Source organism: Magallana gigas, chromosome 8 (assembly GCF_963853765.1).
Source record: "Magallana gigas chromosome 8, xbMagGiga1.1, whole genome shotgun sequence".
In the NCBI taxonomy this organism is placed as follows: domain Eukaryota; kingdom Metazoa; phylum Mollusca; class Bivalvia; order Ostreida; family Ostreidae; genus Magallana; species Magallana gigas.
The window spans coordinates 30,091,267-30,337,655 of record NC_088860.1 but is presented as its reverse complement, the minus strand read 5'-3'; the positions used below and the strand labels follow the sequence as shown (position 1 = coordinate 30,337,655).

Sequence of the window (246,389 nt, the reverse complement as noted above, 5' to 3'; positions counted from 1 at the left end):
TGTAGTATATTGTCTATAATGATGTAGTAGTATATTTCAGCGCAAAAAGTGTATATGATGTTTAAGGTCAAGATCTAGTAAATGAAAGGTGCCTACAGGTTTATAAAATTCAGGATATAAATTCTTTTAGTGATGCTTCATAACAATAGCTTTGTTTCATAGGGTGTACCGGGGCTTAAGGTTCTGGTAGACACCATGAAAAATCATGTTTTAAAAAACAACCATTTTCTATGAAAAATAAAGGATAAAAGTAACAAATCTCAGAGATTTGTTCATTTTTAACTAATGAAATATATCTAGAATGCCTACAAGTTCTCCAAAAACGGCATTAAACAACCCTTGACCTCCTCTTTAAAATGATGTCAAATTGAATATAGGTACCGGGAATACTTTTCCCGAGATTAAATATAGAATTTCAATATATTGTTTTATTTTCTACATAATTCATTTCAAAACGTAAAATACGGGAAATTATTCATGAAATAATTATAACGTCATAATGGTTCTAGCACCAAAAAGAGCTCGAGTCTGGAATCATTTACTAAATCTTGACCTTAAGATATTAAACAATTATAAAAACCGATACATCTAAAAGTTATTGAGTAGATTTATGAAAAACCTTACAGCATATAACTGTTTATAACATTACAGCATATAACTGTATATAACATTACAGTATATACATGTACCTGTATATAGCATTATTCAAAAATAAATGTAAAGACCTTAATAACAAAAATTTACATTAACAGTATAGGGTAATAAATATCCAAATAACAGATTTTTTTTTACATATCTAGCAGCAGTGATATCTGCATGTTTCCATTTAGCATGACATCTGATTTGTACACGTGTCCCAGTTAATTAAATACATTTTGAGAATATTCACCAGCATTTACCAGTAAAAAGTTTACGAGAGGCCAGCCCAAACTTTTGAGGATAGACGAGACGGCAGTTAACACCCGATGCGGTTAATTAAAGCAAAACAAGATACACCCAGGTGGGACCACATTTAGGACAGATAGTCTATTAAATACCTGTCAGCTACTCGATGGGGCTACGGAATCCTTCCAACAGCATCTGATCTAGTTTCACAACCCTTTTGGTCGCACAAAGGATTGAAGCGTTTATGGCAAAGAGATTAGTTCTGAATTAATTTAGTAACAAACAACTGTTTTCATTTTATGTGCCGTTTAAAGACGTGTCGAAAAAAGAGATGATTATTTATTGAGGAAAAAAATGTCTTTAATTAAAGGAAACGAGAGAATTAATTCGTCAAAAAAGAGATGATAGAGTTTTAGTGACACGCTTTATATAAATATGCAAAGAATGAGAAAAGCAGCAGGGTTGGCCAAGTAATCAGGTCTTTATATGACCCTCTCATGAACGATGGTGATAGCGCCAAATGTGTTATAAACGATGTCCTCAGCTAGGAATTACCACATGCCATCAAATACTTATATTTTTGCTTTAGAATTGCCATGAATACCATCTACAGATGGCCTGTGATCAGGTTACATTAGATTAAGAAACTTCTGGCCGAGGATTATTGTCGTTTTCTCGGATTGAAAGACGGTTGAATACTGAAAAGGAAGCGAGAAAAAAGGGACTGCCTTCTTTTGAAGCAAATTCCAAATTTTTAGCACTTTTTTTTTTTACCATATAGTCTTTCTCAACGAGTTTGCAACATAATATAGAACATTTTGTAATTCTTCGTGTATCAAAACTGAATATTTACACTTTAAGTTAACAAATTCTTTCTGCTTGATGTATTTTATAAATACAATGTACTTTGAAGTACCATAGACCTCAAACCGATCTAGATGTTTTGATAATTTGTAAGACATGCTAAACATTTAAATTCCTTATTTGTTCATAATTTTAATGTTTTATAGTGTACATTTATTTTGTATATATCACTTGAATTAAAGAACAATATACCTTTTTTCCATTGTTACCATTTCATTTAAATGCCTACATTGTTGCTATCAATTTTTGCATTTCAAAATCGATTTTTATACTTTATATCTTAGTGTTACGAATCGTTTATCTTAACTAATATAATTTTGAAAATATGCTTATCTAAATTGTATAATTAACACATTAGAACTAAAACAAGTTGAATTATGCTGAAATACGAGGGTCAATCAAAAAATACGAAGACTTTTGTCATAGCTATGTTACTTAACGTCATATCATTACTAAATTTGGTAAACATAATTTAGCAATAGTTTCAAACAATTTGCAAGTAAAAAAGTTAATAAATTCCTTTATTTCTTAGAATTATTTAGAATCTAATCCCGCAAAATTGAGGTCACGGCGCACGGTCAAAACTTGTGTTAAGTCAACATTAAACCATATAATGTTGAAAGTAATATCTCTATAAATTGGGCTTAAAACCAAATAATATTGAAACCTCAAATTAATTATAATCATGGTAATCTATGTTCCAAATAATGACGGGATATATTGTTTTGTCGAACAGATATTAGTAACTAAAGACAGATAGTCCTCTTTAGAATTGACTAAAAACATCGACGTCGCCGGACGTCATGGCGCAACGAGAAGTACAAACAAAATGGATGTAACTCAGGAAAAAGCCGATACAAGCTGTGAAAATGCTCAATGGTGCAAAAAATAAGTCAACAATTATTTGCAGGTTTATGTTTACCTGTAATAAATTTTGTGGGGGTGGTGGTAATTGTATTTTGAATATAAAACAGTCCGAAAGATAGTAGAATATCTGTAAATATTTGGTAAAAAAAATAATTCACGTCTACCGACGTTCAGGGTTATCCTTAATGTAAACTAAGAGATACACGGTTAGAAAATGAAAACTTTGAAGAACTAACTTATGATTCTCGAACAAATGTGGGCAAATAAGATGTTAAGTGGTTCAGAGCCATTTTAAATTGTAAGGAGAAAGGCACAAGAGACTAAGCGTGATATAAAAATGGGGTATATCTATAAACCGTGCGTGTTTAATCTTGACGTCATGTTCTGAACGTTAACGTGCGCCGTGGTGACAAAACATGTTGTTTTTAAAAAGGGGTAACAAAAATACCGTTTCTTCAAATGGACTAAAACTTCGCATATCAATTACATAAGTGTTGGTGCACCAATTAATCTGTTAAGTATGACGTTCATAAAATATTTATGATAAACAGCCACATTGTCTTCGTATTTTTTGATTGACCCTCGTACAAACTATAAAGAATAAATATGCAATACAAGTTCAATTGCATTAATTGTTAAACTAATTGTTATACATGTTTCATTATAATGTAGTTGTAGTTGTGTTTTTTGAAATTTTGGTGACATATTAATGTATATTGATATTCTCTTAGTTTTGATATTAATGACTGGCATGTTATTGATACATTAATTTTGCTACATGTTCTTATCATGTTTAACAAGTAATTTTGTAAATGTATGAAGACCTTTATATTGCCTATTTGGTATGAAAATTTTTTTAGTGTAGAAAGCTTATTATGGTGTTTTTGTTGCACGTTGATACAACAAAAATGCATCCACGGTGGGATTCGAACCCACGACCTCTGGATTAGAAGTCCAGCGCGCTATCCACTGCGCTACGCGGACATGTAATATTATGTAATATTGTGTAATAAAGTAGGTAACATTAGTAATACAATACAACTAATCATAAATTTATAATAAGCAGCTTTATATATATATATATATATATATATATATATATATATATATATATATATATATATATATATATATATATATATATATATATATATGCATATACACACACACACACAAACATTGTATGTGAATTGTATGTACATTTTTTAAATTATGTCTATACATTTATAAAATCATTGAATTATTGAATTATCAATCAACAAATATAATCTGGAACAGCTGTGATGAAATGTTTTCGTTAAATCGTAATTATTTGTTGTATACTTTTTTTACTGCGTCGTTCCAGCATCGTACTCAAACGCTGACATGTAATGTATCATTTTGATTATGTGCAAGCAGGAAAAATTGAAGAAAAAAATTTGAAAAATTACAAAAATATTAAAATCTAAGTATATATGTTATCATTGGAATATATGGTTTGAGTTATCATGATCATACATTATTTATCTTTGTATTTCATTAATGTCCTTTAATCGGGACTGAATATAATGATATTTATATTTTTAAAAAGTAATAGAAATATCCAGAGCATTTCTGAAAAAAAAATCTTTGCACAAACGAATTTTTAAATTTATGTTATCAACATAATTACTAACCCAAATGGAGGTTATGTTGAACTATTAGTTCTTATGTATATACCATTTAACACAGGTTTTTAAAAATAGTTTTGTATTTTTAACACTTCAAGTCCGCGTAGCGCAGCGGATAGCGCGCTGGACTTCTAATCCAGAGGTCGTGGGTTCGAATCCCACCGTGGATGCATTTTTTCTTCTCTCTCTCTCTCTCTCTCTCTCTCTCTCTCTCTCTCTCTCTCTCTCCGAAATTAGACTTTTCTGAGACCTTCAAAATATCTGTTTCTAAAATCTTTTGTGTAAAAGGTATGAGACACAGTCAGACAGTTTTTTAAAATAAAAAAAGTAGACCACTGTAAGAATGTTAGACAAGGACAAATGACATTAGAATAGCAATTATATACCTGGTTATCTCATTTGATTTAAAAATTCATTGAAAATTTAAATTTCACTCCTTTAAATGATTTTAAAAAAGGGTTGGGTTTAACACAGGTATTAGGGATGTTTTGTAAAATCAAAAAGGCAAATTAAGAACAAAAATGAATTTTCCGAACAAGCTATTAACACACCGATATAAACACATTGTATCAAAATTTATCATACAATAAAATTAGACATGTATAAATTTGGTTTTACAGTTCAATCAGAAAAGGGAAGTGCCCAAAAAACAAAAAAAAACCACGGAATCAATAAAATTCGTGGTGGCCCAATTTTTGTGGTATTCGTGGGTACCCCTTACCCACGAATTTACATCCTTGACGAAAAATAATTATAAACGATTTAGTTATCCTACTGAAATTGAGACCAACGCATCCATGAAATGACACTACCCCTAAATAAGCAAAAACACACAATTTACAAAAATTGGCCCCCTTTAAATCAAATGATTCCACAGTAGATAACATCAAGAGCAACAATGATAAAACAAACCACTGAAATGATAAATGATATAGGCTTCCAAGATAATATAATATTAGAATTATGTATTATGCAATTGTCACATACTTGAGCAATCTTTACTGTTTTAAAATGAAATAAATTGTTACTATGATACAATTTTTAATATAGTTTCCCCCCAACCATTTCACTTTTTTAACCTTGTATAAAATTGGATGTTAACAATTATAATTTTTATTTGTGTATACTTGATAACAAATATTAGAATGTGCCACAACCTTAGTATTTAGTGATTATCTATACTTTTTTTTCTTAAACATACATGTACATAAAGCATATATACAAATTACCAATGTATCTATGCTAAAATCATCTGTTAACAGTAATCAAGGAATCGTAATTAGAATATGAGTCAGGTTATGTAAATTATTAAAAAAATTGATGAACATGTTTTATTAGGGGTTTATTTTAATGACTGTGATTTATTGTATAATTGTGGTTAGGCCGAAAAAATATTTACAAGTTCGGCTTATTCTTGGGTTTTCTTTTTTTTTTTTTGGGGGGGGGGGGTGTATGTGGTTTTCTATTTTTTTTTAACAATCGAAAATTATTTGTGGGTTGAGCTAAATCTAAGTACCATACATTTGCCATTAATCATTGCGGAAACATTACACACTGTTATAACCATTCATTTTCAAAAGTTTTTCGGCTAACAGATAATGTATTCTATTAAACTATACTTAATTAAACTATACTTAAATTTCCCATAATCTTGCAATAGTAGACAACGCAGATACAAGGGAGTTCTCAAAGAAACACTTCTTCGGAAGAACTTCATTGCTTCAAATTTGTGTAATCACTATAAGATAAAAAAAAATTGTTACAAACTGTAATCAATAGCGAGGATAACAAAATTTCATAATAAACTTTATTGCAGAAAAATACAGAAACTTATTCATTCAAGAGCCATTAGAATAAAAGTTGACTGCATAAGAATCATTTTCTTGTGTGATGATTTGATTTTGTTGAAACCATAGCTCACAAAGAACCAAATGTGGCCATACTCAAACGAGTTTTGTGTAGGGACATAATGTACCAAACTTAAGTTAATTTTTATTCAATCTATTGATTGAGTTACTTTTCCCATATGAGGAAGAGGTGTTCTTTGTATGATACAAATGATTTAAAATCACAATTTTTATATGTATATGTCTTAATTTTCTCACCATTTAAAAACAACTTGATTTATTAATTTTTAAAATAAAATCTAAACATACATTAAGAAAATATGTCATTTTCATCATTTTAAGATTTAACTAGGAAATGTTGAATTTTATAAAAGATTCCATCGATTATTTTACTTCAAGAAAACCATAATCAATAGGTTTAGTTTGATACACACCGTGCCGGTTCAAACATTTATCCTTAACAGCAATCGCGTGTGTTACTAGACACACAAATGTCATTCTATCGTGCTCTAGCCTCATTTATAACGATTTTTAAAAAAGTTCCAGCAATTTAACACAGAGAATTGGAATAATACAATTAACAGCATAATTCACCCTAATAGGTCTGAACAGAGAAAACGGTGAGAGGAAATAGAGATATTTTGTTTACTGATCCTTTTTTATGTCCTGTCATAGTTCTCCGCCATAACTCATTTACCAAATTTGTTATATCAAATGATGGATTGAGGTAAGGTCAGCTGGTGACCTATCATCGTCTCAAATTTAAGAACAATGAGAGATTGTAGGGTCTTTGGGATGATAAAAAGAACCCAAATCGGTAATGATATTTGTTTGGAAGAAATTGACCGTTCAAAATAGATTTTCGTATGCCCGACAACTCAGAAATAGATTTGTTAGAAGAAAAATGTTAAATATTGAACAATTATGTTATTCATTCCTCGACCTGCAGTAAAAAACGTTTATATCAACTCTGGTAACCCAAGATTGATGGGAAGCAGACATAATATGCCAAACGATACCTATTAGCATGGTTTTTGAGTCTTGTTAAATTTGATAAATTTTCTTAGATGAAGAATCTTATTCATAATTTTTTTTCCAGTATAATGGCTCTTTTACTTACGATTTCTGAAGCAAATTATGGGTATCTCCTTTCTTCTATCACCTTTTTCCTGTTCGTCAATCTGTAACACCAATTTATCTGTTCTAAAATTCGTTGTGTATTGTAAAAAGGAACCAAGTCTGTTTTAAAAAAATAAATTTCAGTGTTTTGTTCTTTAGAATACGTATTTTTTAAAAAAAATATTCGAGTTCATTATTATAGAGGGTACTAAGAGTTTAAACGTTTTTGTATACAACATGAAATTTTTGTTTTCGAATTCTTTTAAATTAGTGCTGCCTTTTCATCTGAAATTTGAAAGAATCAGAATATTATTTTTTTTTCTTTGAAATACACACATCGTTAGATCATATTGGAGTAAATTACTAGATTCTTTGATTTGCATTTGTTTTTGTTTTTTAAGAACGATGACTTTATTTGTTCAAGCAAAATAATTATTTAAAAATGTAAAAAAAAAAATGATTTAAACAGTTATATTTTTTCAAAAGCAAAATAGTTTTTAAAATTTTGCAAATTAATTTAAATACGGCTCTATTTGCAGATTGAAATAAAATGTATACATATTGAAGCAATATGACAACATTTAACCTTAAAAAAAAACCCACCGACACATAAAATACTTATTGAAAATCATTTATGTGAGGCCGCAATGTGATAAAAAAAACTAGCCATCAGATCTTCCTTAAAAGTTTAGAAATTATTTTTAAGCTATGAACCATTACATGGTTTTAAAAAATCCATATGTCTTAGCTTTAAAATTTGAATGATTTTCTTTATCTTTATTAAGAGCTTTTCTTCTGAAGGAGGGCAATACAGCTTTCAAATAGAAACGACCATCCACCCTTTTTTTATCGTTATTCTTCTTCACCATTCATGATGTTAATTGGCTATTCGTTTATCGTTATTCTTTGAGTAATTATTTGTGTTTTAATCCTTTAATGTATTTTAATCATGTAAATTAATATATAATTTTATTCATGGCGCGTTGTCATTCTTTCTTGTTATAAAAAACTTTCTTGTCTTGAATCGCTATTAATGTCAAATCGTCTGAGGATTCAATAGTCTATAGAAGTATTTGAATTTAGAGAGCAGATGTGGGTATATCAATACAAACAGCCAAAATATCCTGGTATAAAATTTAAGTGTCACCATGACAGAGGAGATTGAGATTAGGTTATCAGTAATGTTCACCATTTTCAACAATCTTTGAATAAAGATCTTTGTAGTTATTTCTCTAGGACCCTAAAGACATTGTCAAATTAACCAGAGGACATTACTGCTTGTTTATAACGATGACAAATTTGTGCCCTGCGATCAATTTCCGCCATCTTGTTGTGAGGAGAAACCCATCAGATCTCCATTAATTGCAATTAGACCTGTAATTTACAAATTTGTCGTCGTCTCAAATTTCTACTCAAGATTCGGTCCACCCATTCATCAAACGCCAATCAGAAAGCCATGCTTTTTCATTGAATGCTGAAAGAAGAAATTAAAGAAGAGGGTTGGCACATCACATCATGGGTTTAACCTATAATTCATTTGTTAACTTGTTTTAGCTCGAAATTTTCTTCCATTTTTCAGCTTCACTATTTATATTCATTTTATTTGCAGTTCGCTCTTGCCAGAAATGGGTAATGCTTTCTTAATTTACAACTAAAGTGTGGAACGCCATGTCGTTTATTGGGTTTAGGGTAGAGACGTAATACATTTGTATTTATTACAATTCAATTACTTAAAGAGGCTTTAAATCTTTCAACCGATTTGCATGATAAGTTTGTTTTCAAATTCCACTTAAGTTCTCACTGGCAGGGAAGGCTGTGATTGATGTCTGTCTTGAAGGAAGAAAAATTAAAAAAATTAAACACTTTGTCCGTACTAGTTTTAAAAAAAAGCATATGGGATATGTAATAAATCAATATCTAATAATTAAAACTCGTTGGATATCGTTCCTATTTAACTCAAATCATTATCTCTTCCTTTAGGAAAGAAATCTCTAATTGATGACTTTCCATCGTAAATCTTCAACATATTTAACGTTAGACATCAGCGAATAAAAGTGATAGCATCAGGCCATAAGACGTGTAATTTAGCTAATTATCCTTAATTGGAACACTTTATTTGCCATTAAGCTGGTGATGTGTCCCTAATTCTACCCCTATTCAGTGCAGAAGAAAACCTCTTATTATCACGGCCAATCTCACTGCTGTATGTTTACTACTTGCCTTTGTCACCGCTAGGGGACGGGGCTGCTAATTTGTTTTCTATAAACATCTCCTTCCCTAAAATGTAAAACAGATATTGATCCTGTCTGCAATTCTTTCAACCTGTCAAAATACAAATAAAAGAGCAACGTGCTACGTGAATTATAAAAAATGCTTCTATTGTGTGGTTTGACCAGCAAATAATTTAGATGGAGTATTCAAAAACCTGCATATGTACGCCCTTTAATCAATGGGGCATTGGGGTTTATTGTCAAGATAATTACATTCTCTGGTATTTCACTTTGAGTTACCAGGTGTTTGGAAAACGAGTAGATTTTTCCTCCATTCCGTGATATTCAAGGTGCTCTCTGAGTTTATAAACGACATCTTTTTTAAACACATTCTTTTCTTAAGATGTTCCATTCAGCAGAATCTCTAGAGGACAAATAACTTCAAGTTACTTCATTTTTTTTTCAGAATTATCATTATTCATTGTCAGTGCAGATAGAATTGGCTTTGAATTGCATTCATTTCGTCAAATATGTTGACGAATTATCTAATGACAAATATCAAGTATATTATATCACTAGTCTGGTAACAAGGACAGTATATCCCTGATTAAACAAGTGTAGGTAAAGCCATAGTCAACGAAATGTAAGGACTATGTTGCGATAGAAGTCTACTTTTATAGATCGCCATTATGTGTAAGCTATAACAGCAGAGTATCTTAAGTCAACACTACAAAACATATTCTAGAGAAAAAGGTCACGCAAATGGGACGTTACTATATATGCAAAAATCGATTCAAATTCAAAAGAAAAACATTGTATTTCATGCCTCATTTACATTTTTCTTTGCCTACTATTACGTTTGAAATGGCGATAAATACCATTACAATAATGGTTACGTAACGCATGCTTTGATGAGGACAATTTCACGTTACGTTTCAAATGGTAATTATACTAGATACATGAATAAATCATACAAATGTGTCGGTCCGAGAGATCACATAATTCCACTCATTTTAAACAAGCCCTCGGAAGAGATGATGTATATGAGTCACTGTTGATGTAAAATATTCCGTTTATTCCCTTGAATTGACCTAAGCGCACTGTTAAAATGGGCATCAGGTAACTAAAACAGGTACTTGATTTTATATGTGTAAAACTCAACTGTGATTTATTAGAAATATGAGCAAAATGATATCAGTCACAGAACTTCAATCAAATTCGAAAGAGGTGCACATAAGTATACTTTAAATTTCTAATTACTTTATTAAATGTTTAAGTACATTTAACACATTTTTCCAAAATAAAAAAAAATAGAAAAAGGAAAAAAATAAGAAGTTGGCAAAATTTGAATAAAAATTATTTTGTATTACGTAGCGAATGCGAAGATATTATGCTGATATTTGGCATAATCTAAAAAAAACCTGTCTTTTAACAATTGTTATATATTTTCTACGTGTTAGTAAGAAATTTTCATGTATATTTATATGCATATTTTGTGTACTTTCATAAAATTATATTTCAAAATAATGTTTGTTTTTTTCTCCTTTTTGAAACTGGTCATATAACAAGAATGTCTATCTAATTGTGATATATAATGTGTTTTATTTGACATCGTTTATTCTTAAGTTATTCTATCAACAATAACAAAATGTATTCGCCTTTTCCTTAAGATATTTACAAGATTGCTGCATTCACAAAATTATTGCAGTATTGCATTCAACTTTGCTTTCCCAATACTTTTATTTGAATATGTTTATCTTTTAAGAACAATGACTTTTTGCCTTCATACGCAACTTTCTATCGTCAAAGTTTTAGCTTTATATATATATATTTCTTTAACTAATAAGCCGGGTGTAAATTTTTTAACGTCCGACTTTAAGCGGAGGTAAGTAACGTGGCCCCACAATGCATTGAATATGACGTCAAAATGCATGAAATGCGTAAACGGTATATATTTTAAACAGTGTAATGCACCATTGATTGGATATGGAAACCTATTTATTTGGTTTACATTGGAAATCAATTCGGTATCCAGGCCCAATCAAGGGTCGGTCTCGGGATATATGGAATACAACCCGGAGTAACTCCCCGTACACCCAGGATTGAACCTGGATAACTGATAGTACCCTTGTTAAATTTTTCCAACAGTTTTTCAAACACTGACCTTATTAAGTTTTAAAGCCAACGTGTGAAGATCAAACGAAGTCTTCGAATTAGATAACGGCTCTTCTGTGTGATATTGAATGTGTAGTCATATTGTTGAGAAGAAAATCAGCTTTGTTATAACTCACTACTAAGAGTTACAGTTTGCTACAAACCTCTAATGAAACAGTATCCTCCAATGATACAAAATTATGATAGTGATTAGAAATCTGACCATTAATAATAAATTTTATCATTAACGTACTACCTAGTTGTAGCTTATTGATCAAATTTTAAGATCATATCACTTATGGTCAAAATTAACAATCACTAATGACATGAAATAAAAAAGCAAAATAAGTACATCATTGACCATTAATGAAAAATTTGCATTACATAAGTAGATGGAATTGAACCATTAATGATACAATTATGAATAAAAACGTGATGTTTTGGACACGGGTTATGTATTTTTGTCCCTCTTTTTTCTCTGCTGGTTAACAAGAGCTAGATTATTCAAATGATGTACATCGTTCACAATAATGATTTATATTGTATTAGTCCTAGTGAGTAGTTTTATCTTGTGGGTTGGCTTTACCTAATAATGATTCAATTATGTATGAAGAATGCAAAATATAAAACAGTACTATATCATACTTAAATGTATCAATCAATGTTAAGTCTATCCTCTAATGCAATTAAAATCATATTTTTCATGGTCAACGATGCAATTATAATGCAGTTTGTTTCTTCTACATTAGTGGATGTGAATTTTAACCATTATTGATATAAATTCAAAATTATATCATTAATGGACGGCTAAAGAGTTTGTTAAAGATAAAATCATATAATTAATGGTAAGAATTCTGTCAACTACTGCATACTCATATCATTAGATTTGATTTGATTTGAACATATTTGATTATGATTATCATTATCATAATCATTTCATTATCATAAGGGGATAAGGTATCATTAGACTTACTACACTCCATTTTCCTAAAACAATGATACTCAAGTACATGTATATCAAATATGAATAATAATCTTACATAAATATCCCATCTCTTTCCTTGATTATAAGCATTACTATTCAGACATTAACGAATCTCTTTATTAATTAAATGTTGACGACGAACAATTCATATTTAATCATATTTCAGAATTATGACACAGAGCTACTACTTTAAAGACATAACTTTCTAAGCATTCCCAAAATGCGAGAACTTTCTAAATGTGGAACAATTCAACGAAAAGAGATTAAAAACCTATAAGAATACTTAATTTAGTGTCGGTGTAAAAAAACAAAAATATGTCCATTATGATAGTGTACATTTTATCACGATATTTCCTGTGTAACGTTCACTTTTTTATATTAGATAAATATAGAAGGTTAGAAAATCTGTGAGTGCACAGCCAGTCGAATTGTTCTTTGTCAACAGATTGCTGAGTACTTTTTTCTCCTCTATATCATAATTAAACTACCACATCGGAAAATATCCTTGGCATACTCTTAAATAAACATTGATTAAGAAAAAAACGGAAATTAATTATGGAACAAGTGGCGTTCATTGGATTCATTTAAGGCCCGTCAATTGTTCACTGCAATAAAAGGTATCATTATTTCTTAGATATCCACAAAACTTGATGTGCGTTTTAGAGAAGCATTTTCATTATGCAAATAATGTTCAATTGTTCTTTAAGAGCCATTTAGCCCGCTTCTGTTTGCTCTAGTGTTTTTCAATCTGATGGTTTGGATTTATGCTCAATTAACAGTAAATAAAAGTTTAGAATTATATGGATGAGGGAAGGTTGTCCTTTTGTCTACACTGGTAAAAAAGTATGGATTGCATCGATTGTCATACGATAGCATCGTGTTTTATTTTAAGCCCTCAACGGAAGCATAAACTAAAAGCATTCTATCACACTACCCAAAAAGTATTAAATATTTGCATAATTATTGTGTGCATTTCACATCGCTATCAACGTAAATTTTGCTATGAGATTATAAAGATGAATATCTAAATACTAATCGAGCAGATTTACAATTTGGTAATCGAAGCTTACAAAGAAAGTGTTATTAAGGAAAGCGTCGCATTTATTGCTGGTGTGATGCCAGGTTTAGTGAATATTTAGCATTAAAAATCAATCTCAAAAAAGATGTTTAAACGTACAGTAATCATTTGTGAGAACCAAGTGATGTTGAGCTAATTTTTCTTCTTTCAGAAGATGTATGTTGCCATTTTTAGACATCATGCTATACTATATGCATCATTAAGGAGAACTTTGTACAAATGTATCGGAAGTTAGCTAAAATATTAAGAATTTTCTTTACCAACTTATAGTTTATAGCTAAAATTCAAATGGTTTATTCAAATACAATATAACAATATGAGATGATTGATCTATTATGGAGATACAATAAATGGCTATTGTTTTTTATAGTTACCGTATACATACAGTAATCATCCTCCTGGCGATTTATGCGACTGTCAACATCAATCAAACAGTGAAATGTGAAACAACTTAAAGACTGTGGTTTGTAGTAATAGCCTAAATACCGTCGTTTTAGGTTGCCCTAAAAAAACTAAAAATACCATAAACTATTGACCATTTGAAAAGTCTTTTTTATCGCTAAACATGCTATTATCAGGTGCAATTTCCAAATAAACTGATTCTAGAATTACAAGTGAAAGGATTTCTAATTCCAACTTAAAAGAATAAAATGATTTACAGTGATACCAAACATCAAAGTTGACACTATGATAGATAAGGAATCCTAATTAGCATTAAAAACATTCACTTAACGTGCCAATGTTACATGTTATTTGTAATTCCACTTAAAAGCATATCGAATTCTCCTCGCTGTATGGTCGTTGTTTCTAATGTGTTATAATGATCGTTTTTGTTCTGACTAGCCCTGCATGTTGAACATTTACCAGTTGGCTCTAAAGCATGCTTTGACGGATGACATTTTGTTATTTGAGACGAGAAGAGTCGGTGGAAAAAGTTCTCTTTATCGACACTCTAATTAACAAAATCCTATCCCACTGTATCAAATTAAAATCGTTAATTTGTCTTCATTTTACACAATAAAAACCGGCAGCACTTGATCCCTCTATTCATTTTTCTAGCAGAGTGCAATCAATCTTAATGCATTAGCCGTTTCATTAGCTGTTATGCATTGTTACTCCGCAAGACAATACTGTTCGGGATATTGGGAAACTTGAGAATTTTTTTTTATTTCTACTTGCTCCGTTTTTGCCTTTATGCTAGAATAGGTTTTTATTTTAGTGCATCAAAAATGTTATAAGATGAAATTTTAACACACGACAAATGTAGTGGTATACTACGCCGTCTTTGGACATTGAATTCAATATTTGATCATGTAACGCATTACAATATGACTACTTGTTTCTTTCGTCTGTAATTAGGAGGGATGTACGGCCAACTTGTACGTGTAATTTGAGAATGTAAGCGTTTCTTGAACTGGCTAGTTTCTATCCGAAACTGACCAAAACTGTTTGCCACTAGATATAAAATCAATAAATATAAGGTTTTACATATTGTTTTGTATGCAAGTTACGCATACAAGAATAAGAACAGAACAATGTCTTTTCAGTCTTTTCAGTTGAACTGCCCAGCTGCTGACTTATTTTGTAGATTTAGAAATCTGAAAAATAAGGAAGGGGTTTATTGGGGTCTTCTCTACAACTTTTTTTTTAGAAAGAGGTTGAATCCTGCACATTATTGCTGTAACTTTGCCCTTTTTAATAGGGTACAAAAGAAAGTACCCTATTAAATCCAGTATATACTTAGAACTCCTATGTCAATGGAGGCACATTGGCGTTAAATTTTCATTAAAAAAATAAATGTCAATTCAAAACAATAAAATTGTACTGAATGTGACAGACATTTCTTTACCAGTTCAATTTTTTTCTTCAGTTTTATAAGTATAAAATAGATGAAATAAAGTAAATTCTTTGTAGAAGTGGGGAAGGGGTCCAAAAATTAATTGTCCTAAGTAAATCAAAGTACTGAAGTACTGACGCGAGTTGATTTTATAGATTATTATTTATTTTAAAATCAACGATACGTTATTTTGCTTGGCAAGTAGTTTATAATCTGTATTTGAATTACGCACATTTTTATAATATAAATTTTCGGACTTTTCCGACAAGAATTTATAGAAAACCCTGTATGAATTGTGTTCTGTAATATTTAAAGATAGAATTGATTCCATCAAACTATGTATCAGTAATCGAAATATTCCCAAAATTGTATAAATCCAAGCAATAATGAACTCTAGTCTCGTTTAACCAGATGATCGGCTGTCTTCGTTAATCTCCGACAAGCAAGAGATACTCTCTGCCAATGTGTACACCAGGTCAGGTGAAAGCTTGATGACGCGACCTCTAAATATAGAATGACTCTCTGCTTGTCGGAGATTTACGGAGACAGCCGATGGTTGAACGAGACCTTATTGAACTCTGGCGTAGGAATACATACGACTGCAAAAAATATCTAAATTGTTCGTATTTTTAAAAATCTGACTATTGTCAAGGTATTAATAAATAATTTTCTTAAAAAACAATGCTTTAGCATGCATAACATCGAATTTATCGATTATTTTCAAGAACTAAGTATTGTCAGCGGTGATGATCTGTGCTTAGGTCCAAACACTGTTTCAGTTTCGGTTTGCCAGAGTAACTGCATAGGAGAGTTGATTGCAGTGAAAATATAACTTCAATGTACCCCATAGAAACAGACAAACATATCTTGTGAGAATTGATTGTTTCCGAGACTCATTTAAAAATAGTGTACCCTATTTTGAAACAAAGTTACAACTTAAATGAGAAGCTTAGACATTTTTCTCCAGAAATGATTGAAGGGTGAACATTAATGATTTAAATCTTGAATTTAATGCTCCAGCTGCGCATTTCTCAGTGATTAAAAAGGAAATTGTTCTCTTGACTTTTTGTTAGCATAATTTGCATATACAAAACAACATGAAGAGCCTAATGCATTACTTATTTTTTATCTTTTTGACAACAGTTTTGTTTTTAGCAGAATCAACTTTAGTTAAAGAAATGTTATACTAGTATTGTAATCTTAAAATGTACAAGCTGGTCACACATCCTCCTTAATAAATTCCCTTTTTTGATTATATACCTATATAGCAAAGCCCTTTAGCTCCGTTACTACCCTAACTTCGTCAATTTCGGGAAACTCTTCGCCGTTTGAAATCAAGTGCCATTAAAAAATTTCATTCGAATGTCAACAAATAACAACGGTTAAGGTCAAGATTGTGATTAAACATAACAAAATTGTGGTAAATTAGCTAGCACTTATTCATGGGTGCACTAAAATATTGATATCTCTGATGTATGGGCCCTTCGGTCATTAATTGTGGTCAATCGTTTTCAGAGAGGTTAATGCCAAACATTTTACATGTAATACAATTCTGAATAAGGTCATCAAAACATTGTTTTCAGTCTGCATTATCGTTTAAGCACTTCACTTGATGATACCGTCAAATCGCTCGTGCCGTTTACATAAAAGAAAACCCGGTTTGCTGTCACATTGACAGCTTTCCACTTGTATATATGATAATTTTCAATTTCAAAACACTTATGGTATTTATATTATAATATTTTTCAAATGAGTATCGTACATGTAATACCATTAATTTTTCATGTTAATGTTAGATTGAAAATTTTAGATAATGAATCCGTTTTCAAGCATACTTTTCATCATTTAATCAGTTTTGTGACATGATTTGGGGTTTATCCCTTGTACGACTGATGAAAATTCATAAATGGTTACCTATTCGAAATCAAAAAATTATAATATGTATCAGGATATTCATTTAAATCTTACGTACTACTTTAAATACTCTACCTTAAAATATCATTCCTGAACGATGATATACTCAGTAAATCTTTATCATAAACAAAAAATAACTAAACAGTTGTTTCGCTTTCTGAAGGTATTTCTCTAGTCCGTTTTACTAGTCGTCTATTCCGAACATGATCATTGTTTTGAAAATAGTATTTGATTTTTTCAATTAGCATAGAGATTTTTATTTTATTATTACACAGCATTTATAAAATAAATCTATCTTAATCAGTAGTTTTGTGGAAACAATTTTTTCGCGCGGAAGAATTTTCTTTTTGAGATAATGATACAAATCATGCAAAACCGTTAAATTCCAATATACTTTTCATTTGATTAAACATTTGGAATCAAGCAAACCTTTAAAGCGTGATAGATGTGAGGCATATTTTAAAGGTCCTGTTTAACATGTAGAAATCAAATCTAAAGAGAATGATGGCTAGTAAATTTCAGCATAAAATCATACAACTGTACAGGAAAAATTCAGATTTTTTAAAACCAAATTTTGCAAGAATTTTACCTTTGAAGCCTTATATCAAAAATCAACATCACAGACCCCATGTCAGTATAATACTGAAGACATATCTAAGCAAACTTTTTTAAAATCTTGATATTCAGAAAGCTTTTATTCCAAATAAAATTGTTATTAATACAAAAGTCACAAGGAATATAATCATTTTTATACAGAATTCTTTTAAAATCTCTCTATTCAATATGGACACTGTGCATAATCCGAACAATATTTTATATAATTATTTTCCTTGTTTAAAAATAGTGAGAAAAAATATCATTCGGGTTAAAATTGTGTTTTAGGTGCAAAGAGGTCAAATTAAATGTGTCATATCTGAGAGGAATAAACACTGCCACCCTTTTCTTGGTATGTTTTTAAAGTATGTTCTGTCTATTTCAGGGATATACTTCTCAATTGATACAACTTGATACAACTCTGTTGAAGTGATAGATACAGTCATACCCCATTTTTGAAAGCCTTGAAATACATATTAATTTATCATAGGTACTGTATGTTTTTCTTTTATAAATTTGAACCTGTAGCCATTTGCTACTATTTATAGCGTATAACCTGTAGAACAGGTATTCAAGTTAAGCACGATCTTTACTCATTCGAAGGCTTTTCTTTGCCGCATTTACACAATTAGCACCCACCCACTTATTATTTTAGTGACATTTAAAAATCAAAGGATTGTGCATAATAAAATGTAATTTGTTTTATTTCAGAAAGAATTCTAAAGAATCTTTATAAGTATTTGTTCGTGTAAATAAATGCAGCAAATAAGCCCTCCCTTTCTAATCATGTGTTTTGTTATTATTGTAAATAATTTATGTTCGGTTGAGTGAAACGAATAAGAACATGAATACATTTTCTGAAGGAGTACAACTATTCAACTTGTATCGGTTTGTTTATATGATTTTCCCGCTTAGAAATGCCCTCTTATAGTCTTACATTAAATCCGCGTAGCGCAGTGGATAGCGCGCTGGACTTCTAATCCAGAGGTCGTGGGTTCGAATCCCACCGTGGATGTTCTATTTTTAAAACTTTTCAAATTATGCAGGAAGGTCATTGGCACAAATGTGTTATAAGGACTGGATGGTCGTGGCCATTTTAAGGCTAAATGTACCTTCATTAGACAAAGAACTTCGAATATTATTTAATGAGCATGTTTATATATTAAAGCTGAAATGGTGGGATTTTTTCTCTACTTTTTTAAACTGTATAAAGGGTTATTTTTGCCCAGTATAAATTTCGACCTGTCTTGAATTTGTCCAGACAAGTTATGTTTAAAAAGGGATAATTTGAGACATTGAAATGTTCCTAGGAGAAAGGGGTGAATATTTTCTTTGCATACAGTAATATAGTTATAGCCAAAATGTCACATATAAATAAAATATTAAGTTTATAATGGCAAATCTGATGATTAATTCGTTGCTCATCAAGACTATTCGGATATCTGTTGCAAAAATATTTGGTTTAATACTTAGTTGTTTATGTGAAAAGATAAAATAAACGAAAAACAAAGCTAAAGATTTGTTTATGGATTACAAACAACATGTTAAACATAAAACAAATATATAAAGATAATATCCAGTACATTTAAAAAAAAAAATATTACTGTTCAACATTTTCAAATTGATATGATACTCTAAAGAAATATGAAATTTAAAGAGAGGGAAAAATTATGATTGAATTTAAATAAAGTATTGATATGAACAAAACAGCAAATAAGCAAACTTACATAAACATTTCATTAACAAGTAATAGATTCAGTATCTGACAGAGGTTCTAAAACACTTGAATACAAGTTGAAAATCAAATGAGACCTTTTCCCCTCTCCTTATTTGTAAAAAAATGTCATCACATATGTTTTAGCATTGGAAATCGATATTCTAATTCTTCAATTATGATAGAATGGTGCCTGTTTAGACTTCTTGAATAATGTCAAAGTATTCTTAGCGTTTTTATTGAGGTATGTCAACTCATTTTGAAAATTCTTAACACTCACTACAAAAAAAATCAACTACAGTAAAACTCGTTTAGTACGAACACGGATACATGTATAGGGAATTCTCGGATATAGCAAAGTTTTTTTTTGAGTCTCGGTCAAATTCTTAACAAATCTTTGCAAAAATGTTTGGGTATAACGAATTTACGGATATAGCGAACTGATTTTGAGTCCCGTAGAGGTAAATATTGACGAAGTTTTACAATTTCATAATGATCCTCTTTACAGTCAAAAAAGTTTGCATTACCATTTAGCATTATAGTTTGAATTTATTTTTATATAAATTTTTCGACTCACAATCCGATTATTAAAGGTAACAAAGTAATGTAATTTTTATTTATAGCCTCAATCAGCAAAAGTTATATTCTGGTGAAAGAAAACATGTATATAGTGAATTTGCTATAGTTATTATTACGAATTCGTTATACGTATATAACGAATTACGGATATAACGAAGTAAATCCATCGATCCCTAAGACTTCGCTATAACCAAGTTTTACTGTATTGCTATTTTCAATTCATTATGTAATTGTCTTACATAAAATTATGTCACTTTAAATGTCAGTCCGCGTAGCGCAGCGGATAGCGCGCTGGACTTCTAATCCAGAGGTCGTGGGTTCGAATCCCACCGTGGATGATTTTTTTTCCTTTAGGGAGACTGGATAATCATAAAAATTACCAGTCAGATCAACCCACATTATGAAAAGTTCTCATCGAAAATGTGGTTTATTTGAACGCCTTTTGTCGGTTGTGTCGAATTTAATGTCTGCACATGTCTGTCTAGACAAAAATTTAATAATAAGCACTTAAAATCAACTTTGAATAACTTTGATCGAAATATTTTGGGCAGTACAATTGTTATTTTGAAAGTTTATTATACGTTAACGTTGTAGTTTGTTTTAATTTTCAGTCACTTAAGGCTGGTGTTTATCATCAGTATAATTGATAATGTTTTACAAATTATAAGTTTAAGTAAACCTTGGACAAGAAAAGATTAATTATTGCTATATATTCCAAAAATATATACCAAGCATTTACAATTAAACTCGATCCCATATTTTCTTGCGTATTTACTCTTATAAGCTACTCTTTGTTCTCATGAGGGCCTTACTTTTTCGGGAAGATGTTATAAATTTGATACTTAGCACAGCAAATTATCTAAGAATATTATATTTAAGATTCCAAACAATATTACTTTATTCATATAAAGACGTCATTGTGCAAATGTCGGTTTCATGAACAGTATTCATAACAAAATGTTACCATATAGAACTCAGTTTCATGAACATTGGTCAGATAAGATAATTCTATTTTTCCAAATTCTGGGCCCTTTGGGAATACAAAGGTATGGCAGGTACTAACAATATAAAAAGGGGGGGGGGGGGGGTTACAAAAACAACACATGTATACATACATACAAAAAGGGAGAAGGTTTCTAAATGATAGTGTACATTTATATAGACGATGAATATAGTCTTTTAGAGTTAAATGAATACGAGCCTTTTTTTCAGTTGAAAACAACTATAAATGTATGTTGCAAAAATTTCAATAACAATATCACATTCAATAGACATTAGCCACATAGACTTGTCTTTATTACAAAGATTTCTAAAATTATTACGAAAGCTATTCAAGGACTATACAAAAGGTTTCCTTAATGCATTGTTTAATGTACAATTAAATATAAAATATATTTCATCATCTACCTCAGATTTGCAAAAAGCCCATTTTTTTCATTAACATATTATTATAGCAAACAGTTTCGTAATATAATGAATAAGAGCTCTTGGTTACGTTGGCAAAACGTTTTTAAAAAAAAAACCATGAGGATTGTGGATAACAGAAAATAATTTCCTCTACAAAATCTTATTTTAAAAATAGTTTATGTTCTGAGTTAACCAGTATGATTTTCTGTGTATTTCTCCAGGTATTTTTTGTATCTTCCACAAAATTCATTTGAAAGCTATTGACACAATATTTCTATCATGTATTGCGTATAAGGTGTTGTAATGTAGTTTATTTAAGATAAAGTGAATACTGCTACTCCAGCTGCCTTTGTTATTCTAAGAAATTGTTTTCATACATTACATTTTTAATGCACAGGGTGAGCTGCAATTGTTTGTAAATATATTAGATTACACTTTATCATGTCAACTATGATTTTCTCCGTTGGAGATATCACGACCTCATGGCAACAAGCAGAAGTTGGTATAGTCACTGGCTGTACTATCTCAGGTCATACTATTCTCAGCGACTATGAACATACTGATGAAATTAGCAGGAAAAATGAGTAGAGGTTCATGGATGAAAGCAGGTATACGTCAACCACCAGTGCGTGCATTCATGGATGACATAACGATCAGTACTAAGACCGCGATCGAAGCAAAATGGATCCTCAAAGAAATAGAAGAGCTAATTAGTTGGGCTAGGATGAAAATCAAAGCATCAAAGTCGAGAAGTCTGGTGCTGAAGAAAAAAAAGGGCGAGGACAGACTACGACTTTCAAATTGGACGGGAGATAATTCCATCAGCCTCAGAGAAGCCAGTGAAATGTCTCAGGAAATATTTTGTTGACAGACTGAGGAACACTAGGAACACAACCAACACTGTAGAAGAACTGCAACAGTGGATGAAGTCAATAGACAAAAGTGGATGAAGTCAATAGTCAAAAGTGGACTGCAGGACCTGGATACACCAGCATAGAGTACTCCCTCGGATTTTGTGGCCTTTGTAAGTGTACGATATATAAATGTCCAGGGTAGAACTATGGAGTGCCTGACTACAAAATATCTTCGCCGATGGCTATTAATACCACAGTGCTTTAGTAGCGTTAGACTCTATGGTGCAGCTACTAAACCTCAACTACCGCTATTATCTCTCGTCGAAAAATACAAGGCCATCAAAGTGCAACATCTGACGCTTAGAAACAGTAAATATGAGAAGGTGCGCGGAGCCAGGGTGAATCTAGAAGCAGGCAGGAAGTGGTCTGTTCAAGAAACGGTTCTGGAAGTAGAGTTACGCCTGGAGCAAGCAGACATTGTGGGAAATGTAGCAGTCGGTAGACAAGGCCTGGGAACAGTAAAATCAACCAGATGGGGAACAGCAGACAAAGGAGTGCAAGGAAGCTAGTGCAAAAAGAAGTCCGAGTGATGCAGGAAGACAGTAGACATGAAGAAACAAGGAAGCTGGGTGAATCGGGAAGCAGCAAGGGAGCGAAAATGGACATGGATAGACGTATGGTCGATAGAGCCAAACAGATAGCAGTTTCTCCATAGATCAGAGTATGATGTGCTACCAAGCCGAACAAAGGCAGTACGAGGCTTATCTGATGACCCAAATTGCAAGCTCTGTGGAAAACCAGCTAATGTGGAGCATATATTGTTATGTACCGTAGCATTGTCTGAATGCTGGTATACATGGCGGCATGACCAGATATTTTCGGTACTTGCAGACTCTCTCGAGAAAGCCAGAAAGAGATCACCACCAAAAACCAAGCGGTTCAAGTTTATTAACTTTGTTAGATCAGAAGAGAGGGAGAAGAGTGGCGGCACTGTGGAAGTTTGAGGACTTCTTGGCACGGCAGGAGACTGGCAAATGCGGGCCGACTTAAAGACCAGAATACAATTCCAAACGGAGGTAGCATCTACCAACAAGCGCCCTGACGTAGTGATCTGGTCTTCGTTAAGTAGGCATGTTATTTTAGTAAAGCTGACAGTTCCTTGGGAGGAGATAATGGAAGGAGAATATGAGCGAAAAATTGATCACCCCAGTCGGCGCAACTCTGGAGGTAGTGGACAGCGCTGAAACAACCGAGGAAGGAGGATCACCTGATGATGGGATCATCACGCATCTAAACCACCAAGATGTTTACAGGTAGTTATCAACAAAAAAAGACAAAATTTACCTAAAACTGCTTTGTTAGAAGCTTTTTTATGTACACCACTTATATATTTAAAACATTTAACATGTAACTTTTTAAATGTATTAAAGTGTGGACAGATGGTTTAATATTTCTGATTCATTGAGAAGCATGGAATAGGCTTTTGAAGCTCTTTAGTAGAGATCAACTTGGCAATTTTGGATGTTCAGCATCCAAACTGAACATGGTGAGTTAAACACTACTCCTAGGTATTTATATGATGTCTCTTGCTCGATAACATGATTTGATTAGAAGAAACTTTGAACTTGGTTTTCTTTTTATTACTGAATACTATAATTTTTGCTTTTTTTAAGATTGACAGTAAGACAATACTGATCACAATAGTCAGTCATTGTGTTTGCATAGCGTTTTTGTTTTGTTATAGGTATTTATCAGTTGAAACGGGGGGGGGGGGTCTAACAAAAAAATTACGACAATATGAAATTTTGATAACTATTACAATCGAAAAGTTTACAATGTTCGTATTAGACTTGTGAAATAAAATTCCACGTTTTCTTACACCGCTTTAATACTTTTCAACTAATAATGTCTCGCTACAGATTATCAATAACCATATCATTTACACGTGAATGTTGAAGTCATCATAATTTCATCAAAATAAAAAAACTTCATTCGTTGGTTTTTGGACAGAGATGCCAAAAAATTATAGCAATCGCAAAAAATTGTTGCAAACAAATTATGGCATTAACCCAAACAAATGGTAGCGCCTCTCGGAGAAAACTGAGAAACAAAATTTTCCACAATAACTCAAAACTAAATTTTCTGAAATATTTAGTCTTTCTAATCCACTTTTGAAGTTCTGTATTTTCAAGCATACACAAAAGTACCCAAATCAGTATAGCTAGTGATCCAAATCAACCACATTTTCGATTGGCACTTACCATACAGGGCTACCTTGACCTTGAAATTTTAAATATATTTTTGGCCATAAGTTTAAAAACATTGAACTACCCATTGTGGCCCCTCCTTATCCCTGGGGATCACGTTTTATACAAACTTAAATGTTTACTACCTAAAGGTGCCCCCACAGGTTTAAGCCTTTCTGACGAAATGGTTTTTAGTACAAGATTATTACAGATTTTTCTATGTGTATCAAATATATATGTATAAAATCAACCCCCTATTGTGACCCCGCCCTACCAATGGGAGCCATCAATTGTACAGACATGAATATACATTACCCAAGGAAGCATCCACGCAAGTTCAATCTTTTTGACTGAATGCTTTTCAAGAAGAATTGAAAACTAAGAAACCCACGGGCATTGGCGGTCACCTGAGTACCATAGCCTTTAAGGGACCTGTTAGGGAGTCTTATATTTGCATTTCAAGCTTTAATTTGGAGCATAAAATCTTCAATCAAGACCCTGACTGTTTCCCTCGATCAGCAATAATTCACCCGAGTAACTCAAATGATCTTAAAAAGTACATGTTCACTATATGGTCATATTTGTCAAAATAAAAAGAATGAACCCTGTTTCATGGGTAGTGATTTCTCAATTTAAAAAAAGAGGACATTATAAAAAAAAATACAATGCATTTAGTTGATCTGCAATGGCTGTGAAAGAGCAGAAGAAAACTTAAGTTAGATACATTTTTCACTATGTGGCAATATTTGCCCCACCCAAAGACCCGAACCTCTGACCTTGGCGTCGTTTTAACAAAAAGGTAGAAGGCTTCAATTACATCATAACCGCGCATTCAGTTTTATAAGTAAAGAGAAATATTTTCTAAGAAATCCCGGTCCCGCCTTAGGGCCTAAACATCTGACCCAGAGGCCATTCACTGGTCAGCAACGTTATTCCATTAATGTGCTGTGTGTCCTTTGAACTCACAAATCATAACAGAATCTGACTAAATGACGAAGAGAGCGTAGAAGCAGACAGTTAATGTCTCCTGGATGTATCTAAACTCTCAGTGAATTGAGCATCAAGATGGACTCAATGAAAATGGAGAAAATGGGAAGAACAAGAGACCCAAGACCTTTCATAAGAAAAGAAATGGTAAAAGAAGGGGTTGGCTGAAGTGTCAGATATATTATTGAAATGATATTTCATTCAATACATAATGATAAGAAAAGATTAGATAGCAGGCAATAATGACTTTGGCCCTTGTTTCGTAGATAGGTTTCTGGTCAATGATGTAACATAATTATGCATCATAAAAATACAGGTATTGCAGGATTAAAAGAACGAGAAGGATACTAGTAGTAACTGATCCTAAAAAGGGCAAATATATATGCTGAATACGTTTAACAACATCAGAGACCCACGGCCTGTCTCGCAACTGCTTTATCATTGGCCGTCGGCTGACCAACTCACTGAATTTTTCTCAATTGCATGAATAATTAATGTGTACTCCTGATTGGTTTCTTCACACTTTTGGGATGGAAATCTTGCCAATCGCGTTTAGACTTTCGCATAATTATATCTATATAGATTACAGTATATTTAAATAACAATTTTTTTTCATATCTCCAAAAATTCAAAGACTTTCACTTTCTTATTGTTGGATTGAGAATGCCTTGCAGCAATGGGAGGTCTGGTGAAGGTCTCAGAGGCAAAAAAGTACGGTGATTTAATGAATTAAAGTAAGTAAATAAATTCATGATATTTATTCCTTTTTTATAATTACTTAATCAGTTACAAGTTAATTTAGGAGGTTGGCACCTGAAAAACTAGTATTGTCAATCATCCAAAAACATCTTGGATATAAAGATGGGGACCTAAAACGTTCATTTGTTTTATTTGTGACCCATGTCACATGCCATTTTTTTTTAGAATATAGAGCCCCCAACAGAAATAATAATTTTCCTGAAATCTTTGCTGATTTTAATACAGTATAAAGTTGAACACATGTAGTGACTATAAAAGTAATATCTAATTTAAGGTACCTCACAACACCCAGACTTATACTTTTTATGACACTACGTCACAAGATGGCGATTTAAATGTTTTGATAAACTGTTTATATCGTTCGATTGGGTTGTATATCGTCCTAGCTCAGTGGTTAAAGTTTTGGGTTTCTGAACCGCAGATCATGAGTTCGAATCCGCCTCGAGCTATTGTTTATGTTTACTGAATTAAATTTTCAAAAATGTAATTTTTTATCCAAAATTGCAGATTGTTTTGCCTATTTAACTTAAATACTTCTTATCCATTATGTTATCTATCATAATCAAGTTATTTTCTGCTGGTTTGAAAAAAACATTTTAAGGTGTAGTGAGCCACCTTAAAGTTTAAAATTTTTTGCTTTACTGGTGGCTTCAACAGCCAGTACATAATGAACACAACAACAGATATTACAAAATTCTGGAGTAATCAAATTATAAAGCAAATAAAAAAATACTAGTAATGTCATCTTTGAAAAACTTTGCATACAAATAAGCATACATATAATGTCTCATTTAAAAGAAATCAAAAGTAGGGATCACATCTCATCTCAAACATTTGAGATATCGCATGAAATAAGTTAATTCTAGGCCAAAATGGGGTTAATTTTTTCTTAACTTCAATTAAATAAAAGCTAAATATGCCAAAATATATCGATACAAATATCAAACTATAAAGAAGTTTTGTCTGTGCCAAAAATTAGAAAGATAAAGTAACAGTGCCCTAAAACTACTAAGTTATGAAAATTGTTCATTTCTTTCTTGAAAACTTTCCGCCACAAAAATATAGTCCCTAATACTAACCTCTGTAAAAATATAAACAGAAAATTAAACAATTTTATTCAATAAAGTTTATTTAGCATTGTAAATTTTAAATATACTACTAGAATTAATATGTGATGAAGAGACTAGAGGTGACCCAAAATGGCTACCTAAAACCTAAGGAGCGAATTCCTTAAGGTTAATTTTATTTTTCATCCGTAAGGACACGTTTACCAAATTTAAAAATCTAGCAAGCAGGCATATGTTAAGTTACATTTATTTGTACTTTTAGTGAACCACATTATTTTGTCATGTAACGATCAACAAGATTATTTAATTCAAGATTTGAAGAAACAAATCCAACCCTAGCAAACTCATTAAATTTCATGATCATTGACGTACTTTTAAATCTTAAATCATTCTGTCTGCCAACCCAGTCTCCCACTAGACCTAATACATAAACCAACAGAAAAGACGCATCTTAATATGGAAAGTAAAAAATACCTGACTGAAGCCACATCAACACATCAATGTATTCACGGAGACAAAGCCGATGACATAATAAACAGCAGCAGGTGAGTACTAAATAACCTACTGCTTCCTTACATCAACCAAAGGAAATAATAACTTGTACACTGAATGAAAATGACTTTGTACCAACATCAGTAATAATAATTAGTCTACTCGTGTCTATATAAATATATCTGGTAATATTTCAACCTCTTTGAAAAATTCTATAAATTCTTACTAGAAAAACCTATAAATACCATATTGTTTGTCGGAGCAACGTGATTGAACTTGATAAGTCAATGTCTAAGACACGTCATGCGATTCTATTATGTGGCTTTTATATAATTTCTCCATTTACATACTTATAAATATGAAGAACATTTAGCCATTTAGCTGATAGATAAATTCCTTATTCCTTAAAGATATGTATTAAAAAAACGACCTATTAGATATGATCAAGATATAAAATAATGCATGTGTATAGTATAATAATCTGGATATACATCAACTCGTACCCAAACTGACTCGTACCCAAACAGACTCGTAATCTCAATATAATGTCTATAAGTATAATACATATAATATATTATATGTGTAAACGTACAATAACCTGGAATTACATCAACTCGTACCCAAACTTGACTCGTCACCACGGGGCCATTAAAGTTAGACGAGTTCACTTTTGGTCTCAGTCTCACTTTTGCAAAAGGAAAATATAGTGGAAAAGTGAGACTGAGCTCAAAAGTAAGCTCGTCTACGTTTTATGGCCGCGGGGCCTGTAGTATATTTTTTAGGTTCACGGATATCTCTGTGGTATAATAAGATGCCTGCCTTTAAAGAGTGAGGGAAATTTATAAAATTTGCAATATATAATTAATCGGTCTATTAAAAGAAAGATTGCATGTAAACATAAATTGTCAATCAAATGTTGATAAAGGAATCTTTTTGGCGAACTTAAAGGAAAAAACATTAAACTTTGTTTAAAGATATCCAAAATTCTACATTCGATTATCTCATAATTTTTTATTTTTTTTTTGTATTTATAGTAAAACCTAGGCTAATCAGTTCATCTTTTATCTTTACAATCCAAATACCGCTGTTTACAGCCATATTTTGATCATATTCTTAAAAAATTCAATCATAAGTAGTTTTGATTTTTGACAAGTAATTTTAAGTATTTTAAAAACTAAAACCATGAATTTGATTATATTATTATGATGATATTAAATTAAATATTTACGGTGGGTACGAGTTGACTAGTGAAGTCGTAATCAAATGTTTGGGTACGAGTGGACCACAGAGTTTTGGGTTCGAGCGGACCATTTAATTATGAGTCTGACTCTGTTAGGGTACGAGTCAGTTTAGGTACGACTTCACTTGATTCTATAACGAAACTTATTTTAAGAACTAACAACGTTGATTAATTAATTTTAACTGTATAGAAATGTTTTATCTGCGAGAAGGGTACGTTCCTTTTTATGTTTGGATGGAAAATGAGAATAACACCTATCTGTTTCAACTTCATTCAATAATCCCCACCATCTTACAAAATATTAAATCAATATCATAACAAAAATCAACAGTAATTAAAATGAATTTGATAATTAGAAAAATGATTATAATTCACTTCTCTACTTAACGAGTTACATGTATTAGAACATATCAGATTCGAGTTTTGTGACGAAAATGATCTAAATTCTAATATAAATAATAAATTCTTTATATTCTAAATTTTCCATGCAACTTTCACTTCAACTTTTCGAAGGTTTTATTCGCGAAAAAATATTGAAGCATATTTATCTTCAGTCAAGTCATCTCGAGAAATTTGAACCGTTTAAAAAATGTTGCCCAAATAGTAATTTGGAAGGGATGGTAGCATTCGGCAAACCTCGGCCGATTCCGTAACCTACATCAAACGTTAGATGAGATACGAATCGGCCGAGGTGTGCCGAGTGGGATGGTAGCAATCGTAAAACTATGGTGGCATATCTCTGCCCCTTGTGTGCAAGTTATTTTTCTATTAATTATGTCGACATGCAAGATAAATATGTTGACATGCAAGATAGTTATGTCAACATGCAACATAACTATGTTGACATGCAAGAAAACTGCAATCAAATAAGAGTTAAAAAAAATCTCAAATATTGCCAACATGTGACATCCAAGATGCTAGATACGCTACCTATTGATGTCAACATGCAACTTATTTATGTTAACATGCAACTTATTTATGTCGACATGCAACTTATTTATGTCAACATGCAACTTAGTTATGTTAACATGCAAGATAAACATGTTGACATGCAACATATTTATGTCAACATGCAACTTGGTTATGTTGACATTCAACTTATAAGTTGCATGTCAACATATTTATCTCGCGTGTAAACATAAATAAGTTGCATGTCGACATATTCATCTCGCTTGTCGACATAAGTAAGTTGCATGTTGACATAAAGAAGTTGCATGTCGACATAAATAAGTTCCATGTTGATATAAATAAGTTGCATGTCAGCATGTTTATCTTGCATGTTAACATAAATAAGTTGCATGTCGACATAAAAAGGTAGCATCTAGCATCTTGGATGTCACAAGTAGGCGATATTTGAAATTTTTTTTAGATTTTGTATAATTCATATCTGATTGCAATTTCTTGCATGTCAACATAGTTATGTTGCATGTTGACATAATTATCTTGCATGTCAACATATTTATCTTGCATGTCGACATATTTGATAGAAAAATAACTTGCACACAAGGGGCAGAGATATGCCACCATATAAAACAGAACAGAGTTAATGTAAAATTAAGATTTCTTTTTATTATAAAAGCATAAACAGAACTATCACGATTGATCTTGCATTCGCAGTACGCTTACTGACGTAAGCAAGCTCGTTTAACATAAATTACCCAACTGCATGTTGTTGGTGGGTTTTTTTAATTATCATTCTCGTTTTTCTTTCAGTATATATTTACCTCTAAAAGCTAAAATATTTTGTTTCATAATAGTAGATTAAGAGTAATTAATTTTTATGTTTAATGAATTGGTCTACGATCTGTGTCCGCATGCGTGAATGGATGTGGGCTTCAGGTGGTGCTATATTTAAACATGATCATAAAATTCTTTGAACAATGATCAAATTTTAATAAAAAAAAAAGTTGGGTTTTTTTGGTAAGTAGGAGTGTTCATATTTATCCCAGACGTCTTAGATCAGAAGCTCACGGTGATTAGTGTTTGACATAACACCTGACAAACGAGGCTAGCTGAAAAAAGATGCCGTCTCATAAGCTCTTTTTATCATACAAAATGATTTCAGAAAAAATGACATAACAGGTTGATGATACCTGTATATGAAAGTAATATGTCATTGAGTATTTATTCTCAGTATCGATCGTTTGAGTAATTCAGTTATCTAGTAAGTACATACGACACTGAGATACATAGTTTTCTGGGTGCTCGATAGACGATGTCTAATTTGTCCTTTGTTTCCTACTATAAAACAATCTAATTTATCTTTGATTTTAAATGTCAGTTGTATGTACTAAAACATATTATATGCATTCAAAATAATATCATAGCCGATTGTTTATATATGTAATATGTTCAATGTAAATTGATGTCTGTGCATTTGATGATGTTTTCTTTCTTCAGTCATATGCATTTGATATTTTTAACGATTCCACCTTTAAGAAATATGTTGTCCGGATAAAAGGCATCATTGTTTCGAAGATGTAACATAAATAGTTGAAGTAACAAATCTAAGGAAGGTATTTTTCAACAAGGAGAGTTTTTTTCGAAAATCTTTTAACTTGAATTGCATGTAATTATTGTAAAACGTGATGATATCACACAGTTCGTCCTAAATTTGTTTAGGAGGAATAGAGGATTTTTAATTTACTTTTACTAAAAGTTTAACAAAATTCGAAAAAAGAAATATATTCTCAAAATGTTGGACGTTTTAATGTACTAAGGCGTCGTACATCTGAAATAATACATATAAAATACACCATATCCTCAGACGACACAGACAAACTCATGGTCTCTATTTTAGGGACAATTCGTATTAGTGACAATAGCTTTACACATTCGAATTGTAACAGAAATAGGGATTCATTTCTCATATAGCCTCCCTACGGCTGCCAGCCTTTCGCCGACAAATTACAGCCCTGAATAGAAGCGGTATCTTGTTTTCTGTAATGAGATTGGTTTTATTCAGATCCAGGCGGACAATTACTGTAATAGATTAAAATGGTACACCCTTCCGCAGACTTAGCCGTAAGTAGCGTATAGATTTCAATTTAGGAGATATAAATTTATCGTGATTTAGTCGATCTTGGTGTGATGTGAATTGATACTTAGGAGTTTTAACAAATTAAATTACCGTGCAATTGTCCATCGCATACATTCACATGCTAATCAGACAGGTTTTCCGCGGACCAGGTGCGCTGTGTATTACCCCGTAAGACATACTTCAACCTGGGTCATGGATTTAGTTAGTCTACTCGAGTTGTCTTTCATTGTGCTCTCTGGTGGTGACCGTCTAACTCGTTCCCTCCTTAGGTATAGATATGGAAACGCCAGGGGGGTAGACCCCGGGCCCCTTCCAATGTTTCCACACCGCAGTGACTTCTTAAAATCTGTAAATTGACTTTTAAACGATGATATATACAGATGTTCATTCAGTCAACCACTTTTCAACCTATTTAATCATGACGGTACGGTATTTTAGATTGATTTTAGAGTACCTCGTTACGGCCTAGGATTAGCATAGTGTGAAATCATTAATATTCGTGGTTTCTCAATGTCCGCTGATTTCGTGGGTACCCCTTATCAACAAATTCAGAAACTCCGTTGGTGGGGTAAGGTTTCAAGGATTTTAGTTTACTACACATTAAAATAAAGCCATTATGTTGGCTGTGTGCCCTACTTTTGGACCAGGGGTCATATGATAGATGAACAAACTTAAAATACAATTTATTGTATTGGAATGATTTCGTAGATATAACAAAATGTAGAATTGTGGTTCTTGAAAAGAGATTTTTAAATATTTTCTTAGTATTGTCCTACGAAGTAAATTCAAACGTAGACCATTTCGGATACATATGTACATGTTACAACAAAATATCACGTAACAGTCAACAAAAACTACATATGTATGTGATAAGCCTAAGCGATCCAAATAGATATAAATGTTTACTATAGTAGATTCATGTAGATGAAGTATAGAACAGCTTGCAAAGCAAGATGATACGAGTTTGTTCAGATTTAATTTCAGCTCGAGGTCACACAATTTATCTTACAGGTATACACCTCTATATCCGGACTGTGTGATTGGAAACGTACGTCATGTACATGTACATATTCTACGAACTTCTTAAAAAAAGTAGGACAGTGCAGACAACAAAATTACATCACAAAACAAATAACTTTAATGTATATTTTCTATCAAGCGAAATAATTGTTATAACTGTAACAGAATGCATTATATATACTTTAATTCATTACTAGTATCTTCAAAACAAAGTATTACGTTTCTCGCAATTTTCTCATTTATTTTCGAGGTGTCAAAATTTGGATATTATGAATGTTAATGTATTAATTGTTTGTGCAAGGCTTTTTGTTTTCCAAAACATATTTTCAACACAAAAAAATATATATCGTTAATTTAAGTAAAGGAATTATTTATGAAATTAAACATTAATTAATGTAACTAATTTGTCGCTTCTATAAATTCACTAGTGTTAATAATTTTACACAGATTGAAACTTTTCGAGGTAGTAATGTAAGGGGGAAATAAAAACAGAGAGTGATAGATAAAAATATAATTAGCAGAAAAAAAACTTTTGAAGTTTTAGTCTTGAATTGTCACTTTACTGTGAATAATTGCCATTTTGTGTCAAATTAGATAGCGTCGTGGTAATGTTGGAGTGAGTAAGTAATAAAACATGCACACTAAACGACCATAAATCCAGCTCGTGAGTTTTCATGACATAACATTTAAAGCAATATGAGCTGTATATTTTAGAGTCTGCATGTAACTTAAACTTTTATGATAAATAAGATTTGAAAACATCATTAATTTTTGTCAAATGAAAGAGTTCTCCCCTAAGGATATATAGTAAATCAATTTTTGTACAGGACGACAATAATTCAAGTTTGCTCCAATTAAGGCTTCTTCACGGCTTTTTCCGCAAAAATATGGCTATAGAAATTTAAAAACCATGATATTTTTTATCATTTTAGTAGAAAATAACATTTTTGTGAAAAACAAATTCAACTTGAAAATTGCAGCTCACATTGCTTTAAGTCCAAACCAAGGAAACTATTAACTACAATATCAAACTCCTTTATAGAACATATCTACTGAAATAATCGTAGTTTACTAGCGGGGGAAAGGATGGACAAGTTCAACACGTAAAACAAACGAATCGTATAATTCGTTACTTTTAATTGTGCAGAAAATACACTCGTGGTTTTAAAGGAGCTATTTTGGGCTTTGGTGCTTTTCGTTTTACTGTAAATATTCCAAACACAGGATGAAATAGGTAAGGAGGTATTGTGGTTCTGTTTTTTTTCCCATAGAATTAAATCAAAATTCAAACCATGCATGTAGAGTTATCTCTCTTGATCTCCGTGTAATCTAGATATCTATCATCTTCAATATGAATGACAGTGATTAAATGTACTTACTTGGTCACAATAGTCTCACAGCAAGAAAAGAAATGTGTTTTGTGTTTAAAAAATGATTTAAATTCACTTCAGATATGATAAATGAAATTTGTCGATTTCTCCTTTATTTTAAGTATTAAATATATTAAGGAAGCTTGAACGGGTGGTCAACAGATTACTCATCTGGTGTAGCTTAAATTTAAAGAGATGATTTGTTAAGTTATAATCTATCATTTGATTAAGACTTTAAAATTTGCATATTTTCTTCTTTTTAACCGATCCCTTCTCTTTAAGGTGGTATGGGACATCTGTCGATTTTGATGTGGAATAAAGTACATTTAAATTAAAACACTTTCATTGGTTTAAAATTTTCAAATTTTACAATATTTAACGAAAAATACGTTTTAAATTTTTTTTGGAAAGGTGAACATTTGAAAGTTCGGAATTTGAACTAATGACTTACAGATACGTAGAGACCCCTCCAACCCACTGCGCCACTCTGTTAGGTGATAAGTTCGGGAAAGAAATTATTTGTCAAATTATTAAAAAAAAAGAAAAAGAAAAAATGTTTAAAATTAGCAGGAATTTATTTATGACTTAAAATTTTTCCTAACTTAGAATACAAATACAATGTATATGTACAATCCCAATATTGTTTTCTTCGTTTTGAAATATAAAAAAATAAAAAAAACCTGTGTCTTTCCTACGTTGAGGGAGCTTGTCTTGTCTCTTGCATCAGACAATTAAGATCGCCCGACTGTCGAGTTAATAATAGAAGACCTATTGTCATAGAAGCTGTGTAGGGCTAGAAAGAGAAAGAGTCTCGCTAAGATTAAGACATCTCTGTGACATAAACACACGGTCATCAAGTCATCCAGTGAGAAGGTGTATGCACCAATGACTGCAGAGGTCTTTTGTCTCGCCTGTCATAATTCTATTATGGCGGCCTTTCTTCAACACTTTCTTCTAACGAGGGACACATTTAGGTGGCAGTGATTTTGTTCCCGCGCTAAGTATAATTATGACTAAATAAAATTTACGACTTCGTGCGACTTTTCCAAATGGAGCACGTCACAATATTTATCACCAAATGAATCACTTTCTTGTTTTTCTCAATCACCTCTGATGCAATGGAGTTACATGTATGTAGACTTTGGGCCGATAATGCTTTTTTCAATGAAGAAAAAAAATCAAATTTTTCGTATCAGTTATTATAACATTTATTTTCCCAAATATTCACTCAATAAATAATGACGAGCACTTGTAGAAAGCATATATGGATTCTTTGCTTGTTTAACAGGTCACACACACATTGTGGCACATAAATAACAAGCATTTTACGAGTAGAGTGTGAGTACGAGTAACATCGACGGGAATTCTATACAATATAATCTTGAAAAAAAAATATTACAATTGCCATTGTTCATATATTCATATAACATCAACATAAACCCGTTAACTTTTAATCTCATCAGTCTAATCGTCGTCCTTCAGGCTGCCTAAAGCACACTACATCAATAAAGAGGCGGGGGAGGATGATGAACTTGGTTGCCATGGAGATGACCCATGCCGTCATCGCCTATGTCATCAATGTCACTAATATCACTGTCGTCCTTCTCTTCGTTGTCGCTGTCCATGTCTTTAGAAGAGCCTTTGTCCGGACTATTGGGATCATCGCCGTCTTCCGATTTTATCCTCTTGTGTTTTGTGCGTCTGTTTTGGAACCATACCTTTACCTGAAATAGATAAAAGATTAAATTACACTTCTATTCACAAGATTTTGAAATCGTAATTGTTCGTCTGTGGGTATCTTGTCTTGTAACAGTCTGATAGTCCATTCACGGACGGCCGCGGAACTTCAATTGACCGGTACGGATCAGAAAATACGTGAATGCACTGGGGTAATGGACACCCATTATCACTCGTACATTTCAATCCATCACACAACTAAAAGGGAATCTGAACATTCCCCACAGGACCACGCAAGTCGGTAACGCGCAGAAATCAGACAAGTTGTTCCTTGCATTGATCTTCAATTAGGTGTGATATTTGCTGTGAAACGGTTATCAAAGCGGCGTCTTCCCCGGGGAGTGATGAAGCAACACCCCCCTGACATGTCTCTTATCAGTCGTTACCGTACAATTCAATGCCGTATCAGTTGAAATGGCCGCATCAACTAGGCGTGCACAACTCCAATTATCTTCCTATTTGCAACGTTGGCTATTCCAAAGTTTTTAGTGATTTTTGCAATGAAAAGATACCCGCAAATAAATGGCGGGAATTCGTCTTAATTAGCTTTTGATTAGAGAGGTAATCCTTTCGATAGTCGGAACAAAGGGAGAATCTTTATCATGTTATTGGGGGCCACAAACGCGCAGTCGACAGTAATTCAATCTCCCGTTAGGCCCATCCAAGAGATAATCAATCGCAGTAGATTCACTCCGAACATGGGGGATTAGCTCAAGTATTGTCCCATTAAAACCATTCGCATATATTGTAATATTTGACAACGGCTAGAAAGTTAGTTCATTTGAAACTAAATTAAATGTGGCGATTGCAGTAATTTAGTTATTAAATACTTCTTATAGGTTTTAACTAGCTGGCAATTTATCTGTTTCTATTTATCTGACTGGCGATGATCATTCAGCTGGGAAGGGATAAATACCAGATAGAAAGCATTAATTCAAAACAGCGATGTCGCATTTTCTATGTATATTTCCGAGTTAATTTCCCTTAAAACGGCAGGTCATACTTCTGGGGCTATACCGAGCAGACGACACTTCTAATGCAGCCATTGATAGCAAACTAAAGAGGAATCAAGATAAAATGCAATGATTGTTAATTGAAGTATAAAGTATATTATATTAGAGGCAATAAAATTCAGATTAACTTTAGACCATTATTTGTCGCGCGATCATTTTAAAATAATTGCTCAGGTTTTTGCTCACATTGCAGTCTAATAGCAGGACCGTAACATAGTAAAGCCGAGGGTTTCCGAGAGGAAACCAGATCTCTGCTGAACGCTAATGTCACCCGTTGTCGCATTTTCTGGATATAACTTAATCAGGGCTTTTATATGTCGTAGAAATGAATTTTCATCTTGTCTCATCTTTCTGTCAATATCATGAATTTTGTACCATTCTACGTCTAGGTCATGAAATCTTTATTTAAGGGCTTGGGTTCCATTGCATTGACAGATTTAAAGATGTCCCTAGGAGCCTTTTGTTTATATTTAAAACCAATAACAACTTTCAAAATTGTGTAGGATAAGGATAAGTAATCTGTAACTGGATATTTATAAAAGGTTAAGAGCTTTTTTTATACAGGTTTTCGCCAAAACTGAAATTAGTTCCTGAATCAGGACTCAGTGAGTTCTATATTCCGCCGTTGTGCGCAAGCGTCGTGAATTACCTGTGTTTCCGTGAGTTGGAGTTCAGAAGCTAGATCTTTTCTCTCCTGACCGACCACGTAGTGACTTTTTTCGAACGCCTTCTCCAGTTGAAGAAGCTGTGAGGGGGAAAATGCGGTGCGTATTCGCTTGGGTTTTCTGTAAGGTTGGAAAAGAAACCCGGGAGCTGCTGAAAATAAAACCGTTATTTTATTAATTGCATTCAATAGCTACACAGTCTTGTCTTTAGTAAAAGATTTTTGTACGAACTTACTTCTCAACTTTAATGATTACATGATCATCTAAATTATGTTTTCAATCTCCTGTTATTAAAAGTGCAAAGTTCAACATTTATCCTTTCTTTTTGGATGCATTTACATTTCTCTGTCTCGCGCAATCAGCAGAATTCATTCACCTTTTTCATTTACTAATTAACATTTACACATATCATCATTAGATTATTTGAGGTTATAAGACCTTCGCATGGTTGCAGTAATTACAAGTTTTGTATGTCAACTTCCGAATTCATATTCATATATTACACTGTAAGCAAAGGTTTATCAATTTCATGAGGAATCAAGGCTACAAAATATAACGAATGTCACCCTAGAGCTGCATAATGCCAGGGAAACTAAATGTTAAAGAAGGAGAAGATTCGCATAACAATAATCATACAACTGCCCGGGGATCCTCATCCTCTCTTGAGGGGTCAGAGAGCAAGGCGACGCTAGACTTTGTGATGCAAAACTCACTAATGCGATTAAAATTAATCTACGTTAAATGATAATTATCATAATAACGGCACCAACTTGTAAATATCGTAATTAATTTATTTGAGTTAATAAATCCGTTACGAAGACACAGTGTGGCCAGGATTCGTCTCATTCAGGCTCGTGGCAAATATATTGGTGTTTTCTTCCCATAAAAGGTGTTAAATTTGTAAAGTTGTCATAATATTATTAATAAGCTTGCGCGTTAAAGAATGGCCTAACGACAAAATTTGGCAACTAATGCGCGCAAAAAACGGAAAATAGATGGCTTTTTAGTGTCAAGCTGAGAAATTAAGAGAACGGCGTTGTTTTCATCTTGTTTTATTTTAATTTTCTTCTCAGACGTTGATAAAGACTCTCTTGTTTTACCTCAAACAGTACACATGATACTTTTAGCGTAATTAGCGCATATTTTTGTCCTTTCTGTTAAAAAAATCTTTTATTCTATATATAACTTGCTGTTCTGGAATACTATATTCCCCACATATTTCATCTTTTGCAATAACAGAAAATATGTTGACCGAAATATTAACTAAGCAGTGATTACTTCTTCGTTGGAGACTAATACAGGAAATGAGAAAGTTCAGTTTACACTGCATAATAAAAAGAGAGATGAATTTGTGATAAAACATGAAGCAATTTAGTTTATTTTCTGAAATAAATTCTTTAATTTTCTTGGTATTATATATCCTTAATCTTGAATTTAAAAAAAAAACAGTGTCTGTTTCTTAGATTTTTCGTCACAGTTAATGGAACCTGCTTAAGATATTTTTTTTCACATTGATTTTTTTAAAAACCTTTTTTTTTTAACTTTTAAAAAGCAATTTGATAACAAATATGAATAATTCACATTTTACCAAAAGTTTATAAATATATTTGCACTTGTTTGCCTAAAATGTCTTAATCAGAGACACGAATCTTTGATACATGTGCTTCAGACATCAACTTCTGGGGTCTACACAATCACATTGATGTTACAGTAAGGAGGCTGGGCGGTCAACAAAGCTACCTCAGTTTTTTAAATATAATTATATAAGCTATAAACTATTGATAAGTCAAGAAATATTCCGCATATTTTAGCGTTTAAATCTGAATATTTTCCTATATCTTTAAACAGAGCTCTTCTTCTAAAGGAGGCATATATAGTCCAAAAAAAATGGCTACAACCATTTAGCCCCTTTAAAATATGAATCTGTGTTCTTCACCATCAATACTTTACGTTCGACCATTCAAAATCTTATTTAGCAATACAAATTATAAAATTCCTGGCTCCAGGATCATGAAGCAGTCTTAGACTTAAGTCAAAATTTGTACACAGTCTTATTGTGATTTGATTGCAAATTTCGAAAATATAGAATGCTATTAAAATCTGTCTCAATATTACAGTGATATTTACAAATTGTAAGCGTAATTCTACGATGTATTATAATTTTATGAATTACTGAAATTTTGACTCGAGTCTAAAAAGGCTTCATGATCCCGAGGCCTGGATTGAATGAACAAGTTAAGAAAAATGTAAATATGTGATAACAGGAACAGTATTTTATGCAACATGTTTCAACTGACCTCGCATTTTATATCTGTTAACACTTACAAGTATTTGGTTTTAAAAAAAGGGGGTAATATACTTTCCTAGTGCAGGATTTTCTTTGATATATGAACAATATGTAATATTACTTATGCAATTTTTGGATATCAGAATGATAAATTAAACTACTTGTAAATAGTTTCAAAGACTAATAATGTGTCTATGTATTAAAACTCATTCACGGGAATAATTTTTCAATCGTTCAGTGGGGAGATTATATTCGTGAACGTGAATTAAATGACATTTTCTCATGGAGAAAGGGGTTTTAAAATAAAGCTAGTTTATTCTTTGTATAGAGGAAAGAAGAGGGTGTAACCGTTTGGAAAAAGAAAGAAAAGAACGAAAAATATTTACAAACAATTATCCAAAGATAAAAATCAAAAACAGGCACTGTGGGTCAATCTATGTGAAGAAAATCGATAAAACAGAAGGGTTGTAATTGACAGCTCGTTACAAAAGTAAATAGGATTTATTATCAATTAATTTCATCATTTGAGCTGTATCATTGTATCATAAGTGTTGAAATGTGATGCCACTTATGCACAATCATATGTCCTAGCACAAAGCTAGAATGTATATTAGAATTATATGTAAAATCAAATCAGTGTTGTTGTTTTTTTATGATAGCTTATTTTCTATTTACATTTCAATGAAATCAGAGTCTGAGATTACCATGAACTGCAATACATACACATTTTACCCTTTCAGACCATTATAAGCTAAATACGTTAATTGATGCAGATTCATGATTGTATTATTTATTTTTTTTTGCATCATTTAAATTTAGATATATATTGGACACAACCATACATTGATTTACAATAAATACACACGTTTTGAAGCATTTGTAATATAATCATTTTATAATTGTATCTTGTAAGTTTACATAATAAACTGGTAATCTTTTTGTCTACTAGATAAACAAATCATGATCTCTAGTTACCTGCCGGGAACCGTGGGTAGTAGTATCCAGAGTAGCGTTCCGATATCCAGGGATGAAGATGACGGATGTCTCGGGAGGTTGAGGGGGTTAACATCAAGGGATGGAGGGGGGCTGAGGCTGGTAGCTGACCAGGGTACACAGAGTGGAGACTATAGGGTGACAGGGGGTGGCGGCACACTCGGGGGGCGTAGTAAGTCCCCGTGGCCCCCGCCGTCTGAGACAGGACCTCGTGTAAATGTTTTAATGATTCAGAGGCACTATGTTGATGTGAAGCGAGGAATAATTCTCTTTCTCTCCGAGCTGCGGAAAAGTCGGGAACCTGTCTCGTTCCCGGAGATTCGTTGACCACTGTGTCCCTTTTGGAACGTTCCAAAAGTTCGGAACCGTTCTGTGTTCGAGGTCGCGGACTTTCCCGGTCGGTCTGCTCTGAACTTACACGCACATATTCCTCATAGTTTCGGCCACTTGGCGAACTGTCTGATTTTTCGGAGTCTTTTCCTATTAAAGAATCAATCGTAAAGCCCGAGGACTTTCGCAAACCGTGCTCTACCATGTCTGTAGCATGAACCACCATGAGTGTTATAGAAAGATGTCTCCAGTCCTCATCAACTAGTATTTATCCAGATTGATTTAATGTATGCGTCCAAAATTGACAAAAAGTTTCAGCTGAAAAGTATTGAAAGACTTATCCGATTTTTACTTCAATGACAAAATGCATTCGGTTATCTCTGCCGTGTGGAGGGCAGTTCTTCATAACTTAAGACCGCCCACATCTCGTGTTGTCCAATTAAAAATAAGCACCGGGCGGCGCTAATTCCACAAATTGATTAATCATGTGTGTAGCACCTCGCCTTTCATACGATTTTCAGTTGTATTATCAACAAAATCTCGACCAGTTTTGATTTAAATTTCGCAGTATCCATTTACATCGTAGAATTTTATTAAAACGAAATGCGTTTACGATACAAAATATTGTTGACGGGTTATTTAAACTTTCACCCGATCGAGTCAAAACTTAAGGAGCAAAAAAAGAAAAAAACAAAACAAAACAAAAAACCAACAACAAAAACCCAAAAACCCACATACACTTGTTAATTGTTAATAGTCAATTGATAAGCAATTCAAAATTACAAAATTTGAAATCAAAATTTGTCGCAAGATCAACTTTTTAAATTTTTTAGATATAATGAAATTAAAGCTATAAAATAATTCTTCTTTACTGCCCGATTTCAAAAGTTTATTACAAGCGAATTTGTTGTTGTCAACTTTCTCAACATAGGTAACCTTTTTTGAAAACTAATCAGATGGATGTTCAAGATTTGCATTTTTCAATTAATTTTTAACATGTTATACTAGAAGTAAACAGGTATATGTAATAAGCTTGATATTAATTTTCTCTCTCTCTCTCTCTCTCTCTCTCTCTCTCTCTCTCTCTCTCTCTCTCTCTCTCTCTCTCTCTCTCTCTCTCTCTCTCTCTCTCTCTCTCTCTCTCAGCTGTGCTGATTTTTTAAACTATGTCATATAAAAAGCTTTACCTTGATAAAAAAAAAAAACTAACAACAACATCCAATCATCAAAGGAAACAACACCTGCATAAAATTGCAAATATGGATCCAATTTCCTTTCCTAATATCTTCGCCGTTGGCAGCTAGGTTTTTAATGTGTAGACATTTGATCAGTTGATATACACAATGCAGAATTTCAACACTTAGTAAACCATAACTAACACGAAATGGACCTTCTCACAAAATATTTCATTTTTTTTTTTGTTTCTATAATTTTATATAAAATATTTTGTCGAAAATTTTCGGGGGGTTAAAATTTCCTTTGTTTTAGGAAGTAGATTCACATCAAGAGGGATCAGTTTATTTTTACGCTATTTAACTTAACAGAATGGGATGAAACGGCATTTATGGGGACATACGGACATTTCCATCACCCGTCAATATGGAATCACACTGAGCGAAGTCTGTGAAAACCATTAGTCTAGGCTCAGGTCTGCAGTTTGTAGTAGCTCCATCACATAATCCAATTGTAAAAAAAAATATGTATGAGCAATACATTTTACAGTGCGATTAACTTCAGATATATTGCCACTATAACAGCGATATAGATCAGCATACATGTACAAACAATGTAGTAACAAAATAGCTTTCTAACAGAGATACATAATATGTGTATCAACATACAGAAACTGTTACAAAGGATCTATTTTTATCAGATATATGTTTAGTAATACAACCTAGATTTTAGTTTACTGTACAATAGAAAACTGTGAACAGAGTGAAAAAATAAACACATGGAAACAAGTTAAGAGAGTGCACATTCTATAAAAAAAAATGAATGTTATAATTTGGTGTTTTTTGCTTTTTTTTTTTTTTTTCTTTTTTTTTTGGTTAGAGGAATTGTTTTCTTAAGCGTGTCATTTTTGCTACACTGATATATTTAAGATGAAGTTACTTCTTAGAATTTTTCTTAGTTTATGATGTTCAAAATTTTTCATCTTCTACTCTAAAAGTTTGAAAAAAGAAAGAAACCCATATGTGTATTTTTTGTACAACTGCAAATACATGTAGCTTATTTGTGTTCGATATCTTAGGCATAGAATAAAAAGTTTCGCAGGAACAGAAGTTTCCATGTCTATGAGACTGACATTTTTTTGCGTTTTGTCTTCCAAATATATCTTTGAAACCTTTTCTAACATCAGATTCTTAATTAAATTTTATTTTGATGTTGTTGTTTTTTTTTCCCCATTCTTATTGTTAGGCATACGTTACTTTCAATCATTCAAGTTTCATCACACATGTAGCTCAAAATTCAAATGACCTTTAGTACTGACAACCAACCCCCCCCCCCCCTCCCCCCCAAAAAAAAATCAAAAATGTATCGCAGGAAAAAGATAATTTTATGGTTTTGTAATCAAAAAGAAATCATACGATATTGATATTGAAATAAAAAATATATCGGAACAAATAAAAAACACACATAAAATGATAGATTTTTTTCTTTAATTCATTGACTTGTCAGAATCTAAATATACTCTACTTGGATATAGGATCTACCTTTACCTCTCTCTCAAAATTCCTTTCATTATTTTTCTTATGTATTAATTAATTTTTAGATTTTGAATACAAAGAGAGAATTGGATATATGTTCCCTTTATGGATATACATGTACAATGAATGCTTTCTCTGTTAAGACAGAGGGGATGTTTTTTGAATGAAGACCATGTAAAGTATAGGGAAACGAAGTTATTACAATTAATCATGTGGTGGTATATTTAGTACTTGTCACAATTCACAGTTTCCAGCCAAGAAAAGACAAGGAAAAAATCGTTTTATTCTGTAGAAATTAGTGTCAAATAAGATTTCACAAACGTTGCTAATTTGTGACGAAACAGTGCCTTCCTGTGGACGTGTTAAGAATTCAGTCTGCTCAGTCGAATTTTTTAAAGACAGTTTCCAATTTATTTACTGAAGTGAAGGCTGTGTAAAAATTAATACTAAATGAAAAATAAAATACTTTCCAAAAAAAAAAAAAAAGAAAGAAAAAAAAAACCAAACCAAAAAACAAAAAAAAAACAAACCGACAAAACAAAAAAACTTAACCCCTCCCTTCACAATAAAATGCCCCCCCCCCCCCCAAAAAAAAAAAACAACAAAAAACAAAAAAACCCAAAAAAAAACCAAGACTATCAAAATCAAAAATAAAACAAAGACACAAGAAAGCAAAGAATATTAATCAACACGAATTTTAACAATAAGCTTTAAAAAATAATAACATAACAGAAAAGTAAATATAGTTTTAAAAAACGAAAATAATCACACAAAATTATCCCTTCAAAAAGTGAAAATAAGTACGAACACCCCTCTCAGTTCCAAACAGACAACACTATCATTTTTGTGAACTTAATTACATATGCAAAAACGATATCACATTATGACATAACAGAATGCATATTTACCAATGATAGAGAATTAACATATATTTTGACAATAAGTCATGTTAAGTTATAGATCTAAATACTATATGTATTTACGGTCCATATTATCAATAAGTGGATGCAGACTTCTAATACCGGTATACATGTATTTCTTTTTACTAATAAAGATATATACACTGTGTTACCATCATATATAACAAACAAAAAAAGTCGGAATAATTGATTTTGTTTGGTCTATCCCAAAGTAGAGTATTGTCCTGTATTGATTAAAACAGAATATTCAATGTAAACATTCAGTTGAAGTCAAAACAAACAGCGGCTTATTCTTCTCCAGTTTCTGTATTACATGCACCTCTTTTATGCTAATGCTTTTTAACCCCCCCCCCCCTTTCCCTCGCCCCCGCAGTTCTTAACATCTCTTTTTTCCCCTCGTATTTAATACACTACATGTATATTCACAAATCAAGCCATGATCATTTCAATGTACTAGGTTTAGAATCCTGGAGTTTGAAATGAGAAGCAGTAGTAGAGATATAATATATTGGTGTCCGTTAATTAAATAGAGATATTTCACTTGTTCTCCGATCGACCTTATCTTATGTTTATATGCGAATACAAATACAAATACTCAAGCCGACTGCTATTCCCAACTTTTTGAGACAGCATTAAAAATGATGCTGAAAGTTAGTTAAATTCAAACAATAGGATTGGACCCCCCCCCCCCCCCACCTCCATCGCCCCAACCCCATCTCCTCCCTCATGTCACTGACATACGCAGATATTTAAAAAATTAACGTTTCGCAGAGTTATTGGTTTTTGTGTTGCTGTTTTCTTAAACAACATTTTTGGGGCAATGTCTCCCCCAACTCCCGCACAAAAGCCCTATTTAATAGTGTATTTAAGAAGAGCAAAGAAAAAATGTATTCGTTAACGAGAATACCGTATCGTATAATGTGACAAGAAAGCGGTATCCATTCATTGTACATGTAACTCCGTGCCTGGTTACCACATACGCTACCTGTGTTTATAAAGAAACGTGTGTCGTGATGTTAAAGCTGATGAACATCGCAATAAACAAATTAAGATAATTAAGTGGGAAAATAAATGTACACGAGGAGTAATATATGAAAAAAAATCCTCACTCCGGAGATATTCACTGTCAGTGTTATGAAGTGTCTTAATTTATTTTAACACATGTTAATTTCTTTTGTCTTAGACGTATATGTATGTAAACATCTAAATAAACTTATATGACTACCAATTAAAAGTTTAATGGTTCATGAAATAGCATTACTCCGTCAGTCTCCGGAGCTAGGTGACAGATATTAATCAGGATCAAACACACACACAAAAACCCAAGTAACAAGGTAAATAAGCGTTGAAAATGGGTCGTCCAAATGCCAAAAATAACTTTGCAGATGACTACCTCCACCCACCCTTAAAATGTTTCTTGAAATGATCTGTATATTTGTAAAATCTATGCAATAAACCTAATTAAGGTAATGCAATAAACCAAACATAAAAAATATATTTATATTTGGCCCCGTTAAATATGCATAATTATAAATGAAAGCGAGAGAAAATCTTTTTGGCCTTTATTTGAGTGTTTTACATACCCGGTATGTAGATGAACTATATAACTTTTTTAACGTGTCGGATGTACACCGATGGTTATAACGTAGTTATGATCACGCTATTTTTTGACGTTGCTGAATGCACAAGTCCATACAATATGCACACATTTAGAGAAATTAAAATATAAATAATAAAACACTTCCCTCATTGGCCGTGACATGCATTTATCAAATAGAAACAATAGCTGAACATTGCAATAACTAGAACAAAATACGCATTTCTAAAAATGTTTTCTACAAAGCTGTGATGTACACATGCGCAATTGATTTTAAGCTTACTAAATTATCTTTATTATATCTGTCAGAATATATCATTTTGTCTGTGAGGGTATGGTAAATAGTGTACCTGTACAGCTTCTAGATTTTACCAGAAATTGTAATTTGACTTGCCATTTTCCTAGTTTTCTGAGCTCAAGGATTTTTTTTTATCGTATACGCGTAAGTTTCAGAATTTTAAGGTCATCTTTAAAAAATCTTGAGAGTGCAAATTAAAGTTGTCTTACATACATTAATTATAAAGTACGACATCGACACGAAAACTGATTTTAAAAATCTTTTTTTTTCTTTTTATTTTAAAACGTGTCTTACATCTATGATGGATTCATAACAAACTGCCTGCAGTACAATTTCGAATGAAATATTTTCATGAAAATATAAAAAACGGAAGTTGAAATGTCGATGTTGTTTGGGATCTGGATAACTGGTTATCCTGGTATTGTTGTGTTTTCTAGCAGAACATGGCGATAATAAAAGAACAAAATATATGCTACAGATTTTTCTAAAAAAAAATAAAACATTCAAAAATTCATTTTGCAATAGTCAAAGAACAGCCAAAAAGTGTCGGGTTGTTGGGTTATATCTCTCTCATTCCGTGTAAGTCTATCACCGTAAATCAAAGTCAAAACAAACTGTTAGTACCGTGCGTTTCATCGAGGGATAAATGCAAATTTGAACTAAATATTTTCTACCCTACATTCCTTGACGCCAAACATCTTGTTAGCAAGGCTTGGGATATCGGGCTACCCCTTAAATGGTAGTTTACCATTCATTTTCCGACAATATGGCTTAATAGCATTTAATTAATATATCAAGTCGCCGTAATTACAAATGGGCGGACTTTTAATATGCGTGTTTACGATTCTGAAGCTATTTGTCATCTCGTAATGATAACCTTCGTCGTGATGCGGTTTTGTTCTCGCGGATGAACGTTCGGACAATCACAAATAAGACATTTGTCAACCAGTGTACAAAATGCACAGGGTATTTGGGCTCGACGATTATTTAGGGGTATTTAGAGGTGATTTATGGCATCATCCCTGAAAATTATGGGGAAAAGCTTTTACAAAATGGTTTGCACTTGGGAAGAAACTGGCGTTAAAACACAGTAACGTTTTGCGCATGGTTCTGAATTTATAAATTTGACCTGAACTGATTTCCTGCTTTAGAATTACTCATAATGTAAAATCTTTTGCATCTTGTAAATAATATCTTGTAAATGAACTCTTAAATCAACTGTGCAGATGTTCTGTGTTGCAAATAAGAAGAGATAGAGGATATAGGGCATTTGAAAAATGTGAGCATGGAGAAAAAAACAAACGTTTCCACATTTTTGAGATTTCTACTTCAACAATTCATTGTCTTTCAATTCATATATAGATAAAAACAAGGAAAATTGTTACATACAAAAAGAAATAAGTATAAAGAACTGTGTGCATTTCTAGTGGGAAGGGATGTTCTTTGTGCCTGTACCAGTGTTTGATAAGAATTACCATATTTATTTCAAGACTTTATGATTCGACTTTGTCTGATCCAATAGCCAGCTATTAACACGGTCTACTGAAAATTAAGGATAATGACCATGGCACGGGCAAATTTTACGACAGTTACACTTAGTTTTTCTACAGTTATATGCTTTAAACTAGCACTTGCGTTAGCTGGTGTCGCCCTAATCGTTTCCCAGACCCATAAATCTCCGCTAAGTACCCAGTATTAAGGGTCTAGTGGTGCAATGGGTAAAAAATGGGAGGGTCGTCCCCATCTTACCCTTCACCATTTTGAAACACGGGACGAAAGAAGTGAACTATGCACGACTATATTGTACCTTGTTAACAAATACGTTTGATATAATGAGTTTCAAATCAAAAATTAAATGTGTACTTATTTAACTATATGTAAAGAAAACAATGGGTTTAATTTACAAGCACACTATATCGTGAACTTTAACTTCCCATGGCCTTCATTTTATTCTCATTTTGGGTACACTATTGTGTTCAATATTCAAGGTTGTGACTGACTTTTATTAAGGAATAAGAAGCCATTCATTCAATATTATTAGGTGGTCAAACACAGTCGGGAGTGATCAAATCCAAAAAGCCCGAAGGGCATTATGGTAGATTTGACCACGCCAGACTATTTGATGATCTCACACATGTCATACCCAAAAAACGATCCCTAATTTAATTACTTACATGTATACTTATATATTTATCAGCAATTGTATGATGTAGTATCAAAATAGTCATTGATGAAGTTATTGACCTATACATTTCAAAATCGTTTCGAAGTGTTATCACAGACAAAGACAGTAGGTACAATGTTTTTGGTTGCAGTGGTCTCTATTCTCTAACTAGCCAATATCTCACAAGTCGCATACATAAAATAACCACCAAATAGAATTGATCTTTTAAAACTCAGTGTAACTCAACTCGCTTTTCAATCTTTAAATTTTTGAATTACAACTAATTACTAGGAATTTTTTATTAAGTCCCAAAGAAAGTCACTTGGAACAACTTTTAACATAAGTATTTAGTTTATGTATGAATATTTACATTCATTACTTTGCAGTTTTTGCGCTACGTTTTGTATGGGCACCGAGAAGCAGTTGACGTTTATTAGTTTTATCCATAACCGCGTATGCAACAAGGACAAGATAAATCCCCATTAAAATGTTCAAAAATGTTTGTTTTCATATTTTTTTTAAAATTAATTTTATTCACTTTTTTCTGGTTTACTGTTTATTTATACACAAATAAAGAATACTGTTGATACTATTAAATTTTGCATTTTTTTTCTTCAAAAAGCATCATTGCACCCGTCTAAGATGCAGTTTCGTAAAAACCCAAATGTACCAAATAAAAGACCATTGCCTAGGGAATATAAATGTATAACCACTTTTGTAATTGATGTATCTCGCGTGACAGGTGTGATATTTACCTTTCAAAGATTATCCAGAGGACAAATATTTTTCCAAAAGGAATCTCCCTGTAATAGAATTTTCAAAATGTCCTACCGAAAAAAACTATTACCCATGGGAATTTAATTTCCAATAGGTGTGCAACAAAATGTCCATAGGATTTCATATCAAATAGGAAATCTTAATTTTATACAGGAAAACTTCATGTCTGAAATAAATTCCTATGGGAAATATAATTCCTGTAGATGTTTAGAAATTCCTACAGGATTTTCAAAATATCCTGTAGGAAAATTATTTCTCCTACGGTATTTTTTTTTTATCAGATATCATTTTTGAATGGTGGATATCTCAATTGTCAAGTGGGTATAAAAAATCAAAAGTTTTTATATACTATCTAAGCAATGGTCTATCATTTGATATAAATCGATTTTAACGAAAATGCATCTCAGACAGTGCAAAAATACCTCCTTGATAAAGGCATCTTTATCAAGCAATGGTTAACAATTTAGAAAAGAAAAAGATCTAAAAGGAGGGTAATGCATTCTTATATACATGTATTGTTTTAGATTTAGATGTTTATTTAACCATGACAATAATATATAGAGTGTCAGATTTACCAGTGAGATATCAGACGATTAGAATAGTTTTGGAAAATAAAAGAAAAATCATATATAATACACTGTATTAAGATGACTCATCCAAAATCAAATGCGTTTTGAATGAAGTGAAAGATGTTGCGGATACGACCGCCATTAATAAAGCCTAGGATATCAATTTATATCCATAAAGTCAGTGTATCTGCACACAAATAAGGCTTATGTTGTGTGTCTGTGTGTGAGACATTTGTTAAACATATAACTAATACCAAAAGCTATTGATAAAGCTCTGTAAACACGACAAGAGCATGAGTAGAGGGGTGACACATGGCTGGAACAATTATCACTATTGGCCGAAATCATTCTGACTCCGGATTATAAAGACGTTTTCGTTTTCCTTTCAACTTTTATAGGCTGTTAAGCTGTGGATATCCTTCAATCACTTTTGTTCGCAGCATGCAGACTTTGTGTAGAAATGGAGTCTTTGGCAATTGTGGGCTGGTAATTCTGATAAATTGTTATTAATAAAATAGCATCAGGTAACATCTTGGATTACAGATTTATATAGACATAATATTGATCCCACTGAATTCGTCCCCAACTCAAACGGCAACGGTTTATTACTCTTGATTATTACTCTTAGTAAATCCCAAACTAACTCCATATTTCACTTCTTTCAAATTTATAAAATAATTGATTGCTGCAAAGCGCTTTGCTGTTTCTTATGTCTACTTTTTATTTTATAAATTTTGTAAACTCAATTACATTTTTTAACTCTTCTAGAAACCAACATAATTTAAAACAAGGTCTGAAAAGTATTTTAAAAATAGAGTACAGGTTTTTTTTTACTGATTGTACTAAATGTAATACTTTACAAACCAAATTTTGCAACAATTGTTGTCACTAACCGTATCTAAGAAAAGGATATTAACATTAAACAATGAATTATACTGAAGAGCTTATCTACACATGTAAATAAACAAACTCGGTGGGTTTGTTTGAATGTTTTAAATGTGTTGGTTTAAATGAAATCAATATTGTCCACAAATCTCCGAGTTAATGGTTTACTACGTCAAAATGCACTCAGGTCGGCCAACCACTAACCGGAAGTGCCTGTTTTTACAGAATTTAACGCATTCTCCGTGGAATCAAGATATCCGGACTTCACAACAAGGGTCAAATTAATGAAAAATAAACTTTCAAATTAGAGACCAATAAACCTCTGATTGAGCATTTGATCTGAAAGGTTGGTCTTAGTGGGAACGCATTCCAGTGAGCTGTAATGAGAGAGCAATGGTACCAAAGCTGTTTGCAGTGCATACTCAGATGAAGGTGAAGTTTCCGAAACTATTTAGCAGAATGATACGGACGACAATGGCTGTTGATTTATTAAATTTTCTTTCTTTTTTGAGGCCATAAAATGATCTTTAGTGAACAATTGAAAGAGATATAATTCCATTACGACGGTGACATTTCACAAGTTGTTAATGTTTATTGATGGGCAATCAGAAGAATGATTAATAAAGCAAGTCGTAATTGGATAATTTATTCTTTGTAATATAGAATATCGAGCAATTGAAAAAGTAAAAAAAAACCCGATGTGATCAAAGTTAGCATGTGGAATCTCGGTTAGTTTTATAAACGTTTCATCAAACTGTTATCATATCATCATTCCTTTACTGCTATTTATAGACTAATACAAAAAAGTATTTCTAAGGTTACTGATGGTAAACCTTTTTTCAAAATTTCAACAAAATGGGACAAATTACCTTATTTGTCATTCTTGAAAAAAAAAATAGCTTTAAAAGTTCAACTCAAGTTTATTTGAATATCCATTCCATTCTCTACTAAACAACTAAAAGTATATCGGACCCTCTCTTTCTTCGCTAATTACGAGCGGTATTGTGACTTGAAATCTGCAACTTATGGTGAAAAAGAAAAAAAAACTTTCTCATTGAACTCTTCGCCCTTATTTATTCTCTTAACTTGTTTAAACCCACTATTACTCTGGATTGTGCTGATGTAATTCTCATTACTTAACAAATTCTTTTGATCCTATCTTGGCGCCTGAAAAGCATAAATCAAAAAAGAAATCATACACTCGATAATTTGCTAACTTGTTAAATTTTGAACATGATAATCTGAACTGCACTCGTTGCCCTTTCCCCTTACCAATACAGCGACTTGTGATGTGGTACAGTGTGCTTCTCGAGTCCTAGCAGTCACGCTACTGGCTAAAGCGCAAACGTTTTAAAGACTTTAATTTGGATGCTGTAAAATATTGCACTATAGTTATGAAGAGACTTTTATGGATGCGGTTACATTTAGAAATACATTCAGAAATACATTCAGATACTTTTTCAAATTCAATTTCAAATTTCAGATTGATGATGACGATGTAGACTACATTGCAGGAAAAAAACATTTTCAGGAGGCATTGTTATCTTATACCAAACAGCTATCAACCGCATATACAGAGTACATTTTAAGGATTATGAAAATAAGTATTTATGGAAATGAACACATTACAACTTTTTTATACACATTTCCTGCTTTCTAAAAGCAGTTTGCAGAGGAATTAGAGTTGATTCCTCACAAGTAAATCACATTGAACACTAGGAGGCACAATGAAGGAATCTAAAAGCATTTATTTGTAAAACAGTTGTAAATAACAATGGCTGAGGAGACTACATGATCACTTAATTAAAGGTCCACTGTTATCTGCCATTTGATGTCAAACATTTCTCTGAGACTGCCCTTGTTGAGTCGAAACAATTATTTAATGGCGTCCCAGATTCGCGCAATTGGTTTCATCACATGACTATTCGTTCCGGGATGATTTCCGGTCGGACAAAAACGGAATCGTCGAAATCAAGTTGGGGTCTATATGTCAATTAAACAACCTAGTTAGAAAGATATATATCTTGCTAATAGCAGTTATTATGACCAGCGTAGAGGGACATTTTCTGTCAATGAACAGTTAAAGGATACCGGTCGATTTGTTCTGTTAAAAGGTTTAAAGGTTCGTTTAACATTTCGATAAAGCTTTTTGGCCCTGGCGTTCGTGTTAGTGGCTGATTTATTGACGCACACTTTTAAATCGTCGCCAATTAATAACATACTTATTACTGTAACCACTGCTGACGCTGAGCATCCTCTGTGTCTGTGTGGACGTATATAGTGAGGTCGTTAAGGCAAAGTAATCCAAGGGCGAGATTGCATAACAATCATAATGACCATTGATACAGCTCAGAATATCATTAATTGCTGAAGAATTACGTACTGTAATTTAATTGTTTATCAGAGGGTGATAATCAAAGGTTTTTTTTTTTAAATAATTATTAATTGCACGTCTTTATCTTATTTTTTGTATCTCATCTGTTACGTAAGATATCTATCATTGAAAATCATCCTCTCCAGTAAAAATCAGGATTCACAAATAACAATACTTTTGTAATAGGATTCAAGATTTTGCTATCCATTTTTACGATTCATAAAAGGAATTGAATTATTTTTATATGTGTACAAGAGTATAACTTGATTCGAGAAAAATAACCAACAATCCCATTGAATTTAAAGGCATATAAAGCTTGTTTTTGCTGAATTTCTGAAGTGCAGCTAGTCACTTACATAACTTGATCCATGTTCAATACTGCAATAATGAAGTGTGAATAGTTTATCACAAATTACCTAGATTTCTCTTCTGAGACTTTGGCTTATCAGAAATGCAACTACATGTTTTAAATGTCATCTTCGGAAACACGTTTTCGCATACGTTTACGGTAACGGGTCGCGAGCCAACTCAGGGAACTTTTCTCACTTCAGGAATACTTTAATTCTCAACCCACTTAACCAGTACATGAGAGAGCAAAGCTATTAAAAATTAAATTGGAGATATGCATAAGCGGTAATGTGGTAGGAAAGACCCTCTTCACGTAAAATCTAATTTTCGTAATTTTAATTGTTTTTGCGGTACGACATTTTTGATTTTGTTCAACAAAATGCCTTGTTTCTTGGTTTCTGTCCTCTCCATTGTTGATGATTAAAAGTGTTATAGGGTTGACTTCGTATAAGAAAGCAGGAAAATTATTGTAATGAAATAAAGTACATGCAGTTCTCATAATACGGAATGTACGTTTGTATACATCTAACTAAATAAAAAAAGAAAAAAGTATCTAACCATAGGGATTTTCATTTACCAATGGAATTTACTAATAATTTAATTAGGTACATATGAATGCATGAATGGCAAGTGCCAGGTGAGCACGATGGTCTGAACTGCACATAAAACAAGTGTCTATCTAATTACATGTATGTAGGAAGTTCATTGAAAAAACCCACCCTAGACAGGGGCTAAAAGGACACCTTGGCAAACACCCAGTAGCAATATAAAACCAAATTGCAAAATATTCAAAACTGTTGATTGATGATAATTCAGATAATCATATGATTCAACATACAATCGCAACAAAATTCCTGCGATGTTAGTTCGATTGGGGGGGGGGGGGGGGCAGTCGCTGTTGGGATAAGGGTATTAATAATTTATATTCAGATATTGTTTTGAACAAACCCCAAACAGCTTGAAACCTGTATTTTTAAAAGTTTCTTTATTAATATCTATTCAAAGAAATGTTGGAAGTCCGCTAAGATAGTTGATTTATTGGAAAGACATTGAATTTTGGTATTAAAATAGTGATATGAATTCTTCTTACATACATGTATAATGTTTCATTCGTAGACCTCACGATGTTGCACTTTTACAGGACCAATTGCAAAAAATGGATAAAAAAATAAAAAATAAAGACACGCCAAATGTCAGAAATGTGAAATGTTGAAACGACTAAATTTAATTTTCCAATTTCTCTGCAAGCATTATGGGTGATGATGACGTAGCTATTAGGTATTGAATCCATTTGAAGGTCAAGTGAGAGACAAGTTGCAAGATATTAGATGGTTTCAAGGTTACGATGAAACTGTGGTCTGTTAATTAAACCGAAGCCTCCCAAAAAATGAATCACGAAGCAACAATAGCCTTTCAATGACGTCGATGCATATGCATGGCGTCAAACTATTAAATGTTATTAGATGGAAATTTGTCTAAATTATAAGAATTAACAGTTAAACGGACAACCGCGAGAAAATATTAACATTAACATCTCAGATGTCACACCACCTTTCCTATTACGATGTCATGTCTGACATTTTGTTTACAGTCGTGTGTCGGCAAGACTCCGTGATGCGCCCGACCTTGATGATACTGATCCAGAATCTTATAGAAGATGCAAGTCTGTAAATAGAATGGAACATCAGAGAGAAGAATCACCAGAAACACCAAAACAAAAAAACACTCAGACAGTCGGCCCTGCGTACATCCTAAGTTAACTGTCAATGTCAAACAACACTTCTCCTATCCTTTTTTTTGATTTAAACGAATTTTTTTTTAAAAATGAGAGATGATAATCTAAAATGCAAGTTAAGCGTGTAGTGTATCATGCGTACATTCTATTGCATGCATTTTAGTACGTGTATTTAATTCCGCCCTCGATTGTGCCTTAAAAATATCATCACCATTAGACCGTCTTGAAATTCAGCCAGTGGGTCAATTAAATACAAATGAAAGTATAATTATATCTCATTACAATAAAGATATAACATGGATCGTTGCAATTTAGGTAAAATATTATCATTATTATTTAAAAAACCGATAATTTCAAAAAGAAAAGCTTAACCTTAGTGTTCATTTATTTGAATCCATATAATGCGAGTACCACGTTAATGCCTCTAAGTTATACTAATTCGGTATTGTTATTGCGCAGAAAAGTCTTGATTATTTATTTTTATTTTATCTCATTAAAAAAATTTTCCTCATTATTTAAATATATTTGTTTTTTTAATAGTAAGCAGTAAACAAAACACGTAATTATCGTGTCCTCGTGACGTCCTTATAAACCTACAGTTGTCTTTCTCTCTCAACCCGTCATGCCGCGATCATTCATAGCGCATAACTTTTCAATGACCATAACTTAATGCATATGCGTTGTTAATTATTTCAAATGTTATACATAATATTCATCTATTGCAGGACGATAAAAAAGATGCTATGTTGGTTGCACTAGGACGTATGCTTGAGTTATCTCTTTTATCAATTAATCGCCACGAAATGAAATTCATTCCCCCGAAATAGAACTTGTTGTTCAAAATGAATTTGAAATAGCGGTACAAATGTATTTCAATTAAAATGGCGATTGAATGGGTTTTTGGTGGGCACTCAATGTCTTATCCTATCTTTAAAGGGACTTGGACACGATTTGACTTAAAATGTTCAAATTTTATTTTTCCATTTTCAATGTTTACACTAATAAATATAGAAGTTTTTAATGCTATGTCAAAATTTGAAAGTCAAATATCAAGTTATAAGCAAGATACAGAGTTCATAGTTCTTTGTTTTGTAAACAAAGCTCGAATACTGTCATTTATACATATGTGTTGTATTGGTGTAAGTTTCAATCAAATGTAACTTTCTTTTGTTGATAATAGTATTTAATAAGATATTGAGTTAGTTTATTAAGTTGTTTTTACATGTCATTTTATCTAAGAAATGGTAATTCTCTACATTACATTTTTTGTAAACAATTTTAAGACTCGAGCTTTGTTTACATAACAACCAATTCTTACCTCTGTATCTCGCTTGTAACTTGACTTTAACATTCAATATTTTAGTCAATCATTTAAAATGCTCCAGTTAATCATTTTATACATAAAAAATAAAAATAAATTTTTTGATCTCAAATCGTGTCTAAGTCCCTTTAATGCTGCTTAGTAGTATATACATGTATATACATGTATAGTCTCCCTTTCAACCATCTGTTGCTATGAACCCGTAGTTTATGAATGTTTTTTAACCTAGATTTATTAGATAGCAATAAACAGTTTGTCGCAAAAAATGAAAATTATCAATTTTAATTTATCTTCATATCTAAACTGTCCCCCAAAAGATTTCATTTTCTTGATTAGTTAACAAAGTCAAATATTTAACGAAGCCAAGCATAATTCAAATGCGCACTGCTTTGCGCAGCATTTTATAATCACGCAGTTGATGGTGCAAATATATAACTTTAATTTGTATCGTATTTTTTTTCTTCAAAATAACGCCCAAGTGTTAAATAATTGTGTTCTATGCTAACACTAGAGTGGACTTCACGTCATCAATGTTTTCTGGAATGTATACAGCTTTACAAAAGTGTGACTCGCTTGAACTCGTTTTCAATTTAGATTTGTTTACAGTTTTTATAAAATATATAAACAGCCTAAATAGCAATTCATGATTAAATAATTCTTCTACGACAATATTTACAACAAGGTGCTAAATTAAGGGGGAAGGGCCATTAAAAATGAAATAACTTTGGATATAACTCTTGTTCGAGCAAGATGGTCTATATTTTTTTAAATTTAAGTACATGGTTACTTTTTACAATAATTTGCATATCCTTAAGGAAAGTGAATCCCTATTGCAAATATCAAAAAAATGTTTTTTAAAATGTGAATATTTAGAGCATTTTAACAAAGTCTCAAAGGGTCCATTAGTAAAAACTGAAAACTTTCGAGACGGCCCCCTATGAAATTGAAATAATAAATACATGAATTTAAAAATTAAAAATATTTGATATGGCAGTATTAAAACATTATGCAAGGAATTTCATAAAGATATCTCAGATAGAATTAATTATGCTCGGCTTCGTTAAATTATCCAATTTCAGCCACAGAAAAATTATTTTTTTCACGATAGAAAAGCGACATTTACGACAACAAAAAAGGAGGATATAAATAGACCTGTATATCTCGTATTATTATAACCAAAATTCCAATGTTCATTAGAAATCTGTCCTTTGCGACGCATTATATAGCTGCACAACGTCATCGGTAAATTCTGAACTTGCTGCATATGTAATGGCCGATATCAGAATTTTACCAGCACGGTGTTCTGTTTACGACTTATTCGTGTAATAAGTATGAAGTCAGCTTAAAAGAGTTGTTACAATTGTAACGGGATGAGAGAAATAATGACGGACCAGACCGGGATTCGAACCCGGGCCCCCTGAATCTCTAGTCAGGTGCTCTACCAACTGAGCTATCTGGCGCCGGTATTCGAACCGGTCTGACCGTCACATTCCTCCCCCCTTAAATGATCTTCGTTCCCGAAGATCACCCCAGGCTCTTCCCCTGGCAGGAGTTAGCCTGTCAGTTCCAGGGGTTGGTCACGGCACCAAATGTAACGGGATGGGAGAAATAATGACGGACCAGACCGGGTTTCGTCCCCGAAGATCACCCCGTGACCAACCCCTGGAACTGACAGGTTAACTCCTGCCAGGGGAAGAGCCTGGGGTGATCTTCGGGGACGAAGATCATTTAAGGGGGGAGGAATGTGACGGTCAGACCAGTTCGAATACCGGCGCCAGATAGCTCAGTTGGTAGAGCACCTGACTAGAGATTCAGGGGGCCCGGGTTCGAATTCCGGTCTGGTCCGTCATTATTTCTCTCATCCCGTTACACAATATACGTATTGTATTTATTGTGTCAAATGAATATTACTATAATAATAATAATACTAATTACTTGTATAATGATAATAATAATAAATTTTAGCAACAATGAATTAATATAAACAGATTTCAAACTGGAAATGTGATTTCTCGTCTGCTTCACTCCGTCGATGAAAATGAAAAGGAAGTGGAATGGGGTTTGAGTAATATACGAAGTAATTACTGGGATATGCTAATACCCCCAAAAACCGAAACAATGGCCCCTCTAATAAAGCGATTTAATTCTTTCAACAATTAAATCGAATTATTATGACACTAATGATTAAAATGATATATTATTTAGATTAGAAACACAATATCCAAGATATATGTAAGAATGCCACCTGTTCCTGTGTGTAAATGTGAGGCTATTTAGTTACAGATGATATAAATATCCCCTATTTTTTATTGCATTTCATTAAAAGGCTTTACAAATTGCTATTATTCTGGCGGTCTAAATATCAAGTTTCATAAGATATTGTTATCTATAATTGTCATGAATATGAAATAAAATACTCTTAACAACTTTTGATTCCAATATAGATTTGTAACTAGTTTTTTGTTGAAATATTTTTAACTTTCTTGTTTTGTCTGTCTCAAAACAACAATTTTCCGTTGTATTCCATAGAATATGAAATGAAAAACAAAATAATCAATGTTTCAAATCCTATTTGATTTTATCTTTAATTGGTTTTGATTTATAGTTTTATAGTTAGTAAACCCAGCTCAAACTAAATTTTGATTAAAATCCTCATTGTAAAAACAAATCAGGTTAGAAATTCTACCGCATAGAGCTTCGTTCAAAAAATTCTTTGATACCATTTGACATGATCTATAATAATGCTATACTTGTTAACGCGCGGAAGGAAATCAAATCATTATAATCATTGGTCTTGGACAGGAAACTGCGGACAAGGCTTAAGATCCCAAAAATCTCAATATGATTTATAGAAACGTTCATTACAAATTCTTCTTCTTCAGCTAAGTAGGATCTACATGTATATACACTGAAGCCGGGCATTTAGTACTAACCTTAGCTGAAATATGATGTAAATGAACTAGGAAATATATACGCTCGTCATTTTTTTTAAAATTTCAAATTGTAAGAACACGAAGATTCATGAAGTTAACTCATTTTTAGTAATTGAAATGAAATATACCTTGAAAGTTGCAGTTCTTTAGTATGATTCAACTTCATTTAACATATTCAAATGTCACATGTTTATTGGCATTAACTTTTTCAAAATGGACGAATTCTTATTTAGAAAATAAGTCTAAAAAATACATTTAAAAAATACCACTGATATCTGTTGTAAGTAACATGGATCATTTTTGATTTGTTAGAAAAAATAATGTCTTGTTTATCCTTGGCTGACGAATATCGAAAAATCAAAGGTATTTTTTAAAATCAATTTTTTCACCTTTTATTATGAGAATTACAAAATATCATAAGCATAAAATGGCCAAATAAAAAAAAACATAGTACGAAAAGGTCTTTGTTAAGCAAATCTGGGTCATTGTTAATTAAACATTTCCAAACAGGGACAATGCATCGGACAACTGTTGAAAACCTTTCAAAATGTGTCAATTAAAGATTTTTAAGTGCATTTTGACTTCGTTCTTGTTCAAATTTATATGAATATCGTCTAAAACATTTCATTGTCTTTTGAAACTGGAGGATGGCATTATATTGTTTTTAAGTTAATTAAGGAGTATACTGTGTACTTAGAATTGCTACAATTAAAGACGGGTTCCGAAATATAAAAATAAGGTCGAGATCTAGTAAATGATTCCAGAGTGTCTTTTTGGTGCTAGAACCATTATGACGTTGTAATTGATTTGGTGAATCTTTTTCCGTATTTTACGACTTTAAAGGAATTATATAGAAAATTAAAAAAATAATTATTGACATTCTATATTTAATCACGGGAAAAGTAATCCCGGTACCTATATTCAATTTGACATAATTTGAAAAAGGAGGCCAAGAGCTTGTTTAATGCCGTTTTTGGAGACACTGTAGGCAATCTAGATATATTTCATTCGTCAAAAAATGGATAAAACTCCGAGATTTGTTACTTTTATCCTTCATATTTCATAGAAAATGATTGTTTAAAACATGATATTTCATTGTGTTTACCAAAACTTTAAGCCCCGGTACACCCTATGAAACAAACTTATTATAAGATGTTGTTATGAAGCATCATTAAAAGAATTTATATCTTGAATTTCATAAACCTGTCGGCACCTTTCATTTACTAGATCTTGAACTTAAATACATGAGTGACTACAAAATGGTATCTTAGAAAGTTATGTTCTTTTATATTGTAAAAATCCAAACTTGAACCAGATTTATTTAGAAATCGTATGTCAACAAACGCCTAATGTTACTAAATTCATCTCGACATTCTATAATATCTACTCTTCCTAAACACATATTTTATTGAATATATGTACTATGTACTATGTTGTACCATTGAACAGGTTTGGAAATAAAAAGGTAAGAAACTGCTGATTTTTTGTTTTGCTTGTTCTGGTTTATATATTTTAATATGCTTATTTAATTGATGAAAACAGCGGTAATTTTCTCATTAGGAAAACACACGTTTTAAGTAAAATTAATCCGATATCAACACTGTACAATGTATTTGCACAGTGACGGAGTGGAAATTATCTCCCTAAAGGTACCTGTACAGGTAAGATTTTATTCAAATATCTCTGAAGTGTTTTCTATTTTTTCGTTTTTGTTTTAATTTTCGATTTTTTTTGTTTTAGTCATTTAGTTTTTAAAACTTCAAAAATTAAAAACCAAATTCAAAGCAATCACCTATATCAAATGCTAATCGTTTATCTATTTCCGATATTGCAATAAGTCTTTATTATCATAAATAACCTTGTTAAATCTTAAGAACTTATATGCAAATCTTAATTAATTGGATTAATAATTCTTTAAAAGTTAATCATTGAATATCAAAAAACGATATAGTGAGAGAGAAAATGGTAATTAGGAATAACTAACTGGTTGTAAGCATTGACCAAAATATTCACAAGTATGACAGAATGACATATGACATATGACCTAGATCTTTTTCCTATTTTCAAGTACATTTGTACTTACATGTCTAAATCAAAAGCATTTATATGAAGATTCGTTGCGGTCATGAATTGTTATTAAATTTATATGTACACCAAACCTACATCTAGATCGTATCCTACAGGAAAAAAGTGATGGACGTGGTTTAAACAGAAACAAAGAATTTCTAGTTTCAAACATCAAAGCCACATCCTTACCTTTAAAAGTTTTATAATTATGCTTTTTGGAGTAAATGAAATAATTTTATGAATTACAAAAATGAACAACCCGAATGTAAACAAAGTCAGCATTTTCTGATAAAAGATAAACGAAGATCATTGATAAATAATGTATGCAAGTTTTCAAATTGTAAAAACAAACGATATGTAATTTTAACAATTTATGTTTTAATGATTTATAAAATTCATGGAATACATGCATCTACAGATTACTATTTGCTTACTATTAAACTCTTTAAAAAACTTAGAAATAAAATTTGCAATAACCTGGTTTGATATTACCGGGATAACCTTATTAATCTTTCAACAAGCAACACCTCAAATAGGTCCCCCAGCTGTCAATTAAATGACCTTTAGCGGCCATTGTCCAACATGCTTGTTTGTCCATGTTTTTTAACGGGCGTTCAACCGACAAAAGTTTTAGGGCGGATATCTCCTGAAAGTCGTAACTTTTGTCACATATAAGATGGCGGAGCCAGGGACATTAAGACTCTTACAAATCATTGCAATTATTCATTTGTTGTAATTATGTCTGTTTTAAATACTTCGTATTCATATGAGGGAGTGCGGTTAAGTTAATTGCAGTTGTGTTTTTTTTTTTTTACCTTTAATGTCTCTGAATATAAACATTCACTCTGTATAAAGAATAAACAATCGATATTGAAGAAGCATTTAACTTTAAAACCAAAAATCTAAATCATACTCCAAATATGATTTTATAAATTAGATTGTTAATAAGCAGATCAGATGAACAACAAAGGAAAAACATCGAGAGATATTTGTTAATTAAACAAATATCAGGCTCATTAAGGATGATTTATGATAAAGGTTGGATGTTGGCGTTTTTGGTGTGAATATTTGAATAAATTAACAATTCATAACCGCGCTTTCCGCAGATCACCGGTTTTAACAAATTACGGAATATTTATGGCTAGCTTCGGTTCCTGTCCGCTCGTGGTACCAATGCTCTTCCCAATAAATTCACTTCCGACGTAAAGCTTTAGTAACAAGTACGAAAAGGTAAGAAAAAAAAGCGGGATGGCATAGGTTAAATTGTTGCACATTAAAAATAACTATAACCCTACTTTTCAACATTTGCAGTTCTTTTCCAACATACGTACAATTGAAAATGCTTGGATTTATTTCGAAGAACGTTTGAAACGCGATCTTTAAATGCGAAAATTACTTGTTCTCATGACTAGTAAAGATTACAATATATATATACAACAATACCAACTATATACACGTATCAGGTCAAAACAAATTTCAAATAAAATTTAGAATTGAATTAAGGTGAAAAGTTTCACATTATTGATGAAACACCGATATTTAGATAAGAATTAATTTCGCGAAACTTATGTATATTTGATGATTGTTTTCATATACTTGATGAAATATTTTTTCAAGCTAAACACCATTTTGTTAAAATACGATGTAAATTGAATTTAATCTCTAAAGAGAATTAAATAAAAAGGATTTCACATGTACAGTATTGTCTCAGGATGAATTTAAAAACAAATCAATCACCATCACCATATTCAGACATTTAAGTATTTTGTTTTTAAAAAGCTGATCATATATTGTTTTTATTCTATAGCTTCGTTCAATGGTGAACAGAAGGAAAGTAACTCAGTTGCAGGTGTTTAAATCAATTCATTCATATTTCTTGAAATAACTCGATTATAACTATTTTAATTGATAGCTTTTAAAATAATAATAGAAGGCTTTGACTCCTAGTTAAATACTGGTATTTATTTTAAAGCAGATTTAATTGTACATTGTTCTAGCATTAAAATTCAATTTTCTTTTCATTATTGAATCTTAATTTATAATCTCATTAGATTTTTATTGATTAAGTAAATGATTTACCTTCATAACAATCACAATAAGACTGTAGAGTATCAGGCCGATAGAAGTTAGTTACGACTAAGTCCTTTATGCTTATTTGATTTGGTTAAAAAATTATTGACATGCCCATATTCAAAGCAACATTTGCGGTGGTAAATCAAATGTTGTGTACATTTTCTTTCTTGGCTGATTGAGTACATAGAAACTTACAACCAAGATGTCACATTTAATAACAACAGATAAAAGGGATTCCCGAAGCCCTAAAATATCATTATAGAAATGATTATTATTTTAATCTACGTTATTAACGCCCTAATCATTCGGTTATCATTGAAGTGGAAGATGATCTCCATATGTTGCATTAGAATATGCGTTTGTTGAACATAGTTTGCCTTTTGTGCTTGAAATTCATGATTTTTTTTAACCTAGAGAACGATAAGCATGTTTCGAGAAAAAAATAACATACTTGAATTTATGTAGTACTTGCACAAAAACACAATTGCAAACACACCCTACAAATGATAAAAAAATTGTAAGATATTTAATGATATTAAATCATATACTTTACTAATTACAATAAAATCTAGAAAACTGTTTTACTATTATAAAAATCTAGAAGACTGTTTCACTATCATGTCAAAAACGTAAATGACCATTATTTTTTTTTTTATCTATATGATGAATTACATCCAGACTATATGGTATATATGCTTATCGAATATAATATGGTCTTTTATCAAAGATATGATTGTGATTTATTCAGATAAAAATGACATGAAAACTACATTAAAGAAAATCAGAATATTTTTAAAATTTTCAAACACTATGCCAAATACATAATAAAGGACTTATTTTTTTAATAAGACTTTACCTTTTCTTTAAAATTTGTGTTGCACTTTAAAACAAAAACGAAATCAACTTTAATATTCTCCCAATAACTAATACATGTAGTTATACTTAATTTGATGAACAAACATGAAGTTTTTAAAGGGGCATGGTCACGATTTTTGTCAAAAACTATTTTTCCGATTTTAATGTTTACATTTTTAATATGCAACCAAAATGTCATTCGTTGAGTTTTAAGCGAGTTGCAGAGCTCACACCTCATTACTATGTAAACAATGCTTTGGTTTACATGTTGAATGTTGAAGTGAAAAGTCCAATTTTTGACCTTAAATGAATGTGTTAAAGTTATGTTATGCTTAAGACGAATAAAAAGATAGACAAATCAGCTTGAAAAAGATTTTTTACTGGTATTTTGAACATATGTAACCAAAAACAGGGCACGGGCCTTGTTTACATAACAAAGAATTGTGAGCTCTGTATCTTGCTTATAAACTAATGACTGACTCTCAAATTCCATTTGATCATTTGAAATGCATATCTAAAGCATTGTAAATAATTAAAAAACAGAAGAAATAGAATTTGACCAAAATCGTGACCATGCCCCTTTAAATTGTTGCGTTAAGCATTGTAGTTCTGTACGAGTATTTACCTAGAACGATGACAAAGAGAATAAAATTTCTACATTACCAAGCAGCTGGGGTTTCTGACAGGCTCTACCCTCTGGCGCGAAATGTTATATATTTCATCGTATTAATTAATTTTTAGAGAATCTTGTCAACTGTTAGCTGTTCTGCTTGTTATTTTTATATTATTGTTGTTTATTTGTTATCATTGTGTCTTAACAGAGTGATCAACAACAGTGTCATGCTGTTGTGGCATTCAAACAACATCATTTTTTATGTTCCTTACTCCTTACCCCTGACCAATGTTAATAAAAAGTGTAAGTTTACAATTAGAACGTTTTTTATGCTATTTGATTTGTAATCAAGTACTTGGGAATACCCTTTCAAACACCAACTAACTAATTGAAAATGTTTTAATTAACGATTTATTTTTGTTTCTAAAAGGGCATCGTGATAGAAGACGAGCGTCGATTTACTTAAAAAGTTGACAGTTCATTTATGTAGGGAAATTTTTACATAAAGATAGAAGGAGATGTGATTTTTTATTTAAATACATATAAAATTATATTTCTTCTAGATACCTTCACCGGCAATGACAGAACGGAGTATAATGATAGCTGTCACCCATATCTCTAACCTCTGATAATCAATATCGTCTATTTTGCTAGAACACTTAATTTTCTGTAATTTCCATTTAATCAAACATGTCATAAAATAGAAAACAAACAAGACATAATTATTTCATTTTAATTGTTGCTTTCAGGGAATGTTAGACAATGCATTAGTGCTTAATGTATGTTTTAGCGAGTACATAAATAAATTCATTTTAAAGATTACTGAAAATTGAGTAAATAAAGCCCCCATTTTCGCTAAAATTGACATCGAAATAATGGGGATTTCTCACGTCCTTTGTTTATCTATTGAGTCCACTCGTATAAGATATCTGTCTCTGTGTGTATAAACTGCAACCTTTTGTTTATTTAGCTATCCCTTTGTCCATTTTCTGCCGTGAAACCATCGAAAGAGTCCGTTAATTACCGCTGGAAACATGAAAATGGTTGATCTATTATCGATATAATGTTTTATCAATTACGTTTTAAAAAGTGGACGGTTTAACAATCTTTGATGTTTGCATTTTCTCAAATTGTATTGCAATAGAGGGAAAACCGTGTTTGATCATTGTCACACATTAAACAGAATAATCTCTCCGTACACACGGACACAAGTAGTTAAAATGTTAGAAAAATTCTAGGTATGTTTAGGCAGAATCGCCAGGACATAGCGCTAGAGCCTCTAATGTGCCATTGAGTGTTTATTTCCCTTCTCAATTTCCGCTCTTAAAAATAACTTTCTAAGAGTTAAGGTTCCTCGACACACCAAAATTTTATTTTATGGATCGATAGAGAATCTTTTTTGAAACATGATTCCACAAAACAGAGATCAATATCGGCTTTCAGTTATTTTATACGAATTTTTTTGTATTTTTTCAGTGAAATAGGAAAAACTGTTTTGCAGACAAACAGAATATATTAGAGCTTAAAACTTGTTGTCAATTAATGTGTAATATAATTATAAATAAATTCATGCCAAAGATCGTTTGGTCAAGTGTTTAATTTTTTAATTAAAAAAATATTTCTGAAAATCAAAATTGTAATTCTTTAATATCTTTTTAATCTATGGATAAAATTTTAAAAATAACATATAGTCACATAAACTATTTACTAAACAATGATATTTTACAAAGAAATTGAAATGAAAATGCGAAATTTTGGTAAATTGCTATTTATCAAATTTGAACCGATCCCGATTGAAAAAAAACTGATCCCGATCAGAATTATTTTAAAATTGAAATTTTACAAATAAACTGCAGTTTTTTTCTAAGTAATTGATATAAATTATAAAGTTAGTAAATGACGAAACCATTTTACAGCTAAACAACCTGAAATTTTTGCAAAATTCTGATTCATTCTAACTTTATGTGATTTCGTTCGGGATCAGTTTAATTACAATCGGGATCGGTTCGATTTTAAAATTTTCCATTTATACTTTAATTTCACTATTTGGTTTCAATTTCTTGTTGAAATATGATTGTACAGCAATTGTTAAATGCGAGTAACAGTTTATCTGCAGTTTTTATCCATAGATTTAAAAAATATATACAATCCTTTTTTTTCATTTTCATAAATATTTTTTTTACAAAAATATTTCAAAGTTTATCTGGCCGTTTTTGATATGTATTTATAGATAATTGTATTGTGCATTAATTGATAACAAATTTTTAGCTCTAATATATCTTGTTCGCAGCTAAAACGATGTTTCCGGTTTCTATAAAAAAATACAAAAAAATTCATATAAAATAATCAGAGGCCGATATAGGTGTCATTTTTGAATAATCATTTCTCAAAGAGAATTCTTCATCGATCCATCAAATAATGCATTGGTGTGTCGAGCCACCTTAATTCAATTTAATGCGAAGATAACGTACTTGTACTTATTGGTACAGCACATGGGTTTATGTCAACTTACTCTAATTTAAAAGTGACGGCATATATGAAAAATTCATAATAAATCATGTATTTTCTGTCGAACTCAACTTTTAACAATTGAAAACAAATGTAGATTCAGATGTCATATGAATGAAAAGTCATGCTAATGCGTTATTTGATGACGTTAAGGGATAGGAAATTCAAAGTGAAAATGTATAAAAATTATATATAAGTTGAATAAAAAAAAGTTGTGGAAGTGTAAAATAATTAATGAAATATACTGAGCACAAAGCCTGGGAAATCTATTCTAACAGAAATTTGCGAAACGAATTCCCGCCTTTGCAAAGTTACTGAGTTATCTACCATAATTCCCAAATAACATCTGAATGATTGAATTGTCAATAATTGTTAACTTACACCGTTAATGTTTCAAATACCAACATTTTAAGATACCAAATTTCAGCGAAACCATCAAATGATATTCTTGCATCGAAGCTGTGTTTTTATTTTCTGTATACGTCTTGGGGTAGTAATATGATATGAATTATATATATAATATTATAATATTTAATTGTACTCTTTTGTGAAGTATCCATGCATGAAAACCCTGAGAATGTTTTTCAATATTTGTGTAAAATTATTTTTAAAGGAAAATCACAACATTTTTACAAGATGTATTCTTAGTTTAGGATTTTGAAGTCAGAAAAGACTATTACATCATCAGATAATTAATAAAATATTCATATTTAAAAAAAAACATACTTAGAATTATGCTACTACAAACGTAGAAATCAGTAAAAAAATAAAAAGAATGATGTAACAATGAATAAATTTCATACCACTGATTTACGCATTTGTTAGATAGGCTATAAATGCAGATTTATACACCGTCTTATTCATGTTACTGAATGACTAAATGTATTTGACTTGTTAGTTTCTAGGCATCATATGACTATGACAAAATAGTCGTCCTGGTGGAGTTATTCATCCTTTTAAAAACAATTCCAGTTCTCAAAACTAGCACTTTAAGTTTTTTGAATGAAAAAATCAGCACAGTTAATCGAATTACAGTCTTTTGTATCATGTTTCTCCCCCATTTTAATTATTTTATGCAATAAAACCTAAACTCACCTGTATTGATTTTCTTAATGTCATACTTCCCCATTTTTCCCCATTTTTCTAGCATGCCCCTATGACCCATAAGAGACAGGTCATCTTTTTGATTTATCCTTTATATGCACTTCAGAAAGTAGGTTGTTTAAAAGCTCTGCAGAATGAAGTTGGAGATTTAACAAGAAACATGAAACATACGACAAGAAGACATAAAATAAATATTAAAATATAGTCTCGAACATCTTGAGCGAAAAAATGAATCTTATGCATCATCAGGTGTTTTCAGTGCTTAAACAAGAAAGCGACAATGGTTCTTTAAAGATTTATGTCAAGACAATGACAAAAGATACGTTCCTAACACCTGAGGCAAGCATCATCAAGAATTAATATTGACATGTCGTAGAAAACAAGGAATTTAAAAAACAATGTGTAGGCACAACACCAAATGGAAAAATATGCAATAAAACAACTGAGGACAAAATTTTGCTACATTTGATACAAGCAATTCTACACAAGATGGATTTAAAAACTTCAGAATGGTATGTGTGTGTGTGTGTGTGTTTTTATATGTTGACATCCAGAAATACAAAACATACTCTTTTTCGCACTACGCTGCAAGCGCTATATATATATATATATATATATATATATATATATATATATATATATATATATATATATATATATATATATATATATATAGGTTTAAGGTGTTAAGGTGGTACATGTATGGGACAGTTGTCGATATTAATGTGTATAAAAGTAGACAATACTAAAAATACTTTCACCGTTTTAGAATGTTAAATTTTCACAATATTTGACCAAAAATGTGTTTTAAAAAGAAGATGGGTGGAAAAGGCGTGTAAAATGCCTATATCAAGGGGGAAAAGATACTGACAAATTAAAATATCAACAAATCTGACTTTTTTTTCAAAATCAATAAAAAAAAGTATATTAAAAAAAACATCGATCTGTATCCTATAAATAAATTCAATACTTTTTCTTATGTTGATTTAAACTGGAGTATGAACATCAAAACCCCAAAATATTTGATACCTTTAATGCCTTTTCTTTTATTTAGTGTGTCTGTGCTCCATACATGTATTATTTGTCATTGTCTAATTAAGGTCTAATGGTAAACAAACCGATTTTGATCAACAAACACGTGGAGAGATGACCCACATTGAAAATATCATTTTAAATCCCAACAATTGAACGTTTTAGAAAAATCATACAAGTCGGTGAATTCGTGCCAAAAGCACCATATAGCGTTTAAAATCACACTTTGTTGAGACTAAAATGGCTCTTAGTACTAGGGTTTTAAGGTTAACTTTTGCAATATTATAAGATTCTAGAAAAAGACGTTAATGGTAACCTAACAACAAAACTATATGATAAACGAGATGGGTTTTTTTCTATCATCAACTTCCCTTACTTATATTATGTAGCAATATACAATCATCACCTGCTCATGGGGTTTATGTCTCTCAGCTTATTCGTTATGCAAGAGTATGCTCTACATACGATCAATCTATTAAACGAGGCATGCCACTTACAAACAAGTTGATGGAACAGGAATATTAAGAACCTTAATTAAAATCATCTTTACGCATGTTCTATGGTCGATACAATGACCTTGTCAGGAAGTACAATGTTTTAATAGGACACATGGTGACTGAAGTTTATCATACTTGTTAGACCATTATTTATACACCGGACTGAATAGGTTTTCTTCCGTTTTTCTTGCTCTTGACAATGAACACACGATGGATGTGACCGGTCGGCAGGGGATGATTACTCCTCCTAGGCACCTGATCCCACCTCTATATTTTTAGAAGTCCGTGTTGCTCTGCTTTAAATTCGTATCTCGCTTTATGAATTTTTGAGATGGTTGAAAGTTTTTTATTGTCATTTTTCATAATTAAGTTCTAGAAGATTCTTAATTGTCAAAACCGTGACACCCCAGACTTATACTAGGTATCCAAGATGGGTCCAAAGTTCAACATAGATATATTTAGGGAAAATATTTGAAGTTTTTCTTCTCAAGAAATTCAAAGCTACGTTAAGTTACGGTATTTAACTATGTATAAGGATCCTCAGGTTTTCATATCATAGTATCCAGGTATCATTGACCTTCGTTCACTTTTTGTAATTATGTATAGTTCATTTAACAATTTTATTATCTTTAAAATGTTGAGGCCGAGGATAAGATTGGCAAGTTGATGCGTACTAAATCTTGGTATCTTAGATATCTTAGATGTCCAAATAAGTAGGCTTCTTTTTATATGTTGTTTAATCTTAGAACAGAAGAGAGTTTTAATGCTTTCAAAAACTTTTATATTTAAACTGACACAAGAACTATTGTTCAGATGAGCGATGTGGCCCATGGGCCTCCTTTTTTTGTTGTTGTCTTTGGAATGATCCCATGCAAGAAAATCATGTTATTACTAGAGTCCTGACGTATTGCGTTTTACAAAACAGCATACGACTTACGACCAAATTGTGGAATACTTATGAATTATAAACTAATCAATGTTTTAAACAATGTAAAATATAATAAATAAATGGATTTTTGTTAAAAAAAATTATCCTAAAAGATTCAATAAGAATAAAAATATTAAGTTTACGACTTTGTCTTAAGTTCATTTCTGATTTCAAGTATAGTTTGAAGGACACGGATTAAAATTGATTTATTATAATAAAAGTTGTGAAAGGAATCTATAAAGAATATGAAATACTCGCAAAGGTGTCCCATCGAAAATATTTGCAATGAACCGTGATCTTCCGCTGGGCGTCATTACAACATATTATTACAGAAAATTAAAATTTGTATCGTTTATCTGAAAAGCATATCGTATAAAGCTCATGAATAGGAATTAGTGTCAAATGGGACACATTGGCAAGTTTATTTTTCATTTTGATATTAAAATCATTCTTAAAATGTAATTATAGAAAAGGATTAAAGCTTAATATCATTGATGAGAATGTTTTTGTCCAGTGACTTGTACTTAATAGTTTGTGCACATGTTAGGTTTAGAGCGGAATATCTATTTGACAATTTCTAAGGATGTCAGATGTGGTCTCTGCATGCTTTGCTTGTGTTTGCAATCCAGCTCTCTAGGCCTACACAATGATCAGGTGTCACAAACAACATGAGAAAGTAACCTTTTGATAAAAGAAAACTCTAGAAGGAAATCAGGTGTGGAAGGAAATAAAATGAATTTCAGACAGTTGTTTAGTACTTGGTTTTGATTTCAGGGATTCAGTGACACCTGTTTCTATTCTGCTGCAACATTATGTATTCATATTAAGATTGTTTATTTCAACCAACTTCCGGGGGAATACATGCATGTTTCGCATGTCGTAGATATTATTATGCAATCTGATTAGAAGTAAGTTGAAATAAAGTAAATTTGAATAAATCTTAGAGCTAAAAATACTAAGAAAAAAAAATTATTTTTAAAGAAACCCATTGTGCAATACAGTATTAGACATTGGTTTCTTAACAGGAGAGAACCATGTAACATTTATGCAAAAAAGATACTGATGGCCGCGAGTATTGGTTTCGCTGTATTTGTAATGGACATTGATAAGTAACTGGCTTAAAAAGTGTGGTAGTTGTTTTTTGTGGTCATTTTAATATTATATGATTTCTCTGGAGAAGAAGACCTCGTTTTATTTAATTTTATTTTATATATAATATACAAAGGGTTAACCACAAGTTCTAACAATTTACTAGTTTTTTTATACTAAGAAGAAGAGTTTTGTTTAAAGATGTATAAGTATTTAAAATTCTAAAGCAAAATATTAGGATTTTTTCTTTACTGAACAAAAATTTATAAAAGGTTACCATATCTAAAATTATTAAAAATACCTATAGATAATTTATTGACCAAGTAGCCTCCTTGATATATACAATGTTCTTAGCCTAGACATTTTCATGATTTTAAAAGAAAAAAATTAAAAATTCTAAGAAATTATTGAAAAATAAAATGGTAACAATCGTGAATAATATGTAAACCGACTTTTATTCGCGATGACTAAATTTCGCGAGTAAGCCTTATAAAGAGCTGTGTTGTTAAGACAACCATACGACAAGGGCTGGGCTGCGTTTTACTTACGACTTACGACCAAATAAATGAATACTAATTTATGAAATATTTGTAAACAAATGGTTTTATGTCAGTTTTGTTCTCTAAAGATCATTTTATGAGACTGTAAATATTTAGGACTTTGTCGTAAGTTCTTTTGTAAAATGCAGCCCTGGTTCGCGGCATGAAATATTCACGACGACGATGCTCTCGCGAACGTCGTAAAAAATTATCGTTCGCGAATAAAAGTTGGTTTACAGTAAATGATTATATTATTTAAAAGTAAATGACACATCTTGATTTTGTAAGGAGGATCCAGTTGGCCTTGCACAAATCTGAAAAATAATTTGGCAATGCGTATTACACGTTACGTCTATGTTTTAATATTCTTAACATATTTTATATTGACTGAAAATAAAGACAAAAAAGGAATAAGAATTTTTAAAAAAAATTGAATTCTGTGATTTTAACCATTCATTTGTTCAAGCACTATCTTGTTCAATTAACATATCTAGTATTTTGGCAAATCATTTTTAAGAATTTGATCGTCGATCGATTGTTTAATATGCAATAAGGTGACAAATGTTTTATCTATGTTATAGAAATATATTTAAGTCGAAATGAGTGGGGTATTTTTAAGGGGGTGTCTTAAAAGTGTTGCTTAGATAATATACCATTTGATCATTAGGGAGAACAAAACACAAATGTATGGAGTTATCCCGTACAAAACACATTTCAGAAGAGGGAATTTTAGTTTTTGACTGTCGTGAAAATGTACAATAGCTAGACATAATAATTACAAGAGCATATTTTTGTGTAAAGAGATTTTTTCCTGTAAAAGATAACCAGTTAAAGTGTTAGCAATTGCCTTCACTTATTGTTAATTAATTAGAAAGTCGTGCTAATTCAGTCTTCATAGATTTTATGAATTTACTATGAAACATAGCATTATTAGTTATTCATTATTCAAATAAATGAAGCCACGAGAATGCGTCCAATTGAACCTGAAAACAGCAATCCTTAAAAATTGACCTCCAAGATCTTTAATGATTCTACTGCATATATATAATTATATATATAGTGAAACAACATTCATTCATACTTGTTTAAAAATTCATTTAATAAAAAATATAATTCAAAATGATAAGATAAACAACAATTTGTATATAGAGTATAGTATCGTAAAAGGAAATGCATATAAGGTATATACTATTATACAATGAAAATAATTATTAGAATGATATTCATGCTATAGAAATCTGGTACATGAGATTATTTATACAAAATTTAACTAAATTGATCTTATTTTCAAAAAGTATTAAAAAAGCAAAAGTTTTAAGGGACTTAAATAGGTCAATACTATATAAAGATATAAATAGGAAGGAATACAAAACCCCCGTTGAAGCAGTCTCATCACAAACAATGCAATAATGCTCATCAAAATTGGATTTGATTTGAATATATTTTATTGAATATATAAAATACGAATTGATTGAATTTACGTTGCCAATGATGAACTTCACATTGATATTTTTGACCACACCTTATAACTTCTTTAAATAAGTTCATTTCTCTATTTTAAATGCTTTTTTTGTCTATGCAGTCATGGGAGATGAAAAAAAAATGAATTTGTAATACTAAATCATTTTTCTCGGCTGAAATCAAGATCTAGAACAGCTTTTGAAAACTGCAAGAATGGTAGACTTTTAAAAAAAACCCGATGTTATCCCTGAGATACTGTTATCATAGTTTTGCCTCAAGAATTTTCATCGTTGTCACTTTCGTCATCTGTGTTTTCAGTCACATTCAAGTTCTCGTAAATCTCCTCACATTCATGGTCTTTGGAACTTCCGGGTTGATCCTCCTGCTCCGATTCATCACCTACTTTCACTCTCTTATATTTTGTTCTCCTATTTTGGAACCACACCTTGACCTAAAAAAAGTTTAATGATATTTCTGAGAAATATATTTTCGAAAAAAAGTGTGACACAAGCATTTACATTGTTGTTCTAGAATTGGCATTTTTTCTGCACACATTATTAGAGCTGTTGCATTAATGTTACAGAACAAATGTTGCAAATTTTAAGGGTAATTGCATTTCTTGTATTAAAAAAAAACAATCACAATAAGAAAAATACATTTTAGGAGACGCACAATGTAAACAATTTCTACCTTTTAAAAAGTATTTGCAACTGCTTTTCTGCATAATTTGAACTTTAAACATTGGGCTTTCATTGAAATGAATGACTCCGTCTATTACCAAACTTATAATTTTTATTTGTTCTAGTATGTAAGCAAAATCGACTTTTTTAAACCTTTTAGAAAGCAAACCAGGGTTCTGCATTTTCTTTTCAGTTCTTTCTATCATCTTTCTACCCCGCATCAACCAAAAAAGGAAGCAGTTAAATGTATTGTTTGGTTGATACTTGTATAACGTGAGAAAAAACACCAACATTTATAATAAAATATAGGATCATGATCAATTGAATGTATATATTTAATCATAAGTCAGCAAAGGACGGCTTTACAGAACTGCTGAACGTACATGGCTTGGTAATACATTCAACATCAGAAGTTTAGCTAGTTCAGATAACGTAATTGGCGTAATAAATCACCGCAACGCGATACGCTAGCCCTAAACAGATTATAATTCCGTTCATTAGAACCACTGGAACCAGACAAGGATAAACCGAGCCAACAAAGACCCCCTTTCGTGTTTAAAATGAAATTAAAAAGAATTAAATTTCACCGAAATCCTTAATGTAGATGTTGGCAGTCCATCATTTGCAAAATTGTTGGACTCATGGGAAGCAAGATTTCATGCAATACAATATAATCATCCACTGTTGAGAAGATTTTGATTTTCGTTGATGATGTCCCGGGAAGAAAGGAATTACTTACCGTCCCCCTATCCAATTACTGTGCGTAAATTTCATCTAATAAATGCTAAACATGGACATTATACCAATAAATCATGCTATAAGGTTCATTGCTGGGATATTCAAATACAATTCTGCCAGTATCTTAAATTTAGCAGGGAGCGGAAGGTGTTTGGTGTTGATTTATTTCACTTTTAAAGCCCCTTACATTTTATTGCTATTTAATATTACAATGCCAGATATATACTGTATAAAAAAACAAATAGTTTCTCCAGAAGCTACAAAATCACAATGTATATCAAAAATGTATAAATTTGGATTTATCATATTGTAGTTTTGTTTACTGAAACCGTTGGTGTGTTGTGAAGAAAATGAGGCAAAAAACCCAATGAAATGATGTTATGCCATCTGATTAAACATTCATAGAATTTGTCAAGAATGGACAAGAGGGATCCTGAACCGTTAGAACCTGAAGTTGTCAGTATCTGTTGAAGGGTGTTAGACATTCACCACCAGCTCTATTAAAGGCTCAATAGCATTCGCCATGCAGTTATATCCACCGAGCCACACACAGAGGAATCACGACCTTTCTTATCATGATTCGCATCTCTTCCCGATACTGATAACCAAATTAATTCCAGCTCCAAAACCATTTGGAAACATTAACGGAGGTAGCAAATGATAATTGAAAAATCTTTTGTTACCTAATACATAAAATGACAGTTTAAATGGCCGTGAACATTGCTCTTGACTGTAAACGGACAAGAAGAATATGGGCAAAATAAATGAATCGTTATGACTACTGACTGCAGTGATAAGGGGGCCTCCAGCTTTATTTACAGTACAGATGAAAAACACACATAGGATTCACATCTCATTGAACAAATTAGACAGCTTAATTTATTCAACATTGCCACTAATTTAATTGTTTTCAGTGATTTCCACCAGAGACCTTTGAGCTACAGATAACCCTTTTCACAAACATCACTTCCGCTTTGCACAAAGTCAAAGCAGCCGTGAGATCTAAATGGCCGATAAGACTAATATGGCCATTGAATGCACAGCAATGATTTTGAAAACGAATAAACACGTACTAAAATTTCTCTTATCTAATGATCTATGCATGGGTTTTTAGAGAAACGTGTATAGTTCAAAGCGTGAGACGCTATGACTTGGATAGAGAGAGAAACTCATGTACCATGCCTATGTCTATATCTTTATTATCTAAGGAATGGAATTACATTATCAATTTACAAAATAAGCGCAAAAAGGACACATCGTAGACGTCTGTTTTGCTTTTGTAACGTTTGTCGTTAAAAAAAGAGGCTCTCAGAACAATGTTTAACATAAGTACTAGTATCTACTAAAGTGAAGGTATGTTATATGTTGTGTGTATAGCGAAAGAAATTAAAAATGAACAAATCAAGGTATTTAATTGTTTACAATATGTTAATAATCTAATATGATTTGCTTTCAATCCAAATCAATTCCAATCGATTAAAAGGTAAATGTGTTTATTCAGCTCAGTATTTATCATATAATTGCGATCAGAGTTGCCACAACTACAGCTGACTACTACGTTGGGCATTGTATTTCTTAGATCAGACTTGATTTATGGATAATTAGATTTCCTTGCAAATTGTCGCGTGCAACAAAATATTGTTTGTGTATGTTAGACATCGTTGTGACCGTTTAAGCATGGCTTCTCAAATTAATAAACCATTAGTGGTGGTCTAAATAGTTGATAGCCCTAGTTTTGCAATCTACGCTAACTATTACATAATCATACAGTTTCCGATTTTCTTGCAAACATTTCAATTAAGTTTGATTTGTTCTTGCAAAACGTGGGCAATAATAGTTACACATTTTTTGCTTTCTGGTGGCCTTATTAGCGACATGCTACTCAACATGTGGACCAGATTGGTCTTTGTTTTCTACTTCAAAGGAATATACATATTTTTATCTCAGTAAATGCCTCTATTGAAGAATAATTTCCCTAATTTAAAAATTGCTTTGTTATCAGAATGCTAGGTCTGGTACATACTAGTGAAAAACGTAAAACGTTTGAAAAGAAAAATTTAGAAATTTTTTTTTTTTATGATAGGGTTAAGTAAATTAATATTAACACAGATAATCATTTTCCAGTTCACACTTTGGAAAGGTGTAAATAAAGAATTTGTTTTATTTTCATTACTTGAATCTTTGGCAAAATTTATTCCAATTCCCCAAAATTTGTACCGCTAAATGTTTACTGCATGTGGAAGAAATCTATTACTTAACATTTCAAAAACGTTTTTCTTATATCTTATACAAAATAACGCTTTTCTCAGTTATTTTGTCATTTAGACATAATTGTGTGTAAGGTTTATCTTTTTTAAGGTTTCTTTTAAGGCTTATGAAAGACCGAAGACCAGAAAACAAAATGCATTAAACAAACAACAAAATAAAATAAATTAGTATTAAAAAAAGAGCTCGCACAATTGTTATTGTTATAGAGAATCGTTGATACAAGACTTAATTAATTTTTTTTAGTTAATAATCCTTCTGTTTAACCTTTATAAGCAAGCATAACTAATATCATTTATTTATGATTGATTGAAAATTGAAACAATATCAAGAGAGGAGGTTCAATGATACTTACCCGCGTTTCAGAAAGATTGAGATTTGTTGCCAGATCCTTTCTCTCTTGACCAACGACATAGTGGTTTCTCTCAAACGCTTTCTCTAATTTCAGCAACTGGGAAGGCGAAAACGCCGTTCGTATTCTCTTGGGCTTTCGATAAGGTTGAAAAAATAACCCTGGAGCTGAATTACCTATAGTAAAATTAATGTTGAGCTTGAGTTTTATGTTTAAGAAATCTGGTTATATGATAGTTTAGAGAATACGTAAGTGTTCTAAAAAGCCAAATAGAAAGAAACAAAGTTACAATTTTGTTTTTTCATTCAATAAAATAATTCCATATTAATAGTTGTTATAAGAATAATCATGCATCAAGTCATTCAAAACCTATGAATATATTTTATGGTGTAGTCAACAATATATAACTGTCCAATGATAAAATGATTTAAACCATAAAGGTGAACAAGTTTAGATATGATAATGGTAGCAGTACCCAATGGTCTGACTGGTCTGAATAAACATTTTCTAGTGGGAGTAAATCAGAAGGTAATCAAGACACGCGATCGGAAATCATTATGTCTCCCCAAGTTCAAAATTGCAAATTGAATAAGCTTGTTTGAAAGAAAGAAGTTCGCGTTCTTTTAAAAGAAGTCGTTTTTAAGCGAAAGACACGACATCCGATAGAGCGATTAGCATGTCATTTAAGGGTGTAATTAATAACAAAGCGAATGGAATCACTTTACGGTGCACTAACCAACAAGTCTTTAACAAATCAATTAACAAGCAAAAACAAAACTGTAAATTGATTTTAACAATGTTGGAGTCCCCTCCTTTACCTATTAAACGGTAACGCGATAGCCCCAAAAGAAGGCATGTTTTGCCCCTAAAGTAACCACTTTGTGACATTCCAAACCTTTCCCGTGATTCAAGTATATGATTGTTAACCTTTATTTCTTTTCCTTCTCTAAATTGAAACAAATTTTAGTTAATTAATTTTTAATTGACAACCCTTAATACAAAAAAAAACAACAACAACCAAAACACCATGTTGCTTATTGGAAGGGAGTGTAACCAAATTGGCAACCTTAACTAAAACAAAAAAGTTAACAATACATAAAGGAATTAGACTAGTTGTCACACAGAGCTCTGTTTTTGAGATATGAAATACTTATATATTGATACTGACCCAATTTTAAGGATCGTAGATATATATGCATATACTAAAATACTATGAATAGATACTACTCGTTGATTAACCTATGCTTACATGTACTCAACGGGTTAATCTTTACTCTTGTACTTCCGGCTAAAACTGTTTTGTGACTGCCGCTCTCGCAGATCTGTCCTAGATCTAGATTTTGAAAATCTGTTTCTATATCTTCTTTTTTGTTTGCAAAAATAGATTTCAAAAGGTTTTGAAAAAAAAATAGATAAATGAAATAGAGAACTAGTATACCCACTATAGACCAGGGTGTGTTGTCGTGGTTCTTATTACATGTACAATGGAAAGCAAAGCCTAAACTTTTCATCCTTATAAACATATCTAAAGTGTTCCTAGGAACATTGTTACACTACAATTAATTACTTTAAAAAGCGTTATAAAAAATATATTTTTTTTTCAGTTACAAATAAATTTAAAGATGTAAATTATAAAAAATAAACGTATATTATGCTGCAATGCCACAACCACACCACGTGGTTTCGTGTCACTTGTGGGGGGAAATTAATTTCCCCATAGAAAATCAACCAGTGTAAGAAAAAAATACGACTCTGTGATTTTATATTTTCTTTATCTAACGAGAAAAAATTGTGTTTATTTTCGCGATGATATATAGTAAAAAATACTGTCGTCGGCGCACTGGCTGATGTTAAAGCCTTGAGCTAATGGAGAAAGTGATATCTTTTCATCTACAAAACTTAAAGATAGAAAATATGCATATCTATAGATTATAATTCAGATGATTTTCGTATTCTTGATGTGCATTTGATATAGATTATGCAGAAAATAAATGTTCATCAAATTACTTTAATGTTAAAGTTATGAACAGATTGAAAATGGCGTATTTTGAACAAAAATTATAATTTAAAAATCGTTGTATATAATCAAACGAATTATATTTTACATTTGATTTCTAAAAGAAAGTTCATTTCTTTGATATCTTTGCAAAGTTGTTCACTTTCTGTATTTTACTGCTTTATTACATATTACTAATTAGCTGAGTCCAAAACAAATTTGGTTATGCAAAAACCTATTAATACACATTAATAAAGCTTGACAGAAAATTCAAAGAATGCAAAAAAAAAAAAAAAAAAAAAAAAAAAAAGTTGATAATAATAACAACAATAATCATAAATTATGATTTTGTAGTTGTTGTGAATACAGCGTCTGGTCGTCATAATGATAAAATCAAAATCTAGTTTATTTTTCTTTTCATTGGTTTAATTTCCTGGGGGTTATGAAATGAATCCTTAGATAAAAGATCATTATGTTATATTCAGCTAAAATGAAGACACGGGTACTATCCCAATTAATGGAAAGTAAAACAAGAATTAGGCAATAGTGCATGTTGTTATAATAGCTGAATAGCTCCTGTGATCCCAAACAAAGTCTTCTCTTTAAAGCATTAGAAAGGGCAAAGCTACCGCTATGCCATAAAATTTTTACAAAGTCTAATTTAATCTTATATTAAACGTCATCATGATAATTATGATCATATAAAATCAAGAATATTTTTTTCTCTTATCAAGTTTTATGCAAGTTAAGATAGCTTTCCGTTTTATCTAAAGTATGACCCTGTTTGATAGATGTGTTAGCTGAAAAAGAAATGGAGAAAGAAAGGTGTAACAGGTGCGACAAATCCTTTTCAAGGAAAACAAAACCAATTATAAAGAATGGTTTGATTAAAAAAGGAGACCAAAACATTAAAGGTTAAACTTTCTTTGTGATTGTGCAAAAATGTACTAAAGGAATTATAATTATGCCAATTATTAACCTTGCATAACATTAATCACTTGTTCAACAAGACGAACCCCTTACGTTCTTATCCTCTTGCTCAGCTGTGGTTTGCCAAGATTTAAAGGATACTAAGAGAGTTAAGGAAGGGTTCAAACTACATCTGGTAATTAATAAGACTAATATTGAACACTGATAGCAATTATAATGATATTTCACTCAGTGATACCCTGAAACCGTCAAAGACATCAAAAGAAACAAACACTTCAAGACAAATATCTGCGATTATGATTCAGAACGTTAACTTGAATGCAAATGAATAAAACTGTTCTCTTTACATATTTATTTCGTAATTCAATGACCCCCTCAAAATCCCAAATCTCCTGAAAGAGTAATCAAAGCTTGGCAGAAGTAGACGGTATAATTGGCTTAAAGGCATTTGTCGGAGTACAAATTGTGCTTATGTTTGCTGAAAGCAAATACGATTTAGGTACGAAATATTCATCTTTTGATTCTAATGGGTTTAAATTTCTGAAATAAAATATTATTTACAATACGGATTGAGAATAATAAATGACGATTTGTGAGGTAGCGAATTGTTAGGCTGTTGACACTTAAAAAGGAGCCGATGAATAGAAAAGGCTAGGAGAATCAGGATCAGCGTTTATCCACCCCATCTATTCTTTGAGGTTATATTCAATTTCCTTTGTACAAGGGAATGAGTTGATACCAAGTTATTGGGCTTAACCATTTCTTTTCTATGAATTGAAATGATGTCATTTAAGACATTTTTGTATTTGCAGGATCGAAAGGTGAGACTTAATGAAATGAGTCGAAGAATAGCATCAGTTTGCCAGATTTATATGGTATAATACGTAATATGCTCTAATAATCAATGCAAGTCAATTATGCAAGCCATTTGGATAGTAATCGTATTAACCTGCAACGCCTTTTACAATCAAAGAAACTCGCTAAAGGTGCGCTGCATTTTAGAAGTTTAAGCATACATTTCACTTAGGAGGTCCACAAAAAATGTGTTCACACTGAAGTGCGATAAGTGGACCGTGCAAAAACTTTGTCAACATCAAATCGTGCAAGAATTATTTATCTTTTTTATACACACTGGTTAACTTTGTATAAATAAATCACAGTAAAATTTAACCAGCATAATTTTTTTGTTTCAAGTGTTGACCACAATATTCGTTTCTTTGAATTTTATTTCTTCTTACTGCCAAAAAATCAGACACATCGTTAAAAGTTTGAGGCTTGTTTATTATTTATAAAACACATTGAACACCTTTTTCCATTTTTTAAAATTGATTTTTACAATGATTATGTAATTGCAGAAAGTTCATATTCATGTAAAAAAGATTTTAAAAATTTTAAAAAAGATAATAAAAATTAATAGCATCTGTTCTTGATTACTTGTAAAAGTTACTCCTTTTGCATTAATTTTGTTAAGCATATTACAGAATGTTCTAAATATTACAAAAAGTTTACCATGCACAAAAAGATACCATAGGGTGCAATCGTCTGAGTTTTGTGTCTGGCATTTTTTTTCTCTCGAAATAAACATGTAGAGGATAACTAGCGTTGATCAATTTATATTTATCAGATACAAAGATCGAGGCATTTGACTGGGCCCGCACGTCTTAAAAGGAGTAAAAGACCATGTTCGACGAGTTTTTTGGTGTTAATTGCCACTGTTTGAATTGACGACTCGATTTGTGGATATGATATCTACGTGATGGAACACCATAACAATTATTCCATTGTCTTAGAAAGCTTGCAATAGCGTCTGAAGCATGCTGGTATCCTAATAAACAAAAAGTGATTCCTTTGCAGTCAAAACATAATATTTTAACTGCTGCAAAATTCACCAATTTTATTGCCATTTGTCTGCACATTTATTGATTAGTTTCGGTTATGTGAATAAAGTTCCTGTTAGATACATAGTATTACATGGGGACAAAATGTTGATCTGATCAATGAAATCTTATGCTTGCTTATTCTTATATCATACAAATAAACATATAATGCGTACACATGGCAAATACAAATGCATATTATCGATATCATGAATACAATAGATCGAGATTATGACAGATAGTTAAGTCTTAGTTATTTAACCATAATATACTTTATTCACTGCTTAGAATTAGATATTTACTATTTTGAATTGAGACTTATCGTGCATGTACAATCAAAAATACATTTTTGTCTATCTTTGTTTATTGTCTAGCTTTAGAGCAGTGAGATGGTCAATAATCCCAAATTAAGTACATGATATTGTATTTAATCCCAAATTAAGCACATGATATACAATTTGAAACAGTGTTTGGCTGAGTTTTTGGTTATGCCTGGGTATTTGCAATCAACATTGGCTCAGTTTAGATGTGGAAATTTAGAACTGAGACAGGTAGATACCACGGTGAACCTCTTGAGGAACGATTTTGTACGTTTTGCTCTGAAAATTGGTTTTATTTCTATTACATTGTCCTTTTTATTATTATTACTTCTTTAAACACACTTTATTTGATTAATTCAAGAGAAGGATAAGATGCATATACACTGAATGTACTTATTTCAAACTGTACCTGCTAGGTTGTAAAACATTTATAGTCATGCTATAGTCACAGACAGTCATTATTGTTCTGTCTATACTCAGTAAATCTTATTTTATCATCAACTGTTAAAATCTAAATAACTTAAAGACTTGTACACTGACAAGTATCTTATGCTGTGTCATTTTTGCAGATATAACTATGTTAAAGGTGGCATATAGGCCCAATGGACCGGGTGTTAAATTAATATACCTACTGTTGTTGATATGTAGTAGAATGTATATACATATGTCACTTAAAATAAAAACTACTACTACTATTTCTACATTATGTTTAAATTTTAGAGTTTCGGTGAATCTTTTTAACGTTGCATTATTTAAACAGGAATATATTTTTGCGTCGCATTTTCTCTTAAAAGGGCTCGATGGTCGGGGCCATTTTTTAGACTGTATTGATCTCCTTTAGAAGAAGAGCTCCATAGATATAAAGTTATAGGAAAATATCCTAATTTGAATGGTAAATTATATGGATTTTTTCTAAACTAAATAATTTTTTTAGCTAATTATAAACATGCCATATGTTAAAATTTCAGACAGAACTGACGGGTCATTGGTTGACCATCCGGCCTCCTTAAAGTAAAACGTAGCATTTCCTAAAATCCCAAATACGAAAAATAAATGATCATGAAGTAAAATCCAAAGCGTAAAAAAAATGGACGTTGGTGCAATTCATATAACTTTAAACAGAAGGTTTTATTTCGTTCAATCCATTTGTCCAATATAAAATTACATTTCTTGTCGAATAATTATAGCAAATTATGTTAGATTAGCAAGTTCGCTCAGTAGATTCCCATTTAGGAAACAACAGAATCGCTTTGAAGTATTCTTTATAAATTGTTTTCAAAAAAATGACATTTTATAAACATAGACATAATTAGAAGCTTATTAATGCGCGGACAGACGGATTATTTTCTTTTACTTTTGTGAAACAAACAACTCCCCAAGAGCGAAACATTTTTCTAGGGCCGATACGAATCGGGCAGGCGCTTACCAACATTACAAAATACAGACAGGAAATTGCGTCAATTGTCCCTCTTCGATTATACTTTTTTATAAAGAAGATCCAGAAAAAAGCCACCCACAATATTATATACCCAGTTCTGGTCAATCTGTCTCGGACGGTGTGGGGCTGTTTTGTTCTTGGGTTCCTCCTTTGGTGCCATTATATCAAGATTGAATCAATATTTCTCCCTAGATGGTGCCAACGTAGGACTGTACTGTTGGGAAACAATGAAAGTCTAATGGTCGTCGTGTTTCCAACTGCCGACAGCCACACACGAAGAGACGATTTATACTCATACATTTTCAAAAGTTTGAAATGCATTAGTCGCTTTTAGAACATCATTTTCAATCTAATTGTTTTAGTAAATACCACCTTGTATTGTCTGAGAATTGTGTTAAATGTACAGATCAGGCCTCTTGGATTTCACTTAAGAGAGTGTTTGGGTATCAAATTCACTGTGAATGACTTACAAATAAAATCGAAAAAGTCAAGACATTGAAGGAAAGGTCATATGTTCTATCATTCTTATCGTAACTTAACCCGACAGTGAACAGTATAGATATATAAATATTTATTCAAACGGGGAATTGACCCCATTTAAGTTAATAATTCCCGAGAATGATAAATCTATTACTATTTCATTAATAAAAATGTATTTGAACATATCCCAGTCAATGATGATCATTGCAAAATACTAGTTTTATTCAAAAGAAATAAAATGAAGTTTGTTAGAACTTGACTAAACAAAATCGTAATGTTTTGAAATTTTTACTTAAACTCATGTTCTTTTCCTTTATAAAGCACTGTGATTTTATATTTCTGGTTTTAAGTTTGTTTTTTTCCCAATTCAAGCATAAAAAGCACTGTATCAATATCTTGATTTAAACTGTTGATCTTATTTTGCGTTTTCCTTTGATATCACAACATTACAACAAGATTGTGTGCCAAAGCAACAGGACATAGTTTTTATATTTGTGTATTTTATTTTGTTAGTCCAATATAAAGACTTTTGGTAAATATGTTTGGGAAATTCAAGAAGCTAATGAACTTAAAGCGGTGGAGATTAAAGTTTGACCACACAAAATATTTGCAGATCATTTCTCGCTTCCGTTATGGTCATACGCTTTATGTTTTGAATGTGCGCCATTTTATTTTAAACTAAAAAATAATATTTACATTTAAATAAGCTGCAGGTATGTATTAGAATTTTATTAAATGAGATTTAGATATGTAGTTTTCTTTTGCATTTTTCTCTGTAATTTTCTTTAATTATTAACATTAAAACATTAGCCTTCTTTCAAATAGACGAATATATATATGTGTCTTCAATATTTATTCATTTGCATTCTCAGTTTTGTTGTTGTTATTTTATTTTAAATATCTAGATAATAATTGTCAGATTATTAATTGTGTCGAGTTAAATAAGGAGTTTTGTGTGAAATTTATTATCATTCCATTCTTCTTTCAGACAAAATACACCAAAAATGATCATTCTTTCAGTGTTTTTGTTAATTTCTGTTTAATAAAAATGCAAGAAAGCAATTTACGCATTTGAATAACAACAGGAATTCTATTTTGGGTATCAAAACATTTCTCTAAAACTAAAAAAGACAAACAGCATACCTAAAGGAAGCCCAAGCAGAGACTGCGTCCCTCTAGTGACCAGCCAAGGGTTCAGGAAGGCCATTTGTTCCGATACTTGAGGCCAGAGACCCGGGAAACCGGCATTCAGGCAAGGTTCTGTGTATTGCGGCAAAGACCGGGCCAGTGTTGATATTGAGGGCAAAGATGTATTGTGAAGGGGCCAAGACTGACCATAGTGAAAAACGTCCGGAGGGAGGGATCTCGTTGTCTCTCCGGCCAACAGTAGATTCCGAACATGGAGTGGAAGAGCCGGGTGTAAAGGAGGAATCCTGCCGTTAATGGCGGAAAGTTCACTTCGCGTTCCCAAATTCGGTCTCGGATTGTCAACGTTGTTTCTAGAAAGTGGTGAGTCTTCTCTTGAAGTTTCACGTCTAGTTGTGTTGATGATAGAATCAATTGAAAACCCGCCAGAAGGCTGTTTAGACATTGGCAACATATTGAACCTGAATGTATAGTTTTTTTCCCTGAGTATATCTTCAAAATTTTTTTTTGTCAAAATGATAATGGCATTGCTTCACAACAATAAAAGAGAGTTATCGGATAATCAAATAAACAAAAATTCACTTCAAATTTATGAAGTCGAACTAAATACATGTAATGTGAATTGTTTTGAGGTACACATAAGTATCGGAAATAATTGCAAATCACTGAGTTTTCGGTGCATTTGTAATTTTTGTCTTTTGGAAACCATTTAAAGGTGGCAAGGGGCGTAATTCCGTCATCTTGCTTTTCAAAAGACATTCAATGGCTCGTTAAACCGTGGACAGTGATTGGACGATTTATCACTTACGTGTCTCCACGGGTCATTGCGCTACCTGCCGTCAGATGGCGGCTCACCAAATCCCATTAACCCTCGTATTAAAATAAAAACATCAATATTCCGCACCATATTTTCCTCTTGATAAATGCAAAATAATATTTAATGGCAGATCCAACAGAAAGGGGATTAACAGCGGTAACACACGTGTTTACAGCGAGAGGTGATACGGAGATTTTGTAGAAGGGAATACCCCGTAAATTAAAATGTAAATTGACAGGGTGCTTGTCCTTTCATAATAGATTTGCCACTGCGAAATGAAAACAAAATTCTAATTAAATTGAAATTGTATTTAATTTCGGGTCAAAATCTCCACTTCTTTAACTTGATGCTTTGGGCTTGTTTATCGACACTGGTTTGGGTTGAATACACGTAGTATTCTTGTAGGATGTTAACAACACTATTTCATAATTTTCCCCCTTTTAATTATTACTTAAGTGGAAAGTGAGATTTTGAGAATGAAAAATGATATTTTTTCTTGCTAAGCACAAATAAAGCCGTCACAATCTAAGTTAATCATGTTCGCTTTACAGTTTTGTTGTTGTTTTTCTTTGTTTTTGCCCTCCATAGAAATCTTTGATCTGTCCATACCACTCCAGACAGTCACTGTAGCAATATGGACGCCTTTTTATCAATTCAACAAGACATTTGATACTGAGCGTAAAGACACCTATCTGACATCTATTTCACAGCTCCTAAATATCATAGATTCGAATACAAAACTTACTTACTTCATCGACCAAACTCTTATATTTTTTTCAAGTTTGTTCGAAATTTCATCTCATTAAAGCGAAACATACAGAGTTTTTGATAGTTTACTGAAAAAATAACTTTAATAAGTTTTAATTATTTCGCAAAAAAATTACGATTTTGGAAGTCTATACAAAACGCAGTTTAGTAACCATGCATACAGTCAAAAAGTAAAAGTCACTATCATATTAAAATAGCCAAGATGAATTGAGCTTTGTACGAAATTTACAAAAAAGTGAGTTTGTAATAGATATTTGTCCCTTTGGATTTTGTCTCTATTTCAATGAAAATACATCTATTTACCTAAATTGTTAGCATGTTTGTTTGGTATCAAAATTAAAAATCCTATAAAAACTTGCAATTTTTTATTCCTTTTCTCAAGTATAAATAACAAAAGGTTTTTTAACCGCTCATTTAAACAGGAAAATTTTTTTTAAGCCAGTTTCTTTAAAATTGGCCGATTTATGATTTTTTTAAAAAAATTGTGCATATATTCTTTGCAATATCATTGATTTTAAAAATGTGAGTTTCTCGTTTCATCGCTTTATTGGGTTAACAGCTAAAACCCTACGCTGTATGCCGTATGAATAAACAAGTAAAAATAAATACATTTTATTTCTTATTTTTACTTGATCTATGAATTTGTAAGGTTCCTCCTTTGTTAAAAACCCGCAACGGTTTCATTTGATAACCTTCTCAATTTTTGATATTCGGGTCAGGATAAAAAAAATTACATACTTAATCAATAAAATGCTGTTTATTCGCAGTATTGTTTTTCTTCTTCAAAAAATTTGTTCAAGAGAATTACAAGAACAGTAAATTGTTTAAGAAACAATATTTCTTTTTTATTATATTCTACACAAAACGGACAATAAGTAATACTGTGTCGTATAACAAGTAGTCGTGTGTCTTATGTAAACTGCGTGTATATTTGTATACTAGTAAACTAACTATATATATTATAATTGGTTGTATTGCCCAAAGTTGTACTTTCTGAATATTATATTACTATAATGAAAAAAAAAGAGTATACATTGACTGGTATAAAATCAATTAGAAAGCAAACATCCGCAATACATCATTTGATGTCGGCGAAATCTCAAGAATGTGAAGATCCCAATACTTTGAAGGTGTTCGTGGCTAGTAAATTATGAAAATGGCTTTTTGCTTTGCAAGGCTTATGCCTCCATACTTTCACTTATAGCTAGCCTGCCCGTCAATCATAGCAAAGTCTTCGAATTTCAAAGCTAAAATATATGGATTTTTTCTATACCAAATGATGGTTTTATATTAAGGCATCATACTGATAGTATCATAAAATTTAGGAAGATCTGGAGTTTAATTTGACCACCAAACCTCCTTAAGTGATGCTCGTATAAACATGTTCATCTGGAAAAATAGCAATTATAAATCTCAACACAGCATCGCAATGAATTGTGTAACGGACTTCGTAGTTCATCGTCAAATATTATATTTTATTCTTCTTTTGTGTATGTATATGTTTGTTTGTTTGGTTTTTTTTTTTTTTTGATTTTTTTTTTTGGGGGGGGGGAGGGGTTGTCAAGATATGTATGCCTGTATCCAAAATATTATTATGTGCTTCAATTCTTTTGGAAAAAAAATACAATGATATAAACATCTCGGTAAAATGATCGGATAAGTCCCCTGCAGGTTAACTCTAAGAAATTTTCTCCAAACTGATGGGTATATTCGTGCACATCGTGTGCGATATTTTGACACTTTAAAAAAGACTATGTTAATTACCAGGACTTGTGAAAATTAACATTTCAGAGTGACGGCAAATTTCTGTGAAATTCTTTTAAACCTCACAAATCCACACCAACACACATTGTCGTAATTATCCTAAAGTGAACGACTACCATAGAACAGAGGCATTCGGTGGAATTGATTTCAATCAAATATATGACAAATTATATTTGTCAATAATTTCATTGGTGCTATTCTTCCCCTTACTGGTTCTAGTTCTCTTGAATAAAAGAGCCCCCTATCTCCGGTTTCTTTCTGCCATCTTTCTAAAGTAAACGACCTTTTATATAGGTATATTTATTTAGGGTAGGTTTTCCAATGAGAAAAAAAAATAATTACAAAGCATAACTAAATTGAAAATTTAAGACATAATTCATTTATTCATGGGGATTGCAAACAAGGTTGTCCTTGTAACAATACGGAATCTCTGAAAATTCTTCTTCGGAGAAATAGGAATGGAGGCTTGTATCATCACAGGACAATCGTTTGGCGAGGCCTCAGAATATTTTTCCTCCATAGATTACGAGCAGTAAACCACAAAGAATCAACACATCTAACATAACATTGGTTTACAAAACTTAATTATTATATATTTTCAAAAAATCAGTACAACTTGATGTAGTGTATACACAATATTTCATCAATTCTGTAATCTATATATATATATATATATATATATATATATATATATATATATATATATATATATATATATATATATATATATATATATATACATATACACATGTATATATACAAAGTATCACATGAAAATATAGTAAGACCAATATCATTTTAATTATAACTCCGGTCCCCAGTATCATGTAGGAAAAATCTACATGACAGAATATATATTTATAAAAATATAGGTTAACAAAATCTTGTTTCGACTAAAGCCCTTTGTTATAAATTAACGTGGTGTCTTTTGTCAGCTTCTGAATTTCGGGCTCCAGACTGGCCGTATCAACCTGAAACAAAAAGTCAAAGTAAAATACGTATTAACACCTACCCAGTGGGCAATTCAAAATTTATAATATGCTAATTCGTTTTAGAATTTCAAATACACGCAGGCATTCTTTGTACATCTGGGATTCTGAGAGGGGAGAAAACCAACGGAACCCTCAGCACAAATGCTTATCACCAAGTTCTAAATTAGATAATTGTTTTCTCCTAATTAGCTTGTAACAATATATCTACGTGTTGAAAAAAGAATATATCGTAGTAATCAATGGTATCCACCCAAACAATTAAGCTTATCAGCACCAAAGACCCATAGCACGCTCATTACCTGAAAACCACAGAGAGTAAATAACAATTAGTGAGGGAAACACACCACATTATGCTGAGGTTTTTGCTATTTCCTCTGTGTTCCTCGCCCAAATTGAGGTCCACTCTGCCAAAAGAAACACCTAACGAGCGGACCACGAAAACCGTGATTTACAGCCATCCCAAAGCGAGGCGACAGACGACGCGGCGTAATGAAGTTCAAGCAGAGACAATAGTATTCCTTCCATATTTTGCCCGCTTCATCCTATCTTTGACACACATCATGCTCTACCTAATTTGCCAATTACAAAACGCTTAATAAATCATAATCACTTCTTAGGGGGCCAATTGGCTCCTGCAGATGTTGGGTGTCTTGACGTTGCCGCTGAAGCGTGTGATAAGACAATCCTTTTCATCGGCCGGGTTCTGAATTTTACGAGGGACGACCCAGCAAATATCGCTAATTGTTTTTCCGATGTTCCGGGGTTGTCCTCATTACAGGAATTGGAAGAGGCAGTTATAGTTTGTTTGGATAAATTGGCCCCTTCAAAGGTGTCAAAAGTTTGTCTTTCTAAATCAAAAGTGAAACGATCTTGTCTTTATCTGATGGAAATACACATGTTTCTTCGTAAATGTTCGTTTCTTGCACTTGTGAAAACATAGTTAACACCACTGATAAGCTATTAAGCTGTCAATTTACACGGCTAGTTCCTGCAAGCTCCAAGACAGTTATATGCCTTATCATTTTCTGTTGTTATTTTTGTCATCAATCTTTAAGTTCTTTTGGGGTTTCCTCTTATCTTACAAATTTTCAAAATTTTGTCCAAGATAAATGAAGTGTTTTCTTAGAAACCCGTCAAATGTAAGCCCATACGTCACTGTCGATAATATTTAAAATCGGATTCTTTCATACATGGGTTGGTCGAAATTCCGAGACATGGCAATCAACGTTTATTTCTTAAAGATACATGTACAGTGCAAGCATGTTTGTGGTTATTTTTTAATTACTTAAATGCATATTTGTGTGGAGTTAAATTCTATAAAATACCTTTTTCCATTTCAGTTCTCAATTTTTTTTCATTGACAATGAGGAAAGAATATATTTGTAATAAAAAGGAACTGTCTATAAAAAAAAATGTTTATACAAAATTTCGAAGTATAATTTTTGAAGGTGGGAAAAAATTTGTTTCTTCAAAAATGAATGTTATTCATCAAAATACAAAACAAAATCAGTATCATGCGCGGATCTAGAGGGGGGGGGGGGGGGGGGGGTCGGGGGGGGGGGGGGTCCCGACCCCCCCTGGAAAATGAAAATTTATTAAATTTACATAGTAAAATTATCGCGAAAATATGCCTCAGACCCCCCCTGGCAAACACAATTATCCTTCGGACCCCCCCTGGAAAAATTTTCTGGATCCGCGCATGAGTATTATTTGTGTCTTGTCCCAGAAAATGAGCTTTTATCGTGATATTACAGTGTTGCAGCTCTACCATACAGATTACCTAGCGGGAAATTTTTTCTTGTCCATACAGTAGGAAATTTCACCATTTAGCATAGCTGGCGTGAATTTTTTTTTTTCTAAGCACTCGGCTATTAATTTTTTCAGATGATATTCAGAAAGGTAACCCTGAAACATCTCTGTTTCTAGGAACTCGTCACACACAGATCCACAACGTTCGCGGTTTACGAGCGCCTATCTATTCCATGGCTCTGAGGAACATGGAGATTACAATTTTTTGATAATAAACTAATCACAAGGTAATTTAAAATAGTTTCAAGTTTGTATTTAGATCCCTGGTGGTAGGTGCCACACACCGAAGGAAAGGTTGGGGGGGGGGTCCCTCCATCCTTTCTCTACGTCACTTTTCTTGTTTTTTTTTTAGCTATGCAAGTGCCCTTTTGGAATACTAGCCCTAAGAAAGGCATGAATAACCTTGAAAAAAAACCCTCCATTGCCGGCTATCACATGTTTGTTGGTATATAAAAGGATAGAGCAGAATATATATAATAGAATACTACATCCTCTCATGATCTATTTTAGATATTGCATGGTACTAGTTTTTTGGGGGCCCAGTACAGGGGCTCAGAATTACAGCTCTTGGCCATTTTGCATATTTAGGCTAATGCTGTTAAAAAGAATATAACCATGACTTTCTTATATAGTTTTCTTATACAACAAAAGTCCATGCAATGGAAGATAATTAAACATCTAAACCCAATAAAAAAAGTCACTTCATGGCAGGACCAATGGAAGTTTTACTAGAAGGGTTACAAAATTTACCAGGATAAATACTGGTATATCTCTATAGCTACCTTCTCAACAGTTAGCAAAGAGAGGGCAAAACAATGTTCAGGAAAATGGCTTTGGTGACTTTTATAACTTATTGTCATGCTATTTATTTCTGACATGGAATTCAGCATTTTTTTCTAAGAACTGCGAGAGAGAGAGAGAGAGAGAGAGAGAGAGAGTTGAAATCAGTAAGCCATGCATAGACCCCGGTATCCATAGCAAACGCTAGCAAGAAAAGAGAAAAGAAAGAACTAAAAGCTAAGAAGGCATTCCTGTACTCTAATTGATTTGTAAGAATAATGTTTAAATCAAGATCAAGGAATCTTTGCAACATTGATATTTTTAATGTTACAGGAGGCTCATATTGCTACAACCTGACCATGTTCATGTATATCATATCAAAAGATGATTTACAGAATATAACTTAAAAAAAATTATAGCATTTATCACATTGTAAATCACTATGAACAGGTGTTCAATGTCTCTTTTTCCTGTACTCCTGAACTGAAGACAATCCTCCTTGCCGTTAAAAGATGAATAAGTTATAAAATATGTGACAGGTACCTTTGAATATTGTGGAAATATTGCTATGGCAACAGGAAGAGCTAATCCAAAACAAATGGTGACTACAGAAGCGTGGACAGGTAAATGGACACGTGGATATCTTTTGAAGAATGCAGTCCTAGAAAACAAAACTTGTCTTAGATGAAATGACACACTTCTTTCCTCCAACAAGGCAAATCATGAGCAAAGAGAGATAACTCTACATTGATGTTTAAAAGACTTCATGAAGGTCAGACGACACATTCCTCAATTTTAGATAACTTTTTCCAGGAATTTGTTAATGGTTAACTACTACTTTGACAAGCTTTCTTGCAAAAAATTAGGGTACCTTACCAGGCATTTCTGCAAAATACTAGAGTATGCAATTTCCTATATAATCTTCTTGAAAATACACTTGAATTGCTGATATAATACATCTACAGCACAGCGAAATTCACTAAATTAGAACTATATCTCCGCCGGGGCGGGGCTTTGAACTCACGACCACTAGAACCCATATGCTTCTGGTAGTGAGCGGCCACGGTTCTAACCACTCGACCACGTACACATATAACCAAATTCAAGTAAATTTTGATCATTTTCAAAGTAATTATAAAATTAATATTTTTTATTGGAACTCTTTATTACGAGGAGATACAAAAAAGATTCTCGAAGAACGTGTCGTCTGATCTTAAATGTTGTCATAGTTCTTATAACATAATATTCTTATGACATAATATAACAAAACAGAAATAACTAGATTATCAATGGAATGATATTTATCGAAGGAAAAAATGGTTATTGTGAAGCTTTATCAAGCATCCACTACCTGAACATAATTTGACCTACTTTTCAAGAAGGGACATGATGATTGGTGGAATGACAAGGATTGGGGCGGGCAAGAACATTCTGGTGATTGCAGTCTCCATTAATGCCTGAAACAGGAATAAATCATTTATCCTGATAAACAAAAACTTGCACCATAATGATCATACTGCTTTTGTATAAATATAAATCAACATTTTTTTTTTATTTGTTGATGCAAAGTTTTTTTTTAACCTTTTTGGCAGCCACTTTGGACTTTCCTATAACGTTTCCATTATGATCCTCCACCTCTATACCGGTAGATAGCTCCGAGTTCCTCATCAGCAGTAAGTTACAAGTACTTGCACAAGCTAAAGATAAACCAACAGTACATGTATGAGTTGATAATGATAGATATACACAATACCCATTTAAATTATACAAATATATAAATATTGTACTGTTGTTTAATTTCCAGAGAAATCTCATCTGACATGAATTTGTTTATATGCATGAATAAAAATGTCATGCTTATAACGCTACTAAACTGTACAGTGGTCTTAATTAAATCAAATATTCAATTCATCTTGAAAAACTTGAAAGATTTTATGACAGAGAGAACTCACCCACTGCAGGAAATGGAACAAACCTCTGTATGAGGACTTTGGTAGCAGGACTAAATTTGTTGGCCTTTTGGATCAGTAGATTTAATCCCACCTTAAATTTTAAAATGATCTTAATAGAATAAAAGTGATTTTTTTATATCTTAATAAATACTGAAAACTCTTGATACTTAAATTCTTTGAAAACATTTGAAAACATTTTTGTAAAGTTAAGATATAAAATTAGTACACAATTTAACACAAAGAAATAATTTGTTTACAGATAGAAATAGATCATGATTGACAGTTATAATACTGTCATACTAACAGCGATGGACACGGCTGTGCTCACTGCTCCAGTGTACCCCAGTAGGAATCGGCTCATTGGAGTAGGCTGCAGGTAAAACACAAAACATTCTGTCATACCAAGTGTTGTTATTGTTACTATCAGTAGAATACTAATTTATAATCATACTCTTATTATTTACTCTTAAGGTGGAATAACACATCATCACAAAATGGCTGACCGCTGATCAAAACGACATTTCGTTTTATATAAAGGATATTATCGACTGCAACATGTAACTTATTCCATAGCCGAGTGGATAAAGTGTCTGTCTTGTGATCCGTACATCGCGAGATCGAATCCCGCAGAGGCTTTTGTTGTTACTTACTGAAATAATTATTTTAGATATTCATTTTTTATCCCCAAACTGCAAATTTTTCACTTATTTGACATATGTACATTTATTTATCATTATATCTTTCATTATCAAATAATGTCTTGTTAATTTGAGTGACTTTTTCCAGGTGTGTTATCCCACCTTTAAAAGCTAGAACAAAACTATTAAATTCATAAACAAAAAACAAAACTTTTTACAAAAGGTAAAATTGTTTTTCAATGTTTATATATAATAAAAGGTTATTGCTTTCCTTCAATTTTCATTACCAATAAACATATAAATACGTATTGTTGGCACTGTATTAGCTGCAATTTATTTTAGTTAGGTATATGAATGTACATTCAAAATGCTAAATTTTGAATGCCTAAAAATTGTGTGCAGTCAAACAGCAAATAAAAAAAAAAAATAAAAAAACAAAAAACCCATAAAAGAAGTTTAAGTGTTTAAAATAACCGAACTTAAATACATGTACTAAAGGGAGGGAAACAACTCTATATTGTATGACAGCCTAAAGGATAGAGAAAACAGAGAACTTACAATGGATGGGTATTATTTGTCTTTCTGAAATGATATAGATATTGTTTGACAGAAAGACATCACTATGTTTACAGTAAGTATCAAAGTTTTGCAACCAGAGATACTTAAAGTCTTCAACTAAATATTAAATTGTACAACAGGTCAGGTACACTACCAGTATTTACTTAAAACAGATTCTCCAATCCAGTGAATGAGTTGCAATGCATGAAGGTCTACAACGTGTTTACGATTCAACAAACGCACGTGGTTTTTGTCTGTTTTATTCACAATATTTAATTGCTTGCCGGAGTGTTTGTACTTCTTGATTTTTACTTCAGAAGGTAAAAAAGAAAAGATTACGTACCATTAACTTTGTTCCATGCTCACATTGAAAAATACTGTTGCTTTAGTTGATCAATTGTTGCTTCAAAAACTGATCAGTATCAAACGACTGACAAACATACGCATACAAGTACAAATACATTTTGATAAGAAAAAATGCACAGTTGTGTATTGATGACTTTATCAGTGTGCACTAGAAATAAATACAGGTAACTTTACATTTTTAACATACGTGAATAGCCACGGTAGTAGAAATGCACAAATATCCAAACGCAGAAGCGCAAGGTACGCAGCATATAGTATTTTGTCCGTTAAGCATTCTGATGAATGTCCCTGAAGAAAATATCAACGCGCATTCTATTAATGTTGTCCCAAATATTGGGTATCACGTGAAAAAACGGTACTCACTGCTTCTAATTCAATAGGACGTACTTCTCTTTTAAACATTGACAATGGGGTATTTAAATAGGTTGATATAAGTCCTAATATGCAATATTTTTTAAATGTGAGCATAGATATTGAAGTTCAGACATAATTGTCCATATTACTTTATACCATTTTAAATTGTCGCTTGGAAACTCGTTTTGAACGATTTTTCAGAATTATATATCAATTTAAATTGTCGTTTGGAAACTCATTTTGAACAATTTTTCAGAATTACCATTTTAAATTGTCGTTTGGAAACTCATTTTGAACGATTTTACAGAATTTATGAAAGTAATATGGACAATTATGTCTGAACTTCAATATCTATGCTCACATTTAAAAAAATATTGCATATGAGGACTTATTGCATATGAGGACTTCTATCAACCTATTTAAATATATTTTCAATATGCTTTGTATTCACTGAAATTTGTAGTAGCCCACAATGCCTTGCAACTCAATCACCTGATTGGTTTGTCGATGAAAGTAAACAGATGGATAATTTAGTATGCAAATTTATGCCGACGTCACAAAATATAGTGGTCTCGACCTGTACAATGATATGTCCTCAGGAATATGACTTCATGCATCTCCTTTACAATTGTGCAATATCTGTATAAATATATCTCATAATTTAATTTTTTCAAGTATCTATCAAAAAGAGAGCAAAATATACCATACAAACAAAACAACACAAATTAAAAAGTATCTCATCTTATGTCTCCTAAAAAATGTTAAATTGCTAATAAAATTAGTAATTTTCGAAAGAAAGATTGAATTTATGACATAGACAGAAACTGTTTCATTTTCTGTGTTTCTTTAATCTTGTTTGCTAGACAGCTTATTTTGTGACCAGTATTCAAGCTTCATTCACACATGCAAAAAAAATAAAAATATATTTCATATTAAGTAACAGTGTCTTTGAATGCCATACATTGATAATCAAAACCTATTAACCACACTATATAATTTTTATTAATACACATACCGTACATATTAAATTCACTGCAAATGACTTGCAACGGACAGTGAGTTTACACCTGCCCGCATCAAATAACTGACCAATCAGTGGCAAGAGAAGGCAGAATGACTTACGGAGGTCGCGTTCCTGTTGGCGTAGTTGACACATGCGTTGTGACTCTGGTTGATCCACTGCCAGAAGATGGTGCTGGCAATGGTCTGGTTGGGCAGCAACAAGCCTACCACCTAGTAAAAAATCATCCAAGTAAATGGTTAAGATTGAAGAGAGGAAAAAGTTATCTTACCACTACATGCAAAATGATATTAGTCTAAAATTCATCAATTCTTTGCAATGTTACGGCCAAACTGATTTACTAATTCGAATTCACATTATACTTTTTAAAGTCAAAAGAAATCAAACGCATTCAAAAAAATAATTTTTTGCATATTCTATGAAAACTATCTGCATGTAACACTTAATTCTGAAAGACTTCATTTTTTTTAAAAATACATTTGACAATTAAAGAACTGTTTTCAACGAAAGAAGACTGCACTGAAAACATGAGGGTAAAAATCAAAATTTATATTTCGATTACAGTTACTAAATTCATATATAAGAAAAACACTTACCATTGGAGAGCCAAAAGGTACAAATCCTGAAACAACAGTCAACATCAAATTGAAATCTAATATACTCTTTATTGCAATACAATGGAAATAAGCTGGTTTACAGTGACTAAATTTTTGCAACCACAACATAGATTCCTTACAAAAAAATTTACCACAGACATTTGAGGACTTGTTCACAGCAAGAAATATTTGTGACAAAGGTGATTCTCATGAACCTTGCGAAAATTTCTCGCACACGAATAAAACTGGTTAATAGTTTACCTGACATCCTGAAGGGCATAAAAATCTTCTCTCCAGTGTCTGGATGAATGATTGCCTATGGAACATGTTAAAAAAAGATAAAATGAATTCAGAGTCATTATTTTTAATATTGCTATTATTGCACAATGCACTGAATTACAGTCAATTATTCATACCCGGTATACATGTTTATGTGTCAATCGAATTAAAATCATATCTTTGATCCGCTCCGACAAATTTGAGGTCACTACACAAAGCTTTGTGTAGTGATATCGAATTTGTCTGAGCGGATCATAGATCCGATTTTAATCAGGAATTTCAGATATGTAACATGTGTAAGCAACACATGTTACATATCTGAAATTCCTCAATGCCTCTATTTTTGCAATAAACAATATGGATATGTTTAAATCAAAAATAGAATAAAATCATTGTAATGGAAAATATAAAATTGGGTTTCATCATTTTTTGCTGAATTTTTGTTGTTGAGTTTGTATACTATATAGTCATAAAAATTTATATTCATATAAGACATGAACATGAAATGCAATGTTCACAAATTAGCATAAAATATCCTGTAACAAATTTGACAGAATTGATGCCAATGAATTTAAATGAATCCATAGTGCATGCACATGTAAATTATAGACATAACCAGGTCATAAAAGGTGTGATTGTTAACCATTTTTAAATTTTCACCTGCTTTATTTTCTGAGCTTCCCATAGATCCTTGTTTGTTACAGTTGGGGGTAGGTGGCCTTTGGAAAAATCATCTAACAGTTTAACACAACTCTTTAGCTTCTCCTAGTTAAAGAAAAGACAAAGATAAAATCTCATGAATTATTTGGTGTACCAGGTAATATGTTTATGCACATTGTATCTATATCAAACCAGACAAAAGTTATTTGATTAAAAAAAAAAGGAATTATCAATTAGTTCATTTTAACAGGCATTGCATGGCAGTTATTAACCAATACTTGTGGTTAGAAATTCAATCCAATCAAGCTATAACCTTTAAAACAATATCATACATTCCTACATTCAAGAACATGGCCTTGAACTAAATCTATGGCTAATTTAAAATGCAGTCATCCCGTTTCCATTGATTAAAAACAGCTATAAATATACATGTACCCACCTCTGAAGTAAAGAGGGTCCTAGGATCAATGACATCAAAGAAGTGGCGAAGTCTTCCATCAAATGTAGACTAAAATAATTTTAATCTAATACATTCAAATGAAAATACGAATGAAACATCATCATTACAGTCATTTACAGTAGTAAATTAATTTGTGAATAAGCTTATTGGAAATCTAGTCAAGTTACATGGCTGCAGCAGGGAAAAAATATGCAATGAAATATATGTTACAAAACTATGCAAATATAATTTTCTTATCTTCATTATGTCTACATTTATAAAGTCATACTCACATGTGCATTGCATAAACCCAGGCTTTGTATTTCCTGGACATTATAAGTGTCAAGGATCATCACAAAAATAGCATGCCATCGTAAATGTGAGCATCTTCTTAAGCTCTTAGAATTGTTACATTTTTACAATAAATGTTTATAAATTGAAAAGATCAGGAAGATAGATTCCCATTCAAACAAAATTCAATACCATAATATGAGCCTTTTCTTTTTATATTCAGCCCCCCCCCCCCCCAAAAAAAAAAATAAAAAATAATAACAATGCAAACGTGACTTTGACAAGAGTTAGGAATTTCATGTTACATGTATTACCCGATTGACCGATAAACGGTATTAATCTTAATTCAATGATCTTAAATTATATAAACATCCAAAATAATGCATCATTGGTGTAAACAGATATTGCTGCTGAGAAGTCATTCATAAAAGGCTTTAAACTGATGCTATAGTACAAACCATGTGAACGTGACCAGCGCTAGGTCTCGGTATTTCGGTTTTTTTTCCCCAATTCATTTTTGTCAGTTCACTTACTTGGTCGTATCTTGGTTTTCCAAGCCTAAAAGGAGGGTACTCAGTCGACATTTTCCTCGGCTTTCATGAAAACAATGCCTTTGTCATGTGACAGTTCCGTGCTATGCTTATCTGACAGTCCGAGTAGATTGAGCCTTGAGAAAAAGTACGAGATGTAGACTTTGCTCAATAATGCAGTAAACCTTCAACGCAGATTTGTGATTTCCGGATTATTTCAACACAAAAACACATAACATTGATATCCCATTTGGCCAAATATATTAATTTTATCATTTTGTGCACTGATGTCCGAAAGATAGAGGTACTCTTTCATCACAAAATTCCGTCACTTTCAAAAATACAATAACACATTAAATTTAATGAACTGTTGATAAAACTGTTTTTCACCCATCCAAACCAAACCAAGCACCATTACCACAATAGGAATTTTAAAAATCTAAATCACTACATTGAAACTAAAGTAAATGTATTATTTTATATTTCCAATTTGAGGGTAAGCATAGTAGTATCTCTTTTTGGGGGGTTGGGATGTTAGTTTTGCCGGGAACTAGAAGCTGGAAAATATATGATTATAGATGACACATAATATGGACTATCCAAATTCTATCACATTCGAAATATCCCTAAGGGGTTGATTTTTTTTTTAAAGGAAAATCTTTTAATTGTACATGTAGTTGTTGCTAAAAAAATATTAAAATAATATATATTAGTCACAAATCGATCGATTCAATGGAAGTAAAATTTCGATTAAATCGAAAATACGAAAATGGCAGTCGAAATTAATGAAATCGGGTTGCATGTTTTTAGTCACAGTTCTGTTGTATTTCTTGATTTTGTGTTTGAAGAAAATGTAAATGAAAATATAAGTTTAAAAATAATTCACTCAAATTCTTAGAATTTATGCTGATAAAAACAACTCCCATCCATATACGGGCCTTAAAATGTCATCTGTATAAAATGTGGTCGATTGTACACTCTCCTAGTCTACGCACATGTATGCATATGCAAACATCCTTTTTAAACATATTTTCTGAAAATCAATATACATATTTTCAATAAATTACAACAATCCCAGTTAGCCAACATTCTGAAATTCTCAATTCCCACCTGGCCAACATTTTGATTTTCACACCTGAGTGATCAGGAGCTCGAGACTATAGTCTGTTTTCACATGTAAATGTATTTGTTATCAATTATCTGAGAATAGTTTGTTGAAAACAAATAGCATTTAATTTTGCCTATAACATGATAAACAGAATAGATAAATAAAAATAACCATTTTTTTTTAAATATAGGTCAGTAATTTTCTGCAAGATCATTACACAAAACATTTCATATGCATGACTGTATAAACCAATACGGGTATTTGCATGATTAAAACGTTCATGTAAATAATTTTAAACTGTTTAAATTTGGATGTATATAATATATAAACATAAATAAGATCGATCAGAAGTTTTTAAAGAATGAAAAGACTAGAAATATGTATTACTATGTTGTAATACAATATTATATTCCTTTGACATTACAGTTTAACGCAAATAACACAATTTTGTACCTCATGTTCATGTGTATTTTAATGGTCTGAGAGAATGAACAAATTGAAATTGAGAAGCATTATTATGGCCATTAATTTACAGAATCAAAAGCCTGAAAATGATGAGTTCTTAATTGTTTATGGACTGTTAGTTAAAAGACATAAAAAATCAAAATGCCCAATCTTCAGGTGCAGGTCAACTTTATAGAAAACGACAAGGGAGGATTTAATCTTCATAACTAATGATGTATTAACCTTTTATTACATGTAAAGTTTACACCATTAAAAGTATAAGCACTTTAACTCTAGCTTTTTTTGTGTTTTGTTAACTTCATATTCTGTAGATTGGAATTAATCAATATAATCATAGAAACCAAAGAAAATTGAAAAAAAAAATCTAAATATAACCCATATATGATGTATAGTTAAAATTTCAAACGTGATTCTTACAATTACAATATTTTTCAATGCCATGTTTAAGTTAAGTCAGCTTATATAATTATCTCAGTTAATGATGAAAACCATGATATCTGTACCCTAATCAAGGGCATGAATTATAGGGGAATATGTAACAGTTCATTTGTAAAAATAACATTTTCATCTGAATTAATTATTAAATAATTTACTGGGACAGAAGCTCAATTCATATGTATTATTCTGTAGGCTAACAAATATATATATATATATATATATATATATATATATATATATATATATATATATATATATATATATATTATTATTATTATTATTTCTCCTACTTTCATCTGAAAACAGACTATAGCTTACCTGTAATTTGAAAATTCTTTTGTTCTCTACCTGAACCCCATTCCAACTTAGCCAACACAAATCTACCTGTATTTCACCTGTATTTTTTTTCAAAATGTTGGCTAAGTGGGAAGACACCGTCATTACGGGCGTGGGATAAGGAAAAGGATGCGAATCCGTATGAGTCTGTGTGAAAGTCGATCACTGTCAAATAGGGTATTTTATAGGCACAGAATGTGCTTTCAAAATACAAGTTATCTACCGAACTCCAATTTAAATTCTTGCTACGAATGAATATCGTTCAAAGCAACAGGACGAACAGATAGTCAATCCAATGATGCGACTTACTTTTTTAAATATGGAAAATTGTGTATCGATATGCATAGATGATCTTAAACTTGACATTGATATTTTGAATTTTCTTGTTATCCTCACATTGCAAAAGACATCTCACTGTACACTGAAAGTCAGTATTATAATTACACTGATAATCATTTCAATGATATAAATATTTTCTAACAGTCAAATGAATTTAATCAATCAAATACCAATTAAATCAACATCAAACTTATTATTATTATTATACCAAAGATCATTTTTGTCAGCATTATTCGGCTGTTCTAAAGGCTCTTCCGTTGAATGCGCATTACTCGTAGAATAAGGTGCACGAAACAATTCGTTTTAATTTATTATACTTTCATGTTAAATACTGAAATCTGATTGGTTTAAACGCAGTTGGTAATCCGTTCTAATACCCTCAGCGTTAGCAACACACTTGGCAACGGGTAACACAACGAATTGGTACATGCGCGCAAATCATGCGCATACGGTTCGCTATAGAATTCACGTCATTTCTATTTAAGTTGATATGTGACATCTGTCGATATTAATGTGGATTAAAGTACTAAATAATTGAAAAATTTTCATTGGTTTAGAATTTTCAAATTTTACAATATTTAACCAAAAAATAGCTTTTAAGGTACTTCACTACACCGAGACTTACATTTTTTAAGACAATACGTCACAAGATGGCGATTTAACTGTTTTATTAAACTGTTTGTATCAATCGATTCAGATGTATATCGTCGTAGCTCAGTGGTTAAAGCTTCAGGCTTATGAACCGCAGGTCATGAGTTCGAATCCACCTGGGGCTTTTGTTTATGTTTACTGAATGAAATTTTTGAAAATATCATTTTTTATCTAAAATTGCACATTTTTTCGCCTATTTGACATATATACTTCTTATCCATCACGCTTTGTATCATAATCAAGTAATTTTCTGCTGATCTGAGAAACTATTTCAAGGTGTAGTGAGGCACCTTAAAAATATTTGTAAAGGTAAACATTGTAAAACCCCCAGCGGGATTCAAACGCATGACTTACAGGTTCGTAGTAAACCCTCTAACCCACTGCACTACGGAGTTAGGTGACCATTTTTGGAAAGAAACTACTTATATAATACTGTTAAAATTGACACCCCCTCGAAAACCATTGTCAACCTCCGCTTTGCGTCGGTTGACAATGTTTTCTCGGGGTGTCAATTTCAACAGTTACCCTCCCAAACAGGCACTATTTATATAGTGCTACCCATTGCAAAGTGCGTTGCTAATGCTGAGGGCCGCAATAGAACGGATTTAAACCGCGTCTAAACCAATCAGATTTAAGTATTTTCCATGAAAGTATAATAATATTTATTACAGCTACATGTGTACTTGAATTAAAGTTGACTTTTTAAAAACTAAACTATGCATCTATAACAGTGTTTAAAAATTACAAGAAATGCAATTCTAAGACCCCATATGATAATATTTAGCTACATGCATTTCTTTTCTTTAATGTTCCGATTCAGATTAACAATAATTTAGTTACTTTTACTTACTTTTTATTACCAATTCATCATCTTTTAAGAGAAAGATGAAAAATATAAACAGTATTAAAATGCTTTCTTTGATGATTCATGCGGTTCATGAAGGAAGCGACCATAGCAGGATTTTTTTTCCCTGCCATGTCGCCAATATCCATCCGGCCGCATGAATCACCAAACAAAGCATTTGATTAAATCCATAAGAAAAACAGGGAAACTATTTACTGTACGTAAATATACAAAAATAACCAAATGTAATATGTCTGTTTTCATTATAAATGCAAGCTGTATGATTATGCTCTTTCAAATGATCACAAAAATGTTAATAAAAAACCCCAATGTGAATTCTTTATGATTCGTAATAACGTCAGAATTAACCATTTGATATGATTATATGACTGAATGTTTCTTCACATAAGTTGTTCTGTATCTCCATATAGAGGCACCAGATCTCCAACTCTATGTTTCAAAAATACACTGAAAATGTAATAAAAAGACCAATTAATGTAAATAAAAAGCCTCAAATACATAAATACATTGCTGACTACAGCTTGAATCATTGAAAATTGCAATTAAAATGGAAAGGTACATTGGATATGTATATAGAAGTATATTTATATCATACATACCAAACACAGCCATACAATCAGCCAAGGCCAAAAGAAAAGGCTGATCACCAAATTTAAGCAGATCTTATCTGCAAATCTAAAAGACAGAAGTATATAAATCGGAAATCATTCTTGTGTGCATGACAAATTGTTTAAAGAGAGCGCATTTTATTTCACGGTCGAGTTTTTTTCTCTGTACATAAACTGAGTGAAGGTAAAATACAACCACAATGGAAAGCTTTATCAACAACAAGGAAGTCAACAAAAAATTACCTCTCGGGCACCTGCTGAATCACGACCGGCGCCGCCCCTCCCCCTCCCGCCACTACCACGGTTGTGTTTGATTGTGAAGTGTGCATGGGTGGGGCGTACCCCTGTTGGGGTGGCGGGGCATATCCAGGCTGCTGCGGGGGGTAGCCTTGTGGTGGCGGACCGTACCCCTGTGGTGGCGGACCGTACCCTTGTGGTGGCGGACCGTACCCCTGTTGGGGCGGACCATAGCCCTGTTGGGGCGGGGGGTACCCTTGTTCGGGCTGATAAGGGGGAGGTTTTTCCTAAAATAAAGTGTAACATAAATTTACATCATTAAAATAAATGTACGTATATGATATCAATAATTTTACTGTATAATTTTATACAAAAAGCAAAGAAGCTACAATTCATAAATGGGAAGGAAAATGCTCATTGACTTTTTTCTGATCAAATTGCATACATGTACTTACAGACATTTCCGCGTTGTGTATACTAATCTGAAAGAAAAAAATCAATGTTTTCAGAAAATGTTAACTTTTATTCCTGGCTTCAGATCTATCTTAAAAACACACCCTGTGCCACCCCCTCCCCCCGAAGTTCAGATTCCATGCTTTTTACGAAAATGCTTCGCTGCTTTTCTGCGAATTCCATCACTTTCGCTTTGTTATATTAAACTGTAAATAACCCCATAAGCGTATTCAAAGGACCGAACAAAGTGACTATCACCCGCTACTGAAATAATGAAGTTTGTCTACATTCTATATAACCCCCCCCCCCCCTTAAAGACACTAACGCGGATTTGCAGTTACGATGCAAGATTTCAGATCCCTCCGTAAAAAAAAAATAATTCCATTATAAAGTTATATTGACCTCTGGTCATCGAACTCTCATTACTTAAAGTCCTCCAACTGTAGTACTAACTGTAACAGACCACTCCTCTATTATAAAACCAGACCCCCATTACCGTACATACCTCCACCCAGCGACCGGCTTTACACGATTCAAAAATTAAGTCTCTACTAGTAGTTCAACACCAAAACGAGACCATGAGCGGTTCTTGTAATCTTTAATCCATAAATTACGTAATGTGTGGAGCCATAAAACCCATTTCTGTCCAGGAACTCTTCTCGAAATTTATAACAACATGATATGCAAATACAACAAATAAGTTAGCAACACAATATTTCCTGACTTACGGTATCACAGTGTCTTTGTTAATCACGGGACTTCCTCCGGTTATCTAGCTGTAGTCTAGATGTGGTCGCGTGCACTTTGAACACGTGACATGACTACATGTCAGCTTGATAATAACCACCTCGGAACAGCCCAAAACAAACAATGATGCGATAGGCTACACTTTTGATGGTCATGGTATTATATGAAATTCATGATCAATCGGTGTCTTGCGACCTATTTAACATTTCCGTTACAGCAAAGAGTGGTTATCCGCTTTAAACAGACTGTTGGCAAAGATATTAAGAGTAACATTTTAAAAAGAGAAAACTTTAAAGTATTTCATTAAATATGAAAAATAACCGAAACCCCATCCGCATTCCATTCGCTACGAACACCTCCATTTTAAGGTGGGGGTTCGGACAGGGATATTAATTTAGTTTAATACTGTTATTTATGTCTCTGCTAGTATGTGAAATATTAAATTTATCTTATAAAATACAAAGATCACGATATATACATGTAAGTTTACTTTTATTTTTGTAGCGGACACTTAAACACTAATATCAATTCATCTGAACACATTCATGGTCTATGATACAACAACAATGACATGTACATGCTCTTCGTTTTCCTGTGCTGTGCCCCTTAAATTATCTTTTGTTTTGTTTGACTGATTTTAAAATTTCTACATTTGCGATGATTCAAACAATTCCTGATGAATAGATGGAAGGGTCAAGTGTCCCAATGTAGGACGGTACTGCATGAATATAATTACGGCATATCATGTTTTAGGTAAGCACTGATTTAGAAAATTAAGTAATTAGATAACCGCCATTAATAGTTTTACTTAAAGAGCATGAAATGTGATTTTACAGTTAAAAAAATACGAAATTCCCATACAATCTCCAAAAACCTATGAAGTTTGTCAATTACCAAATATGCACATGTCTGTCTTGGTTTACGTGCAAGCTAACCATTCAGGCGTTGCTTTCTACCTGCAAAGGTAAAGCACAGAGTTGGACGAAGCCGGGGGAAATATTGCATAATTTCTGCAAACAAATATTTACATTTTCCGGTGTTTTGTCTGTGATAACACTACGAATCGATTTGGTAATGCATAATCCAATACATTTCATCAATGACTATAAATATATCATCGTAGAAATGCTGAAAATTATATAAATATAAGGAATCGTCCTTTATATGACATGGGCAAAAATAAATTTTCTTATTGAAATTGTTATTTCAATTATCATATCAAAATATAGATAAGAATAACATGTATTTTTCAATCTAATTAATTAGTTCAATTTCATTAATTTTATTTCACTTTTTTTTTTTGGGGGGGGGGGTTTAGTTATAGCATGTATTCACAGGGATTCTTGCTATATACCTCATTAGCCCATATGCATGTAAAGACATCAACAAAAATCCATTTCATTGTTTATATTGTTTTTTTGTTTTGTTTTTTTATTGATTTATTGACAAAGACAGTAGAAAAAGATACAAAGGATACAAGTACACATATCTCACAATGTAATAGCTTGTCCCTTAAAGAAAAACAATATAATGTCGGTCTATATATTATGTATATATCTCGTTTACAAATGTACCTGTATACTACTTGAAAAAGGAAGTTAGTGAGAATAAGATGAAAGAAAAGTGTTTGTGTGCGAGTTTGGGGGGGGGGGGAGTAGTACATTAGTTTATATTTTAATAGTTTATATCTGACTCGTTCAACCGATTATATATCCATAGAAAGTAAATAATAGTACGTAATTTTTTTTTATTATTGTCAGCACGTTACATCAGAGGAACGGGATGATTTTCCGTAGATGTGAAGGTTACCATGATTACTAAATCTTCTTGGTCCATGAATTTCGTGCTTTCAGATTTGATCGAAAAATAATTCACACCAAAAGTAAACATTATTAATTAGCAACACAATGCATTTGAAATTAGGTTATAAGGTTACAAGAATGATTCTATTTATTTGCGGACATGTCGTTTTACAGGACTGCGTAGATTTCAGTCTCGTCAGTTTCTACATAAATTACAATCGATTTTCCTAGAAAATAGGAAAATTTTTTACCATGCAGTGGTAGTTAATATCATATGTTTGAAATTACTATGTTTTTGTTGTGTTCTCAGGTGAAATTAAGTACATGCATATGACTATGTAAAGACGTGTATTTTATTTAAATTGATTGAACAAAATTTAGCAAACGACATTAAAGAATGAAAAAATTTGATAAAAAAGATAACAACTTCGTAATGATGCTTTGAAATAAGAGGTCCAAATCCTTCCTTTGCGAATTGACATATTTGGTGATCATGATCATGTAAATGGTTGGGTTTGTTTTTTAAATGAATCTCTATTCAGTCACAATTTTGGTTTCTTGCTGTCATGTGGTATGACGAATGCAATGCAATAATACTACACTATACAATAGTACATGGTGTTAAAGATACACATTATCTGTATATACATGTAACAGTAATAGCAGAAGGCCAGTATAAAACTATTATATCGATCTCTTGTCAGCAAGCCACTCTTGGCGAATCCACTGGAATTCTTCACACCCTTTTTTCAAAAGCACACTGAAATAAAATAATATTATTTTTTAAATTTTGAATCAAAATACATAACATATGTTGTAAAAACTGAAAATACATTGCCGTTCTTGTGTTGTCTGTTACAGACAGGCTTAGTGTCAGTTCTCAATTTATAGTCTTGGGGCCTAGCATCAGTCTTAGAGTTAGGTCAGAATTTGTACACAGCATTAACGATTTATTTTATATACATAAAGAGTCCAAAGTGCAGGAGGAACACACTATGTACTTTGTCATTATCGAGTAGTTGTTATCTTCATATCTTAAACAAATGTATTATACTTGTACTTGTATTTATTTGATGATTGACTGGCATTTGACTATTTGACTTCATTCTATTTAAGATCTTTCAAGATCCATCAAAATCAAATGCCGGAATCAAGAAAAAGAACATTCTACCCTGATTTCTTTTGATTTTCTTTAAAGTGTATGTCAACACCTACTTATGAATTTCACGGGTTTATATAAGGCACTCGTTCAATCATATACAGTATTAAATAGTTTATACATAAAAAGTACATACCATGAACAGCCACACAATAACCCACGGCCAGAAAATCAGGCTGATCAACAGGTTCAGCAAGATCTTGTCTGCAAATCTGAAAAAAAAGACCGTGATGTTTACACCGTATACAATCATATATACTTAATTAAGGATGAAGTAATTAAAACATGAATTTCTATGATTGAAAAATACCTTTCGTGAACCGGCGTTACCACAACAGGTGCTGTCCTCATCCCTCCCCCGACAACCACTGTGGTGCTGGAGTGCGAGGAATGCATGCCAGGGGCGTGCACTTGTTGGGGAGGCGGGGCATATCCTTGTTGGTGTGCGTTATAAACATGCTGAGGCGGGTGTGGAAAGTATCCCTGTGGTGGCGGACCGTACCCCTGGGGAGGTGTCGCGTAACCTTGTGGGGGCGGTGCATAGCCATGTTGGGATGGAGCATAGCCATGTTGGGGTGCGGCATAGCCTTGTTGGGGTGCAGCATAGCCTTGTTGGGGTGCGGCATAGCCTTGTTGGGGTGCAGCATAACCTTGGGGTGATTGATAAGGTGGTGGTTTGTCCTATAACAGAAATTCAGCATACTTGAATTTTATAAACAATTAAGGACACCCCTACGAATGTGTTCGGAATGATTTCTTTATCGTTGTTAAGTATGTAATAAATCCAGAGGTGCTCGAATGAAAGTTCACGAGACTTCACTGAGATTTGTTCAGTTCCTGTGAAATTGTTCGGATAATATTCTCAAAATACGTAAGTACTGGTCGATTTTCATATCATATTCTACTTTGATTTATGTTAAAACATCAACATCTTTTAAGATGTATGTCTTATTTCACCATCTAGCGGTTTTTTAAATTAAACGATGATATTCAGAACAGAGTTATCGTCCGTGTTCAACTACGTGTAAAGTGGTTGATAATATAAACATTGGGTTGCTTAATAAAATCATAGCCATGTTTGATGCTTGTGGTGTGCAATACCATGTTTTTAAAAAATTAATGGGTGAATGTTTTGCATAAAAACTTAGTGTATCGAGCCATTTTCAAGGAACATTCTGCATAAAATAGTACAGAACACTGTGCCGGATAATTATGCCAGTGCCAAGGTGGCATTTTTGCACCTGCTTAAGCTGCATATATCAAAAAATTGAAATATGCCATATGATAGACCATTGCTTAAAGCGTTAACAACCACCTTTGTTATCATTGTATCTCACCTGTCAGGTGAGATATTTACCTTTCAAAAATAAATTCCTAAAGGAAAATAATTTTTCCCATAGGAAAAACAATATTCCTATAGGTAATCTGAAATATTCTATCGGAATACAAGAACTTCCTATAAGAATTTCAATTCCGATAGGATTTGATAAAATCCGATAGGAAAACTTAATATCCTATAGGAAAACTACATGTCTGAATCAAATTCCTACAGGAAATACCATTCTCCGATAGGAAATATAATTCTTATATTAGGACTTTTAAAAAATCCTATAGGATTGTCAATATTTTCTGTAGGAGAATCAATTCTCCTGTAGGAATTATCATTTTCCGATGGGATATTAATTCTTAAAGGTAAATATCTCCCCTGTCAGGTGAAACACACTAAAATCAAAAGTGGTTTTATACTCTCTAGACAATGGTCTATCATTTGGTATACATGGATTTTTCCGAAACTGCATCTTAAGCGGGTGCAAAAATGCCACCTTGGCACTGGCATAATTATCCGGCCCAGTGTTACAGTCTGTTTCACTATTGATGTTAATACTAGGTCAGGAGCGGATCGAAAATTAATTCTTAGAGGGGATCTCTACTACGCATGTTAATTGTTGCAACAGCAGAAAAAAACCTAATTTTTGTATTGTCTCGTTTATTTCTTGAACACATTTTATCCACTAATTAATGAAAATAAAGTTTAAATTTATATTTGACTACAAGTACAGTGTACCTAAATTCTCTAAAATAGACTATAAACATGAGGCACGATTTTTACTGCGAAACAGAAAGGGTCAAATAAAACCACGTGGTCTAAAATGTAAATGACAATAACATTCGCAGGGGTGAAGGATGCCAATAAGAAAAAATAACAGCATGATTAAGGGCCACATCGGTCATTAGCAACAATACCAAAACGTAAACAAGCAGCTAATGGTTAACACCCACCCACGCCAAAAGCCACCCCTATACTAAGAGAAAAATCAACATCCAACACAAAACTGAAAACCAAAAAAAAACCACCAAAAAACAATAAACAAAAACAAACAAACAACCCCCCCCCCCCCCAAAAAAAAAACCCCTTAAATTAATAAACACACAACACATCAGGTACATGACAGTTATGTTCTCGTGTAGATATATTATTGAAAATAGACAGCTGCGGTCATTTTAAAGATTAAAAAAAAATAAATTTCATTAATTTTTGCTATGATATATTTTTTGCTCCTTTTGCGATCACTTTCCAAAATTATGATGCGCAAAGAATATTATTGGTATTGTTTGCTATAACTCTGTCCCGAGTTTTTGCTTCCACAACTTTTTGCTTGATATTCCGATAATCATAAATACCTTTGTGTTCAAACTACATTTATTCACCAATATGAAAAATGTCCAGATTATCTGTTTTGAAACGCCCCCTCTACCGCTTCAGGTTTCAAAACACATCCAAAAATAGAAAGTCTACGGGGATTTTGCATTGCATCGACCATTAATAAGCCCGGATGATAACGTTAAAAAATTGCGCGAGGTATATCGAGTACCTCCGAATGGAGAAAAGATGTAAATATTTCCCATTATAAATCTCTGCAAGAAATCTGTTTTCGTTCCTGTGAACTTTTATGAGTGAAAAATGATAGTTTTTCAATGAAGATATTTGGATATATTCCCTTTCATCGATTTCAACTGTATTTCTTTCACAGGTATGTGAATTTTTATTAAAAATCATCAAAAAGTGATGGGAGCAATAACTTGGGACAGACTATAATACAAACATTTTAAGATCAATTCTATGTAAGAATCAAAATTCGGTGGCCACGCATAGTCACGGATTTTCTTCATACTTGACAATTTGATTGACTTTGGTGAGTAAAAAAGCCTAACACCATTTATTTGTTGCTATGAGGTCCCGTTGCCATGGTAACTGAGGGTAAGATGTAAAAATGGCATTTTAATGCTTATTTGAGAACATATTGTGAGTAATGTGCAGAACTTGGGGTTTCCAGGGTAGAATATATTATTAAAAATAGTTGTAATTTTTCAAAAGATAGAAAAATATTAATGGAGAAATGCATATTTTTAGTGTGTTTCCATGGTTACTAAACAGAAATTTTAAAATCTGTTTTTTTCATCTAATTTGAATAAAAACTGCAAATTTTCGAATTTTTGGTAAACACAATTATGATTGTGCAATTAAAAATTCAAATATGAAAATTTAGCACCGTTGCTATGGTAACAAGCTTAAAAATAAGGAAAATTATAATATTTTGAGGCATCTTTAAATGGATATTATTCACTTATAATGAATAAATATATATAATCAAATGGTGAGAAAAAATAAAGTATGTCCTTAACTTAAATGACACTTGAAAAAAATTTGAAATTTTCTAAAAATAACTGCTGTTGCTATGGACTTTTTAAAAAGTTAGAATTTCTGTGTGATTTTTTACGCAAATTAATTTTCCATAGCAACAACACTTCTCTGTTGCATAACAAAGCTCTTTGTGGTGTATAGTGAAAATTTAGATATATTTTTACAAGTTCCAACTAAAACAATTGCAAATAAATTCTAAAAACAGGAGTGAAAGCATTTCAAAATCATCTTTAATTTCTCAGTTTTTCTTAATTTTTGGCCTTGTTGCCATAGCAACGGATGTCAATTTTCACGATAAAATATATATTGCATGGACATTGATATGGATGTAAAAATTTAACAATTTCCCATTTCGGCTTATTAAAAAACAGCAGAAAACTGATTTTAAAAGTTCGTAACGGTTTCCATGGTAACATTTTAAAAGTATTGGTTTCTCCATCAATTTTCTTATATAATTAAAGACTTGAAAATAGGAAAAAGGTTTTTTTTTATGTGTTTGATAGTTTATATAAGTGGGCAAAACCTTCTAATATGGCTTCAAAGTAGGTGAGTTTTGCTATTTTCCCATCTTTAGCCTCAATTACCATGGCAACGGTTACCCCCAGCAACCAACTTTTAGTGTTTTTTTGTGTTTTACACCTAGGTGTGTCCATATATGAAACTTAAGGAAAATTGGTGACTATGCATGGCCAGACCCTTTTGATTCTTACATAGAATTGATCTTAAGTAATACACATTTGACCTGATTAAGGAGATATAATTAAAAATGTCCTTGTTATTATATTTTAAATGCATAAAAGTTAACATCTATTTTCCTCTGTTTGGGTTCGAATTATTAACTTAAAAACCGACTTTACATAAACTTCAGTTGAGAAATTGTATCGTTTCTCGATGTGACTGCATGTACATGTGTTTCTTTGGATTCAGTATCACCCAAGTAACGAGTACGATTAAATACTAGAAAAATCTGGTGCTTCTTGCCGATAAGCGATTTGATCTGAACTTCATAAAACTCAACCATATTTAACGTAAATTCCTTATTTTAAGCGAGTACTAGAAAAGAGACATTTTAACCATCTGGCTAGCCAACAATAAAAAAAAAGAAGAACCCAGACACATGGGTGACAAAAAGCGTCTTCCTGCCCCCCCCCCCCCCCCCTCTCTGATTTCGGATTTTCACTTTCCTCTAGGACACATCATTTCTTTGTAACATATTACCCTCTTAGGATTATACACCAAATTAATTCAAGCAACAAAATTCAATAATAACCTTAAAAAAATCATACATTATGTATATATACAGTCATGTATATTTACATTTTCCAGTATCTTTGCCTGTGATAACACTACGTATCGATTTTGTACTTAGTCTATATAACCCATAATACAAATGACGCCAAATTGAGGCGCCAGCGGGGTTTGCTTATTCATATTTTTAATATTTAATCGTACGATGGCTTAAAATTATATAAATATAAGTAATAAGGAATCATTCTTTGAATATTATGAGGTGATAATTTCGGTCGGGGCATGATCAAATCTGGATTTGATCTCGCCCCGACCAAAATTATCACCTCATAATACTCAAAGAATGATTCCTTATTCCTTATATATACCGGTATATATACAAATGTTAAAAAAAAAAACGTTTGTTAACTAGAGAAAGAAAAAATTTGCGGCAGATTTTTTCAATATAATTGATAGTTTTGTACTTACAGACATCATTGCTTTAAGTTATCTGAAGAAAAAAATGATTTCGTTCATCAGTAAATGCATAGTAAACAACATTTTTTGTATTTTCCCGCGTTTCGGTAGCAATAGCAAGAAAATGTTGTATTTACGGAACGGTGCATTATTATGGAAGGGTCCATTAGTAGCCAATAGAATTGGAGAGTAGAACAGGTTTTAAACAAGTGTTATTCAGGTATTCACTTCTAGCCGCCGCGCGTCAGGAGTTATAGACAAAATTTAATAATAATTTTATTACTAAGTATCTTTATGTAAAATATATACCATATAGGTTGTGAGGTCTGTTCACAGCCTCCCTGCATCCAGCGGCACCTGGCAACAAAAAGAGGTTTTCTAGAGTATTTATATTGCGATTTTTATCGTTTTATCTCTATTTTTTCCTTATTTTTGATGTATATCGGTACACTAGTAGTTTTGATATATTTATATATGCTATTTCATCGTGATGTATTTCTGCAAGTTTGTCTATATATATGACAATATTTAATAAATGAAAGGCGTCCAGCGACCACGACTGGCTGTCAGGCATTTGATGTTTGTGTTTGTTTTTTTAAGTAAGTAGTATAGTTAATAGCACAAGTTTTTAGAGAAAAAGACACTGGAAAATTTAAATATCGTAAAAAAATATACATTTATCAAATATTTCAAAATATATTCATCTATCAAAATCTAATCTATCAGAACTAATAAAGCCACGGCCATTTTATCCTAACAATACACGTACTTCTGCTCCATATAGATACTTACATGTATTTACAGGTGTATTAATAATCGATGATATTAGATTGTCGAAAACAGAATGAATCTTTTTTATCGGACAATAATCAGAAGAAAAAGACTGACACATACCAGATTAACAGAGTAAATATAATATTGAATGTCGGGACTTTTGCACGACAGGAAAAGTAACTTTAAAAAAAAACCGCTTTGCATATCTATGCAATAAAGATCATCTTCACCACTAAGAATGGCTGGGGTTGCAACAGGTTAGTGGTGTGTGAACACATGGATGCTACAGACTCTGCCTATTCACTTAATCTATATAAAACTCCCCTTTCATAGTAAGCCACCTGATAGGAAAAGGGTCTCATGGGGAAAGTTTCCTTTAAAAAGAGATCGTTCTCCCCCTCCCAGTGGTCATTACACTTGTAGTCATTTTAACCCAAAACGTGACACGGAAATCTTCCCCTGCACTATTAAGTTACAAGATGACTATATTCTTTCCCAATTATTTAGTCATGGTCATCATAAATATTATACAAAATGTATTATAATCCATAAATTATTATTCCTATAATATTTTCTTTACACGTGATGCAATTTCATGATATGCCTCTAAAAGTACCTTTCAATTTTTTTTCGCAAGTATCAAATTTAATTCTTTAGACGTTATTTAGGTAAGTAGGAAAAAACAAAAATATTCCCCCAATGCAAATAAACAAACATGTATAGAAGAGTTTTGTTCACTTACAATAAATTTAGCCGAAGCGGTGCTAGGGTCTCTTCCTTCGGAGATCTGGATCAAGTTGCCATGCACATTGAACACCTGACATAACTACAACTACATACCTGTTCTGAATGAAAGCACACATGTATTTCTATACTGATATTTCATCGACTTTTTACAAAATGTGCATTAATCTTTTGATAAATTTGCTAAGCAGTGTCGGGCAAATTATTTCTGTATTCTTTGCTTGACTAACGAACCGCTTGAGAGAGAGGAGAAAGCATTGTGACCCTTGACTGTAAGCAAAGACGCAAACTTCATTGCAGATGCACATACATGACATACAACCCCATTGCAAGATAAACCTTTTTGACGAGACATATCGCTTTACTTTAGCATTGAATCTAACGCGCGTTACTCAATTTGTATGCACACACCGCTGCAGTTATGAGAGTGTATACTTCAAAAAATCATGATTCAATGCTATAATAACATAGCTTTCAACACACTTTACAGGCAAAAAATATGTGGAATGTAAATGTTTAAGTATTGAATCCTTATTTTTTGAAAGATATAGTCTCATAACTGTAACGGTGTGTGCACACAAATTGAATAACGCGCGTTAGCGTGTTAGAACGCGTGTTAGAACAGGAAAACATATTCAATTTTTTTGCTGTTGTAGAATACAATGTACATGTGGCGTTAATTATTGGTCTTCATCGTTAAATTACGTCACGTTAGTTTTGTTTTTCTCTTTTGTATAATGGGAATACTTTTATTGAAAAAAAAGATGTTGAAATGCTGCCAAAGGAATAAATGATTATTTACTTGCCAATTTTTTTTTATATATTCTTGCTTGCTTATTACATGCACGTTTCTTATATAGCTGCAAATTCCTTCTTTTTTTTTAAAGCGAGTACTTAATTCCGCGATATAACTGTTTTTCATCAATTCGCGAACACCGAAGTTTATAGTTTACATGCATCCAAAATAAAGACGAGATTTTTAAATCCGCGAGATGTGACTCTCGCAATTTTACGCAAATATTGATTCCTCGCTTTTAATTAGGAATTTACAATAGTAGGCTTATGTAGATTTGACAACCCTTAGTCTTTGTCTTGTTTCATATTTAAAAGAATAACTAATACTGGTAGATTACCTATTTATTACAATCTTTTTATGTACATGAATACTGAGCATTGATATACAAATAAAACAAATATATGGTTAAGGACACAGTTATAGAGTTTATGATCAACAGTTCACGTTTCTACACTTCATGAGCATAATCCTTGGCCAGAAATGATCGCCAGAGAAACCCCTTTCTGTCTGTGTCACTTTTCACAAATACACTGGAAGAAATAGAAATACATCATAAGCAAATTTTATGACAGGATAAAGAATTAATCGAAAAAAAAAGCAATCCTTATAACTATTGCAGCCTCTTGTGGCATCCACAATTACATCAAAGAAAATAAAAGATTATCAAAGGAAATCGTTTTTTCAAATAAGTGCTTTCTTTTAAAATGACAATGGTCTGGAAGTATCGTATCACTGCTGGGGGAGCGACCATACAAACATGAAGAATTCAAGGCGCTGTCTGACGAGACCAACTTCCATGCATTATAGTGGTTCCCTACTCTTGTACTTGTGACATATTCCAAGTGTTACTTACCATGCAGCACCACACAAAGAGCCAGAAAGGGAAGATAAGCGAGATTAAGAGGTTCAGTAAAATTTTGTCAGCACACCTACAAACAAACAATCAAAACACTGGTTATATGTAGCATGTCAATATTATTGTACTTCACCACAGTATTTTGCTGATATACATGTACTCGGTATTCAGTGCCAAACTGCATAAAGTCTACAAACAACATCGGAGTCAAAGAAACATCCTCGCTGCAGATTGTAATGCTTGAGAACTGATATAAGGAAACATTAATTCTTCCTTAACTGGTTTACAAGTAGTTGTTATATGTCTCCTTAGAATTGAAGCGTCTAATATAAGAATGTAATACCAATTACATAACGTTATACCATAAGGAATATAATTAATGTAAAGATTTTAGAAACAAAAATGCACATTTCTCTTAAAATTCACTTGAAATAAAAAAGAGCACCAAAATTATTTATCAGTTACATGACATTGTATGCGTAATACAAACGCTCTTACAACTTAAATGTACATTGACTATTTTTTTTTCATATCAAAAATAGAAGCTTTTATTCACTTTTAGAATGATAAGGAAAAATCTGACCTTTTCTTCTTGGGTTGCTGGACCACTACCGTGGGTTGGGGAGCGGCCATTACTACAGTGGTAGTATTTGTGGTGTGGGTGGCAGACATCGTGGAAGAATGTGGTCCTTATATAGGTACTGAAAAAATTCAAACAAGATGATGATTTGAAAGATGTTTAAACACAATAATTAAATAAAAACTATAATTTCATCTTTACAAACATTTGCATGACTGCCTCCTGCTCGGGTGCAATGCCATTTGCATCGTTTACTGTCATTTATACATAGGTGATTATTCAGTATATTTCTGTTAGGACAGACAAATAGTAGTATTATGAAATATAATCTTTACTCATATCTTTCAGAAAATAAATTTTAAGGTGGTAAGGGACATATGTCAATTTTAATGTGGATTAAAGTACATTATTATTGAAATACTTTCACCAGTTTAGAGTTTTCAAATTTTACAATATTTAACCAAAAAATAGCTTTTAAAAATAGTCGGAAAAGTAAAAATTGCAAAAAAAACAAAAAAAAAAAAACAAACAAAACAAAAACAAACAAAAAAACCCAGTGGGATTCAAACTCATGACTTACTGATTCGTAGTCAATCCTCTAACCCACTGCGCTACACTGTTGACAATATTGGGGAAGAAACTACTTATAGAATTACACTTCATTTTATTGTTTATTGCGATAAACAATACTTCACAACATTGAAGTGTCCCATACCACCTTAACATGATATAATCTTCAGAATTTTCATTGCTCATTCTTTCGCTCTGTCATGGTTTTCCGTACTTCCCAGTCTCCACCCATCCCCGACCCGGCCATTTTGAGAACAATACTATAGTAATGTATACATACGTTTAGATTGTCAATTCATTTTGCTATATTTACATCTACCAAGTATAATTTCCTCTGTTTCTTACGGAAACTTATAGTTATTTCATAGCTCTATAGAAACAGCCATATTGAAATCTACACGCTTGTTTATCGATTGGTCGAAATCTACAGCGGCTGAAACTAACAAGAAAATGACAGGACTGATATTGACGCGCCCTGTTTATCGATTGGTCGAAGCCTAAAGCGACCTAAGAAAAATCACGGACTGCACGAACACGGGTGATGATGGAGAGAATCGATGTGAATCACACGTGGGTCACCGACGATGGAAATAATCATGACGATGTCTGACTCAAAGTCTCACAGGAGACGATTTCGCTGTTTCTTTTAGCTAACGTACTTGTGTACATTAAAAGTAATTTAGTGAATTTTACTAACTTTTTAATTAGAATCAATTTATTAATTAGTTTGCTTATTTTTATTTATTTATCTCGTTCATCCTTGCATACATGAAATACTAATATTAGATAACATTAACTTTTTTACTACATTTATCAAATATCTACGTACTGATGTAATCTATTAGTGTATAAGTACAAACTGAAACGTATTTGCAATAATATTGTATTTGTTGTTCAACATGTAGGGAGAGGGCGAATTAAGTTTTTATAACTTGTGCCCAATTCCATTGTAATATATATATAATGCAATAAAATATGTTCAAATCAATTCGTTAAAAGAAAGATGTAAATATAAACAATACAATGAAGGTAGTGATCATTGCAGCAAAAATTTTATATAACCAGCTAACGCGGGTAATGTATTTTTTCTGCAATGTCGCTACCTTCATATCCCGAGTGAATCACCAAGGAAAGCATTTTATTGTTTAAGTAAACAACTGACAAACACGTTTTGAGGAACTTCAAAACAAGGCCATTTGGAGTATCTGGAGCTAAAACACTTTTGCATACACGTGAGAGGTAAATTCATATACTAAGGGGTTGAGGTATAATTAAACGAAACACTGATGCTCCAGACCAAGTCGAATGATAGCCATTACTCATTGTCCTTGTTTTGTTTATTTATAGTCTACATGTCTGGTGGCGAAATGCTGTTTTCTTGATATAACTTACTAGTATATATTGAAAAGAATTTTGTGGGATTTTTTTCAACTGTCTCTTTGAACAATTGAGTTATTGAAGGTATCCCCTTCATTAGGTACATCTTTAAATTACAATGTAACATTCCCTCCTATTATACAATCCTTCAAAATAAATAGATTTACACATTAATTTCCGTGTATAGTTTGATTTGTAACATGATGTTTTTATCACTCTTGAATAATTTCATGATCTTCTCACGCGTTTTACAAGAAATCAATTAATAACCTATCTATCGATAATCTATCTCAAAATGATGGCCATAGATTCTTATAGACAATGACTAGACTAAGTAAATTGAATCTCAAAACTCAAAAATAATATTAAACCGAAAAAGCGAAAAAGCAAGTAGATGACATCAAAACTGTAAAGAAATGCAGTTACACTTAGTTTTCTTACCTTAAATGAGTTGCAATTCTGAGATTTCTTCCTCTGAGGATTAAAATATGATGCCATGCACTCTTAACAAGCGACCTAACCGCATAACTGTTCTAAATGAAAGCACAAAAGCAAATTTTAAGTAATTTTACACCAATTAAGTTTTACTTTACAGAATTCGAACTTGTTTGATTGGCTGAGTTATGCATGCCAGGCAAGCTTTCGATTGGTTGACTCAACCGCTTCAAAGAAACGCATTGTGCATCTTGACTCAGAAATTGAGCTGTTTTAGTTTCACTTCGTCTTATTCCAGGGATTAAGATACAATGTAATGCACATTTGCACAAGTTACATAGCAGGAGATTCGAAAGGAATGAAAGTATATGTACATATGCAAACAGAGTGATAGCGTGCCTAATTTTGCCTCATTTTATAGAACGTGCGGAGGTCTACAACTTTGTTTTGCAGTGTTTTTATTTTATCATCAATGAAAAACTGGAATATTTAAAAATGAATGAAAAAGTATGAATGTGTAAGATATGTTGGATAATTAATATTAGCTTCACCGATGTCGTTTTCTTAAATTCAATCCGATAACTTTTTGTTTAACCCTTGTTAAATGGTTTTAAGCTCTCCTATATGGCACACCAATTCACATAAATTAGCTAAACATAGTTTCACAGTCGATAAACTATGTTTATCAGCTGTTAGCTATTGTTTACGGATCCTAAACTATAGTTAACGATTCGTTAACTATAGTTTATATCTGTGAAACTATATTTCATGAATGTAAACTATAGTTTACGAATGATAATCATAGTTTATCTCTCTGTTAAAAAACGTTAACAATAGATTTTGCTGATAAATATAGATTCACATTTGTTAATTATAATTAACAATCGTAAACTATAGTTAAGAGTTGTTAATTATAGTTTCACAAATCGTGAAACTACATTTATCAGACAAATTCACAAAAATGAGCTAAACATAGTTTTACAGTCGATAAACTAGGTTTATCGACTGTTAACTATAGTTTTACGGATCGAAAACTATAGTTAAAGGACAGGTGACACAAAATCATTTTCTTCTAAAAACATTTTCTCTGATAAATATAAATCAGTTTATAACAATTTTTCCATTTGACAAGCATCAGATAAGAACACACAGCTCAATTAAGTGTGCTGAAAATCCCATCTGCAGCAGATCTCCGAGTTTTGCCGATCTTTAATGAGATAAGAAACCCCTGCGCGTTATTCGTCAAAGATGACATAGTCAGCTATCGGCTACATAGTAAATAGAGCAATGGACGAGGATTTATTTACACATACAGGATAGTGTATTTGTGTTGCAAATGATGATTTTGAAATAAAGCACTATCAGATTAAAGTGAATTTATTAAAAGCATATTTTATTGAAAAGTTTAATGTATGAACCCTCTCCTGAAAACAAAGTAAAAAGATTATAGAATGTACAAGATTACAGGTTGTATTATTGGTTAATGGAGTTTTTGAGAAATCTTGTGTACATAAGATAGTGGTAATAGGAGTTGAAAAAAGTAATTAAATTAGAATGAATCTGAAGACTCTGTGATTGATAATCATTTATTGCAGATTATCATCCTGTCAGCCAGACAGGCAACCACTTGTTCAGATTGTCAGTATTCAGTTAAGTTTGAAATATATTGATTGAATATGCATATTAATCCAATCTTGCAGATCCAAAACATTGATTTGAATAAGTTGATATTAATCTAAATATTTTTTTTCTTTAAAAAAAACTCAACTGGGAGCACGATGAGTTAGATTTTTATTATATCACATATAAATCCTTTTTTGTATACTATTTGTAACAATTGGTGTTGCTGTAAAAAAAATAATCCATTGTCACTCTGAATCTAATGTCAGTATATAAGAAGTAATCAGTGTGCATAACAGCTCGTTTTTGGGCTTTTTTTTTTTTTTAGGTTTGATCAATAGAGAATAAATTATACACAACTCAGAAGTACTACCAAAAAATGATCTTCATAAACTATTAAAAGAAAGATCAAATTACATTTGGATAATATTCAAGGAGTCTGAGATTAATACGTTTTTAAAACCTGAATACTATGATAAAAAACTACTGTTTCAGTATTTACTGATTATGAAAATTGGGTATATATATAGTTCTTTTATTTAAATTTCAATAAACAAACATGATCAAATACCATTCTAAAAAATAAAATTAAAAGATGTTCCGGTTATTAGTATTAATATTAAGGTAGACCCCTGATTTTGTGGAACTAAAGAAATTTACAAACAAATTTGCTTACAGGTACCAGGATTTCTGGTAATACTTCTTAAATCAAAAAATCCTTTATTAAGTCCAATTTACTTAATTAGGGTTTATTTAGGGTTTAAGATGCAGTGAAATTCCTGGTTACGAAAAGTCTCTATACATTATCACTTACTATGTGTTGCAAAATTCTTTCTTCATAAACAATGATTCCAATGTTTTGATGATTTTTATCTTTTACAAATCCAACATCTGACATATTTTTTCCAGCATGAAGTATATAGATCAATGAAAAGTTAACAGTACAGGTCACAATTTTTACTCCTGTTCATAATTGCTGAGGAAACAGAAATGGGGTTTCTAAGCTTAGCATAACTCTATTTATGTACCGGGTTCTCAAACTTTTAATAGCAATGAGCAAAAGTTGATGACTTCAGATTTTAGATAAGATAAAAATCATCAAAACATTGGAATCATTGTTTATGAAGAAAGAATTTTGCAACACATAGTAAGTGATAATGTATAGAGACTTTTCGAAATCCCTATGGTTGAAAGATACAGCGAATGGGCAGTGTGTCGGCTATTACGTCGCACCGAAGGTTTCCGATCTCAGAGGCTTCAGATATGCATATTGAGGTCACGCGTCTTATCAGCTCGGTAATTCAGCAATAGCTGTGAAACAGATGGGAGTAGTAAGGAAAATTTTGCAGAAATTGTATCCCACTCACAATTCAACTTGTTGGTCAATGTTTTTGTGATTGTGTCACCTGTCCTTTAACGACGTTAATCTATATTTAACGTCTGTAAACTATAGTTAACGCGATAATCTATGTTTCACATCTGTTAACTATAGTTACCACTGAAAAACAATCAATTGCGATTGTTAAACATAGTTTATCTGATAAATATAGTTTCACCATTGTGAAACTATGATTAACAACTCTAAACTATAGTTCACGAATGCAAATTGTACATAGTTTATCTGATAAATATAGTTTCACAATCGTGAAACTATATTTATCAACTCTAAACAATAGTTTACGAATGTAAACTATAGTTTTCAGATGTGAATCTATATTTATCAGCAAAATCTATTGTAAACGTGTATTTCCAGACAGAAAAACATAGATTTGCATTCGTAAACTTTAGATTAACGTCGGTAAATATAGTTTAGGGTCCGTAAACTATAGTTAAAAGCCGATAAACCTAGTTAATCGACTGTGAAACTATGTTTTGCAAATTTATGTGAATTTGGCGTGCTTTAGATTTGTAAACTGTAGTTTACTGATCATAAAACCCTATTTATCAGATAAACTATGTTTAACAACCGCAAATGATTGTTTTCAGTGTTAACTATAGTTTACAGATGTGAAACATAGATTATCGCGTTAACTATAGTTTACAGATGTGAAATATAGATTAACGTCGGTAACTATAGTTTACGATCCGTAAACTATAGTTAACAGTCGATAAACCTAGTATATCGACTGTGACACTATGTTTAGCCCATTTTTGTGAATTTGGCGTGCCATACTCCTAGAGTACGTTACTCAAGAAGGACAGTCAAATATCTCTGATGTTTTTAAAATTAGCAGCCAACAGACAGAAATCAAGTCTAGTCTAGAAAAAGCTGGTACAGTGTGGTTTGAGGACAAAGCAGATTAGGAAACTTGATGAAATTATCACAAGAACAAAACTGGGAAGTGCAAAAAATGTACAACAAAAATAAAAGTCCTCAGTGATGCAAGAGGTAAATAAACAAGACTAGACAATGTTTAAAATTTTCAATCTACATATAGCAGACTATTTTCTATCTTATCCACCTCATATGCGTCGGAACCGGGGGGGGGGCTAGGGGGGGGGGGCTTAGCCCCCCCCCCCCCACTTTTTTTGCAAAGTTATACCTAACCATTAGAAACATAGCATGTTAGAGGGTTCAGCCCCCCACTTTTTTTCGCAGGAAAGATTACCGTTCCTAATTTACCTTGAAAGATGGAGAAGTTAGATTCCGAAGATTCTAGCCGCCCCCCCCCCCACCCCAACGGATTAGGAATTTCATGATTTTGGGAAAAAAAAATTGGGTAAGTAATTGTTTTTTTGGAAGTATAGGCAGGCATACTCCCCCCCCCCCCCCCACCCCCCCGGATTAGGATTTCCATGATTTTGGGAATTACTTTTTTCTCAATACTTCTGAGGATTAGTCTAGCCCCCCCACTTTCAATTTGCTTTCGACGCCTATGCACTTAGCACAACATTGAGGACTGTTTACCTTTGTAAAATAACATTTTACTCCAGTCTTTTTTACCCTGATTAATTTAATGAAATAAATATTCATACTAGTTTTGTACACCATGCTATGAGTTAGGTATTATACATGTACATAATTACGGATTTTTGTAGTGAATGTTCACATTTTTAGAGAGTTTTGAAGGAATAAGGAATCATTCTTTGAGTATTATGAGGTGATAATTTCGGTCGGGTCGTGATCAAATCCAATAAAAGCCGAAGGGCTTTATGATATCTCATGAAATTATCAACTCATAATATTCAAAGAATGATTCCTTATTACTTATATTATATAATTTTCAGCAGTTGTACGATTAAAATTAGAATATCAAGTATGCAAACCCGCTTGCGCCCCAACAATACGTCATTTGAATTTATTGGATTGTATAGTACAAAAATCGATTCATAGTGTTATCACAGACAAAGACTGGAATATGTACCTACGTACAATGCCAACAAATGCTTTAAATGCAATCATTAACTGTGGCGGGGTTTTTTGGGAGAGGGGGGGGGGGGGGGTCTGCAGACATGTCATAAATATTCAACTAAGATTCGATACATGCCAATCCTTTCTTGTTTATAGAATAAACTCATGATTTTGAAAAATACATGCATATTGTTGTCTACACGTTCATGAATTTCTTTTTTAAAATTTCTCTTCTTTTATTGTTATCTCATAATTACCCCGGGTTAAAACATATCATGGAGATAATACACACAGGGTATACAAAATCGCCTAGATTTGTGAAGCACGTTGTAAATTGTCACTTAGTTAATTATATTAATGTTATCCAATTTCAATATTGAAAAGTAATTTTCTTAGGACGGGGAACTCAAAAATTTTGAAAATTTTCGTAGAAATAACGTAATTTATATCTTTTCCGATGTGATAATACCTCAGGAAGTAATTAGTTTATTCATCCAGTGTCTACAAAGTGACCAATAATACTCAGTTTCAGAGCTATAACTGGATTCCCATTTGTTCTCTTCATTATACGATCGCACGAATACACTCCAGGTTACATTGTTCAACATATTAGGAGGAAGAGGAATCTTATATATAAATTTGTAAATTTTTGTATAAATTACATAAATATCTCTTCTGATGTGATAATATCTGAATAGTTACATTTAGTAATGATAATAATAATACTAATTTAAGTTTCTACAATAACTAAATTTAGACTAAGTGCACATTTATTAATGATTGGGAAGGGAAAATTTACAAAAAAACGCTTAGAAAGTAATTGTTGTCATTTGAATGTCGAAGACGGGTATCGTATTATTTTGTAATGTCCTTTTTATCACAAGTACATGCAATTGTATATTAAATAATATTATGAGAAAAGACCAATTATGTACAAGAATGTAAATGAATTAAGCAATTTAGTAAAATATATTTAAGGAGCAGAAACATAATAGAAATTCACTCGTTCAAGAAAGTTAAAAATTATATATGCATTTTATGATGTTCTGATGTATAACCGCGGTAATATATATGTATTGAATGTATTTCAATTCTCTCTTTTTTATTTTTACAATTATTCTATGTTCTATGATCTTATAAGTCATCTGGCTTAGAGAATAAATAAGGAATAAGGAATCATTCTTTGAGTATTATGAGGTGATAATTTCGGTCGGGGCGTGATCAAATCCAATAACGCCCGAAGGGCTTTATGATATGATTACATATTTACGTATATTTATGATACGATTACATATTTAAATATTAATAAGCAAACCCCGCTGGTGCCTCGATTTGGCGTCATTTGTATTTTGGGTTATATAGTACAAAATCGATTCGTAGTGCTATCACAGGCAAAGACACTGGAAAATGTAAATATAAACAAATAAACCGCAAGATTCTAGTAGATCGAGATCAATGTGTAATATCGTGTCGACGTTGTCAGTATAGCAAGATGAAGGCAATGAGGCCATTCTAATCCTGGATAGGGCTAGTATGGTTCACATAAACACCACTGATCCGATACACTAAGAGGGAAATACTGTGGAAATTTGCGTGCCAAACTTGAAGAGTTCACCAAATACATTTTTACAGTTCAAAAGCTTCAGCTAAATATGATTTCTGCATAAGATTAGAAAGGCAGACATGACCAAAAAAACCCAGTTCCCCTATTTTTTCCATCTTCGTCAGCGTAAAAGAAGCTCGGTCGATTTTTCGTCTTGGTAATTCAACACCCTGCACTTGGGGCTCTTTTGGTGTAACTTCCGTTTTAGGATCACGATTACCTCATCGCAAAGCAAATAACGTTTAGAAAGTTTTTCTTTTCTTTTCGGTAATTATGTATAAAGTAAGGTAGCATTTTAAAAAAAGTAGTTATTACTTCACCATTTTAGTGTCGGGAAAAGGTGCTGTTCCGCCCAATTTTGTGGCTCCCAAATTTCAAACTAGATCAGAACAGGATGGGTACCTAACCTCATTTTATGGATGATTAACACAAAATAGGCGTTTTTTTTTTTTAACAAGCTTATGGATAATACAAGTATAGACTTGTGTGACCGTATCTTACAGGGTTTCAAATGCGGCGCCATTGGTGTGTCATGACTATCAAATCGCTTTAAATTATCCTTTAAAAAGCTTAAAGTTATCCTAAATTTTAAAATCATGGTGCAAAAGAGTTTACTTATTTGCAGAAATGTTTAATTAATGTGCTGCGCTTTTCTGTTCAACACTGCACTGTCATAAACCCGTGCGCAGTTTTAAACAAAAAAATAATAAATACGTCATGAAAGCGTACTCGTGGTAATTGTTGGTTGGTCAAGCCTTAGTCCGAGGTGAGTTAATGGAAGAAAATGATGGCAAAATGAGTAAACTGTTATATTATGCATTTAATTCAACTATCTTATACTTGATTACGGAACATAAATATACAAAAGTATATACAAAGGCATGTATCCTGAATAACAGTGTATACGCAGTAATAAAGGCAAGGACACATAAATTATATATATGGAGTCTACGGATGAAAAGTCACGTCTCTACATTTTGTGAACATGATCCTTGCTCAGAAATGATCGCCAGAGGGTCCTTTGCGCTGTGTCACTTTTCACAAATACACTGCAAAGAATAGAAGTACATTAGCACACTTTATAACATGGTCTATTAAAATTTAACATAATCATATACAACCACGAGGTGTATAGCAGGTATACCATGAAATACCATGGAAACATAACATGGATTTTTCTTGTAAAACTGAAAATATTTACTAACATGAAAATTACATTTTATGATGATATTTCAAAAGTGAAATTAATGACAGTCAATACAGAAATTGTAAATAAAATCAAACTTGTGTATTTAACGTTTTAAAATTAACATGAAAATCACAATTTTTAAAAGAATCGAGATGTAGATGGGTTTTTTTTTCTACATACTTTATATTACATAAAAATATTTTTCATTGATACTATAAAAAAAAATTCTAATTCTAAATTAATTTTTTGCAACTGAAACTGTTCAGCTGTCGTAACCTTATAAACTCCCCTTAGTGTCTTCATTATATACGTCCAAGTGTATACTACTGTGACATATTTCAGTACTACTTACCATGCAGCACCACACAAAGAGCCAGAACGGGAAGAAAAACGAGATTATGAGGTTCAGCAAAATTTTGTCCGCAAACCTACAAAACAAATAGAACATATGAATTATGTTATATGTAGCTTCCATAATTTGTTACTGCATACGATTGTCAGATGGATAAATGATTAATTGAATTACGTTTTTTTTTCAATCAGAAGTTCACATAGCATGGGTATTTGCTTTTGACATTGCTTTATAATATCAAACTATTAGAATTGCATATTACAAAAGATATTGCACTAAAATGTATGAAATACGTGCTGTATATTTATTATTATAACAGGTGTCAAGCTTTTTACTCATTTTTAGTATAACAAGACAAAATTTCTATCAATCAATCTGACCTTTCCCTCTTGGGTTGCTGGATCACTACCGTGGGTTGGGGAGCGGCCATGACTACCGTGGTAGTATTTGTGTGGTGGGTGGCTGACATCATGGAAGATAGTGGTCCTTATATAAGTACTGAAAGAATAAAAAAAACAACATTATATTCCCATGTTTGGTTAACTGTCCACCACCTTGTGTGCACTGATGCGTGGATAAGTATGATTTCTTTACATTGTGCTGAATTTTTACATGTACCAATCAGTTATATCTTGCTAACTATAGCTGACCTTCTTTATATTTCATCCAACAGGTTGGGACCACTCTCCCAAATGGGATATAAATTTTAAGTGCAAAAAATAAAAAAATTTGATTTTGAAATTTTTGATATTAATCCGCATTAGAATAGATGAAATACAACAACTTTTGGTAAACAACTTTTTCTGTAGCTGTACTATTACTGAGATTGATCCCTCAGTTTATCCAAAACTTCTTGGGGATCAATCTTACAAACTATAGAAATATAGAAAAACTTCTTAACCAAAAGTTGTTGCATTTTATTCACATTAATGCGGAATTATTTCAAAAATTTTAAAATAAAAAAAAATATTTTTTTGCCCTTAAAATTATATCCCAAACGGGCTATTGTATCCCATTTGGGAGAGTGGTCCCAACCTGTCCAAGAAGTACAACTGTGTGGTCGTAAATCAATTGCCCCCAAACTTTTTAAAATTTTAAGTGCAGGGTCTCTTAAAGAGACGCAAATTGATGAGTAATCTTTACATGCATTGTTTACAGAACAGTTTAAAGTTGATAATTATCATTGCACTAAAGTGTCATTTTGTCTAGATGCTGAAAAATTATCTAGCATCGACCATCTAGTCTTCTTAATGATCATCGACATACTTTGGATTATCTAAGAGCTACAGCTAACTTATACTACATACAGCTAAATGAAGAGATTGTACTGGACCCGACAGTGTTTGCTGTCATTCGCACATGCTCGATCATAGAGCGGCAAAGATCAATTTTGCAGTGCTGGGGAACACGGTTAAATTACTTGTATTTTTCATTTTTTCTCAAATAAGATGTGACAAAATATGATAAAAGAATCCCCCAAAATGTTGTTTTTCACAAATAACTGCCAAATATTGCTTACGCCTTTACAAACCACATCTCACCAAACCCCGACCCTTAGTATGCATTTCAGATTTATCTCTCGTGCAGACTCGTCATCGTCTAGCAAGGTCGATTGCCTAGGTGTACCATATCACCCCGTTATTTACAATACCGGTTAAACAATTTCGGATACAAATTTCGTTAAAAAGGATATTAATTATCACATAACTTATCAAGGGGATTATTACTTAAAATTACATACACCCATTCGTGCGTTCTGCATCACAAGTAAAAGACAACCCAAAATCAATTCCTACCTTAGTTTCAAACTTATCAAACTTATCTTCTTCCCTCCGTCGATGTTTTCTCTACGACATAGGCTTCTTTTGTGTGCCACAGTGTGGTTCTCTGTGCTGTTCGAATGACAAAGACAATCACGTGACTGAGTTTTGTTCATGGAAAAAGTACATGGAATTTCACGACGAATTAAAGAAGCGGGGGTGGATCCAGCCGATTGCAGAAATAATATGTCCGAAAAATCTTGAAATATTTTATTTGTAAAAAAAAAAAATATATTTTATTTGTAAATAAGAAAAAATAGCAAAAAACAACAACAAAAAAAGCTGGCGGGAGCACGCTTTGAATGTTGATGTAAATCATGTAATAAAACAAGAGCACGATTTGAAACAACGTTAGTTTCTTTGATCTTAATTATTTTTCTGTAAATCATGATAATATGGCGAGTGCATGCGTATATCCATATCAATATGTTCAGGGGTGGGGGTAGGGGGATAAGTTTGTTTGCTCGGGGGTCGGGCTTGTTTCAATGCCTATTTTGGGTGGTAACTTTTACACTAAGTACATGTATGTGAATTAAATGAGTTTTCACCTTCCGGTTTAGTTTGATTAGTCCACTGCTTCTAGAAAATCAAGTTGTCCTCTCTCTCTAACTCTTGCGAATTTCTGTTGATCACTCATTTTACTTTTTCACAGGGTCTGTACTATAAATTGAAATTAACTTTATGTTAATGTTCGTGTAAATCAGGTGTGATATGCTCATATATATGCCCTGGAAATTAAAATCATTTCGTCCTAATAATTTTTAAATATCTTTTTTATGTATAACCCTTTCAATTGCCAGTTCTTTTTTGGCTGTTATGCAAGATAAAATACTTCTTAAATTAAAAAAAAATAACAGGTGTCCATTTATAAAGATAATGGATAGAAACCGCCCGTTTTTAAAAAAAAATAATGGACAGAGACAGGAAAAACTGGATGTTAACTAAATTATTGGACGTCTACAGATAAGTTGGAAACAAGAATAACTTTAAGACATCACATTTGGAAATAAAGAAACAGATTTAGTATTTAACACAGTGATTGCGATAAAGCGGGAAAAAAACTAAAAACTTCCAAATAATGTTAGGTTTTTATTTAATGCATGTTAGTTCAATTTCTACACAGCACATGTTAGGTTTTCATTTAATGCATGCTAGTTCATTGTCTACACAAGACACGTATAAGTCTACACTGGAATTTCTTCATTCCGGGCACCGAATCCCTTACAGTTCTGTCGGTGTTTAGGTGCACCTTATCCTTATCGTAGTGGTCCGGAAAATGAATATCACTAAATGTCACAAAGAATCGTCCGTATTTCTTTTTCAAGTTTTTGTTGATCAGTTTCCTCTTCTTGTCGAACATATCTTTCGTCAGGCCTGGTGATCTGGAAAACTGTCCCCTTGTCATTATTTCGCCGATATACACGTTTTTGGTACCATTGTTAGTAAGAATGTTCACTATTTCGTTAACATTCTCAAAAGTCTGTCGTGGACTGGAATTCATACTAATGTCGTTTCCACCTATACACACAAACACTGTTTCTGGTTGAAATTCCAGCAATGCACAAAAAACCCTCTGATCCACCCTATCGGCTCTCATTCCTCCAACACCATAAAAACGACATTCACCAGGTACACCCAAAAAACCATCACAAAATCTACCAAGTCTGATTGCCTTTTTAATTCCGTTTCAACGCTGTTGGTTGGAGACGAGTCCTTGGCCACAGAGCTACGTTTTAAATCTTGCTTGGAGATGTTCCTCAACAAAGAAAACATCCAACAACACAAGGATCGGGCTAGTCTCTCGCCAACATATGACACCGCTTTAAACAAGGAGTGTGCCCGACCAAGACAATATTCATGTGTTTGGACCATACTTGCACTATCCAACATAATCAACGTGCCTATGGAAATACTTTACCCATGCGTTAATGGTACTCAAGACCTGGCCTTCCAAAAGTTGAACTTGAAAACGTCACCCGAGGATCCCATCAGTGACACTGCCATTAAAATCATGTGGACCAGTACCATGCCACCTAAACCAAACAAGCAGTGGACACCCAACCATTTTGTTCCCGTCGTGCCATCAAAATCAACATCGTCTGTGCCAAACAATGACAGGAGGGAGTTCAACTTCAGCTTCAAAATTAGCCGCGGGAACAAATCAACACCCAAATCAGCAAGATCACCTTCGCCTCCTCGAAAAAAGACAAAACAATCCAAGGTAACAACAACAACGAGGCATGTGCGTACATCACCACCATCGTCTCCATATTCGTTGCCATCGCCTACTTTTGATCAACGTGTGTTTGAACATGCCAAGAAATTCTGCTCCAAAATTCCGCTTTCACAACCCCGTTATAAATTAGTGACCACATCCCAGGCGGTCAGCGTTACCACGGCGATGAACCGATTAAGTGAAATCGAGCTCCCTGTGTGCTTTCTTCAGCTGCATTCTTATCTAAGAAATGGCACAGAGAAAGAGAAGAGCCCCTGTAAGATTCGGAGATTGGGAGGAAAATTTAAATTTTAGAAGTTTAAAGGAGAACAAGTCGAAAGAGGTACACTATATAAATAGTGCCTGTTTGGGAGGGTAACAGTTGAAATTGACACCCCGAGAAAACCATTGTCAACCGACGCGAAGCGGAGGTTGACAATGGTTTTCGAGGGGTGTCAATTTCAACTGTTATCCTCCCAAACAGGCACTATTTATTTTGTTATACTGAATGTCTTAATTTTTAAGAAAATTTTACTGCTTTTATATAGGAATAACGTGAATTCTACAGCGAACCGTACGCGCATAATTTTCGCGCATGTAACATTTTTTAATGTTACCCGTTGCTAAGTGCGTTGCTAACGCTGAGGGTAATAGAAAATATTATTAACTGCGTCTTAACCAATCAGATTTCAGTATTTAACATGAAAGTATAACAATAAATATTATTATACAAATATCGTATATACTTACATTTAAACTTTTGTAACATATTCATTTCTAAGAATAGTTGTAATAATCATAGTACAAGTCCCTGATGATGTTTATAATATGTATAGACATATCTATGTATATATTATGGTTTGCGATCGTTAAATATCGTTAGGGTTCCCTTTTGATCTACCTTTATGTGTATTTTAGAACTATATTAGACTATTATTTATATTTATTTGAAGCAGGTATACAAATCTCAGTCAAAGTGTGTAGGCGGATCTAGCGCCACTCTTAGATCACGAATATCCTACATCGGGAAAAATTATGAATTATCCAAACTAATTAAGAAAAACAATAATAGAATAATCATTCATGTTTTAAACTATTCTCAACAATTTATCTCAGAAACTATGGGAGATTGAAGACATTTTAGAGAGGAGGGAGCAAGAAGTGCTAGTAAAATGGAAGGACTGGGAGGGACCATCAACCTGGGTCAGTTTAGATGGAAACCAGGAATTGCAGCAATTCATTGAAAGAAATAAAGGAAACCCCCTCTCTTGTCATCTTCACCGCAGGAATTTAGATTCCAACAAAATAGACTGCAGGAACAACCCTGATGACATTATGGCACTGCGACAGGCCATCTTTGACAGTTTAGGCGATGCACGCCGTACACCTGATGGTGCATTAGGCATCCAGTCGAGGACAACAGTGAAAGTGCCTTTTTCTTGTGCAAGTTTTAATAAATACTTCAGGTCTTTGATGGATACTCTGCCAACAGACAATGGAAATGTGGATTTCTACCTCACAGGTAATGAACTATCTGAAGCAATATTATGATAATTGTTTTCTTGAGCATATGACAAGTCTATTTAAAGTTTTGGTCCCATGCAAGTGGAGACAGGAGGTATCTTGAAAGACATACTTGGAATGCAAGTGTTCGGTTACTAAAAATAATTGTTAAGTAATTTATGTTTATTTTTACAGGTGAAGAAATGACTTCTGCCATTGGAGAGAACTGGTCAAATAGATGTTACAAAACATCAACAGAAACATTTGTCTCCTTCAAAGAATTTATTCATGTCTGGTGGGGATATAAGGAGAGAAAGCAATACCAACACAATAATTGTAAAAGGTATGATTACATAAATTTAATCCAATGTGAATGTTTATTTACTTAATTTAAAAAAAAACAATAATAATAACAAATGTGTGATACAATATTATTGCAATAAGGAACATCAATTTTATACATTATTTACTTAATTGTAATAGTAAAAACAATAACAATAATATCAAAAGTGTGATACAATATTATTCTAATATAAAAAAACAACATTTCTATACATAGAAATACAATATTTGTTCATCTTTGTGGGCTTCTTAATAAATATTGCTTGATAATAATAAAGATCTGCTTCATTATAAAAATCTTTGTTTAGATGCACATGGAAAGATGCCGAGGAGAACCGACCACAGCTATGTGACCCTGTAATACTGTATGTTCGTGGTCCATCATGGATTCATGTAACTTTTACAAGGTCTCGTAGAAACATGGTTACTGGGACTGTAGCTAAACGACGGTATTTAAGACTTTACATATTTTCTTTTTTCACGTACAGTTCCATGTAGACTGGACCAAAGCATTCTATTTTCCCTCTCAAGAATCTGTAATTAAAGATCACAAGTATGACAAGGACTGAAATGCATATTTATCTTTGATTAATTATTCATTGCAGAAGGCAGAAAAATTTGTGAAACAAATCAAGCAGATTGACTATCTGAATAATGGTATGTACCTGCTTTGAGACATGTTTTTTCCATTTGGACCCATTTCTGTTGGTGCTTCCAAAGTACGCTTGACGATGGTCAAAATTTTTACGCTCAACTTGGGCAACCCCGATATCATGTATGTAGTGGTATGTCTGCAGAAACTGTGGTACATGATAAACCATAGCTGAAAATGTAATTTAAACAAAATGAATTTTATACCCTGAAAGAAGTAGGGATAGGCTGTATGATTCCTTTATAGAATCTTTAACATTTTTACACACCATGAATGTATGGGATAACATCTTCATCGAAGGTTTGCTTTCGAAATTCAGTGGCCCATTCTTTTGCTTCTTTTGCAAAAGTTTCCATATCTTTGTAATTATCTGTTCCAGGTAATGCCCGGAGACTTTCCATGAGCGTATGGAAACCTGACCACAGATCTTGCAGGGCTGCGACGTCCAGGTCCTGTTCTTCATCTTCTGAAAAGTCGTACGATACCTGAAGACGAGAGCCTACATTCCTCCTCATCTAAAACAACATGAATGAAAAGTTTTATATTACTATGTAAACATTCAGGAAATATAAATGTTATTCAGTGAATTTGAGTTTCTGTAAATATACCTTAGTGTTATTTCCGACAGCATCTTTTAATCGGGCTACAAGTTCGGGTTTTTTTCCTTTTTTGGAAAGCTGTCTGTTAGTTAATTCGTCCCTCAACTGCTGTACTGAAAGGCTTTCTATTGATACGTAGTGCCTGTCCTTTTTATTGTCCAGAATATGATGGATTTGAACGTCTCTTATAATTTTACGTAAATCATCACCTACAAATGAAATGGCAAATATTTTTCAGAAGATTTGCTACAAGAACTGCAAACACTTATAGTATTTTTTTTTAAAGAAAGGCATATATATACCTGTTGGTTGAGACCATTTCCTCACTTTGGTGTTCAATTTGTCATCCCCCCTTTCCTCCCACATTCTGAAACTGACACCTACGCGTTTCAGTTCTCTTTTCAAATTGTCTTCAGATTTCTGGTCTATTGCCCAGGTCACAAGCTGAATTTAAAATTGTCAAAATCAAGCAAGGAGATCTTGTGTATGCAGATAGTTAGCAGAGTCGTTAAAAGTATACATTCGTGTATATTAATAAGAGACAATGTACCTGATTGAAGAGCTTTAGAGAAATCCTTATGCGCATGTGAAGATCATCAATGGGCATGTCATGGTATGAAATGAAAGGGCAGAGATCTGTATCTTTGTACCCGAACGTTTTCTTTTCAGAATTTAGAACAGTTTGTTGTTCTTCTTTAGATCTCTGTATCAACCAAGATGGGACTACAAAAAACATTATAAAATCACATTAGTTGTCCAGCAATTGCTATTGTTTTTATTACAATGTTTGTATCATTTTATCAATTTACAACAGTTACTTACTACTGAAATCGCATATCTGCTTTTTGGAGCAGTGGCACCACATGCAGAAAAATTCGCATTGAGCGCCATTAATTCCCCTCAGTAAGGCAAGTGCCTTCCAATCACAAGTCATTATCCTACAAAATATATAATTGTACCAGTTTAGAATTTGAAATGATATTATAATAACAAATAGGGTATAGAATAAAAAAAACGATAACCGTAGATGATGAGATAACTTTACCACTTTACAGAGATTTTTCTTCCATTGATTACAATTCCATTCAATTGAACATTTTCCATGTCTCTTAATGTCCCAGAGGCATATTCCTCTAAACTGCATCGATTTTCATCTCCTTAATTGAAATAAACATGTGATAATCGAAATAATAATTCCAAAATACATGACAGGAAATTTCAATAAATACAAAGTTTCTCACCAATGTAAAAGAAAAGAGTAAACTCATCTTCTGGACACATGCTCAAATCTTCAAGCTTATCTGGCAATGACTGTCTTGGTGCCAAAATCTTGAACACCCCTCTTACTGAGGAGATATTTTTGGCAATTTTGGCACCATCACAGGAAAAACGCAGGGTAACAGTGTCATTCTCAATATACTTCTGGTATTTTTTGTGTTGAAGTACAAACTCTAGAATGTGCTCTAGCTTTCTAGTACTGCAGTCTGCCTTTGTTAAAAAAATAAATAAAAGTAAATTGGCTTGTGCTATGATCGATCGGTTTCTAAATTTGATATTCAAATGATAAGATAATAAAACGTGCTAAATAAGTCAGTGGTCAACACATAAAAAAGCACGGTACATGTACTTACTGTTGGATGGCTCATTATTTCAAGAGTTGTGTTGAGACGGTATTTTTCTGTATTGATGGCTGACTTGCTTGGTATTATTGAACCAATCATATGAAGTTCATGTAAAGCTTCGTCAGAAATTCTGAACTTGTCCTTAACTGCAATAACCTGTTGAATTACAGCAAGATCTTGAGATTTCTTAACACCTTCATCTTCCAAACTAGCATTTTCATCAGGGGACACTTTGCGGGGAAAAAAGGATAAAACATGTCCATTATCAAAATTGAACTGGACTTTGATGGAGGAAATATCACTGTGAACACAGCTTGAAGCTTCTTGAAAAGCGCTTTGGTATTTTCTTTTCCTTTCTCCTCTTTGAGAATGTTTCAGCTCAAAAAATCCTTTTACTTTGCGTGGAGTTTTCTTATTTTCCATATCATCGTGGTCCTATTGCAATAAAATATGCATGTGAAATAAAAATTAAAAAAATTATAAAGCTTCAATAACTGACATGACATACAATATCAACATAAATTTGTCAAATACACATACATTGACTTTTATATAAATTCTGCATATTCACTATATAAGTATTTCGGCTTAATTTTTTGCTAAAATATAGCCTATAGTTATCATTCTACTGAGTGGGTAACTTTAATGTATTGATCACCTACACTATGAATCATCCATAAACAAGTAGTTACGTACCTGCATGTTGTTATTCAACGGCAACATTACACGTCTACGCACAGGTACAGCCGGCCGTGTCTCCACCCATGGTCGAAAAAAATTCGACATTTTTACAACTTTTGTTTTAGTTTTTACCGGTTTACCAGAATTTTTGCATTTCGGATTTCCCACCAATACAGATAATTGATCGGTGCAGTGTCTGTTTAACGAAATATATTCAAAACTAACAATAAAAAAGTGTTATATACATTCTACAGCATACCTTAAAAATTAACGCTATAAACTTTCATGTAACATTTATTATATGAAACATCGCATAATAATAAACCCTGCGGTGGTCATACATTTGCATCCGATTGAATATTTCAAATTTCTTCAGTTCCTTTAATACAAGGTTAGTTAGCCATACCTTAATTAAAACTCTCTTAACAAAAAAGATACCCGTGTATTTAACACTTTACATGACGTACATCAATATTACATGTACGTATATCGGCTTAATTTTTTAAAAAATGCTAGGTTTATAAAAAAAAAACCCCCCAAACAAAACATAACATTCTGTATTTCAGAGAGAAATAATTCTTAGAGATTGTGTTTCCAAGTGTAAACAATATGGAGACGATGAATAAGTAAAAGAGGAAAATCACATAATTATTTTTTTTAATTACAAAGTGTCTGTCTTCCAAATCTTAGCTTGTGTCCTTTTTATTCTTATCCCAACACGTATCTCTAAGCTATAAACATTGGCACTCTAAAGACTGTCGTAAACAGCCGCTGACCCAAATCTCTGAAACTTTAGTTCGGCTCGATCCCTTATTGCGGGTTTTCAAGCAAATGCGGCTGACCTTAATTAAGTGTATAATTGAAGACCGTTAGCTAGGCTTATTCTAAACCGGACGGCATTTCTTGGCATGGATGTTTCACCATCGCCTCCTCGACAAAAGACTAAGGAGTCTAAACTACCAAAGACTACAAGACATGTGCCCACGTCACCACCATTGTCTCCTCACTCATTACCATCCACTACAGTGACGCCGCAGTCTTCGCCATCGACCAAAACACCTGCTCAGAAGAAAAGATCCAGAGACTCTCCTTCACCATACAAACAACGAAAACGTTCGAGGCTTCCATCATCGCCTATATCATCACCACCCTGTAGCTTCTATTCATCAATTAATTTATCAAACCGCTATTCCATCCTAGAAGAAGAAGAGGGAGACTGTGCACCAAACCCAGATACAGAAATCGAAGAAGCCAACACCGTCCAATCCCTGCCACACAACAGATTCATGACAGTAGACAGTGCATAAATGAATAAAACGTGCTTAGATAGCGGCTAACACCCTACACTTCAGATTTTTTAATTTTTTAAACAACTCTCACTCAAGTAGACAATATTTAGTACATTTATAATGTAAATTATGGCATTTTTACAAACATTAAAATTTCTTTTTGGGTCCTTTAGTGTTCCTTTTGGGTCCTTTTGGGTTCCTTTTGGGTTCTTTTGGGTAAATCGATGCACCCATCCATAATTAATGATATATATTTACTCTACTTTTCAAAATCACAAATCAAAATTAATCCACTTTATCATATTAATTAATTAATTACTTTTAACCACAAATCACTAAGATATAATCAGAACATAGAAAAAAAAATTTGCACTATAGAAAAATCACATTCTTCATATATCTACAAATATTATAAAATACATATTCTAATTAGCTGTAACCTAATTGAAAGTAGTTTTATTACATTCTCACAATTTGTATTTTTATTTACATCGGGATCGGAATGACTTAAAATCATATCCAAGATGTCTGCGCCCAGAGGTGGTAGTCGTGAGTGAACGTCCACAAACAAAATAAACTATCATAAATGCGTCTCGGTAAATTATGCAACCTGGTGTGGTTGCGGAAGAATTGGCCCTGTCTTACACACAAGTCCTACTGTTCTAACTCAAAGTCAATTTTCATTACGACGCCGATCTTTTATGTCAATGCTGGTAAGGGACCGTTGAACATGTTGAACATGATAGTTTAATAGGTGTTGAAGTTAGCACCACACTTTAAAACTTTACAAATTAGAATGATTTAGGCAAATGCATTTCGTAAATTCAAAGTAATTTAATGGTTGTGAAATTTCTGTCTATCTCTTAAAGCACTTTTTTAAATCTGTCCTCTAATTCTAATGAATGTCAGACACCTCGGCCCAACGACACCTCGGACACCTCGGCCCCAGGACTCCTCGGCCAAGACGGGTCGGCCCAAATTTTGAGACACCCCGGCCCAAGCAAAAGACATCTCGGCTCAAGCAGAATTAGAATAAAATATCAATGATTTTCATGTTTTATTTATATTTTATTGAATATAAATTATATGATATATATAATTTGTAATTAAAAAAATATTTGTGTTAGTTAGCTGTATATTCCAATCTTCCCCCCGCGCACATGGGCACACGGCACACCTGTTGAGTATATCTTGTATATTATGTGTTAGTTAGCTGTATATTTCCAATCCCCCCCCCCCCCCCCCCCCCGCGCACATGGGCACACGACACACCTGTTGAATAGATCTTGTGTATTCTGTGTTAGTAAGCTGTATATTTCCAATCTTGCAAGTTAATGTTCCATGGTCAGAGGTCTTATACGCAAATGAATAAAACCATGTCTAGACAAACAAAGCAGCAATATTCTCACCCTGTTTATTAAACTTAAATCATGAATTATTCAGTTTTTTTACTTTGTTTAAGAATGTGATAAACTTAACAAAAATGATCCAAGGTTAAGAAAAAAGGATTGTGTTTACTGTTTATAAATTCTGCTTTTCATTTAAAAAAAAAAAAATAATTGACTAGTCATAATTTAAAAAAAATATTGCAATAATTTACACCAGAAACATTAGAAATGCTTCTAGTATATCCACTTTTAAGAGTCTATTAAATTCATTATTTTTAATGAACTTTTAATTAAATTTTGGGACACGTAATAATAATATAATACATTGTCAATTAAGGAACAAAGTAAGTATGTTAGTGTATTAGAAAAATACGTATTGTAAGATACTGGATGAAACTTTTATCATCAAAAAATTGTATTGAATTAATTATGTCTTTATGAGTACAAGAACATACGTTCGACTGTCTATCAAATATTTTAAGAATCATTGTTTCTTTGGGCCGAGGTGTCTTGTACATATTTTTAAATAAAAATTTCTGTGGGCCGAGGTGTCTTGTACATGGGCCGAGGTGTCAATAGTTTTGGGCCGACCCGTCTGGGCCGAGGTGTCAACCGCCCTGGGCCGAGGTGTCGTTGGGCCGAGATGTCCGTCTACCATTCTAAGAAGGGCACAGTTTCTTGTTTTGAGAAGAAATATTGTAGAGATATTGTTCTGTAGTTCACTGTTTGGAGTAACGAATGCAAAAGTATCAAAAATTTAAATTGCCATTTTGAATCGCTTAAATGAACACCAGTAAAATTAAGTGTTTTGTTGATTTTTGTTTTTCATTTTTAACACATATATCGTGTGTAGTAGTTGGGGTTATATGGACTGTGGATATCGGCCTGGGTAGCTCAGTGGTAGAGCTCCTGACTAGAGCTGTAGGGGTCGCGGGTTCGATTCTGGTCCAGCAATATGTTTTTTAATGTATTATATGCTCATTCCTACTTTCCTATTACATTTTCTGTAGTAGGAAAGAAGGAATGAGCATATAAAACATTGAAAACATATGGCTGAACTGGGAATTGAACCCGCAACCCCTGCAACTCTTGTCAGGAGATCTACCACTGTGCTACCCAGGCAGATATCCATGGTACATATAGCCCCATCTACTACACATGTTTAAAGACATGCACATCTTCTAAAACCATGGGTATTTTTTTTATCCACTCTGTTTCCCATTTTGGGAATGTAGTGGATTGAAAACCCTTGGCTAGGAAAAATGAGCTTTATCAGTAATTGTTTACCTCCATGATTTTTATTTTATAAATAATTCTGTTAACAAATCTGCCAAGCCAAGTTGCTTGCTGCTTATAATACATTTTTCCCTCTGTTTATTTAGCGCCACACATTGGACATCTCTACACGGCCTTGTTGGCTGATGCTACCGCCCGGTTCTACCGTCTTCAAGGGAAGGATGTCGTGCTCTCCACTGGAACCGATGAGCATGGATTGAAGGTTTGGAGAAATTGATGACTGTTCCAATCATAGTATCTTAACTAAAAAAAATTCTCGTACAAGTAAGAATGTTTTTATCTGTGGATGGAGGTATTTATAGAAAATTAAGATGGAAACAGAACCAGAGCTTGATTGTAGTACATTGATGCAAGAGTTTTCCTTCCAATTTATGTTTTTATGATTTCATCTGACCAATGAAATAATATGTTTTTTGTATCATATGATATTAAAGTTTTAAGGATAAAACTATGACAGGAAATTATCACTTCTTATCAGATATCAGTTATTTAAAAAAAGTTTAGCCTTTTGTTTAAAAAAAAATTGGTTGAAAATTGGTTGAAGGTATTTTTTAATATATGTGTAAGTGACATATAGCATATCTTCTTAATCAGTTTCAAATTTTTCGAATTTTGTTTTAAATGAGAATAATACTGTAAGCAAATGTTCATAATGGTTGTTTTTAGATTCAAGCTTCTGCAGCAAAGCATAATAAAAATCCAAAGTTATATTGTGATGAAGTATCCTCTCAGTTCAAGGTATGTAGAAGTTCATATTCACTCAAAACTTTTTGGAGATCGTGGTTATAAGTTCATTATCTATTTATATGAAGTAGAATCAAGTTTGTTCTTTGTGTATTACGGTAGTTTTTATTGTTCAGGCCCTGTTTGATCGAGCTGGTGTGTCCTATAACCACTTTATAAGAACAACAGATAAAACGCACACCAGAGCTGTTCAACACTTTTGGGTAAGTAGACATCCCATGAATACAGGGCACTTTTGATTTTGGACTTCCATTTTCCTATTTGTATTTAAACATGTTTAGATTATGAAGTTTGTACAATGTATTAAATTATCCCAAAAATTTATATGATCCTCAATCTGAATTAACATGCCTAGTTTGTCTTCTAATCTATCTTATTATAATAGCAACTGCTTGTAGGAAACTTTGGTGAGGAAAGGTCATATCTACAAAGGGCAGTATGAGGGCTGGTATTCTGTGTCTGACGAGGAGTTCCTCAGCGAGGAGGAGGTGTGTGATCAGAAGCTGGAGTCAGGAGAAACTCAAAAGGTGAGTCTGTAATCAAAGGAACTTAGGAGGTGAGTTTGAAATCAAAGGAACTCAGAAGGTGAGTGTGTGAGTTTTTTAGTTAAGTCTGTGATTGAAGGAACTCAGAAGGTGAGTTTGTGATCAAAGAAACTTAGTTAGGAGGTGAGTTTGTGATCAAAGGAACTCAGAAGGTGAGTTTGTGATCAAAGGAACTCAGAAGATGAGTTTGTGAGTTTTTAAGTTTAGTCTGTGATTAAAGGAATCAGAAAGTGAGTGTGTGATCAAAGGAACACAGAAAGTGAGTGTGAGATCAAAGGAACTCGGAAGGTGAGTATGTGATCAAATGAACTTAAATTTCTTAAAAGGAGAGTCTGTGATGGGAAATTATTTTCAATGGAGAAACTGATAAGGTAAGCTTGTAATAAAAATTATTTTATGTGGAGAAAATGAAAAGGTAAAATTGAAGTCTTGAGAAATTCAAAGGGTCAATTTTTTATCAAAAGTTTAAGTCTAGAGAATCTGAAAAGTTAATTTTGGTTTCACATGTATGCTGAAAATATAGATTTAAAGAAACTTTTTTTATGCTTTTTCAAAATCATATGTAAAGTGACAACGTTAGAAGTAATTGACAACCCCTTTGCGTTTGTTGACAGGTCTCCGTGAGCAGTGGACAGCCTGTTGTGTGGATGGCTGAAGAAAACTACATGTTCCGGCTAACCAGCTTTGGACCCCAGCTGAGGGAGTGGCTAAATTCTGGAGGTATTCTAACTTCTCAACTGGTGACATTATATAGCCACTAGAGGTGTTGTCACTACATGTATATCAATACAATGTATATGAAGTATCCCTTAACTCTGTTACTGGTTTTACTGATGTCATCCACTCCATTTGTCAATTTTTTTCCATTTCCTTTCAATTTTATCTTTAACCTTTTTATTTTTTTTTGCTGGTTTCAAGATTGTTAAATGTAAGGCAGATTAAATCTCGTTACTGTAATATTTTTATTTAAAGTTAAAGTATGATATATTTAATCGTTCATGTATAGTTCTATCATGCTTTAACATAATACATTTATATGTATTGAAATCAACTATTTTTCCTTTTTAATTAGTGATCTATCCTAAAGAAAAAAGAAATCAAGCTGAAATGATTCTGAAAAACTTGCAAGATTTATCGGTATCCCGGAGTAGATCCAGGCTCTCCTGGGGAATCCCCGTTCCTGGTGATTCCTCCCAAACAGTAGGTAACCATATTTTAGTATAAGGGCAGGGAACACTCAATGAGGGATCTATCCTTATTTTATTTAAGAAACTTTTCATGGTTTTGATTAATTACTTTTTTCGATTTTTTGCGTTCATTTTAATCAGTAAAATCTTTCTACATGATTCTTTGTTTCTAGGGAATTTATGATTTTGTGAAATTGTAATATTGTTTGAGAAAATAACATGTTTTTTGTTCAAATTGTGTAGAAATTTTCATGATTCCTGTGTTTTAGCATGTATTCCTATTTCTTTCTTCCCTCACTGAGTTTTGCAATTACTTGATGATATGCATCTGCTTACTAACCACTATAGTCTGTCCCAAGTTATTGCTACCATCATATTTTGATAATTTTTAATAAAATTACACACATACCTGTGAAAGAAATACAGTTGTATTCGATAAAAAGAAAAACATCCAAGATATCTTCTTTGACAAATTATCATTTTCACTCATAAAAAGTTAACAGGAAGGAAAACAAATTTCTTAAGGAGATTTATAATGGGAGATATTTACATATTTTCTCCATTGGGTACTCACCTGGAATACCTCGTACAATTTTTCAACGTTATTATCAAGGCTATGTCATGGCTGATGCAATGCAAAGTCCCCGTAGACTTTTTTTGGATATGTGTTGAAACCAAAAGCAGTAGAGGGGGCGTTTTGAAACATATAATCTGAACATTTTCTATAAAAGTGGATGAACATAGTTTGAACACAAAGGTATTTATGGTTATCAAAATATCAAGCGGAAAGTGGTTGAAGCAAAAACTCAGGACAGAGTATAACAAAAAATTGGTTTGAAAATTGCTCTATATGCAATGCACTTGTTCATGTACAACATTATAATTGTTATCATTTACATAGATCCTGTCACCGACACCAATTCCAGTATATATTTATTAAAACGAATTTATCCCCTGTTTATACACTCCATTAATGTTTTGGACTCATAGTTTTGCACATGTATATGTACTGGTATATTGCTTTGTTGTACAGCATAGATACCTGATCAAATGTTGTTTTTCCATTATCTTGCAGATTTATGTGTGGTTGGATGCCCTGATAAATTACCTAACAGTGGCGGGATTTCCTGATGACCTACAGAATTGGCCAGCAGACATTCAGATAGTGGGGCAGGACATCATCAAGTAAGGATATCCAAATAGATACATGTCAATGATAATCATGTATAAAAAGACAGTTAAATTAATTACTTTAACCATATTAATTTGGCCTGTACGATATTTTAGTTTTTGAACAAGTTGGTGTGGATTTGAATTAGCGCATTCCTGAATGTGACTATTCTTACACATATATGCATGGCATTTAGTGATGTACTTGAATAAGCAGATGCCTCATTCCGCCAAAAGCGCTAAATGGAATACACAACCAAATGTAGTACTTTTACAGTATTATGTTCAATATATTCCATTTTAAGTATTCAATTTTATCATAAATGTTGTTTCAATATATTTATATGTGATTGCTAGTATTCAATGCACAGTCATTATAAAAAAATTGAGCCAGTATCATTCTTAGCTTGGAAGATTTATCCAGTGTCATTTCTTTCTTTCTTTCTTTTTTTTTTTTTTTTTATAAATTTTAATACATGCACATGTAATCCACATCATGTTCATATGTAAAAAAAATCATCCCACTCCAGACACTTGAAATTGGAAACGAGTTAAATTTATGTGTTAAACATTTACATGTATATGCTTCAGGAATCAATATTTATTCTGTTAGTATGATTTTTAATAAACACTGTATATTAATTCTTCAGATTCCATGCTGTGTTCTGGCCTGCATTCTTGATAGCTGCAGGTTTAGATTTACCCAAACAGATTGTCTGCCATGCCCATTGGACAGTGGATGGTTATAAGGTGATTACATGTTCTTTATATTGTACATCGTATACGAGGGTTGTCCTATAAATTATGTAGACAGAACATGCAGAAAGCAAAACTTAAAATCTGTTCACTACAATTTTTTTTTTTTTATAAAACCACGTTTTGTTCCAAGAGTCAAGACACTGTATCAAACATTACCAAATAAACCAAATCCATACTTGATTTATTTTTAAAATAAAGAAAAATAAGCAATGACAAGTTTTGCTAGGCAGCGCTATGTGCGACATAAAAAATTCTAGTTTTTACATTAATGCTACACCCTTCATGTAGTTTATGATAACATTAAAGATTTATTTCGGAAAGTAAAAATTATCTGTCCGCTCCAAACATCCCCTGTATTACTTATTGTCTTACGTCGGTATTATTGAAATGCGTAGACAAATGAAAGCAAGAAGTATAGAGAATTTTTATTCTAAAATAATATTTTATTTCAAATTGCTAATTCATTTGAAGTAATAGTTGATTAAAGTCTAAAGTAATATGATACATGTATTATAATAGAGCATTAAAAAATATCTTTTCATTTTTTTAATCATTAGAAAGTCTTCATATTCTGTCTTTCATTATACAGATGTCCAAAAGTAGGGGCAATGTGGTGGATCCTCAGGAGCGGATGAATAAACTGACAGAGTCTGGGTTCCGATACTTCCTCCTGAAATCTGGGAATACCTTCACAAATTGTAGTACGTTTTACCAGCAGTGAAGCACTATTGCACTTTGAATTTATATATTAAGAATGAAAATCACTATGTTTTACTGCATTACAGGGTTGTCTCTAAGAACTGGGAGGCGGGGAATTCCCCCGCCTATATTGCCTTAATAACCTGGCTATTATTGCATTTCAAACACAATGTAACTATAAGCAAGACCCCCAGACCCCCTGCTACTTTTTTATTTCCTCCTTCTACTTTAATTTTTAGAGACAACCCTGGCATTAAAAGCAAAACACATTTAAGAATTATTACACTCTAATTATGTTTGTCTGTTGTATGTTATGCATTTTGAGCATTAACAGTTTGGCCATGTATTATATAAAGTTTAAAAATTCTTAGAGCTCATAAAATAGTACGATCAATAACAGTTAGATTTTCAAACTTTAATGTAACACATGTACCACTTCAGCTACAAAGCAGCAAACCAATATGAAATACTGTAAATTCCTTATTTTTAGCGAGTACTTAATTTGCGATTTTGCTGTTATGTATCAAATCACGAGAATATAAAATCACAAGCACCAGTTTTTTTGTTATAATTTTTTTAAAGGTTTAAAACTGTCTGAAAAATAAAAGTGAAATTTTAAAATCCGCAAGGGTTGCTTCTCACGATTTTACGCGGAAATTATTTTCTCGCAATAAATTTGGAATCTACAGTATGATTAAAAAATACCCATATACTTTTGCATGTGTAAATATTATGTATGATTTTTTAAAAACCCATGCATGTATTTGGGCTCCACTGAAAAATTATTTGTACACCTTTTGTACATCAACTTGTAGATTATAATGATGAAGTTGCCAAGGAGTTGATAAATGCTGAGATTGTGAATACCTACCTCAACCTACTGTCCAGGTCGTCCTCTAAGTCTATAAACAAACAGGCAATTTTTCCATCATTTGATGAAGGTGACTTTCAGACCTTCTTCACAGAAGAGGAAAGGGACATGTTCAATAATTTACCTGATTTAACAGGTAGAGTATGATCTCCAAATATTTTGTACTTAAAGTAAAAGCCCGATGTAAAAATAACATGAAAAGTAAGTTACATGACCACAGTTTGCAATGAAAGTTTTTCAGTTACAATGCTTAGATATTATTTCCAACAATCAATCAAAATTTGAATGTCGGTTTTAAAGTACATGTACATGCAATTAGTTAAAAATTCTTTGCTAGATAAACAATGCTCTTGCCGTGTTTAATACACATAGATTTCTGATTGAATATATCATGTTTTACTCAAAATGAGGTGATAAAATGCTAAAACTGTAGTCTTGTTCATATTTATTTTGAAATGGAAAAAATTTGATTGAAACAAAAGTTTTGCCGCCACATACAGTATGTACAACATATGTATCAACAAGAAAATGATTTTTACATTTTTTACAAGTTGTGTTAATTTTAAGAATGGCAAACATTTATATGTTATTTTTAAGAATGGCAAACATTTATATTAATGGAAGAAATAAAAATATACATACATGTACATCTTCAATGCTCATGTTCACATACTAGATATCAAATTTTTATATATCACGTTTTATATGCATGTATTTTATTTCTACATTACAATAAAGAGTCAATACTGGTAGATTCTGGCCACGAATCCTGTAAAGTGAGAAATCAGTCTTTATTCAATAGTGATCCATGTACATGTACATTGTGGTTTGTTATAGAAACCTGCACCACTCATTACGAAGGGCTGCTGTGTTACAAAGCAAGTGAAGCCATCTTTGAATACATCAGATGGAGTAACAAACTGTTCAACGACCATGAACCATGGCACATGTGTAAGGACCCAGCCAATGACAATCACTTAAACTGCTTACTGTATGTTACCATGGAAACATTACGAGTGTGCTCTATTCTTTTACAACCACTGATACCAGATATAGCAGCTCAAGTGTTAGATAGACTTGGAGTTAGGGATGATGACAGACTGTTTAGACATTGTAAGGAAAGGAGACAAAGTCATCGGGATCAAGACCATCACCTCAAAGTTCAGAAAAACCACATCATGGACAGAATTAAGTAGATGTTTAGAGATTGTTTCTTTTGTGAAATTGTGAATTGGTGTCAGATAGACAAGATTCAGCTGAACTTGATGATAGAGTATATCTGTACCACAATATGTCTCTGTGTCAACTTGATTTTGATCGAAATTAAATGATACTCTGGTTTTAATAATGAATGCTATTTATTACCTTTGGGATTCTTTGCCCATCTAAAGTCCCGGTCATACTGTCGCAATTTAGAGCTACGAGCTATCACGAGTGCTGATGAGTCATAACTCGACAAAACGCCGCGAGTTTGCAATATATTTTTTTAACAAATTTAATGTTGATATCCCAATTTTAATGATTTTTTTAAATAGCGGTTTTCATATTATTTTCTTGAGAAAATCTTATAATTTGTAATTGATTAAATTATCCTTCATTAGAATTCAATAAGGGCGTTGCCCTTTGATTTAAAAATGTAGATTTCTTTTTACCCTGGGATGCTTTGTGCCAAGTTTGGTTTAAATAACCTAAGTGGTTTCAGAGCAGATGTAAAAATGTGAAAAGTGAAAAACAATGGAGCTGACAGGGGGCCGCCGTGCAACACAAGACCAGAATAACTCGCTCAAACTTGAGGTGTTTGTTAGCTATATACCGGGGGGTATATCGATATATCAGAGAGAGAGATATATATATATATATATATATATATATATATATATATATATATATATATATATATATATATATATATATATATGTATATATATATGAGATTCTTGCGAACAGGATCCCCCACTCCTCCAGTTTACTCTCCTTTTGATAGATTTTTTTTTATGTCATATACACAATACATCCCTCGATCTGATTAAAACTATGTGTTAGATCCGCTCGCTTACTCGCTGCACACTTGTGTACAGCGAGTAAGCGAGCGTATCTAACATCTAATTTTAATTAGATTGTATATCTCTTTTCCAAAGATTTGAAAATGAACAGAGACTAATAGACCAGCATAGCTAGTAATATATGTTTTACATGTGTAAATCGATTATTTGTCGTTAATTTTCAGATATTGGGAAAGGCACAAGTTGTTTACACGCATTAAAAGAATAGTTATCATAAGGAGAGTCTACTACCTCGTGGGTATAAATATGGGGAGGGGTCCTGTCCTCAAGCACCTGTGGAATATATCTGTGTATCATTACGTCTCTGCCTATATCTTATCAAAACTTAATTGTAATCGATGATTTCCAGTTTGAACCATGCATGCTTTGTGTCTTGAAACGACCATTTCATATTTCCACTGACAGACACAGACGATGAAAAGTTTGTTTTTCATCAAACCTCTCGTCAACAAAATCAAAATTCCAAAAAAGTCGACTGATCCAAGTACATTTCGTTTTTCCTTGAGTAAATTGACTTTGACTTGTCCACTGAATACCACGAGATGGAGACTACTCGAATACACTCTACCCTTAATCACTTTCTTAATTAACCCGCCAACTACATAATTAATCACTATTATAACAGAAAAAAATATTTTCCATCGTAATTGATCCGTTTAAACGAAAAGAAATACATTTATATTGCAGTACTTGTGTTTTATAAAAGCTAAATATTTGATTTAGTCCCAGGCTAGTAATGTAGCGCTTAGGACTGTTGTGTTTGTAAAAACCTGAATACAGTGGTGTATACAAATATTGAAATTGGACAAACTCTTCATCTGTATTTAGATATCCCTGGAAACTAATAACTTTATAGATTGAATTCAGAGAATTGTTCAATGAAATAGTTGTAGAGAGCACACGAATGAACCTCCTTCATATTTTTCAGATTTTTAAATCTTCAAAATAAGTCTGTACTGCGCAGTTCGACAGCTGTTTTGAGTGATTAAAATGGCATTGTTTTGTTCCTGTATGCATACTTTTCAAACAAAATAACATGTAGGACTTCTTCGTATTTATTGCTTTTATATCTTTTGGCAACATTGTTGGCCAGTTTCGGGCAGAAACAAGCCAGTTCAAGAAATGTTTACATTCTTATCCTTAAATGTACAAGATGGCCGCATATCCTCCTTAAGGATGCTCATGTACATAGCCCATTCTAAGGAGGGGTTGGGGTTGAATATGGACGACTGTGAATTTTTGAGAACCTATAATTTATAAAGTCAAGATAACAAAAATAGACCGTAGACTATAAAAGAAAAAGGACGTGTGTTGTAGACTATACAATCTGACTTCCTGTTAATTCAGATTATGTAATATTATATCTTCAGACTATTACTAACCACAGGGAGAGTATATCCTATGTAAAACTACCTGATCCTTACCATCCAAATACACTCAAAAATACACAATTACAACGAAAATAATAGGCTTTTGAGATAGATATGAAATATTTCTTAAAGATATCTTAGAGAAATAAAGAAACCATCACATATAAAGTTCTGTTTCCTACTGGCACTGCTTAGCTGGTTTTTATATTGGTGTTCTAGACCTGTCGTATTTTGTTTGGTTTTTTTACTAGATCTTTTATTCCAAAGTATGTGGAGTTATTCTTTTGTCTATTTTACTTTTTTTTTTTTAAAAAGCCACAAGCGTTTATTTGTATCAACGCAAATCATGTTTTGAAAAATCTGTGTTCTGGGTTATGTTATTACCAAGTATACTATGATATGTAAATAGAGGATCAACAGTATTGTTCAGGTTAATATAATAACAGGTCATGCCGTCAAAAACCCAGTCATTTTATAGGACCGAGAAATATAGAGAGAAAAAGGGGGAAAATTTCCGCATAATGAAATAAAATATAATAGCCTCGTAAAATGTTTTGAAATCTTTTCAAAACATGCTATCAGATTACAGGTATGATGTAATAGTAAATACTTTCGCATATCCAGTATGAATTGTGACGTTGTCTTTTTACATGCAAGAAATCAATTACCGTAAACTGCTTCTCCTAGTTGCTTCAATCATTACCTACATTTAATTTTGCGATTAAAATAAAGATGCATGGTTACTCATATGCACCATTTATCAGTAGCTAAAACATCGGGTTACCCGACAACAACGCGGATCAGGTGATAACGGGCTTTCTTCGCACTTGGTTGATTGCGACATATTGCAGCCTTTAAATCCTTACCTATTTTACAAATAATTGTCTGGTGCTTTCATCGTTCCGAATGAACCGGTTTTGTGAATACACCCCTAGATTTTAAGGAATTTTGCTTTGTTTACCTGATATACATTTTTTTCGATCACGACTTTATACTTCCGCTTTCCAAAAAGAAATATGTCTGTTATTAGTTATGAACTTTCATCAGTAGATGAGGATTTTTTTTCGTAGTTGCAGAATATATCAGACTTAACGAATTTGTGAAGTTGTTTAAAAATGGACGAAGAACACACGGCGTCGCATATAGTGCCGTTTGAACACCCGTTCGTGGAACACTACCCTGATGGACTGGAGAATTACTTCCATCATCCCGACGAGGAGTTTAATGAAGACGTACATCATCACAACCACACGGGCAGACCCCACGAGGACATCCTGCACCACCACCACCACCACACCGTGCCGTGGTGGGCAGACGGCACCAACTGGACGGTAGGCTCCTTGTTCACTCTAATTAACCATTCCATATTAAGGAGGTCTTAATGTTTTGTTTGATTTTGGCTGTCGTCCAATACCATTGGAATAATTTCAGTTTGCTTAATGAAAAGAAATTGTTTGGTGAATTAAAATAAAATTATGCATGCCCTTCTAAGGAGTTGAAATGAAACAAGGTGTCACGTGTTTTGAATTTCTTCTCCAGTGTCAACAAAACCTCTCTCGGATTGCGGCCTCGCTATTTATATTTGATTCAATAATTCATATTTCACACAATTCAGTAGACTATTAAGGAAGTACTGGTATTGAAAACAACTTAACCTTATCATTAAATTTCCGTAGCAAGGTCAGGTCAAGGTCATTATCTTTTCCTTTCATCAAAAAATATTTTGGAACTTTTTAAAGTTATTAACTTAATTCTTTTCCCTACAGACTATCGGCGCGTTTCCAAATGTATTTAAATATGACTTGTATTTATTGCAATATATTTGGCCTCATATTTACGTCGATATTTTCTAAAACCGCAGAATATTAACTGGCAAGATTGGAAATATACAGCGTACGTCAATTTCTCTTGTTGCAGTCAAAACGTTTGAAATGGGCGGGAACGAATTGACACGGACGTCTGAGAAAACATTGGATTGAAATATAGGAAATGTATTTTGAATCCACCTCGGCATTTCTAACTTGCTATATACATGTTTGTTAAAGATCGAAAAACATTGTATTTAGTATTAGCAAAGTGATTGAAAATAAAAATTATTTCACCAAATAAGTATATAATCAGCAAATATAGTACGCAAGGCAAGGCATTGTGCGATGACTTCAGAGAATCAGCCGTCACAATTGCAAGTCTGAAATCAAGTGGGGCCATAGTTGAAACGGGGTTTATTCACAGAGAACAATTAAAGTTCCCATTTATAAAATAAAAATTATATCCAATAATAGAACCTATAAAATGTTTCATATAAGAGGTCATCGGACAATGCTTTGCCCTGCGTATAATATCTCCGAATTGGTATCTTTTCACATTTGCTGATTATTTACTTACTGATGAAATAAAATGTTTTTCAACCGCTTTTCTGATACTAATTAAAATGTTTTTCGATCGCTTTAAATTATTTAGCAAGTTAAAAATGCTGAGGTGGATTGAAAATACATTTCCTATAGCTACAGTTTCGATGCAATGTTTTCTCAGACGTCCGTGTCAATTTGTTCCCGCCCATTTCAAATGTTTTGACTTTAACAAGTGACGTAAGCTTCATATTTCCAATCTCCGCGGTCTTAATATCAACAACCTTAATAAAAAATACAATATTTTCCCATTTTATAATCATAAGGCACACGATTAATATTATATTAGGAATAGTAATCATATTTCATCAACTTTAACTCGGTATCTCAAAAACGGTTTTGATAATGTTAATTTGATATTGTTTTATATTTATTTTACATTATTGATAATTAAACATTAACATGTATATTTTATCCAATTTTTTTTAAATAGTTATGTCTATTAGGATTTGTAACTTATATCATAGTAAAATATGTTCTTCAGATTTCCTCAGACGAAGAATCTGAGCCGCCGACCGACTATGATAAATTAGAGAGTACTGATAGACCACAAAGCCATGCCACGTGTTTCAGCGTTATCGGGTTATTAGTGTTAGCTCTTCTTGGAGGGGGCGTGGCACTGCTTATATTCCTTCTACCTCCGTATCCAGGTAAATATTAAATGAATTAAATTTTCATTACACTTATCAATGAAACTATCGCTGAAGTATTTTTCATTGTATAAAATACGCAAATTTATAAACAATTTTACTTATACATTTATGAAAAAGTTAAAAAACCCTCATGTATAAGTAATAGGTAATTAAGAAACTTCAAATAATGTTTTAGTATCGCCTATTCGAATTCATTATATAATTAATACTTAATTTTAAGTTCCTGTTTTTAATGAATTTTGCATGAATAAATAACAAACACATTAACCTGATAGAAAACCCCAAACAAACCAAATTAACTTTGATTTGAACATATTTTTATTCTACAAAAATTACAACAGGGATTGGGCACACGTTCAAAAACTTAGACCGCCCTCTCCCAATCAGCAAATTAACCTTTTTGTGACCAATACCCTTATCTTTGTTGATGATTTTGTATTACCTGCTAAAACTGTCAGTTTTCATTAATAGACGACCGACCAAAAGGATGCGTCCATTTTCCTCCAAGGTTTGGCCTTAACTGTGAATTTAGATGTCATTGTTTTAATTTATCCGAGGTTTGTGATAAACTAACAGGGCACTGTGAGAGTGGATGTATGAGCGGGTGGCGAGGAGAAGACTGCCAAATCAGTAAGGCATTTACCAACAAATCTTGGAAAACTGTTTTTACATTTCATTTTCCTTACCCCTCCCAATGCTCATTTCCGTTTAATTTTATTTCAGTTTACTCAATCTTTGATAAACCAACAATCAATGCAAAGTCGCAATCAAAGCATACAGTTACATGCAGCATTTTCAAGCTTTGGTACAACATAAGCACTGTTAACCTCACTGTGTACAATGGGACGGATACACACGATAAGATAGAAGTACCCTATCTAGAGACGGTCTCTACGTCTGATCCGAGACTAAATGCTAGGATAAGTAAAGCCTCACGAATTGAGGAAGCAGACAACATTACATTCAGTTTTGAATTTCGAGAAGATGACTGTGACCTTGAAGGATTATATGAATGCCAGTTTGATATGGTGGAACAATTTAATACTTCTTTTGCTAACCTGTCTGTGCTTGTACAAGGTATACCTTTGTGAAACTATGAATTCTTTGTATACTTTCCAATGATCATTTTCGAATTGAAATTCAAACCATATCATTACAAGGTATATATCGTTTTTGACTGAAAGGAAACACGATATCAATGAGTTTTCATTTTGCAGACTCTTCACATGGTCTTCATATCGAGACAAAAACTGAGTATGTGGAAGGATCAATGGACAACATAACCTGCTCGTTACAGTTAGCGAATCCAACATCAACAGTCGAGCTGATTTTTATTGACAGCGAAAACAAGACTCGTAATTCAACAACTTTTGTAGTAAATGAAGAAGTGATATCGTCAGATGCAAAATGCACCAACTTGACATATTTTGTTTACCAATTTAAAGCTATTAAAGAACTAAACGGATCGATTGCGAAATGCTCCCTGGTAGATGATTTAAGTGGAGAAAGAATGGAATCAGATGGTTCTCCAATCAATGTTATAACTGGAATTGTCAATGGTAATGTTTACTTTGTTTATTTTTTAATTAAAAAATATGATTATGATATGAAAAACACGTTGATCTATTAGACTAGTATCATAGAATGATAGAGAGAAAAAGAGAGAAATTCATAACTTGTAGATATTTCTTTAGTAAACGAATGTTAAACATATAGAAGGATCGATCTATAGATAGACGGATAGATAGATCAATAATCAATCGATTGATTGACTTGTAGATAGATGATATGCCTTCATTTCATTTTTAACACAGGGGAATAAGTTAACTTCTTATAATCACTCCGTCTCAATTATATTGTCATGTTGTAAATTTCGAATTTACTGGGTGGTTGTCGTGTTGTAAATTTTGTATTTACACACACCCAGTTAATTCAAAATTTACAACATGACAATATACTCACACACTTTTGTACACGCTGTGCTTACATATTTTTAATTTTTTAAAACTCTCCCTTTCGCCCTGATGATATCTGCTTTGTGAATTTTAATTATTTTTTACAAGGAATTTAAGTCTAATGTATATAACTTGCAAGCCCTCTTTTTTCAGTTCAGACTGTTTTGGAACCAAAACATCAAGTGGCTTTTTTGGGATCAACAGCAGAGATGTTTTGCCACGCCAATTCAAGCAATTTGAAATGGAATGTTATCCATCTTATCTACATGAATTCCTCATCTTCCCAAAGACTGATTTCGATATATCATAACAAAACAGTTCAAATGAATACATATATGATTAATGCTACAATAATTAACAACGACGATGATTTAAACATTTCCTATATTTTATATATTAATAAAGATGAAATGGTTTGTTTACTGGATGGAGAATATTATTGTGATGTAGAGTTCATAGATTATTCAGTACAAACAACTCACGAAAGAGGAACATTAGAAGTTGCAAGTGAGATTTTTTAAAGCTAAACTAATACAAACCAAACCTTGTCGTTTTAAACAACAATTTGTTGTTTCCTTCCAAAAAACTATAGAGATAATATTCTGGTAAAAAAACCCTGCTTGTTTCTTTATAGTACAACCAATGGTGACGGAGTTCTTGGTTAAAGATATCTTCTACAGCAAATCAAATCACAGTTTCAGTTGCAGGGCAACATTTGACGACAATGCAAATGGAACTCTAGAAATACAAATATGCAGTGAAAAATCCTACAAGCCTATCACTGACGACCCTGCATTTGCGCTAAAGGAAACCACCGACGAGGATTTTCCTGGAATGTGCACTAGTCCAAAATCTGTTGTTTATAACTTTAACCTCACACAAGCTTCTAATGGAACTCGTCTTAGATGCATGGCTACTGATCACAATAAGAATATAAGTGCAACAACTGAGTGCTTACCTTTAGTACTGCAACCTCCAGGTAAGGCAGAATTATTTTATTATATAACAATACAATATGATTGAGTGAGACATACGGGTGTGTGTGAGTTGGAAAGACGGTTTGTGCGTAACGAAAGTCAAAGTTAACTTCGGAGTCGATATCGCTGAATCGCGGAATAACATATACATGACTTTTGTATATCATTGTACTGATCTTTTTCTTATGATTTTTTTTGATGATACCATCATTACAATGAAAATTAATAAAACATTTAACATCATTGAGTGTTGTTATTTTAGTGTTAACACTAAAATATGCGTATGATCATGCTCTCTTGCAATGCGATGCTTACTGACACTTGTGCTCTTACCCTTGCGCATTTCAGTGCTTGTGAAAATGTTACCGACAGTCCTCTACGCGAGAATCGGAACCACTGCAACGTTGATATGTTTTATACAATACAGAGGATATGCATGGTCCGCAATTAATATTGTACAGCAAAATACTACTGACTCTGTTTTACTTCTGAATGTATCAAGTGATGAAAAAGTGGAAACGGAAAACTCTAGAATTAGCGCATCAGTGAATAGAGATAACGACTACATCAACGTGACCGTTTCCTTTGATATGAGTCCTGGATCAGGTGTTTGTGAACTTAATCAAACCTATTCCTGTGACATTCAACTGATGGACTCGTACATTGGCACAATTGCTGCAGATACTCTATTTATTTTAGAAAGTAAGTACGAGTACACCATGTGAAGATTGATTAACACCAGTCATTTTCCTTATACATTTTTTCATTTAATGAAGTAGATGAATTGAAATTACACATAACCCTCGTTTTGGTCTGGAATTTGATATTCTATATATACTGGTAAAACAATCTACATGATGTAAGATATATTATCAGTACTTTAATTGCAGTTCCATTGGCAGACGTGCATTTACACTTAGAGCCGGAGTATGAATACGGAAGCTATGATTGGATCAATTGCACAGTAAAAACAATAGAAAAATCAGCAGTATCAATGTACTTAGAAGTGTGTCTAAACGAAACTACTCATATTTCCATTTCAAATTTTACAAAATCGGAGATGATTGATGATGTTTCCGTGACGAGAAACGAAAACTGTTCTTTGGAGAGAAAACAAGGGCACCGATTCCTCTTCAACAAAAATATGAACATGTCTTTGCGATGTAGAGTTGAAGATCATTATTTCAAGACTTCGTTGGAGACAGCATGTTACCTGCCTTATATCATACCTGCTTTAGGTAGCCTCTTAGTTTTTACTTTTCTTTAATGTTTTTACAACATTGTATTTAAATCACTTGATACAGCACTAAATAAGATACCTGAAAGCTTTCTTATTGTAGTTCATTATTATTTCTGTTTTTTTTACTTAAGTGCAGATCAAGCTGGAGCCCAAAGATCAAATTGCTTTTTTGGGAGCACTAGCAGAGATGTTTTGCAATGCCAATGTTAGTACCTTTGAATGGAAAGTTATTCATCTCGACTACCGAAATTCTTTGTGTTCACAGAGATTCGTCTCTGTGTATAATAATGGTACAATACATACATTTGCAAGTATGATCGAAAGTGTAATAATTCAGAAAGATAATATCGTGAACATATCGTACGTCATTAACATCAATGACGCAAACGTGTGTACCTTGGACGGTGAATATTCATGCAACATAGAATTCCTGGATAATGCCATACAAACAAGTGTTCACAGCGGAAACCTTACGGTGAAGGGTGAGTTGAACCAATCCTATACGGTTGTTTATATCCAGCTTTTAAATTAGTATATCAAGTAAAGCTAAATCAGCAATACAAAATGTGATCATGTACAAGAATAACGTTTTCATAAAACTATTTGTTTAAGCTGGACCAAACATTACAACGTTCTTGGTACAGGACCACTACAACAGTGATTCGAATCACAGCCTTAATTGCACCGCCACATATGGAAGCGGTTCTTCGATTAGTTTAGAGATGCAGCTTTGTAAAAACAATACACATCACCCTCTGTACAGTGATCCTGCCTTTGAACGGTGTCAATCTTTTGATATAGAGACCACAGGAAAATGCATTCGGCGGAAATTTGTAGAGTATACATTCAACTTTACTCAGGCTTCTCATGGGACTCTTTTAAGGTGCATAGCTGTTGATAGTCTTCTCGGCATAAACACAACAACAGAATGTCTTCCACTGGTATTGCATCCCCCAGGTACAGAGTTAATGATTGAACGTTTACATTCACTCTTGGTTAGCAAAAGCTTTAATGATGTCTATGTGAAAGCTATATCAATAATCTTAGATATCAATAAAACATCTTTTATTAATTTCTTTAAAAGGCTGGATAGTCGACAAATTGCTTATCAGATCTACCTAAAATTTTCAGACATGATTTGTTTACCTGTAAACTTTCATCAACTTTTAAAAAAGATATAACTTTCTTATATTTGGATGTTTTCCAATATCTATACTTATAAATTAAGGCATTTTGCAAATAAACTATAAAATGCCTGCACCAGAGTACTTGCTTACACCTTTGGTATTTTAACACATGCGTGATGATGTCCGTAAGGTATATTTTAATTTTAACTGATAAGTTATTATTGTGAAGTTAATCAAAAACCTACTTTCATTTTCGATAAATAAGCCCGAAAGAGCAAAAATGAGAGTAAGGTGGTGGACACGCTTTGGCAGATTCAAGACAGAGATCGTTTGCATCCAAATATATGTTTCCAATGAAATAATATTGAATGATTACGTAAAAAGTGAATATATATATTAGGCACTTACCTGGATTACACATAGAAGTTAAGATTTGACAAATGTTGAATAAATGAAATAAGGCATTTCGTTTCTTGAGTGAGCGATTTTAGTTTTGATAGATAGAAGCTAGCCAAGCGCAACCTCTAGCGAAAGAATGGTATAGAGCTTTCCAGAACGGGGTAACCAAGGATGCGGTTTGACTACTAGTAATTAATGTCTTAGCGAAAAGTGTAGGACGGGTTCATCATGCATCGCGGGTAGATATTCATACATTGAATGCGACATTGTTGGTTAATACAAAAAGTGAATAAATGAAATGGAAAAATTTGATGCGATTTTAGTTTTGATCAAAGAATTTATTTTTCCAGAATTTGGTGCCCATGAACGCGGTTTGACTAATTTACACTATGGCGGAAAGTGTAGAGCAAGATACTCTGAAAATGACAACTTTGGTTTAAAAAAATGCAAATAGATATGCATACACTAGCGTTTTTTTTTTAAGTTTCATACATTTTGATACCACGACAGATTGGTAGTGAACTTTTTACATTAATTGTGTTATCGAACGGGGAAGTTAAATTGGGGGAGGGGGGTTAGCCTCCTTAATTTTTTTTTTCGAAACAGTCTTTTATCTGAACTTCACATTTGGGACAGGGATAAAAACATTAGTGGAATTTGACCTAAAGAATAAAATTTAGATATATGACGTCCCAAATACCAACTCACTGGTTTAAATAAAATTCATTGTTATCAATGCCCACTCAGCTGCAAAAAAAAGAATTAAGTCCATGTTCAAGTATTATATTATATCTTCCAATTCAGTTTAAATTTTCATCCCTTTTCTAAATATCCAGCTATGCAGTTTTTTTAATTTCAATTTTAAAGAATAAGAAAAAATTCATACACAATATATACGGTAAAAAGGATTCAACATTATTGCATTATGTCATTCATTTGTTAAGTGTTAATATCCGCGCTTGCACGGGTTATGATCTAGTTTTTATTTTTAAAACATGCTCTCTATTAGACACCAATAACGTATAAAAATAGCTGTGACCATCAAACCCTATAAAAGTGTACTGCTAATAAAAATGATATCGACTGTCTTGCATATAACAATCGACGACATTACTAAACTAATTTGTTAAACATTAAAGAGATGTAAACATTGCAGTGTGAACATATTTTTCTCCTGTATATTTTAGCAATTGTAAAAATGTCACCAACGGTCCTGCACACAAGATTGGACAGCACAACAGATTTGATGTGTTCCATATATTACAGAGGATACGCATGGTCCTCCATCAATATCGCACAGCAAAATAAGTCCGGCCCTTTCTTGCTTTTGAATGTATCCAGCAATGGAAATGTAAAATCAAAAACCACCAGAATTAACGGATCGGTGACAAAAGACGACGACTACATCAACGTGACTGTTTCCTTTGATGTGAGTCCCGGCTCGGGGGTTTGTGAACTAAACCAAACCTATTCCTGTGACATTCAACTGATTGACTCGTCTATCGGTACCATTGCCGCAAATAGTACCCTGATCTTAGAGAGTAGGTACACATTGCATTGACTTAATCTTAAATGACGATACAACTTGTTATTTGATATAATGTCTTTTGTTTGATGTGATGTTCAGCAGATGATACGAATGGTTTTCTATATAGTTTTTGTTCAAACCAAAATATCCTTTGATCATGAAATGCTTTACATAAAGATGTTTGACAATTTCAGTTCCAGTGACAGACGTGCAGATACACCTACAACCTGAGTATCAATATGGTTTGTCGAACTGGATTAATTGTACAGCAAACACAATAGACATGTATACACCTATGTTCTTGGAAGTATGTCTCAACGAAAGCACATTTATCCCTCTCGAAAACGCCACCAATTCCACGTATCTTGATATTGTTTCTCTGCCGAAAAACGAAAACTGTTCTGTGCAGAAAATGTTGAGCCACACCGTGGTTGTAGACAGCAAAATGAACGTATCATTGCGATGCAGAGTTTACGATGACTATTTCAAGACTTCGTTGATTTCTAATTGCGTCAGTCCAAACATCTCCCCAGTTTCAGGTAGCGGTTCACTCATTTTGTGTGATTGGTTTAAAATAATTGTCTTTGGAGCATCTTTTTGTACCTGCAAAATTTATTCATGTGGTGATTGTTGCTGTATAGCATCCATTAATCTCATGCAAATGTTGATAAATCTTGACCTATGTTTTCAGTTCAAGTAATACTAGCGCCAAAATCTCAGGAAAGATTCTTTGGATCAACTGCAGAGATGTTTTGTCATGCCAATACAAGTATCTTTCAATGGAAGGTTATCCATCTGGACTTTCAGAATTCGTCGTCGTTGCCACAGAGACTGATCTCAGTATATTATGATGAAACAAAACAGGGACTTGAAAACATGATAAATGCTACGCTACTTAGAAAAGATGTAATTGTGAACATTTCGTATTTGTTCAATATTAGTGAGATAGCAACGGTTTGTTTCTTAGAAGGGAAATATTTCTGCGTCCTAGAACTTCTGGATGACTCTGTACAAACAACGAGTGATAGTGGAACCCTAACGATTCATGGTGAGATTTTGTGATTCCTTTCGGTTGATTTTACCCCTAGATATTGGTCAATTCAAACATAAATTGTGTTTCCATAAAGGCCTGTTTCTTGAGAAAAGTTCCAACCTCGATTTAATCGAAAGAGATATTTCAATAAGATTATAAATGAAAAACGTAAGTTATCTGTTTACAGTTCAGCCAATGGTGACAGAGTTCTTTCTTCAAGATCCCTATTACAGCGAATCAAATCACAGCTTCAGTTGCAAAGCAACATTTGACGACAATACAAACGTCAGTTTAGAAATACAACAGTGTAATGAAAACTCCTACAAAACCCTTACTGATGATTCTGATTTTGCTTTGATTGAAACCTTGGATAACGGGATTGCTGGAAATTGCACACATCAGATATCCATTGTGTATAGCTTCAACTTTACAACAGCTTCCAATGGTGCTCTTCTTAGATGTCTGGCTGTCGATAACACCTTGAAACTGAATGCCACAGTAGAGTGTTTGCGTTTAGTATTGCAACGTCCAGGTAAATATTTTATACTGACTGTTAAATCCTCCTTTGATAATGTTATCACATCAGGCACGTAGCATCAGGGGGGGCCAGGGGGGGCCTGGCCCCCCCACTTTTTCTCGCAGCAACCATTTTTTTAAAATTTACATATAGAAAATGGAATTATCATTGAGTTGGCCCCCCACTTTTTTGGGAGTATGTAAAAAATTGATATGAAAAGAAGGAAATGAGTAGTGAAATTGAAGTTATGTAGCCCCCCCCCCCCCCCCCCCCCCCCACGGATTAGGATTTTGAAGATTTTGGGAAACGTAACATTTTCCTTAGATGTCTGGCTGTCGATAACACCTTGAATCTGAATTCAACAGTAGAGTGTTTGCGTTTAGTATTACAACGTCCAGGTAATTATTTAATATTGACTGTTAAATCCTCCTTTGATAATGTTATCACATACACGACTATAGATGTACAACCAAAAGACCCCCTTTAAATCAATTATTGACTCAAATGACTGATCCCACGAAATATTGAGAGTTACATAGTTGAGTGTTGTGTGAAATTTGAAAGTCGTTGTTTGTTATGTTTCCTCCTTGAGCAAGAGCTGGGTTAAAAGGGAGATAGAAAGGATGTATTGGTGTATGAATGAGTTGAAGAATGTGTTTAAGTTGAACAAATGTAAAAGTTGGCATCGCGAACGAAATAACACACAAACCCGCCCAATTTGATTGTTCTTGAAGCGTATGAATGGTTAGTTGTTTTTTATTACAAACGCAGAAATAAAGAGGAATGCATGCACTATAATTTAGCGTTGTTGGGTTTTTTCTTTTTTTTCAATGTGTTTACTTCTGTAGAAATATATTCTGTTGAGATGAGATGCTCTACTTTGCATTGTCGTTTATACAGAAAGTCTTTCTTTTCTGTGCATTTCAGTGATTGTGGAAATGACACCTACGGTCCTGTACGCAAGTTTAGGCAACACAACAGAATTGAAGTGTTCCGTACATTACAGAGGATACGCATGGTCCTCCATCAATATCGCACAACAAAATAAGTCTGGCTCTTTCTTGCTTTTGAATGTATCCAGCAATGGAAATGTAGAATCAAAAGCCACCAGAATTAACGGATCGGTGACGAAAGACGACGACCACATCAACGTGACCGTTTCCTTTGATGCGAGTCCCGGCTCGGGGGTTTGTGATCTAAATCAGACCTATTCCTGTGACATTCAACTGATTGACTCGGTTATCGGTACCATTGCCGCAAATAGTACCCTGATCTTAGAGAGTAAGTACACATTGCATTGACTTAATCTTGAATGACGATACAACTTGTTATTTGATATAATGTCTTTTGTTTGACGTGATGTTCAGCAGATGATACGAATGCTTTTCTTCATGGTTTTTTATTCGAACCAAAATATCCTTGGATCATGAAAAATGCTTTACATAAAGATGTTTGACAATTTCAGTTCCAGTGACAGACGTGCAGATACACCTACAACCTGAGTATCAATATGGTTTGTCGGACTGGATTAATTGTACAGCAAACACAATAGACAAGTATACACCTATGTTCTTGGAAGTGTGTCTCAACGAAAGCACATTTATCCCTCTCGAAAACACTACCAATTCCACGTATTTTGATATTGTTTCTCTGCCGAAAAACGAAAACTGTTCTGTGCAGAAAATGTTGAGCCACACCGTGGTTGTAGACAGCAAAATGAACGTATCATTGCGATGCAGAGTTTACGATGACTATTTCAAGACCTCGTTCATTTCTGATTGCGTCAGTCCAAACATCTCCCCAGCTTCAGGTAGCGGTTCACTCATTTTTGTGTGATTGGTTTGAAATGGTTGTCTTTGGTGCATCTTTTTGTACCTGTTAAATTTATTTATGTAATGATTGTTGCTGTATAGCTCTAAATAAGTATAATCCATTAATCTCATGCAACTGTTCATAAATCTTGACCTATGTTTTCAGTTCAAGTAATACTAGAGCCAAAATCTCAAGAAAGATTCTTTGGATCAACTGCAGAGATGTTTTGTCATGCCAATACAAGTATCTTTCAATGGAAGGTTATCCATCTGGACTTTCAGAATTCGTCGTCGTTGCCACAGAGACTGATCTCAGTATATTATGATGAAACAAAACAGGGACTTGAAAACATGATAAATGCTACGCTACTTAGAAAAGATGTAATTGTGAACATTTCGTATGTGTTCAATATTAGTGAGATAGCAACGGTTTGTTTCTTAGAAGGGAAATATTTCTGCGTCCTAGAGCCTCTGGATGACTCTGTACAAACAACGAGTGATAGTGGAACCCTTACGATCCATGGTGAGATTTTGTGACTCCGTTTGGTTGATTTTACTCCTAGATATTGGTCAATTCAAACATAAATTGTGTTTCCATAAAGGCTTGTCTCTTGAGAAAAGTTCCAACCTCGATTTTATCGAAAGAGATATTTCAATAAGATTATAAATGAAAAACGTAATTTATCTGTTTACAGTTCTGCCAATGGTAACAGAGTTCTTTCTTCAAGATTCCTATTACAGCGAATCAAATCACATCTTCAGTTGCAAAGCAACATTTGACGACAATACAAACGTCAGTTTAGAAATACAACAGTGTAATGAAAACTCCTACAAAACCCTTACTGACGATTCTGATTTTGCTCTGATTGAAACCTTGGATAACGGGATTGCTGGAAATTGCACACATCAGATATCCATTGTGTATAGCTTCAACTTTACAACCGCTTCCAGTGGTACTTTTCTTAGATGTCTGGCTGTCGATAACACCTTGAATCTGAATTCAACAGTAGAGTGTTTGCGTTTAGTATTACAACGTCCAGGTAATTATTTAATATTGACTGTTAAATCCTCCTTTGATAATGTTATCACATACACGACTATAGATGTACAACCAAAAGACCCCCTTTAAATCAATTATTGACTCAAATGACTGATCCCACGAAATATTGAGAGTTACATAGTTAAGTGTTGTTTGAAATTTGAAGGTCGTTGTTTGTTATCTTTCCTCCCTGAGCAAGAGCTTGGTTAAAAGGGAGATAGAAAGGGTGTGTTCGTGTGTGAATGAGTTGAAGAATGTGTTTAAGATGAACAAATGTAAAAGTTGGCATCGCGAACGAAATAACGCACAAACCTGCCCAATTTGATTGTTCTTGAAGCGTATGAATGGTTAGTTATTTTTGTATTGCAAACGCAGAAATAAAGAGGAATGCATGCACTATAATTTAGCGTTGTTGGGTTTTTTCTTTTTTTTTTATAAATGTGTTTACTTCTGTAGAAATATATTCTGTTGAGATGAGATGCTCTACTTTGCATTGTCGTTTATACAGAAAGTCTTTCTTTTCTGTGCATTTCAGTGATTGTGGAAATGACACCTACGGTCCTGTACGCAAGTTTAGGCAACACAACAGAATTGAAGTGTTCCGTACATTACAGAGGATACGCATGGTCCTCCATCAATATCGCACAACAGAATAAGTCCGGCTCTTTCTTGCTTTTGAATGTATCCAGCAATGGAAATGTAGAATCAAAAACCACCAGAATTAACGGATCGGTGACGAAAGACGACGACTACATCAACGTGACCGTTTCCTTTGATGCGAGTCCCGGCTCGGGGGTTTGTGATCTAAATCAGACCTATTCCTGTGACATTCAACTGATTGACTCGTCTATCGGTACCATTGCCGCAAATAGTACCCTGATCTTAGAGAGTAGGTACACATTGCATTGACTTAATCTTAAATGACGATGCAGCTTGTTATTTGATATAATGTCTTTTGTTTGACGTGATGTTCAGCAGATGATACGAATGTTTTTCTTTTTGGTTTTTGTTCGAACCAAAATATCCTTGGATCATGAAATGCTTTACATAAAGATGTTTGACAATTTCAGTTCCAGTGACAGACGTGCAGATACACCTACAACCTGAGTATCAATATGGTTTGTCGGACTGGATTAATTGTACAGCAAACACAATAGACAAGTATACACCTATGTTCTTGGAAGTGTGTCTCAACGAAAGCACATTTATCCCTCTCGAAAACGCCACCAATTCCACGTATTTTGATATTGTTTCTCTGCCGAAAAACGAAAACTGTTCTGTGCAGAAAATGTTGAGCCACACCGTGGTTGTAGACAGCAAAATGAACGTATCATTGCGATGCAGAGTTTACGATGACTATTTCAAGACCTCGTTCATTTCTGATTGCGTCAGTCCAAACATCTCCCCAGCTTCAGGTAGCGGTTCACTCATTTTTGTGTGATTGGTTTGAAATGGTTGTCTTTGGTGCATCTTTTTGTACCTGTTAAATTTATTTATGTAATGATTGTTGCTGTATAGCTCTAAATAAGTATAATCCATTAATCTCATGCAACTGTTCATAAATCTTGACCTATGTTTTCAGTTCAAGTAATACTAGAGCCAAAATCTCAAGAAAGATTCTTTGGATCAACTGCAGAGATGTTTTGTCATGCCAATACAAGTATCTTTCAATGGAAGGTTATCCATCTGGACTTTCAGAATTCGTCGTCGTTGCCACAGAGACTGATCTCAGTATATTATGATGAAACAAAACAGGGACTTGAAAACATGATAAATGCTACGCTACTTAGAAAAGATGTAATTGTGAACATTTCGTATGTGTTCAATATTAGTGAGATAGCAACGGTTTGTTTCTTAGAAGGGAAATATTTCTGCGTCCTAGAGCCTCTGGATGACTCTGTACAAACAACGAGTGATAGTGGAACCCTTACGATCCATGGTGAGATTTTGTGACTCCGTTTGGTTGATTTTACTCCTAGATATTGGTCAATTCAAACATAAATTGTGTTTCCATAAAGGCTTGTCTCTTGAGAAAAGTTCCAACCTCGATTTTATCGAAAGAGATATTTCAATAAGATTATAAATGAAAAACGTAATTTATCTGTTTACAGTTCTGCCAATGGTAACAGAGTTCTTTCTTCAAGATTCCTATTACAGCGAATCAAATCACATCTTCAGTTGCAAAGCAACATTTGACGACAATACAAACGTCAGTTTAGAAATACAACAGTGTAATGAAAACTCCTACAAAACCCTTACTGACGATTCTGATTTTGCTCTGATTGAAACCTTGGATAACGGGATTGCTGGAAATTGCACACATCAGATATCCATTGTGTATAGCTTCAACTTTACAACCGCTTCCAGTGGTACTTTTCTTAGATGTCTGGCTGTCGATAACACCTTGAATCTGAATTCAACAGTAGAGTGTTTGCGTTTAGTATTACAACGTCCAGGTAATTATTTAATATTGACTGTTAAATCCTCCTTTGATAATGTTATCACATACACGACTATAGATGTACAACCAAAAGACCCCTTTTAAATCAATTATTGACTCAAATGACTGATCCCACGAAATATTGAGAGTTACATAGTTAAGTGTTGTTTGAAATTTGAAGGTCGTTGTTTGTTATCTTTCCTCCCTAAGCAAGAGCTTGGTTAAAAGGGAGATAGAAAGGGTGTGTTCGTGTGTGAATGAGTTGAAGAATGTGTTTAAGTTGAACAAATGTAAAAGTTGGCATCGCGAACGAAATAACGCACAAACCTGCCCAATTTGATTGTTCTTGAAGCGTATGAATGGTTAGTTATTTTTGTATTGCAAACGCAGAAATAAAGAGGAATGCATGCACTATAATTTAGCGTTGTTGGGTTTTTTTCTTTTTTTTTTATAAATGTGTTTACTTCTGTAGAAATATATTCTGTTGAGATGAGATGCTCTACTTTGCATTGTCGTTTATACAGAAAGTCTTTCTTTTCTGTGCATTTCAGTGATTGTGGAAATGACACCTACGGTCCTGTACGCAAGTTTAGGCAACACAACAGAATTGAAGTGTTCCGTACATTACAGAGGATACGCATGGTCCTCCATCAATATCGCACAACAGAATAAGTCCGGCTCTTTCTTGCTTTTGAATGTATCCAGCAATGGAAATGTAGAATCAAAAACCACCAGAATTAACGGATCGGTGACGAAAGACGACGACTACATCAACGTGACCGTTTCCTTTGATGCGAGTCCCGGCTCGGGGGTTTGTGATCTAAATCAGACCTATTCCTGTGACATTCAACTGATTGACTCGTCTATCGGTACCATTGCCGCAAATAGTACCCTGATCTTAGAGAGTAGGTACACATTGCATTGACTTAATCTTAAATGACGATGCAGCTTGTTATTTGATATAATGTCTTTTGTTTGACGTGATGTTCAGCAGATGATACGAATGCTTTTCTTTTTGGTTTTTGTTCGAACCAAAATATCCTTGGATCATGAAATGCTTTACATAAAGATGTTTGACAATTTCAGTTCCAGTGACAGACGTACAGATACACCTACAACCTGAGTATCAATATGGTTTGTCGGACTGGATTAATTGTACAGCAAACACAATAGACAAGTATACACCTATGTTCTTGGAAGTGTGTCTCAACGAAAGCACATTTATCCCTCTCGAAAACGCCACCAATTCCACGTATTTTGATATTGTTTCTCTGCCGAAAAACGAAAACTGTTCTGTGCAGAAAATGTTGAGCCACACCGTGGTTGTAGACAGCAAAATGAACGTATCATTGCGATGCAGAGTTTACGATGACTATTTCAAGACCTCGTTCATTTCTGATTGCGTCAGTCCAAACATATCCCCAGCTTCAGGTAGCGGTTCACTCATTTTTGTGTGATTGGTTTGAAATGGTTGTCTTTGGTGCATATTTTTGTACCTGCTAAATTTATTTATGTAATGATTGTTGCTGTATAGCTCTAAATAAGTATAATCCATTAATCTCATGCAACTGTTCATAAATCTTGACCATTGTTTTCAGTTCAAGTAATCCTAGAGCCAAAATCCCAAGAAAGATTCTTTGGATCAACTGCAGAGATGTTTTGTCATGCCAATACAAGTATCTTTCAATGGAAGGTTATCCATCTGGACTTTCAGAATTCGTCGTCGTTGCCACAGAGACTGATCTCAGTATATTATGATGAAACAAAACAGGGACTTGAAAACATGATAAATGCTACGCTACTTAGAAAAGATGTAATTGTGAACATTTCGTATGTGTTCAATATTAGTGAGATAGCAACAGTTTGTTTCTTAGAAGGGAAATATTTCTGCGTCCTAGAGCTTCTGGATGACTCTGTACAAACAACGAGTGATAGTGGAACCCTTACGATCCATGGTGAGATTTTGTGACTCCGTTTGGTTGATTTTAATCCTAGATATTGGTCAATTCAAACATAAATTGTGTTTCCATAAAGGCTTGTCTCTTGAGAAAAGTTCCAACCTCGATTTTATCGAAAGAGATATTTCAATAAGATTATAAATGAAAAACGTAATTTATCTGTTTACAGTTCTGCCAATGGTAACAGAGTTCTTTCTTCAAGATTCCTATTACAGCGAATCAAATCACATCTTCAGTTGCAAAGCAACATTTGACGACAATACAAACGTCAGTTTAGAAATACAACAGTGTAATGAAAACTCCTACAAAACCCTTACTGACGATTCTGATTTTGCTCTGATTGAAACCTTGGATAACGGGATTGCTGGAAATTGCACACATCAGATATCCATTGTGTATAGCTTCAACTTTACAACCGCTTCCAGTGGTACTTTTCTTAGATGTCTGGCTGTCGATAACACCTTGAATCTGAATTCAACAGTAGAGTGTTTGCGTTTAGTATTACAACGTCCAGGTAATTATTTAATATTGACTGTTAAATCCTCCTTTGATAATGTTATCACATACACGACTATAGATGTACAACCAAAAGACCCCTTTTAAATCAATTATTGACTCAAATGACTGATCCCACGAAATATTGAGAGTTACATAGTTAAGTGTTGTTTGAAATTTGAAGGTCGTTGTTTGTTATCTTTCCTCCCTGAGCAAGAGCTTGGTTAAAAGGGAGATAGAAAGGGTGTGTTCGTGTGTGAATGAGTTGAAGAATGTGTTTAAGTTGAACAAATGTAAAAGTTGGCATCGCGAACGAAATAACGCACAAACCTGCCCAATTTGATTGTTCTTGAAGCGTATGAATGGTTAGTTATTTTTGTATTGCAAACGCAGAAATAAAGAGGAATGCATGCACTATAATTTAGCGTTGTTGGGTTTTTTTCTTTTTTTTTATAAATGTGTTTACTTCTGTAGAAATATATTCTGTTGAGATGAGATGCTCTACTTTGCATTGTCGTTTATACAGAAAGTCTTTCTTTTCTGTGCATTTCAGTGATTGTGGAAATGACACCTACGGTCCTGTACGCAAGTTTAGGCAACACAACAGAATTGAAGTGTTCCGTACATTACAGAGGATACGCATGGTCCTCCATCAATATCGCACAACAGAATAAGTCCGGCTCTTTCTTGCTTTTGAATGTATCCAGCAATGGAAATGTAGAATCAAAAACCACCAGAATTAACGGATCGGTGACGAAAGACGACGACTACATCAACGTGACCGTTTCCTTTGATGCGAGTCCCGGCTCGGGGGTTTGTGATCTAAATCAGACCTATTCCTGTGACATTCAACTGATTGACTCGTCTATCGGTACCATTGCCGCAAATAGTACCCTGATCTTAGAGAGTAGGTACACATTGCATTGACTTAATCTTAAATGACGATGCAGCTTGTTATTTGATATAATGTCTTTTGTTTGACGTGATGTTCAGCAGATGATACGAATGTTTTTCTTTTTGGTTTTTGTTCGAACCAAAATATCCTTGGATCATGAAATGCTTTACATAAAGATGTTTGACAATTTCAGTTCCAGTGACAGACGTGCAGATACACCTACAACCTGAGTATCAATATGGTTTGTCGGACTGGATTAATTGTACAGCAAACACAATAGACAAGTATACACCTATGTTCTTGGAAGTGTGTGTCAACGAAAGCACATTTATCCCTCTCGAAAACGCCACCAATTCCACGTATTTTGATATTGTTTCTCTGCCGAAAAACGAAAACTGTTCTGTGCAGAAAATGTTGAGCCACACCGTGGTTGTAGACAGCAAAATGAACGTATCATTGCGATGCAGAGTTTACGATGACTATTTCAAGACCTCGTTCATTTCTGATTGCGTCAGTCCAAACATCTCCCCAGCTTCAGGTAGCGGTTCACTCATTTTTGTGTGATTGGTTTGAAATGGTTGTCTTTGGTGCATCTTTTTGTACCTGCTAAATTTATTTATGTAATGATTGTTGCTGTATAGCTCTAAATAAGTATAATCCATTAATCTCATGCAACTGTTCATAAATCTTGACCTATGTTTTCAGTTCAAGTAATCCTAGAGCCAAAATCCCAAGAAAGATTCTTTGGATCAACTGCAGAGATGTTTTGTCATGCCAATACAAGTATCTTTCAATGGAAGGTTATCCATCTGGACTTTCAGAATTCGTCGTCGTTGCCACAGAGACTGATCTCAGTATATTATGATGAAACAAAACAGGGACTTGAAAACATGATAAATGCTACGCTACTTAGAAAAGATGTAATTGTGAACATTTCGTATGTGTTCAATATTAGTGAGATAGCAACAGTTTGTTTCTTAGAAGGGAAATATTTCTGCGTCCTAGAGCTTCTGGATGACTCTGTACAAACAACGAGTGATAGTGGAACCCTTACGATCCATGGTGAGATTTTGTGACTCCGTTTGGTTGATTTTAATCCTAGATATTGGTCAATTCAAACATAAATTGTGTTTCCATAAAGGCTTGTCTCTTGAGAAAAGTTCCAACCTCGATTTAATCGAAAGAGATATTTCAATAAGATTATAAATGAAAAACGTAATTTATCTGTTTACAGTTCAGCCAATGGTGACAGAGTTCTTTCTTCAAGATTCCTATTACAGCGAATCAAATCACATCTTCAGTTGCAAAGCAACATTTGACGACAATACAAACGTCAGTTTAGAAATACAACAGTGTAATGAAAACTCCTACAAAACCCTTACTGATGATTCTGATTTTGCTCTGATTGAAACCTTGGATAACGGGATTGCTGGAAATTGCACACATCAGATATCCATTGTGTATAGCTTCAACTTTACAACCGCTTCCAGTGGTACTTTTCTTAGATGTCTGGCTGTCGATAACACCTTGAATCTGAATTCAACAGTAGAGTGTTTGCGTTTAGTATTACAACGTCCAGGTAAATATTTAATATTGACTGTTAAATCCTCCTTTGATAATGTTATCACATACACGACTATAGATGTACAACCCAAAGGACCCCTTTTAATTCAATTATTGACTCAAATGACTGATCCCACGAAATATTGAGAGTTACATAGTTGAGTGTTGTGTGAAATTTGAAAGTCGTTGTTTGTTATCTTTCCTCCTTGAGCAAGAGCTGGGTTAAATGGGAGATAGAAAGGATGTATTGGTGTGTTAATGAGTTGAAGAATGTGTTTAAGTTGAACAAATGTAAAAGTTGGCATCGCGAACGAAATAACACACAAACCCGCCCAATTTGATTGTTCTTGAAGCGTATGAATGGTTAGTTGTTTTTTATTACAAACGCAGAAATAAAGAGGAATGCATGCACTATAATTTAGCGTTGTTGGGTTTTTTTCTTTTTTTTTCAATGTGTTTACTTCTGTAGAAATATATTCTGTTGAGATGAGATGCTCTACTTTGCATTGTCGTTTATACAGAAAGTCTTTCTTTTCTGTGCATTTCAGTGATTGTGGAAATGACACCTACGGTCCTGTACGCAAGTTTAGGCAACACAACAGAATTGAGGTGTTCCGTACATTACAGAGGATACGCATGGTCCTCTATCAATATCGCACAGCAAAATAAGTCCGGCTCTTTCTTGCTTTTGAATGTATCCAGCAATGGAAATGTAGAATCAAAAACCACCAGAATTAACGGATCGGTGACGAAAGACGACGACTACATCAACGTGACCGTTTCATTTGATGCGAGTCCCGGCTCGGGGGTTTGTGATCTAAATCAGACCTATTCCTGTGACATTCAACTGATTGACTCGTCTATCGGTACCATTGCCGCAAATAGTACCCTGATCTTAGAGAGTAGGTACACATTGCATTGACTTAATCTTGAATGACGATACAACTTGTTATTTGATATAATGTCTTTTGTTTGACGTGATGTTCAGCAGATGATACGAATGTTTCTCTTTATGGTTTTTGTACGAACCAAAATATCCTTGGATCATGAAATGCTTTACATAAAGATGTTTGACAATTTCAGTTCCAGTGACAGACGTGCAGATACACCTACAACCTGAGTATCAATATGGTTTGTCGGACTGGATTAATTGTACAGCAAACACAATAGACAAGTATACACCTATGTTCTTGGAAGTGTGTGTCAACGAAAGCACATTTAACCCTCTCGAAAACGCCACCAATTCCACGTATTTTGATATTGTTTCTCTGCCGAAAAACGAAAACTGTTCTGTGCAGAAAATGTTGAGCCACACCGTGGTTGTAGACAGCAAAATGAACGTATCATTGCGATGCAGAGTTTACGATGACTATTTCAAGACCTCGTTCATTTCTGATTGCGTCAGTCCAAACATCTCCCCAGCTTCAGGTAGCGGTTCACTCATTTTTGTGTGATTGGTTTGAAATGGTTGTCTTTGGTGCATCTTTTTGTACCTGTTAAATTTATTTATGTAATGATTGTTGCTGTATAGCTCTAAATAAGTATAATCCATTAATTTCATGCAACTGTTCATAAATCTTGACCATTGTTTTCAGTTCAAGTAATCCTAGAGCCAAAATCTCAAGAAAGATTCTTTGGATCAACTGCAGAGATGTTTTGTCATGCCAATACAAGTATCTTTCAATGGAAGGTTATCCATCTGGACTTTCAGAATTCGTTGTCGTTGCCACAGAGAATGATCTCAGTATATTATGATGAAACAAAACAGGGACTTGAAAACATGATAAATGCTACGCTACTTAGAAAAGATGTAATTGTGAACATTTCGTATGTGTTCAATATTAGTGAGATAGCAACGGTTTGTTTCTTAGAAGGGAAATATTTCTGCGTCCTAGAGCTTCTGGATGACTCTGTACAAACAACGAGTGATAGTGGAACCCTTACGATCCATGGTGAAATTTTGTGACTCCTTTTGGTTGATTTTACTCCTAGATATTGGTCAATTCAAACATAGATTGTGTTTCCATAAAGGCTTGTCTCTTGAAAAAGTTCCAACCTCGATTTAATCGAACGAGATATTTCAATAAGATTATAAAACGTAATTTAAAACGTAATTTATCTGTTTACAGTTCAGCCGATGGTGACAGAGTTTTTTCTTCAAGATCCTTATTACAGAGAATCAAATCACAGATTCAGTTGCAAAGCAACATTTGACGACAATACAAACGTCAGTTTAGAAATACAACAGTGTAATGAAAACTCCTACAAAACCCTTACTGATGATTCTGATTTTGCTCTGATTGAAACCTTGGATAACGGGATTGCTGGAAATTGCACACATCAGATATCAATTGTGTATAGCTTCAACTTTACAACCGCTTCCAATGGTACTCTTCTTAGATGTCTGGCTGTCGATAACACCTTGAAACTGAATGCAACAGTAGAGTGTTTGCGTCTAGTATTGCAACGTCCAGGTAAATATTTTATATTGACTGTTAAATCCTCCTTTGATAATGTTATCACATACACGACTATGGATGTACAACAAAAATGACCCCTTCAAATCAATTATTGACTCAAATGACTGATAACACGAAATATTGAGAGTTACATAGTTGAGTGTTGTTTGAAATTTGAAGGTCGTTGTTTGATGTTTCCTCCTTGGGCAAGAGCTGCGTTAAAAGGGAGATAGAAAGGATATGTTCGTGTGTGAATGAGTTAAAGAATGTGTTTAAGTTGAACCAAATGTGAAAGTTGGCATCGCGAACGAAATAACGCACAAACCCGCCAAATTTGATTGTTCTGGAAGTGTATGAATGGTTAATTATTTTTGTATTGCAAACGCAGAAATAAAGAGGAATGCATGCACTATAATTTAGCGTTGTTGGTTTTTTTCTCTTTTTTTTAATGTGTTTACTTTTGTAGAAATATATTTTGTTGGGATGAGATGCTCTACTTTGCATTGCCGTTTATACAGAAAGTCTTTCTTTTCTGTGCATTTCAGTGATTGTGGAAATGACACCTACGATTCTGTACGCAAGATTAGGAAACACAACCGAATTGAAGTGTTCCGTACATTACAGAGGATACGCATGGTCCTCCATCAATATCGCACAGCAAAATAAGTCCGGCTCTTTCTTGCTTTTGAATGTATCCAGCAATGGAAATGTAGAATCAGAAACCACCAGAATTAACGGATCAGTGACGAAAGACGACGACTACATCAACGTGACCGTTTCCTTTGATGCGAGTCCCGGCTCGGGGGTTTGTGAACTAAACCAAACCTATTCCTGTGACATTCAACTGATTGACTCGTCTATCGGCACCATTGCCGCAAATAGTACCCTGATCTTAGAGAGTAAGTACACATTGCATTGACTTAATCTTGAATGACGATACAACTTGTTATTTGATATAATGTCTTTTCTTTGACGTGATGTTCAGCAGATGATACGAATGTTTTTCTATATAGTTTTTGTTAGAACCAAAATATCCTTGGATTATAAAAATGCTTTACATAAAGATGTTTGACAATTTCAGTTCCAGTGACAGACGTGCAGATACACCTACAACCTGAGTATCAATATGGTTTGTCGGACTGGATTAATTGTACAGCAAACACAATAGACAAGTATACACCTATGTTCTTGGAAGTGTGTGTCAACGAAAGCACATTTATCCCTCTCGAAAACGCCACCAATTCCACGTATTTTGATATTGTTTCTCTGCCGAAAAACGAAAACTGTTCTGTGCCGAAAATGTTGAGCCACACCGTGGTTGTAGACAGCAAAATGAACGTATCATTGCGATGCAGAGTTTACGATGACTATTTCAAGACCTCGTTCATTTCTGATTGCGTCAGTCCAAACATCTCCCCAGCTTCAGGTAGCGCTTCACTCATTTTAGTGTGATTGGTTTGAAATGGTTGTCTTTGGTTCATCTTTTTGTACCTGCAAAATTTATTCATGTGGTGATTGTTGCTGTATAGCTCTAAAAAAGTATAATCCATTAATCTTATGCAAATGTTGATTAATCTTGACCTATGTTTTCAGTTCAAGTAATACTAGAGCCAAAATCTCAAGAAAGATTCTTTGGATCAACTGCAGAGATGTTTTGTCATGCCAATACAAGTATCTTTCAATGGAAGGTTATCCATCTGGACTTTCAGAATTCGTCGTCGTTGCCACAGAGAATGATCTCAGTATATTATGATGAAACAAAACAGGGACTTGAAAACATGATAAATGCTACGCTACTTAGAAAAGATGTAATTGTGAACATTTCGTATGTGTTCAATATTAGTGAGATAGCAACGGTTTGTTTCTTAGAAGGGAAATATTTCTGCGTCCTAGAGCTTCTGGATGACTCTGTACAAACAACGAGTGATAGTGGAACCCTTACGATCCATGGTGAGATTTTGTGACTCCTTTTGGTTGATTTTACCCCTAGATATTGGTCAATTCAAACATAGATTGTGTTTCCATAAAGGCCTGTTTCTTGAGAAAAGTTCCAACCTCGATTTAATCGAAAGAGATATTTCAATAAGATTATAAATGAAAAACGTAATTTATCTGTTTACAGTTCAGCCAATGGTGACAGAGTTCTTTCTTCAAGATCCCTATTACAGCGAATCAAATCACAGATTCAGTTGCAAAGCAACATTTGACGACAATACAAACGTCAGTTTAGAAATACAACAGTGTAATGAAAACTCCTACAAAACCCTTACTGATGATTCTGATTTTGCTCTGATTGAAACCTTGGATAACGAGATTGCTGGAAATTGCACACATCAGATATCCATTGTGTATAGCTTCAACTTTACAACCGCTTCCAATGGTACTCTTCTTAGATGTCTGGCTGTCGATAACACCTTGAAATTGAATGCAACAGTAGAGTGTTTGCGTCTAGTAATGCAACGTCCAGGTAAATATTTTATATTGACTGTTAAATCCTCCTTTGATAATGTTATCACATACACGATTATAGATGTACAACAAAAATGACCCCCTTTAAATCAATTATTGACTCAAATGACTGATCCCACGAAATATTGAGAGTTACATAGTTGAGTGTTGTTTGAAATTTGAAGGTCGTTGTTTGATATGTTTCCTCCTTGGGCAAGAGCTGCGTTAAAAGGGAGATAGAAAGGATGCGTTCGTGTGTGAATGAGTTGAAGAATGTGTTTAAGTTGAACCAAATGTGAAAGTTGGCATCGCGAACGAAATAACGCACAAAACCGCCCAATTTGATTGTTCTTGAAGTGTATGAATGGTTAGTTATTTTTGTATTGCAAACGCAGAAATAAAGAGGAATGCATGCACTATAATTTAGCGTTGTTGGTTTTTTTTCTCTTTTTTTCAATGTGTTTACTTCTGTAGAAATATATTTTGTTGGGATGAGATGCTCTACTTTGCATTACCGTTGATACAGAAAGTCTTTCTTTTCTGTGCATTTCAGTGATTGTGGAAATGACACCTACGATCCTGTTCGCAAGATTAGGAAACACAACAGAATTGAGGTGTTCCGTACATTACAGAGGATACGCATGGTCCTCCATCAATATCGCACAATATAATAAGTCCGGCTCTTTCTTGCTTTTGAATGTATCCAGCAATGGAAATGTAGAATCAGAAACCACCAGAATTAACGGATCAGTGACGAAAGACGACGACTACATCAACGTGACCGTTTCCTTTGATGGGAGTCCCGGCTTGGGGGTTTGTGAACTAAACCAAACCTATTCCTGTGACATTCAACTGATTGACTCGTCTATCGGTACCATTGCCGCAAATAGTACCCTGATCTTAGAGAGTAAGTACACATTGCATTGACTTAATCTTGAATGACGATACAACTTGTTATTTGATATAATGTCTTTTGTTTGACGTGATGTTCAGCAGATGATACGAATGTTTTTCTATATAGTTTTTGTTCGAACCAAAATATCCTTGGATTATAAAAATGCTTTACATAAAGATGTTTGACAATTTCAGTTCCAGTGACAGACGTGCAGATACACCTACAACCTGAGTATCAATATGGTTTGTCGGACTGGATTAATTGTACAGCAAACACAATAGACAAGTATACACCTATGTTCTTGGAAGTGTGTGTCAACGAAAGCACATTTATCCCTCTCGAAAACGCCACCAATTCCACGTATTTTGATATTGTTTCTCTGCCGAAAAACGAAAACTGTTCTGTGCCGAAAATGTTGAGCCACACCGTGGTTGTAGACAGCAAAATGAACGTATCATTGCGATGCAGAGTTTACGATGACTATTTCAAGACCTCGTTCATTTCTGATTGCGTCAGTCCAAACATCTCCCCAGCTTCAGGTAGCGCTTCACTCATTTTAGTGTGATTGGTTTGAAATGGTTGTCTTTGGTTCATCTTTTTGTACCTGCAAAATTTATTCATGTGGTGATTGTTGCTGTATAGCTCTAAAAAAGTATAATCCATTAATCTTATGCAAATGTTGATTAATCTTGACCTATATTTTCAGTTCAAGTAATACTAGAGCCAAAATCTCAAGAAAGATTCTTTGGATCAACTGCAGAGATGTTTTGTCATGCCAATACAAGTATCTTTCAATGGAAGGTTATCCATCTGGACTTTCAGAATTCGTCGTCGTTGCCACAGAGACTGATCTCAGTATATTATGATGAAACAAAACAGGGACTTGAAAACATGATAAATGCTACGCTACTTAGAAAAGATGTAATTGTGAACATTTCGTATGTGTTCAATATTAGTGAGATAGCAACGGTTTGTTTCTTAGAAGGGAAATATTTCTGCGTCCTAGAGCTTCTGGATGACTCTGTACAAACAACGAGTGATAGTGGAACCCTTACGATCCATGGTGAGATTTTGTGACTCCTTTGGTTGATTTTACTCCTAGATATTGGTCAATTCAAACATAGATTGTGTTTCCATAAAGGCCTGTTTCTTGAGAAAAGTTCCAACCTCGATTTAATCGAAAGAGATATTTCAATAAGATTATAAATGAAAAACGTAATTTATCTGTTTACAGTTCAGCCAATGGTGACAGAGTTCTTTCTTCAAGATCCCTATTACAGCGAATCAAATCACAGATTCAGTTGCAAAGCAACATTTGACGACAATACAAACGTCAGTTTAGAAATACAACAGTGTAATGAAAACTCCTACAAAACCCTTACTGATGATTCTGATTTTGCTCTGATTGAAACCTTGGATAACGAGATTGCTGGAAATTGCACACATCAGATATCCATTGTGTATAGCTTCAACTTTACAACCGCTTCCAATGGTACTCTTCTTAGATGTCTGGCTGTCGATAACACCTTGAAATTGAATGCAACAGTAGAGTGTTTGCGTCTAGTAATGCAACGTCCAGGTAAATATTTTATATTGACTGTTAAATCCTCCTTTGATAATGTTATCACATACACGACTATAGATGTACAACAAAAATGACCCCCTTTAAATCAATTATTGACTCAAATGACTGATCCCACGAAATATTGAGAGTTACATAGTTGAGTGTTGTTTGAAATTTGAAGGTCGTTGTTTGATATGTTTCCTCCTTGGGCAAGAGCTGCGTTAAAAGGGAGATAGAAAGGATGTGTTCGTGTGTGAATGAGTTGAAGAATGTGTTTAAGTTGAACCAAATGTGAAAGTTGGCATCGCGAACGAAATAACGCACAAACCCGCCAAATTTGATTGTTCTGGAAGTGTATGAATGGTTAGTTATTTTTGTATTGCAAACGCAGAAATAAAGAGGAATGCATGCACGATAATTTAGCGTTGTTGGTTTTTTTCTCTTTTTTTCAATGTGTTTACTTCTGTAGAAATATATTCTGTTGGGATGAGATGCTCTACTTTGCATTACCGTTGATACAGAAAGTCTTTCTTTTCTGTGCATTTCAGTGATTGTGGAAATGACACCTACGATCCTGTTCGCAAGATTAGGCAACACAACAGAATTGAGGTGTTCCGTACATTACAGAGGATACGCATGGTCCTCCATCAATATCGCACAACAGAATAAGTCCGGCTCTTTCTTGCTTTTGAATGTATCCAGCAATGGAAATGTAGAATCAGAAACCACCAGAATTAAGGGATCAGTGACGAAAGACGACGACTACATCAACGTGACCGTTTCCTTTGATGGGAGTCCCGGCTTGGGGGTTTGTGAACTAAACCAAACCTATTCCTGTGACATTCAACTGATTGACTCGTCTATCGGTACCATTGCCGCAAATAGTACCCTGATCTTAGAGAGTAAGTACACATTGCATTGACTTAATCTTGAATGACGATACAACTTGTTATTTGATATAATGTCTTTTGTTTGACGTGATGTTCAGCAGATGATACGAATGTTTTTCTATATAGTTTTTGTTCGAACCAAAATATCCTTGGATTATAAAAATGCTTTACATAAAGATGTTTGACAATTTCAGTTCCAGTGACAGACGTGCAGATACACCTACAACCTGAGTATCAATATGGTTTGTCGGACTGGATTAATTGTACAGCAAACACAATAGACAAGTATACACCTATGTTCTTGGAAGTGTGTGTCAACGAAAGCACATTTATCCCTCTCGAAAACGCCACCAATTCCACGTATTTTGATATTGTTTCTCTGCCGAAAAACGAAAACTGTTCTGTGCAGAAAATGTTGAGCCACACCGTGGTTGTAGACAGCAAAATGAACGTATCATTGCGATGCAGAGTTTACGATGACTATTTCAAGACCTCGTTCATTTCTGATTGCGTCAGTCCAAACATCTCCCCAGCTTCAGGTAGCGCTTCACTCATTTTAGTGTGATTGGTTTGAAATGGTTGTCTTTGGTTCATCTTTTTGTACCTGCAAAATTTATTCATGTGGTGATTGTTGCTGTATAGCTCTAAAAAAGTATAATCCATTAATCTTATGCAAATGTTGATTAATCTTGACCTATGTTTTCAGTTCAAGTAATACTAGAGCCAAAATCTCAAGAAAGATTCTTTGGATCAACTGCAGAGATGTTTTGTCATGCCAATACAAGTATCTTTCAATGGAAGGTTATCCATCTGGACTTTCAGAATTCGTCGTCGTTGCCACAGAGACTGATCTCAGTATATTATGATGAAACAAAACAGGGACTTGAAAACATGATAAATGCTACGCTACTTAGAAAAGATGTAATTGTGAACATTTCGTATGTGTTCAATATTAGTGAGATAGCAACGGTTTGTTTCTTAGAAGGGAAATATTTCTGCGTCCTAGAGCTTCTGGATGACTCTGTACAAACAACGAGTGATAGTGGAACCCTTACGATCCATGGTGAGATTTTGTGACTCCTTTTGGTTGATTTTACCCCTAGATATTGGTCAATTCAAACATAGATTGTGTTTCCATAAAGGCCTGTTTCTTGAGAAAAGTTCCAACCTCGATTTAATCGAAAGAGATATTTCAATAAGATTATAAATGAAAAACGTAATTTATCTGTTTACAGTTCAGCCAATGGTGACAGAGTTCTTTCTTCAAGATCCCTATTACAGCGAATCAAATCACAGATTCAGTTGCAAAGCAACATTTAACGACAATACAAACGTCAGTTTAGAAATACAACAGTGTAATGAAAACTCCTACAAAACCCTTACTGATGATTCTGATTTTGCTCTGATTGAAACCTTGGATAACGAGATTGCTGGAAATTGCACACATCAGATATCCATTGTGTATAGCTTCAACTTTACAACCGCTTCCAATGGTACTCTTCTTAGATGTCTGGCTGTCGATAACACCTTGAAATTGAATGCAACAGTAGAGTGTTTGCGTCTAGTAATGCAACGTCCAGGTAAATATTTTATATTGACTGTTAAATCCTCCTTTGATAATGTTATCACATACACGACTATAGATGTACAACAAAAATGACCCCCTTTAAATCAATTATTGACTCAAATGACTGATCCCACGAAATATTGAGAGTTACATAGTTGAGTGTTGTTTGAAATTTGAAGGTCGTTGTTTGATATGTTTCCTCCTTGGGCAAGAGCTGCGTTAAAAGGGAGATAGAAAGGATGCGTTCGTGTGTGAATGAGTTGAAGAATGTGTTTAAGTTGAACCAAATGTGAAAGTTGGCATCGCGAACGAAATAACGCACAAACCCGCCCAATTTGATTGTTCTGGAAGTGTATGAATGGTTAGTTATTTTTGTATTGCAAACGCAGAAATAAAGAGGAATGCATGCACTATAATTTAGAGTTGTTGGTTTTTTTCTCTTTTTTTCAATGTGTTTACTTCTGTAGAAATATATTCTGTTGGGATGAGATGCTCTACTTTGCATTACCGTTGATACAGAAAGTCTTTCTTTTCTGTGCATTTCAGTGATTGTGGAAATGACACCTACGATCCTGTTCGCAAGATTAGGCAACACAACAGAATTGAGGTGTTCCGTACATTACAGAGGATACGCATGGTCCTCCATCAATATCGCACAACAGAATAAGTCCGGCTCTTTCTTGCTTTTGAATGTATCCAGCAATGGAAATGTAGAATCAGAAACCACCAGAATTAACGGATCAGTGACGAAAGACGACGACTACATCAACGTGACCGTTTCCTTTGATGGGAGTCCCGGCTTGGGGGTTTGTGAACTAAACCAAACCTATTCCTGTGACATTCAACTGATTGACTCGTCTATCGGTACCATTGCCGCAAATAGTACCCTGATCTTAGAGAGTAAGTACACATTGCATTGACTTAATCTTGAATGACGATACAACTTGTTATTTGATATAATGTCTTTTGTTTGACGTGATGTTCAGCAGATGATACGAATGTTTTTCTATATAGTTTTTGTTCGAACCAAAATATCCTTGGATTATAAAAATGCTTTACATAAAGATGTTTGACAATTTCAGTTCCAGTGACAGACGTGCAGATACACCTACAACCTGAGTATCAATATGGTTTGTCGGACTGGATTAATTGTACAGCAAACACAATAGACAAGTATACACCTATGTTCTTGGAAGTGTGTGTCAACGAAAGCACATTTATCCCTCTCGAAAACGCCACCAATTCCACGTATTTTGATATTGTTTCTCTGCCGAAAAACGAAAACTGTTCTGTGCAGAAAATGTTGAGCCACACCGTGGTTGTAGACAGCAAAATGAACGTATCATTGCGATGCAGAGTTTACGATGACTATTTCAAGACCTCGTTCATTTCTGATTGCGTCAGTCCAAACATCTCCCCAGCTTCAGGTAGCGGTTCACTCATTTTTGTGTGATTGGTTTGAAATGGTTGTCTTTGGTTCATCTTTTTGTACCTGCAAAATTTATTCATGTGGTGATTGTTGCTGTATAGCTCTAAAAAAGTATAATCCATTAATCTTATGCAAATGTTGATTAATCTTGACCTATGTTTTCAGTTCAAGTAATACTAGAGCCAAAATCTCAAGAAAGATTCTTTGGATCAACTGCAGAGATGTTTTGTCATGCCAATACAAGTATCTTTCAATGGAAGGTTATCCATCTGGACTTTCAGAATTCGTCGTCGTTGCCACAGAGACTGATCTCAGTATATTATGATGAAACAAAACAGGGACTTGAAAACATGATAAATGCTACGCTACTTAGAAAAGATGTAATTGTGAACATTTCGTATGTGTTCAATATTAGTGAGATAGCAACGGTTTGTTTCTTAGAAGGGAAATATTTCTGCGTCCTAGAGCTTCTGGATGACTCTGTACAAACAACGAGTGATAGTGGAACCCTTACGATCCATGGTGAGATTTTGTGACTCCTTTTGGTTGATTTTACCCCTAGATATTGGTCAATTCAAACATAGATTGTGTTTCCATAAAGGCCTGTTTCTTGAGAAAAGTTCCAACCTCGATTTAATCGAAAGAGATATTTCAATAAGATTATAAATGAAAAACGTAATTTATCTGTTTACAGTTCAGCCAATGGTGACAGAGTTCTTTCTTCAAGATCCCTATTACAGCGAATCAAATCACAGATTCAGTTGCAAAGCAACATTTGACGACAATACAAACGTCAGTTTAGAAATACAACAGTGTAATGAAAACTCCTACAAAACCCTTACTGATGATTCTGATTTTGCTCTGATTGAAACCTTGGATAACGAGATTGCTGGAAATTGCACACATCAGATATCCATTGTGTATAGCTTCAACTTTACAACCGCTTCCAATGGTACTCTTCTTAGATGTCTGGCTGTTGATAACACCTTGAGACTGAATGCAACAGTAGAGTGTTTGCGTCTAGTATTGCAACGTCCAGGTAAAAGTCCTATGTTGATGTTTGTAACAAAGAAGATGGGTGCATAAGGCGTTTAAACTGCCCATATGAGGATAGATAAGATATTATAAAATTTGAATATCAACAAATCCTATAATTTCTTTCTAAATTTATGTTAACAATATATATTTACCACAACATCAATTTATAACCCTTAAATATTTTAAATGAGTAGAACAGGTTGAATTAAACTGGGGTATTCATATCAAAATCTCCAAAAATGTCATTTTTAGAACTTCAATGCTTTTTCTTTCACCTTTGTCACTCAGGTGACCTAATGCAATTTGTCTTCATCCGTCGTCGTGCGTCTTGTATCGTGCGTTGTGGGTTGTTCGTTGTGCGTTAACAATTTCACATTTTTAACTTCCTCTTAAAAAACTACAAGGCGAATTGTTACCATTTTTAATATAAAGCCTTTCTATGGTAGAAAGAATCCAAATTGTGAAATTCATGGCTCTACCACCCCTGGGGTGCCAGGGTGGGGCCAAATATGCAAAAAAAAGCCAAATTTTAAAAAAATCTTCTTCCCTACTCCCACACATACAAGGAAAAAACTAAATACATAGTTATGATATCCGTGAAGCCCTCTACCAAATTGTGAAATTCATGGCCCCTGAGTTTGGGGTTCAGGCTCTAGGTTGGGCCACTTTGGCCATATAGTGAAAATGTATTAAATCTTAAAAAATCTTCTGTTCGCCAGTATATTTTTGAATAAAACTGGTACATGGTTATAATGTCAACGGACTTTTCTACCTTAATTGTGAAATTCATGGCCCCTGGGTCTGGGGTTCAGGCTCTAGGTTGGGGCCAGTTTAGTCATATAGTGAAAATGTATTAAATCTTAGAAAATCTTCTTTTTTACTCCCAAAAAACTGAATGCATGGTTATAATGTCCACAAACTCCTCTACCTAAGTTGTGAAATTCATGGCCCCTGGGTCAGGCGTTCACGTCGTAAAGGGGGGGAGCAATATATCCATATAGTGTTAATGCATATAATGTTTAAAAATCTTCTTCTCTACAGACACAGAACACAGAATAAAAACTAACTGCATATTTAGAAAAAAATTATCCTGTCATCTTTAATAATATTTCATGTCACCTGCATGTAAGACAAGTGTTGTGGCTGGGAAGGGGTTAATTGTTTGTCTCATTATTTTTTTCTGCTTAGAAATTTCAATGAAAGAAATGAGTTAATTCATATGTTTAGAAAAGAAAAATAATGAAGCTGTCCATCAACGTTATCAATAAGATATTGTGAAAGCATTTGAAAAAAGTTCAGGGAAGATGATTGTCATAGTTAATTGAGTTATCTTCCCTTTCTTCTTCATAATGGAGTTATTTTCATTATCTTGTTTATATTTAGTAATTAATCATTAAGATATAATGTAATTAGGAAGTTGTATGATTAAAATAGTTATGCAAGTATTTTTATCATTCGAAACAAAAAACATTTTTTAAATTTTTTAAAATAAACAAGTAGAGTTGTTAATAGTAAAGTTATAAGTAGTATACAAGCCACCTTATTTTAGTTTAACATATAAACATAAAACCTATTTTGACAGATAACATATTTGGGATAACCAATTTAATTGGAAACTGTGCACTTTTTCTATAGTATGTCATACATTCTGTTACGAGCTGTAAGTCTTGTGCTAAACTATAGGGTTAAGAGTCTTTATCGAAAAATTTCAGGCAGGGAGATGGATGTCATTACTATTATAATCTTCTTCTCCATAATGAAACTCAATTAAATGCATTGATGAGACTCCTCGACAATTTTGTGTATAGGCTATGGTACTCAGGTGACCGTTAAGGCCTATTGGCCTCTTGTTCTTTTATAGAGTGGGTCTGAGCTCCATATTTTTGCCATAGTCTAGATATGGTTTAAAGGAAATGAAACCGATTTCAATCAGTGAAAACGTAGAGAGATCACCCACTTTGCTATAGAAATGCCATTTTGTATCGCAACAATTGAATATGTTTAAAAAAATAATAGTCCGTAAATTCGTGGTGGAAGTCGCATATAGCATTAAACAATGAAGTTTGTTGTGACTGAAAAATCATTGGTTAGAGCACCAGATATTAGGTAACATTACAGAGATAGGGTTTTAAGGTTGTGAGTTCGATACCACAAAAACTTTATAAGTTATTTTTTTTATCGTTTGTTAAATATTCAAAACTGATCATAGTTAGAAATAGTGCTTTTGTAAACTTGTATTATAACATTATCAATTATATATAGTTGGGAAAAAAATAAATTTGAAATTGTATTTAACGACTGAACCGAATGGGCATTTGCGCGATCTTGTTCCCCGTCTTCTTTAAATCTTTGTATATCGATACATGTAGATGAATATTACAATCAATTGAAGCTTCTAATACTGAAATATAATTGTGTTTGACTGCAAACGGAGGATGGTTGCTGTATATCATCGCTGTCAGATACGTTACACGTAAACCCACTCTGGTGTTCTTTTTGTATTGTTAATTCATAATATTGGATTTTTAGTAGTTGAAATTTGTTATTTTTGCAATTTTTATTCTTACGTATTAATTAGTTTTAGAGGTATACATTATTGTTTTTTTTATGTGTGAATGAATTAATTAAAGGTTTGTGTGCGCTTAAAAAGTCAGAGATATGACATCGCGATCCATATCGCACGCTGATTCGCGGACTTTGATGTTTTATTCAGTTAGACACAATTTGTGATTTTTTTTTTTGGTATTGCATTCACAGAATTAAGAAAACAACGAATGTACACTTTTTGAAAAATTGAGTTGTTTTCTTTTTGATGTATAAATAATTACTGAACTGTGTAATAACATAATTTATGATGTTTATGGAAGAATGAAGTTTGTGTTGGTTTTACTTCAGAAATGTTTTCATTTTTTGCTTTTTAGTGTTTGTGGAAATGATACCGATGACACTGTATGCAAGATTGGACAATACTTCAGAATTGACATGTTCCGTACATTACAGAGGATACGCATGGTCCACCGTTAACATTCTACAGCAAAATACATCTGGCTCTGTATTACTCCTGAATGTGTCAAAAGATGGAGAAGTAGAATCGAAGAACGCTAGAATCAACGGGTCAGTGACTATAAGCGAGGACTATATCAACGTGACTGTGTCTTTTGATATAAGTCCAGGCTCGGGGGTTTGTGAACTGAATCAAACCTATTCTTGTGACATTCAACTACTGGACACATCAATTTCTACCACGGCTGCAAACAGTACATTAATTTTGGAGAGTAAGTGCACACTGCCTTTGCAATTTGAGTCGATGATTTCTTTAATTTTCGTGTAATATGACCACTTTTTATATGGTAATTAAAACTTCTAATTAGTTATCAGTCTTACCTGTTACCATAATAGTGTTGGATTGTAGAGCTCTACTTGAATTTTTTGATTACATGTTTATAACGTCTAACGTGAATTTGTGATTACATTTCCTTTGCGTTTTATTTCAGTACCACCTTCAAACTTGAATGTTGAGACGATGCCTTCATCAAACGTTTATTATGGCATTATTAATGAGACAGTAAACTGTACTGCAAATATGAATCCAAGCACTACCGTATTGTCTTTAATTGGAAAGTTATTTAATGGATCAACGGTTTATTCATTTGCTGAAAAAACAAATTCACAAACAATCGTCGATTCTGATAACAAAATCGGCTGTTATCCGACTGTACGAACTGTATTTAGCAAACTTGATGATTTTCTGGAAAAATTCAGCTGGGTAGGTTGTTTAGCAAATGATGCAGTTACTGGTCAAAGTTATATAACAGAATTCAAATTTGTAGTGGCAAACATAATTACATAACATAAATCAAATATGTTACATTACAGAATTTAAAAAAAATCGCTGAATAATTTAATAATGAACGAATTGTAATGTGTTAATATATGATCTGCTTATCAGTTTACAATTTTTGGGAAATTAATTTCTGTATTTTTATTGTTTACAGTGCTTTAGTAACGCATATATATTGATGAACTAAAATTTGAGTGTCAGTCATAGAGTAATAAGCAAGATAGAGGGCCGATTTTTTTAATTTACATTGGTTAACATGCCGGTAAAAGTTTTTTTTTTATTATTACTTTTGAACATAAATAACCAGTTCCTGGTGTTTGCCACATTCGTTTGAGATTTTTTCTTTTTCATTTCAACATTCAAAATGTAAACAAAAACATGACATAAGCTTTGTTTACATTACAAATAACTGTAAGCTCTTGTATCTCGTCCATATCTTGACTGACTTTCAAATTTTGGTTGACTATTAAAAATACCTTACTTAAGCATTAGAAACATTTAAAACGAAACAATATGTTTTGAAAAAATCGTGACCATGCCCCATTAATGAACAATTGGAAATCGAAATTTATCTAGATTTTTTTCCTGGAGTGACTTGTTTGTCTTATTTCGAGGAGGAGTGAGTGTATGTAGCAAAGGACTGCTGACAAGCAAATCAAAGTAATAATAAGTTCGGGACTTGTTTACATAGATTGTAACAAAAGCTTAAAATTTATGAACATCCTTCCTATTTTTTGCCTGCTATGTTCAAATCTTAGACATCCGTTCTGATATACGACTCATTTTTATAAATTACTATTTTGTTCAAATTATTCAAGTCATTTCAAATGGACCCTATACAAATCAAACACAATAGGTAACATGCATTTTTAAATAAGTGTTATTGTTTAATGTACATAAAATAATAGTAAGGCTTAATTTACAAACAAATTAAGTGGAATGTATATAAATTTATTTTGAATGAAAAAATAAAAAAACAGATTCATTTTTTTCTCTTCTGTATTTTTTTTGTTTGGGTGTTTTGTAGTAAAAGCTGACGTGAATTCATAAATATGCATAATTTTTCCTGTTATCTAAGACTACCGCCATATTAGGTGTCGATTTCTATTATTACGCTGATGTAAACAGATAGCCATGCTATGACCTTGAATTGCTAGTATTACATATTGGTCAATATGATACTTATGTATACCTATGTACTGCGCAATGAATTGTGATAATGATAACTAACAGAATGAACTATGTGACTCTTGTAGCACTGCGTAGTATTCCTAAATGATGTTAAGAAACCAGGTGCATAATACGGGCATAATAATATCCAATTTAATAGTTTATAAATGAGTGTCAGATTTGGCGATTCTGTGTCTGCAACGATATCTCTGGTACTCTATATTGAGTCATGTATTGCATATTCTATATAACCTTTGTAACCTTTTATGCCATGTATGAATGAATGTATTATGAGTAATTGATGCTTCATACCTAGGTGGGGGGACTCGGAGACTCAGGACTCGGAGACTCAAATCCTGCATCTGTACTCTTTGATAGACAGTTTTGTTACTTTATTTAGAAATAAATTATTCATCTAAAATTTGAACACTAAATGTTCACTCATGATCATCGTAGATGGGCCGAACTGGTCAGAACTGTCAATCATAAGTAAAATGTTATATATACCTCTGTAAAATGATGTTAGACAGAATTTGATTTTGAATTTAATCTAGATCTGTAATTTTTGGAGTTTGAGAATTTTAGAATTTCTATTTAGAATTGTATTTTGGGTTTTGATTCCGAGATTCTTGATTTGGGCTGCTTTTGATTCTTGCAACTTTGACTATACGATCACGCTTTAATAAAACCGCTTGTGAAAGAACTACTGGACTTCGTGGTTACTGAGCTTGAGTCGCATCTCCAGGAGATAACTAAAGGTTGAAGGCTTACATGAACTTTCTTGGTGCCGTGACCAGGATTAAGCGAAGTTCAAAACAGAATAAGGTAAGAAACATTTCTACATGTCTCTTATAGCTATCTCTAAGTACACAACTTTGTCTAAGCAACCAATATGGCGACAGGTGATGGGTTAGATAAAAAAGAATTTAAAAATCAAATGGAGCAATTAGAAAAACAATTTGCAGGGTTGGGTCAGAAGTAAGAAAACAAAGGGCAAGAGACAGGTCAAAAATCTTCAGAAAAAGAACAGATTAAACAAAATACTTTCGAAACATATCATGATGCTAGGTCGTATGAAACTCGTGAACTACGACACCGAGTCCCAAATCAGGATGATGATAAAGATTTTTTCATTGGTCAAGTTAAAGCTATAACAGCCGCACTTTCAGTGCCCCTATCATCTGTGATAACTCCTTTTGAGGGAGATGCTCACAAATTTAAAATTGGATAAAAGAAGTTGAAAAGTACAGTCTTATGTCTGGGAAAGAAGGTCTTGAGATCCCCATGCTTGCATACATAACGAGTATCCCCGAGTACCCGAACTCCGTCACCATAAGAAGAAAACATTCCGCGTTTCTCTGCAAATTATTTTTGCGGTTTTTATCATTTGCAATCACTAAATTTAACCTAAAACGTTATAATTTGTAAAATTATTAACAAAAATATTTTTATTATTATTCAAATTAGCCCTCTGAATACGACGTTTATCACACGTGCTATCATAACTTATGAACCAAACTCCGTCACCCACATGATCTATGATACGCCAGGGAATGAAGACACATTAACAATTTATCTAAAACTCAACTTGTATCTAGGCCAAGTTATAATAAGTAAAATCGGTGTATACAATTAAAATTGTATATCATTTCATCCAACTGAAATGATCGCCAGAATAAAAAAAAATGGGCCCTTGTAACAAAAATCACAATGACCTTTTCAAAATGTATGGATGCCGTTTGATTTCTGTCCTTACATATTTCAAATATATCATATCAATAATGAGTTTATTAATGATAATATTATTTATTTATTACATTTTTAATAAATGTAGCATATTCTAAATACCAACATACCGTATATATCTGTAACCCTGTATAAAGCAAAAATTACGACATGAGCGATTTGACGTTATCATCAAGTGTAGTGCATAAACGATATTGCAGACTGAAAAAATGTATTAATAAAATAAAAAATAAATTACATGTGAAATGTTTCATCTTGACCTCTCCTAGAATGACTGACTACCGTAAATAATCAAATAGGCCCGCGTGTCAGAAATATCGTTATTTTAGTGCATCCCTGATGAGGTGTTAGCTGATTTCACGCAATTATGGTTGCATAAAATGAACAAGATGTAATTTTGTTATGTTTGAACACATTCTTAAATTTGACCGTTGTAAATTTTTGACATTTGATTGAAGATTTTTGACATGCCAAAAATGACGTCATAATCGCACTTGATTTCAAACGGCGAGGAGTTTCCCGAAAGTGACGGAGTTAGGGGGCTATGCGATAAGGGTTCAGTTGGTGATTATACATGTATTAAAAGGTATTTAGATGAAACAGATGTGTCTGAAGAAATCCCATCTTGGAACGATCTTAAGGAATTCCTTAAAAATAGATTTGCAGAAATAACAGATCGCCAGCACGCGTTAGCAGTAATGCGTAGGACTCGACCAATTTCAAAATTCAAATGAAAGTGTTCAGTTGTTCGCTGAGAGACTATTGCAAATCACAGAAGACGCCTACAGTAAAGACAGACTAAAAGATCCTTTGGTACAACAACAGTTAGTAGATATCTTTTGTGACGGGTTGACATTCGACTACCTCAGAATGAACCGTAAGAAAACCCTAAAGAATTAGAATCTAGAAATTTAGGGTTTCTGGTCCGCTCCGCTCTACATAAACCCTTGACCGAAACGACAGAGTTTGACGGGGTTTGAAACCTCGCACGCTGGTGAGTGTCATACAAGTTTGCATGATCCAATAAGAAACGTTATTTCAAATAAAGATGTTAATTGTGCATTGATCAATGTTGAACCGTTGTTAAATGAGACGGACAAGTAAGTAGTTGATTTACTGTTATCGGTTTTTAGTCAGAGTGAATCTATCTTTTCTACAAATTTTATTTGTTCATGGGAGCAGCCATATTGCTATATTGTTTCTGTTTATAACGCTTTCTCTGATTGGTCACAATAGTTTTAAAATGAGTGCTCTCTCTAGATGGCGTTAACCCCGTATATGTAATGTCTTTTCTGTCAAGGGTTTAAGTATGAGCGGAGCGGATCAGAAACTTTTGACTTTGGAAGATGGTATTCACCTAGGTTTTTGATGGTGAAAAATAATGCTACATTCGAAGTTCTAGTTCTTTGAGATACGGTTTTCCTTTATCATTAGTGATTTTTTATACACTCTGAGTAAACGTCATCCTTAAAGAACAGATTACTAGTATATCAAATGTCTAAATGCATTAATTCAAAATTTACTTGGTGCTATATTTTGATTCGAACTGTGAACTTTAAAACTAAACAAGTAGGACTTGCTGTTAATATTTGTAAGATTGCTCATATCATTCCTAATCATTGTATACTAATATTAAGTATTTGCAATTTTTGCAAACCTAATTAAGTCTTATTGTCTCTGTATCGAATTTTAAATATCTGTGTTTCAGCACGCCACATTATGACTTCGTTATTTAGCAATATCACCAAATGAGCGTATTGCGTGCCTCTCAAATTTCATCCCTCAACAAGTAACAGCGGTCTCCGTTCATGCTGGTGAGCTGGAAATTTCGACTTTTCTCATCAATAGGTAATGTTTAATATAGCATTTTTTGTCATTAATTCTGGGAAAATAAATATAATATGTTTGAAAATAACTTAGTGGTTATATTTTGAATAAAATTTATTTAAAAAGAACATACCCTCTAACTGCAAAAAGAGGTGCATGTACAAGTGTCCGTTGTTGGTCCCTAATAAATGTCTAATGTTCAACAATGTCAATTCATAAGTACATGTACTAGTCAGTCGCGAAAATTCACTACGGTATTTTTGATATTAAAACGCAACTTTTAAAGTTTTGCATATATTAAAGACTTTAATTCGATCACAATTATTTAACCGATTTTTCTTTTCTCCTCCCCCTTTTTCTGGATGTTTAACATTGAATTGTGGTTAACCTAATAAATAACCCCTTATTTTGTTGCAGAGAGAAATGACAGTGGTATTTTTTCGGACGAGTATCAGCCTGTCTTTGATATATTGTGTAATGTACAACGGTTGTATTGGTTTATCAAATGGTGAAAGAGCAGTCAGAAAAACGTAAAGATTTAATTATCCTTTCAGTTATATATGTCTTTCACCGGTAAAATAAAACACACTCAGTGTATGCAAAAGGCGACACACCGGTTTATAGGAGTATCTTTATCAATTTTCGATGAGTCTAATATTTGACAAAGATATTGGTTATTTCTGTTGTTGTTGTTGTTGTCGTTGTTGTTGTTGTTGTTAAATGATTTGATATTTCCTGTAGAGAGTTAGACAAGGTGTGTTACAAGACGTGTGAGGTGCTGGTGACGTATTCCTCGTTATTCTACACGTCCTGTGGGTGGTGGGGGTGGAGTCGGTGTGCCAAATACAAGTGAGGCTCTGTCTGTATAATCCTATATCTCTCGAAAATTGCTATTTGCTGCACTACATTGTATTGGTGGAAAGTGTGGTCATAGAAAAGTTCTTACAAATAATATGTTTGCTGCCAATTCAATTTTTAGAGGGTTAAACGTACATGTAGATGTGCAGTGAAATAAAATAAGTAAACAAATGTACACGAACGCACAGTAAAAATATATTGCATATTATAATTTTACTTAACATGCTTTCTGCTGTAACATGTTATTATTTTTTTCAAAGTATATAATTACAGGACAGTCTTATGGTTCTTGAATATTTCAGACACGGCTATAAAGCAAAAGACAGCTCTTGCTCATCCTATTGCCCGAGTAAGTTTCGTCCCCATAATATAAGGTTACCTTTTTTCATCTAGCACTATGTTCTTGTTCTTTGAATTTCTATAATACAGGTTTATTATCAGCCGTAACGAATAGCATGTATTGGTAGACATTTGTCTTATGAATGAATTATTTTCATTTTCATAGTAAACGGCGGGTGGTCCGACTACAAACCTTGGTCTAGTTGGTCTAGCTGTGATAAATCCTGTGGTACAGGCACCAAAACGAGAGCTCGAACACGGTCATGTGACAATCCTGCTCCAAAGCACAACGGGAAAACTTGTCAAGGATCTGCTTCAAACACAGATTCGGTTTCATGCAAACTTCGGGAATGTCCAAGTAAGTTAAACCCCGTAATTTTACAGTATATGCTTCTATCATAATTTTTTTTGTTAATAATGAAGAAGAATATTTACAAAAGATTGACATGTTATGTGTACATGCATTGTTCTATTCAAAAATATTACAGAGTGATGCCAAATATATAATTTAATTAAAGCCATATCTGTCCGGTGATTATAGTCTTCCAAAAATCAAAAGAGAGAGGAAACTGAAGTAAGCAACATACAGTATGATAAATATACCACTGCTTTAAACCCCACCTTTAAAAGCATTTCACTCTATTGCTTCTATCTCAGTTGATGGCCAATGGACGTCTTATAATATATCTAGTGACTGGGGTGCATGCTCAGTGTCTTGTGGAGAAGGAACGACAGCTCGTGTCCTTTCCAGAAGCTGTACCAATCCAAGTCCTCAATATGGCGGCAAAGACTGTATTGGGGGATACACTAAAACAGAAACCAAGCCCTGTAACGACAGGGAGTGTCCAGGTTATTCTTGTTTTTTTTTTTAAATCAAATAATTCAGAACTATATTTGTTAATATATGAATATTGTTTGTACATATTGTGAAGTTTTATATGAATTATCCCAGTGGTGATGTAACTTTACACATGCGCGGATCTAGATGGGGGTCCCGCCCCCCCCCCCCTCCCCTGGAAAATGAAAATTTTAAAATTTACATAGTAAAGTTATCGCAAAGATGCCTCGGATACCCCCCCCCCCCCCGGGACAAACACAATTATCCTTCAGAACCCCCCCCCCCCCGGAAAAAGTTTTTGGATCCGCGCATGTTACAGCTGTAGGATATAGTGAAAACTACATAATCGATTTTTTTTTCATTTTCTGGGGATTGGCCCAAGGGGAACCGTTCTTTTTCTAAGCATTGCATTACAGCTGTTTACATAAAAATATATCAGTATTATATACTAGTATTATTTTAGAAATTGATTCGTAAACGTCCAAGTTTTTAATCTTTATTACTTTCAGTGGATGGCGGCTGGGATACGTTTGAGGCAGCCGGAGATTGGGGTGCGTGTTCGACTACCTGTGGAGACGGTCTACAAACACGCACGTTATCACGCACGTGCACAAATCCCAAACCCAAATATGGAGGGAAACCGTGTTCAGGATCTGCCACTAAAACAGAAACCACGACATGTTTGTTGAAATACTGTAAGTGAGTCATAAATACATGTACAGGTACTAGTATTGTAACTAGTACTAAGTAACTCAAATACTTTGTAATGGTTTGGACCTATTTGGACGACCAATGACATTAACCAAAATTGTTTTGATAACAGGCTGTTCAAGCAATAAGTAACTTGATGAAATGACTTACCGGGTATCTCAGAATCACGCACTTTTTGTTTTTGTTTACACTAATAGCAAAAAATTATACTGGTCAAAAAAACTTCTTACCAACTAAAAAGAATATCTACTCATTTATTATTTTTCTTGTACCTAGGTGTATGTGGCGGTAATACTTGTCCAGGTAAGTTTATATAAACTTTGCTGTACAAATTAAATTTTCATTTTAATGTAAATATTCACAACCTAAGATTATTCCCGATTAGGATTTTAAGCAGTATAGATAATACAAAGGTGTTTTTTTTTTCAATTATATTTCACCCGTCTCTCACACAGTTAATGGTGGTTGGTCCTCGTACACCACCACGGGAGTATGGTCGGCTTGTAGTCGGACATGCAACGAAGGAGTTCAAACCCTCGTATACAAAAGGACGTGTACCAACCCCGCCCCTCAGAATGGCGGTCTTCCATGTCTGGGAGATTCTACAATGAATAAAACCAGATCCTGTATGACCATCAAATGCCCAGGTGTGTTTCTGAATTAAATATGAACTTAGAACTAAGTTTGTGTTCGAACACAGAGCGAACAAGATTTGCATTACATGTATCTCGTATATACAGTAAGCATTTATATTCATCATGACGCTGTAAATATATTGGTGTACACTTGCCCATGTATAACACTATAGAACATAATTTGTAGAGTACGTGGTGATGGATCCGTCAAATGTCATTGGAACCATTGGTCAAGTGGTTAAACTCAACTGCCTTATAAGCCCGGCGGATGCCAAATGGAAAAGCATAAAACTTGTAGACAAGTCTTTGAACAAGCCAATAGTTGACATCTCTAACAACGGGAGCGTTCGATTGCACAACAGTCGTGTCGCCGGAAGTCTAGAGTCCCGAGCGGACTATGTGAAGGCTGTGTTCCTCTTCACTTTGTCACGTGGTTCCGGGGTATGTTCTTTGGTGTCCGAGTACACGTGTACTGTAGAAATGGCCGATGTAAACTCTTACACCATTACTGACCAGAGCTCCCTGGATATCACAGGTACACATAATATAGAAAGTTTATCTTGGTGTGGGATTTTCTCGTTTTACAATTTATCTCATATTATAAAAATGTGACTATGATATGATATAAGGAATAAGGAAACATTCTTTGAGTATTATGAGGTGATAATTTCGGTCGAGGCGTGATCAAATCCAGTAAAGCCCGAAGGGCTTTATGATAGATTTGATCACACCCCGACCGAAATTATCATCTCATAATATTCAAAGAATGATTCCTTATTACTTATATTTATATAATTTTAAGCCATCGTACCATTATATATTTAAATGATAGATAAGCAAACCACGCTGGCGCCTCGATTTGGCGTCATTTGTATTATGGGTTATATAGTACAAAATCGATACGTAGTGTTATCACAGGCGAAGACACTGGAAAATTTAAATATAATGATATACAATGCAGGTTTAAATTGATACCTATTTTTACCACCTTATGTGTGATTACGCTAAAAAAAAATCAAGCATTTTTAAGATGATATTCCATATTATGTGGATGCATTGTTCTATTGCAGCTCCTCCCTCTAATGTGGAATTGGGAGTTCAATCGTACTACAATGTTAGTAACAAGGCTGTCCAGACCATTAACTGCACTGCAGACCTTGGTATTACCTCGACGGTCTCTCTGGACTTACAAATCAAGGTCAACGGGGACTTTGTTGACTTTGAAGCATTCGGGGGCCCTCCTCAGTGGACTGTTTCAAATATAAGAAACGATGACTGTAGCGAAAAAGTTCTGGCGTTGTACAGTTTACCGTTTGTATCTGAAAAAATGGACAACAGCGAACTTAGGTGTAAAGCTACAGATAGTAAATACGGGACAACGTTGTATTCAAATGTTGGAAGGATAATTGTAAAAATATGACGCTGTTTTGGAAAACTCTATACAAATGTTGTTCCATACCGATATTAAGGTGTTTGATTTTGTTTCTTCTTGGTATGCCCATTACATGTCACAAGAGTATATTTATAAAATGAATGCATGTGTTCACTTGTTCATTTGTGTGTAACGACTCTTTCGATGAAAATACAATTTGGGAAGTGAATGGTGTTGACCCTTCAAGAGTTAAACCATCTCACCATCTGAAACTCGGTTTAAGCAAATAGCTCTCGTGAGTCAGGAACACACATGTATAAAATTATTTAAAAAAATCAAATATATGTATTTTTAAAAAACGTTCAACGTAAACAGAGATTTGACTGAGGGGTAACGGAATATGCGATACACAGACTGGCATATATTTACACATCCTTTGCACTTACCTTACAAGTTATAATTATACTACTTGCAAAAGAAAGTTGTACTCATAATTTTAATCAAAACATGTATTAAAATGCAATTGCTCCCATCAAAAGAATATTAGTATAGAAGCCAGTACATACACGTCTGTGTACATATACACACGTGTCTGATCGCTAGAAACAAAATGAATGGTAGAACTGTGAAAATACCATCGTATGTAAAAATACTCCCTTAAATTCGTTTTTTTTATTGTGCCTATTAAAAACGTAGGAGCGCGGATCCTAAGATTTTTCAAGGCGGGGATGGGGTGGCGATGAGGAGAAATTTAGTGGTATTTAATGCACGTAAGCTTTGGACATTTTTAGAGTGGGAGGGGGGGGGGGGGGACTTAGACACACCAGGTATGCTCATAAAGTCAAGGGGGTGCACGTAAAGTCTTCAGAAGCTCCTAAATTTTTGAGATTCTATTGAGTTAGACAAAACCGTAAAATGTGCCCTAGTATTGGTGCTCCAGTACATGTTCATTAACTTGCATCTTTAAAAGTAATGATTAGGAGGAATGCAATTAATTAAGGATTTTTACACACAAAAAAATCATGTTTGCTAACAATCTATTAGTTCGAAACCGAATGGAGATTTTACACTCTTTATCTTAATATTTTTTAAAATGCACATTAAGGACGTTATTTATTCAGTGTTTGAGTACTCAAATCCGGATTGTTAAAAAGTTCAAATTCATGAGTAAATTTTGTTTTAAATACAAAAAGTGTTTATGAAATGAATTATTATTGACATAACTATCGATATATTAACTAAATTATGAAAATAGGCTCTGACAAAGTTTGACTTTTAGCAAAACAGAGGAAATTCGGGCTAAATTTTTTAGATTCTGTTTTCCACTGAAATATTTTTGGTAGTGCTATGATATTTAAAGTTAAGATTTTATTTGTTAGTCAACATAATTTTGCATATTTTCTGTTGGTTTTTACTTGCTTTTTCGTTTAGATAATCGTATGGCACAAACGACAAAAATATTGAAAAATGCATAAAAATGATAAAAGACACCATATCTCAAAATTTTGATCATTGACCTCATATAAATTTTATGCCAGCAGAGAAAGGTCAATATACTCAGTTTAACACTATAAATGTTTAAGAATTATCATCATTCAGTTTTTATTATATTGAATCAAAAATAGGTAGTAATTTGAAAACTGATAGAGGAAATTCGGACTAGAATATCTATCAAAAGTGTGAATGAAAACTTAATGTTTTGTATCTATTTAATGTCACTACCATTCATAAACTGTATTTGATTTGTTAAGTGTTAAGGAATTTGTAATATTTTCACAATTAAGAAAATCTCATTCATATTGTAAAATTTTTATGGATTTTTCTTAAATTTTCAAAAAATATTCAATGGCCATAAACTCAAAAAGTAGGTCATTGACCTACTTTTTTGAAAGTGAAGAATAACACTACCAGGTAAGATCTATAACACACGGTAGTTGGTTTTTCATTATCATCAGTGGAATTTTTTTTCATTCTGAGTAAATGTCATCCTTAATAACATCTTAAAACTAAGATAAAATATTTTTCACTCATTACCATTGAAATTACAAAGTACCCGATAACACCTATGATAAAGGCTATTGTATGTTCCCTGATATCGTATCACTTTTTTAAAGTACAAACCATGCATATTTTATAGGATTTTAAGTTACATTTTAGGGCTTTTTTAAGAAAGAGGTGTCAGAAATCGATGATCCTATCCTATCGTTAAGGATACTTACAGTACTCTTTTGAAAATTAGAGCTATAGTTTTTTTTAAAGGAACAGAATGATGAGATTCTATTTCAAGTACTGAGATTATAATTTTCTTAAACCTCAAATTACAGTTCTTGCATGAAATAACAACAACAACAAAATTCGTACTATGTCTAAAATACATGTACTTCTACGAAGAAACCGTTATATGTTCTTTAGCAACATATAAACTACATGTGTTCTTATAGTCATGAAATTACCATGCAGTTGTGGAACTAATTTACATGTATTTATTTAATTACTTGCATGTACTGAGAATGTAGCGTATAATTTGTTGAAATAAAATTTGTTTTTTTCGGAAAATCTCTGCATGCACATGAAAATACTGTATGTGAAAAGATGACTGATAGTCTTAAAAAAAGAAGAAAAAGAAAAGCAATCTAAATCAACAAAAAAAAACAACCAAAAAACAGTGGTCCACAAGCAGCATTTAAGTACATGTATTAAAAGCAATTATCCCAACGGATGAAGTTGATCTTTCCTCAAGAAAAGAATTTTTAGAAATCGGAGTTAGGGAATCTTTTCGTCTAAGACTATTTCAAAAATTGTCTTTTCTTGTCAAACATCTATACGTTTACAGTTATAAAAAATGCGGTAGAACATTGATTTTATTTTTAAAAAATCAAGCATTACGATGCATGATTTCTCAGCAAGCAATTATTTGTCCCTTTTTTGCCTTTATTTTTTATTTGAAATTCTTCATTATTTGTTTTGATGAAAGTGGTTATTTACATAGTTTTACAGACAGTTTTTCTGCAACATTCATTTTTTTTTTTAAATCCGGATTGAGACAGCTGTATCCACTCGAAACCTATCTTGTAATACAACTTCCGGTTATAATAAGATGGCACCTCGAGATGTCAAGTTTGTCAATTTTGTGTTAATGTTCAGTACTTTTACGATCGTTTTGGGGGTAGACCTTCCTCATTTAAGTGCAATACTTTCTTTAGAAAAGGAAAGTACTCGGGATGATTCAGGGTCTCTTGTATTGTACGCAGGAACCGAGCAAAGAATTGTATTAGTTGGGAGCAACTTTGACAACGCGACCAGCATAGCTTTCACGACAGATATACGTTCACAGAAGGAAACATGTGATGGCCAGAGAACGCAGACATTCTCGATCATCTCGACAGCATATAACGGGACATTAGCTACTATCTTGGTAAACTTGCCTGTTTTAGAGAGTGGGAGTTATTATTATGTATGTTATTCCGTTGAAGGAGTTGAGAAATGGGAGCACGGAGGCAAAGAATCGTATACGCGCGTTGCTGTGAAGGTCAAGGAAAGTACCCTTCTTCCACTATGGATTCAAATTATTTTCATTGCCTTTCTTTTGTGTCTCTCAGGATTGTTCAGTGGATTGAATTTGGGTTTAATGGCATTAGATAAAACTGAGCTAAAAATTATTGCAAAATGTGGCTCAACATCAGAGAAAAAGTATGCTAAGGCTATTGAACCTGTGCGGAGAAGAGGAAATTTTCTACTTTGTACTCTTTTATTGGGAAATGTACTTGTAAATAACTCTTTAACTATCTTGTTGGATGATTTATCCAATGGTTTGTACGCAGTCATTGGTGCAACATTGGGCATTGTTATCTGTGGTGAAATTATACCTCAAGCCCTGTGTTCCAGACATGGACTTGCAGTTGGAGCTCGGACAATTTGGATCACAAGGTTTTTTATGTTGATAACATTTCCTCTTTCTTTCCCTATAAGTTTACTCTTGGACAAAGTCCTTGGGGAGGAGATTGGAAATGTGTATGACAGAGCTAAGCTCTCAGAGTTAGTGAAAGTAACCAAAGAGTTCAATGATCTTAAAAATGATGAAGTTAACATTATCTCAGGAGCATTGGACTTATCCAAAAAGTCTGTAAAGGAAGTTATGACAAAGATAGAGGATGTTTATATGCTTGACATTAACAGTGTGTTAGACTTTGAAACAGTTTCTGAGATTATGAAACGTGGGTATACTCGCATTCCTATATATGAAAATGATCCAGGCAACATAGTAGCTCTTCTAAACATTAAGGACCTGGCGCTGATTGACCCTGATGATAAAACCCCCATTAGAACTGTGATCAAATTCTATCAGCACCCTTTGATATTTGTATTTGATGACCAAAAACTAGACACTATGCTTCATGAGTTCCGTCAAGGTAAGCTATCTCAGTACCTGTAAACATGTGCCACATTCAGTGGAATTTTTTTTTCTTTTCTAACTAAGATAATTTATGCAAAAGAAAAAAAATATTCCAAATATCAGCTGTCAATGTTTGTTGATTTAATATAAAAATCAGAGAGCAGTGATATTAATGTACAGACGTAACATGCATAAACATACATAAAACTTGTACGAAAATGTTTTCAGGCTATTTTCTGTTACCGGTATATACAAGAAATGGACCTCTGTTATTTAGGAAAAATGGACCATATGTTTATTTTCTATATAAATATCTAATCACTGAAAAGGAAACACTGCATTACAAACTAGGCAGTATATATTTTAAATAAATTTTCTAAATACCGTAAATAAAAGACAGTTTTTAAGTAGACTAACAGAATCTCACTTGGCTGTCGCTGAAAGGGAAGTTTTTATTTCTATTTTGTCATTTTCGTAATTTATGCAAGGTAAAACTCTTTCAAACACATATTTTAACCTTGCAAGATTGCACTTATACCCAGGATATGTAGGCACATAGGAGGGATTCTTGTTGCTGTAAATTTAATATGGATTTAATGGGGTTACATGTACATGTAAATGTTTGTTGATTGTATAATCTGATGTCTGAAAGGCACATTTGAAAAAATGTAGCAAGAGTAAGACAACATTAATTAATGTGTCAAGAGCAGCCTTGTTTTTCTACACTTTTACTGACAAGGTAACAAATAGAGGCACCAGATTTGTTTTGCTTTGCTTCATTTTAATTTTCAACAACTAGTGAAATTTTATTCAGAGGGTAATGCATATTAGGCTTTTTGTTCTGCAACAAATTCATATGCCTGCATTACAAGGGCTAAGCCAAGCTACTGGTAGTCTTCATTTGTGTATGCTATCCATTTTTAATAGGCTGGACGATGATAATCAAACAGGTGCAGCCCTTTGTTCTGCATAAATATATATACATTTGTATATATATGCTACCTCTAGCTCTACCTTTGAAAGTGTATTTTTTTTTCTACTTGTAAGATTGTGTACATGTAAAGTTATTTTGATATCATGAATATGTCACTTCTGAGTCTCCTTAAGAAATATCCGGTTGTCACGCTACTGGTCATTTGAATGGAGTCCTTGATGTGTCATTTATCAGGTTTATTTGATGCATCAATCTCTCTGGTGTTCCTGGTCTGTTCTCTACATGATTTTGTGTGTTCTTTTATAAGAGAATTGGTTGTCAGGTGGCGTAGTTCATAACTCATTAAATGCACTGAATTAGTTTGGAAGATGTGGATTCTAGAATCACAAATTATATAAGTATAATGTACATTTACAAGTACTTCATCAACTTTGCTACTTAGCACTGAGCAGTAAACACTTTTTTTTAACTGTGTGATTTTGAAATTTACTGTCTTTGAAGTGTACTTACAGGGTACTTATGGCAAAAAATAACTATGATTTCTCATTAAATTTAATTCTAATTTATGTTGTCACTTGTCAACATATTTCAAAATTGAATGAGCAATCACAGTTTCTTGTATTTTGGTTTTTTTTTTAATAGAGAAGAACCTAAAAATAATTAAGCATTGTTAGGAAACATATATTGTGTCAATTAATTTATACTGCATTTATAAAACTAGCACATGTATTACATTCAGATCCTGGAATCTGAGGTCATTTGCCATAGTGGGCAACATTTGTATGTACATATGTATGTCAATATCAAATGTTTGATATTGATTTGTTTGGTGTCTTTAATGATTATTCATTTCCTAGCTTCATTGGCTGCAAAGATTATCTTTTTAGTACAAAAAATGATGTATTTTAAAATATTGAGTGAAAATTTACAGCCACATGTATTTGTTTACTAAACTTGTACAATCATTAGATTTCATTTAAAAGTAGAAAAATACTAGGATATATGTATTTAATCATTATACATTAATGATTATGAAACTTTTATTTTAGCTCCCCATTTGCAAAATGGACATTGCAAAAACAAGCATACTAATGTTAAAAGAACAGATACTTTCAAAAAAAATTGAACAGGTTGCCTCATCTTGTAATGTTTTACATTCTTACAGGTCATTCACACATGGGGATTGTTCGGAGGGTTAACAATGAGGGAGATGGTGACCCTTACTATGAAACCCTGGGGGTGCTGACCCTGGAAGATGTCATAGAGGAAATCATACAATCAGAAATCATTGACGAAACGGACATAATTAGTAAGGGTCAGAGAGAGAGAGAGAGAGAGAGAGAGAGAGAGAGATTATGACCTAATTTGTATAAGCATTCAAGATACTCTGTCTCCTTATGATATGATCTCCTTTTAGATAAAGGTTATCTATATAAGTACTATTTATCGTACATACACAAAGTCAATATTGTGTCACAATATGTATGAGTAGCATTTTGACATTTGAAGAGCTGAGACATAATGATCTTGATAGTTGTACAAATGATGACATATTTTGTAACAGTCTGAATGACCCGTGAACACAAAACCTGTGGAAAATTACACATTATGTAAATCACAGTTACACATTTAGGTCGCTGTGGTTGGTAGAAAACATTTACTGGTAAATGTATATCAATTGTGTCATCATTGATTTAGATGAAATCAAGTTTTAGCCTCTCTCCAAATGCTAGGATTTTATTTATTCTGTTTTGAATATGCTTGCCCAGTTTCATTATGATATCATTATACCCTGTAGAGTAGGAGAGGGCAAGACTTTATTGGTTGTATACTAGATGAAATGATGGAATGTCATTCTTTTAAAGTCTTCTTCTATGGGCATTTATATAAAACTGAGCTAGTGTACCTAAAAAGTTGATATATTGTAAGTATAAGGATCTACTGAAGTTTAAAACTTCTGGTCTGGATTTTTAGGGCCTTGCTGTGCAAGCACCCTATAGTGATCAGTTTGTCTGTCCATCCTTCAGTCAGTCAATCCATCTGTCTTTCTGTCTGAGATAACTTATCCTGAGCATATCTTCTCACACTTTGGTCCACTCTTGCTTATATTTCACCCCCAGAGTGACTTTGGGTTAAGGGTTTGCAATGACTTTGAACCAAGTTTCTAGGTCCAAGATAAAGGTCATTGCAGAATTGCATGAACAATATTTGTCCGGATCATATACCGATATTCTCCCCCTTTGGTCCAATCTTGCACTTACTTCACCCACAGAGTGAGTGCCTTTGGTCTAAGGGTGTGCAGTGACCTTCAAGTTTCTATGTCAAAAGTCAAGGTCATATCAGACTGTGCAAAAAAAATATCTTTTCAGAGCACACACTCTTCCCTTAACCCTATCTGGCCCATACTTCACATATGCAGAGCTTTTGGGTGAAGGATGTGAAGTGACTTTGAACCAAGTTTCAAGGTCTTTCAGGGTCAAATGAGAAGGTCTTAACAGACTTCTTTATAATCGGTTGTAGGTCTTAATTTATTTCTCATTGGCTTAATTTTCCAAAAGAATGCCTCAGTCAAGAGGAAATGTGCTTGAATTTAAGTTCTATGCCAGCTGGAAAATTTTCATACATGTAGGTAAAGGTCAAAGTAAAATCCTCTGAAATAATTTTCATCCTATTGTGTATTATTTAAATGAGGCCCTTCATTATAGACCCTTAAAATTACATTTTCAGTGAAGTATTACAATGTAGTTAAGTGATAGAGTCTCACAGAGACTCAATTGGTTGGACCAAAGTCCATAAATTCATATAGCCTTAAAATTGCGACACCCCAACCCCCTAGATTGATAAATATTGGTCAAATAATTTGAAACTGTAGAGACCAAGCCCTCAAAGCATGTGTTACATTGAGATGGCTGGTACAGGATTTTGTAACAATCGGGTGACCATGAAGGCTCTTGGGCCTCTTGTTTTTCTGTCTGGTCTATGCAGTGTTAATTATGGCTGATTTAATAGGATGCCCAACAGTGTCATTAACTCAATTATCCTCCAGCTTTCAATTCCATGGAGTGATCTTGTGTGAGAAAACCGCCTGTGTTGGAGATCAGTAGCCTTAGATTGATTTCACATCAAATTTTCTGCTGAATTGGCACCCCAGAAGTTACTCGTCAGAAAGGGCTCAATGGAAATGGTTAATAAATCTCCAAGTTTAAACAAACTTGCAAATCAATGAGACAAAAAACATCTGCAAGAAGAAAAAGCTGTTTTCTAGGAACATTACTAAAAGTTAATGGTACATGTACATGTACATCGTCATACTACTTTTAAAAAGTATGTAAGGAAAAAAAATGTTAATTTGCATCAATTTCTGTGCAATAATATGAGTTTGATGCATTACTCTGTGATCAACTTAACATGCTTCACATGTATTGCTGTAGTATTTCACAGTTTGCACACGCACCTCTTTCCAAAATGCCCTGTCCATCCAAATGCAATAATATACAGCTGTTGCCTATATGACAAAACCCACCACATATCTCCAAATGTACAAGTTTTAAGCGATACTTTGACTTCCACAGGGACCAAGCCCTTTTTGACATTAATCTCAATGTAACCATGAAATTAATGTCAAAACGGGCTTGGCCCCTGTGTTTGACTTCATGACATTGTAACTACATGTATTATAATATCAAACTGATGCATGGTGCCTCCTTTCCAAGTTCCAACCCCATTGATTCTTTCAGTTCTGCATCACTTTAGTTAGCTTTGTGTTATATATTTAATTGATTTCATTAATAATTTTGATTGGTTCTTCTATCCTTTCTACAACTAGGGATTCGATAACTTGATCCTCTGAAGGGTAGGATTTGAAAATGTCATAAAACATTTAAATCAATACACACTCTGTATCAAGAAAAAGTTTTTCAATGTGCTAAAAAATTATCTTTACAGGACTATTTTCTATACTTTCTATAAGTCTTATAGGTAAGGTACATGTATGGGTGTTGGATTTTAAAAAAAAATTCTGTAAAGTATTATAATATCCCATTTTGCATTTCCTTTAAGCATAACTTAATAGGCCAAAGCTTGAAGAGAATGAAATCTAATAAAATATGTTCAATAACTCCAATGGCAGTCACAAGTTTAAGGGTCTATGAAATTTAACAGCTCAGATAAAAAAGATGCTCTTACATGTATAATCCCAACAAAATGGGTCTAATAGACTTTACCAGGGGTCTGGCACAGGGGCTGAGAATTAATTACCACATATTTTTTTGCAATTCATACTTCACAGATGCAAAAGAGATATGCCGGTTCACCGAAAGTTGATCATTGATTCTCTTTCCTTTACTTAATGCACATTTTTTAGAACTGACATACTGGTATTAACAAGCTGACTACAATGTAAATGTAGGTAATTAATGGTAATCTTTCTAGGGAAAACTATTTGTTCTCTCTTATTTTGGGGAACTTCCTGTACCGGTACATATGAAATTAGCAGGGGACATTTACATATTATTTCTTTGTCTTTTATCAAGCATAAATTTGATTTTGTTTCATATTAGCTAACAGATCACCTTGTAACTTTGACTGTCCAGATTTTATCAACATCTTTGGTATATAGATACATTCAAAATACAGTTTCAATTTATATGCTGTTTTCCATCGCTTTTATGTTACGAAATGTAGACACAGGTTGTAGAGCATGCCATTTAAGCCACTTGACAGATGCAATTTGACTTAAATTGCTATGAAAATTAATTGCAGTGTAATAATGAATATTTATGAGCCTGACGTTTCATTAGTGATTACACCTTTTGATATGACTGTGTTAAATATGCACAGGCCAAAAGCAAATGATAATTTGAAAAGTCTTGGATCACTTTAGGGAAGACAGCAGAAATCATAGCAATTGTATTGTATATTGATCTGAAAGTTGTCTCCGGAGAGTGCTCTCCAACATGTGATGAGCTAGGTCACATGACGGTGTTGTACAGAGTTGGAATGTCTGATCTGAATACTTGCTGTATGTGACTGGTGGTTATATCCTCAACTGCAGGGTTTAACCCAAACATGGCAGTGGAGTTTTCCATATTTAATTGATTTTCAGACTTCATTGTCATGAAACACGAATTATGTACATGTATATACACCAGTGTTGTATAGTGGTGGCTGTTGGTCGAGCAAGAGACCCCAACCCCCCTACCCCTTTAATGTCTAACTAAAAGTACATAATCCTTTATACTTTTTAACATGTCATCTTAAGGTTAAAAAAAAAGAAAAGATAATTAGTTTTTCAGGCACAAAGTATAAAAATTCTGACAGACAAGTATGTTTTACATTTTTATTGCTAGATTTTCAATGGAAAATAACTCAATTTTCATATTTTCACTAAAATTTGAAAAATAAGTTATTCCCCTTTTAATATTTCAATAAAATTAATACATTCTCGTTTGACCTGATGCTGTGGTGCTTAAAAATAGAACATTAATAAATTTCTAACCTGTACAAGAACAAAAATCAAACAATACACTGGACAGTTAATAATGCAATTTCTTAAAAATGCCATTTCATGGATATTTCACAGGGTTGCATTGTTCTCAGGTGACTCTAAAAGCCCATGGGCCTCTTGTTGCAGTTGTTGAGGAAATATTGATCAATACCCAGAGCTGTTTTCATGGTTAGGAATCAATTTCTGGATGGGGATTGCCCTATTTGTTATCTTAACAGAAAATCGATAGCAATACATATGACTTGATAGAACTTGAGTGCACCTGATTGGACATTTATCAGTTGATGCTTTTGCTCCAGTATGTACAAAAAAGAAAATTCAGTTTTTATTTCCCACTCTCGATCAGGTTCAAAAGATAAAAAATCAATGTTTATTCCATGGACATTCAATCACAATTTCTATAAATTATTGATATCAATGCTCTTCAAATTATTCCTGAGAATTGAACTTGACCTATTTGATATCATTTAAACAACTTCTTATTTTTAAAAGTCACATACATCTTGCATGCATTAGTTAATAGACTCAAGATCATTTGTAAAAGAAGATATAACAATGAATGGTTATACACTGTATCAAAATCTGGCTGTAAATTTCAAGGTATTTATATGTTGTGTTTACGATTTTCAGCGGACAACAGGAAGAAGACACGCCGTACTCTTGCCAAGCAGGACTTCAGTGTGTTCAACACCCAGGAGGCTAACTCAGTGCTTATCTCCCCTCAACTGGCCCTTGCTGCATTCCGCTTCCTATCAACCTGTAAGTGGAAATATTTCCTGGCATCAGGAATTGTAACAGAGTAAACAACAGGGACTTGTTCCATACAGGACACTTACAATTTTGTTTGAAATTAACATTAATTTATAGTCTTAGATTGACATTATTTCCTTCTTGTAAAAAGTATAAAAAAATACACTTAAGTGATCAAATCCTTATCTATTCACCTTTTGATTTTTCTCCCCCTTTTTTTTCAGCTGTTGATTATTTCAAGGATGATTATGTGTCTGAAAACGTATTGAAGAAGCTGATCCGGCAGAATGTGGTGGAAGAGGTGGTCAAGAAGGAGACCTCCGAACAATTCCTGTTCCGTGAGAACGTGCCGTGTGATTACTTCATCCTCATTCTGCAGGGTATGCTTGCTATAGGAAAATCTGTAGAGTTACGGTTCTTAACACCAAGTGATCTGTCAGCAATTTTTTTATTTAGAGAGTGTTATAATTTACAAAATTTGTCAGTGATAAACATGTAAATTATAAGACTTTGAATTTACAGTAACTTGATACATGTATTGGGATAAAATCAGAAAAGTTTCAACTGAAGATGAAATTTGAGTGAGGTGGACCGAATGCTGACCGTAAATTATTGGTTTTGAGGAATTTATTTTCACCATCTGCAAATAACAGAGCCATTTCATGTACATGTACTTGTTTAGATGAGGCTTAAAACAATAAGTTATATACATGTAGTTTTGTTTTTGAAGTGAAGGAAAATAATAAAAATTGAGTCATTTTGCCAATTAGGATAGCCTCCTTATTGAAAGTTTAAGCCTGAGAAACCGACAGTATTTTTTCTCTGAAATAGCACAAATTTATCATCTTTTTGAATTAAAATATTTTCCTTTTACCGGTATATAACTGGTAGAAAAAATATCCATGCCAAATAGAGTGTCCTTAAGCAGGGAGCAGCCGGAAAATACAAAAAAAAAGAAAAGAATAAGATATATAAGAAAAATTTGTCCAACATAATGATTACACATGTATAGTGTTTTTACATTATAATGAGCCCCGTGTTATAAAAATTATTCAGAAATATGATATGTTGTAAATTTTCCGTCTGTCTATATTCAAATGATTATTTCATCATGTAATAATGAAAATAGTTTTTCTTTTCAGGGTTTTATTATTAATAAGGGTACTAATAGACTATGAATGTAGATGATATTTCTCCACCGTTCTATATTAACGTTCTGTATTAACTTTACAGGTAGCGTTGAAGTACTGGTTGGCAGAGAAGGTCTTCGTTTTGTCACCGGTCCGTTCTCCTACTATGGCACTCAATCATTGAGTAAGATCTTATGTTATATTTGACATTCAATTTTGTTTTGAAGATTGATATTGTGACTTGATTAACCTATTGCAGGTTTAATGAAAAATCTGGGAAAATGTTTCCTGTTTATCAGATATTTCATGTTGTAAACATTATGATAAAATATTGAACCTGTTGAGTTTCTGCTTAAGAAAATGGTATATGCCGTGTTTTGAAATGTATACCGCCCCATACTCTAACATGATGTTGTTTTTACAAAAGAACTAACATTGTGTGTTTCAGAGATAAGTGACAACTCTATGATCTACCCCAGCAGTACTGAGAGTCTGTACAGCCGGATAGAGCCGTACGTCCCCGACTTCTCGGTCAGAGTGGATTCCAACCTTCTCTTTGTCAGGATACGCCGCGCCCAGTACATAGCGGCACGACGCGCCACCATGATGGGGAAAGCCAACATCAAGAGCGAGGACGAGGCCTTCGCCAAAGAGTGGCACAAAGTCAAGATCTTGTCCAATCTGTCCAACAATGACAACCATCACTTGAACAGAGTGCATAACCCAGATAAGATGAGGAGGGCCTCCAGCTTGTCAGTGCCCTTCACCAGCAACCAGATAGAGTCAGGGAGAAGCTCTGGGGAGTGGAAGGTCAACAATTCATCAGACGGGGGGATCCTGATCCAGAACATGGCAGGTGACTGTGAGATGATAGAGACCAGAGAGCGGTCAGCCACGGAACCATGTGAGGGACATCTAGACCTACAACAGGGGGAGCCAAAGGGGAGTTCAGGGGAGAGCTTAGGATATGAGGATGCAAAATCAGACCCCGACGGTCAGTCAGAGCGGCAGCATGAACAGACACCTTTAATCACCCGTAAAGACAAGGACGAAAGCATTGAAACGTCATGACAAACATTGTACAAACCACCTGAAAGGCAAAACAACTGAGCCTCACTTGTTATTATTACTTATTTGTTACATGTATGTCTCTCTTAAGAATATATCATTGTCCTATTAATGTTTATAGGTTCACGAAGGAAATCTTGTTGATGGTTACAATTCAATCTGATTTCATGAAATTTGGCCAACGATCTCATGGTTACTACATGTACAAGCTTGGACCATTTAGCAATACAAATGTAACTTATACATATTAGATTTTGAGAAACACCAAGATACAGTTAAAAATTCAACCTACATTTAAAACTTGAAAATTTATGTTTTTAAATTTCATACATTTAGTGCAATAGTCAACAAATTCAGTTAACACAAAGATATTGGCATCTGGGCAGAATTGTTGGATCTAATTGTTGAATTTAAGTCATTTGAGATCCTCTATTACGACAGTATTCAGTGGTGTTTTGAGAATGTTTTCTGTAATTATCAATCGGCTATGTGATATACATTGTGATTATATGACATATAAAATACGTTACAGTTTTTCGATAGGCATATCATGTATTAAAATTGGTATAGGTTTTTATCAAAACAATGTGCATGTAGCTCTTACCATTAGTATTGCTCACAATTCAGTCATGCAAGACAAAATATGCATTTAGAAGGAATTTGCTTGTGTTCTGAGTAGACTGTATATAGTATGTTCATGTAATATATAAGTATTTTTTCTTTAATGGAAATCATGAGACATAAGGAAGATATTGTTAGAAATGTATTGTGATTTTACTTGTAGATAAGTCACAAATTTGTGTCACAATTTTTAAAGTACTTATTTATGCTTTGAGATAATTTCTACATCTGTCAACTAAATTAACTTTTTTTCTATGTCCAATATTCAAAAAGGAATCGAACCTACATTCATTCATGAAATCATTTGTTTATAGATATAGACATGAGACATGTATCTGTCCGCATGAAAAGGAAATGAAAAATTAATTTGAAAAATTTGTTTTGACGCCATTCACATGTAAAAAATATCTTATCCTATAAACTCTGTTTTTTTTTAATATTGCGAATTTTTGCTTGCAGTAATACTCGTGTGATAGGTGTAAAATGGAGTAAAAACTGTCCACACTGTCTCGTCAATGCTTGTAGTCATCATCATTAGTTTTCATGTGCAAGATTATTTGAACAAATGGTACTTGAATTAAAATGCACTTGACTTGTGGTACACATATTCTTACTTATTTTGGGCATTTTTTTTTTTTTTTTATATACATCCACCTGCACATGGTAATAAGTTAATGTAGCATATTATCCCATGGAAAATATTGACTGTGTTAACAAGAGCTTAATGTTGTAGGAAAGAGATATTGTGCTTAGATTCTGAGCCCTTTTTGTTGTGTTATATATTTCATGGTTTTTGTCCAGTATTTGATATTAATAACATCGGCTTGTAATATTTGTTAGGCATATTTTCACTTTACATTCCATAAGATGTCAAAAATTTAATTTATTCTATAGATGATATTTGTTTTATATTTTTTTTAAATCTATACTGAACAAAGTACCCAATAGCTGATATTTTGATATTTCCAGATATCTTCACTGTAATCACTGAATGGCCAGATCTTCTGTTAAACATTAAAATCTAAATAAAATGATAAGAGTAACAGTTCCTAGTCCTTTGATGTAAAAAAAAAAAAGCTAAATATTGAAGTAATATTATGATTTCTTTTTCAATTAATCATCTTTTTCCGTTCAGGTTGTTTTACAACATTATGTTGACCTAAAAAATTAAGCCTCATGTGGCATATTTCTTTAACATTAACAGCAAGGGAAAAAATATCCCATTCTTTTTTTAAATATTATGTAAATCAAAGTAGTAAGGGGAATTAATTTTGAGTAAATCTGTGTATGATTTTATTTTTGATTTTTTTTCTTTCTATTTGTGATTTGTAAGCCGTCCACTTATAAAAATAGTCATCAGCAACAAAAACTACTGTATTAGGTAATCAAAGTATTGATTTGAATATTCATAGAATATATTATATAACTTGAAATGTTGATATCTTGAATTGTTGGTTGTTTTCATGTTCATCTGAGTTCTAGTCTTGTTTTGTTACTGTTTAGGAAAGAAAGAGCTTTCGCGTATATCATATTAACCCATGATTAAATTGGAAGGAAAATGTTTGAGACACATTTACTGTATTTTGACTTTCAGAGCTTTTATCATGTTTTGGGGGGTATTTTTCAGTATTGAAAATGCATGTATTATGTAGTATTTAGATTTTTTTGTTGACTGCCAAAGATATTTACAGTCTAAGATTAGTTATTTTTTGTTAGGATCAATGTTGAAATGGTGTAGGCTTCTATTGCAATATGTATACAAATCTGTTTTTATAAGGACAAACATTTGACTGTAATTAAACTTATTGGCTTATTTTTCCATTGAAATAACCAATATAATTTCCCATTTGTGGTGAATTTTTAAAAAGAGCTTAGTTTGAAAATTTAGGAATGTTAATTTTTAAAAGTTATATCAGACTCTACTAATAAAGAAATTTTCTTTACTTAAAAATAAAACCTTTTGCCGGTATTTTAAAAAACACATTTTCCTGTAGAGATTTTCTGAAATCTTGCAAATGTCTGAAAATTTTGTTTGTAGTGTCCACAAAGCCTGAAAGGTTAATGATTTTATCAGTTTCTCTTAATTTAACAGGATGTCCAAGACTGTTTACCTTTACACCTCCACAAGGCACAGATAACTGAGTTGCTTCCTCTGCTAAGTTTTCTCCTAGTTCTGAAGGATAAGATTAACATAGGGGCTTTGTACAGTGATCAGGTATAGATGAGGGGTGCTGTTTAACAAAAGAATTTAATGTGTGATTTACGGCCTGAAATTAAAATTCTATGGATTTTCAATTAAACTAAAAAATGTTTTTGGTTATTCAAATAATTTGGAAGTAAATGGGGTGTATGTTCAATTTAGACTTGAAAATTATTTCATGACTACATTATTTCATTCACATTATTTACCTTATCCCCTCTGAAATTCACCAAAAGACTTAATTAGTTTTGAGCCCAAATTACTGTAGCTGTGTAATAGCAGATTGTATGGACTTCTGTAGACATCAAAATGCATCATTAAATGAATCATGTATTTTTTTGAGTTGCATGCCAGCAATTAATTTACATACTATGACACAAATTGCTTTAGTATGCTGTTCTTTTTAACATCTTTTAATCATATCTTTCTTTCTTTGAGACATCTATATTGTGTTATGTACAGTATCTGTTTGTTTATAATAATTACTGTGCAGAAACTACTGTTGTTCTTTGGGTATTAAATGTACATGAATCAAGACAATGTTTTCAGACATTTGAGAAATTGTGTTGCCTATTTCTTAACCATGATTATTTAACCTATGGTCAAGAATACAATTCATGTGATGTGTACATATATTAAAAAGTTATTAATAAAGACTGTTAAGCAGAATTAAGTTGCTTCCTCTCTCTCTCTTTTTTCTAGCTCACCTGAGGTGAAGTTTACATCACCTGTTATTTGTCTAGTTGTCTGTAAACTTTTTACATTTAAAGTTCATTTTCCAATTTTGTTACATGCAGGTATATTTGATATGGTGAGGCCTTAGAATAATTTATTTGATTTTTCAGTTGATACACCTTAGATGATAGGATATATATGGTCCAAAAAAGTAGACTTCTTTTTATACATGTATTATACTATTATGCTGTTTTTAGGTCAATACGATGATTTAGCTACCCGAAAAATACAATTAATATTCACGGAGCCGAGGCAAGGTGAATATTGTACTTCGATGGTAGCTAAACCATCATATTGATCGAAAAAAAAACCCACCAATAATTGTTTTATTATATGATTCAGCGACAAATTGATACAGACATATCAAGTTGAGTTTCATATTTATAAATTTGAAAAGAGATGAAAAAACTTGTTCAGGTGATGTTGCCCATGAGCCTTTTGTTTGGTAATTCATTCCAAGTTTATTCAAATATCATATTTAAAACGTTATATGACAGATATCTATACTACTATATTAAAATAATAGACTCGAATTTTTGGTCTTTAATACCGAGAAATCGGAAGAATACTGTCTTTTGTTTTATATATTTAAAACATAATTGGTACTTGAAGATTACCAATTTGTTTTTATTTTTTCTCAGTTAAGCTTCGTAATTAATAATCAACGAAAATTCCTCAAAAACTCCCGGAAATCACCTGGATTTTCTTGCGCTTGCGCAATACATTCACGCTAACGGGATCTTTAGTTTACGTTTCCACAATATCACATCTGCATGAATAAATACATATACGGGTAAATTTTCATTGGACTTTTGCTATATATTCTGTTCATATATATTAATGATTTCTTATGAGAGAAAGTATAAAATAACAAATATAAATTTCAACTAAGTACTTACTTTTGTCTTCGTGATGACAAAAAATATTTGATTACATGCGAAAAAGTTACACTATATTTTTTAGATAGAAGATAGAATATGTTTATCGTAAAAATGAATAATGTCCTACGGACCCAGTTTTACAAAGAAAATACGTGTACGTTGGTGAAAAGGTGTTGAATTCTTCCATTCTGTGGATTAAAATTTTTAGATAAAAGGTATTTGCAGTCTGAAAAAGGTTTGTTTTGATGAATTTGACTGTTATTTTCAAGACAACTTCAGTAACTTTCTCCATAATCGTTCCGGAGCGATTCTGCAATTTTCTGCTACTTTACGGGTATAAGGGAGGCATTCTAACTGTGGGGAGTGCCTTTCCCGAGACACAGTTAGATTTATCAAACTAAGGAAAGTGTACTGAAATTAATACCATATTATTGTAGGCTTATAGCTTTGTTATGCAAATTTTAATAATAAACCGTGTCGTTGTAACTATTTCGTAAATGTCCGATATGCAATGTCAACCCGTGCACGCACGGGTCAAAGTCTAGTGTTGTAAATATGTATAGAAAGTAAATCATTAGGAACATGGAAGATAAAGAAGGGATACACAATTAGCTCCTGTATTTTAACTGAAGTATCTTTTTCTGAAAGTGTGCCCACACAGGTTGATCAAGTTCGATAAAACAAATTTGAAGAAGGGAGATAATAAAAGTGGGCTCAATGGTCCTTTCAATTCCCCTATATTCTTCTCATATGGTTTAAAATACTAATTTTTGCAAATGTGAGTACTTTTCTCCTTTCATGAATTTTTCAAAAATCAAACTATTAAAAATATGTGTTTCGAAAATATTAAAAAGTTTCAATGCATATTTAATATATAGAAAGGGAAGCGAGTGAATTCTATGAGAATATAGAAAGAATGTTCTATCGTTAAATTGACATGTCCTACTGATCCGGTTTAACCTGGTCATGGTAAGCTTAGCTCCCCCCCCCCACTTTTTTTGCAAAGTTATACCTAACCATTAGAAACATAGCATGATAGAGGGTTCAGGCCCCCCCCCCCACTTTTTCTCGCAGGAAAGATTATTGTTCCTAAATTTACCTTGAAAGATTGAGAAGTTGGATTCAGAAGCATACTAGCCCCCCCCCCCCCCCTTCCACGGATTAGGAATTTCATGATTTTGGAAAAAATATTTGGGTATGTAATTTTTTTTTTTCTTTCGGAAGTATAGGGTTACTCCCCCCCCCCCCCCCCCCCCCGATTAGGATTTCCATGATTTTGGGAATTACTTTTTTCTCAATATTTCTGAGGATTAGTCTAGCCCCCCCCCCCCCCCCCCACTTTCAATTTGCTTCCGACGCCAGTGAAGATTATTCTTTCTAATGAGAATATAGAAAATAAACCTTGGTCTCCAACATCACACTTTAGCTGCTCTACTATCGAGTACAGAGTTCATGAGGCAAATAAAGCATAGTCCATGCGGCCTAATTTACGACTGTTACTTTCATTACAATTCACATAATAATTATAAAACTGTATTGCATCATTCATCATAATGTTATTGCATCATTCATATAAAAATCCTAGTTTCAAAAAGTTTATAACGGTGGAACATGGGCATTTTAAAAAATTGATCAAACAATACCCCAAAAAAATTCAACAGGAGTTTCAAAACTGCTTTCTATTGGTGTTGATTGTACCTCATTCTCTTTTGAGAAGTGGACAGGCAAAGATGTAGGCTTTGCCTGTTCACTTCTCAAAAGAGAATAGTTTGTACAATGTACCCCTCTCCTGCATCAATTCAAAGGAAACTAAAAACGAGATATTAAGGCTGCCATTAGAAGTAAAATTCAAAGTAGTCAAGGACAGTTTTAGAGGAACATTAAGTTCCAACTTTGTTCCAAGTTCCAACAGTTTTATAATTACTTTTTTCTAAATGTTCTGTAAATTCTAATAAAACTAGCTATTCAAGATGTCACGCACGGATATACTGTGGAATCATTAAATTTCATGGGGGGCAATTTTTGTGGATTCCTCAAAATTAACAGGCTTGTGGGGACGTAATTTCGTGTAATCCAATGAAATATGACTTTAAAACATTAAATTATGAATTCTTGGAGGATGTTAATTCGTGGATGAGAGGTACCAACGAATTCCACGAAAATTGAGCCACCACGAAATATAATTATTCCACAGTAAATGCAAGATAAAAACAAACGATATGATGTCTTTTGAGTTTTTATTGCATTTCATTGATCTTTTTTTTTTCTACAGAAAGAAAATTCAAAAAAACACAGATCTTTAATATTCATGACCCAGACAAATTCTTCCATACTGTATTCACACAAACTGAAGTATATTATTAAATGCAGCTGCAGATACTTTCACACATGATAAAAATATATTATTTCTATTAATATTAATGATTATAGATATAAAGACTTATTTACAATGTTTTAGCACCCAACAACAAATTGTGTATGTACCATACACATGTATATATACACACAGTCAACACATACATGCATATGTGTCTACCTGTAGAGAGGATTACAAGAGTATTGACTATTTACACATGGAATCAGGATCTTCATTCTATCACAGTCACTTCATGTTACTCATCAGATAAAGTAAAGCTTGCAGACATGGGACAGGTTTAATGTAATGACTTATTATGACTTGTACATCCCCCTCTCTGCTTAATTAATGTTAACATTCAATTTTAAATCACCATGACAACAAGCCAGCCTTAAACACTTTGAAACTAAATGAAGCTATTCTTTAAAAAAAAAAAAAGGCACATGTCCGAACATCATCGAAGTATTTGATGAAAAGGATCAACCATTATTGATATACATCCCCCATCTTGTACCAAACAAATTATGTTCTGTATCAATTTTTTAAAAAAAATGGAGTAGTTTTATATCCTGATGAGAATGAATTATTTGATATATTATCATATATTGCTATAAAATGATTACTGATTACACTGAATGTTGCATACAGTATTTCTGTACCAGTTTGTATTCACTGAGACAGATTTATCATCATCAGCCCCAGTGATCTACGTACTATTATGACATTTTTCTCATTCACATGATTTGTTTCAAAATAAAAAAAATTAAAGAGGAAAACTAGAAAATATATCAGTTGATACTGTGAAAATGAAAGACAAAAATTGCTTTTCTCGGGAATCAACTACATATTTGATTGTTACAGAAATAAATTGATAACAAAAAAAATATCCAATTGATGAATCAAAAAACACACAAAAAGCAAGAAACAAAAGGCCTAACCTACATAACCTTTGGGGAAATAATTGCCAGTTTTCAGACAATATATTCCAATGGCACTTTCACTTGTTCAGGGAATTTGAAGATGGAGTTGTCTTCCCTTACAAACTCAACTGTTCCTGTGTCGAGAAGAGGCTACATGTATATATACTGTTTTTTTAAATATGTATATATATATATATATTTAATGCCCATTTGGTGAGCATACAAACCAGAAAGGTTTCATCATTGCCCTATATCAATGAAATAAAGAATACCTGTTCCCAATGTACATTGATAACACAGGTGTATACATTCAACACACTTGGTGTGTTTTCTCAACATAGCTACAAGAACATCACAAAAATTGCACAGCAACATAAATTTGTAGAGTGTAGTAAAAAATTCACTTTAAATTATATTTTTAAGCTTATACAATCACTGTGTCTATGAAGCCAAGGACAATTTTTGTAGAATCAGTGCTTTTTTGTATTTGAGATAACTGCACCAATGATTGTACATTCAAACCAACTTGGTACCCAAGCAAAACAAGACATCTTTCTCTCTAAGTGGTATATATGATGTTTGAAGTACACTTATATTTGTAATAAAGTAACTAAAAACACTCCATATTGACCAATATTTTACAATACTGGTATTAGTATGCATTACTATGTACACCTTGTAATTTTATCAGAATTTACAAGTCATTGTATAGTCTGATGCCTGCAGCGTTTCACACAGGCAGTTGATGGCATCACAGCTCAGTAACACAACCTTGGTATTCATACGTCTATCGGACAAATGAACACTGCAATGTGAATGTCTTTCTACAAGGAACGACACCCTTGGACCGGATTCACAGATCTGCAGTTCTTCATTGCAACACATGAAAAAGTGGACAGTCACGATCAGTTTGCTAATCTCTAATGCACTTCACAAGGTCTGAAGCAGGACTTAAGAGACTGGCCACCAAAGCTACCAATATGGTACAGAAGTGTCTACTTTGTTCCAAGGTGCAAACTGAGTCCATGACTCCACATTTTTTAATTTAGAGATATCACATACTGGCTTTGCCGCTTCCTCAGCATGGTCTGATGGTTTGGCGTCGGCAGAAAAGATTTTGTAATTTTTGCCCTCATTATTGTCCCAGTATTCTTTGTCGTCTGCTACAAAACAAACTGCAAACTCCATTTTCTTCTGCTGGTCAAAATTGGTGGGCACTTCAAACTCAAACGAAAACGTATCAAACATTGTGTTTGTGTCTGAATAAGAAACATACTTTGATTCCACATCCATATGTGTCTCCCAAGAGTCAAAGGTACACCTCAGCAACACCTTCTTCTCGAAAGTAATATTTTTCACCTTGACTGTGCCCAGAACAGTGTAGTCTTTAATAATGACATTTTCTAACGAAACAAAGAATTTATCCAGCTTGTCTCGGAAACTTAAATAGTCTGATGCTGGTTGTTTAAAGTCCAGAACAAGGGGAGGCCCCGAGGAAACACCAGCTGTAGCCCCCTGTGTAATGGAAGCCAGGATTTCTGGTTTTAGTCGCGGAGGTACATCTGATGGCTCTGTCATTATTTTTACCGTTGCAAGAGCATACCCCATATTGTCTGCAAACGACACCCTCTTTTTACCTTTGGGTGAGGGAGGGGTAGGGGACTCCCGCCCTGATGAACATCCAGAAGAGGATTCAATTTCCTCCTCTTCATAACTGTTGCAGCGCTGAATAATGGATTTTGGAGGCTTCTTTTCATTCTCCATCAAGCTTACTTCTGCTGCTGTCTCCGGGAACGAAAACACACTGTGTGCATTTGACGGTAATTTCTCACAGCGGTTGGAGAAGATCTGCTCCAGCATGGAAGCAGGGGGACTAGATGACAGTAGGTAGGTTGTATAGTCCATTGGCATTGTGAAACTGTGTGAAGTGAGAGTTCTCAGCATTTGGAAATCTGAAAAAAAAAAAAAAAAATTAAATTAAAAAAAGTCATCAATTAAGAAAAAACAAAGTGTAAATAAAATCTTGCAAAGTTATGAAAATCTTCAACACCCGACACCAAAAATCTTCAACACCTACACCGCACGACTCTTAAAACGCCACTGAAAGATATCTGTTTGCATGCAGTGTTTCTTGAACAAGGCCATGTTCTAAAAATAACCAAATAAACATCAAGACCTTGACAATGCAGTTTTTTACGCAGCATTTAGTCGTCTTCCCTCTTTAATGCTAAGGTATTCAAATAAGTATTATGCACCAATATTTTAATATGCATAGTTTAAATGTTATTGTAAATCTTTTTTAAGAAGTAATTACTCTGTTCTCAATTAGCTAATGCAAATCGTTCAACCAATGCAGACTACCTGAATTCTGTTTTTAATCGATACAAATATGGCCGCCTCAACTAATTCATGGACACTAAGATCAAATGAAGGCTGTCATATCATCAGATTTTTCAAGTTGTTACATTATAACATTGAGTCAGCACTTTTCAAAATATAAAAATTAGATTTTGTTGACTTTGCAAATATAAAGATAGCACACAAGATAACAAATTCTGCCATAACAAAGCAAGTGAAGATCGAGTGCGCATGTTTGGATAGCTTGAAGTCAATGGAAATTTTTTTGGCAAAACAATCTTATGACATATTGCAATCAATACTTAGTGTTTATATACACATCCATTTTTCTGACATATATATCTACCACATGATAAAATTGCATTCAATGAATAAATTGTATCAAAATAAAAATGAATATAAATATGTTTTTACAATATATTATAATTATTGATCTGCATGTGCGGATCCTGGATTTTTTCCTCAGAGGTTTGTTTTAAAGGGGGAGTCAAAGGTTTCTTTCAATGAATTTAGTAAAATGGAGGTAATTTTAATAAGATCTGTAACAGTACATGGTTTTTTTTTTTTAATAATACAAATCTTACTCCATTTAAACAGCCAACATGTACTCAAGAAAAAAAATACAAAAGGTGTAGATAATACTCTAAATGTAACACTGCCATTAAATTTTTATTTAAATCAGTGCAAACAGTAAATATAGCCTTGAGCATTGCTTAAATTATCAAGTTTATACTCAGATTTGAGACAAAAATGGGGAACAATTACTAAGTGCCAAACATGGTTTTAAAAAAAATATATTCCTTGATTGGTTATTCAAATTATAATATAAATTATAAAAAGGCAATTCTTTTCAGTTAGAGTTGATAGAATTATATACACTAAATCTTTTATTCTCTTACGTCTATCAATTTCTATCACTTTGCAATGGTCAGTGATATTGATCAATCAACAGTTGTCTTATTAGTCCCCTACCGGTTTTCACCGGAGGGGACTATAGCTTTCCTCTGCGTCCGTCAGTCCGTCCATCTGTCCGTCCGTCTGTCTGTCCCACTTCAGTTTTCCACACTTTTTTTCTTCATGCGTTTGAGGAATAATATGAAATTTGCTGAACAGCTTCAAAATGTCAAACTACAGATCAAGTTTACACTTTTGTAGCGTCTGGTTGACATATTTTCGAGAAAATTAATTTTTTATATTCCAATTTTTTAATGTTCGGGTTCGATATTCTGCATAACAGTGCATTGTTTTCACAATTTCCACAAACTTGTAGGGGACATGTATTGCTTATGCAATACTCTCAGAATGCTTGTTTTAGAAAGTATTTACAAGCATAAGAAACTCTTCCATATTTCATGCATTATAATCTTGCTGTTCAAGACGTGTTTCCCCCTCTGCTTTGTTGTGCTGTGCAACAGCTTGTAAACAAGTTGCTCTATTAAATGGGCCCAACTGTCTATCATTTAATGGACATGCAACAGTGCAATACAGTATGATCCAATATATTGAATAAAGTTCAAGTAATTTTTTTTCTGAAATCATACAAGACCTGTATGAGTATAATCAATTTTTAAACAGTAGATAAAATTATATTCAAATACATAGGTTAGAGTAAGATCATTTTTTCATATATTACACAATGTCGTGAAACTGTGATTTTATAAATCTTTGATTTTATAAAGCATGTATCAACATCACAGCCTTCTCAACATGCTCAAGCTCCTGTCGTAAACTAAAACTACATCTTGAATTCTGAGAGAGTTTTGGTTGACATGCTCAAGACCTGCAGTAATTCATAATATATTCAAACAGCCGAAAAAGAAAGTAACGATGCTTCGATGCATTCAGTAACTGTAATACACACACATCCCGGGTAGGGGTTGACGTCACAGTGACAACTGGTCAGCTTGGTCAGCTCACCGATCAATGAGTTACAGAACACAATAAGACAATAACAGTAACTTAAGTTATAATTCAGTAATTAGTTTTGAAATAATCAATTTGCATTTGATCTTACGAGAGTTTCACTGAATATCCCAATCCCTGCACATACCCACACACACCTTTCCGAGTGAAAAATTCACCTTTAAAATCTTAGGAGCGATCTTAAAACACCAAAACCTACATAGACAAAGATAAAAAATACCTTGGTTAATTCTCTCGATTAAATCGGTGCTTCTCCTTCCGCTGCAAATTGTAAAACATGTAACCAACTGACATTCACCTAATTCACGCCATATTCACAGTGTTCACGTGCACACTGAACGGGCATTGGTGTGGCTTAAAATATCAGCCAATCAAAAACAACTAAAATACAGCTGATTGCAAGGTGAACACGTGAACGACTGTAAACAAAATGTACTAAGGAGAATGGCTTTCATTATTACAAGAAAATTTTTGGCGTTTAACTTTTGCACATAATCAGACTGAGTGCAGGCCAACAATCGTATGATTCTACCCATCAACTGCATCAATATACAAGCATGGGCGTATGTATATAGTAGTGTACCGTGATACAGCCACACGTGTTCCGAGACTCACGTTTTCACTCACTCACCACCCCCCCCCCCCATTTTTAAACAAGTGATAACAACTCATAAAATCTCATACATTGACAATATGAAGACAATTTTGGACGGTTTCATTTATGGATATATCAATATGAGAGAGAGAGAGATGCAAATCGATCAAAATTATGAACGTTCAACAGCTTCCGGCTTATTTTGACGTGCACCCCGTTTCGGAAACCATGCACGTGCAATACGTTCTCCAATACAGGTTTCCGATAAATGAGTTCTGTCTATATATGTCAACTGATTTAAAAATTCTACGCTAACAGAGAAAATATGTACTAGTATGTAGATATTCACTTTACCTATGCATGACACGCAAACCAGAAAGTCTCCTTTTAAGTAGCCTTGATATGCAAGTAGAAGTTTATTAACCAGTCCAGCCATAGGTATATAATTATATACCTTAGAATAGTTAACCATCTAACTTCCAAATGTTCTGTAACAGGTTAGGAACCTGGACAGTAACAATGCATGCTTGCCTTCAATGAACCGCGCTCTCTATCACGCGCCGACCATGCTCTGATGTGACCACCAAACATGTAAATACATTGTATTGTATTGTATGTTACGGTGCGATTAATATTTAATCAGACAAACAGTGTTCATCGACTTTCAAACATTGGAGAGGGGCATGTATTAAATCTTTAACAATTTTGTCGAGAAGTAATATAATATAGACACTTGAGCCGTGGTGGGGTGGGAGGAGGTGGAAGGGCCAGCTAGGAGGCTGGTAATTGAACATTATGAAAAAAGAACAACGTTCAATTACCGAAAGACTAACAGACTAATCATATTTAGCGATGCTAAATTGTATTCTTGATTTGCAAATTTTAAACAAATATATTCATAGAACTAACACCCCTCCCCCCCTCCCCCTCAAAAAAGGGGGGACCGGTGCATTTTTTTTTATTATGAAAAAATCAATTGGCAGAAAATATAGATATAAATTTACGCGGAAGAGGGGGGGGGGGGTGGTGTGCAGGGATTGAACCGCTGTTTGCTTGTGGTATTCTTACAGAAGTTGCTTGCTATTATAACATTTTGATTCATTAAAATATGCATAATTAAAAAAAGCTAATAAACTTAAAGGGTACCTGCAGTGCCGGTCAATTTTTGATATAATGGAGATCTATGTGTAAAAACATCATCCTGAAAATTTTACAGCGATCGCATTGTTGTGATGTCAATATGATATACATGTTTATAAAGTTGATATAGACACCCTTCCGATATCTGTACTCCTTATAATAACTTTTCCCAACAGAGAAAATGACAGTCATCACCTTTATCCATGGATGAGCTTCAATTAAGGGTTATGTCACTAAGTTCTCTGGACTTAAGTTCATACAGGATGTCCACACGTCCGGGATTAATAAACAATACGAAGAGTATTCCTGTAGATGGCCTTCAACTTGTAGTTGTCCGAGGGGACGTTGATTCATTTTAAGCTCTATGTGTGAGATGTACTATAAGCCCATGCATATGCAGGATTTGAGTGTCACCAACCTATTGTTGGTATAAATTCTAGAGATGTACTATAAGCCCATGCATATGCAGGATTTGAGTGTCACCAACCTATTGTTGGTATAAATTCTAGAGCCTTAAATAAAATACAATGTATTCACAGACAAAACCTATCTGTAATAATGCAGCGATTGAAAGGCGTTAGATTCAACTTTGTTATTGAATAGGAATATAAGTAAATGAGATACTGAATATTCAATACCGACCCCCACCCCACCCACAACCAATCCCACCCCCCCCCCCCAAAAAAAAAAAAAGAAAAAAAAGATTTGATTCGACTGGTAATCACGAAATTCTAATGATTCAGTAGAGATATAAGATTAAGAGTTTCAAATTTCTACCGATCAAAGGAGAATTCCAACCCAAAATAAAAGAAAAAATAAGTGAATTCATGCCAAATAAAGTCTAAAAGAAAAGTGATTACTTAATTCAAGGAAATTAAAAAGTTGAAACATATCCAACGCAATATATATTGGCTTACAACTATATTAGAAGATTAATGATCCCGACTTCATACTGCACTTAACATATATATCGATCCTATTTTCCACAGATACTCCATTAACTAATTGGTTATTCATTAACTAGTAATAAATCTAAACTTTAGATGAAGTTCTAAAATAGTAAAGGAAGCTGAATCTTAGGACAGAGTACCAACCTGTTCAGTTTGACATCCATCAGGTTTCCTACCCAACACAGACAATGCAGCAATATCAAAAACACACATGGCTTTACATGCGGTATCAACGCTCTCTTAACCTGGCCGCGCGGACGTTGAACTTTTCCTCTACAGACTTTGCAATATAAACATCAGAGCATAATATGGAACTTCTGATGACTCTCAACTACTTTTATATATTGACGATCATTGTGGAAAGCTCATATATATATATATATATTAAGTGTTAATGGGGGCATCCGCAGTGACCTAATACGGTGTTACATAAACAATAGTTAGTCAGACCATTCCTTTCATTTATAGGTATCTTAAAATGTACGTGTTTCCCTGCGGTATGTTGAAGACTTTTATAATCATTCAGGTTTACTGAATCAAACAAGCAATTGGTTGGTGCTGCGCCAGATATGACATTGCAATAACGAATGTTTAGTTGAAAAATCTCATCAGATATAAGCCTAAAACCAATCGAATATTTTGCCAAGGACATCCTATTTGAGTTAATCCCACGTTTCCTTCTTCAAAGGCCACGAGATGATGGAATAAATTACATAACTAAGGACAAGTATATGTACTCTCGATTGGATGAATCAATCCCTCTGGTATAAGTACATGTAGTATTTATGTTAGATTGTCCATCTTGAATTAAAATACAAATTCAAAAAATAGAAGTATGGAAGAAACAAAACCACGTGTCGTGATATGGGCTAAAAAACAATCCTAAATAATTTTTCAGACACAAAAAATCCCCAATAATCTTCATATATCAACCTCTTTGTCTGACCCTTGCTTTTAGAACCGTCATTGAGGTCATAAAAACACCATATCTGATTTTAACAATCATTGTGTGTTGTGTCATTAAAGATGCATGAAGTCCCCAAAAAAGACTTTGTCTTTGAAGATTCTATCTTTCTATTGTTACACATGCCTCTATATATCTTCTTTCGATCTTCCCATGTTACATGTTTATTTGCAATTACACACGTAACGATTAACAGAATATGCGTGTTTCATTTGGCATAATGATTTTTTTCGATCACTTACCATTAAATTAATAGTGTTTTAAAATTTCCCTCCAGACTTCAGTAGAGAGACACAGTACTAACAACTGACAATCCCACTTTTCAGTTTCAATCAATAAACGTCATTAGATATCTGAAGCGAGCTGGATATTGTCATCACTTGATTGCAAATTGTAATGATTTTTTTCCCTTTCAACCAAATCTGTTTAGACAGGTGTGCATTATGCATAGAAAATTCAGATCAGCATCCAACAGAACCCTTTAGAGCACGTCAGGAGATGGTCACTCACCATGCTTACACGTGTAGCATAAACTACATGTACCAAGTCGGGAATGCGAACGTGACCCAGGCCGAGCGGTAATGGACAGTGAGAGAGGTGACCCTTTATTACTCGGATATCTACACGTTTTAAATAACTGGCCCACATGTTACAAAATTCTTTATATATATGTATACTTATACAGGTACATGTAGAACCCCTAACAAAAGCTCAGTTGACCGGTGCTGAATCAACCGACCTCGACCCCGTTCATCCATGTGAAACTTAAAGAAGGAACACAATAAATTAACCATCAGATCTACCTCAAAGGTTTAAAAATATTTCGTTATTAAATATAATTTAGTAAAAAAATAAAATTTAATAATTTTATTTGAATTTTCCCAATATCTTTAACAGTCTGAGAGCTAGTCAGAATATGGTCACGGCCGTTCTAATTCAGTTCTATCAAAAATTCTTTGTTTTGTCATTTGAAAAATTAGACAAAACATTAGAAAGACTTACAAAATACAGTACTGTTATTTCGTTGGCATCGTACTTGTCGCAAAATTTATAAACCTGGCACTGGGCCTTGTTTTATTTCGCAAACAGACGACAGAATCAAGGGAAGACCATGAATCACTGGGGGAATTAGAACGATCTCGGGGAGACGGATTTACCTGTCTGCTACCTGCTGTAAACAAACCCGTTATCAGTCACCGGGTTTACACACCCGGCGAATGTTCATTCATAAAACTCCTCTCCGAGCGATGGGGGTCAAGGACTGTGTATTGGGCTGGGTGTCAGGGTGTCAAAGAGAGTTCTAAATCATACTGAGATAAGACGTATGTTAGACGGTTTGAAAGGTTTAAGAGTACAAGCAAGAAAAAATACCAAATCCTTTGATTTTCCTTGAAGAACACTAACACAATGTTCGAGAGGTGGGGTGAAAAGAGGTTTCAATTCAGCAGTGGATATTCAACAAAAAATCAGAGCAATGAAAATTTAAAAATAGGTTTTGTCTGTAAACATAAATTACATGTATTTAGAGACATACATTGTACATGTGGTGTTCGGGATTCGAGTTCTTGGTTAAAATTGCATCTCCTATCATAATGCAGTGCACACGTCGCGTTAAAACAGAGAGATAAAGCATACATGTATATCATATCGTCTACCAAAAATATCTCAGTCTGTACGCCTATCAATAAGATGCAGAGGAAAAGGTTGAACGTGGCAACGTACCAACCTGCAAGACATTGCAGTTACTGTGTGCGTGCACAAGGGAAGTATGTATATGAACACCCAGTGTTTATAAATATCGGTATATTCTTTCAATAAATGTTGAAAATAAAATCAAGAATCATATGCACTGCTTTGCCCGACAATGTTTTGAAGACATTCAGTTAGAAAAGAGCACTGCTAGCAGATTTAGAAATAAAATAGTTTATAAAAAAAAATCCACGTCATATAACGATGTTAGATAAAATGTAATATTAAAAAATCCCAACCCAGTTATTATCAATATTCCTGTTGTATTGGAATATTCAAGCCAACAATGGGCGCGTTCTGAAAAGAAGCCAACGTCCGCCAATCAAACCGTAGTCCTTTCATTTCCTGGATCTGTTGGACAGTATTGGGTGACCATGAAGTAACATGATACATGTACTGAGCCCTTCAGTGAGATAGAATGGGACCGGGATGGGGGGGGGGGGGGGGGGGGGAGTAATCTCAAAGATGCCAGCAGCACTGTAAAGCTGTACATGCTGCCTGACACGCACCAGACACATTAACCACAAAGTCACTGACATAGCATCATCGTCGGTCAACTGAAGGAAACAACAACACATAAAGCAATCTCAATCAAAGAACATGCAGAGAAAAAGTGGGGAGGGTTGGCTTAAGTGGTGGCTTAACGAACAATAAACCTTGACAACCAGACAGTACACGCATTAGTTGTAGACTTTCAGGATGTCTACAAATACGCCTATTAATTACTATGTTATTGAGAGATTCAGCCCGAATTTCCTTGCATTGGGTGTCTATGCTAATGTTCGATTTTCCTCTTTCAATGAATGAATATAACTCATTATTAAAGAGTCTTTTATACGTTGATAAAAAAAAAAAATGGCGAAAACCTAATAAATCATGAATTACAAGAGGCCTTTGTACATGTATATATGAGCTTTCAGAGATGAGCATGAATGATGATGATTTTTGTCACTGATATTTATGAAAAATTAAATTGGCAACCATCCTTTATAAAAGTATCATATAACTGTTTTAATGATTAAAATCATATAATTTACGAACAACTCGAGAAGCAAAACGCAGAAAAAACCCAAAAAGCAATATACTAGCGCGAATTATGCCGAAACAGGGATGAGCATTATATAAAACCCATTGTATTCTGTTCATCTCTATCGGTGACAGAGCACACGCTACAATCGTGTGACAAACAGTCAAAAGATACATCAAGTTATAGATAAATATATCTGACTCACCAGATCAATAGGCAAAATATGTGGGCATATTTAATAAGTAAATATGTACAGATGAAAACTCCGTTTGAAAACAAATAACAGAAATATTTCTTTGCACACAAAGGCGTAGTAAGTAGTTATAACCATATATCATGATATATAGCAAATATCTTAAATTTCCAGTTTTTCTGGGCTTTTACAAGTGTTTGCTCCTAAACCATGTATCGACATTTTTTTGATTTGAATTGCGCATCTTCAATGTCCCTTTCGAGTCTCTAAAATTCTTTAAGCATCGATTATTAAATTCTTTAAGAGAATGTTATTGATGGACTTTGTAAAAGTTTTTGTCTTTAGAAAAATTTACGAAGAACGTCCAGATATTAGAGTATTTCATAAATCAAACACATGATACGAAGTATGACTAATATAAAAAGTTTACAAATGTGCTGGCACGGATATTTAATCTACATAGAGAATTTGCTGGCATTCGTTTATTTCTATGTATTCTTAAATTTTTATATGCGAATAACAAATAAAAGGTGCGTATTGACAGTGTAAATTTTATGGGCAATGTTTCCCGAGCACAGCAAAAATTGCCAAAAAACTGGTTTCTTTGGCCAAATTTGCATGGCCACTGTTTTACCATCAGGTGGTGCATATGTGTTTGTTGATGAGAGTACTGACATTAACCAAATACTTACTAGGTGTTTGAACCGTTTCGGAGATTTCCATTTCCTCATCCGAGATGCCGATACTGTCAAAATTAATTTCCGCCATGATGTTTGCATATGAAACAGTGGATTGCCTGTGTGTGGTGTATATACATATGAAACATGTATATATATATATATAGAAGCCAAGGTGAGGTCCTTCCTCCCGGTAATTAGTCCCTGCCGGCTGTCAAGGCAACATCACTGGACACAGAAAAACACAAAAAAAAGATTGTTAGCTATTATACGTGCATTCATTAGTGTATTACACAGATCCTTGAGATAAAATGAATGTGTTTTTAAATACCGTCTTCATGACAAGAATAAGGATAAAACAGATGCTATCATATAGAAACATCGTGAAACGCTCATGGCAGCAATAAAAAAATAATTTTATCTTGTATCACGATTCTGTTTAAACCATAATTTTATGAAGAAATTTGATAATGTCAACTACTTCTATTTATATAATAGTGTTGTGTTGTGCATGTACTATGCCTAAATAGTAGTCAGGGTTTGATACATGGTGCACGAGCACAACACTATTGTTATTATTATGCCGACCGTTAAATATACTGACGTGCTTTGCTATAAGTAGCTCTGACGTTCGAGTGTTGACAAGTCCCTTAAAATAATCACCGGAAAAGCAAGCGTTTGTTGTTGTTTTTCAAATTACGTGTAATCAATTGATTTGATTGTTTATTTAATCAACAAGTTGTTGTACAATAAAAAGTCAACAAAGGTTTATGTTCTTTTCAAGAAATAGAGAGACGTTTGGCCTTACCGAGAAAACTCGAAATGTTTAGCAGACGAAATCTCAGTGAATTTTTTTTCTTGAACATTCTTTATCAAGCGTCATTTAAAAAAGCGTTTTTGTGATTCTCATGTAGAATTTCTTTGAAAAATGTTCAATCAATTTGTTCAAAAGTTTATAGGAAACTTTGACTTTAAAATTACCGTCAATAATGAAGTTTTTTTTGGAAATATGAATAATTTTAATTGCTTGATGTCAGTCGGTTATATCTACGTTTTATATACCTAATTACCGATGTTCATAATCAGATAATTTAGCGTAGCGGTAACGCGTTGGACTTAATGCCAGAACCAAATGATTTTAGCGTCGTGAGTTCGAATCCCGCTGTCGGCGCTTGACAGATTTTCGTTGAAAATATTCGCCGTGCTCTATTTCGACATAGTATGCTTACGCTATATAAATCCTTTGATTATAGGCATAATAATCTATCATAGAGTCTAACTATACATGATGCTATGGTTTTCACTGAACGATGTTTTAATGAAAAGGAAAGATGATATCTTAGAAACATCGTCAAACGCTCATGACAGCAATAAAAAAAAACAAATTTTATCTTTTTTTTAACGATTTTGTTAGAACCAGAATTTTATGAAGAAATTTGATAATGTCAACTTATATATTATTCAATAATTATTATACATGAAACTATGATATTTCACTGAAGATATTTTCATGAAAAGGAAAGACTGATAATTTGATTTACTTCATAGTGTCAACAAAGTTGTGTTTTTGATGACCCCATTGTCAATTTGAAGAATAAATAGAGAAAAGGTCATTCGCCAGTAGACTCTATATATACCGGATAGATAAAGATCTCCTAGATGGGGCTTTCTTTTGCATATTAGCATAATGCGAACGTGCATCATAAACTCCCAGGCTATCATTTCTTAAGGAAGTGGAAAACACTGAATAATTCATTAATGAGTTCCAACTTTTCCAAAATAATAAATTTGACCTATTTACCTATATACATGTAACTATTTGTTGTTTTTCTTTAAAGGAGTAATCAATCTCTATATGGTTGAAATTAGATTCTGCATGTGAGCCCTGATCGTTCTATTGGAAGCTTGTTCGCTGCAGGTCTGTTACTCCCGGTCTGAACAAAAAAATTCCCAACTGGGTCGTCCATCTAATTTTTTTTCAGACCAGACCTGCAACCACTAGAGTGTAAGTATCCAACACATCAAGTTTCAGTACAGTACAGTTCCGGCAAGAAGCATCGTTTTTAAAGGGGAGACCACGTTGACAAACAAAATATGAATGAATAAATAAATAAATAGATAAATAAATAAATAAATAAATAATTTAAATAAAATAAAAACCTTCATTTCGCCCCTAATCTTTAAAATCCTGATCTGTATGGGGGAGGGAGAATGGAGGGGTGGGTACTAGGAGTTTGGTTGCCTCTAGTTTTAATAATGACTGTTTTAATTCTCGAAATTTTTATTTGCTCATAAAAAAAAGTTACGTCAGCTCCTTCAGATTAAAATTTATTACTTGTAAATTTTAAGAAGTCTGTAGCGTGAAATAAGAGCGGGCTTGGAAAAGGGTGGGGGGGGGGGGTAAACTTGTCTTTATGTAGGTTTCATGTTCGTTTACACAGAATTGGATTTATTACAAAGCGCAGCCACATTGCTTTTCCGAAGATCGTTAGTATCACGGCAACACTAATCTGATCATTTTGAATATCCGTGCGATTTACGTCAAGCAATTTTATGCCAACTGACACTGCCTGCTATATAAAGCCCCCCCCCCCCCCATCGAAGCTTAGTAACTTCCTAGTGGTGTATAAATCTTGATATTGTAACTTCTTAAAAAGCAACATACAATTATTGAGTGGTATCGAACGAAAAAAACACATTGTTCATATTTTTTTACTGGGGAAAAAGTATCTAATTATTTTTAACAGATTCCATGCAGCCAAAAGGAATTAATTTCCAAAGTATTTTTTTACCCTTTCGATATATAATTTCAATAATTAAAGAGAAATAAACAGCAGGGTTTTTTTTTGGGGGGGGGGGGGGATTCAAACAGTTCAAATTGATTTTAAACCGGGTTTTTCAAAGGAAAATTCACGTTATTGAAATGGTGAAAATGGCGGGCGGCTGCCAAAAGTGTACCCTTATTGTACGGATAACTCCTCCTACAGTTTTCAAGATAGGAACTTGTTCTTTTGCAGATCAATTGGACATATATCAAAGTTATGCCTATTTATGAAAAAAAACAAAAACAGCTGTTTAACTTATTCATTTTTGGCAAAATATTGCGTATAGGGTAGCCCTATTTTACGGATAACTCCTCCTACAGTTTTCAAGATAGGAAGTTGTTCTTTGGCAGATCAATCGAACATATCTCAGAGGTGTGCATATTGCTAGGGTTTTGATTTCTGATAATTTATGAAAATATACCAGCTGTCATTTTTTTGCAAAGTATTGCATATAGAGTATATACTCCATTTCTCTTGATAGGTACATGTAGTGTTCATCAATTGATATTCAGATATTCAGGGTTGACAAATGGATTATAGATACTGTTCACACAAAAGAAAACCCGGTTTGCTGTTACACTGACAGCTTTCCTCTTGTTTTCCTATTTGTGTTTAAAATGATTTGAGCCCTTAAAAGTGCAAAAATATATCAAATAAATGTATTTTAGACCAGCAAATGTGCTTATATCAAATGAGATGTGTATTTTGATTCGTTTAAAGTAGAGTCTTTATCAATACATGTAACTATTGATACTTGGAGGTCTGTGGTCATTATTAAGGACGGCTTTGAATTCCCATGACATTCGAAATCTTTCTAGAAAGTTATATATATCTTCACACACGTTTGTTTCATATCAATTATTTGTTCTGTTGATCGAGGATTTTAAAAATAAATTAGGATATCTATTGGTATTTTAACACTACCTTTTGCTTAAATTTCGTATAGAAGGTTCTAGATGTTCTTATTAGTCCCAATTAATTAAGAGATTTTGAAGGAAAATCCGCGATTACCAGCTTTCAATTTATGCTCCTTTGCGATGAGATATGGACACGTTAACACTCTACAATAATACTCGCCTTTTATACTCGCAAATTTAACATAACAATACATACATGTATTATGTTTTATTTTACAAGGAAGTTAAAGATTTTAGATTTTAAAGCCAACGCAATGGGTACTTTTTATTTGCACACACCACATCAGAAAAAAGCGCACATGTTCCTGAATGGCAGGAAGAAATCGAACGGGAATTTATCGACCAGCTTTTTTTGCAAACGTTTAATGATCAAAATACAGTTTTATTATCTATGTCTTTGCCTTTTCACATCGTTATTCGACACAAAGTATACATGATTAGTTGTTTACATAATTATCTGCTCCATGGCTGAAGAAATGTGAAAAGTGCACTTTATATTACTACGCAGTATGCGGAGGTTATAGATAATTAGTCCTTGTATTGATTACACATTATGATAAAGATAACGCCAAAGTCCTCTCTATGATCTGATATTAAAGTGAAACTGACCGGCGTCGTCATTGTTGAATACAAACATGTACGGGTATATAATTCCTTACCTTGCAGACGACTGTAAACAGCTGACCCGGCATTTCCACTGACTGAGCGTCGAGTCTACGTGACGTGTCTATTTATACATTGTTGTTGAACAAAATTGCAGGAAAGAACAGAATGAATGCAGCATTCCATTGCTAAGGTGGTTTAAAAAATAAACAACTATAAGGCCCAATTACTTTTGTGCATAAGATGAAGGTCAAATAATTTCCTTATTCCATGAATGTAGGTACATGTATGTGTAAAAATATCATAATAGATGAACAAAAATATGTTTACCTCGTAAAAAAAATAAGTATTACGAGTAAAATAATGTGGAAAACTAATTGTAAAAAATGCAATTAGAAAGGTACACGATTTCTTTTTTTACATTCTATTTTGCGGATTTTGGTGGGGTGTTAAGCCATTTTTAATCGAAACTTAAATGTATATGTATCCTCTAAAATGGAACAATCTGAACATATTTTCAGTCCTTGTAAAATATGTATCGCATGCGCGAAACTATCGGGGTTTTTTTTCTTTCAAATTTTACAATATTTGGCCAAAAATGTTTCGAAATGTTTGGGAAAGGTAAAAACTATAAAAGCCCCAGTGAGATTCGAACTCATAACTTAAAGATTCGTGGTTAACGCTTCAACCCATTGCGCTACGCTATTAGTCCAAAGTTTTGTAGAAGAAAAAGTTTGTAAAATTATTAAATGCTTGATTTTATTGTTTATTTCGATCGGAAGTACGCCACACTATGGAGGTGTCCCATACCACCTAAAAGTCACTTAATGAAAATCCGCGCATGTACCGGCCGTATCGTTAAATATAATTATAGTACGTCATTGTAGTATATACATGTACATTTGTAACTACATGTCAGGTCAATTTCTACATTTCTAGCTCTTTATCTTTAATTACTCTGTAAATTAAGTACCGCCGACTAACCTCAAATCTACCCCCCCCCCCCCCTCCAACACACACACATCCCTTGGTTCATATCCATTTCATTTCTCTATGCATGGGCATTCTCATAACTGAGAAATATACATTACCCCCTCCCCCCTTTCTCTCTCTCTCTCTTTCTCGTAAGGCCGAAATTTAAATACTTTTACTTTAGTTTTCCTCTAGCTATGTAAATTTGTTGGTTTCAAGTCCCCATTTTATTTTTATTTTTCCATACCATCCCTCCTTCGTTGCTGATCTTCTCTGCATGTATGAGTTGATGTACATAGAAAATTGAAATACTACCGAAATGGATTACATCTATAATTTTCATTTCAATGTATGTACATGTACTGATTACTATATATGAAAATCATTGAATCTAAAACATATAAGAAAGCTTAATCAAATTTACTGTAAAAGTTACATTTAGATTTTCTGGCTGTTTAATTATAAAAACAGCGAACCCATTTTTCATTAATTTCTTTTATTAAATAAAATCATCCCCCTCGCGGAAGAATATCATGTCCTTCATATGGACAAACTTCAAAGCTATTGTCCGAAAAAGTGTTGTGTCAAGTGGTCCAGTACGTCCAGAGAGAAAGATAAAAATGCAAAGCCGCGGAAAACGATTAATACGCCAAAGCTGCTGCAGACGCCGGGCACTTGGCTCCGGTGAGCTAAAAGGATTTGATATTTTATCAACTCCCTTAGTTATTAAAACATGAATGAAACTTTGATTCGTTTAGTAAAACATGAATATCGAATTTCGGGGAACGTAGCTGGCCGACTTTCAAACTTCTCACCTTGAATTGCGCATCTAGATCGACCTATGCAAACACAATCAATTCGGCGCTCAAAGCCCCCCCCCCCCCCCCCCAACCCAACCCAACGGCAAGCTCCAAAACAGTCTCTGAACCCAAGTAATATGTGTGTTATTTGAATATATGCATAGCTATACATACATGTATATATAAAACAGAATTTAAAAGATCAGGTAACCCGAATATTTTAAAATAAACACGGTGTACGTGCTTATTTGACCTATTTAGGTTTTTGTTTTGCGTAGCGGCCTTGGCGTGGCTACAATATATAGACCCAGGACTGTTTTTTTGGTTCAACAATTGTTTTGATGTTAAAAGTAAACGGAATCAAAATACGCTAATTTGGCACAAATTTTCTAAATTGTATGTCACAGTTATAAATAAACGTTCGGTTTTACATATATGTGTAGTAAACAAATACTGAAAAGTCGTTAGAGTTGAAAGCATGCAACATGTACATTCTGTGCATGTAAAGTCAATGCAAGTACCAATATTATTAATTAAACAATATATATATATATATATATATATATATATATATATATATATATATATATATATATATATATATATATATATATATATATATATATATATATATATATATATAGTTGACATAATATTGTTTATGCGTGGTCAGTGAATTCAATATATGGGGGCGAGATTCTTTATTTGCCATTTATAATACAGAGACAGTCGGTAAGATATAATGGTTACATAGTTTGTAGTTTATACATGGTCGGTAATTTCCATATGGGACTCGAGGTCCGCTCGCGCCCCATATGAAATTTACTGACCACGTATATATACACCATATAAGGTCAAATACAAACTATGTAACTAATAATATACATACATGTATATATAACCAGAATAAAAAATCATAAGTTTTAATTTACATGTACCTCATTTTTACCCTTTAAGTTAAGGTTTCTATCATATTTTCTGCCTATGAAGTAAACATTTGATAATAGAGGTACATGTATCTTTATCAATACAGACAGTCATAAAGTCACTTGATTTCCCCACCATATTGATATACTTTGAAAATCCTATTTGATACTTTGAGCTATATTTTGCTGACTCAAGTTCGCATGTATTTTGGACTTAGTATGGGGAAATATTTATACTCTTTATCGCTAGTAAAATAATCGGAGTGGAGACAAACGATATTAAGTCTACGGCCGATAGGACATGGGCTCCTAACCTGCAGCCGATCACAACAGGTAAACATCCAGTATGTGGGTAAACGTTAACGTTCTAATATTTTTCTACGTATTCCTTCCATTAATCTAGACTGGTATAAGGAAGACTGAACTAAATACAGGACAGTAAATATCAAGCAGGACTACATTCAAATACTTCTATAACGGAAACTTGATCAGTTCGACCCCGACCCACTTGGATCCTATCCTCCCCCAACAAATTCAGTAAATGCACATTGTGGTACAAAACATGCAAACTGCATGTCACGTTTTTCACAGTGAGTAAGTTCAAACGTGCAGATGCACTACATGTAAACAAATATGTAGATATGAAATATACATACATACCTATATATTAACACACTAAAACATGGCGCAGCATCAATTCATGCTTAAAACTGGTTAATACTATACGATATTTAAGCATTGAATCATTAAATTTTGAAAGATGTGGTCTCGTAACTACAACGGTGTGTGCAAATAATTTTTTATAACGCGCTAGCACGCATTATTCAATTTGTACATGCTCACACCGTTGCACGCGTTAGGAAAACATGTTTGCATACACCGTTGCAGCAAAGGGACCACATCTTTAACAGAAATAATGATTGAATGCTTATTAGTATATACACCTATATTTTTAAGATGTTGTCATATTGTAAAGTTTCGATTTGTTGATGTTGTCATATTGTAAATTTGCATTTGCCCACACAAACCGTACTTAAGATTAACTTATAATTCATCTATATCTTAACATCATGAGACTCGGTATAACGTTGTAATTTTACCTGTGTGTCTCTTTGGGATACCAGTGTCCTTCCCAAGTCTAAGAATATGGAACGCCATGGCTGCCTTATGTTAGATGATTTTATTATATGCTGTGGGTCTATTATTATATGCTGTGGTTCTATAATTATATGCTGTGGGTCTATAATTATATGCTGTGGGTCTATTATTATATGCTGTGGGTCTATTATTATATGCTGTGGTTCTATAATTATATGCTGTGGGTCTATTATTATATGCTGTGGTTTTATAATTATATGCTGTGGGTCTATTATTATATGCTGTGGTTCTATAATTATATGCTGTGGTTCTATAATTATATGCTGTGGGTCTATTATTATATGCTGTGGGTTCAATTATATGCTGTGGGTTCATAATTATATGCTGTGGGTCTATTATTATATGCTGTGGGTCTATTATTATATGCTGTGGGTTCATAATTATATGCTGTGGTTTCATTATTGTATGCTGTGGTTTCATAATTATATGCTGTGGGTTCATTATTATATGCTGTGGTTTCATTATTATATGCTGTGGTTTCATTATTATATGCTGTGGGTTCATAATTATATGCTGTGGTTTCATTATTATATGCTGTGGTTTCATTATTATATGCTGTGGGTTCATAATTATATGCTGTGGGTTCATTATTATATGCTGTGGGTTCATTATTATATGCTGTGGGTTCATAATTATATATGCTGTCGTTTATTCGAAACTAGCTATTCGAATTCGGATTTCTCGTTTTGGAGTTTACATTTACAAGCACTTTCAGCTGACACCAAGGACAATGGTCGTGTGACCTTGACTGAGACCCATATGCTAAAAATTGCTTTTCAGAACTTTGTTGTCCCCGGGCGCATAGTGTTTCACAAACACATCTTGTTTCAATTTATCAATATTATACTTTCAGACAAAGCAGAAAATGTGTTTGTGTTTTAAATCTTTTATACAATAAAAAATGATTAAAATACTGAGTATGCAAAATTGATTTCTTGTTTTATTTACTATTATCAACTATAATAATTTAAGCTTTACTATTAATCGTTGATGTTTTAAAAGATTCTCTAAAGGGAGTGTGCTATTAAAAATCAAGTACAAGCTTGAGAATCTATACTGTCATTTGAGAGTACGTTACTGAAAGTCCAAGTAGCTCAAAAAATTCTATGTCTCGGCATCTCTTAGCGCAGCCGTACGTGTTTGCTCACGAATTCTATCAGGACACATTTTTATGCGTCCGAATCGTATATTGTTTTTGTCCTGTTTGTCTGTCTGTTGTCAACTTTAACCTTCGCCATAACTTTTGAACCATAGGAGAAAGAGACTTCGTATTTAGTATGCATACTTCACTAATTAGGTGCTTTTAAATGACACCTAGGATAATGAGTTTGTGACCTTAACTGTGACCTATATGCTAAAAAATTGCTTTTTCGAAATTTGTTGCCGCCGGGCGCATAGTGCTTCACAAACGCATCTGATTTTAATTTGATAATTTGTTTGCCCCCCAAATGCACCGTTACTGTATTTCTTTTATGGATCCGCCATCATAAATTTATTAAGAGAGTGAGAAAATTCTGATCTTAAATTCATGTCATTTAATGAATTATGAGTAGTTTTTCAAAGGGAAAAAAGCCAGGTTAACCAAAATAAATACAAGATGTGTTTGTGAAAAACTATGTACCCCCAAATCTTCGATGACAGTGGCATAAAATACCGCAAAATTGAATCTGTGTTGGATTTCCGGGCATTGGGCGAGGCTGAATGCACATCTCTACTTCAGTTCCTCAGACAAATAAAAGATAGTGTTTTCAACATTGCGTACATGTAGAGAAAAGGTAACGCACTATAAAAATGTGTCCTGATAGAATTCGTGAGCAAACACGTACGGCTGCGCTAAGAGAGATGCCGAGACATAGAATTTTTTGAGCTACTTGGACTTATGCGCCCGGCGACAACAAAGTTCTGAAAAGTAATTTTTAGCATATGGGTCTCAGTCAAGGTCACACGACCATTGTCCTTGGTGTCAGCTGAAAGTGCTTGTAAATGTAAACTCCAAAACGAGAAATCCGAATTCGAATAGCTAGTTTCGAATAAACGACAGCATATATAATTATGAACCCACAGCATATAATAATGAACCCACAGCATATAATAATGAACCCACAGCATATAATTATAAACCCACAGCATATAATAATGAAACCACAGCATATAATAATGAAACCACAGCATATAATTATGAACCCACAGCATATAATAATGAAACCACAGCATATAATAATGAAACCACAGCATATAATAATGAACCCACAGCATATAATTATGAAACCACAGCATATAATAATAAAACCACAGCATATAATTATGAACCCACAGCATATAATAATAGACCCACAACATATAATAATAGACCCACAGCATATAATTATGAACCCACAGCATATAATTGAACCCACAGCATATAATAATAGATCCACAGCATATAATAATAGACCCACAGCATATAATTATAGAACCACAGCATATAATTATAAAACCACAGCATATAATTATAGAACCACAGCATATAATTATAAAACCACAGCATATAATAATAGACCCACAGCATATAATTATAGAACCACAGCATATAATAATAGACCCACAGCATATAATTATAGAACCACAGCATATAATAATAGACCCACAGCATATAATTATAGACCCACAGCATATAATAATAGACCCACAGCATATAATAAAATCATCTAACATAAGGCAGCCATGGCGTTCCATATAAGAACACTTCTGAACCATTAGACGATGTTGCAATACTGAAAGCATCATGTACAAAATCTATAAAAACTTATTTTCTTTTTTTTTCTTTTCAGAACACCTTTTTGGTTTGAATTACGTCATTAACAAATATTCTTAAGATTACGCGGGGTTTTTTCTTCTTCATACAAATGGCCAACAATTAGAATTTTCTCCGTCAGTTTAGCCCTATGAAGGCTGCATGACTCATTACATACAGTTAAGATACTTGTAAATAGTTTTATGACGCTTTGGTCATCTATAATACAAGTTTCAATTGCAAATTACCATCTGTTAATCTAAAGTTAAATATTATTACATAACAAATTATGTCTTGTAATAATTTTTTTAAGTTAGATTGAAAATTAGTAAAGTACATCTTTTTATTGTAATTCAAGGAAATCGAGCCTATATGGGTACACACCGTTAATTCAAAATATGAAGAAACAAATTAGTGACTCCGTACAGAACGTTACAACAGTTTTTGTTAATCACGGTTACGTAATTTTGTATCAGTTTTAGGACTTCTGGAAAATACATGATATGATCACCAATGCGCTTTCGACTGAACTTGTTACACAAGAAGAAGCATTATATAATAAAAAGAAACTACATTGATAAAAGTTCTCCTGTATTATGTATGAACAAAATAACGTATGCACACAATTGCATCAAAGTGATGAGAAAGTTCATATTAATATCTTGAACAACGTGCCACCTGTCGAACGAAATTCCCCTGCCAGAAGACGCAGATCGCGGGCAGAGCAAAGGAACTGCGCAACCAAACCAAACATTCAGTCAAACAAACCGAAATCATCATAAAAACACTTTCATGAAAAGTTATGATGAGACAAGAAGGACAATAAATAACAGGAAGATACAAATTGATTCCGCTTCTTCCCGTAGATATAATTCTGCTTTGCTAAATTGTACGGTCCGAAAATAATGAAATCCAATGGCGGATCCAATGTTTGGCGTTACGATGCTGCATCCCTATTGGATTTGGTT

General features: G+C 33.2%; 13 protein-coding genes, 1 long non-coding RNA gene and 4 other non-coding genes across 33 annotated transcripts; 8 read left to right on the top strand and 10 right to left on the bottom strand.

Annotated features, from left to right (window-relative positions):
* Positions 1–3,527: 3,527 nt before the first annotated feature.
* Positions 3,528–3,600, bottom strand: Trnar-ucu (transfer RNA arginine (anticodon UCU)). The gene has a single exon. It is a non-coding gene; the product is annotated as a tRNA-Arg (tRNA).
* A 762-nt stretch (positions 3,601–4,362) lies between these two features.
* Positions 4,363–4,435, top strand: Trnar-ucu (transfer RNA arginine (anticodon UCU)). Its single transcript has one exon. It is a non-coding gene; the product is annotated as a tRNA-Arg (tRNA).
* A 14,510-nt stretch (positions 4,436–18,945) lies between these two features.
* Positions 18,946–19,018, top strand: Trnar-ucu (transfer RNA arginine (anticodon UCU)). The gene has a single exon. It is a non-coding gene; the product is annotated as a tRNA-Arg (tRNA).
* Positions 19,019–20,561: 1,543 nt separating this feature from the next.
* Positions 20,562–20,634, top strand: Trnar-ucu (transfer RNA arginine (anticodon UCU)). Its single transcript has one exon. It is a non-coding gene; the product is annotated as a tRNA-Arg (tRNA).
* Positions 20,635–35,519: 14,885 nt separating this feature from the next.
* LOC105318944 (homeobox protein EMX1) lies at positions 35,520–42,029 on the bottom strand. 2 transcript variants are annotated; one of them, XM_011416273.4, is made up of 3 exons: positions 41,456–42,029; positions 38,178–38,341; positions 35,520–36,502 (listed from the first exon to the last, which is right to left on the bottom strand). In XM_011416273.4, exons 1-3 carry the CDS (start codon positions 42,027–42,029, stop codon positions 36,281–36,283), a joined length of 960 nt encoding a protein of 319 aa, XP_011414575.3. In that variant the 3' UTR covers positions 35,520–36,280. The 2 variants fall into 2 exon arrangements, with proteins under 2 accessions (XP_011414575.3, XP_011414574.3); XM_011416272.4 differs by having other exon boundaries at positions 35,527–36,502; positions 38,178–38,344.
* Positions 42,030–74,979: 32,950 nt separating this feature from the next.
* On the bottom strand, positions 74,980–88,133 carry LOC105318943 (homeobox protein EMX2). The gene is made up of 3 exons (XM_011416271.4): positions 87,418–88,133; positions 79,237–79,409; positions 74,980–75,649 (listed from the first exon to the last, which is right to left on the bottom strand). The coding sequence occupies exons 1-3, from the start codon at positions 87,872–87,874 to the stop codon at positions 75,473–75,475; spliced, it is 807 nt and encodes a 268-aa protein (XP_011414573.3). The 5' UTR covers positions 87,875–88,133; the 3' UTR covers positions 74,980–75,472.
* Positions 88,134–91,518: 3,385 nt separating this feature from the next.
* Positions 91,519–102,194, bottom strand: LOC105318942 (sideroflexin-5). The gene is made up of 12 exons (XM_011416268.4): positions 102,038–102,194; positions 101,214–101,282; positions 100,775–100,879; positions 100,097–100,151; positions 99,836–99,861; positions 99,341–99,451; positions 96,607–96,672; positions 96,303–96,393; positions 95,932–96,047; positions 95,722–95,807; positions 94,894–95,011; positions 91,519–91,740 (listed from the first exon to the last, which is right to left on the bottom strand). Exons 1-12 carry the CDS (start codon positions 102,086–102,088, stop codon positions 91,663–91,665), a joined length of 972 nt encoding a protein of 323 aa, XP_011414570.3. The 5' UTR covers positions 102,089–102,194; the 3' UTR covers positions 91,519–91,662.
* A 4,267-nt stretch (positions 102,195–106,461) lies between these two features.
* LOC105323518 (uncharacterized) lies at positions 106,462–108,410 on the bottom strand. 2 transcript variants are annotated; one of them, XM_011422587.4, is made up of 5 exons: positions 108,263–108,410; positions 107,537–107,563; positions 107,088–107,368; positions 106,836–106,911; positions 106,462–106,683 (listed from the first exon to the last, which is right to left on the bottom strand). In XM_011422587.4, the coding sequence occupies exons 2-5, from the start codon at positions 107,540–107,542 to the stop codon at positions 106,666–106,668; spliced, it is 381 nt and encodes a 126-aa protein (XP_011420889.3). In that variant the 5' UTR covers positions 107,543–107,563; positions 108,263–108,410; the 3' UTR covers positions 106,462–106,665. The 2 variants fall into 2 exon arrangements, with proteins under 2 accessions (XP_011420889.3, XP_011420890.3); XM_011422588.4 differs by lacking the exon at positions 108,263–108,410 and adding an exon at positions 108,040–108,231.
* A 578-nt stretch (positions 108,411–108,988) lies between these two features.
* LOC105325909 (methionine--tRNA ligase, mitochondrial) lies at positions 108,989–151,627 on the top strand. 2 transcript variants are annotated; one of them, XM_066069209.1, is made up of 12 exons: positions 108,989–109,034; positions 144,391–144,506; positions 144,971–145,042; positions 145,165–145,251; positions 145,447–145,575; positions 146,208–146,313; positions 146,666–146,793; positions 147,856–147,965; positions 148,601–148,700; positions 149,299–149,410; positions 150,224–150,415; positions 151,117–151,627. In XM_066069209.1, the coding sequence occupies exons 1-12, from the start codon at positions 109,004–109,006 to the stop codon at positions 151,473–151,475; spliced, it is 1,542 nt and encodes a 513-aa protein (XP_065925281.1). In that variant the 5' UTR covers positions 108,989–109,003; the 3' UTR covers positions 151,476–151,627. The 2 variants fall into 2 exon arrangements, with proteins under 2 accessions (XP_065925281.1, XP_065925280.1); XM_066069208.1 differs by lacking the exon at positions 108,989–109,034 and adding an exon at positions 142,129–142,333.
* Positions 109,706–118,285, bottom strand: LOC105318936 (postacrosomal sheath WW domain-binding protein). 4 transcript variants are annotated; one of them, XM_034474026.2, is made up of 6 exons: positions 118,166–118,275; positions 116,959–117,006; positions 116,662–116,683; positions 111,553–111,923; positions 111,379–111,454; positions 109,707–110,843 (listed from the first exon to the last, which is right to left on the bottom strand). In XM_034474026.2, exons 3-6 carry the CDS (start codon positions 116,668–116,670, stop codon positions 110,820–110,822), a joined length of 480 nt encoding a protein of 159 aa, XP_034329917.2. In that variant the 5' UTR covers positions 116,671–116,683; positions 116,959–117,006; positions 118,166–118,275; the 3' UTR covers positions 109,707–110,819. The 4 variants fall into 4 exon arrangements, with proteins under 4 accessions (XP_034329919.2, XP_034329917.2, XP_065925283.1 ...); XM_034474028.2 differs by lacking the exon at positions 116,662–116,683 and having other exon boundaries at positions 109,706–110,843; positions 118,166–118,277; XM_066069211.1 differs by lacking the exon at positions 116,959–117,006 and having other exon boundaries at positions 118,166–118,244.
* On the bottom strand, positions 119,282–122,947 carry LOC136270716 (uncharacterized). Of its 3 annotated transcripts, none has more exons than XR_010708555.1 (4): positions 121,250–121,571; positions 120,403–120,520; positions 119,817–119,892; positions 119,282–119,493 (listed from the first exon to the last, which is right to left on the bottom strand). It is a non-coding gene; the product is annotated as an uncharacterized lncRNA (long non-coding RNA). The 3 variants fall into 3 exon arrangements; XR_010708554.1 differs by lacking the exon at positions 121,250–121,571 and adding an exon at positions 120,980–121,122; XR_010708553.1 differs by lacking the exon at positions 121,250–121,571 and adding an exon at positions 122,788–122,947 and having other exon boundaries at positions 119,283–119,493.
* LOC105325908 (uncharacterized) lies at positions 130,159–132,848 on the bottom strand. The gene is made up of 4 exons (XM_034474029.2): positions 132,694–132,848; positions 131,278–131,395; positions 130,898–130,973; positions 130,159–130,405 (listed from the first exon to the last, which is right to left on the bottom strand). Exons 1-4 carry the CDS (start codon positions 132,831–132,833, stop codon positions 130,395–130,397), a joined length of 345 nt encoding a protein of 114 aa, XP_034329920.2. The 5' UTR covers positions 132,834–132,848; the 3' UTR covers positions 130,159–130,394.
* LOC136270938 (uncharacterized) lies at positions 135,024–138,016 on the top strand. Its single transcript, XM_066069952.1, has 6 exons — positions 135,024–135,275; positions 136,049–136,454; positions 136,631–136,778; positions 137,086–137,226; positions 137,383–137,434; positions 137,809–138,016. The coding sequence occupies exons 1-5, from the start codon at positions 135,183–135,185 to the stop codon at positions 137,399–137,401; spliced, it is 807 nt and encodes a 268-aa protein (XP_065926024.1). The 5' UTR covers positions 135,024–135,182; the 3' UTR covers positions 137,402–137,434; positions 137,809–138,016.
* LOC136270937 (uncharacterized) lies at positions 137,183–140,683 on the bottom strand. The gene is made up of 11 exons (XM_066069951.1): positions 140,347–140,683; positions 139,660–140,085; positions 139,270–139,516; positions 139,074–139,185; positions 138,851–138,966; positions 138,579–138,751; positions 138,331–138,472; positions 138,038–138,237; positions 137,698–137,944; positions 137,443–137,600; positions 137,183–137,311 (listed from the first exon to the last, which is right to left on the bottom strand). The coding sequence occupies exons 1-11, from the start codon at positions 140,434–140,436 to the stop codon at positions 137,231–137,233; spliced, it is 1,992 nt and encodes a 663-aa protein (XP_065926023.1). The 5' UTR covers positions 140,437–140,683; the 3' UTR covers positions 137,183–137,230.
* A 2,914-nt stretch (positions 151,628–154,541) lies between the features above and the next one.
* LOC105320702 (uncharacterized) lies at positions 154,542–192,814 on the top strand. Of its 2 annotated transcripts, XM_066069204.1 has the most exons (53): positions 154,542–155,043; positions 156,605–156,770; positions 157,245–157,403; positions 157,497–157,850; positions 157,991–158,332; positions 158,882–159,235; positions 159,363–159,707; positions 160,054–160,407; positions 160,596–160,943; positions 161,077–161,427; positions 161,558–161,902; positions 163,659–164,012; positions 164,194–164,538; positions 164,691–165,047; positions 165,220–165,564; positions 166,477–166,830; positions 167,015–167,359; positions 167,527–167,883; positions 168,056–168,400; positions 168,935–169,288; positions 169,470–169,814; positions 169,982–170,338; positions 170,511–170,855; positions 171,391–171,744; positions 171,926–172,270; positions 172,438–172,794; positions 172,967–173,311; positions 173,846–174,199; positions 174,381–174,725; positions 174,893–175,249; positions 175,422–175,766; positions 176,299–176,652; positions 176,834–177,178; positions 177,346–177,702; positions 177,880–178,224; positions 178,755–179,108; positions 179,291–179,635; positions 179,803–180,159; positions 180,332–180,676; positions 181,211–181,564; positions 181,747–182,091; positions 182,259–182,615; positions 182,787–183,131; positions 183,665–184,018; positions 184,201–184,545; positions 184,713–185,069; positions 185,242–185,586; positions 186,120–186,473; positions 186,656–187,000; positions 187,168–187,524; positions 187,697–188,041; positions 190,962–191,315; positions 191,535–192,814. In XM_066069204.1, exons 1-53 carry the CDS (start codon positions 154,828–154,830, stop codon positions 191,888–191,890), a joined length of 18,054 nt encoding a protein of 6,017 aa, XP_065925276.1. In that variant the 5' UTR covers positions 154,542–154,827; the 3' UTR covers positions 191,891–192,814. The 2 variants fall into 2 exon arrangements, with proteins under 2 accessions (XP_065925276.1, XP_065925277.1); XM_066069205.1 differs by lacking the exons at positions 160,054–160,407; positions 160,596–160,943; positions 161,077–161,427; ... (3 more) ...; positions 164,691–165,047; positions 165,220–165,564 and having other exon boundaries at positions 154,546–155,043; positions 191,535–192,808.
* Positions 192,815–196,496: 3,682 nt separating this feature from the next.
* On the top strand, positions 196,497–201,547 carry LOC105340239 (uncharacterized). Of its 2 annotated transcripts, none has more exons than XM_066069207.1 (11): positions 196,497–196,645; positions 197,042–197,154; positions 197,366–197,473; positions 197,785–197,831; positions 197,988–198,179; positions 198,479–198,670; positions 199,169–199,354; positions 199,647–199,673; positions 199,826–200,017; positions 200,193–200,540; positions 201,076–201,547. In XM_066069207.1, exons 2-11 carry the CDS (start codon positions 197,048–197,050, stop codon positions 201,423–201,425), a joined length of 1,749 nt encoding a protein of 582 aa, XP_065925279.1. In that variant the 5' UTR covers positions 196,497–196,645; positions 197,042–197,047; the 3' UTR covers positions 201,426–201,547. The 2 variants fall into 2 exon arrangements, with proteins under 2 accessions (XP_065925279.1, XP_065925278.1); XM_066069206.1 differs by lacking the exon at positions 196,497–196,645 and adding an exon at positions 196,742–196,878.
* Positions 201,548–204,442: 2,895 nt separating this feature from the next.
* Positions 204,443–218,656, top strand: LOC105340238 (metal transporter CNNM4). Its single transcript, XM_011446195.4, has 6 exons — positions 204,443–205,786; positions 207,870–208,013; positions 212,841–212,969; positions 213,185–213,340; positions 214,194–214,274; positions 214,539–218,656. Exons 1-6 carry the CDS (start codon positions 204,475–204,477, stop codon positions 215,159–215,161), a joined length of 2,445 nt encoding a protein of 814 aa, XP_011444497.3. The 5' UTR covers positions 204,443–204,474; the 3' UTR covers positions 215,162–218,656.
* A 3,162-nt stretch (positions 218,657–221,818) lies between these two features.
* On the bottom strand, positions 221,819–239,001 carry LOC105340237 (protein phosphatase 1 regulatory subunit 3B). Of its 6 annotated transcripts, XM_034474039.2 has the most exons (3): positions 238,849–239,001; positions 234,463–234,675; positions 221,819–224,823 (listed from the first exon to the last, which is right to left on the bottom strand). In XM_034474039.2, exons 2-3 carry the CDS (start codon positions 234,536–234,538, stop codon positions 223,844–223,846), a joined length of 1,056 nt encoding a protein of 351 aa, XP_034329930.1. In that variant the 5' UTR covers positions 234,539–234,675; positions 238,849–239,001; the 3' UTR covers positions 221,819–223,843. The 6 variants fall into 6 exon arrangements, with proteins under 6 accessions (XP_034329930.1, XP_034329934.1, XP_011444495.2 ...); XM_034474043.2 differs by lacking the exons at positions 234,463–234,675; positions 238,849–239,001 and adding an exon at positions 229,982–230,134; XM_011446193.4 differs by lacking the exons at positions 234,463–234,675; positions 238,849–239,001 and adding an exon at positions 228,102–228,230.
* Between the last annotated feature and the right edge of the window lie 7,388 nt (positions 239,002–246,389).

What these genes read in the sequence shown, in the direction of transcription:
- LOC105318944 (XM_011416272.4), bottom strand. Translation starts at nt 42,029, where the DNA reads ATGGTGGTTCATGCTACAGACATGGTAGAGCACGGTTTGCGAAAGTCC. An exon ending in CTACCCACGGTTCCCGGCAG is followed by an intron (nt 38,345 to 41,455) that starts GTAACTAGAGAT and finishes TTTTATTTTCAG; the next exon opens with CAGCTCCCGGGTTTCTTTTC. An exon ending in TCCAACTCACGGAAACACAG is followed by an intron (nt 36,503 to 38,177) that starts GTAATTCACGAC and finishes TATCTATTTCAG; the next exon opens with GTAAAGGTATGGTTCCAAAA.
- LOC105318943 (XM_011416271.4), bottom strand. Translation starts at nt 87,874, where the DNA reads ATGTTGCCAATGTCTAAACAGCCTTCTGGCGGGTTTTCAATTGATTCT. An exon ending in TCTGCTTGGGCTTCCTTTAG is followed by an intron (nt 79,410 to 87,417) that starts GTATGCTGTTTG and finishes ATTTTACTATAG; the next exon opens with GTAATTCAGCTCCAGGGTTA. An exon ending in TCAATCTTTCTGAAACGCGG is followed by an intron (nt 75,650 to 79,236) that starts GTAAGTATCATT and finishes AACTTTTTTTAG; the next exon opens with GTCAAGGTGTGGTTCCAAAA.
- LOC105318942 (XM_011416268.4), bottom strand. Translation starts at nt 102,088, where the DNA reads ATGTCGACTGAGTACCCTCCTTTTAGGCTTGGAAAACCAAGATACGAC. An exon ending in TATGCCCTTCAGGATGTCAG is followed by an intron (nt 99,862 to 100,096) that starts GTAAACTATTAA and finishes CTGTTGTTTCAG; the next exon opens with GATTTGTACCTTTTGGCTCT. An exon ending in TGTTCCATTTCCTGCAGTGG is followed by an intron (nt 96,048 to 96,302) that starts GTGAGTTCTCTC and finishes GTTTATCTTTAG; the next exon opens with CTTGTGCAAGTACTTGTAAC.
- LOC105323518 (XM_011422587.4), bottom strand. An exon ending in ATTCAGCAGGTGCCCGAGAG is followed by an intron (nt 106,912 to 107,087) that starts GTAATTTTTTGT and finishes TCTGTCTTTTAG; the next exon opens with ATTTGCAGATAAGATCTGCT.
- LOC105318936 (XM_034474026.2), bottom strand. An exon ending in GTAACGCCGGTTCACGAAAG is followed by an intron (nt 111,455 to 111,552) that starts GTATTTTTCAAT and finishes CTTTTTTTTCAG; the next exon opens with ATTTGCAGACAAGATCTTGC. An exon ending in TTATTGTGTGGCTGTTCATG is followed by an intron (nt 110,844 to 111,378) that starts GTATGTACTTTT and finishes ATTTTATTTCAG; the next exon opens with TGTGCTTTTGAAAAAAGGGT.
- LOC105325908 (XM_034474029.2), bottom strand. Translation starts at nt 132,833, where the DNA reads ATGAACAAAACTCAGTCACGTGATTGTCTTTGTCATTCGAACAGCACA. An exon ending in TTGATAAGTTTGAAACTAAG is followed by an intron (nt 131,396 to 132,693) that starts GTAGGAATTGAT and finishes TTATTCTTTCAG; the next exon opens with TACTTATATAAGGACCACTA. An exon ending in CAGCAACCCAAGAGGGAAAG is followed by an intron (nt 130,974 to 131,277) that starts GTCAGATTGATT and finishes TTTGTTTTGTAG; the next exon opens with GTTTGCGGACAAAATTTTGC.
- LOC136270938 (XM_066069952.1), top strand. Translation starts at nt 135,183, where the DNA reads ATGGCACAGAGAAAGAGAAGAGCCCCTGTAAGATTCGGAGATTGGGAG. An exon ending in TGTGGATTTCTACCTCACAG is followed by an intron (nt 136,455 to 136,630) that starts GTAATGAACTAT and finishes TTATTTTTACAG; the next exon opens with GTGAAGAAATGACTTCTGCC. An exon ending in CAACACAATAATTGTAAAAG is followed by an intron (nt 136,779 to 137,085) that starts GTATGATTACAT and finishes ATCTTTGTTTAG; the next exon opens with ATGCACATGGAAAGATGCCG.
- LOC136270937 (XM_066069951.1), bottom strand. Translation starts at nt 140,436, where the DNA reads ATGTCGAATTTTTTTCGACCATGGGTGGAGACACGGCCGGCTGTACCT. An exon ending in TACTCTTTTCTTTTACATTG is followed by an intron (nt 139,186 to 139,269) that starts GTGAGAAACTTT and finishes ATTTCAATTAAG; the next exon opens with GAGATGAAAATCGATGCAGT. An exon ending in GAAATGGTCTCAACCAACAG is followed by an intron (nt 138,238 to 138,330) that starts GTATATATATGC and finishes TTTCATTTGTAG; the next exon opens with GTGATGATTTACGTAAAATT.
- LOC105325909 (XM_066069208.1), top strand. Translation starts at nt 142,207, where the DNA reads ATGCGTCTCGGTAAATTATGCAACCTGGTGTGGTTGCGGAAGAATTGG. An exon ending in AAGTATCCTCTCAGTTCAAG is followed by an intron (nt 145,043 to 145,164) that starts GTATGTAGAAGT and finishes TTTATTGTTCAG; the next exon opens with GCCCTGTTTGATCGAGCTGG. An exon ending in GGACAGTGGATGGTTATAAG is followed by an intron (nt 148,701 to 149,298) that starts GTGATTACATGT and finishes TTCATTATACAG; the next exon opens with ATGTCCAAAAGTAGGGGCAA.
- LOC105320702 (XM_066069204.1), top strand. Translation starts at nt 154,828, where the DNA reads ATGGACGAAGAACACACGGCGTCGCATATAGTGCCGTTTGAACACCCG. An exon ending in TAGTACCCTGATCTTAGAGA is followed by an intron (nt 164,013 to 164,193) that starts GTAGGTACACAT and finishes TGACAATTTCAG; the next exon opens with TTCCAGTGACAGACGTGCAG. An exon ending in TGGAACCCTTACGATCCATG is followed by an intron (nt 180,160 to 180,331) that starts GTGAGATTTTGT and finishes ATCTGTTTACAG; the next exon opens with TTCAGCCAATGGTGACAGAG.
- LOC105340239 (XM_066069206.1), top strand. Translation starts at nt 196,813, where the DNA reads ATGTCTAATGTTCAACAATGTCAATTCATAAGTACATGTACTAGTCAG. An exon ending in TAACGACAGGGAGTGTCCAG is followed by an intron (nt 198,671 to 199,168) that starts GTTATTCTTGTT and finishes TATTACTTTCAG; the next exon opens with TGGATGGCGGCTGGGATACG. An exon ending in TATGACCATCAAATGCCCAG is followed by an intron (nt 200,018 to 200,192) that starts GTGTGTTTCTGA and finishes CATAATTTGTAG; the next exon opens with AGTACGTGGTGATGGATCCG.
- LOC105340238 (XM_011446195.4), top strand. Translation starts at nt 204,475, where the DNA reads ATGGCACCTCGAGATGTCAAGTTTGTCAATTTTGTGTTAATGTTCAGT. An exon ending in GCTTCATGAGTTCCGTCAAG is followed by an intron (nt 205,787 to 207,869) that starts GTAAGCTATCTC and finishes ACATTCTTACAG; the next exon opens with GTCATTCACACATGGGGATT. An exon ending in TGACGAAACGGACATAATTA is followed by an intron (nt 208,014 to 212,840) that starts GTAAGGGTCAGA and finishes TACGATTTTCAG; the next exon opens with CGGACAACAGGAAGAAGACA.
- LOC105340237 (XM_011446193.4), bottom strand. Translation starts at nt 228,219, where the DNA reads ATGGTTAACTATTCTAAGGTATATAATTATATACCTATGGCTGGACTG. An exon ending in GGTTTGCGTGTCATGCATAG is followed by an intron (nt 224,824 to 228,101) that starts GTAAAGTGAATA and finishes TTTTTTTTTCAG; the next exon opens with ATTTCCAAATGCTGAGAACT.